At 40.6% G+C, this 288,358-nt stretch overlaps 2 long non-coding RNA genes across 3 annotated transcripts; one reads left to right on the top strand and one right to left on the bottom strand.

Annotated features, from left to right (window-relative positions):
• Positions 1-55,752: 55,752 nt before the first annotated feature.
• LOC142056047 (uncharacterized) lies at positions 55,753-104,948 on the top strand. The gene is made up of 7 exons (XR_012660189.1): positions 55,753-56,197; positions 56,807-56,935; positions 71,568-72,342; positions 93,288-93,369; positions 94,957-95,229; positions 95,723-95,804; positions 101,302-104,948. It is a non-coding gene; the product is annotated as an uncharacterized LOC142056047 (long non-coding RNA).
• Positions 91,128-184,726, bottom strand: LOC142056048 (uncharacterized). 2 transcript variants are annotated; one of them, XR_012660190.1, is made up of 11 exons: positions 184,582-184,726; positions 159,867-159,953; positions 156,360-156,559; positions 155,885-155,992; positions 150,022-150,135; positions 148,760-148,884; positions 147,526-147,791; positions 143,485-143,535; positions 141,577-141,688; positions 136,881-136,990; positions 91,128-93,335 (listed from the first exon to the last, which is right to left on the bottom strand). It is a non-coding gene; the product is annotated as an uncharacterized LOC142056048 (long non-coding RNA). The 2 variants fall into 2 exon arrangements; XR_012660191.1 differs by lacking the exons at positions 91,128-93,335; positions 136,881-136,990; positions 147,526-147,791 and having other exon boundaries at positions 139,051-141,688; positions 184,673-184,723.
• Positions 184,727-288,358: the final 103,632 nt, after the last annotated feature.

The raw sequence follows: 288,358 nt of genomic DNA, 5'->3' as shown, positions 1-288,358 counted from the left end.
GTTTTCTCCTATAAACACAGCAACAAACTGGAACAGAATGACAAGTTATTTAAAAGATAAATATTTTAAATACATGGAAAGGTCAGTTGAAGGAATTTGACTGAACTGTAAGATACCACTTCAGGGAACAGAGAGAAAATGACCTCCTTTGCTATGGAGACTGTGCTGAAATATTGCCAAGCCTTGAAATATTTAGATGATTGGTCAGCTGCCAAAAACTTCTTATTCATGAAATGCCTAGTGTATACAAGCTTGTAGAGCTATTACTGATCCTAATGAACTACAATAGAGACTCCTGCTTTACAAAAGGCAGAGGAAGTGGCTTGTCCTACTAGATCCTTTGTTCCAGTCCACTTGTACAAGCATGGGACTAGAGAATCAAGTGTCTTCATTTGGTTTGGGTGACTGGCTAACTTGTGTTCATGCACACAGAAAGGCGTTTGCCATGTGGGCAAGCTATCTGCCACGTAACTCGTCAGATCACTTGATTAGGTTTTGCCTGAGCTCCCATGCCACTAGAGTCATCCTTATTTAAGGCCATTCTATGGCTGCTCAATTTTGAATTTGTGATCAATGCAGCCCCAGCTTCTGTCAATTCCCAATCCCAGCTCTCCTGGTTTTGCACGTCTGACAGACTGCAAAGCACTTGATTAGGTGGAGGATCATGCCCTGCTGCTCTGTCTCTCACTTTTGTTTTAGTCAGCTAAGTAGCTTACTGCTTTGTTAGTAATTGCAAGGCCAGCACCACTAATAAGTGACTTGCTTTCCAGAAACCAGGCTCTGCTCCATGTGTTACCATTCACATACTTTGTGATCACCAGACCCAAAAGGCTGCTTTTCTCACTGGTCTTCCATACATGTTTGATTTGTTTCTCTTGAAGCATTCACAGTTTAACCTTGGCTTTTTGACATGAAGCTGAGAACTGCAGGTGATCCCCCAGTCAGATGTTCAAACCGTTCCAGCCGCACTATGAAGAGTCCTTGTCTAAATTTCTGCTGTTTTGTGGTCATTAAGCTAATTCTGAAAAAGCCAGAAAACTGTCTGGTATTTATAGTAGGAGATTAGGTGATTTCTCTGAGAGGGAAACCAAATGGCAGCTTGAGGCTTCCAGGGGCTGAAGGTTAGCTTTACCAAAACACATTGGATGTGGTACTGGTTTTTGTTCTTTTTTTTCTTCCCTCTTTGAGAAACAGGTCAGAACTCTCCAGTTTCTCACACCTCAGATGCATATCACTATCACTTCTCATTTCACAAGAATTAAATCTTGTTCTCTGCTTGCTGCATGAATTTGTCTGCAAGGCTTCTAGCAAAATCCAATAAGAAACAACGCTACTCTTCACAGAACTTAGTAGTTTCTAGGGTAATCCTTGCCCAAAAGGTTGGAAAAGAGAACATAACATAAATTTAATAAGCATTTATTGACCTGTATAAGAGGAACAAAATACTTCCAAAGCTATATTATACCAGAACCTGCACAAGGCTGTTTCACCAAAGGAACATCAATTTGTAAGCATCAAAATAACAGAAAAAACTTAGCTTGATGCTCCAAATATGTTTCAGTGAACTTTCCCATGAGCCTTGCGTGCTGTATGTTTACTGTGTAATGTCCTCTTTAAGGATATGTCAGACACTAAAATCTGTATTCTTATATGGTTTTAAATATAATGCTAACATATAATTGACTCTACTAATAAAGCAATCACTACTCTAGATTCTTGGAAGGTAGTAAAACTGCCACGTGAGAGCACAACTCAAGTTTCCGAAGCAGGGATGATTTTTGCATTTGCGAACTGTCCTGAAATAATACTTGTCCATATTTATTTAGAGCAGGTCTCAAGCCTTTAGGACTTCAGCCAAGGCTTTTATGAAAGCATTAGTTCAATCTGCCAGAAAAGGTGCTGTGTGTTTGTGATTAAATGCTGCCCAAGTAGCAGTCGCAGCTATCTGAATTTGTGCTGCAAAGCTGCAGCAGAAGTCCCTCTGACATACAGAAGGGTTAGCTTGTAGTCTTCGCCTTATTGCGCTTGTTTTGCTGTTTCTTCAACACTTTTCCTTTGATGGTAGCAACTTAAATTAAACTGTTTTGAAGGCTCGCTTTCACAGCTGCCTGGCCTGATGCTAAATTTGGATCAGAACAGCCCGAGAGGTCAGAACCCCCCCCCCCCCCGCCATCCCTGCCTGGGCTGGGTGGGCAGCAGGAGGGCTCGGGCTGCGTGGGGGGGATTTGCTGGGCTCTGGCTGACCTCTAGTGGCAACCGTGGGGCCAGACCGAGCCCGGGTGGGCTTCCCTGGGGGCTCCTTTCTTGCCTGACATACACTTTGTCTTGCTCTGCAAACCCCTGCAAGAGAAAAAAAGATGTGTGTGTTCGTGTAGTATATCATATATATCATGTGCGTATATAATTAAATATAAATCATTTAATATCTGTAATTTGCACATTACAGATGGCCCAGCTCCTGGATGTAGCTGCAGATATGCAGCTGGTGGGTTCTGGCCCTCAGAAAGGTACACAGAGGAAAAGGCTGTATCTCTGCATCCACAGGCTCAAAAGGGCTTTGCGCAAAGGGGGCAGCACCCACCCGAAATGCAGCGTGGAAATCTGAACGCCACCTCTGAAGCAGTGGAAGCTTTTGGAGACTGCGGTTCCTGCTCGTAGTATCTGAGATGCTCAGAGAAAACCGAGTCCCCAAGTTAAGCTGTGAATTTGGGCGTGAACCAGCCTGCGTAAATGTGGTTCTTCATCCTCATAATGATAGGAAGTCTGCCCCTTTGTTGCTTGCACAAAGAGCCTCTGTGGCTTCAAGAGAAACCAAATATTTTGGGAGATGCACTCAGGGGCCAGGAAGAAAAGACATGAAGGGGGAGTGAAATAATCTTACTTCTGTAACTTTTTTCTTTGGCAAGTATAGTTTGGTAAATACCCTCTAGCAAATCTTTGAAATGCAATTTTTTTTATCTTCAAGATAATTACTCTCTGTTCTTAAATCTCCTCTGTTTCTGAGGATATGTCTGTTTAAAGTTATGCTGCTGAGAGGAAGTTATTTCAAAACCTTTTAATGTAACTCCAATTAATAGGTGTGTGTGAAAACTATGGAGCCATAAAAAGAGCAGTATAAAGTATCTGCATGCAGCATGGATACTTCGGGCTGGTATTGTCCTGGGACTGGTATAAGGTGGTGGTGAAGCCAAATTTCAGATCCAAGCAAAACTGAAAATTCAGAACTTCTGTCTGGCAGCCTGGTAGCACTATGAAGTCAGTTATATTTAATTGCACACTGTAGTTATCTGTAACCAGGACAACCATCCACAACAATAATAAATGGTTCCATTTAGGATTTTTAGAGCCAATTAAGCCTTTATTTTAAAGTCATACGGTAAGAGTTTCAGTGGGGGGGAAAGTCAGACCTCAAAATCTGCAGAGAAAGCAGCCACCTTCTGCCATTGGGGGAAGAGTTGGTAAAAAGCTCACGTTTCTCATTTGAAGAGATTAGTTTTTTCTGCCACACACACACACAGGGCTCCCGAGGACTTCAGCTGGGGTTACCTGCACATAAAGGAGAGTGACTAATGTGGTGAAGGATTTAAATATTTAAGTCTCTTTAACATAATCTCCATTAATTTTTATGGATTAAGGAATTCTCAGTGTTAATGCAGACGCAGAGGCTTTTGAACTCCTGTTTTGCTAATTGGTGGATAGAAAATAATTCCTTTTGTATGTCCAGATAACTGTGGACTGTTAGCAAATTAAGGAATTACGGTAAAACTCTGCCCTAGGTATTACTTACTGGCCTCCCTTGATAAATGTGTAGCAAGCATTGAAGAATTAGGGGGAAGAAAAATACTTGGAAATGGTTGACAGGCATTAAATGTACAAATTGTCAACGCATCTAAGCCAATGAGGTGGGAAGGGATTTCGTCGGTGGTGAACCTGCACTCTGCCCTGAAAAATAACGATTCTTTAGAGCAGTTGATCAAAAGGATGGAGGAGAAAAGAAACCAAAGAAACTTCATTATGAGGTTACCATCCTATGGCAGCAGAAGAAAAGCTTGAAGAAAACAGAGTTGCAGGATGGCCTGACAGATGTTTCAAGAAGCCATTTTGCAATTCTCCTCATTCTGCAGGATTGTCCTGGTTAAAATCTGGGATAAGGGCACTTTTTGCTGATGTTCACAAAAAACTGCATATGAGTAGATTGTAGGGAGGGCTGCTCTGGGGCAGCTGAAGTCCTGGAGGAAAACAGAAAGCACACATACGCACGTACATACGTGTATATGTACATGTATATATATGCATGTACACACTCCTAGTAGCATGGTCCTGTTGGTGGGAGTCCCTCCGTTTGTTGAATGTGCTTGCACAGCCCCACTGCAATCAGGGATACGAGCAGTGCAGTACAGAGACTTTTATGAAAAGGCGCTGCATCACCTTATCATGCCCTGAGCCAAACCTGTTTGATGACTTCAAATACTGTGCTGAAAGGGAAGTAAGATGTTGCTCAGTAACCCCTAGGGGGGGCTGCAAGTGGTGCAAATGTGTACAGACCCTTCTCCATCCTGTGTTATCTAATTAAGCTCTTAGATGGCAAATTGGGAAACAGTGTCTGAATTTACTCTGCCTTATCATCGCTGTGTTACTTGCTGCTGCCAACAGCAGTATGAAACAAATGCTGAACCAGCAGCTGGCAATCTCTTAGATACGTAAGTTTGTATCTGTTTAAAAATAGTGCCTGGGAATTAATGCTTTCCAGGATCAGAAAGGTCCTCTTTCTGGCATTTGTTTAAGATAGTACATTTTTGGTTTAACCGCACATTCTTTGGGCTGCTTTGCCTCTCCAGATAGATCCTTCTGGCCCTTGCCTCTTGTTTATTGAAGCAAATTTCATAGACATCTTACGGAAATATTTGTGTCCTACTTTTTTTAATGCATTCACTTGGGATGAAATCCATTTCTGCCCAGGAACTCTGTGGGCTAGTTGATGCTTAAAACTCTCCTTAATAGGGAATCCAGCCATGCACTGGCATGGAGTAAACCCTCTTTCTTCCACGTAGTGCTAACCATACCGTTCTGTCTGGGGACATACCATACGGATTCTGCTGTCCCTTCCTTCTAAATAGTACATTTTAAATTGTGATATCTTTGCCCACCTACAGAGCTAGAGAAAACTGCCTTTTCTGGCTGTCAAAAGTCAAAATCTTCTCATGAATTTGTGCAGTGGTTGTAAATAGGCATAAGAAATATTCTTATTGCTTTTCCTCCTGTACCTAGGGAATGTAAGGGTGTGACAAACGCAAACAAATTGGAGATGGTATGTCTGAAACTACTTATGGCAAACTGTACCCAGCAACTGGACATTTGTTTTGCAGTTACATATGGATTATTAATGCTATGATTAATTTAATCTAGCTGCTTCTTCATCTGCCTGTTCTGTAATGAAGAAGCATGATTTCTGTTTTCTTTCAGTTTTCTGGCACAGGTTGCTGTGTGGAAATAAAACAATACTAACAATGTGTTGTGACTTAACCTAGTAAGAAATAGCACAGTGTGTTACCACAAATAAATATCTATACCAAGGCCGTTTCCTCTATCTACTCTCAGCAACTACACAGATATCCTTTCCCAGTTATTTTGATGACAGGTTTTCAACATTTAAGCAAAACAAGGAAAACAAACTTATTTCTAAAAGCATGGGATATCTTAAAAAAAGCCACACCACCTCTGTTATTTACCTTGACTAAGTGACAATTGTCAGTTAAGCAGGATATTTTAACAGGTATATAATTTTGGTTGCAGTAGTTGCAGGCACTATGCTGCTGGATACACAATGAAAGCAGTAGATTAATTAAACAATAAACACTTCTCCTTGCAACTAAAGCATCTCTGTAATGTGCTGCTCAATATACTCTGCGTGTGTGTATGCAGAGCAGTCTTTCTTCTAACTCCAGCTGCAGATGGGAAGTTGTCAACAGCAGGCACTGAGGGCGTGTGTAGGTCCATTTTTTTGGCAGATATTTGAGCCCATCCAGACCATTCCTATTCTATTTCTGACTGATCTCAATGGCTATTGAAAGTCTTCAGCATTAACCTTTGCAGGCCTAAGACCTCCAGCAAATGACCGTTGCTGCATTAAGTGGCTGGCTGTCTATGAGGCTGTTGCCTCCAGCTGTCCAAAGGGACTGAGGTACCCCTGCCCTGCTGGCTGAGGGGTGGAAGGGTGCTAACTCTACCCCATACCTGCAGGGGATTTGCACTAGGTGTGCACAGCACTTCTGAATTTTTTGGAGTGGGGAAGGTTCTACTTCAAGGTTCCACAAATCCTTCCCTTTCCCATGCTTCAAGACACTTTTTCCTGCCTTTTTGTGAAGTGGCTTTTCTCCATCCATTCTCAGAACCTGTTTCAGAAATTGCCAAGTAGTCAAGTCAATGCTTAAACACTCAACATGGCGATAAGCAGGCATGTAGTTTTATTAATAGATTACAAAGGAGCTTTAATTTTATCATAACATTTTTCAAACACCACTGTAGCCTAGAGTTCAACTCAGTGAAGCCAGCCAAAAAATTTTAATAGGGTTAGCAGATTTATTTCCATTGTCTTTAGCTGGCTTTGGACTAGCCTCGGCATGGACAAGAGGCTAATACTGCATCGACAGCTAACTGGTACAACCTCCTCCTAATGCAGTGTTCTTTCAGTATGTCCCACCAATGTTCAGTCTTAAATATTTTAAGGTGAATATTTTTGATAGACTTTTTTCCCCAAAATGTGAGACATGAAAGACTATTATTGCTTATCGAAGAAACAATTGAGAACTTTCCCTAAATTACTTTAACATTTCAAATGAACCTCCAGGAAACAATTTTCACACCGACAACCGAATAACCTGAATGGAATTAGGAGAAAAACCATGGGAATCATCAGGAAGATTGGAAAAACTTATCAAGGCAGATTATTATGGTTTAACGGGGTGATAGCTAAGAAAAGGCCTGACTGTTAGACAAACAGTGGAAGGAGATAAAGGCTAAGGCAGTGGGCTGCTTGTTGTAGAAGGGCCAAGTCAAGGAAACAACAATCTTGAGTTATACTGGTTATTATTTTTTTTGACACAAAGACTTAGAGGTGGAAGTATTTATATGGAAGTTGCACAATTTACAGGGGTCAAGTGCCTTAGGATTACTGCAGATGTTGTAAAGCTGGATCATAGCTATGCAAGATACTGTGGTATTTGTTATTCTCTGAAACAAATGCATTGTATAGAAAAAATCTTGTTCAAAACGGTGGTGGCTTAGTCTATGTAAAATATAATCCCTTGTCTCTCAACATTAATACCTTGTGAATTCATTCTTCCTTTAAGCTGTTCTCTTGACTCTGCCATTGTCATGGGGAGAAAACCGATAAGAATTTGGTCTCACCTGTCAACTTCATGATTAATCACAAGACAGGGTCTGGAGTGAAGACCATGGGTGTACATATGCCTAGGCTATTGGAAGTGCAGGGCTTTTCCTAGGAAGTGCTGAGCAATCAGTAGATCCCGCTGAAGGGGAATGAAGAAATTCCATGGTATACAGGCTTTTTAAACTGAACACTTCTTTGTGGCTTGAGGTTTGAACACTGATGTCTTAGGCTTCTTAACCTATCTTAATGCTTTGGGGGATTCACTGATCCACCATTCTTAGAAATGCTGTCTCCCATGCCTTGTCCTCTCTTCCGCTCATAAGCAGCATTAGAATTCTGCCTTCAGTGAAAAATAAGGGGGTTTATTGCTGAAATCAGCTCACCACTGTAAGATTAAGTAACAAAAACTAAAAGGGGGCAGGGGGTGTTAAAAACCAGTAACTGTATTTTTCTGAGTTTTTTTTCTGGAACTTTAGGCTCTCAAATCTTGGAATAAGAAATCAATTTTTTATTTATGGAAATGATTTCATTCTTTATGAAGCCTACACTTAATATTCAGTGGTGTTGAACTGATGTGAGATGCAAAATCTTTTGGTAATTGTAAGAAAAATGCTGCAAGTCTGTGCTTTTTTCAGAAGCTATTTTTCTTCAGATTAGAATTTTCTGCTTGACTTACTTGAGGATCTGCAGCGAACAAGCTTTTTTTCCCCACCACCTTCTTTAAAGGCTTAACTTCCAAAAATGCACTAAACCAGACAATGCCCCAGTTTCCATTTTCTTGTTTTACCTTGAAAGCTACTGCAAATCTTTTCTAGTATTGTTATGCATGAAAGATGACGGCACATTAATAATGCAAGCTTAAAACTTCCTGTATGTTGTAAAGAATAGGAATCTATTAAAGAAACAACGGTATGATTTTCTTTTCATGCTTCTTCCTTTTCCAATACCATCTACCATACCCCATAAGAGACTCGAATAACAATTTTAATTCTCAGTATACTTACAGTGGCCAGGCTGAGGACTAATAAGCATAACATTAGGGCTATTTCTTTAACAGTTCTTCAGAAATTAATAATTTTGCTAACTGTGGCTGAAAACGCAGGCAGCAGTCTATATCTGATGCTTAACCAAGAAGGATTGCATACAGAATGAATGCTTTTCAGGTACAAGTTCAGTGAATTGTGAACCCATGACAACAAGATGTTGGCTAGTTCTATCACAGATTTGTTACTCTCTAATGGATGTTGTATTTCTTTAAAATAAGCTAATTCATGGTCATCACTGGTCTGGGAAGCTTATCTGTTTTTGAATAGCCTGGTGATAACAGGAGGCAGCTGAAAGAAAAGTGCACGCTTCTCTTTTCCTCATGGTTCAGTACATCAGGTTTGGGGTGGGCTGGTGGAATTCTTGATTTATGCCAAATTTGGAAAATGAAATCAACCAAGAATCCAGAATCAAACCTCTAAATATACATAGGAAAATTTAAATGCTGTTGTTTCCCTTGGTGGAATTCTTTCCACACCCCTATATCACAATTTTACACAATTTGTGTACATCAAAGTTAACTCTGAATTTAAAAAAACCTTACAACTCTTAAAATCAATGCCTTTTTGTGATGCATCATGCACTTCAGATTTAGAGATTAATGGGTACCTAGGCAAAGAAAAATCAGCACTATAATAATAGGGAGGTAGAAAACACAGACATGTTGATCTTCAGAAGCTTTTCTATGTAGAGGTGAGATGCATTTTTTTTCTTTGAGGATTAAAATACAAGATGTTCAAGAACAGAAGCAAAATGTGTATAAAATGAAACCTGCCCACATGAATAGATTCTGTATGAAGAAATTAAATTCTCAGCAAGACTCAAACGCCTGTGCTTGTGTGGGTTTGCCACAGCGGGAAGTCTGGTAGTCAGATGAAAATTCTTGAAGCTGTGCAAACATACAGGCAAAACTGAAAGCATATATCCAGTAACCGAGATTCTCTGAGGTTTTAGAACAGCTCCCAAATGGAAGAAATATACATAAGTAACTGAACTGGATTCACCATGGGGAGTCTGCTGTTCATGTTCCTCCTCCTCCTGTCCCTGGAGAAGGAGGCCTGAGGAAGGGAAGGAATGGGAAGTAGTGGCTGATGTAAATGAGCAATTTACAACAATGTTGTGCAATTTCAAGGCCTATGGAATACAAATAATCAGCCCGGGAAGCCCTGGTTAATCCAATGCCTTCAAAATCCCACTTATAGATAGCTGTAAGGAGGTGAAAACTAAGGAAACATTAAGGCAAGTAATACCTGAACGTATTTTTGTTGTTATAGGAAGATAACTCACATGTGTAGTGATTATTTTTCTTTTAAACACAACACTTTGATTCTTCTCTCTGAAGAATTATCATTGTTTAGGTGACAGTTGTATGGCTAATGGTCTCTATGTCTATATACATACACAGGTGTGTAAGCAGGCATACAAACGCAGCTAATTAATCTACATTAAATAATTTATTTTATGTGATCGATCTCCTCAACAACTAACTTCTGTAGATACGCTTTTCAGAAATCAGGTCTACCTGTCATCTCTTGAGAGTTTTTCCTAATACTGAGTTATTTTCCCCCAAGATTACGATCCTGTGGTCTCTATACCAAGAGGTCATTCATTGCCTCTTTAACCTTCTATTCCTCAAAGCATTTCTGTTCCCAAGATGTGGGCAGCACTGCAGCCAAACGTTTGCTACACTGATAGGTTTAACTCTGCAAAGAGCTGTCGACTTGCAGTATTTCTATGAACCCTGCCTGCTTTGTTGCTCAAATACAGGTTTGGAAGTTTTAAAGAGCTGAGCAAGTAAATTGGTTTTTGGCAGTGATAGTGTGATAGCAGTTGTCCCTATAAAAACCCAGATGGAAGTTTAGTTATCTGTAACATTACAGTCACCAAAGAAAAAAACTATGTTGAGGTCATTTCCACATCTTCCTCCCAAAGATGGCTCTGGGACCAACAGAGTGGCTTAAGCTGTTTGCCAGTTCTTATTCAGTATAATTCACACAGGGTTAAATGTTACAGCTTCGCCTAGTACAATAATACTTGGGGATGAAGATGAATTAGAGATGCATGTCTGGCACTTCCATTTATTAACTGTTCTTTCCAGGAGTTGCAACTCAACCACAAAAGCCTTGCTTGTATCTGAAAATTGGCAAGTGATTCCTGAATCCCACGGAAATTAGTTAATGTAAACTCCTAAGACTAGAATTATTTGGCAGTTTCTAACCCTCTGGCCATCCACTAAATAATTACATAAACAAAACCGAAAACACAGCAGTTCCAGATGTTTGTTTGTACTCGGTGGGGTGAGGGGAGGAGGGAAAAGGATTTGCTATTTTAAATGAAATTAGAGGAAATTTTGCTTTTGGAAGTAGGAAGCGAGTTTACAATAACTGCTCATTTTCATTCAAACAGAGCTTATTAGTGTTTGAACATTTGTTCCAGCAGGCCAGACCTGCAGCAACACTTGCTTAAATGCAGTTTAGCTTGTAGTGCTGGATTCAGGCAGTGACTGGAGCTGCACAAAGCTCCTTCTGAAGCAGGGCTGAACTTGCTTGGCTCTGCGTGTCATTGCAGCCTTGACATGCACCCAGGTATATGAACCAGGCACGCCACCGCGCCATCGTGTTAGGATTTGCAGTGGAAACAGGCATGCAAAGGTGGTTTTTCAGTGCAATGGAACTGAGTGAGGGTATAACCTACAATTGTCTGAGCTTCTTGTCACCAGCATGAACCAGAATATGGTCTTCTGCATTTTGTTGCTGCAGTTAGTCCTCATTTGTGTTCCAGCTCTGTCAGGAAAACACAGTAAAACCCAACATGCAAACAAGTGACACTAAATTTCTAACTCTAGAGTGGTGTTGCTAGTTCTTGTCACTTTTGTTGACACTTTTGCTACCATTCACTGCTTTACTATCTTCACTTTCTTCTGTCTATTCTTTGCTTCGGTGGAAACTGTTTGCTTTCCCGTGCAGTTCTTTTGGCTCAGTTTTAGCCTGTCTATGTTATGTCTTTCTGTCAAAACTGAAGGTGCCAAACAGTAGCTTGGGCCTCTGTTGTGGCTTGGAAATGGAGCAGGGAGGTGATCTGAAGGGGGTTTCGAATTAGGGGTTGGGTCAGTATGACTGATCCTTGCTGCTCCTAGGAAAAGGCACCCACCCCCCTGGAGAGCAGCACTGGCTCAGAGTCCCTGCACTGGGGTGGCTGGTGTCTGCCATGGCCCTGGCTCTTCTCTGCCGTTTTGTAGGCTACAATAACATTAGCCAGCAGCCCGGACCCCAAGGGGCAGATCTGCAGAGTGAGAGGATGGTGCTACAGATTTGATGTCCACACCGTTACCCTCCTGGGGCTTTATCAGGCTGATGTCCTATGAGCTGGAGGCCTGTTTACAGCTGGTGTGATCCTGAAGTGCATTTTTTTGTCGTTGGCTTGTGAGACCATCTTGAAGAGATGGGACCCCGCCCTTGCTTCCAGCACCTGCATGCTCTGTAGGTTACTTCTGCTCTGGGGAAAAAAAGGAATGAGGTTTCCTACCTCTTCCTAAATCTCACTTACCTCTGACATTAAATATACAATGGACTTTTTAATCCAACCCACCACTGACTTTCTGCTTTTTTTTTTTTTAATACGCAACTTCTTCATGAAGGATAGTTCAGTAGGAAAACTTGGGTCTTTGAGCAGTCTTGATATCTTTCCTACCCCTGTGCTAATATCAGTCTAGAAGTACAACTAAATAATGAAAGCTGCAGAGCATCCGTTTTTCTATCACCGAATATAGCCTTGGTCCCTCATATTATGTCTATGTTAGCCTTGGTTTTGACCTTAACAGAAATGGCAGTCTCAGGAATGTTTTGCTTTCATTTTCAGCCCGGAAGCTCTAGGGTTGCGAATTCAGAGACAGCTTTGAACAAACGTCAGTGAACTGACTTTGACAAATGTACCATCTTTTTGATCTGTTCCTTGGTTATTATAAGTTGTTTCTTGTTTACTGTGTTTAGTGTCTCCAAAATAAATATGGTTGTTGAGTCTCTGTCTTAGCTTTCTCCTTCCAGCTAATCAGGCTGTTGTCAGTTCTTACCCACCACTCTCGGTAAGAAAGCCGAGGGTGGAAAGTTAGAGGAGATCAAGGTGAGGGAGAACTGCAGAAGTGTTGGAGGAGTGGGTTTGCATGACTGACTTTAGGAGGGATGCCCTGGGTGGGGGGATGCTGGGGAGAAGGTGGCAGTGAGAACAAGTGAGTCTGAAGCGGAACTTGTGAGGGATTAAAATACTGGATTGTGCAGTGGGGTATATTTGTGTTCAGGGGGCTGGTAGATATGAGGTTTTATAAAAAATTATTGCCCAGCCTGCATTTTAAAGATTTACATGAGATTTGAAGATCAAAACTACTTGAATCTCTTTTTTCTAATGTAAGCATCTTGTTGCAATATAGCTTTTTAACTCTGCTTTTCTGTGAACAAACATCTAGACAAGAATGGTCTTCATTAATTTACAGGAACTCCTGTTTAATGGTGTCTGCACTGGAGTCAAAGCCAACAGCTTTACAATCAAATCCTTGCAAAGCAAAAAAGCTATTATTCAGCTATACCTTGAGAACCAGAGGACAGACTAAAAGCAATTCCTTTATAGCTTTAATACAGAAAAATTTCATTTTTTATGAAGCTTTGTAAATATAGATTATTTCACTATTGCTGCAAAATGAAAGTTTAGGAATTTTTCAGAAGAAAGAATAGTCTCTTTTTTTAGGTGTTCATTTAACATGCCAGGAAACAACTTTTTGCAATGATGGCAGCGGAGGATGAGTAAAGCTTTTTTTAGTAGGCAGTGACCAAGGGTTTGGCTAGTAATGAAATGTTCAAAGTTATCTTTCTGTGATGTAACTACTGATGTTTGACTGACTCTTCTGTAAGTCTGAAGCCAAATATTCTTGGTGTTATTAAACGCCATAAATTACAAAATGCATGCACTACTAATGCTGTCTGGATTCAAAATACCCAGTTTTTTATTTACTCTGTAAAACAATGTGTATAGCACTAGAAAACTTTGAATTCTACTTAAGCATTAAACTACAAGAAGTGCTCATTTAAAAAAAAACAAACCTGTACTACATATTCAAAAAGCTAAACCGTTGAGGGGAAAAAAGACACGATAAAAGGGGGAAGATATTTATATGAAGACCCTGAAATGCTTCCTGGGCCTCTTAATTTTTAAACCAGCCAAGGGACACAACTTCCAGTGTAGCAGAGGAGCCTGCAGGGACAGAGCCAAGGCGTGGATGCCATCTAGTGGGGTCTGGTCACTGGGGACAGGGACAGGAGCCTCAAGTGTTTCGAGGTGGTACCTTGACTCTTTATATGTTGCACAGCCCCGAATTAGCTTATGTTCACTTTCGAGTCTCCCAGCTGCCTTCTGACTTAAAGGCACTGGGTTTGCTTGTGCATACTGTATTAGTAAAACTACATCACGTTTTGGATCACTGTTGTAGGCTGCTATAGTACTTACTTGAGAAGGCGACACTAAATCATTCTAAAGTCTGTCTGGCAGGCGTTTCACAGAAATCAGTAAATCTCGCCATGTGAGGGAGAGTTCATTGTTCTCATGAAAAGAAAGTGATCAGAGATTTCAAATTAAATACAGCATTTATTCATCTGGAGTCATTTTTCACATTACACTATACCTTTAAAAAGAGCCAACAGTACATCCTTGAGGGCTTTTGCAGGAATTTAGTAGTATTTGGACTGGTTTATTTACCCTTCTCTTGGGAAGGCTCTGATAAGAGCAGGTCAGTGTCTTCTGGTTGCATAGAGCATCCCCGAACAATTGAGAAATTCACCTTTGGGGTTGCATGAAAAAGCTGCAGGCTCCACTGCAGAGGGGGCATTCATCAAAGTACCTGGAGAAGGCTGAACCCGAGGCACTGCAACTCACCTGGGCAGTGTGGGCGCAGGCAGGGAGGAAAGGAGTAGAGAGGTTTTTCTCACCAGCAGAGTGTAAATAAGGGATAATCGTATGAGTTAGAGATTTCTCCTGCTGTGCACCTTAAGACAGCCCGTGCCTAGCGGAGAAAAGATCAGGTCCTGACTTTTCCCTTGTGTGCAGAATCAAGCTCAGCTGCTGGTAGCATTCCCAGGGGCAGCTTTTCTGTGTCCCTACAGTCACTAGTAGGATCAAGATCCTGCTTCCTAATCGAGGGGCTCTTCAGCCACTACTACTGCTTTAATGCAAAGAACTCACATTGATTGCTCAAGAAAATACCGTTCCTTTCATAAGTCATATCCTTTTCCAAACCCCTTTGCAGCTGTGAACTTCTGGTCAGGCCAGAGGCAAAATATCAAATTTGGCTGTGACTGAACTGGTTTGGAAGCCAGTCCCTTTCTGGATTATGTATGGGAGAAGGTGGACCACCAAGAGGTTAATTCAGAGGGTCTAAAGAAATGTAATCCACTTTCCAGAAAGCATCTGCCACCTTCTGCATGTGGCACTTCTAGATTGTTTCGTTATGATCTGAGAAGATGGGGCCAAGAGGCAAAAATCCTTTGCTGATGATGTGCCCATCACTCCCAGCCCAAAGATGAGAGCGTGGCATTCTCCTCCTGGGAGCAAGAAACGAAACAGAAGCAAGATGCTTTGCAGAGGATGCTGGCATCTGCTAGCATTTGATCAAAAATGTTACCCAAGGTGTTTTCTGGCTGAGTCACTGCCTCTTCTGTGGTGTTTTGTGGAGGCCAGGGCCATACGCAGAGCTTTGCAGCCTGTGGTCCCGCTTGGCTGATGTTCCTGACCTGACTTAGACATACTGAAACAAAAATGTATGAGCCGTAATAAAACGTCTGGTAATACCTTGGACTGCATTTGAACTTGCTGGTTTGGTAATGAAGTGCTAAATAATTATGTCACTAAACTGTGATGCCACTAGAGGGCACAGAAGTACTCTGTTCTGTGAAATTTTAAGCGTTGGCACTGCAACAACAGGAAGAAAAGGTATGCCATTAAGGAAATCCAGTACCATCTGCCTTTTCAATTCTTCTGGCGCAGCAGTCACCTCGAAGCATAAATATTGCTTTTTATATCAGGTAAGAATAAAAAGACATTAAAGTGAGTTTCACCCAGTGAAAACCCTAGGTCAAACACTGGATTTGTGATCCTTAAACAAGTGGAATCTAAAAACTACTGTTGTGTCCCTAGGCTGAAATTTGAGGAGTTCAGCAGAAAAAAACAGCCTGGAAAAGTTGTCTTTTTTTTTGTTGTTGTTGTTGGGGGGATGGTTGTTCCCCTCAAATGACATGGGAGCAGTAACTTCATTAGGAGGTGGTTAAATAAAAGCTACATGCTCTAAGCACCTTTTGACAACAACTGAGCCTACAGAATGGCTGGGCTCAAAGGGCAAAGAGAAGATAACCTCCCAGGATGAAGTATCGGATAGTGTGGGAAAGATGAGGGAGCAAAGTGTGGAGCCCCCTCCCTCCCTGCATGAATTTTCATAGACGACCTACATCAGTACCTCATCACAACAGTGCAATCTTCCCCTCAGTTGTCTGCAGATTAGCTTTGGCATGCTCCCGTGTGTTTTACTCCAGTTTTTATGCTGCAGTGAAATGCATCCGTGGTGGCTGAGCCAAGAATAGAAATGCTTTTATGGAGATGTATTGAGCACACTGCTAGGATTGCTCTTTTTCCTGTGCAGCTGGACAAAAAATTTCATCAAACCCCTTTACACTGGAACACTTGTTTTTCACATTTTTTTGAAAGTCTGTCTTTTCAAACTGTTCACTGAAAATCGCTAACCTCAAAAATCTGAGTTGTGTGGGTGTTTGGTTTAAAATGGAAAAGCTTTCAGGTTCTATGCTCAATTCAGACCAGGAGTTTTGTGTTGGATGACAGCAAACTTCAGCCAGCTCTGCCTGGTTCTCCAAGCTCTTAAGTGACAGGCCATTCTAGACATTGAGTTAGAGTTTCCTATGACTGACAAAGTGTACTTGTTTTGTACATATTTTTGTCATTTCCCTCTGCTCTTGAATTACCCTGTCTCAGACTTGCCCAGACCCAAATTTTCATGGTCTCTGAGTTTATTTTCCTATGGCTTGAGCTTTTGCTAAATAGAGGTCATGGGTTCCAACCGCCCAATGTCACACAAGGTTGTTAATTAGCAGTCACTTGTGTTCGTTCTCACACTTCGGCAAAACTACTTGGCTCATCCTGGTAATCTGATCCTCTACTTGGTTTACTGCTTGGAGAGAAAGGAGGTTGTCCAAATCAACCTTTGTTGTAAATATGACAAAGCAGGTTTCATAGATAAGTTCTAATGAAAGATTAAACTGAAACTAGTGACATCTTCATAATTTACAAATTTTTTGTTGTCAAAAAATATTTGAGCAAAGAAATGAAAGTTATAAACTTAGACAGGGACATCAACCAGTCTCAATGGCTGCTTATGGTTGTCTTCAAATTATGCCACTATTTTAATTCTTCCGTTTATGTATTGGATATTAATATATTCAAAGTCTTTCATGGCCAGTTTTTCTCCAAAGTGTTAGGGTACTTTCCTCTATTAAAAAATAACATATATATTTTAGTAAGACTTTTATGGTCAATCTGCATCTCCAAGGATTTTAGTGTTCTGTAAAGGATTCTGTACTGTTGCAAGGTAATATTGCATGAGTTACTGCAGTTAAGGAAACTAAGCTGTGTTCTCTGAAGAGCTGAATACCATAAAATGAAGTGTAGTTACATGTTTAAACCCAAACCATAGCTGCAAAGCAGTACCAACTGTTTAGCATCTGTTATGATTAAGAAGGCATCCGTAATGATTAAGAAAGCTTCTTGTAGCTACAGAAGAGATGCTTCCTGTGAAACATTTCTGAAGATGCAAAGAAATGCTCGGTTTCTGGAGGTTTTGGTCATTCTGCTGATATAGAGCAACTTAAGAAGAAAGCAGAATTAAGCAGTGAAAAAAAACCCACCACCTCTATTCCAACTCTGTGCTGTGTTGGGCTCCCTATGGGGACTCGTTAATGCCTCCCCTGTGTCATGGTGTCATGCCAAAGGGAACAGTCATCAGTCCTCGCGGTGGGGAGTCAATCCTATGTGCCACCTCTGTATCATGGGGGATGCATATCAGCACCTGCCTCTGTAGGCAATGAACAACTAGATCCAAACCACTTTTGACTGTAATGTGGGAGGTTTGGGGTTTAGGCTCTCTTCCCCCTTCCCAAAAGCATCAATACCTGTCCGAGAAACTCAGGACAGCTACGGTGCCCCACCTTTAATTGGGATCTACAGCTGCAGCTCCTTCCTGTCTCTCTGAACGTGTTTTCTCCTTGCTGGCTACAGTCTCCGTGACATGCACACTATACTCGTGGAGCAGATTTGTTTTCTCTCTTTGTGCATTATCTGAGAAGTAAGCATCTATGTATATCTGAGTACATTAAAACCAGTTCCAAGGAATACATGATTGAAAACATTAGTGTTTTAATTAGGCAGCCACCTTTGAAGACTTGTGGCACTCGTGTGGTTTGTGCATGTGTTTTGGTGTTTAGCAATACCTCTCCCTTACGTAATGCATCTTTTTTTGTAGGTGACATTAAAGAAATAACAAAATAATTATAAACATTGTAATGGCTTTATATAGAAAAATCTTTCCATTTCTTCAATGCAGTCTGTCCTGCACATGTTCCTTAAGCTTTATCATATTTTATTGTTATGCTTGTCTTTCACATTGTACAGTTTCAGCTATTTCAAATAGTACTTTTTCTTCTTCAGATGAAAACTAGCAGCTGCCTGATGTTAAGCACAGTAGCACATACAGGTTAATAATGTTTCATTCAAATAATAACACAGTTTTAGACTAAACTCTTTCTGAAGCCATTGAAAATATCCTGTAACACATTTATGTATAAGGTATGTCGCTGTACCCCCATGAAGTGCAGGAGAGGCTCTGGTGATGACTTTAGCGGTGGCAGGTGGGGGTCCTGCTGGAGAGAAAGTTTTTCTCGAGTTCAGTACCACAGCAGTGTTACGGGACACATGCTTGCCCCCATCCATGGCCATCCCATGAATCTCAGGGCAGGTCCCTTACAGAGGTGGCAGTATGTGTTAAGGTAAGTCCCAGAGGTGACAGGTTAGTGGGTTGTGGAGGCACCGGCCTCCCTGGAGGCATTTCCTTCATTAAGCATGATGGCAGATTTAAGGCAGACTGGTTGCCAGTGGGAGGTAGCTGATTGCTCAGCGTCTAATTACAGGCTTTCCACTTTACAGGGTAACCTAGTGTCACACATAAACCTGTCAAAATTCCTCCATGATAGAAAATATGATGGAAAGTCAAGCTGACCAGCAGCAGAGGAGGTAGATTGCTTACAACCCTGTTTAGGTAAAGGGATGTCTTTCACAACTCATTTGTGGCATCCTCTTTCCTTTCTCTGCTTTTGCTTGACTGTAACAACCTTGAAATAAATGTTTAGCAGAAAGTTGTGCAGTACTGTAGATATCAACAAACAAGATGTGTCAAACAGGTTTCCAACATAAGGGAAATATTTTGTATTGCTCAGTGGTGCCAGCATCTCCCTTTACAGAATAAGGCTAGAAAAGAGTTTTCAGCTAATGTTATGCTCTGGCTTGAAATTGAATTTCTGTTAAATCTAGGGAGCCTTCAGTCTTTTAGAGTTAACTTCTTTGAGACAGCTTCATTTCTCCCTGAAGTCAGATTTAGAGACTAATGCAATCGACAGCTATTTAAGGAGGTAGGAGCAGGTAAGGTCTTTCAAGTCTGTCAGAGACCTGCAATGCAGAGTTTCGCCAGGGAGAAGTCTGACCAAGGAAAGGAAGCCATAAAAAGGCACGCGGGGGAAACTAGTATTAGGAATTAGGCTACAGAAATTAAAATTAGAGATGGAAACCTGAGAAAATACTGCAGTACAATAGTACTGTGCAATAGTTTCAACAGTACAACTATTGTTATAAAGACTTATTAGATTGGGGGTGGAGGGTAGATTTTTACCCTCTATGTACAAAAAAAGACAGTCCAGCTGGGCAGGTACCAGACTCCCCAAGATGGTGCTAATCAGTTATAGATAATGAAGAATACTAGTCCTCTTGCCTAGTGGCTATGCTTCACACGAATACCCCCAAAAAGACAACGCATGCTCCTTGAATCTAGCTACCCCATCTCCAGACTGGGATTGCTGAGCTGGAAGAGCAGAGGGGGATGATATTTTTCATGGAAATTCTGTCATAGCTGTACCTCACCATTGACACTAGGATTTTTCTGTTGCTCTCATGAGAACAGTATAGAACTGAGTGACATTTTTCTTGCACGAAAGCATAGTTTTAAGCGTAAACTAGTAATTCCTTATTCATTATAAAAGTTGCTTCAGGACATAGGATACCATCTCCTCTGCGTAGGTGTGAGAATAGAAAGGGATCAGGAAGGAACTAGTGAAATACAGGGACTAAAAATAACCTTATGGTTTTACTGAGCTTCCTATAGCTTTCCTTTTATTAGACTCTAAAACTTTGATCTCTTTTTGCCTTTGCTTCAGCAGAACAGAGCAATTCCATCATAGCTTCTGGTATTCAGCTATATGCCTTATACAACTCTTTCTAAATTTATAGGTATTAGCAACAGATGAAAATAATGAAAATTGTAGTCTCTTATTGCTGTTGTGGTTTCTCATATGATTTTTTAAAATAGAGCAAATATTCTTTGTTTTGGGAAATGAATAAAATTTCTAACAGTCCCTTGCTTTAGCTTAAGTATAATACAAGACCTTCTCTTGTAGTATTGTAGTATTTCGACATCTGATCTTGACCTTACACCAGAAATAAAAATAATGAAAAAAAAGATATTTGCGAGGCCACAACATTAGAAACAAATTTAACCTCATTGTGGGTAAATTCCTCGTTTTGAGGGGGCACTGGTCGTGAACATTTACCCTGTCAATGCAGGATGAAATCGTTCTGATACCATTGGAAGAAAAATGGCCTTTATCTAGTGTCTCTGTGGTTTTGTTTAATCCCCAGGAAGTTGTTTAAAGTCTTTGCACCCAGCTCTGTTAATTAGTAAGATAAAGAACTCTTGAAAGGGAAGTGAATGTGCTGTGTTCATGAATAACATGAATTCATGGTGTGGGATTTTGCGATTATCTTTAGATGAAATAACACTGTTTGGTCCCGCATCATGCAAATTAACATATTGTGTTTGTAAAACAAAGTTTATAAAACTAGCTGTCTTCATCATGTGATGTGACTTATCTGACAGTGTGGAGTCCACCAGAACAGTTTTCAGAGAGCCAGTAGTTAAATATTCTTGAGAAGTGGTATATGGCCTCCTACAACAAAGTTGCACAGGTTAGAATATAAAATAACACAAAAATGAATTTATGTTTGTTATATTTTTGGAGCACACAGGGACTTCTTGATTTTGCTTTAGTTTCTTGGTTTTTTTAAAATTCCTTCTTATTTTCCGGGTTCTAGGACTAATAGTATCAGTACTGTACTAGCATTCAGGAGGATTTTGTTACTTTCAACTTGCAAAATAATTTCAAGTGCCTAAACCCTCACAGACGGAAGGTTAGGTTTTTCAGGGTGGTTTTTGTTTCCTTCCCTCTCTCTCAAAACTTGCAACTCTATTTGAAGAGGTGAGTATCTCTGAGAAAATCCAGTCATATTTATACTTCAGCACCTCTACCCACAAACCTTTTGGAATATTCTGAGCAGAAGCTATCATTTATTAAAGTGAAGGACCTAGGCAGGTACACAGAGTGGAGAAAGCAATTTCTCCAACAATAATTGGTCAGTCAAGTTTTGATATAGTATAAACAGCTGAAACTCTGTTAATGACAGTGTAGTGGCAACTACTTATTTGTCTTTGTGTCAATCTGCAGGTGCTGGGGGTTCTTTCTGGCAAAATGAAAACTTTTTGATGTTAAAAATGGTGTTAAGATATTAGAGTTTAACCCCCCCACACCCCATTTTTTGTAATTTAGTTATTACTAGTTATTACTAGTTATTACTTTTGAGGTTTCTCTTGCTTAGAACTTTGTTCTAATTTATTGGTTCAGCACAGTGGTTTTCATGTCTCCTTGGCTTTATGCTTTATGCTTATAGTTCTCATTAATGTCAGCTATTATTAAAGCTACCTGTGTGCTGTATTTTAGCCACTGTGTAACAAAACTGTCATGGTAATGCAGAATAGTGCAGTTCCTTCCCTAACTTGGAGTTATAAATCAATATATGCAGATTTTGGTGTTAAAATCTGTTCTGAAGCACACTAATAAGTGGCCTTACTTTGAGAAGACGAGCCTCAGAGAGGATGAAGTCAAGATTTAATTCTTAAAGGTGGTACAATTAAGCCCCCAACTTTGACTGTTCAGCCATAATTCTGAAATCACAGATTCCCCTCTTGGCCAGGGCAGAGGTCTCAGATGTGGTCCCACACACGAGAGAGGGGAATGGGGGCCACCTGTGCCACTGGGGTCTGTAGGCAAGCGGTGAGGAGCATCCTGGTGACCTCTGGTTCACACAGCCACAGTGCACCCTCGCCTTCCCTGCTGCAGCACTTCACCCGCTAGCGAGTGATTTATGTGATCTGATTTGCTGCTGTCAGTTACCTCTGATTTGTGAACAAGCTGGAATGAGCCTCAGGGAGAGGGCGGGAAGGTGACGGAGGGATGCTTGAAAGAAAGGTTACATACCTCCCCGCTCTGAAAGGCTAAACATATAATCTTCCATAGGAGCTCTATAATTTCTACCTTGCCTGGTCATCTGGTAGGAAGAAAAACTGCTAACTGATGACAGCCTTGAAACAAGCAATTGAAGAGGTTTCTTTTTTTTTTTCTACCTGCAAGTAGAAATCATATGAAAGTGGGGGAGGGTATGAGGAAGGAGCAGTTTGTGTCTCTGGCATGTAGAATTAGTCACTGCTGGAAAAGCATTTATTGAAATGTTACGGGAAGAGAGTTCTTCAGAATAGAAACAATACAGGAGCCTTTATTTTTACACAAACCTGAAAAAAAAATAATTACCTGTTTATTTTCCTGATGACTCATTTGAAAAGTTTATGGGGTTTGCGAAGGCGTTTGGGTGGGACCTCACTGGTCATGTAAGCATTGCTTTGTCAGGTTGCTCCCAAGGGCAGACCCTGATGAGGGGCCCTGCTCACTCTTTCATGGAAAGCCCTTGGGATGCCCTAAGACTGCCCAGGCCCCTCTATGCCCCTCCACATCTTGGTGCCTCTAAGTGTGAGCCTTGCCAGCATCCCTGGGCAAAACCTTTCAGGTATCTGTGCCATGCCAAGGCTCAACCCATACCTGACCATGCCTTCTTGTATGAAGGGGAGTGCTTCCTGACCCTTAGCATTATCTGTTGTAGGCTTTTAGTAGCAAAAAGTGGTGGTAGCTGTAGGACTCCTGCATTTGGGTGCTATGCTTAATGAATGTCAAGATCTGAAGCCATTTCCTAAGGCAGCAAGTCAAAGCACATGAGATGGGTCTGGTTGTCAGGTGACATGTAATTTCTTCCCAGCAAGATCTAAACTCTTTGTCCACAATTTCTCTTACACTATCTGTATGCAAGGGCTGGCCCTCTCAGCCAAGTCTGAGGGCATGTTGGAGTACCTCCAAGCTCCCAGCCGCAGAGCAGAGTGCTTCTCAAGAACTTTTAAAGGGAGCCTAATACACATTTCCCCTTTCAGACACTTCTGTGAGGTTTGGTCTTCTGAAAAATCTGTTAAAGAGGTGTCTAACACCCACTTCATTGTTTAAATTATGAAGGGAGCTTGTGTTGCAAGGGGGAAACCTCAGCTTAGCACCCTCATTAACCCCCTGGCCCACCTAACCCCAACCCTCCTACTCCTCCTTTATTTTACCCTTGCATTGCACACTGTTCCTGCAGCAGGTTGGCCACAACTGCAGTTCAAAGGCAAATTCAAGGAAAAGATCAGGCGGGGGAAATCAAACACGATATTTCCTCACAAACAGACATACCTCATGCTATGAACTGCTTTTTTCACAGAAGTGCTCCTTTGGTTCATCTGTTAGGAAAAAAAAAGAATTGCAGAGGTGCCATATCTAAACATTCACAGCATTTGGGCAGAGGTTTCACAGCTTGGGTCAGAGTTTGGCAGCATGGCACTTGTGGCATGGTGCTAGTCTGCTCCTGCAGCCTGTAAAAACATTGATAAAACTGTTGTTTAGTGCCAGAGAATAAACGTTGAACCCAAAATCTCAGGCTAGAGTTCTACAGCAAATACCAGACAGGCTAAATTTTCTTATTGTCTACAGAAATTTGTGAAGTATCCAGCTGTTCTTCCTGTACCTGTAATGTGAAGTGCAAGTAGCTCTACACAAGTGAACACTGTGAGCAAATTAAATCAAGCAGAATATAAGGTTCTGGCATTTAATAAAACACTATACCAACATAGCTGAATACGTAGATATCCTTCATTCATGAAGATCCAAAGAATCATGCTCAGTGAAGTGCTATCTTTTTAATCATATTGGTCCACCTGAGACTTGGACAGAGCTATTTATTATCCATCCTGTTTTCATAATTGAGGTTTCCAGCTCAAGCAGAAGGACAGAAGATGCCAAGTTTCTCTCTTTTTGTTTTTGGTTTTTTTTTGTTTGTTTGTTTTTCCTTCTAGCTTTGGCTTGAAGCAGCTATTAATAACACTCAAAAAATCAGTAGTACTCAAAAGTTTACACTTCACTGGCAGTGTCTGTAAAGAAGCCAAGATTATCAGTTTTCACTGGGATCAGCACTGGGAGGCTTGGAGCATGTTAGGATGGAGCTCTTCACAGTCTGTCTTACAAAACAAAATGGCTACCAATATGCCTGAGGGCTGAATATGTTTGGCAGTAGAAGTGAAGAAGCTAGAAATTGTAGAAATAGGGAGAATCTCTAGCATCTCTTACAGGTCAATCACAGACATGAGCAGTATTTGAAACTCGGTCCCACCCATGTCATTTCCCCCTCTCTTTGGGACAGGTGCCCTGGGACAGCATGGTAGGACCCCACATCATGACTCTCCTTGCTCACGCCTGAAGCCCAACAAGGCATTGCCACCCAGCAGCAGCCCTGGTGTGGCCCACGACCACTCAGACCTGCGGCGGTACCTGGGCACTGGATGCTGCATGGCCAGCCTGCTGCTGCCGTCCTCTCCAACGCTGGGAGGTGCTGCGAGAAAAGCCCTGGTATAGGTGGCACAACTGCAACAGGTTTGTCTCCCACTGGTGACCCTGTGTAAATCAGGTGTTTGCACAAGTCCTTTTTGCTTTCAACTGCTCAAAAAAAAAAATATAGAGGTTAATGCAAGAATAGCATGATGGGTTTCTTTGCAAGGTGTTTGTCCTGTACAGCTGCTATAGATAAGTTTAATATTGTTTAATATGAATTTTTTCAGAAGAAGTGTGTCTTTTAGAAAAAGCTCATTTTGGAAATCCATAATACCTCGATGACTCATTTGTTCTTCTCAACCTTTGTCTTAATTCAGCATAAGCAAGCCAAGATCTAGCTAAAAGGGTTTAGCTGTTCCTATATAATTTATTTTCTAATATTTCCTTGAAACCTGAGGATAAGATTTTTTTGGCCTACAAATCTGGGCAGTATATAGAGGGGGTTTTTTTTGATACTTGCTTTACAGTATTGTTTCTGAGCTGAAACAGAGGAAACTGACCATGAACCTCTGAAGAACTTTGAAAACTATAATGCTAAATGTCAGTGCCACTGCTGCCCCAGGAGCTATATAGCACAAGTATGCCCAAGTAATAGAAATATTAAAATATACTTTTATTTATCCATGATTATTTGTGACTCGGGAAAACTATGGCAATTGTGCATGTGCAAGATGTGAATGGAACAGCTGGCACAGCCGTAGCTACAGCAAACATCCCACCGTGCCTAGGTGAACAAAATCTCATTGTATGGTAATGCGTTATCAAAGATACAGTACGTAAACAACGGATCAAAGTCCACTAAGCATTCCCAGGCTAGAGAGTAGGAAATCCCTGCTTTCTTCCATTTCAGATGAACTCTAGACAAAAAAAGTTGCAATTATCTAGGCAGCTTTAAGGAGATGAGTGAGCAGTTACTTTAGAAACAGCACTGGTGTTAAACATACACAGTTCAGGTGTTGCCTTCTGGCAGTTTTTGTGTGTTCTTTAATATTAATCTTTGTAATTTAATAGGCATAAATAGAGATCATAATTACCTTAAACAAAAATGCTTTTAAAGTTTTGTCTGGCACTTTATTTTGCACTTTTCCTTTAGACTGTAAAACCATACAGAGAGAATTGTAACCTCGGCAGGAAATACAATACTTGGTATCTTTTCTTGTGCAGTAGTAAGTTTCACTGCTGAGGTAAGAGCCAAAGCTATGAGAACGTCCACGAAACTAATTTTGGGTTATTTTAGTGACAGCTAGCGTTCTAACTATTTGGAAACAGGTTTTTTTCTGACAGTCGGTAGCATATGTAAGTATTTTATGGAGTGGTCCAGTGGGATCTGGGGGAATTTATGAGATGCTGTGTGCCATAAAACTAGCTTGCTAATTCATGAATAACCTTCTGAGCAAATAGGAGTGAGGAAAACCTTTGCCTAAACCTGGAAGAAAAATGCAAAATACACCGTAGCAGCATGTGTCGATTCACCCCTTCCCTCTACCGTGCCTGCTGCCGCTGCTGGGTGATGCTGACATGCCCAGGCTCAAACATTCCCTGTGGACCCCTTGGATAGACCAGCCTAAGCCTTGAGGGCTCTTTCCAGAACAAGTTTAAGTCCCAGCCCCTCTCCTGAGGGACTGAAGTTGTAAAGGCTTACCATTTCAGAGCCTCCGATTTGCATATGTGGATGCAGCCACTGACTCACTCACCGTAACCACACCATCAGCCCAAGCTGCTTGCAGGATTGAGGCTTGGCTTAAGTCACTTTATGTCAAGACGTACAGGAGAAGCAGTGGCAAAGTAAGAAAAAAGATAAAAATGGACTTCCTGCGCAGTTGCTGAGATTGTGCCTGTTATAATTGGTCTGTGGGGAGGGAGTTAGGGTTTTCATGTGCTCCTGAAATTCTTTATTTATTCATTTGCTGTTGTTGTTTCTAATAGCTGAGGACTGGGGGGCGTGGAGGAATCTCCAGGAGGCAAGTCATAAACACAGCAAAGCACCCAAAATGGGGCCAGTCTCTTTCTCCCTTCCTTTTATTTTCTTCCTGCTACTGATGGCAATTCTTCAGAAGGAAAAACTTGTATCTGATTAGTCCCCCACCACCTTTAGGATTTCCTTTTCAGAGCTGGCCAAGGTTTTTTTGCTCTCTGTTGCACCCCCTTCGTGAGGAGGAAAATGCATCGCAAGGTTTGAAAGCCCAGGGCAGGGTTGGTACTTCCCCCTCTCGCCTTCCTGCATCTGTTAACCTTCCCCACAGGAGGAGTCTTCCTTAGATGTTTGGGGATCCGCTCAGGCCAAAAGGAAGAAGAGGAGCGTGGGTTTAATTTGGTTTATTGTTTATGGTAGGTTGCCTAATTTTAGGTGAACGGCCATTTGTTATATTAGCTGATGTGTATTTTGATATTGTAATTTGAATTACAGGAGTTCTTCAGTGCCAAGATTAGCACCATAAAATGAAATAAAATAAATAAAAAGGGTTAAAAAAACAAACAGCCAGTCCAATTAAAACTGTGGCTGTCTGGAGCCATGGAAAAATGTAGCATAAACAGAGCTGCAAGATTTGCAGGGTGGAGCTGGCATTGGCAGTAAGGTGTACAGGTATATACCTGTCTCTCTGATTTGGCCCAAACAACCCCCAGTGTGCTCCTTTTTGGGATCAGAGAACAAAAGTCAGGCAATCACTGCTGAACTGTGGGAGAAGCTAATTTGCAGAGAAAAAGTACCTGTTCAAACAGTCCCCACTTTACTGAAATGTCTTCCCATCTAAAGACTTTTAGCTCCTGTGCTTATCAGTTTCTTGTCATGCTTTCTGGCAATTAGTGATCCACTTCACCCCTTGCAAGCTCACATCACCGCTGAGCTAAACTGACAAGATAAACTCGGTACTTAAAATTCCATTTCCAGTAATAGAAATGTACCTGTCCTGTCATTTTTTTAAGTGGATATTTTTAAGTTATACAAAATACCACCATATTAGATTAAGCCTGGAAGGCATGTGTTTAAAGGGAGAAACCAGTGTTTCTGAACAGTATGACAGCTTATAGTTTTTACATTGTAGAACTTTCAAAACAGCTATTTTCTTATCGTCTTACCCACTTTACCTTTTGACTTTGGCACTCAGATTTCTTCTTCTTTTTTTTTTTTTTTTGTCTTTCACCATCTATTTCTAATTTTTTTCCTTATTTGTTACTGCACTTTGCATAATTAAGGCTGGAATCAGTAAGCCACTTGAACACATATTCCACTGTAAGCTTGTACTGGGGTTCTCTTGAAATCAGTGGGTATTAAGGTCTTGCTCAAGTGCTTTGTTAAATCGTAACCAAAAACCTTTGTCCTTCAGTCTTACTTCAAGGACAGGATGTTTCTTACGCCTGGTTCACTTCCCACGCCTCATGTCCATATGGGCAAGCCAGGTTTGCTCATCGGCGGTCTTTTCTTCTGGGGTACTTTTAGAAAACAAGTCAAAAGAAAAAGGAAACAACCCTTGGACGAGATAAGATTTCTTTGGTGTTCGGATTCCCGGATGGCCACTTTAGCTCAGCTGGGAACAAAGCCGATGTATAAGGCAGGGAAGTGTCCCACACTCCTAACTACGTGAAAAGCAACTGCTGCGAGACGTTATTCCTGTCCTGCAGCACAACAGAAGTGCTGCTGGGATCATAGCAGGACAGCTTTTTGCATAAAATATGGTGTGTGCTTTTTTTTTATCCATCATGCAGTCAACCTGCTTCAGGGTGAGAGAGTTTACTGCACGATCCGTCATCATAAATAGCCTTACATAGCTGCCTCCCTGAGAGCTAGTGCCGTAGTGTCCTGCCTGTGAAGTGCAGACACCTACAGGGGCAGACCGCAGCGGTGCATCTTGGACAAAACCTGCTGAAATGAGGAAAGGCTGGGAGAGCCCCTGTGTCTGGAGCAGTCTTGGAGGCCTATGGAGAGTCTGAACAGAGGCTTGGTCGTTTCTTGAAAATGTGTGATCCAGCAGCGTTTTGGATCTAATTGAGAGACAGAGCATCATCAAAGCTCAGCGTCTGTCACTCCCTTCTCAAAACATGTCTTCCTTATGCTCCCCTTTATTGCTTTTCTATACCTTGCCCTGAAAAATAAGTGCTTACTTAAAAAAAAAGATGTACTTATTCTTTCTTCTCATTTGAATTTGCGGTACGAACCAAGTCAGCGAACACACAAATGCTCTTAGAAAAAGTCTTTCATGTAGGTAACAGTGGACTTTTTTTTTAAGAGGGCAGTCTGCCAAAGGGTGTCCAATATAAGCTTTTGTAGACAGCGGTTTTTCTACACAGAGCTGAGCTGACAGCTTTCCTCCTGGGATAATCGCAATCTTCATTCTTCTGGGACAAAATTGCTTTTGACAGTATAAAACCCAGGACATCTTTGATGTAAAATCTGACTCAAACACATGAATGGTGAGACTACAGAGCCATCCCATTCAAGAGAAAATGTCAGTAGTGGAAGTGAGATCAGAAGTGCCAGCTGAATTAATCACACTAGTAAACTGTGAGGAAGTATCAATCCATAAAGCTGCCTAATAAATCTGGGTGCACAGCATTTGAAGGGAAGTGTCTTTGGACACTAAGCTGGGTGTCAGACCAGGAACGGGTGGTCTGTATGTGTAGTCCTGTCCTGTTGGTGTACGCATGATGTGCTGCATTAAATGTTTTGAATGTGCATTTTTTCAAAAAGCCCGTCTGAATCTCTGGTGCTTGTTGATGCTGTGTAATACCCAGCAGCGTGTTGCTCTCCCTCTCTCTTTCCTTCCCCTAGTTTGGGATGAGGACGCCAGGAGCTGCTGCCTCAAGTAGTGGGGGTGAACCTGGCAGGTTTGGCTCTGTTCCCTCGGCCTGCCCTGTGGGTGGCAGAGGGGTGGTGGGTACCACCACCAGTATCAGCCATTTTGAGTTTGTAAAGGGAATTGTGGATTTCTCCAGAGAAGGACTCAGAGTATCAAGATCAGTATCAACCAGCAAATATTTTGCCAGTGTAAAAGTAATAAACAGTGCCACGTTTTTCTTAGATTTTAAAAACCGTGGAAGGATGACTGGGTTGCTTTGTGAGGGAACGTGCATGGGTGATGTGACCATCATCAGGGGACTGTTCAGTAAGGCCGTCCCTGCTCTAGCCTGCTGAGGGAAGGCTCCGCTCCTGGAAAGCGGGTTCTGTAGAGGACGTTTTATGGGTGGTTTCTTCCTCAACTCTGTCCACAGACCCATGGCTATACGCCACTGCATGGCCTGCTGCTTCACAGATGTAGGAATGATGTAGAACCTGTGCAGGTCACCAGAGCTAAAGTCTACATTGCTACAGTGATTTACATGAACTGAGGTTTCACACTGGGCATCACACACTGTCCAAACTGTAGTGTTCACCACCTTTACAGTGTTTCCACACTAGTTTTGTTTTTGCATTAATCTGTGTCTCTCCTTTTACGGCAGTGTCATGCTATTACTCTGGCATGACAAGGTGACCACATTCTGCCCATTTAAAGTGTGGCAGTGCACTGTGGTAGTGCCTTGTCATCACTGGTGTGACACGAAGGAGAACTTGTTCCCACACACCTGGCAATCCCCCACGCAGGGCGTAAAGCTTAATGAAGAAACTTAAGAGGATGCAGTTCAAAGCGCAGGACACCTTTCCCGTCCTCCGCACGGTTGCTATCAGTATGAGGGCTGGGTAGCTCTCCGGTCCCTCTGTGAGAGCAGGTTTGTTTCTGCAAAGCTTAGCTGGTTTGGGGGATAAATGAAGGTGCAGTTAAACAAGATACTAACTGTGGCATCTAGCCCAGGGATTTTAATGGCCAAGAAGGCCAACAGTATCCTGGGTTGCATTAGAAGGAGCGTGGCCAGCAGGTTATCCTCCCCCTCTACTCTGCCCTAGTGAGACCACATTTGGAGTATTGTGTTCAGTTTTGGGCCTCCCAGTTTAAGAAGGGCTTGAGCAAGTCCAGCGAAGAGCTACCAAGATGATCAGGGGACTGGAGCATCTCCCTTATGAGGGAAGGCTGAGACTTGGGTTTGTTCAGCCTGGAGAAGAGAAAACTGAGGGGGGATCTTATCAATACGTATAAATATCTAAAGGGCGGGTGCCAGAGCAGGGGCACAGGCTGCCCAGGGAGGCTGTGGAGTCCCTTCCCTGGAGACATTCACACCCCGCCTGGACGCGTTCCTGTGCCCCCTGCTCTGGGTGTGCCTGCTCAAGCAGGGGGTTGGATGAGATCATCTCCAGAGGTCCCTTCCAAACCCCACCATTCTAAGGTTCTGTGATATTAATGGCAAGAATATCTTGGTAAGCCTGGATTTGAGCATCGTTTTCTTGAAAAGACTTGGGGATCAAGTCGAATATTTCAAACTAGGAACACAAGAGGAGAAGAGATGTTTCTGCTCCCTGAGATTTTTGAAACAAAGAGGGAACCGGAGCTCGTGAGAGGGCGGTGAAGGCTTCATTTACCGACCCCCCGAAGCGGCGAGCGGGAGCAGCGGCGGCGGGGCAGCAGGTGGCACCAGCGCTCCAGCAATCGCAGCCGCCCCGCACCCCCCCGCCGGCCGCGGGGCTCTGCCCCTCCACCGCCCGCTGCAACACATGCTCTTCGCTTGCCTTTTCGGATGGTACATCCAAGTGCCGTGCGCTTCGTTTTCTGAGCGACGAAACTCAAGGAACAGCTTCCAAGTTAGGGTGTGCCCATATACCTAAAGTAAGGAGACCCTAGGTCTCTCGTTTCTGCTCACCTTACAGCAGAAATGAAATATCTAGCAGCCTACAAGCTCCCAGAAAATATTTCAGATGCTTTTCCATCTTGCCTTGTTTCACACTGACTTTTCTTTGTGCTATTCTGCATTTGGCCTTGCTTTTCGTAGCATCCCTGCAAGACCCCTCTAGAAAGGTAATGACGATAAGAGGAAAATACAGATGGGCAAAAGCCTGCAGAAGTCGCTCGGACTGACAAGGCACACACAGATTTCCCTATTCCTGTCAATATTTCTGCAGCAGGTCTCAAAGTCTTACTGATTTCCCTAAGAAAGGGATGCTCCTCAAGCTTGCTCGGTGCCTTGCTCACTTCTTTGCCCTTCGCTCTGCGGCAGCGTGGTAGAGGCTCCCCGTTCTCTCTACTCTCAGCAAGCACAAAGCAGCCCCTGTCTCGGTGTTTCAGCACTGCATCTAAGCATGCAAGTAATTTCATCCCCATTCAGCAAAACACTTAGCCACATGCTTACCTTTAATTATGTACTTAAACCAAAGTCTTGTGAACTTGCGTAATGCTCTTATTCTGGTCTCATGCTGGACAGCACAGAACTTAATGATGTTTAAAGTTAAATAAGTACTCAGTGATTTCCTGGATCAGGACCTAAATAGAAGATTGCTCCACCTGATATTTAAAATTAGATTATGTTTAATTTTGAAGTCAGGGCACTTCCTTGAAGTCACATCAATTTGCCATAAATAGTTCTTGGAGGCGATGCCCTTGGGGTCTAATCCAGGCCCCTTTGATCAGACTCCTATTGACGTCAGTGGATTTACATCAGGTCCTGGGTCCCCGCAGAGGAGATGGAAGGAAGGAAGGAGGCAGCTGAGATCACACCCTGTTGCCTGACACCCCCCCTCCACCCCGAGTGACAGTGGTGAGAGCTGGCAATGAAGGCTCATCAGCCTCCTCTCCCACAGATGGGAGAGGATTGCATGAGACCGGCAGGGTGGGAGGAGCGGTAGCATTACACCCTGCAGAAGCCAGGGTGCCTGAAAATCATGTACCCCACCCCTGTCTTTCACCGCCATGCCCCAGATAAAGTTATGGAGCACAGAAGGTGAATTAAAAGATGTCCATTTCGTTTGTGCAGACAAAATGGGCTGGTCTGCTGTGCATTGCATTTGCTGCTGGGATTAGGCAGGCCTGACTTATACTCCACAAGCTTTAAAACAAGACGGTGACTTCTGTGTCAGACGTCCAGAGAGCTGAGCGCTGCCTGTATAATATGAGTCTGTAGCCATGGTCCTCCAGCACAAACACGGTTTTTGAAGAGCTCTTAGCTCTAATTTCTTTAAAGAGGTGAAATGGATAAATCAACAAATAAACCGAATTAGGACGTAGTCATAAATTTGTGCAGATTTACATGCCTCTAGATAGTAATATATCCACTCATGGGGGGGGGGGGGGTCAGAAAAAAACATGAGTATGTTTTGCTTTTAAGTGTCTGAACGGGATACTGGAACCATCCTAAAACACACTAAGTATGGCTCAGCAAGGAATTCACACATAATCGTGTGCTCAAATGTTAGATTTTTTTCTTCATGCAAAACATCTATCATCGGAAAGGGGAAACATTCTCATTTAATTTGCATTCCAGGTTACGAAGGAATCCTTTAGTTTGTTGCAGTAAGCCTGTGCAGTGTCTTGCTTAGCCGTAGAAGCCGGAGGCAGATTGTATAATTCCCATTTCCTGATTATATGACATACATAAGTGAAGGGGCAAAACTTGGATAGCTCAGTTTACAATTGGATGCAGATTTTAAAAAGCTGTTCCCAAAATTAGTGCTGTGAAGGGAGGGTGTCTGCTAAGACCAGCCTGTTACCACCTCCTGTCCTGATGTTCTCCTGAAGGATCCCTTCATTTACATCTCCAGTTTGTCATATGATGAGGTTGAAATGTAGCTATATTTTATTAACATGAATACATTTGTGGTATGTTTTAAGTTACAGTTGGTGCCTGATGCAATCTGGTTCTTATCTTCATCTCGCAACTCTGAGACACTGGGGAAGAGCAGAAGCTCTTCTCTGGGACCAGTCCCAGGAAAGTCTCAGGAATAAATCTCCTGGGCTCACTCTTCTGACAGATCCAATGAACTCTTCTGCCAATTGTGGCAGTGTCAGCCATGCAATATGCTTTTCCTTGCAATTTTCCCTTCAGTCTGTTCCTTAGTTTTTCCTCTTTTTTTGAGGGACATTTCCTCTCTTTTATTCTATCTACAGGGGGTTTCCTTCTTTCTACTCCTTCTTGCTTCTGATCCTGTCTCATCTCTTTATTATATTCCCTCTCTTTCCTTGAGTCTTTCTGACCACCTTCAGCATCACCTCTCTCACCTCTTTGGCTATGTCTTGCCCTGCAAGAAGGAATGTATTCCTTTCTTCTTCTACAGCCTTCAAAAGCCATTTGCAACCTCCTCCCACCCCAGGCCCCCCCCCATCACATGTCAGGCACCAAAAGATCAAATCTGAGCATCTCCCATCCCCTCAGCCTGGTAGAGGTGGCAGTCCCAAAACAGATTTTGCCCTCCTTTTCCTTAGCTACCACCAGCAAGAAGGAAGGAGCTACTTTCTCTGCAGCTTTTTTCTCCTGGCTGCCTGAAAGGCTGCCTTTCCCTCTGTGCTTCTGCCAAAGTAAGCACTAGCTCCACTGCTGATGGTTATCCTAGCAGCGGCTTGCAGTGGAGAGCTGAGCCTGCTCTGCTCTCAGCACTGCAACCTCTCCGTTTCTCTTGTCCCCTGATCTGTCTACTGGAGACTAAAAATTTAAAGACAGAGGCCTCTTGCAGAGCAAGTGAAATAACTTCATCCCTTAAAAACTTACATCTGTTTTGCACTTGAAAATATTTTACTTTCTGAGTTCATAATTCTTCCCCCCTGCCCTAAGTATTTTAATTAGCAGAGCATCAGTTGTCGGATACTCGTAGAAAACTTATGCTAGGGGAGGGTTTGCTCACACAACCTGAAATCCACCCTCAAACTTAGATGGAGGTTGTTTGGAGATGTCGTACCCCAGTTTCTCGTTGTGAGTCTCAAACACAGATTTCACATCTCTCTCCTTTCACAAAATCCTAAACATGGCTGACAGTGCCCAGGGTGATGCGTGAGGAGAGAGGGCTGAGCCAGAAACCCGCAGCTTTGAAAATGCACAATGCAGGGGCTGGATCCAAATGTCATGGCTCAGGCCCATCTCCATAAAGAGTAAGAGAGAGAAATTAAACACCCTGTTCCTTTGGCTGACCAAGATACTATGATATTTCATAATCATAACAAAAAGAGAGCAGCAGGGCCAATCTACATCTTGGCTGTTCTTTATCCCTGTAAGTAGTACAGAAAGACAAAAATCAGATGGGATGAGCAAATTTTAGGCTGTAAGGCAAGCGCAGATGTCTCCTCCTGAGAGAGGAGCTCCTTGCAGCTGGTAGCTGCACACTGTTTACCGTGGAGCTGAACCAGCTCTGAGAGGGCAAAGGGTCCTGCTCCTCAGCATCCCAGGCCAAGGACTGGCCAGGGTCCCCTTCCAGGCTCTAAGCAGCTGTGCTTTTGTTTCCTTAACTTTTCCCCTTAGCTTATTTATAATCCACTTTGCAAACAAGCCTGAAGTACATTGTGCAGGAAGGCACAGTTACAGGAGTGGTATAGAACAGCCTTTCCTGGAGTGTAAATGCTTGTCTGTTAGACCTCCACAAACAGGGCACTGGGTTAAACATGGTTTGGAAAGACTCACCAGTCTGATGTCCAAGCATAGGAACTGGGCAGCCCTGAAGGCACAGGGTGCTGGTCCCTTGTGCGGACCAGAGGTTCAAGGTACAGGCCAGCAGTTCTGGAGTCGGCAGAAGGACGGAGGCACCCCCAAAAGGAGTTATTTAAAATACGCCCTTCAGCTAGATGTACGGGGAGCTGTAGATGAAAATACACTGTGCTGCAGTTGCTTCACGGTCTTACTGTTTGTATCTTAGACCTCACTGTGTGTTTCAAATTGGGGCTCCAAACCTTGCTAGAAGACATAAAGGAAATGCTTTTGGTCTGGTGTGTCCTACAGCGTGAGCTAACTATCCCACCGCTGCAAAGCAGAGCAAGGCAGTTCTGCTCTACTAAGGCTCAATTTTTTTGCAAACATTGATTTATGAGGCACTTGGGGTGCAACAGTGGGAGGGATGCCAGAAGATGGGAGTAAGAGGCCGCCCAAGCAAGTGATTGCAAGGAGAGCAGGCGACTCCCGTTCAGGGGCCGGCAACAGGGACGGTCCCACAGCTGGCAGACAGAGGCACGCCTGTAGGAAGAGATGATGTTGTGGAAGTTGCCCGAGTCAGCCCTGGCTCACACTTGGCTTCCCACACACGTGCTCCCACTGCGGGTCTGCCAGTGCTGCTCCCCTTGTCAGTGCTGGCACCTTCCCTCCCCTCCTCTTCCTTCCCCTCCTGGTTTTTGCATTGTGGCTCCTGTGCTGTGTATAGAAGGTGGTTCTGTTTCTTGTTCTTTTGCAATACTAGTAGCACTTGGTTTAAATTTAATTTTCTTCTTTCCAACAAGCATTTTTTGGCAGTGCCTGCTTTGCCCTTCAGCTGTTTTAAATGTTTATTTCTCATTTTGCACATGTTTGACAAAGGCAGCACTTACACAATTCCTCTCTGAATAATTCCCTTTCTCCCTAGAGCCAGTAAAGTAAAGAGATTATAAAATGAGACACTGTACTTCTGTGTTAAGCAGCTAGGTTGTCCATCTTGTTTCTCTACTCTAGAAGACAGTGCTGGGATATGAAGCCTTGAGAAGACCTGGGTCCAGCAACCCAGTGCAGTGCAGCCAGCTGCCAGATCCTTTGAAATGCCATCTTTGCACGCTGACATTTTTCCTGACACACAAACTCCGCTTTGGGGGGGGAAAGAAACTTGAAAGGCTATACCTAAACTCTCCATTTATATCCCATACTTACTTTTCCTCTTGTTCTCTAAGACCTTGAGACATAATTAAGAAGTATGCATCCACCCAAAACAGCACGGGCTGAAATAGCACTGTGTGGGGCGCTACCGGGGCAGTCACGCTTTCCAGCACCGCAATGGGGACAGGCATTAATGAGTGCACATACACAGGGTGCACAGTGATTTAGCAGCGAGATAAAATGTCTTAAGATTTTGCTGCTTTTAGGCAGACAATTACTTTGTGCACAGGCATAGATTCCTCTGAGAAAACTGCAAGCCTTCCAGTTAATTATCTTATCCAAACAAGTCACCAGTGACTAAAATGACCAAGTATTTTCTTTAAGTTCTGTATTATTTATATTCAATCGACTGATTACACAAAGAAATAGGTCTGGAACAAACCCTTTTATACAGGAAAAAGGGTTTTAACAGAGAAAATCTGTTTGAGTATTTAGAGTAAAATAATCTCCAGACTTGTTCCAAGTTTAATCCTAGATTAAAGCTGATCTAGAAAATCATAAATGGTTTGGGTTGGAAGGGACCTTTAAAGGCCATCTAGTCCAACCCCCCTGCAGTGAGCAGGGACATCTTCAGCTACATCAGGTTGCTGAGATCCCCATCCAGCCTGACCTTGGATGTTTCCAGGGATGGGGCCTCTACAACCTCTCTGGGCAACCTGGGCCAGCAGGTCATGATTTTAATATTATGTTAATTTTCTTAATTTGATAGAAATGATAGCAACAAAATATTGGAATGGGTCATCTTTCCATCCCATAACCCCCATCTACCCCCACTTGCTAATACTTCATGTTGACCCTGTAGGTCAATCTGGAATTCAGTGTTGTAACAATAATGCAGCAACTCCTCACAGCACTCTTCAGGAGTTTTAAATGCAGCCTGGGAAGAGGGCTGCTTTCTTTTGCACCACCAACTTTACAAACTGTAAAAAGAGTCATTGTATAAGTTATGCATCTCAGGAGTTGTAGATCAACTACCAGGGCCATGTCTATGGAATAGATTTAATTCACCTAAAATCTTTGTAATTTTGGCAAAAATGTTCTGGTTTGGAATTCTAGCCTGAGCCAATAACTTGCATTACAATAAACAGCTACTGCTTTTTTTCCTGTCCACTTTTTTCCTGTCCACAAATTGAGTTAGATGCACCCTCTATTTGACTGCTTATTTAATTTCTCTGGAGTGGAAATCTTCTTTTCGCCAGTCATGAATGCCTGAAATTTGCAGCTGCCTTGTTTGTCACGTTACAAATATGGGCTGAAATCCTGCCATTGGCAAAACTCTCCTGAATTTCACTAGACCCAGGTTTTCCCCCATGGGATACTTTTGTTCTTCTGCCATCTATCTAAGTAATTGCTGTAATGAGATTTGCAACGGGCAAGCATAAAAGTCAACTGTAAAGTCCAAAGTGAGCTGTTACCTGAAATTCACTTTCCGTGAGTATTCTTACAGAGAAGGCGGGAGCACTGAAATGTACAGGGAAAGTGAACACAACAGGCCTGCAAACATCATTAAATCCAAACTCAGTTTGGAGTTCAAATTACCTTGCAAGGAAGGATTTTTTTCTTCCAATATTATTTCAGCTCTGTAAATTCCATGCTGAAAAACTGTCCATGAAGGGGGCAGGGGGGGAAAGCATAGGAAAATGTATGGGTGACATGACAGAGTTTTCTAGACATTCTGTGCACCTTTGAAAACGAGTTGTGAGCGTTTTGCTCCCCAGATCAGCCCCCAGAGCGATTTGCTACTGGGCAGAGGTGGGGGCAGCACCCCAGGAGTCCTCCCTGTCCTGCACCCCTGGGCACTGTGCGCCCTGCTCGGATCCTGGCTTCCTGGTGGGATCCTGGCGCGATGTCTGCAGCCACAAGGAGTTCAGCAGTGATGACTTTCACAAACCCCAACAACACCCGCTTGTTTTCTACAACAGGTATTTAGGATGTCGTCTGCTTCTCTTGCTTCAAAACACTTTGACATTAAATGATCAACTTGGCCACACCCTAGCCAAGAGGAAACAGAGCCTCTCCTTACACTGAGATTCAGCATCTGCTTTTATCTTAAGTTTGAGTACATGGAAACCTTTAGCTAGGCAGCCGCACTCCACAGTAGAGACGGTAAGCCTGGCATAAATTTCCATTTTAATGATGCAATCTTTTATTAGGGTATTTATCACCTCCAGAACAAAAGTATTTACCCTGTGCTAAACATCTGCAGCTAAAACCTGTCTGGCAGTTGTTGTCTTGGCCTACCAGGTCCTTCATTTTTGCAACAGGAATGTTTGGCTCCAATTTAATGATTTCCTCTGTGAACCCTGAGCTGGCAGACAGGAAAAAAAGGTCGTGTTCCTTGGCAGGCTCTGCAGGCATCTTCTTGAAGCACTGCATTGCGCCTCACTGCATCACCACAACACAAATCACTGTGATGGATCTGTGGCAGGAGCCTGGGAGAGGAGTGGGGTGTTTGCTGCTCAGCTAACCGATTCTTCCACCAGATCAGAAATAAAGATACTCGGGCGACCAGAATAAAATCATCTGCTGCATGGGTACTTTGTCAGCAGCTCTTTACTTTTCTCTCATGTTTGTGCTCTAGCTTCACCCAAGCAGTAGTAGATCTGGGGACCTCATTGAAGCAGAAGGGTCAAATATACAAAGGGAAGGTGTTTTCCTCTGTAAGTCTGCGAGTCGTAGAATAGAGGTGGTCACAAGAAGCATTAGGCAACTCCTTTTACTAGAAATTGTACACCAAATTCTCCGTTCCATCAAAGTAATAGTGGAGTAATGCTCCCCTCCTAAGTTAATCAGTGAACTTGAAGCAATACACAGAGGTGCTCGCAGCTAAATAAGAGAAAAAGTTGGGCTTTGCTGCTGGATGTTGTGGCTCATCGCTTTGCTGTTTCACTTGTTAGTATCACGTGCATCCTAGGTGACCAAACTGAAAATCAGCATGGACATCTGGTCCTTCCCTTGCCTGTTCTGTCTGCAGGAATGCACGATGAAAGTGTTTGTGTTTGGGGCAGAATTGTCAACTAAGCAAATGTTAAATGCAGGTGAAAAGGCAGTGGTTTATATTTCTAGAAAGCTCTGAAAGGTGAGAAGCTTTTCTAACGATAAAACTTGGGCAGGCAGATTTTTTAATTGGGAAAGGTATAGAACTGTCAAGATCTTAAATGCTGGTCATTGGTATCACAGGATTTGTATCACTCTTGGAAAGAGTTACCCCATCTGTCCTCATTCTGCAGCATAAATAAGGCAGCAGTGGTTCCTTCACTTTCCCTACTGTATTCCCAAATTTTCTTCCAATATTAAGTTTAGAATGGGACTTGGGATCCCTCCTTCTAAATCTGTGGGTATGCTGTGAAGAATTGAATGAGGTAACGTGTGGCTTGGCTTCTGGGAACGACTTTCAAATGCTGAAATTTATAAAGCTCTGGAATAACGTGCTAAGGAGAGCAAGTAGAAAATGCTGCCACTTAGGCCCCTTACAAATCAGTTGGACAAAACATCTGAAACCTTGCGGCAGGGAACGCTTCCACCCTGACATACCCTGAGGCTGTGAAAATGCCTAATTGCCTGTATAAGCAAAATATTTCATGCCGAAGTAGTATTCACATTTATTCATACCCAGACTTGGTTCTCCTTCTTCAGTATGAATAAGAATGCCAATGCCCACTCAGTTCTAGCAATTAAATTTTGTTATATCTATATTTATGGTAGATTTATGTTTTATAGTGCACCACAAATATCAGACCCTGCAAGGTATATATATTAAAAAGTCTCACTAGCTATTTGAAAAAGCATATGTTCTTGTTGAAGAGACCTGTAGTTAAAACACTGCATGTCAGAGAGTTTGTTCTTGGAAAGTGTCTCGCTCCAGTGAGCTGCCATTAGTAGCAGTAGTGTTATTTGCCCTGAACTCTTACAGCATGGTAAGAGGGATTGTATTTACACAAATCCCAGTCTCATGGGCAGTCCCTCTGGTTTCCAAATTCTTCAATGGTGAAATCAGTTCTCCTAGGTGTATGAGTATTGAGTGGATCTGGTCTGATACCAGTCAATAGTCAAGTATGACACTTGCAGAAATCCATGAAAAACTGGACTTGCTGGAGGCAAAAGCAGAGCTGCCATCTGATGTCAGCCAGACCTTCGGCATGGTATCATGGTGGTGGCCATGTTACCCCCTGAAGCACCCCGATGACGCCCTCCAAATGTCCATCTTCTGGTGAGAAATATCAGCCCGTGCCTTGCCCCCAGGGAGCCCGGGGCTGGTGAGAGGGACAGGGCCAGGGGCCATGGGAGCCAGCTCATGGCCTCGCTTCCTCCTTTGGCCATTAGGTTTCTCCTCCTTGGCCAAGTGGGATCCACTGTGGTGGTGAGAATGTCATACTGTGGTTGGACCAGCAGCAAAACAGTTCCCGCCCAGTTTTTAATTTTGTCTTTGCACGCTCTCTCTGTGTATATAATTCCGACAACATTCTTAATGAAATGTCAAAAATGGAAAAGTGGAAACCTTTGTTTTGAAATTCCCCAGCTTTCTTCTTCACCTGAAACAAGCGATGGGCTTGACATTGACTTGCACAAAAAAGCTAGCTGTCCAACAATATTTTTATCACCAAAGAGTTTAATGTGAAAACATTTGCCCATCTATGTGCAGCAGTTTCTGCATTTCTGAAAGCAAATAATGGACTTCAGTAAGCATTTGCTATTGCAAAATGACTGCTAAGTGAATTCAGATTTGTCAGACTTCATTTTGTCAGAAGAACTGACAGTTCTAGGGTGTAGGATTTGTGAGGACATTCACAATTTTTCTTTTGGCGATATCTTACAGCTGTTTGTGGTAAACTGGCCTAAAATCATTGCTTGTTATAAGTTTAATAAAGGTGATGTGCAGCTTGTTTTCTTTACATTTGCAAATCAGCAGAGCTGTTATGTTCTTTACTGTTACATGGATTTTCCATCTGGCCTCAGAAGTTTTGGTAACATTAGGTTATGGTTTTCATATTCCTCCTTTCTCGCTGAGGAGGTTTTGCACAAGCCATTCCTCTTCTGTGTAGGCATAACAGGTGCAAGATGGTTATTCGATTGAAATTCTAGTATGTACATATTTTTAATTTTCAAGTTCTCCATCATTCTCTTTCCACTGCCTCACTGTAGCTCTGTAATTGATTTTCCTGTCAGCTCCATCACTGCCTTGGACTTCCAGCAGTGGCATTTGCTCCCAACTCTCTTACACACAGCTATCGGCTGTATTAAATACAGCACCCCCATGTCAACTTATCTGGTTGTGCTTGTTGGAACAGGGCTATGGCATTTATTCAGGGGTGTAAGGAATTGCTTTTGCAATCATGGCTTGGCAAACAGTAAACCAGGAAAGAACACCCAGATGAGAATGAGTCTGTCAGACTCATTTTCTTCTTGCTTTTAATGCTGAATTTATTATGTCAGCTTCTCAAGGAAGTGAAACATACAGATGTTTAATACTTAGCTGGAAACCAAAATTCATTTATGTTCCTGAGGTAAAATGAAAATTAAACAACAGAGTCTGCTTCACTTTTTACCATCCTCCACATCTTCTGCTGACCAAACCCACGTCTGGTCAGGGAAGCATGGTCCTGATAAAGCCACCTGGATTTGAAGGTTACTGAAAGAGAGTGGATATTTAATTGAAATAAAAATATTCTAGTTCTGTGAGACTAAATGACTCTGCTGGCCCCTTATGTCAAAGTGATGTTAGCCTAATTGAATATACAAGTTTCCTGCCTTCCCAACAGAGACATGCTCATAGAATCACCTTAGAGACTTTTTCCCTGTCTTTAGCATTACCTGTCACCTTTCACCCTATCTCTTGTTGTATCTTTCCAAGGATTATTAGCTTTCCAGGACAAGGTTTAGTTACTTTATCCCCTTCTTGTAGGACACCTTGCATGCTTTTGGGACCCTTGCAAATAAATAGTCAAGGTCGATGCTGTGTTACATTCTCCATGTAGATAGCAGGGCTGAGCAGGAGTCACTGTGTTTATGGTGGGACACACTGGGAAGGAGGGTGGTCCTCTGGGTGTCTGCTGGATCTCTGCTAACTTCTTTGGGTTGTACATATAGCTGAGGTATCATTATGTGCCACCCAGATAAAGTGGCCAGTATATCTTTGCTCAGGTATTTGTAACCTCAGTTGGCATCAGTGTATATTAGCAAACCAGAGTGACTTCTGAAGGTGGCAGGGCTTTTTATGAGCAGGTTCCCAGGCAGAAATGATTCTGAGGGAGGCAGAAAAATGAAAAAGATAACAGTTCTTACAGGAAGAAGGTTTTGCTCAAGGCTGAGCTCCTCCAAAGTGGTAGTGCATCATTCAGTCCCATTAATTCCTGCTCACAACTCTAAAATAAAATATTTCTTTGTTTCTTATACCAGTGCCAAAGCTGCTGCTTGAAATTGGTATAATAAATCATAATATAAGGAAAAATATCCTGTTCCATATATACTTCTCTTAAATGGCATATGATTAGGAACCAAATAGGAAAAAAAGATCATATTTCCTATCCCTTATCTGCAAAGGTCCTCACTCGGTTAAAATGAGTAACATTTCCATATGGACTCCAGCTGCTGAATGCATAACTGAAATAGAGATATAGGGCATAAATAACTAGCCAGATCATTTTCTAAAATGCAAACCATTAACATCCATAATTGGTCATGGGATAAACCTTGCAAAGGAAAAAAAAATAAAAAGTAGCACAAGAACTTTCAGAAACAGATTCAAGAAACAGGTTCTCCTTATATTTGTCTGCTAGTGGTTTTCCAGATAGGTGATGCCGCCGGGGTTCCTGCGGGGTGGGCAGGGCTCCCTGCTGCCGTGCCTTCAGCAGACCAGTGGAGAACACATCACATACCAAGAAAGAGAGCAAGGTGAGAAACAGAGCGTGCACCTCTCTCTCAAAGTCTTGCTCAGAGAGCTCAGCAGCTTGCAACATGTGATTCAAACATTCAGATCAAGTAGGTGTGCAGAGGCTTTGTCAGGAATGTTTTCTCATATCTTTCTGTGAAACTGAAATGCTTTCCAGATTCAGAGACCCTGCGCTCAGAAGAGGACACCTAAGTAAATTCTAGCATTTTTAACCAGTAACTTCACAGCATTAGCCATGCGAACACAACTTCAATTTGAGTTAGGAGAATGTATGGAGATGTATTGGGTTTATGACTATTTTACTGGAATTTCTTTTCAGTTATAGAATCCTTATATTGCCATATTCTATCATTGCAGATTTAGTGTTGAATGGTATAAAATCTTTTGATTTAAAGCTCTAACATGATTCTTCTAAAGCTATGATATCACCGATATATTATACCTTTTCATCATAACTGCTACATAATTCATAAAGCTATATAAATCAGATATTCACACTCAGATTCACTAAATGGAAAAATTCGTCCTTTCTACTGTCCTTTTTTAAAAATTAAATATTTCAAATTAGTTTCATCCTTCCCAAATCTAAGCATGGTTGGCCTATTTCAGAAAAGCTGTTATTTAAACTTGTGGCTGCCACACAGTGCTTGCCTATTTTTAGAATGAGAGACTGATTCCAGTACCTATGTGGTAACTGATGCTTTAATAGTAACCGCTACATAAAGCATTCAGGGTCTGCAAATAGCGGAAAAGTTTGTTTAGAAGTAAATGGGAAAAGTAGTATTTGTTAGTGCTATGAGGTAGTCTTCCAATGATAAATGACTTCAGACAACAATGATTATGCTGTAGAAGAGAATATATTTAGTGTAGTGAGGGAGAGTTACATTTCCAAGGTCAATATTTTCCCTTATGCTCTGTACAGAACCTGAAGAAATCTTTTGTGCGCACCCTGTAATTTAAAATTTGAAAGAAATGTTGACAGCAAGAAATGCATTTCTGCTGCCTTCTGGTTTTGCATGTCAGTTAATCTCTTTTAGCAATACAAAGTGTTTAAGGTGAGCGTCAGGCTCATTTTAGACCCTTCAATCTTCAGTTGAGGAAATCGTCACTGTTTGTTTTGGGTTTGACTGGTTTTACTAATTCACTTGGTCACTTGTTTGGAAACCAAATCGATACTTTTAAGGAACAGGCTGACACACATGATTAACAAAGTGCCAAAAAACAGATTTCTAACTACTGAAAGGGTGTACAGCTTTTTTGGAAGAAGAAACATGTGTACCTTGGCTTTAAAACATGTTCTTTTGATAGTTTTTTGATCCAGAAGGAATAAACATTACTTCATAACTGGCAGATCCACGTCATGATTATCTTTAAGAAATCACCTCTCCAGTCCTGCCACAGAAAAGCATGGCTGGGCAGATGGCAAGTTGTGAGAGCCTTTGATGAGAGGCCGATAGATGCTTATCCCTGCGGCCACAGCCAGATTTATGAGCATCGTATAGACAAACCTGAGAAAGCCTTCACCACCAGTAGAACAAGAAGGGTAGCTCTGTTTTGCTCCCAGAGCAAGGTGACTGAAAGCGGTATAATAAGCTGAATTCTGCTACATGCTGAGCAAGGCCTTCGCTGTTGAGTAATTAAGAGAACATGCAAAGAATATGTTTTCCTCAGTGAGATTAAGGGATCAGAGTCAATGCGTGCATGGGACAGACTTTCCTGCCACAGTGACCAGCCTGAGTCAGTCTTGCAAAACCTCACACACAGTCATGTCTTCATAATGCTCGATGGAATCTCATTCCTCCTGGAGTTAAACCCCTCAGGTTTGGGGCAGTTTTTGGTTGCAAAATAGTCACAGGCCTTTCACTGAGAAAGCTGTCTCCCTGTTCCTCCCAGGCATGGTCTGTGCACTGTCAGCCCCGGTGCAATGACAGACCACAAAAACTGCTTTGAGGCCTGAAGAGAGATTGTCCCCAAGATACTCATTATCAGACTGATTCAGGGCACCGCGCACAACCTCCAGCTTCAGAAGCAACCAGGGTGGCATATGTATGATATTTTTATGTACGAATATACACACATACATGTATATATACACACAAACGCACATATACATATATACAAACGTATTCGCTCTGGTTATTTAGCTGCTAATTGTATGATTATCAAAGGACAATGCATTAAATGAATCCCTTGTGTAAGCGCATTGTTTTTCATGAAGTTATACGAGCAATAATTAGGGCCCGTTCATTTCTCCCAGCTTTCCTATCTGATTAGGGAGAGAAAAGAAGTCCCCAGCCCAATTAAACATTCCAGCTGGGAGAAGCGTGAATTTCAGAGGCCATTCTTTTCTTGAACTTGGCTGTCTCTTCCTTAATTATAATAAACATATTAGTTACAATAGTTTGTTTTGGAAGGTAAACAGAAATAAAACATTATGAAAAGTGATACAGTAGCAGAGACCACAGCTATGTCTAACTCTGTCTGTGGATTCCCATAAATGTCAATATTTTCATTAGATGACTGGTGTTCTTACTGAAGTAGCCAGCGCTGTTCCAGTAATTCATTATTCAACTCTCGTTCTCCTTTGAATATGAGCTAACTCCTGCTGTTTGTGCCTCTAGTCCAATACGGTGGGTTGCTCACAGCGTCTGAAATACCCTCACATCAAGATCAGAAAACAAAAAAAATATTTTCCTCCAATCACAAGAAACCACGTTAGGAAAGGATTTCCAAAGCTTGTCTGTGCCATGTGGAAAGCAGCTTTTCCACTATCTGTGATTGACAGTGACAGCTTAGACCTGCCAAGTCCCTACCCATGACATTTGGTAGGCAATAGAGTTGCCCATGTTGTAGACACCCCAAATCCAGTGAGGTTGGATGTGTATGTCTTCATGAAGAGCAGGCAGCAGACGGCCCCAGGCAGGGCAGGGAGCTTGGTGGAAGCTGTTCCTGGAGTGCCATTCAGCAGCAGCACTGGCTTCGGTTCCCTTGGGAAAGGTGCACGGCCAGAGCTTGCGGCAACCTGGGACCTCACACGGAAATTGCCCGAGTGACTCCCCAACCCACAGCTGCTGGAGGTGTTTGTGAGCACCAGTTCAGTTGTTCTTCATGTGTTTTCTAAATGAAAGACCTATTTTCACTGGTATCAAACTATCTATGGTTTTGGTAGGCAGATGTTTTCTTATAAATGTCTTCTTATAAACGTAAGATTTTAAAAATACAATCTCATGATTAAGAAAAATGCACTCTTAAAACCTAATTACCTTTCCCTTCAAGATGTAATCAATTATAAATTCAGGAGTTCAAATATCAGTTCGATACAGTGTTAATATTTCTAGGAACCTGTAAACTCAAGTAACATCCCAAAAAAGCGTAACGTAGTCTAATTAAAATGTCCTTGGGAGTTAAAAAAAGGTCTAGAAAAATTGTGTTCATTTATACAATACCTGTAAATCTTGAAATTCATTCCTGTAACAATATGCAAGTAATAGAGTATATCATATGTATACGTCATATCACGTCTTGTCATGTCAGGAGATAGCTGGGTAGATGGTTAGGTTGATCAACTGATCAGTCATACAAGGGTCTGACAGAGCCTATTCTGTGTCACCAAGTTTCAGCTGCTGCAGGCAGTGCTGTCATGCATATCCATCCTCGTGCACATGCATCCTCTGAGCATGTTTGATGGAGTCGTGCATCAGCCCTGTGCATCTCTTCCTCCCGTTACCCTGTGGCATCTCTCATGGGTCAGATGTTTGCCTTCATTCTTGACGTATGTCCCAAATGCACCCATTTCATTTGCCAGAGGTACGGAACTATCAAGCTCCTTGATATAGCTCCTGACATTTGTTACAAATCCATTCCATTTCATATTTTCATTCCATTTAGCATTTCTGAGGCATTTTCTTTCAAAAGCTTTAAGTTGCCTGCCTGTGTGCCTCTGGGGGACATCCAGGTTTCGTATCCATATGCTCAGATGGAAATAACATTTCAGTTGAACATTCATAGTTTGGTCTATGAGTTGCTGGTTTGGCCTTTAAGATGTAGATTTTCAACAACCGAATCTTGTTTAAACTGGTAAATGCAGCTGCCGCCCTGCCAATTTGTGACCTTATTTCCTTCTGAATATCCCTATTGGCTTGCGTGTTTCTGCCAAGGTATGTAAATTGACCTATAGGTATTCCCTTGCCCTCTAAAGTAATTCTTCAGCTGGGAGTTGCTGAGGCTCTCATTAGATTGACTTTAGAAAACCGATTATGGATCCCATCTGTTTGTGATGAAGAATAATTTGTTGTGATCACATGGGGAAATGTTGTTACTTTTGTACCCTATAGCTGCTGCCATGATGGCGTTGGTGTTTGAGATTTCTGTCTGTTCAACACCTGTGCATGCTCCTAGCTCTCCTTCTCTGCTACCAGCTTCATGGGAAATGTCTGCAGCAACAATACCTGCATTTCTTCCATCTTGCTTAATTTAGGATAGTGGTATTAATAAGATGGTAGAGAAAATTATTCCAGTTTACCTGCAAAGTTGTTTGTTGATTTTTTCTGAATTATTTCTCTCTAACTTAAAAATAAAAGAAAGCTAGGCAAGCAAGAGTAAAAAACAAACAAAAAAAAAGAAAATGAAAAGAATATATTTATTTCTTATAGTCAGATATGAACTAGATTTGTAGCATTTGTACATCAGGCTGAATTTGTTACCTCTGAGTATCCAATGCAAACGTTTTGGTGTCTTTTGTCTGCAAAATAGCCCTTTTACCCACCACTGGAAAAAATACCAGTTTGTAGGCACAATCGTACCTGTGATGGGACCGGCACAGTTGTAAAACAAAAACTACCAACTTTTCAGAAGCAAAATATTCACAAGCTCCAAAACGCTGGACTAAAAGCTCTTTTCCTCGGTTGTTTTTCCCTCATTACAGCAAAAGTGGGTTTTGTTGAGTTTTAAATCCGTATTTCATTAAAAAGTAGCTAGAGAGGGTTTTGCATGGCCTGAGCTGAGACTCCTTTCTGACCTTTCCTACATGGTCAGTTTGTGCATGAGAGCTGGTTTCCTGTGCAAACTTTTGACTTTCTAAAACACCATGATCTGCACATGCTGCTGCAATGGTGTGTGCAAGGACTGCGTGTGGCAAGGGGTCATGCACCAAAAATGTATATGTGAGTGTTTTATTTTCAGGTCTTCTTCGTATCGAACTGCACAAAGAGATCAATAAGAGCCCCAGGTTCATTATCATTCCATTATCATAAGCCTTGTTTTATACATTCTGTTATGTTTCCTATTGCTCAATTCCTTCACTAAATACAGAAAATATTTTCCTTACTTGTCATCTTAATACAAACTTTCCCAGGAACTTTTATCATTTTTTCTTGCTCTTTCTGGATATTTGCAGTTGCTATGTAACTGAGATAAGAATCAAAATCAACCGATCTATTCAGAATATTTTATGCTTAGATGTGTAGGTGCATGTATGGATGTATATAATATAGAATGAGATATGAAAGTTATATATTTTACATACTTTTGTTAACATAGCTAAAACAAGTTATGCAGAACATGCAGTGCGGTGTTTTGAAAACAGTCTTTATCCATCAGCTGGTGTTCTTGAGTATACACAAAAAAGCTGCAGTCACTCAGTGACTGGACTCCAGATTCACACCGCTGGCATCCAGACCAGAATTTGGCTCAGTAATGGCAGTTTTATACACAGTCTGTGCACCTAAGAAGTTGAAATTATGTTTTTTACATTTGCTTTATTTTGCACTAATTGATGTTAGTCTTTTCTCGTTATAGTGACGCTTGCACTGACCCAATACCCTCACAACTGTGTCTCCAGTAGTATATTAAGGACCATAAACCATGGCCTTTCTTAGTTTTTGGCAAAAAAGTCCATGCACTTCTTAGGCTTGATGGGCACCCCCAAATGCCAGCTACCATTTGAAAAAAATGCGTGTCCAAAGCAGCAAACCGGTGTCTTCACCACCTTGAGCCAAACACTACTGCTGGTGTTTGTGGGATGAGGGAGGTGAGGATGTCAGGCACCGCTGGAGCCCCTTGGGTGCCCCTGCCCTCCCCAGCTCAGCCAGCAGAGCTGGGGCTCCCCAGGGACCTGTGGAGCTCTGGGAGACAGCTCCTGTCCTGCATGGTCGGTGGGTAGAGGTGACTCATTAAAGCCTGAGTGTGTGTTATGTGGTTGCCAAGACAACAAGATAATTAAAGTAATTGCCTTTGCAAATTCTCATGTTGATATTCAGCACATAAGCCTACCTGTCACTGGGCAACCTGAGGCATGCACGCTGTAGCCGTTTTTCTGGAAACAAAAAATGTCTTCTCAGTATGGGCAGTGCATATTCTCGCAAGAGTTTGGGGTTTTTTTTTCCTTTTCCATTTCACAGGGCACAATGGTTTTTTTCAAGGTAAGTCAATTTTTGCCTTGGGTACCCCTCTGAGACTTGTAGATATAGCAGCTGCAGATCTGGTTCTCTCCTTACATTTAAATAAACATTCCTGTCCTGACTGGCAAAACCCCTGTCTCTGGTTTCTGCAGTACCTGCATAGGCAGGGCTGTTAATGCTACTGCGTAAATGCTGATGCTATCAGCCAAATCTGCTCCGAGAGAAAATGCAGTAGAAAACCCTACCCTGTCGATAACAGCAAATGTGCAGACGCTTCGAAAATGTCCAAATTAGCAGTTGGTAACCAAGATTGCTTCGGCAAACAGCTGAGTCTCATCTCAGCCGATGATAACAAGGCACGTTTCTGCTCGTGCCTGTTTGGGGAGGTTTGTTTTCCTGCAAACCAGAGCCATGGGCTCGGCGGTCAGACGTCCCTGCACAGCCCCGCTGCCCTGCGCTCCTCGCTTCCTCAGCAGCCCCACGATCCCCGTGGATGCCACGGGGAAGGTTTTGGTCTGTTTTCAGTACACGTTGACGGATCTGTGCTGGGTATTTCACTGGAACTAGGAGTATTCATTTCAATCATGACCTAAGGCAAATTTGAATGCAGGCTTCCAGAAGTGTTAAAACAGTATAGACAGAGTTTAATGGGCCAGACTCCAAGCTCTATAAATTTAACTATTCCCATATATCCAGTGTAACTTAGAAGTTGATTAAAACATGTGTGAATTGATTCCTGTAGACTGACACTTCACGGGTGGCTTTAGACTGAGAAATTATCTGGTTTTGCTTTATAAAGTGTCCTGTATCTCATATGTATGGCCTGGAAGTTCTTTTAGAAAATCTCTGAAGCTGCTGATCTGCTGGACGAGCTGAGCTGACGGTTTGGCCTGGAGGCAAGAGACAGATTATTATGCTCCTTTTATCGCTTGAAGGTTGCAGAAAACTCAAGCAATATGGCCATGAAGAGAGAGCAAGAACCACCAGAAAAGAAGGGCCCGTCACTGCCCCTTTGAATGAAAATTAATTCCAGCCTCAGACTTTGACAAGTGCAGTAATTTTAACAAGATGGTCCAGAATGGTTCTGGAGACACCAGAATGGTTCCTCACTGATGGAAGCACACCCATACCGATAACCTTAAAAAGGAACAGACCCTTTTCCCCCCACGTTAAACCTACCCCAAACGCTCCTTCGCTCCCAGAGAGAGAACCCAGGTTTCAGGGGAAACTTACACCTATGCACATCTGCTGATGCAATAGCGTGACCTCCTGCGAAGCTCTTATGTCACTGGCTCCTGCTGAAGAGGTTGCAGAGGAAGATTATAGCATTCTTGGCAAGGCATCATGGAGCCAATCTTGATTGTTTTCTAGGCCACCACTAGAAAATCTTCATAAACTGCTCCATTGTCCCATGCCAGTAAAGATGTCAGCCAGAGCTATCACCTTCTCCCTATTACCAGTTGCCTCTTACCTGTTATCTTTAATAGCAGTTGCTAATGTTACAAGCAAAGATAACTGATACACTCCTAAATAAGATTCCTAGAAACTTGATTTTGATAATAGAAGAATAAGGAAAGGTGTATAGTTTCAGCAAAAGTTTACAGTGTGCGTTTCATTATCCTTGCAGGGAGGCTATTTCCACTCCTCTCTGGTGCTGTGCAATACCCAGCTGAGAGACAATCTAATTTTTTAAGTACTGTGTCTCCAGCAGTGGCCGGGGGCGGGGGTGGTTTCTAAGAGAAAGCAGCCAACACTGCCATTACGATGTGAGGTTGTAAGGTTTGGGATTAAATTCAGCCTGAAACTGAATGGTTTGGGATTTTATTAGGAAAATCGGTATTAATCTGGCTTTGTCACTCTGTCAGTCCACGGGTTGTTCTCAGTCTTCATTTGTGTTCTGCTGTTTGTAGGGCGCACAAGAATGAGAAAGGCTAATGAAGTGCAAAGGCTGTGATGAAAGTATGGTTTTGCAATGTGGCATGATGTTGTTTTCTATAGAATCAGACCTAAGTATTAAAATCAGTTTTTAAAAGAGAGTTATAATGATCTTCAGCACTGTATTTCCCTAAGAAGGAATACAAAGAGTGTGCCGAGGGTTTTATGATTGCTCCGTGAAATTCCAAGCAATGCATTCCTGGGATTTAGCTGGGAAACCAGAGGAGCGTATACTTGCCATTTGTAAATCGTACTACTTAAATTCCCCATTAACATGTATAACTCACTATCTATCCGGATAATCTAGCATGCTGGACCACTTCCAGATAATCCAAACCAGACGGAGGGTTTGGACATCGCTTTGATTACTGAGACACTTGAAGTGGAAGCCTAATTCCACACCCTTTCTGTATTGTACAGGTTTTAGGTCTTAAAATCTGCTTTTAAATCTTGCTTCTGGAAGGCAGTGAGATACGTGCCTCCAGGAGAAGCCCACAGCATGTCATTGCATGTGTACTTAAAGTTAGCAACCTGACAAGAAACTGTTGACTTGAACTGGGAAATATTGTAGGTGAAATGTGCATGTATTGTGGGTGAGAAAGCAGCTTGTGACAGCCCTCCTTCTGAAGGCTGAGTCCCTGGTATCCATTCATCAAGGTACTTGTATCCTCCTGCACCTCTTTTTCAGTTCCTTGATTGCAAGCGACCTGTGTTGTGGCTGGAAATGAGAAACTTGGCAGCTGAATTGACAGGGTGCCCTCCAATGAGTGAGACCTAGGATGTTTTACCTCAGATGCACTGTCAGCTCCTTAAATATAATGGGATTGTCGCAGACTGTGGGAGCAAAACAACCTGGGTGGACCAGCCACTGCCTTTAGCGGGAGGTTGAGTTCACTCCTGTGGATGGGGATTCCTCCTGAGCCCAGATGTTGCCATCAAAAAGTGCACACTGGGAAGTCCTTGTAAGTTTAGCACAGTGAGTATAACCCTGGGAGAAGGTACCTTATCCTTCTGAAACATCTGTTGCATTCTTAATCTTAGGACAGTACTTGCTATGTTATTACCCAGTAGTTTCAGTGAACGAGGTGATTTTTTTCCTCCTGATTGTCCCCTTTCTTGACTAAATAGGCCAGGTACGTCCCCTTCACATGTTTTCTAAGTAGGGAGCAAAGAGCGAAGTTAGAATCTCTTTAGCTTTGAGGATGTGAGTAATCCCAATAAAGCAGAAAGTGCTCTCCAAGCTCAAAGGTCCACAGTCAGGGAGGTGTCCAGGTACCCTCCTGACTCAAGGCCTCTGTCTCTACCAACTCTATGCCATTTCTCTTACCAGAAAGTCTACTCTTTTTTTCAGTCTGTCCCAATAACCTCTGGAGATAATAGGCTCGTTTTATGAATTCTACACAAAAGGCATGAAGGCAGCTACAATCCAACTTCTATACTTGAAATGACCCAAAAAGCAAATATCTATTCAAGGCATTTGAAACTAGGAGTTGTTTGGGTTTTTTTTTCCTTCCCAAGGATCTAATGGAAAAAACATTCAAGCTCTCTTCAGGGGTGTGTGGTTTTAGATTAGTGTATTAATCTTTATTATCTAAATTAATGGAATTTTTGTATTACATAAATGTTTATATAATATAATCCTTGCCAGTGCTGGAGGTAATGGGTGTTGCCACTGTATAATATTTCGCATTCTTTGATGTTTACGTTATTTATGAACATATTGGCCAAAATTCCAAACAAGTGCAGAGTCACACTGCTGCAAGCCTCACCTTGGCGCTTCTACCTCCTTAGCCATGTGGAAAAGCAAGAAGGTGGCAGCGAGCAGAGCCAGCTTTCCTATAGGCACTGAGGTCACAGGTCTAGGTAGGATGCAGCTGTGAAGTTCTGACACGGGACTCTGTGAGATCATTTCGTGGCTGTGGTGAACACACAAACAGGCTCAGATGTTTCACAAAGCGTGGACAAGTGTTGAACATATATCTGACAATGGAACACCTGTTTTCATGGTCTCTTTCCTAGACCTCTATGTACTTCCCCTTTGCAAGAGTCAGTCCGTGGTTCAGTTCTTGCAGCACTTTTCAGACTATGTTACCTGCAATGAAATCTAGGGCCTCTGAAATGCCGTCTTTTGGTATTGACAGTAGCATACTCTAACGATCCAAGGAATAATATTGCAAAATATTTAACACAGCAATTTAACCATTTTTCAGTGCTGTTTGAAATACTCACAAATTCATAAGCAATGCTATCAGTGCAGTCCTTCCTATCGCATCCGACTTGCTGTTCCTGCTTGCACAGTGCAGAGAAACTGGAGAACATAATACTGGTGCATGTGATCGTTATCAAAGGTCCAGACCAGTGCATTACACTTCCCTTTTGAGGGAATGCAGTCTGTTTTAATCTGATCCTTGCCCAGGATGGGAGTTTTGTTTTTTTCTGCTGTGCCCTGCCTCAAGGCAAGGGTTCCCTGAGGAAAACACAGCTGAACCTCAGGTGCTTTCTTTCCCTGGCATTGGAAAGGGTTTCACTTTGAATGAACCCCCAAAAGTATTGCATCTCCTTGATTTTTACTTCATAATCTTTGAGCCCGAGAAATATGATGGAGCTCGGTGTCTCAAAAGAACAAAGTTTCTCCTGAGACTGCCAGCATGCCCTCAGGTTTCCCACAGTTTTTTTCACAGTACTTTTAGCCACTTCTTGTCCCAGCTGGAAGCAGAAACTGCCAGAAGTTCATGAAAATGAAAAACGTTGAGTGAAATACATTGTAAATCCAAACCTGCAAACCCCAATAAGCCTTAATTATGATTTCACCCAAAGTGGCTCGCATAATTATTTCTCCCAGGTTTTAAGCGCTGTAAACCTGTCTTCTGCAGCATACATCCACATTCCCTTTGGCCATGCCAGGAACTCACATCCAGATTTATCACTTGAGCACGAAAACATACAATGACCCTTTAAAACCTGCCAATTGCTTGAAAGCTAAGTATCGCTGCCTCAGATTAGGAGCACTCTCTAAAGTACGAGGAAGTGTGGGGAACACTGAAGAATCTGTATCTATTTAACTGAGACAAAACCGGCAGATTTGTAAGGCCTTCTCCTCTAGGTACTGTCAAATAGCACTTGAGGTCCTTACATCATTTGGACCAGAAATGATATGCCATTAAAGAAAGCGAATGGCATGTCAGAGATAATTTCCTCTTTGTGTTATGTTGTCATTCTGCCCCATTGCTCCAAATGTGATACATGTCATCACTAGCAATTCCTGCACCACACAGCACGTCTGTTTTTCCCTTTAATTCAGCGGTTAGATGGACCAGCCAAACTACACACGGTTGTGAGTTCCAGTGGGGACATGGCTGGTATATTTGAGAGACTGATTTCAAATCTACTTTTGCAATGAAGTCTATGAGGTGATGTTCCAAGAGGCATGCTTTGTCATTGTCCTCTAGCCTAATGTAGTTCATTTTTAGTATTATTAATAAATTAATCCTCTTAATTTGTAAGAACTCAGGGGAATGCGTAATTGCACTCTGATGGCTTCTCTTCCAACTCCCCCCCCCCTCCCCCGTGAAATCCATTCTCTTTCCTCGGTAAGCTAGATAGATAGGTAGGAAAGTTAAGGAGATTTCCCCATTTCTACTTTCCGTATTTTAGAGTTTATCTTCTTACACATACCAAAAAAGCTTATCTACAGCTTTATTTGCAGTCACCCCGGCTTCTGTCCACCTCCTCAAGACAGGGTCACTGTGCCTATACTCTTCTGCACTAGCAGCACAGCCCTTCGGCTTTCGGAGGAGCCGTGTGAGTGAGAGAGAAGGAGAAGGTGACAGATGACAGCAGAGACTTGTGCAGCTGGTGAAAATTAGAAGTCCATTTAGTTTCCAGGCCTTCATCTCAGGCCTCTGGATCATTAAATGACGCCAACAGTTCTTCTTGAGTCATATTTCCTTACAAACAAATAAACTAATCCCTTTTCTAAAGCCTATACTGTCTTTCTTTTTCTTAATTCTTTGCTTATTATGACTATTTTCTGGATCATTCATGAGTTTATTTTTCATGCTGCTTGAAAAAACTCCTATTCCTTCAAAACTGCAGGGATCTTTGTGGGTGATCTGTGTGTACGTGATAACATTTGAATGCCACTAAAATGAGAAGGAAAAATAAAAAACAATCGCTCTGAAAGTCCAAGACTCTCCCCCTGCACACCACAATGTAAGCATAAAACTCAGTATATACCAAAGGATCACATACTCCATCTTATGTTATGGAGCTCATTAATGCACAATTATATACTCATATCAGCGAGGTAAATCCCTAAAACCAGCCCTAAACCTCTGTCCATGAAGTTCTTCCTCACCCGGGCGCTGCGATTCTCCCAAAACGCGTCCTTTCCTACGCGAGGCAGCTTTCCCAAAAAAACCCAACCATCATCAACACGACTTCCTACGCTAACTTGCGTATAAACAGCGACCCTATTTATACTTCCCGGCAATCTTTCCTGTTAGTAGCAGGATTACTAATTGCTGGCTTACAGCTCCTTCCTCCCCGCAGCAGTCAGACCAGTGGAGCCTGGCCACCCTCCAGGTTTTTCGCCACGGAGGAGACAGGCATTTCCAGCCCTACGCCTGCAAAGCCAGCTCCACCCTCGCCGGAGCCAGGCCAGCAGCAAACCCAGCTGGTTTTATTTTTCCCAGCAGAGGCGCAGGTCTGTGTTTGCACAGCTTCATGGTTGATGCTTGCAAGGGGAGGGGAGTTCAGGAGGTGACCTGGCCCCTCGCCTCCTGATTTCTGTTTATCCCAGAGCAGAAGGGAGGGTTCCTATCAAGCGGCCCTTAATTTGGGGAAATGATGTGCGGTTTCCACTCGGAAGCTCTTCATTAAATAGGCTGCGTAGGCTTGGCAGTGGGTCTCTGTTTATCTGAACGCAAGTTTTGTTTTCCTGGGGGTGGGCAAATGGCAGGGTAAATTAGGGGACGCAAGTGTTCACTCCAGAATAAAAATGTCCAGTGCCAACTCTACCAGCCCCGGAGTACGGAAAGCAGAAGTGCAGAGATCCTGTGTGGTTTCCAGTTTTCCTGTTTCTGATTTGAGCACCTAAATTCTATATTAATTTATATTGTTTATCTAGGAAGCCTGCTTTCCTTCACCTTTGGGAGGCAAAACACACTGAAGTCAAGAAAGTAACAGTCCTTGTGAATTCACCATGGGCAAAAGAGGCTGGGTTTTGTTTCAAGACACAGTTTATCAAATGGGATTTGAGCTCCCCTTACATCCCCGTCTTCATGTTTTTGTTTTGGTTTTCTGTTTTCCTCAGGCTTTTCCATTGACTGAATTGTCTAAACACTTTGACCACGATTGCCAGATTATAAATACCTTCCTTCAGAGATGATAATCTGGATAAAACAGTTGACTAGATGCCTACAGAGAAGGAATACACAGCACGGTGAGTTCTTAGCACTTTTATTTAACATCTAGAGTACCTTAATTATTAGCATTACGACAAAGGCTCAGGCTTCTCCCACGGAGCTGGGGACAGACAGTGGTTGGCAGGAGGCTGGCTGCAGGCAGGAGCCTGCACCCTCCCTGCAGGCAGCGTTGCAGCACGGGCAGAGCCAGGGGTGCTGCCGACCGCGGCGGGGTGTGCGTTGCACGTACCTGTTTTTTGCAGGGTTTGCTACTGAGTTTGGGGTGCTGAGCCGCCCCAGGCTCCTTGGCCTGGGGGCTGGCGCCTTGCAAAGGGAGGAAGGGGCAAGGAAGCGTATCGGCTTGGCCTTTTCTCCTTTCACTCTGCCTCCAGTGCCAAAGAACTGTTTCTACCTACTTTTCTAAAGGTGACTTTCATCAGGAAAAAAAAATATATGGCAGGTTTACAGGTATGTAAACACCTTGTTTTACAAACAGTAATATAAAAGCCTGACTTGACCTGACAGCTTTTATTTAAGGAAAATATTCCCTGTCTATAATGAATCTCCTGTCACTAGTTCCTGCTTCCAGAAACAAACTGTGCTGTTCCAAGAACATGTTGCACAAGTAAATTCATAACAAAGTAATCATGGAGAAAGCGGGTTCCTTATAGCAAAGCTGTTATAAAGCATCGCAGACACAGTTATTTTAATCTCCTGAAGTGTCTCTATCAGTACTTCCCTTCCTCCGAGCAATTTGGACCAGAATGACAGCAGCAATAATTGAAGGATGAGTCATTGACTATATTGTAGGTGAGACATCATTGCAGAAGGAAGACCAAGAAACAAACCTTAAAAATGGACTTGTTTTTATACTGCTGCTCTATGTCTCAGCCTGACAGTCTTTATAATGGCACCATGAGTGTCACCGGACTCGGGGCCCATCAGTGTTGCTGATCCATTTTTAAGTTTCATGTTCATCTCCAGAAAATCACTCTCAGCTGACTCCTGTCATATAAGATCCTAGTTTCTGAGCTCATTTTTTATACCTACGTTAGTCTAAACACATTCTTTGAGTGTGTTTTATGACTTTGTTACTTGAAATATTTTACAGGATGCTAACTATTAATTCAGACTGGGCCATTTGGGGATTTTTCTCTATAAAAAGCAATCATTACAATACAAGTACTTAACACTGCATAAAGGAAATAGTTTTTATTTAAGTACTCTTAATAACAACTATGATTGTGTTTTAAATGTTATGATACTCAATAAGCATCTGTATCCTTGTGTTTGCAATACACTGTTTGCAAATCCCATTCTCACAGCTGGCCAGAGTGTGGTCTATATGTCATGAACAGTGTCTGAATACAGAAATATACAAGTGAAAACTCGGTCCCTGAAATCCAGGTTTGCTCTGGGTTTGAGCCAGCAGAAGGGAGGCTATGCACAACTCTGAATTCTTGAAATTGCTTTTGAGATGAGGATCCAACTCTAGACAAAAATGGCCATTCGTGTTTAGAAGAAGAACATCCGGAAACAAAGATTAGAGACTGAATCAGGGTTTTCACAATTTGCACTTTGCAGTCTTATCACTGATGGAGGTAGAGCAGTACTGAGCTCTGAAAGCCCTGGAGTGAGATCCAGGGAGAAAACAAGGGAGGTGACCATGCAAGAAGGAAGGGGACAGGACAAGGAGGGAAGAGGAAGGGAAGGGTGATGTCTTTTGCAGTTGCTGCTTGGGCTTGGATGACCAGAGCAAGTTCAGAAGTCCTGACAAAATTAATTTTGCCATCCACATCAGGCGAGCTGCTTTTGCGGCATGCTGAGGCAGGAAAACAGGCTGGAGGGAGCAGGGGTCCTGCCTTCCCTGCTGGAACATGCCTGAAGCTGACCCTGGGGATGCAGGGCACGCATGGTGCCACTCAGGCAGCCTGTCCTCAAAACCGATCGCATATCATTGCTCTGCTTTATTGGCTTAAATTTATTAAGCAATCTCCTGATTAGATCAGAAAGGAAGACAACCAGTCGTCCCTATGCAGAAAGTTAGCATAATTTAATTTTGGCGTGGAAAAGACTTGAAATTCACACTTTTCCCAGGGTGGGAGCCTGGGAAGGGAATTTTATCCTACTAAGGAGGCACAGGGGGCAGGGAGCTGCGTGTACCTGGCACTTTTAAGGATGCACTCACCAGCTCTGGGGGCTGGGGCCCAGGAGGCAGCTAATGAATGGTAACATGATCTATCTTTTGTGTGAGGTGAAGGAGTTTTGGAGCCGGGCAGGGAGAAGGGAGGGCTGAGCCAGCCTGGAGCATGCACCGACTAGTACCAAGGCAGAGAAAACAGCTCTTGGAACCACTTCCATACATTTTCTTTTCCTTGAAGCATCCGACAGAAAAAGAGAGAGGGGGAGGGAGAGGGAAGAGAGGTAAGCAGGGGGGAGACAGATAGAAGTGTGAACGGAGCCGTAAAACCTTGCAAAAGTGGGGATAGGCAATCATTTCACATTTTGGCACAGTCGCCTCCTGCAACGGCTGGAGAGCCTCACTTCTTAGCACTTGCTGCTCTCCTCCTCTGCCACCTCTCCCGGAGCTTGCCCGTGGCTCGGGGTTGATCTTGGAGAGCTCTGCGTGAAGAAACAAATAAATCAATGAAGCCGGAGGACTCGGCAAGCACGGCGAGCAGGCAGGGACACGCGGAGAAGCAGGGTGGGGTGGGACCAGGAATCCCCCAGCAGCAAAGCACCTCTGAGCGGGGCAGCCAGCCATGAGGCTCCTCGTCCTGGCCGCCACCGTCCCCCGATGGGGCTAGCATGGCTTCATCCCCTTCTGGGACCAGCAAGGAGCCCCCATGGGGGTCTTGCAACACACCCGGCCCCCCACACAACCACCACCAGTGCCATGCATGTTTGGAACAGCTGTAATGGGGCCTGGGAAATGGCTTCTTTCTCATGGTCGAGTCCTGAAAAATGCAAAACAGACCCCCTTGTGCAAAAGAGACTTTTGACTTTCATTCTGTCCTCTGACACCTTCCTCTTAACACTGTGTTTCTGTGCTGAGGAAGTATTTAATCATGTTAGGAAAAAGTGGATGGGAAGACAGTCAATATAAACACATCATTAATCGTCAGATATTTCCTTTTTTAGTTCTGAGTATTTTAAACAACAATGAAATATAAATAAAAACGACTTCTTTTCAACCTGTAGTAATAATGGCTAGACAATTAACTGTTTCCTTATCCATCATTATGATAACACGCTGTTAGTTATATGGCAACTCCCAGGCAAAGATTTTGAAGACAGGTCCCTGTTGCCATCCCTGTTTCACCGAAATGTGTGCTGAGTGGGGGGAGAGGTAAAGTGACTTCCCCAGGACCATGAAAAAACCCTGGTCTAAACACCTTTCGAAGCAATGAAATCAGTTGCGTTGACTTCATCTGGGGATTTGGAGAGGACCCTGAGTCAGAGTGTGGAGAAGCAAAAACACATCTGCTGATGTCCTCAGCATTTGTCTCCTAGATTAAGTCATCTCTTTCTCTTATTTGGGAGAGGGAAAGGGGTAGTGGGAGGCACAAGTCACCAAGGCAAAGAATAGGACTGGCTAAAGCATATAACAGTCTTGAAGTGCTTTATAATGATTCTAAGAAGTGCTCAGTTAAAATATTTTGTATCTAATAAATGTATGACTAAGAACACAATAATATTCTCATAGCCATAACTCCTTCCAGCAAAGGCTTGGAATGCAAAACCGATCAGATGGCTCCCAGACAGAGGAAAGAAATGGGTTATTATTGCAATCACCACAGCAAATTCTCAGCTCTCGTTACTGTCATTCCAGATGGTAAAGCGGAGGAGCAGAATACGGTGTTACTGATACTACAGCAAAGACTTATCTGTGGTTGCTGTCACAGCCTTCTAAAGCAATCTATCCCTTCATTTTCGACGCTGACTCAGGTCGGTTGCTGTTAGGAAATCACAAAGATCACCATAATGGGAATTGTCACCAAAAACCAAGGACACCTTCCTAGCTAGGATTTGTAGAAAATCCCAACTGTAACATTTCATGCCAGGGGCAGACACAAGCCCAGTTCCTGGCTGCGAATATCACAGTGTATATGAATGTACCACACTCCAGATGCCAGGGGCTTGGGGGACACCACTGAGAACACAGCAGTAGGGTTGCTACTATTATTGGAGTAACTTAAGTAGTGAAATAATCTATTTTGTGAATGCTTAGAAACTGCTGATTCCAACAGTGTTGTGAAATACAGATGCAAAAAGAGTGAAAGTGAACAGTAACACATACCGAACTACCTGTTCCCTGATGTGTAGGTGATGATAGGAGAAGAATGAGGTGCTCCAGAGTTAAAACATAAAACCAGAAAACTCACTGCACGAAAGTGAGGTGGTACAGAGTCCATTCATTGCTGGAAATAATTGGCAGCGTTGAAATGAAATATCTTCTCTGTAACCTAGTGAGGAGAGTATTGGGTAGGATCCTGGCAATTTGGACTCTAGTTTATGCACTGTTGGATGACCTTGGGAAAGTCACTTCCTTCAAGTCTGGGCAAGACAGGAATAGTCACCTCCTTTTCAAACTGAAATAGCAGAATGAATTATTATGGTTGTTATTTTGGTCCTCTCCAGTAATTTTTCTCAGTCAATTCAGCTCTTGTATCAGGGTGGCTGTCCTCTGACATATGAGATGCTGGACAAGTTTAATCAGGTGTCATTTATGAAGCGAAATTGAATTAAATGTTACTTGTAGTTTAACAAGGATCTAACTGTATTATCCACTGAATCATCGCAATGTCAACCTCTTAAAAATTTATGCAGCTTAAACAAACCATAGGCTGTTGCTAAGGAAGATATTATAATATAGTAATAATTATAACAGTAAAGTGCTGTAAGAATTCTCTGATGGAGGCATTGTTTACTTTTCAGATTTTTCTCGGGTATATACGGATGTCCTTTACTTTGATTGCTTTTCACAGGTCTTACCACGATGCTTATCCTTTATTTTCAGATGATATGTGAAGACATTTGTCAAAGGCTACAGAAAGGTACTGTAAGTGAGAAGTACGCTCAGTGTTTGTGCTTGGTCAAAGCCGTGGAGACTGCATTTTGGCTCTGTCTGCTTGAAGTGTTTTTCTGTAAAACATAGTGATTAAAATAGAGTATGTTTTATGATGGCATTTGGAATCAATTTTTTTTCCCTTTTACCTCATTGCCAACTGAGGAATGAGACATGCACCCCTCCTCAGTGCCAGTTCAGCGCGCCTCTATTCTCTTTTCTAACACCTCTGAAGGTGCTTGAAAAACAGGGGGAGGTCATACAGGTTCTGCAGCTTCAGAAGTTTATATTAGAAAGCATTTAATGTGTATTTATTAATCACACAATGCGCTTCCTGCATTACCCAGCTGAGCCGGGCTTTCTCGGCGCACAATGGTGTTGTATTTATTGCGTATCCTCCAGGGCAGAGATTTAGTGTTTGGCCGGCAAACAGGAACAGAATGTTTTCGTTGTCTATGACTAATGTGATGACTAAGTGCAGGGCTCCAAATGGATCCCAGATCTACTTGGGACAGCGTGGGGCAGGATATGAAGAAGATAACATCTGAAACCACTCTTAGCCCCAGTGAAAGGGGGACAAAACCATCTCCACTGACCCACCTTCAAAAGGCCTTGGCTGCCAATCAGAAAGCATATAAAAGCTCTTATGGAGAGCTCTTATGGGTCATTTTTGAAGAAATCCCAAGCTAGCAGTAAATGATTGTATTTTTAATTAATTTCCTATGTATGCTGATCTATGAGTTGCTGGGGCACATACTCACAGTACTGTGATGATGACGGGACATCACCATGACCCTTAATCTAAACAAGATGAAAAAATAACGACCAAAAAACTTAGTGACTAATGTAACAGGAACTCACAAGGAGGTAGAAGGTGATGGTAATTTTTAATTATTTCTACTTCTTACTTTTTCTTCCCCTAGATTGTTCATGTAGATAAGCCAGAGATGTTAGATATTAATTCCATTCTGTAGTAGCATATTTCATAGTTGTCTTTAGCCTGCTAGTGTTTCTCATGTCATGTGAGCAAGGTTATGTGAAACATTGAGGAATTCTGAAACTCTTTTATGTGTAGCAGTAAAAATAATAATAATAATAATAATAATAATAGAAAATAAATTAAACCTAACTTTTCAACACTGGTTGTATGGGATTTTTTGTAATGGACGGAAAGAGACTTCAGTACATTATCAGAAGTTCACCGCAGAACAGGGGCATCTAAAAACTTACCAAGAGTATTGGGAAGTCTGAATTCCTTCACTCTCCACTTTTCCCACAGTCTCATCCCCTAGTTAGGAAATCTCTAGGATAAATAGGTAGGCCCTGGATATGGCTGCAGGACCTTTTATAGGCATAGATCTTCCACACTTTGAAGAAAAAAAATGTTGTTTTTAGTGTTATACTGCATTACTCTAGGAAATGCACAGAAGTTGTTGACTTTCTGTTGCTTCTCTACCCATAGAGATGAGCAGAAGGTGCAGCTTCTTATAGGATGGGGGGGATTCCTATCTTTAATAACACTTCTGTTTAATTTTGGACTCCCGCTTGAAAAATTTGACATGCGAGTTAGGCAGTTCTTGAGATTTTGTCAGATATTATTACCTCCTCTGTAGAAGTATGTATATGGCTCTGTGCTCTGCATAACCCAGGCTTGTGTAAAGATAAAATATTTAGAAATATGCAGTTAAGTTTTCTTTACCTTGGCCTTATTAAGTATAGAAACTAACGACTCGTGCTTGTGTTGAAGGAAAGTGTTTCTTTATGGGTTAGTGAAATAAGTTATTCAAAGCCACTAAATCCTTCCAAAATACCCTTGCAGAGCTGTCAAAGTTACGGAGACCTCAAGTAATATTATCAACAGCATGCTGTTAATGCTGCCAGAGTTTGAGGGAAGCATGAGTTTGACACTAAGCCTATTCAGAGATGACATAGCATTCTCTTAATCAATTGATGTACATTGTAATCTCAGGATATAGCCTTCCTTTTCTTGTTCTTTTCAATGTGCTTGCCCTTCCAGCAACAGGTCTGTATACCTACATGTGCCTGTTAATGAAAACAAATATCATGGAAGTAGGAATGGAAGGTCACTTGAATTTTTTTTTTCCTGCATTTTCCTCTTGGACAAAAGAGAACAGAGCTGATCCTGTGGGCATTTATTTAACACAGGTCCTGTTTTCTTCTCTGGGACTTCTCTGAGAAACTAATCTGAAAAATCATCTCTTGTAATTACATGCAATTCATATGAACCCAGCTGTCGCATCAGAAAACGAAGTGTCAACAGAAAGTAACATATATCATAACACACTTGCTGAAGAACACATCTGTATTGACATAATGATGGCATATGAATATTATTGACCTTCTGATAGGCTGACGCAATATATTGGTCTTTTTTGACTACACAGCTCATTGCATTTATTTTGTATACAATGGGCCTCTGGCCAGGTTACACAATATAGATCAGTACCTAGGATAAGCAGCAGTTTTTCCTAATTAGCAATTTCAGAAGTTCAAGGTTAATTAAACGTAAAGGCAGAAGGCTGGTTTGATTCTGTGCAGCCATGCAGTCTTGTAGCTTAGGCTGTGGTATCTTGGTAATGGAAGTCCTCAGCAAGGGGAAGTGGTTGGGGTGGGCAGGAGAGCAGTATGTGCCATCAGTAACTTTTCGTGGTGCTTTGAGGGGAAAATTATTTTTATCCATGTCAGTACCTATTTTCTTTATTAATTTTCCTTACACTTTAAGCCTCCTTGGAAATCTTTGCCATAATAATGTGGGAAGAGATGAAGCAGATGCTTTCAAAATTATAAGGAATACATGCTGTACATACATCGTGATTATATTGCACGACAGTGCACCGAGTTCTGTATCCCGGAATTGTCAGAGAAGCAATAGGTTATGTCGCAGGATGTGCCTTAGGTAAAAGTCTATTTGAGATATCTTTGGGGCATTACCATCTTATTTTCTTCTGAGAAAAAGACCTGTGTTGAAAAACCTCTTAAATTACCAAAACCTGAAGACTTCTCATTCCTAGTGTTCATGTGTTTTATAGTCTTTTCTTGTCACCTGATGCATCCCTAAAGAAGAGACATACTTCAATTAATGGCATAGAAAATTGGAAATTGTAAAGACACACTCAGTTCCTACCAGTACTGTTGATTTTTTTCAGTGTCGCTGCTGTATAAAGCACATTTCTGCCAGAGGAAGCACTTCCGTGTAGTAGATAGTTTTCATTCCTTGAATTCGACCTAATTCAAAGAAATAGGTGCAATAATCTTCAGTTATTTATTAGTGCTGCTAACATGAAATATGTCACTAGAGAAGAGAGCAAACAAACTGAACAGATGAGCGGTAGCCCTTGCAGGTAGCCTGCACACTAGCAAAATGAGCTTTCCCCTAGTCTATAAAATGTATAACAGACTTTTGAGACTTAATAGGTTGATGGAGGATAGCCAAGACTACCAGTGCAGTGGATTAGGGAAAAGCCTGCAAGTACAGCCTGAGCTATATGAAATTCATATACTATTTGGAGAGCAAAAGTAAAGGCTATGAAGAAAACTATGCTGCTAGCTGAACAGGCCCCTGTTTAGTTCACAGTCTTAACAGAGCAGCTTGGTGCCGGTAGATAAAATCCCGTCTCCAACTCTAACCTAGCCTAGCAAATAACAACCTAGAAAAATTTCACTGCCTTGTACCTAGTGGCCTTCTCTATATGGGTGAAAAAAAATCTTTCTGCCATTCTTCCCGTTTTCCATCCTCTCTCAAGCAAATCATCTCTTTCTTGCTTTTTCAAGTGTATAAAGTTATACACTTTGTATATATGTTATATATATGTATATATGTCAGTGAGTATAGCTCACTAACTATGCTGAGGAGCGTGTGTTAAGAATCACGGAGGATTACTGGCTGCTTTTTTAGCTCTGTATTGCCATGGGAGGCCTGAGCCTGTAATTTTTCTTCCCATTAATGCTCCTTGGGGGTACCTGTTATGCCCCTGCTTCACAAGAAGTGTCTACATCAGTGAGCACTGCTGAGCTTAAGACCACAGTGTTTTCAACACACACTGGTGATTTGACCCCCTTAAGGAATATTGCTTTAGGTGAAAAACTTAAGAAGAAAAACTTAAGGCAATCACCCTGAAGAGAAGCCTTAACATTTCACTGTGCCAAATGGTGATCATGAGAGAGTCAAAAGCTGTGATAGCAGCTTGAATCCTCTCGGCACTGATTCCCTGGAGATCCTAGAAAGGCTATTTGAAGTCTCCCTTCTGCTGCTGCTGTTAGTTGTTGCTGACGTAAGCAGTCCGAGGAGAGTGAACTATGTGGAAGGAAACCAAGCTCAGGTGTGGATCCAGGGCAAAACAGTATAGCCAGGCCAGTGTGGGCAACCTGTGCCCACAGTGCTTGCTCGCAGCAGCCCTCCCTTTCAACTAACACAGGAATGGTTCCGTCTGCAAGAGCAGACTACAAAGGCTGGGGAAGCAACATGAGACAGCTTTGTTTTGCAGAGCAGTCTGATATATTCCATGTGGTGTGGGAGCAGTTTTTAACTTCAGACCTCTTTATCTAGGCAGGTTTGGATGGAGAAACGTCGAAAGCAGGGAAACAGAAAGCAGAAGGAAAAGTCAGCAACCATCATCTGGTTTCTAAAGAGGTTGAACACTGTTTGGTTTGGCTTTCAGACGTGGCAATTTAGCAACAGGAAATGTCAGCTCATTAGAGCCATCGCATGGCATCGTATGATGATAGCAGTCATTCCCACTGGCAGGGCTCCAGCCGTCACACTCAGTGGGGAAACGGCATGGTTTGATATGAATGTCTCGATTTCATTTTTAAGACGGGACAGTTTAGTGGGCTAGTTGACTTGGCAGGCTGTTAACAGAATTAATTTGATTGCCTTGGCAGTGGAAGGAGGATGCATGAAGGAAACCTTCTGGCTCTGTTGCCAGCATTTAATACCAAACGATTATCATATACTATTGAACTGGTGTTGGATGAAGCATGTGTGAGGGCTTGCAACAACTTTACCAAAAATAGTAAGTGCCATTTGAAGTTGGCAAACATGTGTGCTCAAGAGAAAACAAGCTTTCCAGTTAAAGCCAGTCAGAACTTCACCCTGCAGGCCTGTTACTTGTCATGTTCCTGGACTGTGTCATTTTTCATTCCTGCTCCAGTTGTGAAAGTACTGCTTTGTATTATCTGCCACTGAATTCTATTAAAAGCCATGGCTGTCTGCTGTTGATGGAGACTGTTTCCACTGGAGAACGGATACCTGCATTAATGATAGTCGGGTTTTCTGTTGAACAACTTGTAGCCTTGGCATCTAGCATGTTATTTTGCCTGAAAATGCACTGGGAAAAGTATGGCACGCAGAGCTATGCATTTTACGTATGTAAATCTCATGTCTTTGTTTGGAATGAAAGAAAATGCCACTTGGCACATGACTCATTTGTATAAATACCTTTTCTTTAGATACTCCATATAATGCAAAGGATGTTCAAGAAGAAGCTATGTATCTAGTAGGGTTTAGCTGGTCCTTTAGAGCCAGTGGTCTTCCTCCAAGTGACTAATGGTAAAACAGGCATGAGCATTTTTCATCCAAAGGGCTGGAAGTGTTTAAAAGCATTCAGGAGATCTGGTTGCTTCTCCAAATTTAAGGCTGCAACTCAGTTTCCATGATTAGGCCAATATTGGCTTCACATCCAAAACCAACACAAAATGGAATATCTATCTCAAAACTGGCACCAGATTCATGTCTGAGGAAGAGGTTTTCTGCTAGATTTGAGGTGAAGTGCAATAAAAGGCTCCTGATTTTGAACACTAAACTGGCGGTGTTTCAGCAATCCAGAAAGCCCATTCCTCTTGTTCCCTTTCTCTGGCTGTTACACGTATACACACCCCTTCCCCATTCTGCCGTGTTGTAAAAACACCAGGACTTCTGCAGAGCCAGCGTAGAGTTGGTGTGGGTAGAAAAGGGTCAGGTGTATTTTCTCCATGGCACAGATATGCTCCAAGAGCACCAGACCTTTCTGAAAGCTAGCTGCGAGGTGGTTTGGGTTCCCGTTTCTGACTGGCATGGCTCTTGGCCTGTGTTTTTGTAAAGGCACTGTAAAGTGTTATCACTGAGACTGCTTAATGTGTCCAGTGAAACACACTTGTTTTGCAAAAGCCAGGTTTTAATTCTTCATGCATGTATTAGAGTTTGACAAAACAGGAGGAATGTGTTCCTGAGAAACGCTCTAAACCACTGCAGTTACTTTTATTTGGCAATATTCAAAAGAAAATTACTTTAGTAGCAGGAGCATTATCATAACCACTTGTCTTCGAATCTCTTTGCTCCTTATTGCTATGAATTAAAAAATGCCACGCAAAGTGGGGTTCTGCTTTTTCCTTGGGCCATTCTGCAGCTCACTAACTTTTGAAAAATCCCATTTCTCACCACCGTATGGCTTTTCAAAGCCTGAAGAAATGAAGAGAAGATACAGAGTGAGGAAAAGGAAAGAGTTGGTACAAGTCTACTAGATTTTCTGTTACAGGTGATGGCAAAAAAGGGAAAAGGGGAGAAAGGGAGGGGAAAAAAATTAAAAGGTTAAACCATAAATATTTCTAAAAATGATCCATAAAGAAGTAAAAAAATAAAGCAGGAAAGTCTATGGCAAAGTCTATTTTTGCACTTAAAAATAAAAATGCTGATCTCCTATAGAATCTGTTAATACCTTTGCTAAAGGTGTATCAAAATTAAAAGTCTGAAAGCCAGGAGATTTCAAAATTTATGTTATCCATAAAAAAAGAAAAAGGAATTGAACTGCAATCATAAATAAGAATACAACTGACTTTAAAACTTCCTCGCTATCTATTCCTGACGCTGGTTGTTGGGGTTTTTTTAATAAGAATTCATTCTACCATTTTCTACCTTTTATGATCTCCACTGAACCTTAACAGTTGCATTTATGTTTCAGTGTTAAATATGCTTGGGTTTCTTCCAACAGACTGCAGTGTGTACATATGCAGGTACGTACAGCCGCACGCACACGGGAGCATGGAAGGCTCAGGAATTACTAATGGAAAATATTACTAAGCTAATATTTTAATCGCAATTTCTGCAGACAAAATAGATATTTTATACAGATAAATCAGCTCTCCTGGGACAACAACAAAGACAGTTCTTTATCCAAGCATCCCCGGACCAATTCATGGCTGCCACAGCCCACTAACAGGTGGTTTGTCTGCATGAGATCATAAGCAGTGACCATCCAAAAGTTTTCTGGTACCTCACACCAAATCAAAGTGATCTGCTTTTATAATTCACTACGTGATTGAAGGAGCAGTAGTGTGACCAGCACTCCATGGCATTGCTCGCCTGCTCTTCCTTCTGCAAGGGTAAATGGGAGGGGAAAATAACCAGAAAAGGAGTATGAGATACATTGATTTAAGCTGGCGTGTGCATTGTCAGCCATCTAGCTGCCACCACACTGCTTTGATGGCCACTGTACCCTCAGCTGAACAGGGGAGAGTTGCCTGTTGGTGGATAAGAAATGAAAAAGAATATCCGATCTCTCCACCAGCAGTTTATCATGCTAGTTACCACTGGCTCTGCAGAGGCAGCCCTGTGAGAGAATGGGACCATGACCTGATCAAACAGCTGCGGCCCGGAATGCCTGGGGTAAGGGGGAAGAAAGGAAGGATAACAGCTCCAGCAGCTGGAACAAAAGGGGAGGGAGGGGGCATGAAAGGGCTGAGGATTGCTGCTGGCAACTGCTCTGGGTGGGTGGGCACAAATCTCCCCTCTATGAGTTCAAAAAGGGCACCAAAGCCTGTCCCGGAGCTCAGCTAGCAGGGACGGGAGCTGCAGCTGGCACGGTCCTCATCCCGGTGGCTTTGGGCAGGATGTCTTTGGGTGATACGAAGAGTAAGGATGGGGGAGAAAAGGGCTGGAAGGAAATAGCGTGTAGCCTGTGAGGAAGGCCAGCCAGAGGAGAGGGGTGGGCAGCAAGCTCTAATGAGTAAAAGCATCACAGAAAGGGAGAAGGAAAGGGTAAAATCTGAAAACCATCGTTTTTCTGCCGCTTTATGAGGACACAGTGAGGGCAACTGTGCACCAATAATTACAGTGAATAATACAGTTCCTTTTATTCTGCCTAAATAACTTTAGGTCTGATTTAAAATATATATATTCTATGTATTAATAAGCAGCACTCTGGTTCCCAATGAAATTTCACAGCTAGATGTTTTCTTCTGAATAGCTTTGGTAAGTGGAACTAGCATCTCTTAGGATGTACCTTAAAAAAAATAATGCCCAGAGTTCAGACCATAATGAGCCTCTGCCAACACAACAGTGACAATATTAACCACAAGTTTATGGTAAGATGACTTGGAACTAAGTTACATGCAGCTTCAGAGCCTGCACCTGGCCCTGGCGATGCTTGCCATTTTTTTGTGGTTTTGCATTCATATTTTCCTAGGTTTCTTCATGCCTGCTTTCTCACACTCACATGAAAACCCCACACAACCAGGGGGAGCTGGCTGACTAATGGGTGGTATAAAGGAAATGGTGACAGTGAGTAAAGCTCTCTCAGCAGCATAAAGGAAAAAAAAACAAACCCTGGGGTGGGGGAAGAACCATCTGAGTTGTAGTAATCAAAGAAATTACAGTTAATGTCAAGGGGTGGAAATGTTCAGAAAACTATAACTGTAGTAGGACTGTCTTTTACATTCTCGTTTCATCTGCCGGCTATGGCGTGACTCCATGACTTTAAATTAAGCTAGGTGTTCCAGAGGAGCATTGGATTTAATGAGATGGCTGTAGTGCATGGAGTGTCACTAGCTGTTAACGTTTGTGCTCTAATTAACTTGAAATGGTATGAACCAGGAGTATGTATAATTGTAGCCTTACTAACATGTAAGGTTTGTCAGGAATTACTGGGCTTGCTTAATATTAATGTTCCAACAAGTTAATTTGACATAAGTGAATTTATAGCGTTCCCAGTGTAATGGCAAGTTAAACGTATGTCAAATACAGAAATAAGGCTAGGGTTTTTTCTGCTTCTCGAGGCTGATGTGCCTTAGGTTGCTTTGAAAGGAAACACGAGTCACCAGGAAAGCTTTAGACAGGTTTGCCACAAACAGATCTATCCTATGCACTGAGCCCTACAGACGGAGTGCATTGAAACCCTCAGTGATGCAGAGTACCACCTGAATATTTACACATCTTCCCTTTCTCTCACCCATTGAGAGAACCCAGCCTTTTGTGGAGGGGAGAATATCACACCGAGGGAAATGGCGCAGCCTAGGAATAGTGCAAGGTTTTTTGGACAGTCCACATTCACTTGGAAGCAGCACATTTTTACTCTTTGGCGTTCTTATAGGGGACTTGATGTACTTGTAACCTGAGCTCTGGCAATTGTCAGCGCAAAAAGCAAACAGGGACACGACGTTCTCGTGCGTAATTTTTAAAATATATTCAAAAGGCGAGCGGTACTGCAGGAAGCACGTTTGCCAGGGAAATACAGACCTTTCACTATGGCTGTGACTGCCCTACTGTGTACCCTCGTGGTCAGCCTGGGGGAATCTTCTCAGGATGGCTAAAGCCTGTTTTTCCTTTGCAGGTTGAAGGTGCATAGAAAAGCAGTGACCGCCCCAAGCTTGCGTACCTGTAATCACTATACATGACTAGCAAAAATATTTGGTTTTATTGCCATACTGGCAGACCCCTCCCAGGATCTGAGAAGGTAGCACATATTATAATGTTCACATTGACAATAACAAGGATTTTGCATTTGAAAGAGATATATTATTGTAGGTGATGCACCTTATGAACAGACTCTTCAGTCACTTTCCCAAAGATACAATGGCTTTAAAATGCCAACAGGAGCAAAAAAGCTAATTAAAGTTGGTTTTTTTTCTCACAGGGAAAGCAACCATGATTATGACTATTTTTGGAAACAATATTTATAGATTAATATGTGATTTTTTTTTTTCACAGTAACTTTTCTGGCTATGCTCTGGTCATACGCTGAAGTACTGTGCCTTTGTAATTGCGGGTAGATACATGCCAAGCTTTCCTCGTGGAGCATTAGACACCTTTGCCTAAACTTTCCTTTTGTGCTGTTTTAGGCTACGCATGAAAACCATTGGCCATCCTCATAGCCAGGTTAATTTTACTGAGTCTGGCAACCATCCTGCACACAGCACACTGTGACAAAACACAAAGGGGGCAAAATTCAACCCCAGGCAAGGGATGATTTGCAGTATTCCTTCCACTTAATAAACACTACCTCTGTGAAGATGCCTCCGTTCACGCCTACAGGAGTTTATGGATTAAGTCTCCCAGCTTTCCTGAATGCATGCAGGCTACATAATATGGGATATTTTATTCGCCTGGTAAGTAGCTATCGCTTTATTTCTTCATCCATTTCCACAGACCTTGGGATCTTTACAAGTGTCGTTTTGTAAGTGTTATTGTAAAGTGACTATTCTGCTATTTTTACTAGTATTTTTAATAACACCGGATTATATAGAGGTCTTCCATTTCTGATAGCCTCAGTTGTCTACGGCTGATGGGTTAGAAGGTCATGAAGTACAGTACAGGTGTATCATTGCTAGCAGACTTGAAATGTATTTAGAGGTCTAAGATTTGTGTTTGCATACACAGAGCCCCCAGGACGAGAGGGTTTTGAGTGTGGTGCACCCCAGGACTGAGTGCTTTCTTCCTAGTGATTTTACAAGCAGAAACTCGGAGAGTGGGATGAGGGGCGAACAGGACCATTCCCAGTGCCTGCTGTCCAGGGGGTCCTCGCTTCAGCTGGGGCTTCTAGGCCAGGAGTTACTTCACCTGCCTCTGCCAATTTCCTCTACATGACATTTTAACACCCACCAGGTGTGTGGCCAAAAACCTAAAGCTGAAGACAGAGATGAGTTAAATCAAAGCAGTGCCCAGTGTTTTTCCATTCCTGACCCTTCTCCACGCTGTGTGAGCTTTGGAGCAGTCAGGTGATGGAGGAGGATGGTAGGGTCCTTTGCCTTAGCCCTGTGCAACTGGGTCTAGTGTTTTGACCCTTGCTTCAGGAAAGTTTTAACCAAATGAATTCTCACTGGACCTTCCTACCTGTTTTTAAAAGGCAATATACATGTGAAATGATGTCTGCTAAGGTTAGAATTTACACCCAGTAGCTGTATCTGCCATTTGGCTGGAAGGCTCTAGTGAGGCATTATTAAGGCACTAGTAGTGGACTGATGGGGAATATTTATAGCCTGTAGAAAAAAACCTGTATGTTGAAAATCTTGTTCCACCGTTCTGGTACACGATGCCTACCACACCGTGCATCCCAGACCATAATACATGCTTCTCTGACAGAGTTTTAGAGGATGCAGCAAAGCCTTGGTGACATAATGAAAGAAATTAAAGGGAAAATTTTTGTTATAATTTCTGTTTAGAAGGATATACACTGAAACTAAGCATTGGGCTGTCCAACATCTAAACATGCCGTGTAAGATGGTGTAATTTTCAGGTTTTTTGCAAACATGACTTGACATTTGATGGCAAACATTGCTAGAATACATTATCAGAGGTTATGTTACAGCAAGACTGTTTGGAAACCAGTGCAAAAGTGAGCATTTTGGGGCAGCATGGACCTACGCTTCCCCAGAGCATCTCTGAAACCACTGCTTCACCTCTTTGATGCAAAACTGCAGTCTTTAATGACCTGAGCGTAACAACAATAACGACGATGATAATGATGATTACGATGATGATGATAATAATAATAAAAATAATATCATCCTTCTTCCAGGGAGCTCTCATAATAATCTTTGTTTGTGTTTCCTTTTGTGGTGCTGGCTGGAGGGGGCTCGCAGCTGGCGGGCCGGGTGAGGTGGCACGGTCCTTCCGGCATGTACCATTATTTCCAGATCAGCAGCTTTCTTTTGACCTGCCCTAAACTCTGGCCTATTCAGAAGAATAATGCCTGCAGGGGAGGTACCTCCAGCATAGCTCTTAGTCCCTTTGTGATGCCTTTCCCAGATCTGGTTTGTTTTTTGTTTTTTTTTTTTGGTCTAGAAATTCAGCCAAGAGATTTGTGTGACAGGGTTGATTAAATGCCAGCGGTGCCATACAAGTTTGGGTCCCAAAAAGTCAGGACAGTCTCCAAGTCATCTTCAAGAGATTACTTGATTCCCCAGAGCTAAAAAGACACTAGGGCACCTAGTTTCTCACAGCACAGGAGTATTTAATAGGGAGGGGACAGTGCTTGTCAACGGAACACTTTTCCACATGGAGGCCCTAAAAGTTTATTACAAAGCACAGATACTGCTGGTGTCAGGAGGTGTTGCAAAGGCGCTGCCACCACGGGGTGGGCTCCGTGGTGCTACTTGCCACGTGGCTTTGCCACATTTCACTGAACGTAACAAATTAGCTTTTCCTTTCCGAGGTTTAGAGCGATTTTGGAAGTCTCTTTTAAGGCCTTTAGCTGGCTTGTGGGGATGAGTTATTGAAGGCGCTACCTTGTTAACTCCCTCAGGAGGAAGGAGCTGGCCCTATAGAGACACTTGAGGGGGACGAGAGGTCTTCTTTTTGATTTTTCCTTTTCTTTTTTTCAGATAAACAATTTTGCCCCTAATAGAAATTTGCATTCCAGAGGCAATACTGTGTTTTTTTAAGCTTGCCTTCTCTCTCACCGCTGAGTATAACATCAACTGAAAGGCCCACCCAGCAAAATCAAAAAGCACCAGCAAGTCTGTCACGAGCCTTCGTGGGAGCACTGGGGGGGGGGGGGCTGTCTCAGACCTCCCTGCTCCTTCCTGAGCCCGGCAATAGCCCTGGTGAGAAGAAGCCTTTGCTGCCCATAGAAGAACCAATCCAGCCAGAAAATCCTGCCTAAAGACCATGGCACCAGGAGGATCTCAGGCTGCCCCTGAGGGAGGCGGATTACCATCACCAGTTAATGTTTTTATGTTTTGTGGACAGTTTTCAGCCATGGTATTTTAATGACAAAACTAAGCCGGTTTTATATACAAAATGTCAAGTCAAACATTTTTTTTTTCCTTTTGCACTGCATTTGTTTCCAAAAATAGGGAAATAAATCTCTAAGCTCCATCCATTAAGGATTTTCTCCGCAGAGAGAAGATCATGTTGCAAACCACCAAAGAAATACAGAGTATTTCAACTGATTATGTTCTGTTCATTGCCATTAAGGCCTCTATGGTTTCCCAGCTGTTGCAGACTAATACTGCTGTAGTATTACAGTTTCACATACATTTGTGCGTTTGCTAGACAGCTTTCAAGCTGATGACTGTGTAAGAGTCATTCACAAACTCTGCATTCAGACCGTCACTGGCATGGGTCGCAAAGGCTGGTCAGGCTGGTGATTTACTGTATCAACACAATGAATAAAGCAGGATGTTTCCCCAACACAAAAAGAACACTTTTTTCCAAGACAGACACATTACCAAATTTTGAACTGAGGTGAAATCATTGCACTTGCTGGATTATCTTGTGAAGAGAATAATCGGAGGGTCCAGAAAACCAGGCTTTATTTTTGACTCTGCTGATGAGTCATTCTGTAACCGGAGGCAAGTTACTTACCACCTCTTTGCCTGCAACTCTCCATATAAACTGAAGCAAAATCAAAGAAAATCAATATCTTTCCCCAACCTTTGCTTTTGCCAAGTGTCTTAAAATATTCAGGTGAAAGGCAGTAGGCAAGTGAAAACTGTCGCACATTGGAAAATATTTCCATTGTTGCTGGTTTACAGCAAGCTGCGAGAGGAAAGCAACAATTTGACACCATCGCTTTGAAGAGAGGGAAAGAAGCAATGCTGCTTGAACTAAAAAGGGATTTGTTTTATTTTTGTTAATTGCAGTCCTTTTGAAAAATGATACTCAGCCTGCCAGTGAAGTGCTAACTAATGTTAGGATGTGGTACACCATATAATAAAGGCTGCTGTTGAGGAATGTGAATGAAGAAGAAATTGTTTCTGAGGTGTTGATGGGTAAACAAGATTGCTTTAGAGGTGGGCCGCAGGTAAGCTTGACTTTGCATTTTTGAAAGCTGTTGCCTTGCCCTTTGTGTTCATTAGTAGACATTTTCCATGGCAGAAAACTAAGGAAGAGAAAAATCCTTCCCTTTTAGCTACCGCTGATATTCCCATTTTGAGCCTTAGGTTTTTAGAGGCAGCCGTCTTTAGGAGTGGGAAGTGCTAGGAACACTGTCATTAACAAAATCGGTATGTAACAAACTATCAATCATCATTTTAAAAACATAATTAAGAGTCTGTTTCTCACAGTGTAATTTTACCTGACACTGTGCCTGTTTCTCTGATTGCACATGGTAGTGTGTAACTTTGGCCCCATGTTGACAAAACCCTTTACACTCAGTTTAGAATCATCAGCATTTTGACTTTTTGTCTTTAAGCTCTTCAGTTTTCCTCTCGATCATTTTTGTTGTTCAGATAGAAACATGCTTCATAATATCCTATAGGGAGAAAATCTGGTTTCCTCTCTGCTCCCCAGTTATTTAGGGAAGCTTTCTTGGGCAATCACAGAGGTTTCTGGCTTTGCATTTAAGTCTTCTCCCATGCAGACGTATAGAGGAGCACTTTGCTGCTGTATATTGATAATAGTGTGTGGCACCCCTCCTCCCTTGCCCCCCCCCCCCCCCCCCCCCATGATTGTCTTCTGCAGCCATTCCACTGCAGGCAGAGGGAACCCCAGGAAATCACAAAAGCAACAAATTAAACTGCAAATGGTATACACTTGATTATTATAACTACTAAAAGCTTTTCTTTCAGCAGTGGTCCCAAACCCTTTTGGCTTGTGTACATGGAGACCTGTTGTGGCACTTTGCTGGACTGCTCCAGTTGCCCTCGTGCCTCTCTGGGTGGCTTCAGCTGAGCAGAGGAGCCCTCTCCACAACTTCAGGTGCCCACCAACCATTCCAGTACAGCTAATCGAATGTAAAACCAAGCTAGTGATGTACTTAAAATAATCATTCTGGCATAATTAGCATCCCATGTTCCCAAATTGTGTCATATTTGATATGACCATTTAAAAAAACTGTATGAAGTATAATCCTCACACATGGACTGGGAAGGGTGACTCTGAGGCAAACAGAGGTATGAGACCAACTGTGACTTAGTTGCAGATAAGCTCAGCTATATTCTCCTGGGCAGTTCTATGCCTAGTAAGGTTTTTTTCTCCATTTTCTTTTGTACCATCCAAGAGCACAAACCCCAAGAATGTGTCCTTTAGCCATATTAGAACAGTTTACAAGCAATCCTAGTATAGGATCAGGCTTTGCATCAGGTGTGTTTTATTCAGATACTGGAAAGAAAAATCCTCCAACAAACTGAGGAGGTTGCTACCACAAGCTACATGTGCAGTATGGAGTATTTCGTGAACCCTTCCCAATGCATGAGCCTAGACTCCCCAATCACCCACAAGATATGTTCTCTTCTCCTAAAAGTAGGCAAACATAAGTATAAGCAAGAAGGAGGAATTTCCTCTATGATGGAAAAAAATAGGAAAGGATATATAGAAATAGCTGGGAGTGCTTACACGCCTTACTCAAAGTCAGAGGAAGGAGATGAGGGTCAAAGGAAGGACATCAAGTCCAACCAAGGGTGTGTGCGGAGACAACATTCAGTTGTCAGCTGGCCAACGTTAGTGTCACTGTGCTATCAGCTACCCTCCTTCTTTTCATTAATAAGTGTCCCGTGGAGCACAGCTGGATGAGGAACAGTACCTCAGCAAACAGCAATGCTCTTGCAGCTGCGGTCGCTGGGAAAAGCACAGCAGCTTCCATGCAGGTGCTTTATGGTCACCAGCTGTTGTGGTGACACCCTGTGTCCCTTTGTGGAACATCTGGCTGGGAATCTGGAGCTGGAGCTCACCAGTCTGACACACTCCGGGGCTTTCTGAATAGGGTCTAGAGTACATGGTGGTCAGTTTTTCCAGCACACTGGGGATGCTTTTCCTGCCAGTGCGATATGCCAGCAGATGGGGAAGAGGGAGAGGATCAACCAAACCTCTTGTGAGAAGAATAGTTCACCTGGAAAATGCAGTTTTGAAAAACTTAATTGTATTGTGACCAAAAGGCTTGCTCTCATGAAACAATGTTATTTCTTCTTTGGAAGTAGGGAAAGGAAGAATATAATTTTGACATAGAGAGGTGTTCTGTAGTGAATTGCATCTTCCAAAAGTTTCTTTTTTCCTTTCCAGAAATATTTTTGAGTTCTTGTGCTATTACGTTTTTTAACTCCCCGATCTAAAGGGAGAATAACTTTAGATAGAAAAAAATATTAATACTTGATAACAATTCTATTTACCGATTTCTCTATAGCTCTATATAATTTTTCTGTAATGCTGCCGGCTTTAAGTTCCACAGGTTAATAACTGCACCATTTATATGGTGTGCAGATATGCTTTTTGGCAGCCCCAATATTCCAGAGTTGTATTACAGTTCATGTGGAAAAGCAGCACTTTCCCAGATGTGCAATCACAGAATTTTGTGATTTTTGATATTTACCTTGATACGGCCAAAGCAAAATTTTATTGATTGTAAACAACTGTGAAATCATTTGAGCAGAGTACAGAACTACTTTTTTTTTCAGTCTTCAAAGGATCATTAGCTATTTTAGAAAATGTTGATGTGTGAACCAAAGTCGTAAAAAGAGAATTTGGATAAGAGCTCCTTTTGTTTCCAAAGTCTCTCTCCACCTCCCACACATATTCAGCCCACTTCTGGATATATATTTAAGGCAGCAAGAGCTCCAGGCTGTTTGTACAATGAAACTGGCAGGAGGCAATCTTTCATTCAGTCAAACAATTGTGCCCTTAGAATACAAGCTATGAAAACAACGAATATGATAACTAAATGATTTGAAAAGATACCTAATAAAATAAACAGTTTCACATCATCTCAGCAATAAAAGTAATCTTACTTTCAGAAAGTGCCTTTTATCTTGACAGCTTCCAGAGCCCCCACCTCTGCCAGCACTTTGCACATGCCCAACAATACATCAGAGCCTGGTGAGAGGCACTCCTCCCCGCATGGAGGACAGCCAGCCTTCGGCATGACGTGCACTGCAACCTGCTGAGGAAGGGGAACCAAGAGCCATTTTTGGCATGGGAAATCACAGAATCACAAAATTATTAAGTTTGTGAAAGACCTCTAGGATCAAGTCGAACCACCAGCACAACGCTAAAGTGCCTCCTAAACTATGCCCTCAAGTGCCACGTCTACAGGGTTTTTTTTTGAACACCCTTATTTTTCCTTCTTTGAAAACGCACTTTCACAACTCGGTTGAAGGAGTGACTGCTCAATCGCAGTGGTGTAGTCATAAGGTCTTTGGTGAGCCTTAGCTTGGCATAGTTCTAATTTTATTAAGAATTAATGTGAGTGAGTCATAGTGATACTTCAGATTTCCTTTCACTGAGGAGTTTTGTATTCGTAGCCAGGTTACGCTCCTATTGCTACATACAGCTGTCACAAGTGGGATGGAAGGAAAAGGAGAAATAAATTTCAGCGACCCTTACTTTTCCAGCTTAGCCCTTTCCTGTTGCTGCTTCTTTTCATCCCCTGAGCTTCGCAACATGGTCGCAGGCACCGGTGTGAGGACTTTACAGGCAGTGCCATGAGCTGAGGGCTGGGGCACCGCACTCATTCCTAAAAAAGAGTGGCCAAAAGTCGATGAGGGTTGATGTGCCTACATCTTATGCATCTGCATCTCCAAGCTTCCCAGAACCAGTTCTGGTAAAAGACACTGCACTATTCCTGCTCCTTCAGGCTAGTGTTTTTTCTGATGCCTCTCACACCAGATGTGCACACAAAGCCACAGTTCCACTGGTGTGGTTTTTTTTTTTTGTTTGTTTGTTTCTTTTTTTAAAAAAAGTTACTGTTGTGGAGAGCAAATCATTTTTCCCTGTCGCATCCACAGCACTGCGGGAAAAGATGAGCACAGAAATGTAACTGAGAGTCTACTTATTACCCTGTTGTAACTGTATCTCAGAGGTAGACAATTGCCCTAGGCTTAGATTTTCTAAAAATTTATGTGTATCAAAAGGGATCTTGTACAGGCAAAAAGCAGCAAGTTGATGTTTCCAAGAGCAGCTTGCCATTTTAAGCAGTTGTTGGCTTAATAAGTGAAATAGCTTAGGGCTATATGCATGCCATAATGATTGCATTTTGTAAGAAAAGCCTGTGCCTATGGGTCTCAAAGTTTCAGAGCCAAGACTAGTCATATTTGTGGTCTTTAAGTCGCAACCCCAAGCTATTCTCACCACCGTAGATAAGGGGTAGCTGATCATAGAATAACACTGATTTTAAAATAACTAACCACAGCAAAATTAAAATGACCTAGTCAAGTAATACAAAGAGTATATGATTGACAAGATAGCTGTTCTTTGAAATGTACTGTAGGCAAGTAAAAAGCATCTTTTGCCCATAAGCTATTTTCTATCTTAAAGCCAAGAATAATGATCTGGCAACTGTCCTTCCTGAGTGCGGCTTCAGTTCTGAAAGCTGCAACAGCTCCCTCCCATATGCTTCTGGAAATGATAGCAGTGCTGTGCTCATGGGTTGTAATTATATCACAGAAGTTCTCTTTTTTTTTTTTTCCAGAAGTGTTTCTCTCTAATGTAAACAGCTGTGCAGGGTGGAAATGGAAAATTTTGCCTCTTACACTTGTGCTTAGGTGGATTTAACTTGCATTTGCATTTCCTTGGGGTGGGCAGTGAGACAAGGAAATGCAATCTCAGCAGGTCCAATTTCTAATTTATCTTTGTCCCCATCAAAATTCAAGTGGCAACTGAGATTTTGTTGAACTGTAATCTCGATAACTTTACCTAATGCCACAGAGTTCAAACAGCTGCCAAGCTTTTCTGTACAACCCTTTCTGGCAAAGAAATACATTGACCGTATACAGCTTGTGTGCATAGGGTTGGATTATATGCTGCAAGTTATACATTCTGTGCAATGTGATCTGGGCTGTGGCCTACGTGCGTTGTGGCATAAAATGTTGGGGGTTTGCATCAGGCCTCTGCTCTTCTACGTGAGAGTTTGCTTTTTATTTGGAAGGGATTTTTTTTTCTGTTATCGTCTTAGCAGGGCCATGGGAGAGCTGCAGAAAATGAAAGCTGGAGTCCATTTCTGTTCCTTATTTCTGCTGAAGCAGTTGCAAGGCACTGTAATTACTGCCTTACAATCACGCTAATGCTTCCGTTCGGTGCCCTGTTGTGCAGCATATTGCAAATATAATCCCTTAGGAGTGGGAACTATTCCTGTCCAGGGCACCGGTACCCGGTGGGAAAGAGTGCCTTCCTCCGTGTCACTGGGGCTGCAGCAGCAGCAAGAGCTGCCTGCAGCACTTTGGCAGCCCTTCCCAGCACCTGAACTGCATGACCATTCTCAACTCACAGGAGCAATAGGAATCAAGAAATGCTAAAAAAACCCCACCAGATCTTTGTCGTCCGTCGCCCCCCCCCACCTAGTATATGCTGGAATGCATTCTGATGAACAGAAAGCTCTTGGAACATGTCAGATGGCTTTGTACAGAGCAAAATGCTCCCTCTTTCGGGTCTGGTATGTTTTCTGATGTTGTCGTGGGGTTTTTTGTTGGTTTTGGGGTTTTTTTAAAGTAAGAAGGAGAATTGTAACTTCCTTTACACCAGTACATTAGCATAATACGTTCCTGCCTTCAGGTACTGTATGTCATTGTTATGAGTACATCCTGACATCTCTCACACTTCCAGTACTCCAAAGTTCCATGACAGAGCTGAATGAAAACTTTTTTTGACTTGGCAGGAGCAGTAAGAACACATAAAACCTGCCAGCTGTCAAGGATGTAAATGGTGATTTTGTTTCACTTTTTTAATGAATTAAAGCAGGATTGAAATCTGTCCAAAGACAGCATGTTTGGCCTTGCAAGGAAAGAAAAAAATGAGAGAGAGGGATTTTTTTTTTCTCTTTTGGCACTTATGCTCATACAGTGTTTATTCTTGGTAGCACAGTATAGGACAGAGCTACTCTACTGAAAGAGCCTTGGCCATGACCGTCAGACATGAGACACCTTAGCAGGGACCGGTTTCAAGAGAGGAAGCATTTAGGGGATTGGGAAAAAAAAATCTGCCTTATTTCAAGTCAGGCACCTGAGAACCGCAGCATCCACCCACCACTGTTTTGGAGAAGGGTGGCAGCAAATTGCTGGTGGAAGTAATTTTGTGTGTCATTTACACCATAGTCACATTGAACCCAAACTAAAATCTGATGGCTTGTACCTTTTTTCTTACAAATGATGTTTTTGCTGCTATCTATCTTACTGACGCCACTGTTTGGTGTGGGGGCAGGTGTGTCATTTGTAGGGCTGGCATTTGAACCACTGTGTGTCTCTGAGTGAGTGTGGTCGGTCCCTCTCGTTCCTGGTCTTAAAGTCCAAAAGCAATAGGGGCTGGAGCTTCTGGGCCATGTCCTGAATGTTCACATTTACCCTGTGTGAGCATGGCACCCTTCTCTGTGGAAAAATGATGCAGTTCTGAGCTTGTCTGCACTGCATATCCTTAACCTACACTTCTTGCTATTGAAAAGTTAGCTCCAAAGCTTTGTTGGGAAAAAAATGGCTGGGTTAGATATTGTCTGCAACTCAGTTCCCATTTTCTTTCTTAGCTTCTTAAATTTTGCACTTGAGATATCTTTGACCATTATCCGTAATTTAGCCTGGTTGTTTTACTTGTGATTGGAACATTTCATGCTTATATACTTATTTATTTAGCTACTTAAATTGCACGTGTAGCTGCACGTCTACTCCTCTGGTGGAGTCTTACTCTGTATCACAGGTACCCAAGCACATTGTGCCTACCTCTGTATACACATGTGCATTCCTCTTCAGAGATGCAAGCATGGCAAAGGATTTGCCAGGTGCTTTGCCTTTCACACCATAATTTCTGCTTAAGATTTTCAGGCGACTTCCTGTTCAAGAACTAGCCAATTTCAGATCGTAGTTTCCAAGCTGTTAAGTAGTCATCAGTTATAAATGCTATCTCAGCACCTTAAAAACAGACCTGCAGTTCCTTAAATACAACAAGCAGGGAGAAATGAAGTCTGTTCTTTTGGAAAATATAATGCCTGACATCAAAATAACTTCATAGTGACTGATGTTCCTGGACCAAAGATCCTCCTGGAAGTACAGCTCAGCTTCAGACTTGGGTTAAGCCCAGCGCAAGCACCTCTCAAATAACATGGGCTGAACTGGTCTTTCGTGCAGTGCAGGAGAGGTCCCCGTGTGCCTGGCAAGAGGTGCACGGAGCAGATTAACTCTAGCGGAGATTTACAAACAGGCTTCAACAACTGCTTTGTGACTAGACCTATTAATTCAGTGTGACTTCTCAGGCAAGCCAAGCCAATGCTGTACTTCAGCCAGATGGTTTAGACAAAATAAAAGTGAAGAAATACGTTCAGACAAAACAAAAGTGAATCCTAACTTCTTCTGAAAACTCAAGATGAACCTGAATTTCTGAAGATACTTTTCCTCGCCTCTCCCTCGGCCTCCTAAAACCCTGGCACCTACCCACTTTAGCTGGAACAGAAAAACTCTTCTCGGATTTCCAGCCTGTCTTCAAGTAGGAAGTATAGAAAATCTTGCAGGAAAGCCTTTTCTTATGAGATTTCCAGGCAGATTTTCTGAATAAAGAGAGTCTTACACATTTCAGTTAGTTACTAAGTCTTCTGAGAAGCTTCCATCCCCAGCTTTAATATAACTCTTGAGACACAACATGTAATTACGGGATGAAAGGCTGCTAAACCCTACAGCCACTTCAGTAAACTTTGTAGGATTGTAGGTGATCAGAAATATATCGAAAGTCAGAACCCACCTCTCCTTTGTTTGAAGAGAATCTTCATTTATAGCAGCATGCCAGTTAACTTCAGCAATTACATGAAAGAGCAGAGAGGGGTAACCCTGCACAATGAAATGGAGCAGCTCAGGAAATAAACCTAAGTAAGTCACAACATTTTCCTCACTTTGAGGCAGTTGATCTGTAAAGGTGCAGAGCACATTCACCCGCCTCTGGATCCTGCTCTCACTTAGCATCTTTTACCTCTGTCGCCAGAGAGGGAGAACCTATGCATAGAAATGAATCCACTACCTCTTCCTCGATGAAAATACAAGTACGAGAGATGAAAGGCAAGGAGTCCCTGCTGCCTTTCCAGCTAAAGTTTTTCTCCCACTTGTTTGGGTCTGGGGGAGCTTCCCCCATACTGCAGCACTTCCCTGAGCAGGGCTGGGGCACATCTGCTTCCACCGGTGCTCCCAAGCCCCATGCTAAGGGAGTTACACACCTGCCGCCGCCAAAAGAAGCTGTGGGTCCACACATATACACCCATTCATAAAGGGATGAGACAAAGGTAGGCACTTAAATCTTGCTTTGAGAAGGAACAGGGAAAGAAGGGAATGGCTGACCAGGAAGAAAAACCAGCTGGTGCCTCTTGGCATCACCAGCACCAACGCCCCCAGAGCTGAGGCCACCCCCACACTCCTGCCCCTCAACTGCAGCACATTTTATGCCACCAACACACAACCCTGAGGTAAAGGTTGTGCAGGGAAAAAGACAATGGTGATTATTTACTCACCTGCTGAAGTGGTAATTTGTGCTATACTATGAAAGTTTTAGGTTTCCCGATGTATGGAAGGCAAAAAGCCCCCAAATAAGGACGCTTGGATTGTCACTGTCAATGGAGACAAGGTGCATGGTGTTTAGCCTCGCTTTCTTTTGTGGGGCCATGGCACTTAACCATGCTTAATCCTTTTTAATGAACACTTTGCTGATGCAAATCAGCCTACAGATCTCTATGTAAAGGAAAATACTGAAAAATCTGTTGGGAGACTGTGACTCTGTGAGGTAGACTGGGCTAAAATAAAGAGTGCCACATAAAGGTGAGTGAAAAACAACTGCAAGTTTAAAATATGCTTCTGGTAAGCTCAGGAAGATGTTTCAGAGAAGAATGTTGTCTGAACTGGTGAATTTTTCATTTCATAGTTACAAAAAGAAAAATAATTCAATGCTACTCTTTTCTCCAATAATAGTTCAAAACAGAGAAGTACTAGCACTGTTTTCAAACAGAGCTTTGCTGTACTTTAAGCTTACTCTCTGTCTAAAGACAGGAAAGAACACCAAGTTACACTGGCTGTTCTGCCAGTTGGAAAACATTTAGAAAGTGTGAGAATGTGGAAGGCAAAAAGAAATATCACATCCTTAAGCTTTGTCACTGTTTTTCAGCTGGAAAAATATTGGAAAGCTGAAAGACGTTTCTTTTTTCATACATTCTTATTTTTTAGAATGGTTTCATAGGAAAACCATCGTCTCCTAGGAAAGATATTCAAGCAAGAAAAATCAGAGTTTTCAAGCACTCTTTCGTCACACGAGCCGGTATCATTTCTACTCACTCAACTGATAAGAAAGGCATTTATCAGGCTGGGTATTTACACCTAAAGATAATCCGTTAATAGAAAGACAGTGGCCAGGTAGGACCTTCTGAGCATAATAATTTTCCGTTTTTGCTCTTAGTGAATTTTTAAAGTGTGTTTTAAATACGCACTTGCATACAGACATGAGACAGCCATTTCTTTCTGAGGACCCTGCTCGCTCACACAACAGCAATATTTCAAACATTTTTCAAGAGCAGGATAATGAGGAGCACATACAACAAAAGCAAATTTACAACTCAAATAATTATTCACTGACTTTTCTAACTCAATTTGCCATCTCTAATAATTCTTATTTTACTGGTTTTTAATACTTTCAAAAGTTTGTTGGATGGCTTAATCAATCAAAAGTCTCACATTGCCTAAAAATTTGACTGCCTTAAACTGGTGACCTTCCCCCCTATCATCCAGCTTTGCTTAATGACCCTTCCCACTCTCACTGGCAATTATCCTAAGCCAATAGTATTTGGAGTAGTCCAGACAGCTGAGTGACTCAAATGCATGTTGCATATCCTTTTGCTCAAGCCACTGTTGGCAGATTATTGCACAAGGTGCCGTGCTTTCCCCTTACTCTACCAGAGGCTATTGCTTAAAAGAGCCAGTTCCTGGAAAAACAATCATAGGTCAAAACTGAGCGAGTGATGGAAAGGCCCATTTTAGTCACGTATTTTTGGCATGGAACCACGGAGAGTGCATAATCTGTATAAATGTTAGCTTTCTAAATAAACTTAACCTCTGATTGCATGAAAGCAGGGAATAAAGTTGAAACTTGTTCCTTTCATTAAGCAGCCTTTCAAAACCAGCGCTTGTTTTGTTCTAAACAGTCATAAATCTTGACAAGTGCTAATAAACAAATAGCAACAATAGCAATGAAGCCAACAGAGCTACCACAGACGCGTCACTTTGTTCCTTTCCTAAAGCATGGAAGTATTTTTGCCTGCTATACAACCTTGCCTTCACCTTGCAGAGAGGGGATGGGAACGTCTTCGGGGCATGTATCTGTGTAGCTATTTTTGTGTTGATACGGTGTGGCGGGTGTCAGCAGCGCTGTGCCACCAAGCAGTCTAGTGGGCAGTGCTTGAACTTCATCCGTCGATGCTTGTGGGATGTTTCTGATGATGTAAACGTCCCACTCAGGCTCTGGGAAGGGTATACGCTTTTGGCAAAAGTCAGCTAGTGACAGCAGTCACGGTCCAATACTTTGTCCAGTTTTGACTCCTCTCCAAACTGCAATAGCCTAACCAGGAATTCTTTTGCTTTCTTGTTGCTATTGCAATTCACCATGATGACACTGATATATGGAAGGGTTTGGGGTTGGTTTTTTTTTTCAGATAAAAAGGACAGCAGGAACATTCTATTTATGTACTTAAAATCACCTGGAAAGCAAAGAGGGGAAAAAAAAATTGATCCACCTAAAGCAATTATATAAAAAAGAGTCTTCAAATTTTTAGTGCACTCTAGTATTCTTAAACGAGATGAAAAAGTGGAGTGTTTTTCTGTATACCATGCTACAAACACCTTAAAAATCCATCTTTCTCTAGCCATATGTTAAGGAAGGCAAAGCAATGCAGATGAGAAGACACAAAGGTAGACAAGAGTTTTTAATGTTAAACTGTGGCTTACCTGCAGGTTCTGTTCCATTTCTTCCCCCGCTTTCTTAATGCACATAGGTGACCTTGCACAACACAGGCCAACATCTCAAGGACAAAGTTTCCCATTTTTACTAGCTTTCTAAAATTAAATAAATCAGAATTAAATACTTTCATCTGGAACTAGCAGATAGAGTATACCTTACATGAAGAATAGTGCATGGATACTAGCTACGCAGAGTACATGATTTCTACTTGTTTTCCTGCACCTAAGGCAATATTTACCCCACATTTCTCCCTAGGATGATTTCTGGTCACTCCCATGCTGCCTTCCTGAGAAAACCAGCACATAGGAAACTCTGTGTCAGTTGCCCACATCAACCATACCTCCCCATTTCATGTTCCACCCTGCTGGAAATAAAAATCTACTGTGTCCTTCAGTAGTCTGCCCTTTGGAGAACATGGACAATATGCACATATTATAGCTGATAAAGTACACCTCACATCAAGAATAATGTAGGGATCACAGAAGATGTGATTTCTGTGCACCCGACAATAGAGACATGCTGCTTCTAGAGAAGGAGGAATTTTGTTTTCAATGTAGGTGGGGTTTAAGTCACTCAGCAATTTGTCTGAGGCAAAGATACAGTACATGGCTGGTTTCATTTTTAAAAAAAGCACTAAGATGATTTAGTGCTTGTCACATAACACTAAGACAATGCACAGTTACACTGGCCATTTTAAAAGTACTTTTTGGGGGTGGTTTTTTTTTTACTGGTTGCAGGACCATGAACATTATATCATGACTGTATATTAATTTTCTTCCTGGTGTGTAAAGGCATCGGCTCCAAACTAGGGACCCTAAGTTTAAGAATGCCAGTGTTCAGTCAGCAATGTTCACAAACGCCCTATCAGAGAGAAGCACTGTACTCCAAAAAAACCCAAAACCAATAACATGAAAAACACACACAAAAAAAAGCCCCACCTTGTTCATTCAAAACCCCTTGCAAAAGATTACAGTAAAGTTTCCGGCACTTCGGCATGATTGACATGCAAGAGTCTGTTCATGTTCTGGCACAAGTATCTCCTGATGAAGTTATCCCTTTAGTGGTCATAGAAGGTCATCTTTTATGTCTTTACTCCTTTGTAAATAAGGTCTTAGGTAGTTCTCCTCCCAGTTTCATGCCTACACATGATTTCATAGTTTATTAACTATTTGGTGGCTTTCATTGTGTTGTGGCTTTTTTTTTCTGTTGACTGCCACCCCGGCTTTGCCAACGCGAGTCTTCATTCGCAGCTGTGAAAGAAGGGATGGGGCTGGGGCACGACGTGACCCGTGATCTCTCCTTGTCACACAGAAGATGTGCAGAAAGAAAGGGATAAGGATTAGCAGATACAGCCTGTTGCTCTGCTCCCATTCAGCGCTCCGAGCCAGCGAATCTGTGGCGTGTACCGATCACCGATTTTAGCCCTGCCAAGCCCCTAATCCCCTCTTAATACTTCCCAGCAGAAGCAATGCTCAAAGAGCTCGTCCCTGTCTCACCCAGCAGACAGAGAGGCCCTTTGGACAGGAGAGCTGCACACTCTTCCGCATGAAACAGAAGTTCTGCTTACTTCCAGAAACAGAGAAACAGGACACAAGGTTCCCACAAAGTACCCTAGGGCTGTTAATAAAAGTAAAATAAATCAGAGTGAACTATACCATTGTGGAACAGCTAAAATGGTGTAGTTAAGCATTTTACAGCTAAAGTCAGTGGAGAGCAATACAATGACATTCTTGTGGTAAACAAAGCCTTTATATATTATTTAAATTCCCAGAGAACTGTAACATATGCAAGAGCTCATTATGAGAGTGTTTTTCCAGTGGCCACCTGACCTTCTTATAAATTAGACCACTGAATAGCCAATGACCTTTAATGTTTCTTGACTCTTCCTCATTTTGAAAAATCACCCAAGTTTTGTGAAATGCCAAAAATCTCTAAAGGCATTTCTAACATTTCAGAAAGTATTCTGAGGCTCTTGTCACCATGGAAAACTACTTGAAGATCATTAATAAACCATGATTAAACATAATTTTTCTCTGCATTATGTCATATTTTTCATTTTTTGAAGTAAAAAAGATATGTAGATGAAAACACTCGATTCTAGAGATGACTTGAAAGTTCAGACTTGCCCTGGAGACCTTGGTTTCAGCCAAAGCAGATGCTGTAATAAAATTGCACATACATACAAATACTTTAACAGGTTGTTCCTAAAACTAGAAGCCTATCTATTGGAAACTCCCTACCTTTGGCAATTCTCATCAGTTGCTATAATAAATACTCCATTTTCTGCAGGCACAGTGTTCATTTAACAGAAGCTCTGAAAGCATGTGTGAATTTTTGACATTGTCTTCCAACAGCCCCCCAAACTAAACAGCAGCCATAAATCCATCCTTTATCCTTGTTTAGTCATTAAATGTTTCTGTTGGATCTGTTTCCGAGACATTTGAACTTTTCAGCTGGTGCTTTAGTAATTTGTAACAAGTCCTGCGTTAACTACATGCACTTTTTTTAAGGGGGTTTCAATAAACCCCAAGCTACAATGACATGACGGCATTGCAAGGCTCTCAAAACCCCAACAATCTTTTACTTAAAACAACTAAACTTTTCTTATGCAACACATAAACACTTCCTGGCATTTTTGGGTGCTTTGACTGTGTCTTGATCTCGTTCAGAAACTGAAGAAGTAACTATAAAGCATATGTATTATACATTATATCTATAGACAGTACAGACAAAAATATATAGCATATAGAATATACTCTCATATACAATATAATATAAAAAACTATATAGAAAGAATGAATGAGCTGGAAGAACTTGGCCAGTACAAAGTTAGGCACCCTGGAGACCTGAAGCTGAAGAAATCATATGGTGCTTCACTGATGTTGCAGAGTACAGACACTGAGGGGGAACAATTGTGGAACAAAAATTGCCAGGCACATGGCCAAGCATATTTGGGCAGGAATGGGGAATTTTGGCAGAGCTCGTGAAGCCCAACTCACGCTGGCAGAGAGGGGAAAAAGGCCTGTGGGCCCCTGCAGGTGCTGCTCCGGGACAGTTTTTTCCCCTCTCCCATCTACAGCCTTGCCAGCCCCAGAGTGGCCGTACCGGTGCTGGAAAGGTGCTGCTTATGCAGGGGAACTCCTCCAGCAGGCTGCAGCTGGAAGGGCTTTGTCTGAGGTCGAGTCTCTTTTATTCCACCCGTGCCCCCTTCTTTTTTTCCCCCTTCCTCTCCCCAGGTAGTAAAACATGATGCATTTTAGTTCTTAAAAATTAAAATGATAATACAATCCAGGAACACAATGAATTATTTTTTTCACCAATGAAGGTGCAGGTCTAGTGCTACAGAGAGAACTTTCTCCTGGCGTTTATTTTATTTAATCAAGCTGGCAGTGGCAGAAGACTGGGTAGTGTAAACCAGGTTAGCTGATGTTGTGCTAGAGGGTTTGCCCATCCCACTCCCACGAACAGGGAGCAGACACACTTTGAAATGCACTTGGCTCCTTAGGGTCCTGAGGCTTTCACTGATGATAAAACCAGGTTCTAGTGCTGTCTGGGATAACCAGTGGACCTGTAGGCAGATCCTAGTCAAATTTTGCCTTATATTATCAGCAATAAGAGTCTCCAGAAAAGTACTGTTTGTCAAATTTATCAAGTTATAAGGGAAAACCCTGCGTTTCCAAGATCTCAAACCAAAAGTCTAGTGGCATCTTTTGTGAAAGACCCACTTGCAGGCAGGTCAAGTCTAAAAGCCATTAACAAGAGAGGAAGTAAGCCTGGTGGCTTAGCTTTTGTGTTCATTTTTTTATTCGGTGAAACTATAATTTAAAATACATTCTTTCACTTTACTGGACTTCAGTAGGTCATCTAGATATTTAGACCAATTTGAAAATGTTAGTAGTTATGTGGCGTTTTAATGCTAAAATCTCAGTATGTCTACAATGTTTTCCTTCGTGCCATTATTTCTCACTGACAGGTAAGGGGAGGTTTTGACACCGTTAATATAACATAGGGTGTTAATCTTATAATCGCCCTGTCAGCACTTTGTGTCAGGGTGTTAATGACCACCTTTCAGCCACTCAGAGTTGCCTGCCAATAAAAATAGTACCGGCACCTATCCAACCAGCAGCTAGGCAGCCACTTTGCTTTTTCCCCAAAGAATAAATAGAAAATTTCACTAGCCATGTGGCTGTAAAGACGCTCCTCTCTCCTTACTCATTTCCTTTTCCTTCCTTGCACCCGCTGGCAGAAAAAACAGCTTTGATGCTGAGCCTTTTTAATGTATTTTGCATGCTTTATTTTAAAATGTACAAATTATTTCTCAAGTTTTAAATAAACATAACACCTTGGACAGGATAAAAGCAGAATTTTTAACAGCAAGGATCAAAATTTTTTTGCCACAGCTCTTTGCAGTATAAATGTAACCCAAAGACAAATGCCTTATTTCTGTAATTTCTCAACGGTTGAGATGAGTCCACATTTTTCTCTCCGCACAGGAGAGGGGCTTTTCCATCTTCCTGGCAGGAGCTACACAATTCCAGATGACTGACTTTATACGACTAGAGGAATTTTATTACACAAATAACAAAGGGAGACAAAGAGAGGAAGAGGGAGAGCGCCACTCTCCCTCACTCCAAATAATAAACAAAGAATAATAAACATTCCCGCAGTAGTCCGTAGGGATTCCAGATGCTGTTCCATCCTCCGTAAGGCCTGCCTTTCCTTCAGACTTCTTCCTAGCCCGCATTAGACCTCTCTGAAAAAATCTCACTCTCAGATCTGGTGAAACCCCGGACCACTCAGAGCCTTTGCTCCAGCAAGGCTGTGAGTAATTGCCATAATATGTGCTTACTTGTGCTCTGAAAGACTGTTCAGTCACAGGCAAAATCCACACAAAAAGAATTGGTCTGAGATATTACGGTTCACGTCGGGGTGGATTTCTGTTGCATTTCTCTCAGCTGAGCTCCTTCGAAGCGCCCATTGCCTTAAAGCTGTGGTCCTTGTGGCCTGGTGTAGCTTGATGATGAATTTCCTCCCCATCCCACTTACCACATATCTTCCACCACTGCTATTTAGGGTCTTAATCACAAATTCTCCCCGAGTTTTATGTAAATACAACTGCAGGTTAACTTTCAATAAGGTGCGGGGAGGCCAATCAGCAAATCAAAGCAATCTCGGTGCTGTGATGAAATCCCATATTGCAGCCAGTCTGCTGCTCTTACTATCCTGTTGGGTTTGGTTTTTTACTTAAATTCTTACAGGTTTCTTTTAATCAAGTGACGTGGCTGATGATTGGCCAGGGATAGTTCCAGCATCATGTGCTATCCATCTGGATTTTATATGCATTGCATTTTCCCAACTGAAAAGAAACAGACGTACTACCCAACTAATTAGAACTCAGTCCCAAAAAAGTAACATTTTGTTCCTAGAGAAAAATTTGTTTCTCATGTGGGATTTTAATGCAGACCAAAAAAAGTAGCAAAGCATAAACAATCACCAGTTTCCATGTCATACAAAGCCAAAGATGCAGTCAAAATCATTTCCGTATTAAAACAAACAGAATTTACTTAGCCTTTGCTTGCTATATTTTATAGTAAGCATGAATGCTGGAATTCCTATTATCTTGGGTGCACAAAGACATTAATTATATCAATAGATAAAGAATTTAATTTTTTCCACGGTTGTTACAAAATATGTGATGTGCTTTGCAACAGCGAAATCAATGTGAAAGCTCAGACACTCAAAACAGCTCAAGATATGCTTTGTCTTGCTGTGATCAGGCATTAATATAGAGAATACCTATATTTTTTTGCAACGAAGATAACAGAATTAGATTCTGAAAGTAAGGGGGTATAAGACGATCACATCACTGACTTCAAGAAAAACACTATCAGTCAAGCAGCCTCCACTGAGATTATCACCCGGTGCGAGCCACAATGGCCACTGGAGGGTGGACTGCCAGACCATTTAAATAAACTATCACGCCTCAGTCCTGCAAAATTATTCACTGCTGATATTCTAAATATCAGTGTGATTGCAGTTAAATCAAAGGGAAGGTTTAACTGGCACTTTTATGTGTATCATATACTTCAAAATACATGCACTACCACAGGTATATAAAATGTATTTAAAAGTGTTAAGGCACCGGAGGTCTATCACTACTTAAACTGAATTACTAGTTTATCCCACACTCTGTTTCCCTTCTTATTTTACCTCTTTCCAGGGACTCATAAAAATACCTGTACTTGGCAGGAGGGAGGAACTTCACCATCTGCAACAAGAACATCGGGTCAGCTGTTTGGATGGTGAACATAGATTCAAATCTGCACATATGCATATATGTATATGCATGAAATGATGTGTAAAGAAGCGGGCGGGGAGAGAAAGGCCAGCCCTTCCACCTGCAAATCCCAGAGCACTGTAAACGGGTCACTTTACCCAGGTCTGCCTGCCAGGCGCTTTTTCACATCCCAGTCATTAGCTGTGCAGGGATTTCAGAGCTTCACGTGTTGGTAAGGCTGAGCAGGTCACTATAGTTCAAAACAAAGAGGTCCAAGACTCCTCTCCAAACAGCTGTGGTTCATATTTGAATTTTAGCCTTGTGGACTGTAAAAACCTCAGAGCCCGTGTTCCCCAAGGAAGTCTTGCATAAGCTTTGCTCTCAATTAGTGGAGCATAGAGAAAGTAAAAGGTCCAGACTTCAGCTGACCTTGGAACACTGAGAGTAACTGGTCAAGCCTCTCTTAGATATGTGTGTATATTTAACTCTTGTTAACAGTAATGGGATTGACATGTGCTTATTGAGGGTCAGCTATAACCCCAAAGTAAGCAAATTATGAGAAGCCAAGAGCAATCAAACCTTGTTACATTTTAGAATTTTGCCAGAACAATAGTTATTCCAGAATTATTTTATAGGTTAGGCAAATCTGTCCATCTGCAGTGGGACGTCATCTTCCCAATAGATCTTAGTTATTTACCAGCTTTTCAGTGGTTTAGTTTTGATAAGTGAAGCAAGTCTCCAAGAACTCTTGTGCAAAAAGGAAGCAGCTGCTTGCAGGGATGAGCCATTATGGTTAAGGAAACCTCCTGGGAACATTATGACAGGCACTGTGCTTACAAACTGCAGAGATGTGAGAAGGAGGGAATGCTGTTTAATTTTGTGATCTCTTCTGCCTGGTGGGAAAGTGGTTTTGGAAGAGTGGGAAATTCATATGAACTCGATTTGGTATTTCTGAGGACAGAAGTTCTTTATTGACAGCCTGGCTGCTGTTAACATAAACGTGCCCCTTTGCACTTCATTGCTGGCATACAGAGAATACTTCTAGGGAAGAGGCAAGTTCACCCTTCTTGTCTTTAAACCTTTGATTGCCCCTGAACCTTCAGCCAGCAGTTATTTTGGAGAATTTTTTTTTTTTTTTGAGATATTGACATTTTGTCAGTAAAATTCAGACTGAGGACACTAAAGCAATTTTCACAAACTACTACTGGATATAGCCATCAGCTGGTCATAGCTTTCAGTTGCCACCAGCCTGCCTTTGACCAAACTGGCTAAACGAAGGGCTGAACTCATCAACATTAGCCATGGGATTTGGCCACAAGATGAATTAAGAGACGATTAATAGAGAGTGCACAGTCAATTCCTTCATGAAGCTACAAAAACTGTAGCCAGACTTTCAGCAGCTCATCAATAATATTTTGAGCCATCCAGTCTCCTCTCTGTCATCCCCCAAAGAGATTGTCAACATCAGTGTAAGAAACACAGGATTAAGAGTGGAATTTGTGCACTTGACTGAATTAGTGCTATGAGACCTGTGGGCTACAGGAGACTATTTCATGCAGGACTTTGCAGAATGGCTGGGGAGTAAGAAAGATGTCTTCTGTTTCTTTGACAGAAGGGCGCTTGTAAAGAGGAAGATGCTCAAGCCAATACAGTAATATAAACCAAAAAGAAAACTGGCTGTTTCTTTGAGACTGCGTGGCTGGTCACATACTTCTGAAATCATATGAAAGCTGCCTCATTTACATATGAACTTAATGCCAAAAAAAAAAAAGACCACCATAAAACAGGAAAAAGAACAGCTGTGAGACCTCAGGAATCAACAAAGCCAGTCAAGTGCCTGCTTTATCTCCATTGGTGCAGCAGAGGATATGAGCATGTTCAACAGGTATGTGTGGTATCTCTGGGAAAATGGAAAGCCTAAACTACAGTTATCATTGGCAAAGACACTACAGATGATTCTTGGTCACTTCGTTTTCCCTGACTTTATCAAGTTATCTGTTTCAGACCTTCGGTGGAAAAGCTGATTATACCTAGGCCTTTTTCTGTATCTAGTAAGCTAAAGGAAGCAAAGCAAAGAGCAAGCATCAGTACAGAGCATGCCCTGAACTTTTTAGGCAGGAGTTGGCTGGCTCTGCTTGTGACATAGCGTCTGTCTGGCTAGCCATCTAGTAGAAGACACCTTTAAAAATAATGTCTTGGTTTGACTGAAAAACCCATAGAGGACACGATTTAAGAAAAGGAGTACCCAGCATCAAGGATGCTGAAACACCTCAGAGAAACAGCAGTTTAGTTGGCTTATACAGACACATATATGTATACATACACACAGCCCTTGGTGCTGTTCCTAAAGGCTTCTAAAATGAATTTGTTTCTTTAAGGGGAGAATACAGTCTTTTGAGACTATGACTTGGAGAAGGTGGAACTATTTCCAGCTTTGTCAAGCACTGTAATCATGAAAAGGTCAGTCATTCCCTCTTCTCCCCACTCTCTTTCCTGCCATTCTTCTGTGTTACTGGTTTGGTTGTGCCTATGAGACAAATTCTAACAAGGTAATACTTGTAATTTTTCAGCAACTTGGAAGAAGTTACACTCTGTTCTGCTTGCCCCCATAATCGCTTTGTTATATGTAACTGATCATTCAAGTCATGTTATAGTTTTGGGCTTGCTGAATGCATGGCCATGATGCTGTTCATTTCAGCAATAATAAATGGTTTTCCAAACTGTGTACATATAGGGAAACAGGAATTTCATTACTTCTCTGATGTCAATGTGAACAACCTAACTCACCTGAATGTTTGTGAATTCTATTTAATCCACTCAATTTAATTACATGATCATATAGCTTTTAAAAAAATATTCACTCTCTTCTGGCTCTAGCACTCTCCATCTGTTATACCTCTAAAATTGGCTTTTGTATGTTGAATAATCAACGTTTTCTTTTCATTACTTACGTACTATGTTATGAAAAAAAAGAATCTATAAACACAAGACTTCTCACTAATTATTAAAATTCCGCCATTTATTATAACTAAATATTTGTTTAATTTATACGAACAACTTTTTTCCACTTAATTCAAGATTGTCCCTCATCACCTTTGAACAATAGCTTCCTGGACAGTTAAGTAATAGACTAAGCCTCATTTTGGAAGAGCAAGAAAAATAGCTTCACATTATTTGAAGTGTTGGCTCCTCAGAGCGATGGTATTCTCCCATTCTGAACCTGGTCAGTGCCTCAAACAATGTCATCAGCCATTTGGACCAAAACATCTACATGTTTGAAATAATAAAACAGAACACACACACACACACACAAAGTGCATTATCACAGTAGTTTCTAAAAGCTATTTCCAAATACATTGATGCATGCTTTAATTTTTGAAGCTCCTGAATTGTACCAATGATAAACTGGTATTTTGAAGGATTCAAAACTTTATCCAGTGCAGAGAAGCTGCCCAGTGTGGAGAAAAGAATGATCTTGGAAAAACTGACAGCTTCTACAGAGAAACTTGGTAAATAGGTTCCTGCCTGGTTTCCTTTCATCATTGACAAACACAACTAGTTTCCAAATGCAGCTAAACTGAGATTACAGACCTGCTTTTAGTTTGTGTGACTAACAGAGGGGAAACTATCTCTTACCACGAGTTGAAAAGCATTGGAAAAATAACGATGGCACTATTAGATTAAGGGATATAAAACCTGGCCTGAGAAGAGTAGTAATTTCAGACTGACCACCAGCATGCATACTGGTATTTTTTCTTCTCTGTTTACCATATTTATATAAATATTCACTAAGTGTTTATTTGTAAGACTTCATTTGGCACTTCCTGTACATCCTAAAATGTCACTGACTTCAGTGGGTGTATAACAGGATGCCAGCTCAGGCCTAAGGTTCTGAATTATGCATTGCATATTTCTTCCTATCTGAATGGAAGCCTGTTAGCATACTTCCCGATCTAAGCATCGGGCCTCTGGTGAATATTTCTATTGGAAGACAAAATCCTTAATCAAAAGAGAGTTTCTAAAAAGATGAGGCTCCTTTGGAAATTCTGGTCTTAGTTACAGGACAATTCATCACTCCTCTGGAGCTTTGAAGCTCACATAACAAACATAACACAATGAGGTCTGAATCAAAGCAAGTAGCCCAAAGTTAGTCGCGGTGTTTTCCTTCCCATAATTTCTGCCAGTCTCAGTGAGGCATGTTTATTACAAACTTTTACAAATTATATGCTAACATAAACCCAAGCTAAGTCCTTGTCTGCAATAAGTTCTTGGACTACTAGTATGAAGTCTTCTAAAAATATAGCTCAGAAAAGTGTATGACTTGAAATAGAGTCATTTCAAGGGAAATTTAGGTTGCTATGTCTTCAACACACAACTGAGAAACCTGTGATTGCTGAGCAGGTTAAGTTTCTGGCTATTCTTTAATGTATTTATGTCTTCTTAAAAGGCCTTTGGAAATGCTGTTAAAGCTGAGCCAAGGATTGTTTATTAGCTTTGCTTATTTCTGTCACTCTTGACCTTAGGAGGAAGACACTCAGGGACAGCTTTGTTTTTAACCCAATTTCACTCATTACAATGAGCTTCATTATCTGTATGGACCCCAGGCTCAGGCTTGTGCAGAAAAGGCACATTATTATTTTCTTAGTTTCTTCCAAAATGCGTAGGGTAAAGAATGATCTATTATTTATTTTATTAAAAGTTTTTCAAAGCCAAATCTGCATCTAGAGGTTCTGTAAATACCCACAGAAACGAAAACCCTTCATTTGCCTTTTTCTGCTCGTCCTGTACCAAACACCGTGAGGTAGGGTGTAAGTATGGACCATGCTTGGTGCTTTCCATGACTTGTTCACAAACTCATTCAGTTTCAGCCCCAGAGAAGATTTAGGAGTCTATCAGTTTTCTTGGTAGGAGATGGATTAGGCCATTATGATTCAATCACTTTATAAGGTTTACAAATCTCACGGCCTGCAAAAGTGTCTCTAGTACCACATGAACAGAAGACCAGCCCCACACTCTCACACCAGCCACAGAGAGGAGCACTGAAAACCAAGTGGTCATGGGTAGAGGGGTCCCTGCAGCTGATGTGGAGCTACCACAAAGATCTGTTTTAACATGCAGTTCTGCCTTCTAAAGGACATTTCAGAGGAAAGGACTTCAAAGGCCTTTGAGGCTGGTCTCTTGTGTCAGATACTACTGTATCACATTGACTCTTTAACTAATCGAGCTTCTGAGTAAAAGCAATGAAGGTTTTTCACTTGGTTGCAGCAGTTCTTGACTGGTCGGTGATCTTTGAAAACTGTCATCATCTTCTGCCTTTAGATATGTTTATAGGATTTTTTTAAATCTATGTTGTCATCAAATCCCCCCACTTCTCCACTGGTGGTTTTCAGAGGAAGCACCATCAAAAATAAAATATTTATTGTGGAAATAGTACTCTTATTCCTCTATCAGAGTTGATCATAGCAAGGCCTTTTGATTAAAGCTTCTACAGCATTTCAAGACATTGAGTTGGAAAGAACTTCCATATTTATTGTTGCCTGAAAGTCTTCCTGCAGCGTCTTCTCTGGCCTTTCAGTCATCCTAACAGAAACCATGAGCATGTGAACGCAAAACGTGATATATCCCTGACAATTTCCATGCTCTGTCTCTCTTCACAGCTAGGACATTTAAGAAATCAAAAAATTAAAACAAAGTAGTTGACATTTATTGAAGGGAAGAGGTTATGGAATTATGTCAAACAGAGCACTGCAGCAGAAGAAAGCCTGCCAGTAAGTTTAACTCCTTCTAGCGTTTTATTGCTCATCGTAATTATTAACATCTTTAGTTAGAACACCATTTGGATATCATTAAAATAAATGCAAACGATCTTGGCCTATCCTTAAGGACTTTTCTAGACACGCTTTTTTTGTCGCTCAGCTCACTAATGGATCATTTTTATCATAGAGTATCACGTTATGTACATTGAACAGTTTAGCAATGTCCAATGATGTCCTGTTGAGCTGGAAATAAAATTGCACAGATTTATCACTATACTGCGGATAACTTGAAATAAATGCTTGTGAACTGTATCTTCACTTAGCAGAGACTTAGTGTATTCTCAATAACCAGCCTCTAAATTCATGCTGTGAACCTGAACCCTCTGGAACTGAAGTCAGTCTCAGCTGGAGCTTTGCATTCACTTGTGTACTCAAGTTGCAACATCCCCTCTACAACCTTTTTATGGCCATGGAGCAACAAGAAGAGAAGACATGGACTCAAACTGAAATGGTGTCTCACATCATTTGAAAGCGATTTGCTCTCTGTCCCCTGAATGATCTAAACCAGTGATTTAAACTAATCTATTTTGGCACCGAAATGGGCTAGAAGCACTTGCTAGGGTACATGCCCCATCTAAACTGTTGAGAAAGTAACAACCAGCTGAGAGGTAAGAATGGAAAGCTGGGGACAATTCTTTCTTAAATTGCTCCTCTAGATCCACTAAAGGATATCCGATTGCATGTTCACCAAGGCTCTTGCAGTACTGGCTAATTACTTTTTCTAAAGCCAAGAACTTAGGCTGTTTTTTTTTTTTTTTTTCATATCACTTTTCCAGAAGTCCTAATTCATCTTAAATTGATTTCGTCCTTAATGCAGCCAGATAACTAAATTACTTCCTTGCACAGAGTTTGCCAAATGCTCTTCCAAAGCACACAAAGACTATGAATTAGAGATAAGACCACTTAGCAAATGATACATTTCAGCACATATTACAAATATGGTCCCAAAGGATCATTTTTGTTATAGAACACGACACAGTCGTGATTAATAAATTGCATCTTCACAGAACATGTTTTGAAGATAATGGCAAATGAGCAAAACAAAATGCTAACAAAAGACAATATTCTTCCCCTTGTTTACATGAAAAAAAGGCGTTTGAGGAAAGAACTTTTGCCTCTTCCTCTACAGAATAACACCAGGAAATCTATGAGGCAGGATCTTTGTGATCTTTTCCACTTTGCTTCCTCCACAAATATTTCCTCCCATAGAGGGTATGTGGGAGAAAGATCAAGTTAGAATAACTCCCTTAAAACATCCTCTGAGCAGGAGTGCTACTTGCTTTTAGGGGTAGGGTTTCTTTTTTTGTTTTGACTTTTTAAGTTCAGTGCATAAGTGAGATAACCAAGCAGGCTTAATGAGCAGTCTGTGCACCCTCAGGGGAACACAGACCTTCATGGCCTTCCCAGGGGCTTCCAGTCCTTGTCAATAGGGCTGAAAAGTCATTGTTTTGTGACTGTTGTCTTAAAAAAATGTTAAACTGGACAAAGTGAAGATTTTCTGCCAATCTGAACCTAAAGCTGAAGAGTCCAATAGTTTAGGTCTGAAAGAAAATACATCTGCTTAGCATTTCGGTTTCCTGCTGGAAATCTCATTGCAAAGTCTCATTGCATCCGTAGCCTGTTGTAAACAGGGTGCCCCTCCAGCTGCACGTTCACGCAAACATTGAACTATTTACTCTGTCATGAAAAAAACAGAAGAGTGCTACCTCTCCATGTGGTACTTGTTTGGTTGGGCAGCGATTCCTCACTCTGCCAGGTGGTTATAGCTCAACTCACTGCAGAGAGAGACAAAACGATCTGATCTCTCTGCCAGTTTGCACATGTGGCTTTTTCTATGCTTCCCTTAAGAACTACGCAGAGTAAAAGATTTTGCTGGTTTTACATTTTTCCTTTTGTTCTTCTTAATAAATTTTTTCTCATCAGACAATGGCATCTTCCGTAATTTTTCTGAATTTAACAAAATAAGTTCTGAAAGTACTTGCCGTTATTTTGTCCTATATACTGAGATGGTTTTCTTTGTGGTGTATGTGAAGAAAGCTGATATTCATAGGCCTCTGGCTTTATATTCTGTCTCCATATATGTATATATGACTCTGTTTGAATACTGATCGCACTAATTTACAACAGTTTATGACTATCAGGTACCAGCCTCTCCTGCTGAAGGACTTCTCTGCTTAAAGTAAATGTTCATTGCAACAGAAACCTGAATACCATTCTCTCCTCTGCCAAGGACTATCTAACTATCAAGTTGATTGATCGGCTGCCCTCTCCTCCCCATCCCTCAAAGTATGCAATATATACTAAGTAAAAAAATTCAGCAAAAAGAAGCTGGAAGCCAGAGCACTATGTTTTCAAGCTAAAGCAGAAAGGATTTGTGCAAATAGGTCCCCACTCAGCCAAATGCTTTGAATATTGGGATGGGATTTCCTTTGTCCAGTTTGGAGATGTTTAATTCAAAGACCAGATTCACAGTGGAGAAAACTAAGTAGAGTTAAATGCCTTACTCGAAGGGATACAGCTGGCATCTTGCAGTTTTTTCTCTGGAAGGGTTCAGTTTCCTTGTCTCCAGTGACATTACCCTGAGCTGACTTAGCTCTTCCTCTCCATTAATTAAGGAAGTGATGTGCCTAATCTTGGAGCAAAATGTCCTGCTGGCTGGCAGGATGCCTTAAAGTTAGGTCTTGCACTAGCCAGCATTGTATTCTTTGCAGATTTAGCCCTGTGCTTCTTCCATGCAAAGCTGCTCCCTTCAAATATTAAATAGTAGTTAATTAGAATTAGTTGTCACTTAACATTCTTTAAGGTAATTTTAAGATATGAAGACACAGGTACAAATAACAAACAGCTGTACTCAGAAAAAAGGTGGCTTCCACTGAAATCACAGTCAAGAATAGCCGAGATGCTTAATGTTTCTTAGTTTCCCACTACGCTAACATTTTATGAATAACGATTATCCATGCCCAATGCATTTTCTTCTTTTTGTGCAGTAAATATTCTATATTTTCACTTATGTGAGTTTGTTCTATCACAACAGCATGCTGTTGTTGTTTTTATATTCTTGTGTACAACGTATCATTATAATTTAGAATTAAAATGACAATAAAATTTTGAAAATGGCTTTATTAAAGTCTAGCTTATGAATCTGTTTGAGATATGCAAATGTTTTATGCATTGCTTCATCATTTCGAGCTGAAGGAATACTCTTACCATGCAAAGGTTAAACACATGCAATCAGTGCCACACTTACATGTCTTCAACTAACTTGGAAAATTCTTTGCATGAGTATCACATGCGTAGATCTGTTTGCCCTTCACATGATGTATTTGAAGATTATTTTGACTTGTGAATAGCTTGAATTTTTTCTGGAACCTGAGTTTATCTTAAAATTCCTAGACTCTGATAATGTAATCAGGTGTATCCATCATAATCTTACCCACTTAAATGAAAAAAAAAAAAATAGTAGTTTACCAACATTCTTTGGAGTTTATCTTCTTTTTAATAAAGCTTCTGAGGGTATAAAAATATTAAGTAGGGTCCCTTGAAACAGGGAATAACAGCCTGAGATCCAAAACTTTACTGTTTTAAAATCTCTAACTTTTCTTCCTGTAAGAAAAAATTGTCACAATGTGATGCTCTCCTTGTGCCTGGCAAGTACTCTGATGGCAGAATTAGCTTTCAGAAGCTAAATACCTTCTTGAGATATTACTTGGCAGTTTTGACGGATCAGTAATTACATGCCTTCCAATAAAAGGAGGAAATGTTTTGTTGTGTCTGATGATAGCTGAGGTCTCAAATTCTTACAGTTTCCATAATAATTTCCTTCCTGTGTTTGACTTCATTCCATTCCATTCCAAACCAGAGATTTTAGCAATGAAAGGACATGTCAACTTCTGGACAAATCCTACATGACTGTATATGGCATAATTTTATGAATGGAACAGAATGATAAGTAGGTGGTCGGTCATTGAAACATTGACTATGTAAAGCAAAATGTGAGACTTGCAGCTTTTTCTAATTCCTCAGCAACAACCCACTTAAAAAACAACCCAGCATAAAAATTGCTTCTCAGATTACATTTCTAGTTGAAAAAAAGGGATAAGAATTTAGGCTATGCAGGGTTTTTTTCCCAAAATTAAAGACAAGAGATATAATATACGGTCTAGTAGTTAGGATAGGTAACTATGAATAATTTGTGTTCTTATTCTTGCTCTTTTCCTAGCATGTTATGAAAGTTTGGGGCAGTCGCTTGGTGCTTAACTTAGGCTCCTAAATAAGTGTTTTGATTTTCATAAATGCTGAGCGTACTTCTGAGCATGTTTCTCTGTCAGCTCATCTGTGTCTCTCTTTTCCAGGAATGTAACTTTTCAAGCATTCATGTTTTCATGTCTTCATTTCAATCTCCTGTGCTTTAGTTGTAAAAATACAAGCAACATTGCCATTTCCACCAAATACTTTGGGAGTCATAAGCAAAGAAAATATGAGTAGAAAGGACAGTATTGCCAACTGGTGATCATCTTTTTTTTCCGCTTCCTGGCAAGAAACCATCTTACTCAAACTGAGCAAGTGGATGCTTACACAACAGTTTTTGTGAGCAAACTTCTGAAAACACTGTCATTTGCCAAATATGTAAAAAATCATTTTATGTTCATCTAATTTCCACTCAAATTTTTTTTCTAGATGGCCTACCAAAAAAAAAAAAAGACCCAAATAAAAAAAACACCAAGTAACCTCTTTTCTTTTTATTTCAATCGGGCTGAGGGGCAGAGATTTCAGGGCTTTTTCCAACATTTGGAAAGAATGCAGGAAGGCTGGCATTTAAGAAGGCTGGTATTAAGGGTGGAATTTCAGAAGCAGTCAGTACTGGCCTAACTTTGCTTCTGCGGGAGTCAACAGTAAAACATTGTATTGACCAATGGCAAAAGAATCATGGCCCTTTCTGGAAATCTCTGGTTTTTACACACATGCCATGACTTCACTTTCAGCCATGAAGGAAGTGACCTGGTACCCTTAGCCACTCCAAAACACTTCTCTTATGGCAAGAGCAGGCCCTCAGATGAGTAGGACAGTTTTCTGGCTACAATGGGCAGATGTTTAAATAGCATCTTTAGATTAATCCTCAGCACAATTACATTCTTGTCTTTCTGGATATTGTTAATAAATACAATGGAATGATTTGATGACCAATTAAAACTAAGAAAAATTTGAAAGCAAGGTAAAAAACCTTCTGCAAAGCTCTATTGCTTTTGTATGTTCTGTGTTGATAATGGCCACTTGCATAACCTAATTATCAGTTAGACACTATCTAGGTGTCTGCTCGCGTTCACATTGAGATGTATCTCTAATAGCTAAGAGTGCCAGATCTCATATCTAGAGTTCTGAAGGCTAACAAATGTGCATTGGTATTAGCAGCGCTGACACTTCCCATTAACTGATACAAGGATGGTGAGGTGTTTGCTAAGGTCTGCTTACCAGACTCAGAAGGGGGTAGCCTAGCTCTTCAACTTCCACGTAATTTCCTTGCATCGCTAACATGTGTCCTTTCACGCTGTTTTAAAAAGACTAGTAAGATTCTGAAGGGATTTAATCCGTGTCTGTGTGTGTGTGCCATCTGAAGGTATATTTGTTCCCCAGTAGCTTAGCAGCAGATCAGCAGATCCATAACATTTCCAAGGTCTAAAGCCACCTGTCCCCAGAGCTGCCATGATGTTATGGTTGAGGCGGGCATTATTTTTGCAAGAGGAAGAAGAGGAGGGACATCATAAGAAGGAAGTTAACATGTCTTGCCTCGTACACAGGCCCACCCACCCCACCCCCCACATGCCTGCTTTTTGGGAAAGGTGGTGCATCTTTAACTTGTCACAGCCTTCATTCAGACAATAAAGCTGGCATAAATATCTACCTATTTTCTCATCTGTGCTACATCACATGAACTAGCAGCAAAGAAGATGTAGCCTTTCATTTTTGAGCAACTGCGATGGATAGCACTGCAGTCAGAAGGTTATAAGTAAAACTGACTCTCTGGAAAAACACAAGAGTGTCACTACAATAAAATATTGATTCACTCCCACTGTCTCCTTATCCTTCCTTCCTTTCCAGGCCATGCTTTCAAATAAATTGATGGGACTTCAGAGAAATGAATAACACATTTTTAGAGCAGCTAGAGGAAAATTTTTAAAGTGTAGTAGAGATAATGCTTTATGAATGTTGACCTCACTGAACAATCTAGAAGTTCAACGAGGAATGTTATCCGCAGCTGTTGCAAAAATGTATCAAGAAAAGGCTTACATTTTGCAGAGATGTTTCTGTTATGCAAAATAAAGAATTTATATTAATATTGCAATGCAATATTAAGCCAGGCATAAATAAAAACTTAGTACAGCATGAAAGTTTAAAAGTTTCCATTCTGAACTTTGGAAACTGTTCTTATAAATATCTACCCCAGATGCAAGTTTGTCTCAAGAGTGTACATAATAATGCAAGGTGTGAGGAAACTTTCTAAACAAAATTCTCAAATTGTTTTGGATAGTGACATCCTTGGAGGAAAGAAAGAATTTAATTAAAAACATATACAGCATCGCTATTCATAAATTCATAAACTTGTCCACACAAACCAAGTCATAAATCAATTTTTTTTTTATTTATTAAGTCTTGCAATATGTGCGGCAAACACATACCAAAAGAAATCTTGCAAAAAAAACCCCGTTGTAGCTAGAGATGAATGAAATTTCTTGATCAATACAAAATTAGTTGAAAAATGGAGTCTGGGACATACTAAAACCTTTTTCAAACTCAGAGCAACTTGAGTAGCTTTGTTCCCACAACTGGATTAAGAGAACTACTTTACTTCGAAGTGGAAATAAGTACATGAATAAAAGTTTTGATTTCTTAAACCAGCATTACTATTTTTAAATAGAATTTAAATTTTTAAAATGGTGGATCTCTTAGAACCAAGATGGAAATTCAGTTCTCCTAAGCACATAAAGACAAAACAAAGCATTTTGCTTTACCCCAAAGGAAACATGCATTGTGTTTAGAACGTAATGAAATATTTCCATTAATTGTAAGGATTTTTTAAATCACTGCCCACTTCACCTAACCACCCTGTCATCCTTACACACTCCCATGCTCCCAAAATAAAACAATATCTTTCTTTCTTGTTTGACGTCTCCTGATCTTTTTGATGACCACCACATCACATGAAAACATCCTCCTTCATGTCACTCTAACACTGGTGTAGCCTACAGCAGAACTCATAAAGATTCATCAGCTAGACCATTAAGCAAATAGTGCAAATGTTCTTACTTACTCTTTTTGGCTCCTAAACACATACAGATATAATCTTGACTCTTGTCGAACTTTGGAAAAAAAATTATCCCATATAAAAATCTGGATATCTGGATGACAATAAAAATTGAACATTTGGATGACAATAAAGAGAAAATTAAATCACTAAGAACTTTTGTCTAGGTAGTATATAAAGGCAATCTAGCCAGACATTTACCTGCAATAAAAAGCACACCTTTTCCGTTTTATTTCCCATTTAACAATCACTTTAAAACTTTCAGCTGACAGTGTTCCCATAATTAGTTAGCAGTCCATAATAAAAGATGTAATTCTAAGAAGAATGTGTGATAATAATATATAATTTAATTGTATTCTTGTTTTAGCTGCAAACAGGCCCTCGTTTTAAATGTGGACCCCCTGACAAATTTCCATAATACATGTATCAGATATATCACAATGCACTTTGGAAAACTGCCAAGTAGTGATGCATTTAGGACTTCAAAATTAAGAAGTCAATTAATTCAGAAAATGTGACTGCAGAGTAAATCTTCTATATGTGGACATTAGGACCTCTCAAACTCAGAGATTTTAGAATCAAGTTGCTTAAGTTCGAGAGCCCATGCAGCTCTCTTTTAGAGATAGATGCCCTTTAGACTTTCCAATTTGTTAATGTATGCCACTATGGAAATTAATCAAAACATGCAAAGAGATTATTTTTAATTATTAATTAGATAAGGGGAAGGTATTAGCATTTAGCTGTGATTTAAGTTCAATGGTTTCATAAGCACTTACATCTCATTAGGAAAGCTGTAATTGCTATCAGTTGAAGTAAATTTAGAAAGTATAGAAACTGGCTTGATTTTTCTTAAAGGCAAAGGATGGAATGCCGTTGTTATCATCTGCAAGCGTGATCTTCATCTGTGAAAATGACTCTTTCGAAGTCAGAGCCCTTTATTTAGTTGAGTGTTTACTGCCGGAACATGATCACACTTCAGCATGAGCATAGCAAAACTTTGAATTTTTTTTGATTAAAACACGTTTATAACCAAGTAATTCTAAAATGACGTATGCATGGTAACACTGAACTGGTACTAGGATATAGATTGTTCACCCTTAAAAACAGTCCTTGAAGCCAACAGTGTGCAATGTATTAAGTAATGTAATTATGCTAGAGAGAACAGACCGATAAGAAAAGAGTGATGAGTTTTTTGACAGAGACAGAATATAGAATATTACTGAATTTGGGAAGTACGGGGCGGGGGGGAATAGTCAGGAGTCCTGTTACAGCAGAACAACTATGAGAAAAAGGAAAATGCACTGCAAAATCTTCAGCTACAGAAAAGTCACATACCTCCATGGGACTTACATGAATGTACTACTTTTTTATATTCTTAGATATGACAAATTAGTTCGTAGGAGACACAGGAAGGAAAAGCATTCAGATACTCATGACAGAGATAAAGAGCACAAAAAAGAATTTAAGAATACAAGACCCACTGAGGGAGAAAAAGACATCTGAAAAATGAACCAGCTGCCACACGAAGAGATATTCATAACACTGCAAGCTTCAACATCATGTTTGGACCAAAAAGATAAGAAAAACAGTTCTATATTACTCAATGGGCACTCGCAAGTCCCACTTTCTGTGTTAAGTTCAGGGCAAATTCCCAGACATCTGGAGTCTGGGGGACACTCCTGCATAGCTGAACACCAAAGCAAAGCCCAGGGCCATCTCCTGCCAGGACAGTAACAAGGGATGCCAAATGAGTCTAGGAACGGCGCGCATGAGAAGTCTGCTACTGAGGGTTACCTCGTGTTACGAATAGCTTGAGGAAAAATTTGGGGATTTTAGAAGGAACAGATAAGGAATGTGGCTGGGAGGAGGACAGGGGTTTTTATGCTGCTCTTGGCTTGAGGGTCACAAAGGTCTGTCATGAGAAGCAAGCTGAGATACCTGGCACATCACTTAAAATAGGGTAAGGGGCTAAATGAGGTTTTAGTCCATAAGTAAGAAGTACTAAATTGGTACTGGTGAGATCTCTGGGAAACGAGCAGGCTGTCGTCGTCTTCACTAAGACATGGTTGTTTCCTTAAACGTCTTACAACAGGATCCCTCAGAGCAGACTGTCTTTGCAGTTTTCAGTCACCAGCGTCTCTGAACAGGGAAGCCTGTGTATGCAGATCTGACTATTCTCGTGTGCACGTAAGCAGCCAACTGTTTAAATAAGTGTTTTGCTCAGGCATGTTACAGATCACATATTTTTAGATGTGTACAATATGCAAGCCTAACTTTGACAATCCAGCCCTTCCACACTGAGTAGTTTAGTATGTCTCTTTTCACCCTCCTCCCCCGTGCCTCAGTCCTACATAAAAGCAAAGGCAACATTTGGAACTAAGCTCACTGAAAAATGATTTGGTTCATTGCTACGCTTCAAGCATATGTTAAAATACCATGCTGTTGCCTTGTGACAGCAACATAGCATATCCTAGAGATTACTTTTAGTGTGTTTACTCTTCCAGAGCACCACGTCTTTTAGTAAATGGGCAACGTGTGATACAGTTCTGGTCTCATCACAACATGTGTAACATCTGGGAGAACTGCCACTTGTCAAGCCAACGAGGGCTCTGCTGACAGACAAAGTGAGCATTATACTGAAATGCCATTCCTCAGCTGTTTGCAAAATTAATTTCCCTGTAGAATTTTCTAATTTGTTGGCTCTTTCCAGCCTGTTCCCCACAGAGGAAGCAGAAAGGAAGCAAAAGGCTAGCACCTGCTCCTAAAGATCTGGCTGGGAAAAAAAAATAATTTAAAATTAAGGATGACATATACAGTAAGTAATTAGGCACTAGAAAGTCTTCTATCCATGCAGCTGTGGGGATGAAGTAACTCTGTTTGAGAGCTTAATGGAGATTCTTCTGTGGGGAAGAATTTCCAGTGGCTCACATTCCAGACAGTTAACCACATTACCGAGGGGAAGAAAAAGGGATTTGTTCAAGCATTAAGAACTGTCCTTAAAAAAAAAAAAAAAAAAAAAACAAAACCAAAAACCAACTCCAAACTGATCAGCAGAAAAGGCAGACAGATGAATCCAGATCTGAGGATGATTTTACATGTAGCTCGTTCAATCACCAATGGGTTATTTTAGATCATTCTGTTTTTTCTATAATTTCAAATTAAAATCCATTACTATGTTGGAATGCAGTGTATGATATCTTAGAAGTAACAACTAACATAACAGAGTTTGCTTCTAACCAAAATGAGTCATTGGAACAAAAGAAATGACATGGTTATTGCTTTGAATTTACATGCAGTGGGTCTCTGTACAGGAAGAATACATGAGAACATGAGAGGTATTTCATGGAAAATAAAAAACAAGAATGAAACAGTACACAAGAAAAGCAGTTTGCATTTCTGACTACACAGGCACTTTCCCAAAACAATTTTAAATACTGAATATAAAGGAAGATGATGGTCTACTAAGGGCAGAATATATGAGGGGAAAAATCTCCCTTATAGTTATTAGAATAAGCCACAATCACTTCAATAAACAGTTTTCACTGTCTTTCCACAGTGACCTTACAAAACAGTAGACCTTACAAAGAACTGAGGTTTAAAAATAAGATTATAGATATTATCTAACTAAATTAATTTTGTGTGTGTTTTGATCAGCACATGTGAATTAGGCCCAGAGATGAGCAAGAGTTATCCATTAATAAGCTAGATGGGTTTTTAATTGTACAGTATTGTCTAATATTTGTGTAATTTCAAAGCTTCCTGAAAGTTGTTTTTTAATAGAATCAATGCACGTGTGTCTATGTGTGTACATATTTGGAGTAGGAGTATGTGTGATTAAAAGACTTTTTAGTTAATAACGTAATGATTTCATTCATCAAGGCACAGTGCTACATTTTTATAAACTCATAATTCTCCAGCACAGTTTCAGATAAATAAATGGAACAAGGAGTGTAGGTAGGAGTAAAGGTTCTGTTAGACCAGAGGAAGAAAGAGATAATGTTGCCTGCCTGGTACAAATGCCCAGACCTTGCTCCCCACTCAAAGACAAATTTGACATAAAAGTAATAAAATAAAAAGTGGAGGTGTAAGGCACGGCTATTCATCCTTCTCACTGGCAAGGCTTTGTAATATTCTCTGGGATACTGTTTGTCTCTGGAAAATTAGTGCATGAGTGGCACTTATCCTTGTCCTGTTTGGTGGTGGTAACATGTTAATTTCAAATGTCTACAATTATTTCAAGTAGACTTCCCCCCAAAGTCTATATTGAAGAGGTAACTTCAAACTTCAGAAAACCAAAGTAAACAACACTCATTTACATTCCTCGGAAGTGGTGCAGCTAAATTCATCTGCGGCTTTGAAAATCTCCCATGATACTTTAGTCTGGCCCATTAACTGCACCTGTTCTCTTTTTCTTTCTCTTCTTTTTTTTTTTTTTTTGTTGGGGGTGGGGGGCATTATTTCCCCTTCAGTAGCAAGTGTCTTGCTTTCTCAGGATGCATAGAATATTTTATTTCATTGCCGTCTAAGCATTTCAAATGAAAAACAAAACTGACAAAAAAACCCCCTCATTCCATTATTTCCCCCTTTGAAATTAAAAGTAAATAGTGGAAGAAAAGAGTGTGCTTGGAAAGATAAATGAGTGATAACTCACAGAGAAACATAATATGAAACAATAAATCTGTTTTCCACAAATAATTGTCTAAATTAATCAATTTTATAGATTTTTTCCTTATTTTTCACTTAGACAAAAATGACAATATAATTTCTTAAAAACAAAACGTTTCACTGAAATGACTTTGCATTACTTCTAATTTGGGTGTAGACTTTCCATAAATATAAGAATATAAGCCGCTACAGGCAGCTCTTCTCCAGAAGACCTCTACCCTCAATCATAGGACTGAGTTAAATTTAATTTGCCTGTGGCTCATTCAAATAGGCTTTACTTCTTTCCTTAATAGGTAAGGTGTTAGGGAATAACAATTGGAGTGTAAAAAAGACGTATTGTTTTCAGATTATTACAGTTCATAATATTTTTAGCTAAATCTGAAGTCAAGTAAACAAGCTAAGAAAGCCTTGGTTTGTTTGAGGAAATAATCTCTTATTTACTTCACAATGAAATTTAAAAGGTATTAAAACTAAATACAGTTGTGTCAGTGACCTTTAAAAGCATGTTTTGGGATTTTATATTGGTTGTATTTCTTTTTTTGCTTTTGATCAGTTTATCCGTAAATCTAAAACACATGAAGTTTTCTTCATGTGTCTGTAGAATTCTGCATTATAGTGCAGCTGACTCAAACCTTCTTTCTCTCAGTTACCAAGAAAAGCAAAAAAGTCAATTCCTGTACCTTCCCAAAAATTTAGAAAAATACCACATCAATCACTGAAGATAAACGTTTGACTCAAACCACCAGAATTCTGATTCAAGAACCATCTTTTACTGACTGCTATTTTAATGCCACTACTAATTGGTGTTATCTGCTTTCTAGGACAGCAAAACTTCACCCATGCTTAAAGAGAAGGACAGAAAAACACTATCTTGGCTATAATTTTGACAAATAGCTAACAGTGGTGAGCACGGTATAAGCATCCAAATGTAACTTGTATGGTTTGACGTCAGTTGGGCAACATCCTTCAAAAGCCTGGGGTTACCGCTCCCTTTCCCTTCTTCCACCTTCAGCTGACAAGTTTTCTCTGCTGGCTCTAGAAGCAGCCCCCAGACATACAGCAGGTCCTCCTCACTTGCGTTCTTTCTTGCTAGCTGTCTCTTTTTTTAATCATCTGTTTCTCCATTCAGATGACTCGCACTGTTTTCCCTGAACATGCTCGTCTGGGCTAATGTTGTTAAACAAATGGCATGTGGCCAGGTCCCAAGTTCCTGTGCAGACTCACTGACCACCTCTATTTACAGTGTAAGGCACAGCAGCCTGAGAGGCTAACAGGTTGCAACATGCATATTAATATCACTTTACTTTTTCATATCCTTATCTCTAACAGCAAATCTATGTAGCTCAGGATATGAACTGCAAATGAGAGATGAGGAACTGGTTGGTGCTTATCGGGAATGATGGAATTTGAGATTCTGAGATGAAGGGGGTTTTTTGCGTTGGTTTTTGGTTTGGTTTTTTTTTTGTTGGTGTGGTTTTTTTTTAATGAGAGGACTGACTGATGTTTATCGGTTGACCCCTGTTTCAGGTAATGGAGCAGTTGGCAGGGAGCTATTCATACTGATTAGATTGAGTGAGTTGGTATTCAGATTAACTTCTGATTTCCCCAGTATTATTTGTACAAGCTCTTTATTGCTCTGGATAATTCTCCACTTCCTGATTTAGGAAGCAGAATTGATGTCCTCCTAGAGCACCACTACCAGCTCACCAGATTTTTTTATTATGTGAGACAACATGATGGTTGTAGATTAACCCAACCTCTTACTATTTTTCAGGAGTAAAATTAGATTTCTGTGAAATTTGCATTGGTCTAACCAAACAGGAGTAATACACACTTGATCATCTAAGAAAGATTTATGGTACTGAGATTAATCAGGATATTACTTTTAACCAACATTTCTGTGGCTAAGGCAACTGCTGTCTTCTTTCAGGAACTGAATGTTTGTGTAACCAAAGTGGCTTTCAACCCTTATGTGTGCTGAGAGTGATCCATCAGGGGAGCAAATTCACAACCAGTTTTCCAGAAGTTCCCTCATTGCAGCTGCAAACCTAAGCCAAACAGACCCTGCAACTACAGGTGAGGGTCCTGGTAGAACAAATAATGAGTTATCACATATGTATATTAGGATTTCTACTGCACCAGCTAACATATTTTCATTGAAGTTTCCTTTTCCACCCTGGCTATTAAACCTCATATTTCACATATCTGTACAGAAGACCAGGTTTGGTTTCCATGAATGGGCCGCATTATGGTTTTTTATGTTATTCAACCTCCTACAGGCTTTTATCCAAACCAAGGAACTAAAATAAAACATGGCTTCCTTCCCTGAGATGGTTTCATAGCCCAGCTCTCCAACTTTCTCCCCTACCACAAACATGCAACACAATTGTGCAACAGCCGAGGAAGGAATGGTGAGATCAGAGCCGTGACTGTAGACATCCTGACATGGGGATCTGGCAGCTATTCAACACAAACACAATTAGAGGACTTACCCTTGCGTGAAGTATTTGCTTTCTTGATAGTCACCAGCCTTAACCTCTAGGAATGCTTACGAATCAGATAGCGTTCCTTGAGGAGAGGGAGCCTTTTCAAGCTCCTCTGTCTTGCCTTAGCCAACACAGATATAAAGAAGAAAGAAATTCCACCGTATCGTACAACTTTTCCAAGTGAAAGCATTTCAAAGGAGAGAAGAGTTGTGGTCTCAAAATCCCTGCCAAGGATTGAAGAACCAAAGATCACATAGTACTTGCTCCTCTTCCCCTCCACTACCATCAGCAGGAAAAAATAACACCACAAGAGAGAACCTTTGAAATTCACACCAAACGTGAAAGTAGGGGGCTTCCTGAGTCCTGCTCCGTGGCTTTTCATTACAGTAGGCTTCTCTGGCAGTGTGGATACCACAGACCAATGGCAGGGCTTTGCATGTCTTAGGAGACTCATAGAATGTGTGTATCTGCATAGCTCTTTGTGAGTTAGACACAAAAAAACATTCATGATTTTAGAGAATGTGGCCTAATGTACAAATTCTGAAGCGTGACAACACAAGTATTTTGGTAGATTTACTCCATTTAGTGGTAAATCCTGGGCTTTTCACAGAGGTAACAAAATCTTAAAAATGGCAATAACAGCTGACCTTATATAAAATATCTGCTACCAAAGAAGTCAAATGCCAGCCTGGGACAGCAGTTACAAAGGGAAATTCTTGCTCTAAAATGCCCAAGGATTAAAATTGTTCTCATCTCAAGCTGCATTGGTGACACAAAAGAACTGGACAAAGTACCCATTGGTGTAAACTCAGGAGTGAAACACAGCAGTACTGAGGGGAAGGCTGCATAGAGGGATTTCCAGGTGATGCAATGCAAAACTCCATGACTACCACAGGTACTGCAATTTACAGAGCCACTTAACAGAGCAAAGTAGCCAACATTAGCAGAGCACCACACTAATGCTATACTACTGCTGGTACCCTATGTAACTTCCTTCAGTTCATCTTAGGTACCTCTAAATAGCAGACTTACCCTACAGAAAAAAATTGCAGAGTCCAGCTAACTGATATAAGATAAAGCAAAATAACAATAATAAAAGAAAATTATAAGGGTGGCTCCAAGTCAGGAATACTGAACTGAACCTAGAAGTGCTGAACTGTGTGACTTGTGTGAGCAAACTCCCCACCTCAGTACATGAGTGCTTCTTCAAGTAACAGTTTTCAAATTGCACCTTTAAGCAGCAGCTCAACAGCTGCAGGAGGAACATTTGTGCGGCGTAGCTGCCTTCCCAAGTGACTAGATGCACTTTTCCATTGTTAGCAACTTTCATAAATAACAACAATTTGAAAAGCAGTAGAGTGTGCCAAAATACCAGCTATCTGAATCCAGTCAGAATGAGATGCTCCCAAAAACACTTCTAACACTATGAAATTCCACCCCCCGACCTCCCCAATATCCAGGGACAATTTTTGCATGGTACCAGAAGAATAACAATAATGCTTTGGCCGGATATTAACGGTCACAGAGTTCCATGTAAAGGAGCTGATTTATGTCATTAGGGTGCATGTGAAACAACCAGGTTATGCCCAAGAGACAAACTACCTGAATATGGTACTAAACTACTGGTACTAAAGCAGTTGCATCAAGCAAGAAAATACAGCAAATAAAACTTATTTCTGGGGTAGCTCTGTTGACATCTGCAGACCTACCCAAGCCAAACATTCATCCCAAAATAAAAAAAAAACTGGCAACCAACTATGAATTGTTTCTGGTCTTGACTTTTTGTAACTCCACTAAAGCAGCACAATATAAATCTGCAACCCTGTATCCGGGCAATAATTGAAATACATTAAGAAAATGCTCGCAGTCATTCCGGATGGGGCGGGGGGAGTGGGGAGAGATTTCAAAATCTATCAGTGCTTATAAACAAGGATGTTACTTTCCCCTTTCTTATCCAGAACCACCCTTAATTGAAAGGATCAGTATCTAAAGCAACTGGTGCAGCCCTGCACATGAATCCCCTTTGCACCTCTTCCTTCTTATTTCTTCAGTGGTTTTATTAACATTAGTGACTTATCTAAGTATTAGAATCCTTGGCTCCTTGGAAGCTTATCAACGGCAAATTTTATGGGCTGTTTAGTGATGGAAACAGGAGGAGTTGGAGCTCTCCCCCCACCAGCTCTCTCGATATGGAAGTCTTCAAGAAGCCGTGGAATGTGCTCTCTGGTATTTTTGGTATCTTTAAAGTGTCAAGAGTGCAGAATTTCTCTTGTCAGTTGTCACAGTGTGACTCACAATTAGAGCCATCTGCTCTGCATTCACCTCCCCAGGGGCACCGCTCGTTTTTCACCAGCTTCCTGTTGTTGACAGCACAGTTCCTCCCTGTATCACTCTCCTCCAGCACCCATACTCCTCACAGACATTGCAACAGGCTTAAGCAGATTTCCCTTGGGAAAGCCTTTACCCTTGTTTTGCTAGTGACTAGGAAAAATATAGACTATTGAGAAAGCTCTGAAGGCGGAGGCTGGGTTTCTAAAGGAACTGAACAAATTCCATTGATTTTTTTTTTTCCAGGAGAACTCCATTGTTTTTAAATCTCTCTCAAAAATCTCAGCATTTCTCTACATCCATTTGATTTCAAGCAGCAGAGGAGCTTGAGAAATGAAACATTATTTGTGCTGAGTCCTTTTCAGTAATTGATGGAAATAGATGACTAATACTATCTAAATATTAGTCAAAACATTTTTCAAATACAATAAATAATTTTGAATAACAGACTTCAGATGGGGAATGCTGCCTTCCCTTCCCCCTCCACCCAATTAAAAAAACAGTTGTGCTACAGATTTTTCACAGCAAATTGTTAAGCTGAGCGAGGCTAACTACCCCAGGCACAGATCCATGCTCACGCATGGGTCTCTGCTTGGGTGAGTGTCTGGACCATGTTGAAATACCACCTAGGCTGGGTACGGCTAGCTGGCCTGAAGCATGGCTGTATAGTGTCCATCTATTTACAGCATTTTGCCTTTAAATCCCTGTGGGCTCGAAGTTTTATTGCTCAGGCTCTGACTTGTAGTAACTACAGGTGTTGGCCACATATTATAGAAGCAGCTATCTAATAGACACTAATATGTTTATACTTTCAAGAATTCCTACACTAAGGGCTAAATCCATTTAAGGACTCAGGAGGCTACAGGTGTCAGAACATAATGCCTAATCTTTTAGGTGCTCCTCTGCTGGGCACAGAGAACATAGGGGTGAAAGCCTAAGCTCCCCATGCAATGAACGGAGAACGTGAACGGCCATCTCGGAACAGAAATGAAAACAGGCAACTGCTTAGCTGCCACCTCCTCACTGTTTGCCCAATTAAATTAATAGAAAAACAGATTTAAGATTCTCCTTTCCCTGGCAACCCAGTTTCCCTGAAGCTATCTCCAGTCCCGCAGGAGCATAAGGTCTTAGATATTGTCAGACACTGTAGTCAGTCTTCCCTGTAAGGCCTCAGTTTGGTCATATGCTTCTCTGTTATGTCTACTGCATAAGGAGCAGCCTAACAGAAAATTCAAGTATTCAACATAACATAAAATGTTCCCACATAACACTTTTGTCTGAGTCTTGAGGGCAGCTCCTGGGCCATGTTCCTGACCTGACACTGGTGATAACCACTGATGTCTGTCATGCTCAGAAACTCTGAATGAACTGATAAATCATCTTATTTTGTACCACATCCTAGCAATAAAGATCAGTTGCATAATCTCACAGTGATTTGCTGGGATCTTTCCAGAGCCAGTGGTTGGCTTCTCCCAGGAACAGACTTTCTCTTATATATTCACACTCTCCAAACACCAGTTTAACAGACTTCAGATCATGATGCATCTGCATGCATTCAGTCACATCACGTCAATACGATGCACGGAAGCCTTTCATTTGTCTCCTAAATCAGGACAGCATAACAGCTGAAATATTTCTCACTGACCCTGGTCTTCAACACAAAACGTCTCATTGCTATTTCAACATTCCCTTCACCAGGGAAGGTCAACACAATTTGGGCCCTGGATCCACACTGCTTAAATTATTCAAAAAATATGAACCTCTGCCAGCTAAATCAAGAAAATATGTTCTAAAGAAAGATAAAACACATCCTCTGTTTAAAACCACATTTCCAAAAAGCAACTCTAAACTCATCTCATAAAACTGTTATGAAATTCCTAGTTCCTTCGAACATGAAGAGAACTCTCTGCAGACTAGAATATTAGTTCATATTTGTTGGGTAATCTAGTAAACCCACATCGGGAGAAATTAGAAATAGAAAAATGAAGGGTTCTTTCAGTGTTGCCTCAGATTGTTCATCTACTATACAGCCCAGAAACGTATCTGTATTGAAGGTTTTCGATGTTCCACAGCTGAATTCTTACTCAAAACCAGCATTTGCTGAAGGCATGAAAACCTGGATTATAATGGAACTCTGTTTGTAGGACCAGTTGTGGAGCTGCCACTAAAAGACCTTAAAATGCATTTGCCACTCTTTAATTATTGTTCCAATAGACTGATAAGCAACTCCGTAGCAAATTCTTTTTAGAAATTACAAACCTGCTGACTCAGCCAACTATTAAACACAAACCGCTTGGACTGAAGGACTCTTTCTGATAACTGTTGAGTTGTACTTAACATTCAGTGCAAGTCAAGGTTGGGTATTTTCCAAAATCCTGTTCAACCCTCTTATTCTTCTTTCCAAGTCTTCCACTCTGGTAACATTCTTCTCACTTGCCTGTCTGAAGGCTGACTCAAAATGACTGGGGAAGATGTTCTACCATTTACGAGGTTACCGGAATTGGATATGACAATCTGTTCATCAAACTTCATTCTTCTAATCTGTGTTTCTCTTTCCTGCTCATTATACGTGTAGCTTCAGCCCATTCACTATAGTAGAGACCAAGCACTTTAATTATGGAACCATAATCAAAGCTACATAGCTAAATAGCTTATTCTTAGCAAATAAAGTTATGTTTGCACCCGAGGTCATACCTGCCAGAACTTGCATGTTTTAAAAGTAACATCCAGTCATAAAGACTAAGATGTACTTTGAAAGTTAATGGAAATTCACTCAGTTAATAGTGCTTTGCAGAAAAGCGAAATGGTAATAAGGTTGATTAAAAAACAAAATTATACTGAAGGACCTTTCTTTTCAAGCAGAAACTGTGTAACGTATAAAAATTACTGTGACTGAGAGATTCTGGTTTTGCACTGAAAGCCTCAAACATTATGTCACAGATAGACCTGAGGCCTTGCATTTTAATAATTAATTTCATAAAAGATCCCAAGAGCACTCGAAAGGTCACCAGAGCTATTCCAGTCCATGGGCAGTTAAGCAGGAGAATGCTACAATGCCCTTTAGCCTTTGAGTGTGCTGCAGGACAGGGGAGTTTGGTGCTAAACGACAAATTGAGTTAGAAATATTTGAGCCATAAACCATAGTAAATCTTTTAGCACTTGAAACACCATGTGACACTCCAAACTGAGAGCAAATGAAGTGTTAGTCTATGCATGTTTAAAATGCACAGAGGCTGTGTTTACTGGATTATCTATCTCTTAACTATGTCTCCTTTAGAAGACTTCACAAGCTGATGTCCAAAGTCCCACCAAAGGAAACCACTTACAGAATGCTCCTCTAGCATGATGTAAGGAAAAAAAAATGTATCTCCCTGGAAGCAAAATTATTTAGGTTGCAAAGTCAAGGACTGCTAAATTAGGAAGTGGCAGATTTATGTGTGCCTGCATAACCTCTACTCAGCCCTCTTGTAGGTCCTGTGCCCTGAGTGAGACAGAGGTCCTCTGGAAAAAATAGTATGTGATTATGCAATTAAAGACTACATCTTAACAGAGAAAGAAGCTGAATCAAGATTCTTTTAGCTGTTGGCAGCTATGATTAAGACATTTCCTAACATTTAAGTTCTAGGCTTTGCAACCTTAGCACAGAATTTCTGGCAGGTGACATCTTCTGATGGTTTTTATATATAAGCGAAAATTAACTCTAGTATGATTACGGAGCCTTTATCACCACCTAACAGTTTGCTATTTACCTGAGCTGAAGAAAGAATATTAGGAGTCATCTGGAAAAGGTTGCTCTTCCTGAAACGGGAAGAATTGCTATGGCCCTGGAGTGAAGTTGGCAGAAACTTTATATAAAGTTGGTTCTTCCTCTCTTGTTTTCTGGCCAGTGTTGTGATCAATATGGAAATGACAACACAAACAAAAATTCCTGCCGCCCTGATCTGAATCTTACCACACCAGTTTAGCTGCTTTTGTTAATCACTCCAGTTATCAAAGTCTTCCAACTAGATTCAAAGCAATATGAATTGTTTCTTCCTACCCAGGTTTCAAAGCCTGCTTAGAATTCCAAAAGAACATCCAGATTGACAGGAACCTTAAGTATTACTACCAAAAGCCTTCTGATCAACAGGATTACACATTTCCAGTAAGGAGACGGTCTGAAGAAGCTGCCACCAACAGTGCTGCCACTTCTTCATGCCAAGACCTTCCAGGCCTGTCCTGTTCTGACGTGACCCTTTCACAAAAGGAGAGAGCACAAGTATTTCTGCTAGTTCATTTACCAACAAACTTCTTGCTTCTCTGATACAAGTATACTATGGAAGCCAGCATAAACTTTGAACTGAATTTAGGTAAGGTAGTTCTTGTTACTTTAATCTCTCTTGTGTATGTTTTATGGATTTATTAAAGGAAATAAATTTTCAAAAAGCATGTTAAGTGCAATGCTAGCTGAGACTGTAAAAGTGCCAAATGATGAATAAAAAGTTACTATAAAACTGGTTACATTGTGTAAGTATATGAACGTATAAAGTCATCTTCCAACAGAAAAATAGAAAATATCATCTATTTCTGAGGGATCATAGTTAGAGGGTCATCGCTTTTTCATTTCCTGACTTTTATACTTCTAGAACCTTAGTCCTATTCTGCATATGTGGCATTTTTGATTGAAAATCAAAAGCCTATGTATTCTCAGAATCATATGAACAAAAAAAAAATGCGTCTTATTCTAGATCTTAAACATCAGGTAGTTTCTAGCCAGGAATAAATATTTACTTACAGCTTTTAAATAATTAAAAAAAAAAAAAAGAGAAATGAAAAAGGCTGCTCAGTTTAGAAAAATTTCCATAACAAAAGTTGCTCCAAAACACTGGTTCTCCAAAACATTGTGTGCTCCAAAACACTGTGGCGAACAGCATAGGTGCAATTAGGACACTGTTGTCTTGACGACACCATGCAAGAAATAAAAGAAGCTTTTCTGATTCATGAAAGAAAACCGCAATACTATTCTTTTAACTCAGAATATTTCACTCAAGGATTTCAAAACCGTCACTCAAAATGAACCAGCCAAATAGCTATCAAGATGAACAATAGTTTACTTTGAGACTACAGCATTAAATCCAAAGCGAAGGTGCCTTGCCCAGGGAGCCAGTCAACCTTTCTGATGGGTTTCAACAGGCCTCAGTTTTGTCCATATCCTCTTGTGTGGCTAAAATAGAGAAGGGATTAAGGAAAGTCCACAACCAACAGCTGGACCTCCCAGAACAGCAAATCTAGCATGAGGGCTGCTACCAAGCTGATCCTTACAGGACAGAAAAATGTCCTGTCAATGAGGAACAGATGGAAGGAAACTAATGAGGATTGCATACGCAGTCTCATAAGAGGTTATCGTAAAGTGTTCTGCACTGGGCAGTGCAGACAGGAAGCTCTGGAAGCCTCTGGGCCTAGATGTAAAATTTACAAGGAACTCGGGGACCACTTCTGGGTGTGAAGTGGAAGGTGGCAAAGCGCTACCAAGCTGGCTCCCCCCGAGAAGCCATTTAGCGGTGTCCATGCAATGCTGCACCACGGTGAGCAGACCTGAGGAAAAGCAAATACTGGCTACCACATGAGGAGCAAGAACAGCTCGTGAAAAAGCAGAGCCATCAGCTCTGGGGTGCGCATTGTGCCCAGCAGGCAGCTTGACACAGAAGTCCTCAACTTTGAGAACGTTTTCACTTCAAAAGATCTCACTTGAATGTGAGGATACATGCTGGCAACAGCAGGCTCCTTTGAGGTACCTTTCCCCTTCTAGCTATATTTACCTAATATACCTTTCATGCACAGAAAAGAATGAGTGAAAGGGAATATTCAGATACATGACAGGAATGGTCTTTATTGTTATTTCTTTTTCAGCCAGCACTTTGTTTTCTTTTAGTCAAAGCCTGACAGTCATAAAAAGCTATTGTAGGTGCAGCCCACTGAGGAACAAACCACAGCCCTCCCTGCAAAGCGGAGGGTAGGGATCATTATGTTGTTAGTGTGCCATTTGGAATTCACGCAATGCATCCGCTTACTCTATTAAATTAAAGCATTTCCTGTACCAACTTAGGAAGGATAAAGAAAATAGGTGCTATTATAAGAGCATTGTTTGATTGCCCTTTTTCTCTGCAAAGCATTAAAACATAGTACTTTATACATTTGAATTGCAGGACCTCTTACCTCCCATCCGTTACCAACAGGACATATATGTGAAGGGCTGCCCTCAAAGCCAGCAGCACTGCCATAGATATACAAGCTGTAAATGAGGCACGAATCTGTCTCTAGTGTTTTTTCCACTCTATTTTGCCTTCCCCAAGTTATGTATTCCCTGCACCACAGGTTCCTATCTCGCTGGATAAGTCACACTGTTTTTCAGTCACTGCTCTTCCTGTGGGTCCCTCCCGGGTGTCTGCTTCTCCCTGCATTCGATAAGGAGATTATTTGGAATGGAAGTAGACAAGCACAGGTGGAGGGACCACCTGCTACAATCTCTTCAGTGCTTTTGGACAGTGTAATGGTGCTTGGGTTTAACCTTTGTATTTCCTTTCTTTTTTTTTTTTTTTCTCTAGCTAAAGTTAGCTTTCAATTCATTTATGCAGGAGTCTGAAAGGAGGAATTATGATGAAAGACACTATTCCCTTGCTCCTGGAAAAGCAATTTGCTAGGATATCGTACCCCCAACAACAGGCTCGTCTTTTGGATCATTTCAAAACCTCTGGCAGGCCCAACAAAAGTGTGAACCAAAAGCTTTTTTTAAGGCGCATTCCCCATCTCTCTTTCCCTTCATTGCTCAACAGTTTCATGTGCCTTATTACCCGCCTGACGCTGCCAGCTCCCAGATTTTATGTGGCCAAGCACAGCAGTAAGAGAATATCTCACTCCCTCACATTTGTCTGTGTTACAGTCAGGCATAGTCTCAGCCTCAAAGAGCATCTACAATAGCCATTTACTATGGCAGAGGGTTTCTTTTTAGTGTAAATTTGCTTAGCATCTATACTTGGCATCTCGTGGCATGCTCTCAAGTTCACTGCTGGTGCAAAGCTGTTTGACTTGTGATGGTAGGGTGAAGTTGCACACATGGAAATTAGTGTTACACCCCCAGTGCTGACACCAGTCCTGCAGCATGTTGCTTTCTATGCATGCATCGTGCCTGCCTGAGACTGGCAACTGGTGCAAATTTTATTGCTTATACAGACACAATGTGGGCATAAAGTCCTGGAACCATAACAGACCACAGTTCAGAAAAGTAAGCAACTAACTCTTATGGCAAGCAGTGAAATTAAAAAAAATAGAAGGTGTAGTTTGGTCAGGTTTTTCTTTACACAAATAATAATAAAAAATAGTATTGGTCCAAAAGAAGCCACATTTTCCATGAACATCACTTGCTATAGTAAGACTCAGACAGATATTCTCCGTTTAGTCCACAAGAGAAAGAGAAATCCATTAATTACACGAAAATCTATGGAAGACAGCTGAATACCAAATTTAAACGGTGCTTCATACAGTTGGAATCCAAAATAGAATAAGCAAGAAAGACCTGAATCCCAAAAAGCACACTGACAAGGAATATCTGACAGACAAATAGGTTTTAGAGAGATACTACAGTTTGCAGCCAGGGGAAACAAAGAGTTTCACAGCTTATTTCATTTTCAGCCTTTATAATCACAGAAATACTTTTTCTATATTTGGCAGAAACCTTTACGCTAGATTTTAACATCTCTCTGGAAATTTTTGGTAAAATGTGGCTAAATAACTTTTGCTTAAAGTAAGGTTGGGTTTGCATTTTCATGCATATTATGCCCACTGTCGGAAACAGTAACAAAGTCCGAGGTCATTTTATGACATGTATCTCTGGGAGCACAACTAGAAGCACTGAATGCAAAACAAGCCTTTCAGGTGCACTTGTCCTAAGTGCTCTCTGGGGCCTGGCGGTTAACAAAAGGGAACAGTTTTTTAAAGTCACTTGAGAATCTGAAGACAGAGATTTGATAGAGAGTTGATATGCAATCTTAGGAAACTTGCTTTTCATCTCGGTATTCGTTTCTACCTGCAAAAACTAGGGATAATTTTATTTCCTTCTGTCCGCTTTGAAAGAAAAATGCCGAGTGACATCATTATTCATTACTGAATGTTGCTTCATTTGCATTTATGTATGATATCCCTCTGGTTTTGGAGGTGACATTTTGTAACATCTTAATCAGAAGGATGCAGTGTTTCATTTGTGTTGTACATGTCATCTTTCACTGGGCTCCCATAATTTTCCCCTGGAATTTACTCAACCCTTAGCTCTTAAGATGACAGAAAATTGGACTCAGCAAGCCAACAGTGACAGACCTAATTGAAAACACTTATACCTTTAAAGTACACCAATGGTGCAAAGATTTACCTGTGGTTATGAAGGGAATGCAGGCAGACGCTGTTTCACAAAGAAACACTGTGTATGCCATTCTCCTCAAGACCATGTCTTTTGTACCTTCAGGAGTGATCAGGAATGCACAGAGTTTGCATTCCTGCAGATATATTATCTGAAAGTGTGGCCCTTTGTTTGCTTTACTTCTGTTTTGTTCTACTAGTCCTTCATTGTAAGAGAGACCTGTTTATACATTCCACTTTTCTTGGTCTTCTTGGCACCTCTCAGTCAAACACTACTCCAGGCTGATCCCTTGATTTACAATGTAGTGGAAGTACAGTCTATGTAAATTTTAGGAACAGACAAAAGAGTGTACTTGCCCTCTGATGATTTCATTTCTAGCTTTCCAGCACCTTTTGTTATTTCAGGGTATTTTTTCCTGGTGGGAACAGGCACATTCAGCTGTTGTTTTCATGCTGAAAGACTGTGTGGAAGCACTTCCCTATTTTTTTTTCCAGACATGTCTTTCAGCATGTTTCCAAAGGCTTGGAATCAGCACATTGTGTTGTGACATGTGCATACTTGACATTGCTTTGTTCTCTGACTTCCTTTTGCTTGCAATCTTTAGGAAGTTATCTTACAATTAGCAAGGAATTTTGAGTCAGTGTTATTGCAGACCCAGCATATTGTCCTCTGCCATCTGCAAAGAAGAAAGCTTGGAAGAGCAGAGGGAAGAAAGTAGTTTTAATATTTTAAACTGGCTGAACCACATAGGATTCTAGCTTCAGTTCACTGCATAGAGAGTCATAGCTGTGGCTGCAGCCAATTGAGAAAAAAAAAATCACATTACACACTACAAACATCATCTTAATTAAATGAATTACAGGAAAAGCTAGGGCAGTAACTACAGTAACTGTCCTCGGATTTGAAACATCCTTTTTCTGTGTTTTGCTCTGGTTTAGTAATTCTCTCATCATACAGCAAAAGCGAAAAGGTATCTTTTTCCTGAGAAATTTATAAATAACTGATTCGTTTCTTCTCAACTTTACACCTTTACATAAATGAAGCCTGTATATGTATCTTGTTAATGAAGCTGATAAAAGAAAAAAAAAAAAAAAAAAAAAGAAAACCACACACACAAAAAAAATCCCCAGGTCTTGTTTGGTCTCAGTGACAAATATGTTCATTTTTAGCAGGCTGAAAAGCATATCTTTTTATGGTGTTATTCTTTCTCTTCTTGTATTTTAGACCGTCAGCTTCCTGGAGCCCAGACAAGCAGCCAATTTGTTTTGAACGCATTCCCTGTTCAGACAACACAGCTCAAGAAAGAGAGAAATGGCAGCACTTTGGGCACCAGGGGATACCTTGAGAGCTGTCTTGGAAAAACTTCCACAGGGAAAGCCCTAGTTTCCCACAGCCCAGTCAGGCACCACCTGGCTGTGCTCCCTGTAAGTCGGGTGGGATCTGGCATTCATGCAAAGAGCCACTTCAGACGGGAGCTGCCCTGGAGCTTCCCACGGTAGCTGGATCCATTGCCTCTATGGCAGTGCCTCTGTGAAAGACTGTGGTCCTAGCAAGGCTGGCGGCTGCCCTAGGTGTTTATTTATGCTTCACATAGCAATATGAGAACATCATTAACATGGCAAACATGCTGAAATCCTTTACCGTTGTATCAGAAGAAGAGTAAGAGTAGCAATAAGAAACTGTGCCAGAAGGAAAGCAACCGTAGGTCCATACCTATGTTAATGTAACACAGAGACCTTCTCGACTGGTAACTACATCTGTAGCTGGCTTCTTATTTCCGATAGAAATCTTGTTATGCCTGTGCAAGCCTTGAAGAATTGGCCTGATGTTCAGAGATGTTGAGGTCTTTAAGTCTCACTGACTGCCAAAATTAGACTAAGTGCCTGGACATGGAAAGGAGTTAGGGACATACCATACGGTCAGCTGCTTACACTTCAGTGAGACATCTTGTAGACCATGGTGTAAAGCATGTATGTTAGACCTTGCTGAACATTAACTTACTGCGGATATAAACACTAAATTTTTAACACTTGGCATAATTGCATAATAGATGTATGATTTATAATAGCATCATCCAGGCAAATATTGTTTATCCATTATAAAGAAGGTGGGGAAAGTATGTCCCTCATTCGTATTTTGAGTAGCTTTTTCATTATGTGCCATAGAATACACCTTATATCATTTGGAACAAAAATTTTGTTGTCAGGAGGCCTCATCTTCCTGCTGAAGTGGAGAGATTTTTTTTTCCCTTGGAGTCAGTGAAAGTGTGATAAAACATCTGTTTCAGACTTCAAGAACAGACCTGAGGAAATAGACCTTTTTATAGATACCCACAGGATCTCAGTGCATCAGCAAGGAGTGTCTGTTTTTCATTGTGCTAAGATGTGTCTCCATCAACTCCCCTAAAAGATACAACCTCAGTATGTCTACACAGTGTAGCGGAGCATAATACATCCAAATAAACAGCAGCTAAACTAATTGCCAAACTGGATGCCAGAGGAGTGTGTCGGTGCAGGGCCCTGCTCGAGTTGTGAGACCTGCTCTACAGTTTCCAGACAGCACTGCATAGACAAACCACAGTTTCTCAGAGACAGATCAGATATCTGTGCACCACAGTCGTTGGCCCTGAATAGACATGCCGAGTCCATCAGAGTAACAGGAAGTCCAGAATATTGAGCAATTATTCAAATACTGAGCAAGACAGAACTATTTAGATCCCAAATTTTAGTGTTGCTTAATTTTTTTCCATTATGAACTCTCCCGCTGAAATCTGTATTTCAGATGACTGTATGAGAGGGAGAGCATATCTGAAAGCCTGTACAAGACTGAGATCTTGCAACATAACAAGGAATAAAGTCTAAAAATATATACTTGCCAGAAACACAGCAATAATAATTCATATAACTGAAGTGGAAGGAAAGAAGATTATGGTGTATATTCTAACAGAAGAAAATCCACCATAATGAAATAGCTAATCCTTGAAAAAGAGGGCTTTTTTAATGTTGGAAGTTTAGGGTTTTTCTTGTTTAAGGCAAACTATTTACTAACTCCATAATCTAAGGATTACAATGTATGGAGCATAAAACCAACCAGAGCAAAGAGAAAATTGTCTCTCCCTTGCAAATTTGTTTTCAGTCATTCAGTAAAAGCTTTCTATTGCTGGTATTTTCCTGCAATATAAATGACATTGTGGGTGCTCACTCATGACAGCTGCACAAACTGGAAGTTTGTGTAATGTCCTGTCCTGCATGGATTACACCAGATGATTTTTTAAATAAACCCTTCTGTAACACATTTTCCACACACAGACATCCAAATCAATAAGCTAGAACAGTAAGTAACTGTACATAGTCACAAATAGATTCAGGGTATTCCTCTAAAAACTGCTTTGTTTATTTATTTCTTTTTTAACAGAGCACATCAGAATAATCTATCATTTTTTGGCACTAGTGTCATTTATTAGTGTTATCTAAGTTGTACTACTTTCCTTGTCACATCATAAGTTAACCTTTCCTAATCATTACCCTGGACATTTACCAGGCTTTCCCTGGGGATGTGTTTAACTAGAGCCACGATTTTCCTGTTATTATGTACTCCAGGGCTCTGAAAGCTCATGTTGATTTTAGTCAGAGACTGTAAATAAATCCATGTGAGTCTGATGCTAGGGAACTTAATACACAAAGTGGATATACGCCTCATTTAAATGAACCCTATAGCTCGTAGTGTGGTAAGATCCTTAAAGAATCCTACCTTTTGCCCCACTTGCTGAACAGTTAAAGTCTTCCCTTTTAGAAGCTTAACATAAATGGCTTCAAGTCTCCATCCTTTCTCAAAACATCCAGCAGTTTTCTTTCCCTAGATACCCTTTGTTGGCTTGGCGAAGTGCTGTGGCCTGCACATGGTATGGAGGACTATACACTAGTGCTGCACAATTCCTTTCTTCAAATCTGCACTGGATTTAAGCTAGGAATGCAAGCATCTACACAAGCTAAATGTGCATTTTTGCCCTATCAGTGCTTTCCTATGACCCCCACAGGAGCCCTCCTCTGTCACTTGCCATGCACACAGGTTAAAGGAGTGTGGGGAATTCTACTAAGGTGTCCTAAACTGCAGCCTGCTGCTTAATCCTAGCCACAGAAAGCATTGAAAAGTCAGAGATCCTGGGAAAGGAAAAGCTCCTTTCAAAAGTACTACAAGGAAGCACTTATGCTACAGATACGTTACTTGTGATAGACCATTACAATTCAATCCAAAAGGTCAAACGAGACTTGAAGATGAAGAGAATTGGTTCAAAAAAACCCAAACAACTGAACAGTAATCCCCAGTTTTCATTAGCAGAGGTATTGACCAAGCAGAGTTGACAATTCAACATCTACTCTCTTGAGGGATATTTTTCAGCCTTAACAGGGTAAGTTGTTGCCAATACATCTAAAACCAAAAATTTCTTGGACTAAGAGGGGAATCCAACAAGAGACGTCCAGCTGTGCTGAATTAAAGCACTCCACTTAAAACATCCCATCAATCACAGAGCAGGAGAGTGCTGACGTTATTTGTATGAAATGTAAGAGTGCTATTACTCACCTGCAATTAAAAAGAATAGTTTGATTTGGGTTTTTGCCAAGAGCTATGTGAATATTTTCCCTTTTGCCAGGTTATGAATTTTGCCAGCTTCTATAATCTGAAGGTAACATTCCAGGTTCCGACTCAATCGTGAACAATGACATGATACAAGTAAGATAATTTTGGAGGAAAAACTAATTTTTTTTGAAACCTGAATTATAAATCCATTTAATTCATCCACATTCTCTGCAATGGGCTGGCTTGCAATGTCATGAAAACACAATTTTAATTGGCACATTTGTTGGCACAGTCTGAGAAGAGTCCAAGATCTGTGTGGAGACTGAATTAGTCTATCCTCCCTAGATTTGGACCCTCAAGGCATGGATTAAGATGAGACACTAATGGGGCAGCATGCAAAAGCTTGTATTACTGAGATAGATCTCCTTCTTGGATAAAAAGAAGTGGGAACCTTCAAACTTACAATTCTAAATGAGAACAAAGCTACAGATAGGGAAAAGAGTCAGACAAGGATCTAAGCAAAGATTGGTAAGGTAATGAAAACATCGGAGCCATCTAGAGGGGATTTTGGCTAGATTATGTCTTCCAATATTAATAACAAGTTGTCCACAAGGCTCTGAGTGCAGGCTTATACCACGTCTGGCAATGTGAAACACTTCAAGTGCATTAAATGCGCATGCAATTTCACAAAAAAAATAAAGACAACAAGCAAGGGCAAGTAAAGGGAGTTATTCTGAAGATAGAAACTCTCTGGGTAAATACCTCTGATTCAATTTTTGTTCAGGTTCAAATCTACAATTTTCTCCACATTATAGCAATGCTTTTTAGCTGACATTAAGCATGCCTTGTACCACGTTACTAGAATATGACAATGTTCATCAGAGTAAGCCCACATAAAAACTTCTGGGTATTAAAAGTAGTTTTTCTTGCTCCCAGAAATATTTGCTTGAAGATTTCTCTCCCAGCAAATAAATTTTTTTTTTAATACTCCCATCAGTAGAAAACAATTAGTGAGAGGAGTATCCATGTAGCCATTTTACAGCTATTTGTTATTTCAGGTCATAGGAGCATCGAAGTTAGTCAGCCAGGACTTGTGCACTTAGGTCACAGCATAAGCTCCACCTGCATCTCGATGCCATAATAGAGAGGTATCCAGGAGTCCATACGCCCATCCCTTCATTTTGGTTTCTGAAGGAAAGCAAGTTTGTGAGCCTGAAGGGAGCTGTAACAAGCTTCAGTGAGGCCCCTGTTTACAGTCTTGTGTTTCAGAAGATCCCACACAGCACTGATCTAACACAAGCAAATACATCCAAGAAACATAACCTATGTGTTGCAAAAACAGGCCTTTTGACACCCAGTAGAGGAAAAATAACCACATTATACTACGCTCATCTGTCAAAATCCTATCTCGGAAAAAAAGGTATGCTGTGTCCCTTGAGCTCCGTTTTCTCTTCAACACATGGCTGACTTCTCATCCAGAGGAACTGCCTGAAGGCCTAATTTCTGTAGAGTTTTCCCCATGTTATAATGTAGGGTAAGGTTATCGATAATGCTAGCAGGAAGTGCATGTAAACACTGGTTCCTTTTACTACATCACTCACTCTTCCCCAAGGTATTCTCCGAGACTTTCAGCCTCAATTACAAGAAACCATTTAAATGTTTCATCCAGAGAGTTGATATTAAAAAGCAATGACTAGTCAAGGTCTTACAAAACACAAGTATCTCTTCATGCAAATATTTCTATATCAGTTCCCTTCTGTGTGGCTTTTTCCTATTTTCCAAACTTCTTGAGGATGTTTGAGGGCTTAGATAATACAAAGTAACCTGTCTTCTTGTAGTAAAGAGATAGAATGATTTGAAACTAGCTTATCTAAGGGTCATATCCTGCCATTGATTTTTTTCAGTGCTCCCTATTGATTTCAGAGGTGAGTTCCACATGCAGATCAATACCAGGATATGGTCTTTATTTATTAGTATACTTCTGGTCATTTCACTCTACTCTAAAGCCTCAAAACATATGGAACTAATTACAGCATTCAACATTACATTGGCCTTGTTGTCTTTAGAGGCGAGTTAAGCCTTCATCTGATCAACAGAATAATTTGAAAGGATTGTTTGGTGACTTCTGCCATTGATCCAGAAATAGATCCTGTGACACATTATTTCAGGGCAGGACTGAAGTAGAATAGCAGAGACACATGGATAAGCACGTTCTTTCACTAACCAGCAGCTGCACACCAGCAGCAGTACTGAACTAGTAGAAGTTTCAGACAGTGTTTTGACAGTGAGAAACTCTCCACGTTGAGTCAGTGGTCTGATTCAGCTGACCTAATCTACTGTTTTAAAGACTTCATGTACTAAAGAAATACACAGCAGGCGCTTGGATGAAAGTTCCCCTACTATAAATTTCTGAACTTCATCAATATCTTTTACTTATCGGGTCAGGAATACATTTTGCCATTTTCAAGTTCACTAAGCATGCATTTTTTACTTCCTGGGGCTTGGAGCCCCAGCTGACCTCAAAAAAGTCTGTGTGTATTCTCAAATCAGCTGCCAAGAACAGGAATGAATTTCAACACCGTTTTTTCAGTGACTCTGGCTCACTGATAAACTTTGGCCCCCATGTTGCCGCTGCGCCCTCTTCTACCTACAGCTTTACTAGCTGTATGCAAGCCAAGTGTATTGCAGCCTATGTGAAGAGGGCAATGGCAGCTTGCTTTTTCATTTCTCCCCCTTTCCACAGGATTTTCTTCACAGATGTGGGCATGGGAAAGAATTAGCCATGGGCCTAATTTGAATGTTCTGCCTCTTAAGAAATCAAAGCTTCTATACAGAGTTATCACATTTGCATGGCCAAAATGCAACACCCTATTAAAAAGCAGGGTAAATAAACACTTCCTTCCTATGTGCTACTCCTACATTACCTCTCTATACTCTCTGAAAAAACACCAAGATAACCATTCCCCGCATTCAGAAGGCCTCCCCTTTTAAAGCAGAAAACCAAATAATTTTGTCATTACTTCTAGATTTAGACCAGACACAGAGCAAACAATGAACAGCCCAAAATTTTTCGTCTATTATATGGTCAGTGCATCCTAGTATTCAGATGCAATAAGCCAACAGCTGCTTATCAGCTACTGCATGTATCTAGGCATGTTTGATTTAATTGAAGAGAGCAAAGGAACAAATGAGCAAAGAAAAGAAAGCACAGAGGAAAACTTAGAGGTTCACCATTTGCTTAGCTCCCTTGGAGCGTTAGGAAACATCAGTGCTCTATTGACATTGCTTCTCTTGTACTCATTTACATCACTGGAGGGCCTGGCCTGCACTTTAAGAAAATACTGCTCCTTTTCAATTGTTAAATAGTGACAAAGTCCAGGTGACCCTCGCACAAAGTCTGAGTGGTTTATGTCAAGCCTGGAGACAGTGACTCATGGAGTCACAGATGATCAGTTGATAAATGTCACCGGTATCAGAAACTTGGCCATTAACATGAGTAATGTGAGAACTAAGAGGTTAAGTAAAAGCTACCTTCATAATGAGTTTGCGATACAGAAAAGCAACATTATGACCCAGGCTTGGATTTTTAGTTTTGTTTCCCATTTCCCCTTAAGGTAGATTTGGTTTTGTAACTTTGCTTGTGGTTAGATTCTTTCTAATCTTTTTAATGCAATATACATTTTTCATAGGCTTATTGTCTGGGAAAAGTCTACAAGAAATCTCAGAAAGAGGTTCAGATGAAACAGGGGGTTAACTATGATTTTTTGCAACAGCCTGCTGCAACAGTGCAGTCTGTCTGCAACAAACTGCTAGGTTTTGGAATTGCCTTAGCTTCAAAGTGACTCAGGAGCTGGTTTTGAAAACATTTCTAGGAAAGAGTGAACTGCATTACTTCATACATTACAAGCAGTGAGATCCCTTACCTACAGTTAAACATAAGACTAAGAATTTTGCTGAAGCAAAATACCCAAAGTTTTATTGCTTAAATTTATAAGCACATAAGACTAGATAACCACTCTGAGTGGCCTTCTTAGCTGCAATTCAAGAATTCAATATGTCATTCGAGTCACTGTGTCCAAGTGTCATCCCACTTTAGGCACAGATACTTCTGATCTTCAGTGATTTAAGGCAAAAAGAAAATACGATTTAGAAAAACACTGGGAAGCTTTGGCTTCTAACGTGTCAAATCTCACAAACTCATTATTAAGAAGCTGGTTTACAAGGTAGAAAATAATATTTCATAGTGGTGTTGACCATGTATGAAGCATGAGCGTGTAAAGTATGTATAACACATTTTTAGTACACCATACATTTTCAGTCATCTCTCTTTTTTCCATCCTTTTATCAACTACACTTTGTTAAGAAAAAAGGCAAAGGGGGGTTAGGCCACTAACATTACAGATATATTTATCAGAGTGCAGTCCAGTCAAAGGATTTAAATTAAGAAACAGCAAGGGGTAAACAGTCTTTCTGGCCTGTGGAGACTTCAGGCATAAGAGAGATCACCCTTCTCAAGACTGAGTATTTAATATTCATCACACTAGTAAAGGTATCACATTCTCTTTCAAGAGGAGAGTCTAAAGTACAATCGCTCAGATATTCATCAACAGACAATATGGACCATTAACAGAAACACATTTTGCAGAAATAAATCCTTTTCTGATGTATTTCAGTTTGAAATAAATTGGTATTTACCTCCAAATCCAGGGAAAAGGAGTAGACTTTCCTACTCAATTTTCTTGTTTAAAATTATTTTCATTTAATTTATCATACCGTGGGAAATCAAAAGTAATCAAAATCAGAATGAAACATCAGCATGATATTTTCTCAACCTCTTCAGTAAGACTTTATTTTGGTGGAACTTCTGGTTGCTTGGGAAATTTGAAGATTTTGCCTCTCTCTGGTGTGGAAATAAACAAGGAAAGCTTTAAGTGATTGCCTGGAGATTGTATTATTCTATGACACTCATCCTAATACTGATCTGAATTCTGCACCTGAAAGCAGATTCATTTACTCATCCCTTCCCTTCAGCAGGCACACTGGACTCAGTGAGTGTGCCTGGTAGTGTGCTAGATTTGCAGTTTCTTCATCCTTATGCTCTCCACACTCTGTCTTCCTGGCCTAACAACACACATCAGAATTCTTGCAAGGTCTGATGTCCCCAACACAATCCGCCTCTTTCACCTCTCCCATGCCAGCTTTGCTCTGCTATCAAAAACTGCTAAAAGCTTAGTTATTAACTCAGCAGTTGGAACATGCTTCAAACTTGTGACTCCTGGCAACAGAAGAAAGGTTCCTTGTATCTCTGCAGATCTGCAATTGCAAAATACGTATGGTGCCCCAAGAACAACTGAGGAGAAATGAGACCCGTCAGGGGGTGCATCAGAGCCAGCTGAGCCTCAATCTGCATCAGGAAGAAGAGGTAGATGATAGTCATTGGAGACTCTCTTGTGAAGGATCGACTAATCTGCCAACCCATCTTACCACTCAGGCAGTTTGTTGCTTGATAGATGTTTGGTCTGGGATGTTGCAGAGACAGTAATGAAACTTGTCTGGACCTTGGACTATCACTCTTTGCTGTTCGTTCGTGTGAGCACAATGACACTGATGGGTGGGCATGTGAAGAGTAACTATAAAGTCTGGGGGAACAGATGAAGAGGAAAGCCCCAGGGAGGAGTAGATATGTCCAGTAATCAATGAGCTGACATGGGTATGTGTTCTGCTGAACGCATTACAATCAAGGAAGGATTGGTCAAAATTGTGAAGGTCAAAGGCAACTGTAGATGCAGCGAGCATGAGACTGTGAGGTTGAAAATCCTCAGAGACGTGACCAAGGCAAACAGTAGAATCACAGCCCTGGACCTTAAGAGAGTGGATTTCAGATTATTCGCTGGGCAGGATCCCATGGGAGACTGGCCTGGAGGCCAACAAGCCTAAGCAAGCTAGTTGATATGGCAGGATACCCTCCTCAAAGCAGAAAAAATGGTCCAGACTGAGGGGCAGAAAGTTGAGCAGGCACAGCACGGGCTTAGCATGGAGGAGTGGGGAACTCCTGACTGAGTTCAAATGCAAAAACCATACAGAAGGCAGAAGCAGGGAGGGGCTATTGGCAGGGGGAATATAGCGACATTGCTCAAGCATGCAGGGATGGAGCTGGGAAAACCAGAGCCGATCTGGAGTTGAAACTGGAGCTACGGTAGGTATGAACTGAATAAAGTTGATAATGAAGTAGATGGAGAATTGGCTGGATCAATTCAGGATATCAAGGATTGATACCGGGGCCAATACTGTTTAATGTCTTTATTAATGACATGGCTGAGAGGGCAGAGTTCACTCTCAGCAAGCTTGTAGACTATATATGCCATACTGAGAGTGGCTGACAAGTTGGAAGGTTGCATTACTACTCCAGAGGGCCCTTGACAGGCTGGAGAAATGGACTAACAGCAACTTCATGACGTTTGAAAAAGTCAAAAGCAGAGTCCTGCACCTGGAGTGAAATAACTTTCTACAGCCATACAAGCCGTACAAGCAGGGGGTTGACCTGGCAGAAAGTAGCTTCACAGAAAAGGATTTGGAGGTCCTGATAACAGCAACGTAAGCCAGCAGTGTGCCCCCCCGGCAAGAAAAGCCAACAGCACCCTGGGCTGTATTACAGTGTAGCCAGCAGATCAAGGGAAGTGACTGCTCCCATCTACTGGGTCCTTGTGAGGCCTTACCTGGACCGCTGTGTCCAGTTTTGGGTCCCCTCAGCACAAGAAAGGTATTGACATATTGAAGTGAGTCCAGCAGAGGCCACCCAGAGGCTCAGAGGGTTAGGGCTTTTGCCAGGCTGAAAGAGATGGCTTTGCTCAGCCTTACAAAAAGAAGACTAAGGGGAGGCCTCGTTGCCATCTGCAACTGTCTCATCAGAGACTATAGAAAAGACCAAGTTAGACCTACCTTCTCAGAGGTTAGCACAAAGATAGACTGAAAAATTATAAACAAAAGTTGGAACATCAGAAATTCAGGTCAGATATAAGGAAAACATTTTTAATCACAAGGGTGATCAAACACTAGGATAGATTGCCCAGAGAGGTTGAGGAATCTCCATCCTTGAATATGCTCAAAACTTGGCTGAACCAACCCTGAGCAGCCTGGTCTCGCTGGACCTGGTTTGAGCAGGGACATTGCATTCTTCCTCTGGAGGTCTTTTCCATCCTAAGGTATTCTTTACGTACATTCCCTGTCCAGTGAATTGTTTTACTTCTTTATTCACTGGAACAATTTCATCATAACACCAAATATTTCAAGAATAATACCAAAGGTAAGCACCCAGCAATGTTATATATGTTTTTGTTTTCATCAAAGATGACAAGACCAAAAACAAACAAACAAACAAGAATAAAACCAAACAGACAAGAGAAAGCAGGTGTCTTTCAAGAAGCTGTGCTACGGATAGTCTAGCAAGTTTCTTTACCACCTTCTGCAGACAGGGGAATGGTGGCTGCTGAATGATGTCCAATGAGAATAATAACATAAATGCTGACAGATGCTCTAAATAAAGCGTCAAAGGATGATTCACAGAAATACTGTGTAAAACTACTGGGGGTAATTTTTATCTTATAAGTTACTGCACGTTACCAGTTAGCTGCATACAAGACACTGAATCCATCAGATTTCCTATCTGTAAACTCTAGAGGGTTCTGTAATTGATAGTCTGAATGTATCACTGATCAAAATTATGCTCTATCTAGCATAAATGCACTGAAACAGCCAGTTAGCAGGAAAAAATAGTATTAGACAATAAAATTCTCATGGCATAATTAAAGGCATTAAATATTGTGCTTGGACTTCAAAGCTAGATAGAAGCAAAGGTTTTATCCCAAAATGTAAAACTAAAGATGTAAAGAAATTTTCCATTAAAAAATAGAAATTGCTAAAAATCAAAACTACATTTTGCCTCATACTAGGCCATTAAAAGGTGAAAAAACTTACTTTTTTCCTTCTTTGATAGTGATGATATTCACAGCAGCCAAAGTTTTGAGAAAAGGTATTTAATATCAACCTTCTGAATGTGTCCTTAGACTTCAGTGTAAAATCCTTAACTATTAAAAAAGAAAATTGTAAAAATGTTCCTATTTTAATGACAGAGGACAAGACAGTAAAATTTCACTGGTTTTTAACACATTCTGAAGTTGTTTATATCTAGTGGTTTTGACTTTTGTTTCCAATGTTTTCTGCCTGAGTATAGGTTCTCTCTCCAGGGTCAGCAGTAATTTATACCACTTGAATAAGGTATATCAGAGATCTCAGGGAGGGGAGGAACAAATGCATCAGAATGGGTTTTTACCATGACCTTCTCCTAGTTATCCACACTCATCTTCCCATGTCAGACTTGAAGAGAGCAACTGCAACTGTCACAAGAGACCGCTGAAATGAAAATGCTTGCATGAGCTTTCTCCCACCAGAGTGCTTATTTCTGCAACAGAGAACTTTAAAGCAATGGAGAGACACATTCCACATCTAGAAATTTTAGTAGATCAAAGGAGAGGCTAAGGGGATGACTTGACTTACAAACTCCCCACCACTATCATTGACCTGAAAACAAAGTCCTGGATTTCCATCTTGGACTTCTTGAAATTGCTGGGTCTAATAAATTGTGTAACATGCTGAACTCAGAAATTATTTTACATTCTTTATTTGAAATGAAGAAGTGATACTTGGCTAGGAGTAATGGGAGGCCCATCCTATGTCTAGAAAGGTGTTTCTAGTTGCAGAAAACAGCCCATACGCATGTCTTTCAACTTTTGCAAGGAAGATGCAAGATTGCAAGATGATTATATCCTGGAATATGTAGCATGCAATCTGTTCGTTTTAGATCATCTACCAAAACACCACTTCTGAAAAGCAGGCGGCACGGATCACAACTGTTAGTAAAAGTTTAAATGGTTTACCACACTTACAGGAAACCAGAATTGCCTAGTTCGTGTCAGATAAGAAAAAGTAGAGCAGCAAAGGAGAGGTTTCCTTATAAGAAGAGCAAAGGAGCATATTCGAAAGAAGATATAGGATCTGTCAAATGAGCAGGCTAGAGACTGGTTTTAAGTGAGAGGGGAAGTGCCACGCTAACATAGGTCTATGAAATCCACCTTCTTTACCAGGAAACAAACAAGAGAAACAAACCAACAGACATAAAAGCACATGTTGTCATTTGTGCTGACTGTTTGGCTCCTAATAAATGACCTGAGCCGTCTGTGACACCAGAGCTCTCGCCAAGTTTGGAAGTCCTGAAACTTTTCCAGAGGCTGTTTTGTTTATTTCTGTTGCACTCAAATCCACTTAACATGGCCCTGTGATAAACACCACTTTCACTTAAGTTGTCCTGATATCCAATAGAGTTAGTGCCAGGTGTTCTCAAAGTAGAGTAAATAATTTTCTGTCTTATCCTTTTAAGAAGCAGAGCTTACATTCTGTGCAATCCTGCCACACTTTTCTAACATACCTGCTGGTTTGCTGCTCTTATTTTTGTTGTTTAGTTTTGTTAGCTATTAAACAGAGCCGGTGGCTTAATGAAATTTCAAGCATTTTGTGTGACGCTCAAATATACAGCTACAAGACACATGAAATGACTCGAAGTCCCAGATTGCTAAGTGTCTTCAGAAGGATCACAAAGGCTTGAAATCATAAAGGCCTGATCTGAACAGACCCATCCTGCTGGAGTTAAGGTTAGCTATGGGTTTAAATTCAAGTATGCCAGGGTAGACTGGTCACCCTGAATAACCATAGGCAATGATATAAACAGTGGTTTCTGGCCTAGCTAATATGGGATACATGAGATTGTTTATAAAATTTTTTTCTGTCTTGGAGTGAGATAGATATAGTGGTAAACATACTCAGTTTTGTGGGATCTGTGGATAATAAGAACAATCTGCTAGTATGAGTGTACTGGAATTTGTCACAGAGCAAAAGTTGAAAAAACAGATCCAGGAAAAGTCTCTAAGACAGCTTAAAGCTCATTGTTGATGTCCATATGAGACAGATGGATGTTCTAGTTTGCAAGGTCTTGATGTTCCTTGACTAAATTAAAATGTTCAGATTAGAACTGAGACTTTCTTCGGGATGAGGTGGCTGCTCCACTGAGGAGAGACTCACAGACAGAGTTTACGATCCCAGCTAGTTTATATCACTGGTCAGCATCATATCTGGGGCTAGCGGCACTGACAGGCTCCTCCTTTGGGTTAGGCTCTGCACAGCCCTAGGTTTTCTGTCATGCTGAACCAGATCCACAGCACCTGACCTCGATTTAGGACTAGTTCTTGCCTGTGATGGCAGCCTATATTTTTTCTTTTTTCCTCTTCTTTTTTTTCAGCAAGGTAGGTATGCGAGAGCTTCTCTAACTGAGGTTGCTAATAACAGAGCGTACCTGTCTCTTCTTAACACAAGCACTGTTATGGGAAGATAAATCTTATTTAATCTAAGTACTCTATCTGAAGAAATAGTTTAATAAAATCAATAAGGAATTGATCTAAAGCCTTCATGAGATTCAAACACTACTGTAAATCTGGTTTTGAAAGTGTTGCTTTGTCATGGTTCTTAGATTTATTTTTTTTACTAATCCCACTCATGAATTTAAAGATGAGCTTTCAGTCCAAATGAGGACTTCCATGTTGCAAGACCTTTACCTCATTCGGTTTGACAGAAAATGTGTGAGTATTTGTCGTGGTTTCAGCTGGGATAGAGTTGATTTTCTTCCTAGTAGCTGGTATAGTGCTGTGTTTTGGATGAAGTGTGAAAATAATGTTGATAACACACTGATGTTTCAGTTGTTGCTAAGCAGTGCTTACACTAGCCAAGGATTTTTTAGCTTCTCATGCCCTGCCGGTGAGAAACTGGGAGTGGGCACAGCCAGGACAGCTGACCCAGACTGGCCAAAGGGATATTCCATACCATACGACATCATGCTCAGTATATAAACTGGGGGGAGCTGGCTGGGGACCGCTGCTCAAGGACTGGTGTGCAATTGCATTGTGCATCACTTATTTTGCATGTTCTTTTATCATCATCATTATTATTATTTTCCCTTCCTTTTCTGTCCTGTTAAACTGCCTTTATCTCAACCCATGAATCTTACTTTATTTCCCTCAATTTTCTCCCCCATCCCACTGGCGGAGGAGAGCGAGCAAACGACTGGTGTTCAGCTGCCTGCCAGGTTAAACCACAACAGTATTACAAAACATCCTCTTTTTCAGTAAGCAGATAATGACCTGGTCAGAGAAAATACTGGTAGTAATTTTCAAAGGACTCTTAAAGTCCATTAGGTTATGTCTAAGTGACCTCAGTGACTCGGAGGACTCTGACCTCATAGTGACTCTGGAAAACGGTTTTGCAAGTCAGAATGAGCATTTCTGTGCATGTCCCAGAATAAGCATCCAGACTGGAATAACTGAGTGAACCCAGGGCTGTGGGCCCACCAGGCACCTTACAGGAGCGACACGCCGTATGGGGGACTGTGTGGGTAGGGGCACAGCTGGCAGGAGCACTGTTTTGCTACGAGCAGTGGTGACGCACCAGTGCTGGCTATCTACTACTTGGGGCTTCAGTCAGATCTCCAAACTTGTGGGAGGACTCCTAACCTGGCCTGTCTCTGTACCCACCACAGCTCTTCTCTTGTCCCCCGGGAAGATGGTCCATCACTAAATTTCATCATCTGGATGGTGCTAATCAGTAAGACAGAGAATGGAGTAACTGTTTTAACTTTTTGGGTTTTTTTAAGCGGAGCTACTGTAGTTGCAAGTTACTGATCAACCTTTATAATTAACTATATTATTTTCCCTTGCAGCCATTTAGCACAAAGTGAACTCATGCTTTTAAAAAAGACACAGAGATGACTGTCCATCAAAAACAATAGACAGCATAGGAAAAGAATGGTTATCCCCTTTTGGTTAGAGACAAACCTCACTTCAAGTGAAAAAAAGACAATAACAATTTAATAGTTTTAGTGCCATAATAAACTAAAGTTATATTGCAGTGCTGTCTGCAGTGCCTGGTAAAAGCAAGCACCCCCACCTACTAGGGTAGACCCCTGTCTCCATGTAAATGCTTACTAAAAAGCTAAATCACCTTAAAGGAAGGATTTTACTGTCCTCCTGCTAAATGAGCTTTATGAGCCATTTGCTCAATTCAGTCCTGTGTCTTGTCAAGAGCACTGGCTGTATACCACGCTTGTCAGCATTTGTTCTCACCTTCCATTCAGTTGTATATTTTTATACATTGACAGCTTCTATCATCAAATTTAATGACCTCTTTCAGACAAAGGAATAATTGACTACTGAAATCTTCTTTTATTTGCAGTAACCCTAACAAACCAATTTCTCAGGAAGCCCTCAGACAATTAAAAAGCATGTTTAATTTCTGTAGAACCAATGTGATGCAGAAACCATCTACATGGCACCAGGACAGGTGCATAAGGATGAGACACAAAGGTTAATGACTTTTTTTTTTTAGATAACAATTATTTTTACCTTGGTCCCATTCATTTCACTGCCCTCAAAGAAAACACATCTTCTGCAAAAGATTTTATACTAAACAAATTTCCTAATGAGCCTGTATCACATCTTACGCACAGTCAGTTCCTTTGAAACAATTTTTCTGTTTCCATTCCATAAAAAAAAAAGAAAAAGAAAAAGGGTACCTGTGGTTTGGTGACACTTGTGTCCAACTGTGTAAGAAGCATTTCTAATATTCCTTGTCATCTACGTTAGCATACGTTTTCCTCTTGAAACTTACACAAGACAATGCAGACCCTGGAAATGTCCATGTAATTGCGTCAGGACAAAGTCACCTTTGGATATGCAAGCCTCAAGAGTCAATGTCGCCACACAAAATAAATGTACAGAATGTAGAATACTGTTATTATGATTATTGGTTATGAAAGAAAAGGTGTCATTTCCACCACTAGCAGGGAATCCAGTACCTGAAGGAATGGAAACTCTGATACTAGATGTAATTAAGCATAACGTACCTCACAGAGTTGACTCAAGATTTTGGAAACAATAAAAGCAGAACAATGCATGCTACTTTAGAAATGTATTGCCATGGTAGCACAAATGACTAGCGCTGAAGCGTCACAGATCATGGTGGAAGATGTATGAGAAATCTCTTTGCCTATTTTGATGTATAAGCCATTTCCTCAAAGTCAGATTTTTCGTAACAGTTTTTGAAGCTACTAAGGAGAAATTCCCAAGGGAAATGGGTACAGATCTATTTGTTCTCAACAAAACCTTTCCTCTTTAGGGCGGGGAGCAGATACAATTCTTGCAAATATTGTTTTGTAAGAAAAGCATTTCTGTTGCCTGTGCGTGTTCCCAGCCGGTGGAACACAGCTTGGAACAGGTCTCTGCTAGACAGCAGGGGTGGAATAAGCTTTTGCAAAACAAAGAGTTGGTTCCAGAAACTAAGAAAGTCCTGTGAATAACTGATCTACCACAAAAGAAAAGGAAATGGAAGGGGAGGTTACTTCTCCAGGCTTTGTTGTAATGCTAATTTACGAGATTAACTCTCCAAAAGAGGAAACGTGTCCGTTCCCTGATACAGCTACTATAAAGTGGAGAATTTAACATAGATTTAAAATACTGCACACCAACCTGTGAAGTCGCTATGTTCTTTGTTATGCCACTCATGGAATCATGAAAAAGCGCACAGAACAACCATATTAAACCAGCAGACAATATAATGCCTATCTCCAGCTTGGCTGTGAAGTCACTGGAGATCATATCTTTGGCTCATCACATGATGCCATCTAAGATGGACAAGAATCTGGTTTGCGCCAGGTTATTTGTACCACAGAGACTGGCAGTGACTCAGATCTCGATTGTCTCACCTGTATTACATGCCCACAGAAACAAAAATAATACAGGTGGTTCTCAAGCAAGCAGAAGTGCTCTCACACAAAGGACAACGTGCACTTGATCTAGCAATAACCCTTCCAGGCACAGGACTCTAAACAACACTCAGAAGATGGCCCCAGCAGGTGATGATATTTTGTTTCCACAGCATGACGTTGTCATGTGAAGCATGATGGTAAGATAGGCCACAACCCTTCCCTGGAAACCTTCTCACCAGAGCAGCTACACAACCTTTGCACTGTTCCTCAACGCTTGAGTCTGACCCAGAGCACTACTTATACATCATCTCATGACTTATCACACCAGCTGGCAGAGAAGCTGCTGAGTTACACCACTCCCTTGAACCTTATGACATCCCGCAAAGTGAACATGTGTTGCCCACCTGACCTCTTATTTGCTCGTTGGAAATGCACGTGGCAATGTATGATGCAGCTTCACAAATCTAATAAGCACATAACTAGCACTAGAGCTACAGTATGCATAAACACATTTTGATTCAAGACTTGCATCTTTTTACAGCAACTATTCAGGTCCGGCAACATTGCATAGAATGGATCACCTATCAGCAGGAATTATATTTAACTGGTGGGGAAAATGTAGCTTGCAAAAAAGAACAAAGAGAAGTAAGGGAAAGGCTGAATTCAGGTATGAGAAAGCTATCTTGCAATTAATTTTGACTATAAGCATATAGTTACCTGACGCAATCCTTGCACACGCATTCTGTACTGTTTTCATACAACATATACCTGTTTAACAAAGAAGGAAACCCATTTATTATTTGTTAATAAACCAGCCTGACTTTACGCCCTTCTACTTAACCCGAACAGACAAGCTCAACTCCTTAAAACAGTTCCTGCAATTTTCAAGGCAATAAAGTGTACTAGTTTGTCTTTTAAAATAGCTGAGACCTGAATTCAGCCCAAACTCTTTCAAAGTAGTACAGAAGCCTGTAGGCTGGCCCACATAGTAGGTGATCTTCACATGTTTCCAAAACCTCATGATTAGTAAGCAAGAGAGATGAAAATCATCTTCATCTCCTGGTTTGGTCTTTTTCACAAGTTTTTGGGAGAACTGCATGGGGTATTTTTTCATTGGGACTCTAGAAATCTTTTTATTAGGAAGTCTCTGGCCACGTAATTGTCTCCAGATCACCATGAAATGTCGACAGATGCCTACTCAGAGAGCATGCAGTTATACCATCCATGACTTTCCTCAGCTGTGCAGTACGTAGCACATTTATACCACGTTCATTTAGCCAATGCATTACATAAGATCCCCAGTTCTCCAAGTATTTGAGTCTATTTGACCTAAATAAATACTCAGCTCTGCCATCTTTAAGCAGACCACAAAAATTTTCCGATGTGCCGCCTCTTACAGTACTACGTTCAGTAAAGGTGGCAGAATCCAACCCAAAGAGGCTCAGCCATGCATACCGCACATGGACAACCGAGCTTTGCTGGGAATTATCTCTGACAGCTCTCTCTAAATTTGCCTTGTTCTCCACCTGCACGCAATCAATGACTGGTTAGTATAATGCCACCCTCTTTTTTTATCACTACCAATAAAGCCTATTATGAACAGAGGTTGTCCTGTGTCACAGACCATCTGATTATTTGCTCTGCACTTCTCCAGCACTTGATCTCTGTGTCACAAGTCAAAACCCATGCATACTACAGACAGTTGCTGCAGAGTATCTGAAGTCACTAAATCTTTTTCCCTATGGACTTAAACACAAACATCAGCATTTACAGCAATGGGTGCAAAGTCCCAGCCCTTCCATCCGCTCTCTGCTTTGAACACCCTTTTGGTTGTTGGACTGAAAATTCAGCGATAGTATTTGTCCACCTTACTAATATCTTGAAGGCCTTAATTTAAACTTCATAAAACAAGCCAGGCTTCATGGAGCAGCAAAGTGTTCTTTACTTGCTTGTGTAACAAAATACACTAATAAATTATTATATCAGTTATAATGAAAATCCTACATGCTATTAATTTAAGATAGAAAATACAGCACTAAAGTAAGATAATATCTCCTACTGTAATTCCTTTTCCTGAGGATTCTGCTGCTGTAAGCCCAAAAAAACTAAAGGACAGGCAATGCAGTTACACCCTCTTATTTTGCTACCTACCATTCCCTTTGCAAATTTGTAGTTTTTCCTTATCCCTTTTAATGCTGATTTGTTTTTCCAAAACATTACCAAGATTTTCTTACTTGTACATACAGTTTGTTATGGGTGTGGTGGTATCAGTATGGTATAGAAAGCACAGAGTTCTGAAAGTTCACGTTGTGCACAAAGAGCAAAGGCAACATCGATTCCTCTACTCTGACCCCAAGCCTTCCATCAGAAAGCCTCTTTTTTTTTTCCTGGGTGCTCATGTGCACATAGGTACGTCCCGGATTTGCTCCATGACCTGTTCCCAATCCTGTTTCTTTCACAGTCATGCTCCTTCACCAAATATACTTGCCATCGCAACAGACCTTTTCTTCAACAGTAAACATTTAGGATGCCTTCTGAAGGAGTCTAGGGGCTTCCTCATGCAAAGCGTCATGAGAATTTGGGAGAAATCCTAACCCTATTAAAGTCAATGGTATCTTTGCCATGAACTTCAACGCTGTCAGGATTAAGCCCCCTCTTGATTTATGGCGTTGTTTTGATGATGAGTATTCCTGAGGGGAGATTTTGCTAAGTAGCCAATTAAAACCATATGTCAGCCCAGCCTCAGTCATGACTTTTCCCTAATTTGCATAAAACGACCCAAGATTTGAGTTTCTGCGGAAAAAATAAATCAGGTAAGTTTGGCTTAGTTTTAGGTTTCACTGGAAAAGTTACACTCAACTTTGGTATGTCACTGTTTGCTTAAAAAACATTCTTTCTGAATTCCACCACTTTTTTTCCCCTCTAAAGAGTTTTAGGTCATTCTTGCTAGAGACGAGTGGATTTCATCAAGCTGTAGAACTACTTTGATGGTCTGGAGTGTATTTTACTGGGTCATGGATTTGCTGCCTATAACATTTGCTTAAGGAGCATGTCATCACATCTCAAACAAAAACAGTACTGTCATTTGAGCACTTTTATCAGGTTTTGCTGTCCTGGTATGCAATGAACCACAAAACTTGTTATGTACACTTTTAAATTATTACTTTACTGGGACAAGTGAATGAAGTTAAATTTGTATTTTGGGCTGCTTTGCTGTTTTTCTGGCTGCTAGAACTGTGAAATTTTAGGCTGTGGTGGCTGGCGGGCAGAGCTTGTCAGTTTTCTTTTGCCGTATGTACGTTTGTGCGTGCAGTTTGGTGTTTGCGTGGTAGGTTTTTTTTTGTTTGCTTTTTTGGCTTTTGTACTGTGAGCTGTTGGATGCTTATTCGGTCTGGGTTCTGCCATCATGTGGAGATGCAAGACCCATGGCTTTGTGGATGGGGTAAAAGGCTATAGGTAACAAATAAAAACAGAATCTTAAGTCTCCTACAGTATCCTCTTTACTGAGAATCTTTAGATTGTGTCTAAAACACATATGAGTGTCTCTAAAAATACATAAATAATCTATTCAGGGCCCTATGCCACCCCTTTCCAAAGCTGCTTATAATTGTCGATATATCTTCTAAGCTCTTTACCTAAGAATATCCTGAGAAACACGCAGAATAAATAACCCGGGTTTATTCTTAATATAACATCAACTTGTATTTGTCCAAAGTTAGAGGGAAGGCACCTCCCCTTTCAGTGCAGATGAATTATTTAAAAGGGAGGAGAGAAAGGATCATAAGCAAAGTACGTGCCTTATCAAAATTGTCAAGCTTTTACATTCCATTTCCTTGTGATAAGACTCTTGTGCTGAGCCAGTATTCGGAAGTGAGCCCAAAGGGCTGACTGATAAGTTTACATAAGGAAGGAAATAATCAATTTAGGGCTGTTACTGAATGAGCTCTTATCATGTTCATTTCCTCACTATTGCTTCTCAAGCTAAATATTACACGTTTAGGAGCAACTTCAAAAGATTTACCATTCTAACCTCTGCATTTTATTAAGGATAATTCTTTCAATAGCACGAAGCATTTGCTTGCACCACAATAAGAGTACAATTCAGACACTAACAAACTTAGATTTTAAGACACTGATATTTATGCTGAAGGAAGCAATACTTTCTTGCAGGAAGATGGCATTTTTTCCAGCCTACTATTTAATATTTGAGGCACAGAAGAGATATTTTAAAAGGTACTAATAAGTAGGACACTGATTTCCCCTTCCACCTCTGTCGACTTCCCTCTCCTGCTCCTGTAATGTACTTCCCCTACAATAGTCTTCCTTTTCTCCAAGAAGTATTTTTTTTAAGACCCTGATGACAACAGCATGATTTGTGGGAGCACGTGACTTCTCATGCTAAAATTAAAAATGTGGCTCTTATTTTTAGTCTGCATTAAACCATAAAAAAAAAAAGTACATTGTGTCTGGTAAGTGACCAACTATAGCCCCTTTGTCTACAGTAGCTTTGCAGAGCTCCTGAGAGCTTCACTGAGAGCAGAATTGGTTCCACAGGATCAAAACCCAATTACTGGGAGGGAGTGGGGAGGGAGAGTCCCAACTCAAAAAAATTAAGGTAGCAATTAATAGATTTAAGTTGGTGGCATCATGAATTGGTACTCAAATGTAAAACACCTACAGATTTAATACAGTGCAGCTTTCATATGAACCATTACATGAGGACAATATTTGTTTCTCTATACTTGATCTGGCTCGTACCTGGGTCACAGTCAGTACTGACGAGGATTTACTTAGGTCTTAGTTGGGATGTTTACTTCTCCGTGAACACAGATTACATTTGTATCCTAACATGCTCGTGACTAGACTGTGTCCAATCATTAAGAAAAGCCACTGAGATGCTGTAACACTGCCATTGCTATAAAACATTCTTCATTGGCATCCAACGGTTATAGCAAGTGCTGTGGAGTATACCGATTGTGGCCAATTCCCTGTGCCAACAAATCTGGCAATGATACCCGAACAAGCTGCAATGGAGAAAAAGGTCAGAAAATGGTGCCTTGATCAATGCCTGCAATGCATTTACATTTAGAACCAGAGTATGCAAAGCTTCACAGTTCATTTGAAAGTGGGGGAGACACAACAAAACGACAAAAAAAAAAAAAAAACAAAAACCCAACACTGAAGTGTTGAAATCTTGATAATACAAGTAGAGGATTGGGACTTTTCTGAAGTCTCTGGTTAAGTTAGGGGTTGACGGATGTTTTGCCTTTCGGATACATGTGAAGTATAACCCACAGAGAGCCAAAATTGTACTGGCATGTCAGGAAAATCACTAGCAAGATATGGCAAAGGCTATGCCTGACCTTCTTGCATAGGATTACACCTGCTCATTCTCACCTGACGTAACTAGATATGGATCCGATTAAGTATGTAGTTGCCACCTGGTAGTAGCTGGCCTGAAACACAGTGAGAAAGACCATGCACTACTTTATGTTTCTGGCCAACGTGGGTATGTGAAACACATCAACTCGTTAATTCTTCCTTAGACTACTATAGTGCTTTCAATGCTAGAGCCAATTTTCATAGGCATGAGGAACTGCAAACAATACAGAAAGCAATGGACTCAGTATTAAACAGAGCAAGTAACTAGGGGGATCATTCCGTGACTCCCTGTCCTCTGGTCTCCTAAAGGACACAGATTGTAAGAGACAACCTCTCAGAATATAATCTGAAACCTTCCTGCTTGTTAGGCCTCTCTGTTAGTGAAGTACTGCAATGCTTTTGATCTGAGGTCATGCTCAGGCAGGAGCTTAATATATAGCAAAAGAGAAACTCTGGCAGGGCTTCCTCCATGAGGGACATTGATTCTGGAATTTACTTCTTCCCCTGATCCAGCACAGCCTGGATTTTTAGACCATCAGGGCGCTTCGTAAGGTTCATCCATTCCACTCTGAGTAGCCTCCTTCCCAAAGCTACCATTACTAACGCTTACCTTGCTCAAGTTACAGCGCTGTTGGATCCAGGTATTTCATTCTAGCACATCTTTAATTTACAAGGCGAGATTTATTTATGGAGCAGACCACTTCCCTCCCGGAAAGGTTATATACTTTTCATCACCTGTAATGAATATATAGTTTAATGAATTCATCAAGAGCCTGATCGAAAGACCTTGGAATGAAGGGGAGTCTGTTCAACAGTTTGCTGCCTCAAGAAAATACAGAACACTCAGCCTGGATTTTATATAACACAAAGGATGATGCATTTGCATTTAACAGCCAATTTTAAGCAAGAAATTTAATGCTTTTCTCCCTGGGCCCCATGACATATGCAGTCTCAGCTAGGCTTTGATCCAAAACCCTTGACCTGACTCTCCAAGGTACGAATACGGCAGTTGCAGAAGTTGTTTGGTATGGATGCTCTCTAAACTGTTTCCCAGAGAACATTCATATAAAACAGGCATTGTACTTCAGTAGGCAGTCCTATATGGCTGTAGGAAAGCTGACATTAATTTACAGACAGAGCAACAAAGTTGTCCAAGGATCATCAGGTGCTAAAGAGATGGGCAGGCCTTCCTGCCACCCAGCACATCAAGCAAGATGAGAAGATCGCTGAAACAATGTGGTAATGAGTAACCAATTGTTCTGAGTGAGACTTGCTGTGGTGCTGTGTCTGTTCACTTTATAAATCATTGACAGGTTTGTTATGCAAGTGGTCCCTGGTACCTTGTAAACAGAGCTTCTCCATGCTCTGTTGATCTTTCCACTGCAATTTGTTGCAGGCCTAATAGCTGCTTAAGTAATTTCTGACATCTATAAACATAGGCCAGATCTAAAAGTGTAAACCAGAACTCCTAGGCTTAGTTGCTAAACCTAGATACCCACAGCTGAACCTGAAGTATCTGCATTAGGGTGGCTTGACGTTATCAGTGCAGCATGTCCAGAGCTTCCACAGCAAGTTTATTCTATTAAGTTTAAGTATTTGGCTCCTGTTTCCAATGTCTCTATTTAGGGAATCAAAATTGGAAATTCTGGCTTAAGGGCTGAGACAGTCAAAAAAGAGGTGAAACTCTGGAGCGAGTAAAAACTGTGTTAGTTCTCTGGATGAGGGTGCCAGTTCTGCAGAGTGATGAGAGCTCTGCATGGCCCAGCATCCCCATGTAGTCACACACCTCTAGCAGGTGACCACTGCGTGAAATACCAGCATTTACTGCCTACGCAGCCTCCTGGAAAACATGGAGAGAGACACTAAACTTACGATTACTGTCTCCTCTGAGCTGTCAAAGGCCAGGTGTAAGGACTTTTACAGGAACTGCATGGCTTTAGCTAACAGCCGTCCTCTTGGAAAAGGAAGCATGAAGATGCTGACCAACTAGAAAAAAAAAGGAAAAAGACACCCTGTTACAAACAAGCAGAAAATATTTTTGAGCGCAATGAAGCACAGGTTCTTTACTCAACTAATCTCCTGTGTAGCACATAGAGGAGTTCCATCCTGCAGGGAAGGAAAGTACTCAGCCTTGGTTTGGTTACCTCCACAAGCTTTAAAGTATACATACAGCAAAAGTTGATCTAAAAGTCAAAAGTAACACTATGCACGTGGCATAATTCACCATTTGTCTACACACATTTCACTTCCATCATACATGGAAGTGCTAGACAGGCTGTTTAACCTCTTGGATTCAGTTTGTCTGCATAAAAGGGATAGTAGTACTCACTTTCCTCAAGAAGTCATTTTTGCATTATTGTTGCCGTTACACTTAATGGGTTGGCTGTTTTTTCTTACTTTCTATGTTGATGAGAAAATCTAAATATACACATACTCTGGGCTGATAATACCAAATACTGTGTACACTGACAGATCGTAGAAACAGAACACTTAGTCAGATGGCAAAGGATTTCAGCAAAATACTCTGGATTTACACCAAGAGGAATGAGATGGGACTAAACTTTTATTAAATTCGCCTGTGTTTGTAATCACAGGCTTACTAGCCTACCACCAAAATTCGACCTAAAAGGCATCAGTACTAGTGCCAAAAAATGCATTCTGGCCAAAACAAATATTTTACTTTCAGTAAATAAATTTTCACTTTCCTGCCTAAGACTAATGTTGCTGAATTACAGCTGAGAAGCTCAGAAGCCCTCTGCTTCCAATATAAGCTACTAATGAACGTAAGGGACGTTCTGCACCACAGTCCAAGAGCCAGCAGGATCTTCCAATAAGAGTCTGAGAACTCCACAGAAGCATGATCTAATGGAAAAAATATGACCAAATGTAATCCCCAGTAGAAACGCTCCTTATATCTGTCTTTTTCAAGAAACATTTTTACTGGTGTAACATTAGCTAATTCTTGGAGTTCTCAAGTCTGCCTACGAAAGTATTAACAAAAGCATTTTAGAAAATATGACACACAGCATAGCTCAAGACTCTGCATAAAACTGCAGATGACAGCCTTTTAAAAATTATTATTAATTTATTGGAAAAAAACAGGGCACTTCATTTTCACCAGGGGTCTGCTCTGGTGTCCTTTAGTGTAACTTAACAAATAAAATCACAGGAAGAGAAAAGGCAGCAAAATGCATACACAGATGGTAAGCTAGGAAGTTTTTAACTTCGCCATAAAACTGATATCGCCACAGCAAATCAATACTGAAACTTCAGTCCGAATGCCAACCAGCCCTGTCAGACTTAATTTCTTGTATTTTTGTTTTGCAACTTGCAGGAAGCTGTGCAGTCTGAATAACTAAATTAGGCATCTGCCTTCTCAGAGTTAATGGTACAATTCAGGAGGTCACTCCAGCCACACCCTTCAGGTCCACATTCAGGCTCCTTCCATACAAGAGCATCACTGCAGCTGCAGAAGGCAGTTACGTGCATCACTCATAGTGTGGCAGGAAATTGGTCACAGCGTGGTGCACATTTCTCCTTGTTGTTATCATTATTTTCATTCACAGGAACAATTTAATAACCAACAAAGGAAGAAACTGCCATAAGCATTAGGCTGTTTTGTCTAGGGTCCTGGCTCCAAGCCTTGGATTTTTGTCACTGGGTGATATGATAACATTAGCAAATAATCATGATAATGCTAATATGATAAACAATATCAGAAGACAAAAGGAACATGATGTCTACTCTAACAGCTCCTTGACTATTATTTTGTCTTTTTCTCACTTATATTAGGGCACACCACTGATTATCTGCTTTCCTGTATGAGTCACATCACAAATTATATCATTTATCCTTTCAGGGGGTTGAAATTATATAATAAACCTTGGAGAGCAAAGCTTGCCTGACACCCTAAGGTAATCTGAAGTGCCTAGTGGTATAATTGTCTGCCTGTTGGCTGCTCTGCTTACAAGGCATTTAAAGCAAACAACAATATGTCTGACTGCATTTTTTGCTCCATTTATACTCATCTCATTCTTTCATACCTCTGCATCTGGCACTTTCCCTCACTTTCTCTTGTCTACCTTTCCACTGCCTCCTTGCCCTTCCCTTACCCAGCTTCCTTCCTTCCTTCTTCAGTTTCCAGTGGTAAACGAATCCTTTCTTTTTCACTGAATCACAGAATTTTCCTAAACTTGAGGCTGAAATCATGTCCACAAAACCCTTTAAAAATTATTTGGGCTCTTTTAATTATATGGGGTATTCTACAGGTTTTAACCAACAACTATAATATGAAGTGCACACAAGAATGAGCTGGGCACAGTGTCCAAGTGAGCATGGAGCCATCCAGCAGATCTAATCAAACACACAAGCAAATCAAACAGAAACCGCAGAAAATATGCAAGAATGTATTGAAACATCAGCTATGCATCATCATCTTCCCCCTATTCCCATCATCTGGTCCACAGATTTGAGTCACAAAAATGTTTGGTGAATGTCATATAACCTTCATCTGAACCTGCTAACTCATCAACTTTTTATTGCATTTGTGTCTTGAATATAATTAACACATTTTATATTTTTAAGTTCAATGATTTGTAAACATTTCTGATTCAAATGCTTTGGATTACCTCTTTTTTATAAAAGTTCTGTGTTGCTAAGGCAGCAGATAGATCTGTCTTCAGTATACCATCCTGGTACACCACCATGAAGGGTTCTAAGGAAGCCAGGTTATAAGAAGTTGGTTTGGAACTACACACACAGTTTCTACATGTTATGCTTCCAGTTTACACCAGATGGGGGGGTTTATTTCTAACTGCACTAAATTTTTGGATGCAAAGTGCTACTGCACACCTTATGCGTACAATTCTTTACACATTTTTTCTTTGACTAACTGCATTTTGCAATTGTTGCGAAATCATCAAATATCGTTCCAATCACACGCTGACATTGGTGAAAACTTGTTTTCCAAAATGCGGGCAGAATTTACGTTGTTCAGTTCTGACATACATGCTATAATGTGTCAAAAGTCATAAAAATGATCTAATAAAAAAATGGATTCAACAAGACTCTACTATGATTAGCTGATACCACAAACCTAGGCATTTTAAGATTTTAAAAATTAAGTCAAGGTTAATTAGTTGTTGCGCCGTCTGCTTCATTAAATTCAGTTTGATATATAATGTCTATCAAGGCTGTATTTTAGCAATATTTTCCCCACAATATCTCAGTGATGAAAGAAGTTGCCACATAAACAAAGTGTTCTTCTTTAGCACTTCATGTACTACATGTTACGGCATGACCTCAACTTTTACTATTCACTCCTTATTCTGCAAATAATAGATAATTATACATTATATAAAACTATAATCATTGTTAATTTGTCATTTTCAAAGAGCTACCTGGAAAACAGAGCTACCTGTGAAATGGATTTGTTGTTACACAACTTCTTTTTAAAAAGACTCTCTCTACAATCACCAATATATGTAAACTTACATTTTTCTATTTAAAAATAGGCAAAAACATAGAGTTCATTTCCAAGACTGGCAGAGGAGAAACCCCTTTCCTAGCCTGTTTCATAAATGCACCATAAATATTCTTTTTTGTTTCAGTATTTGTATACTTCCACTAGCACTTAATGCAGTGATTCCACATGAGATTTTTCAGTTTTGTCCATGACTCACAAAATTGGCAAAAATACTAGAAATCCATAATCTTGGGTAGCTACTCAGACCTGTCGTCCACAGGCATTTTTTCTGCCTCTGAGGTATCACGAGGCAGAGGAACGATAATAGCACAGTCGGTTGGGAACCCTTTACCCCCATCCCCGAAGCCTCTGTTCTGGGATTGTGACACCCAAGTCTTCGGGCTGTGGGTTACGTCAGGGACGGCCCAAGGAGTTTGAGCTAATTTAACTGTGACGAGTGGAAATAACAGTAGCAAGAAAATCAGGGAAGTGAAGGACACCGCTATGTCTAGCAACCAAAGGATTTTGTTGCTCTCAGCTCACAAATTGTCACCCACTAAGTGCCTCAAGAAGCTCAGTTTGCACCAGAAACGATGCTAGAGGCGAAGGGCTCCAAGACCTGCAAGGCACTATGGAGCCAAACGTCCCTCACAAGTTTTAAGGAGAGATGGAAAACTTAGAAAGTGGGGTCATGATTTTTCAGGTATTTGAAGGCCTGGGCTATGTTAGCAAGAGTGGAGAACGGAAATGTTTTTCTCTTAATTAGATTCTGAACCAATACTTGCACCATCCCAGCAAAACGGCAACCGGGCTACAGTTCAGTAAACAGAAAACACCAAAATGCTGATGTGTAGTACCTCCAAGTGCCTATTAAAAGTTGCATAGCGTACACGTGCCATTACACATTACAGACATTTTATACAGTATCACTCGCTGGAATAATGGTGGTCTTGCTTTTCTTTCCAAAAGTGAAAGGTGTAATTCTAGTGCTTTTTTGTGAAATTCTTTGAAATAATGACTATTGGTTCAAATCATATCTGGAGGAACAATCTGACTTGTCTGCGTTTCCACATACTTATGGTTTACTTTCAGCTCTTAAAATGTGGTTCCAAACTACCAAACCCACAACAGCTGTTTTCAGAAACTAACGTTTCTTATCATTCGGTATCAAGCATTAGAGCCCATTAGAGTATGGAAGGAATGCCACAAATGAGCCAGGTTCCTAGAGTCCTAGGAGATTTGTTTCAATTTCTAATCAAACTGGTTCCCAGACTTAATTCAATCAGCCTTTATTTTTCCTACATGTTGGCAGGAAAAGGACTTTTTTTTTTTCCAGAAGCAATTACTGTAAATATAAATGGCTGAGCACTCAAGCAGTATATTAACAAATCTAAATCCTTTTTTTCTGCTCTTGATCATAAAAACCCCTTCCTTCCAAGCAACAGTAATGCCCCTCTTTATAGCATAAAAAGTATAAAGACAGACCATCTGGATTAGCATGCCTGCCTTTTTCATACTCATGCAGATTCAAGGTGACCCCTTCCAATGTTTCAGACTCCAGTAAGAAATAACTGGAGACTTCTTACAGCTTATCTTATGCCCAGGATCTTTTGAAGAGCATCAGATGTATTAGACATGATGGAAGAAGAGGAAGGAGGGGGAATGAAATGAATTGAAACTGTGTAACTACCCATGTTTATTTCAAGCTCACTTGAACGAAATTTGTCCTGTTAGAGGATAGTGACTTCCCATATTACAATCAACAAGGGAACCAAGTAGGTAAGTAGTACTGGCTTTCGGTGCTACAAGCAGCGTACTCCTGCTTTAAATGTTAATCATGTGGTGACATGACACGCTTAAGTGTTGAAAAGACAGCACCCCACGATAATGAAAAGTGACATACTGCAAGGGGAACCTATTTGCAGCTGGGGAAAGGATTACGCTTGTATAATGGGCTTCCCAGATAAAACAGCATAGGCGGTTTGAGCCCTATAAATATATATACATGCATTCAGAAAGAATGGGATAGAAAAATAAGGGAGTATAGGCCAAACTCTACAAGAGCACAGAAGCTGGTTTCTAGTTCTTGAATTGAAAACAAACTACAGTAAATGTATAACTATGATCACAGCCAATGTCGTAGATGATCTCTTCAGTTCTGGTGGCAAACTTACAAATGGTTTAGTACTTTCACGCTATGTCAATCACCAGTTTATATATGCACAGCAGATTGCTTAATCACATTCACAACCAATAAGCAGCATTGATTACCTGAGAGGGAGGAGGTATATCTAAGGTACTCGAACAACTTCTACAGGGCAAGTCTTTCTCCCGTACTTCAGATGCACCAGACTAAAGGGCTGGGAGTGTCAGCAGTCCCTGGCAGAGAAAAGGAGGATGGTTACTAAAAGGTAGCTGCTTTCAGTTTGCAGCACCTCTACAGAGAACCCTTTTCTATGCACCACGTAGCATTTAGGAACATATGCTGTGGTTACATTTCCTTTTCTCACTGTCATTTTCATGGGTAGCTTCAGAACACCACCACACACACTCCCCATATGCAGTGCAAGGTGGCAGGAACGTCCCTTTTACAGGAAATTCCCTATTATCCTAGATTAATGGTGTGTGTTTTAAAATAAGGTAAGGTCACTCCTTCACAATCCGCATTGAAAGAATATTGACGCTATAATGCAAAACCACACAGGCGAAGAAATATAAAGACTATAAAAGAATGGACAGGCATTACCACTTCTGGGATGTCAGGTGGCGTTGAATATGTATCAGAGAGGCAGATCTCTGCATTCCTTCCCCTTCGTAAATTCACAGAACAGTGCTCTCCTCCCTTCAGCACAGCTTTTAGTTCAGAGATTAGTCCTGTGGAGTTTCATACCCAATGAAAATACTGGGTGTCAAAGAGACTAGAAGAACATGTCAGGACCATGCCATCTGCATTAAAGGAAACCACCACAGCATTATATTTATACTTATATTACAATCTTTATTTCAGTCATTTGGTTTCATTATACTTTATGAAAACACCCTACTTTTTAAGAATTTTTTGCTTATTTATTAACACCTAGCTACATTGTTTTCCTTTCATTACACTTCATTACATGAAAAAAAGGCTATGATGCTTACCTCTACTTAATTTAATAAAATGTCTCCTTTACTGTAGACCTTTAATTTGCTGACATTGCTACAGCTTACTCATGTTTCCTTCTTATTTATTCAAGCCAATTTCTATAACATTTCCTTATTCCAGATTTTCATTCTATTTTATCAACATAAAGGCAAGGCTTCATATTTTAAGCAGAACATTTTGTATTTAAATGATTTTTTTAAAGGTCTAATTAGACATTTTAACAATGTCTAGTGGTTAGGCAACAATGTACAGTCAGGACTGATTACAAAGGAAGCTCCTAGATCACAAAGGTCCCGGTGCTTTTGAATGGTTTCTCCGCATTTTCGTCCATGCATGCTGCTGGATGTATAAAGGGTGACATCACTCATCTGCATTATCATGATGTACTTTCATCAAAGTACTGATTAGAATCTAAAAGTTCTCAAATAGCAGTAGGATTTAGTAATTTGTAATCAGATACATAAGAGTGAACAAAAGGAAGTATCAGTGCCTTCAAAGGCAGTTTGTGACCTTCTCGTGCAGGTTCTGGAATAACTTTCTCTGTCGATTTTAAATTGTACCTGAATGGCAATATTAGCAAAGCAGCTAGACATAGACTACAGGTGAAGGAAGGTTTTCCAGCTACTGTGTAATTACATTTTAATATTTTACCATGTATTTAGGAATATTAGTACACAAGAAGGAAGAAAGACACGAGCAGCTTAGTATGGTGAGACTGCCAGACTTAATTTGTTGTGGCTAGAATTTCTAGCTGTGATTGTCTGTTTTCATATGGGCCTGCTGCTCCATTGCTTCTGGTTTTTAATTATTCTGAGTCTGTGCAAGCTTGTCATTGAGCAGTAATGAGGTCCACAATGTGCATGTGTTGGATGCTATGTGAAAAATTTAACGATAGCTAACATTAGACATCTGTAGTGGGTATGAACCTTCTCCCTCTAAGGGCATGTAGAAGGTTGCAAGCTACATCATGATATGAAACAAGGCAAGCATTTTATTTTCATTTCCATCAAAAAGAAACCCATTTCAATAGCCTATTTGTCTCCCTTTAGACTGATTCTTCTATCTGCATAAAATGTCAATAAATCATTCCATACTTGATTATTCAAGGGTAGAGCATATCCCAAAGAAAGTTTACAGTTTCAAGTCAAGACATCTTTGTCAATGACCTCAAGGCTCTTGCAGATCCCAGGTGGAACACAGCTCACTAGTTCAGTTCTCACTTTCAGCCTCCCAGGCAATACCTGTTACTTCCAGTTGTATTATTAAGTTACTGCTTTGCTGACAAAATGCAGATACGTTTAGATGATAGGCAGGGGTCTTTACTCCCATCCAGCAAAGCCTGTCTCTCTGTTTTGAAGCTATTGATGGCATATTTGGGTGCAGATACTCAGTCACCACCTCCTGCAGCAAGATCCAAGTGCAGCAACAAGCATCTGCAAGAGTCTCAGGACTCCATCCCACGTGGGGGCCTGCTGAGATCCCACTCAGCAGGACAGAGCTGCTTCAGACTGTTCAAAATTGCGCTCAGCTGCAACATCCTCCCAAGAGCTGTTTCAGCAGTTGGGGCTTGCCAGAGTTCACAAATGGTTTAAGTAACCCTCCTGCCTGGCCTCAGCTACGTCCCGGGCATGCTCTCCCCGTGAAAGGCAGAGCGAGAGGGTGCTGCGGAGGCCAGGCTCCTGTAGCTCGGCGGTACCAAGGAATTCCCTCATGCACCAGCGGTGCAGAGGCAATGGATGCAAGCCAGGGATCTGGCTCAGAAACTGCTTATTTTAGATAGCGGTTCTCCCCACACACCCCGCTTTCATTAAATGAAAATTACCATGTGTTAGATAACATTAAACTATCAGTGAGAAGGAACAGTGGGAAGCATTTCCTTCAGCTGACTGGATACCCAGCACTTTTCTTAGGTTTTAAAAGTTACGTTTCAAACAGCTTCCCTCAAAATGCATAAACGTCCATTCGTGCAGCTCAGGGGATGAAAAGCTCCTGCCTATTCCAGGAATATAGTTACTTGTCTGCACATACATGAATTTTGGAACCACAACTGATTTCATCTATTTCCAAAGACTGAGTTCACACTGCATTATAATAGATCATTTCAGTAGGTCAGAGAAAACAAGATCTAAGGATCTAGAAGAAAGTTCCCTAATGGGGGCTCTCTGAATCTGCTGCTGTTGTTTTCTGCTGCAGCCTTGTTTTTCAGAGCTCTGCCAGCACCAGCAGCTTCCACTCACAGAAGGATCAGCAATTTTTTTTTACTTTTTATTACTATTATTATTATTTGGGCCGTTCTTACAAAGCACACAGTTGCCATTCTGTACCCCACATTCTGCCTTTGTTCATTGTCACTGACAACAAGGAGACTGAAAGGGGTGTAAATGAATGTATAAGCTGCCCCCCTCATTTTGTTTCCTGAAATCCAGCCAAAATCATCGCGTTTCATACACCCTGAATAAAATCATAAATCCTTCCCCATGGGGAGCAGGGTGTTCCCCTTGAAAGCTGGCCGGTGGTTGCAAACCGCTTAAGGAATATAGGCCAGGTTTCTAAGGCTCACACTAAAACTCAAACTGAGGCATGTCCAAGCTTTTTCTAATACATAACTTTTGCTTCCTTTTCGCTGAAAACAATATTTTGCATATTTTAAAAATAATATTCCCCTCTGAATTTGTGTACTTAAAATGTATATGGCTGAGCTGCCAGATGCTATAAATTGTCCCAGCACAACTGGACATGAGGAATTTATTCCGCCTTTCGCAAGGGGAGGATGTGACCGTTAAGTGCAAAATTTCAAACCCTTTTTTACATGCAGCTTTACTTATACTAAGAAGTTGTTGGAGATTAGTTGAGTCTGACCTTTATGATACATTAAAAAGCTTTTGCCTTACTTTGCAAAGAGTTTCATATTCAATCTTCACCATATAGATAATGCAAGAATGCACTTAAGTTCCTACGCTACTCCGCTATGGATATCAAGTGTTACGTATTACTGCCTTGTAAATATATTGTTTACACTGCAGGATAACATCATAGTCTAAGCACCTAAGCCAGCATTTTCACTTCTATAAACATACTCTAATGTGCCTAATTTTGTTCTGACACACCCACCTTTTCCATTACCGTTCCCAGTTTCTTATGAGAGTCTCCAGTACACTTAATTCTCTTTCAGTGCAAAGTTCTTAACATACATGACACCTGAAAAACAAAAATAATAATTTGCAATTCTTTAACACAGTGAGTAGCGGTAAAGTAATCTAAGCCGAGCGTGCCAAGTCTCTGTTCCAGCCAATAAACAGACTGTCTCTTTACAGCCTCAGTGCAAAAAAATATATTTTTTTTTCCTCACAATTATCATTATTAATCTTCTCCTGGATGGTGTAGCCCACAGTATATTTATATGTTAATGAAACTAAATTTCAAGAGGGAGAACACTTGGATAAAACATCCTTAGGCTTTTAGGTATTCTTGAGGGAAATCATGTAAATAAATGAGCATTTTTAAATATATATATACATGAATTTTTCCCAGAAAAGAGAGAGACAGCTGCTTCACTGAAATTCTGGTAATAATCCTCAAATATTATCTGAAAGTAATGGTCTATCATAGACCATAAAATAAGTGAAGTCCAGTAAATAAGCAGTTCTTGCCAGAAGTCAGCATGTTTTTCCAAAACTTCTACTTGCTGGATTTTGACTGATTCAGTACAGCAGGTTCATTAAGTCATTAAACCCCTTCTGTGCATTATAGATCATCTACTGTTCCTGGCACCCACCGGCACTGTGTGCACACCAGGACATTCCTGTCTCTTTAACCAGGAATATCTGTTTCCTTTTCAGCTTGCAATGAAAAATCAGCAGCAATAGCACACTCTTCTGGGTTCGCGTTCATCAATGAATTATGCCAGGCATCTCGTTCAGGTACAGAATTTTCTTTTAAACTAGGGGGACTTTGTCCTTTTCTCTGTTTTACCTTCTTTTTCTTCTTCTCCATTAATTGGATGAGAAGTAAAATGCTGAAACACTGTAGAATCTACATTATAATTCAAAAATACCCAAACCAGTAGTGTCTATCTTACACATTAGGACCTTGAGTTTGTGTTACAGTATTTCACAGGAATAGATTTAGCACGTTTAGGATCAGGAAATTGCAGAAGTGGTTTAAAGTCACTGTATACCGACCCTAAAACTCTACCAGATGCAGGAAGTTCAGGCTTAAATTATTTTACCTATTTCAGTATTCTAATAAGCCCTGGACAATGGCCTTTCCTGCTGAGGATTTTCCAGCTTCTGCCATGGGTCTCAATTAAACAAACATCAGCCAACCTCTGACCTCAGCATGCATCTTTAATGATCGCATTATTTGCCCATCCATAAAGCAGACAACAGTTGTCACGGGAACTTGGATAAGGGGCCAAAGAGAAAACTGCGAGACTGGTGTTAGGCAAGCACCAAGCAGTTTTTCTAACCAGCAAAAGACTCCTTGTAAAAGAAACACAGTCTGAAGAACACCACAGACCTCAACTATCTTTCATGCTTTCTGCTGTTACAAAATCTTTATCTTCTCAGTGACAACCTTCTCAAAAAGCACTTTTCCCACATAATTTAGGGAGTTGCCTGGGCTTGTACATATCAGAAGCTACTAGCCTAATTCAATTAAACTAGTCCTATCCTTTCAGGAAGTCAACAGAGATAAAATTGAAAAAAAAAAATAATTAAAAAGCGCTCATCATGTCTATGAACAGAAGGAGTAGAAGCAGCCAAAGTACAAGTACATACTCTCTTCCCACCTGGGTCTCAAAAAGAAATTGCAATTGCTTGTTATGTCACAGTACTCCCTAATCATCTGCAGCCACTAGGAGCCATAGGAAAACAAACTGCAATTTTTAGTAGCATTCACAGAAGTCATGCGATAGACGTAGTTGTTCCTGCTCATGAAAATTCTTCAGAATGCTCCTTTTGTAATTTGAGATGGAAATGTTTGTCACTGATCCCTCTTCCCCTCGTAAGCCCCCTCCCTCATTCAACACCTCACCTCAGAATAGTTCTAATTGATTAAGAGGAAATAAAGCCTCAAGTCTTCCTCACAAGATTGCATCAACCTATTAGACTTGTTTTGGGAACCCTTACCCATTAGGCTTGTTCTGAGAACTCTTCTTCATGAGCTATGTACTCAGATGCTCCTTCCTCTTTCCGAAGGCACTGGTGCATCTTTAGCTCATATCTAAGACTGCTGGAGAACTGCCACCATGCAACTTTCTGTGCACAAGTATGCTTAAAAAAGCATCAGCAATATGCTTTTGCCAAAAGTAGAAGAGAACAGTCTTTGAGACCTTAAACACCTCTGCACTGCAATGAAGGCTCAGAAGTCCTATCCCAGATTTTCCATTAAATACTACATTGTGCTTCTTTGCTTAAATTAGGAAAGTCTCAGCCCTTTCCCTCTCCCCAGTTTCTCCCAGCAATGCACAGGCAGTGCACTGCTCTGGGACAGCCACCTCATGCCACCACAGCTGTCCTGGCAAGCCTCAGAGACCATGAGAGGCTCCATACCAGAATAGGGTAGAAAGGAGGGGAGGGAGGAAGGTAGGGTCTGCATCTGTGCCTATTCTCAACACAGCAGCCCAAGAGAAGGGACGGCTTTATGAACGTCCATGTCCCCAAAGCCTGAGCCAGGCACATTACACCCTGTAGGCTGTCCAATTTCTAAAGCCAAAAATGAAGCAGGACTTCCCTTCCCTTTACTCTTGCATTCCACAGTAATGCCCAGTGGCTGCCTGCAACTTGCTCATTCCAACAAATATCATCTCTGATTAAACTGTATAATATGGTAATGAGCATTTGAAGGGCAAAGGCATAATTCTCAGGGGTATTATAGCCCTTGTGCTCTGTGAAGGAAGGGAAAATGATTGTGGTAATCCTTCATTATGGAGAAATGCGATGTCTGGTTTAAAAAGTATTTTACACTCTCTTTTCCTGTCTCTCTATTTGCAACATCTCTGTGGTGAATTTCTGAAGTGAATGGGAGGGTGGTTTTATTGCTTCCTAGCCATAAATGAGGAAGCAAAGTCATTTTTTAAAAGCAATTACCTGTAAAACACAGTGTCAGCGATTAGAATTTTTTTCCCTTTATTTACTAAGGGAAGTTGAAATCATTTGCTATAAACATAGTCTCTTTCACTGTGGAAATATAAGTTGCATGTCAGGGTCATTTTCTGTCAGCCACAAGGGCTCTGCAGAATGAAAGCAAAGGTTTCTTGTTTTTGCTTAATTATGGCAAAACTGCCAATAGCATAAAATGACCCTAGCACTGGTATGCAAACAACCTGGAATAAAGCAAGCAATTGGAAGATTACAAGAGTAAGCCTGGACGGTGAGCAACACACCGAGCCTTAAAGGAAGTGCCACGGCGGTGTATTTTGCCTTCAAGCTACACATTCTGCACACATCAACTACTCAACAACAGATAAGAGATTAGTACATTAGATTCATACGTTGAAACAGTAAGCCTTTGGGATGAAAACTGGCTATTTTATTTCGTGTTTACATTACCTAGCACAAAAGGTCAATTCTCAAACATTAAATCAAAATTGAATCATATTGCACTATTTATGTGGTGTTGCTTTACCACAGCACGTCTGATGATGTCCACAGGATTGCCTCAAGACAGAAAAATCACTGCACACAACTGGCCAAGGTCAAGCTAACAGTCCCATACTCTTCGCATACCCTTTGCTTACCTCTATATACATATATATTTGTACATCCAGATGTGGACACGTGTGCTTAAGACTGAATGTGAAATGAACTTCACAGGTAGGAAAGCCTCTGAGGAGGTTCCTCATCTTATATGAGGATGTAAAGGTGACAGACTCATGCTGTGTAAGGACACAGGGTCTACGGACACATGCCAAGATTCATCCTTATTTTGGAAACACAGATTTTATTCTGCAGCGAAGAACATATTGTAGCTAGTTGTAGAATATGGAAACTGTTCTCGAGGAGCCCAGTCAAGCTGAAGTAAAACTATAAAGGTCTATGTCACATAAACATCACAGAAGTCTCCAGAGATGAAAGAACCTCTTCATTCCCATCCCAGAGAAAAAGAGATGGAAAAGAGGTAAAAGAAAGAAGGAGAAGAATACCAAGCTGGTGCTCTTCCAGAAGGAATGTGAGTCAGCAATGCCTCCTGTTAAGGTCTGTGGATTATTTACCACAGTCTAGCTAGCCCTTAAACAACAAGACAGCCTTGAAGTAGACACATGATGAATTTGCTCTCTTGAGGAGGCTACTTAAGCTACACTCTTGTGGTTTTTGAAACAAGAAGAAACACTCCAGCAAAGAAGAGTGTAAACCATATCTCAGATTTAAATATTTATATTTTCTATATATTGCACTTGAAATTCAGGCTGCGTATAAACCACAGATTTTTTTGAGAGAAATTAAGTAGTTGTAGTTAGGGAAATAATGACACAGAATTTAGCTAACATTGAAAAGCTGTTTCATGCTATTGAATCTCATCTTTAAAAGACAAACTGCATGTCAGTAACTGACAGAGATTATAATGCTTAGGCTTAAGGGGAAATGAGATGATAGGGCTCTTATATTTACTCTTAAGTGAATCTGCAGCCAAGTGCTGTAAGGAAAAACACAGTAAGTCAACTCAGCATCTGCAAGATCAATATAATTCCTTAAGAGGAAAAAGTTCTCTGTTTAACTTATTTTTCTCCCACAGGGGACTGTGTCAGACTGTTGCAGGAAGCAGTAAATTGCAGAGTTTGTGGACTCTGTTCAGGCACAACAAGAAATCATTGTAACTCAAGTGATGAAGCTGAAACTACGGGAATCCAGTGGAAACTATTTTTCATGTTCTGAATTGCAGCTAGAATTGTGGCTTTAAACCGTGTCAAATAAACGACACTGCTCGAGACCCAGATCTGTGTAGCCTAAAGTACCAAGCTAAATATCCAGCCCTTACAGGCTATAATGTGTTCAAGAGTAAAAACCACTTTTTGGGGGACTAATTTGTTTCCACAGAGTATTTCATGACTCCAGGAAAGCTCCTGGCTTTCTTGTTAAGAGACACCTAGTCCTGAGTAGCTGCTGAATTCACATTTGATTGGTGTGGGTATGGCAAAGTGTTTAACTCGCTCCCAGCTTCTGCACAGTGCCTTGCAGTGCTCTTCATCCGCCCTGGAAAGTTTCTAGTTCACCTGATGAAATTCCAGAGCCTGAGTTTCAGTTAATCAGGGATGTAGGACAGGCTTGGGGCATGAGGCCTGTTACAGAACACGAAACTGTGTGAAGGTGAAAAAGAAACCTGGGCTTCAGTGCTGATCAGCAAGATATCATAACCAAGTGGTGTTGATGCTGGGAGTCAGTCCTGGGAGCCAAGCGCACGTAAACAACTCACTCCAAGTTTCATCTCTCTTGGCCAACATCACAAATTGCTCAAACTTCCAGTTTCACATCTAAAAGATTTTCTGGAGTGCTGATGATCCTCTTCAGGCCTGTATCTCCAGGTTCGCACCTACTGCTGTGTTTCCCTCACCTGTTCCCCAGTGGCTTCAAAACCCTTCCATCTCTAGAAAGGTCCATATTTTTCTAAAGACAAGCAGTCCATCGTTCATTTCTAATACATTAACTTTGAAAATAGCTGAGACCGTCCATCAAACTGGCATTTTTCTGCCCTTCTAAGCTTCCCACTGGAAGATTTACAGACTCTGGTGACGGATATGTCACAAGTGGTGTCCAGTAACAGCAGCAACAATACTCTAAAATACGAAGAAAGAGCTAGGTTGAATGAGGTGAATTTTAGGTTAAAAATCCTTAGAGTTAGCTGCTGTAACTGGTTAGGAAACCTAATGGGGTGTAATATACCATGGAGATTTTTGCCACCTTCTCTCAGAACACAGTTTGGATTGACAGGGCTCTGTACAGCACTGTGCAGGTCAACATGCACTTTACTAGCACTACATAATTGTTGTTAGCCCTAGAAAATAGCACGTTGTATTCACAGAGCTTAACATACTATACAATAAGCTGCTAGGTGTCAATGCAAATTTAACATGCTAAAGCAGCTAATAAGAAAATCAGATGCAGATGTAACCTATCAAAATGCTTGATTTTTTTTTTAATCCAAAAATAAATTCAGTGATTATTCCAAAGAAACTTCATTATGTCATGTTGCAGTAGCTCACAGATATATCTCCATTTAAAACTGCATTACCACAAAGCCATTGTAATACCCTTAATTCCTATTGTAATTAATTTTAAAAGCAAACACTTCAACCCCACAGAAATGGAAAGTACTTGCTAGAGGCAGACAGAACTGGAAGCATCAATAACATCTCCCATCCTTAACACCACATTCTAGTTTCTAGCTTTTGGGAGGGCTAGGAGAGTTCTGAGAGCAAATATGAACATGAATAGAGTTTCCATGATTGTACAGAAATTATATGCTAATTAGTTTGTGCTAACTGCAGTGCATTCATTTTAAGACAGAATCCCTCTACTGATTCATTTTACAGTATACACAACATGCGTTTTCCCTGCTAACATATTTTAATTTATGTTACTGAATCACCTAGAAGCACGCGATGGGACAGATGTGCACTCAGGTCAGGCAGGGAAGAAAGCACCTCACAGACTCAGTCAACTGAAGGCGGTGGCTAACTTTAGAGAAAAATTATGCAAAGGCAAAAAGCTGGACATGTGGGTTTTCTCTCCCTTTCAGAAGAAAAACAGTGTTTCCAGGACTGCTGCCTGTGAAGCCACACTGGGACACAGCAAGGTATGAGAATTTAGTCTGGATGACTTTGTGGATCATGCTTACAAGCCCACCCATTAAGAAGCCAAAGGTGACTAACAAGACTCATGGGAGGCAGAGGAGCATTGGTGTTCAAGCCACAGCATCCCAAGGGTGCCCCAAAAGGTAGCCCTGCTCACCAAGCCCCACACCACCATGCCGGATGGCATGCAGATGCAAAGTAAGAGAAGGGCCATACCACAAGCTGTGGGAGAAAAGTAATAACTACAGGCAGGCAGAAAAGCACAAAAAAAAAAAAAAATAGTGAAAAAATCCTGCTCATCACATCTGCAACATCATCCTTCCCAAGGGGATCGACTGGTAACACATTAATGAAGAGGAGTTTGAAGGACACCACTGAAGTTTCTTTCTGTGTGTTTAGAGATTGCCAAGCCCACACGTAGTTAAGAAGAGCTTGTTGGACAAAACAAGATTTGGCAATAGGGCCTGGTATTATATACTGGATGGAGACATCACGATAGTGACTAGCAGACGAGTAAGGAAGAGCCTTCAGACCGAGGACAAGGAGATTGCGAAGGGACGCCGAGGGAAGGGGGACGCGCTCAAAACTATGTTCTAGGAGTGTAAACTTGGCAACCATACTCTGGGGGAGCTGCGCTAGGGAGGACTGCAGTTGTCACGGAAAAGATGCGAGGAAAAGCCTAGTCAAATATTTTAGCTGGATAAAAACTGCCCTATCATTGAGTTAATGTAAAACAGAATCTGCAAAAGTAACAGCACAAGCACAGGTCAAGCTGAAGACTGAATTCAGATTATGGGTGACAGGTTAGACCATCGCAATATGTACTGTGATCAGGAAAGGAAATAGACTCCAGCATGGAACTGAGAGAATGCATCGTTTACCTTTTTGGTACTTTCTTTTTCCTTTTTTGAAAAAGTTAGCATGGAGTATTTGATAGCTGCTGTGAAAATTTCCTGGCATGATCTTTAGTTGCATGATGAGTGTCTAAGCTTAACTAAACCTTCTTCAGAGAAAAATTATAGATAGAGATAATGGTTAAAGCCCTGCAGAATTAGTTGACTTGATAACTTTCTGCACAGTGTCATGATTCTAATGCTTGATATCTCAGTGCTACAGGAGGTCAAAGGACTGAAAGCAGCTGCTCTCTACCTCCACATGAATGTGGAAATCCTCCCTTTGCCATAACCTTAACTTCCCAGTTCTTGCTGTGAAGCTAACTGAGCTGGCCAGAAGACAAGAATGTCTCCTCATGAAAAACACTGAGGTTTTGGCATTTGCCATTCAGACAAAAATGAGGGATTTCAAAATATTTCACCACAGGGAAAAGAATGTCTGTGAGTTACTCCAGAGCAGTACTGAATGCACTTGTCTAGTGGTGATTCAGGTCTGCTCTCCTCAATTTCTGTAGCTGACTTTCCAAAGAAAGAGGGGAAAACATCCAGATCTTCCTTTTCAATTCAGCTGTTCCTTTGAATAAAATTAAAATAGGAGGCTGACTGTTTCCTCCTCTTTTAATGAAAGGCCATTATCTATGCATTCCTGAGATAAACTATGGGAAATATAAAGCAGGGTGATTTCTAACTCGATCAATAAGGATGAAAGATGATGAGAACCGTTTTTGCGTCTAGTATACAGAACATAACATCAGCTAAAAGCTGCGCAAACTGCCAAGTGACTTAATACCAGACATACTTGAGGCACAAACGGTCACCAAGTACAAACGTGTCACGTACAGCTGACACAGAATTCGGGCCAGGAGCAGGACACCCATATGCCATGGTGTATCTTGTGGGTATGAATCCATGCATCACCCGTGCAGGGGATGACAGAAGCACCTCAGTCCTCCCGATTCCTCAGTGACATTGCACTTGTACTTTGTAAAAATGCAGCCCAGAGACAGGACAGTTGGGATTAGCTAGGAGTATCACTAAGCTAACAGTTAACGCTATCTCTGTTGGCATCCTCTATAATTGTGGTATTTAGTTCATGGTGTTGAATAGGGGCTAAAGTAAATCATGTTCTGCTTAATCTGCCTTGAGTAAACTACGGCTGGTGGGCGGGAAGAAAATTATTCTGAAATTAATTTGTAGTGTCTTATAATAAAGGTTGCTATTATCCAGCAAGGAGAGTCCCCAGGCTAGCCCTGCCCCGCGTTCTGAGAGTCTCTGAGGAATGTGCAGGAGGAGGAGAAAGTTTTCATTTGAATAAGCCTGAATGTTTTAATGCTTTGCATCGTCCTCCTTCCCTTGTCCCAGCCTCTCTGTTCTCACAGCAACTGAGACTGTCCAGTGAAGCTTCCTTAGTTATCTGGATATTTTTCTGGATAAATTTACCTTATGGTTAAATAGATAAGAAGTTTTCTTGTTTAAACCCGTCTTTGAAGATATCTGTAGTAAAAATGTTTCATTATACATATAACTGGCTAATTTCTGTATGCTTCTTAAGCCCAGGACATAGAAGAATATATGCCATTTTATAAGGCTATATAAAAAGTTATAAATGTCTTATGTAAGTATTTGACTTGTTCATAGTCAATGGGAACTATTTGTACACGTAAGGCACGCAAGATTTATCCTGTAATGGATAATCCTTTCTTCATTTAATAAATAATCCTTTATTTACTTTTCCTCCGTTCTCAAAGTCAGTCTTCAGAACCTAAAAAAATAACCCGTGACCTCATTACCTTCTCCCATCACGGTGCTGGAAGCCTAGGGATGTCCAAGTTTATGTTAACATTCGGCCTTTTTTCCTCTCCTTTGAGACAACACTTCTGATGAAGGCCGTTCACAGAACTCCATGATGTTCCATACATGATTTGAACATGGTTCTGCTTCATCCTAGGTAAAATCCAACAAATTACAAGTTTCCCATGAAAAAGCTTAGACCTGGCTCTCCCTAAACATTATATGGGGTAGCTATGAGGAGAGCTGTGTGCTACTAGAGCTACTAGTGGCCTGTGCAATGCTGAATAACACCGTTAATGTTGGCAGACTGGGGAGAATGGTGTCTGTGGTTCAGCCGACCCAAGCGGAACATGGCTCCAAACTCACGCACATACACAGAAGCTAGTTCAGAATCTCAGACAAGCAGGAGCATGGTGCAGGCACAAGCGCTACCAGCAGGCCGCACCCACGCCACCGAGTACGTTCACTTACACATGCCGGCTGGTTGCTGAGCATATAACACAGGAGCCAGCCATGGCAAGACAGCGTATTGTTGCCGGTCCACTCCCTCAACTAGTATTTGGACAGAAAAGCATTGCTGAATACAGTGACAGTCCCAGTACGGAGTCAAGGGAACAGCCCCAGGGTCCCAACTGGAAGAAGCTGACGAAAATGAAAGCTCCAGCAGCTTGCAGCCACAGGGCCAGGAAAACAGCGAAATCCTGGCAGCGGGCTGGCTCATGGGCTACCCCTTGCTCCCCACCAGCCCAAGATGGCCAAAAAATCAGGAGGGTGAAGCACACGTGGCTATGGGGGCAGCCTGTGGGGTGCACAGCAACACGCTGAGAGTAAGTCAGTGCCATTGCCTACCCTGCCTTGTCACCCTGCCCCTCAGGGGCAGGATTTAGAGGAGAAAAAAATTAATTCCAAAACAAGCACGAATTTTCGGATTAATTGGAAGAACTACCATTTGGATTTTGTGTCTCACCAGTCTATGGCTTAGTGTGACTTAAAGCCTTTCTGATTTCACACTTTGAAACCTCCCCACTGAATATCAGGTCCATTCCCTAATCAGCTCCTCCAACTTTGAGAAGTCTGCTGTAAAGGGAGAGAAATTCTGCCTGGACTAAATTATTTCCTATCCAGAAGAAAGGCTCTAAAACAAAGCAACAGCACTTTGCAATATATCGTCATAAATATTGACATGATTTATGTAAAAATGCTTATTAAAATTAGTCTCCTAATCCCACGCTGAAGCATTTAAATCAATGTCAACCTTTTCCAAAATAGCAAGTATTCAACCAGTATCCCCTGAAATATACGGTAGCTTTGGTGGCCAGCACTTTTGAATGTCAGGCTATTAATTTATGTGGCTATCTTTCAGCATCCAATTTTGCTTGACCTATATATCAAAGATGTCTTATAAAACCTGGAGCAGGAAGAGTTTTCAATTCTGGCAACAATACAGCAGTTGCTATCAATGGGGACTTGATTTAGTAATAATGTTGTTGTGAAACAGACCATAAGATGATGATGTTTAAAATGGGACAAAATAACTCATAAGGCCCCTTTTCTTTTTGGTAAATTTTGTACAGTGCTGACCGTATTCTAGTTCCTGTAGCATGCTTCCTACCATCTGTTTTCCATTTTTCTTTAATTTCCATTCGTGCCCTTTGGCCTATTCCCTGTGTTCAGAAGAAAACAGTAATTAAAGGTGACATTATCTCTGTTCTCTGTGCCTTTTCCAGACTACATAAGTTGAAGATTTTTTGCTAATGTCCTTATATGCTGGCTCATATCTTTTATTGGAAGATCAACCCTACCATTATTTTTGGAGGATCTTAAGAATTGTCACGTAGCAACCAGTTACAGGCTCTCATTGACCACAGTAATGAAGAGGTTTGATTTTCATTGCATCTGATTTCCGTCATTTCATTAGCACAGGTTTCAGTAAATATCCTGGTTCTTGCTAGAGTGTAAGAATACAGAGCAATAAGACTTGCACTGTGTTTACAGCAAGCTCCTCACACTATCAATAGCCTTACGAAGTGAAACTCAGTATGTGCATCATTTTTGCCCCACAAACTCAGAATAACTGTTTTTCTTTACAGTTACAGACAAAGAGAACATCTTATTGCTCATACCTAATTATAAACTGTGTATAAAAAAGCTGTTGCCTTGATAGACTGCTCTACACTGAAAAGTACAACCCGTTTGTGTAATTCCGGACCTGCTCTTACTGAAATCAAGTTCATTTTTCAACTATAACAACCACAAGTTTTATAAGTCTGCTTTGTCCACAAATTCATAGACAGCGACTCAACAATACTAATGTCTTTGCCCATAGACTAGCTTGAACATAAAGAAATACTGGACTAAGTTGTTATTTGAACCCAGTAGTCATAGCATCTGAAGGGGCATAAGTGCATTGGTGTGCTGGGAATAAACAAAGGCAGAACCTTGCCAGCTCTGCTGCCATGGGAGCTTTCCTGTAAGGACAGACACATGCATGTCCCCTTCTCATTATGTATATGCTATAGGACAGACAGACTTTAATTCTCCAGACTGAGAGTCATTCACATCCTAACAAAGTTAAATGAAGGCTTTCATCTCACAGATTAATTTGCCTTGGAATTGAATTTTTTAATTTTAATTTTTTTAGCCTTAGCCCTAAGATAGTGCCTTAGTACAAGGTTTGCATGTAACATAACCCCATTACCACAGGAAGTTTGAAAACAGCAAGTTACTGTCCCTTTCTCTTGCAAAATAACATTTGACTTCCAGTTAGCTTTATATTAAGCCATATTTCATGACAATGGTGTCAAAGTCCTAAAATACAGCCTTTCTTTGACACTGGAATCGTGTTATATGACCACAGCCTTGTGTTTTGTGGCTGCCTTTTGGGGAGTCATATATTTTAAATTTGACACATATATATCTATAAATCACTTCTAGGGAAAGGGAAATTGTGCTGTTAAAATCATATCTATGAACTCTTCAATGACTTCCTCAGTAAATACTGGCTTACAATAGCTCCAGACAGTACATAGCCACAATACACGTCATGTATGAAATGTGTTTGCAGTACACCAAACAGTTAACAGAAAACACCTGGAGGATGCCCTCATTCCAACCTTATTAAAAGACAACTAGAAATGTAGAAGCCATGTATTAGGTCCTCAAATACAAGTTAAAGAATTATTTGCCTTCTAATTCAAACATTTCTATACACCACAAAATATTTCAGAACCCATAAAGCACCATAGAAATAATCTGAAAACTGTGAGGCAGAACACCTCTGCAAAAGAAAAAAAGAGAGAGAGAAAAATGGTGACATAAAAAAGGAGGTATGAAAATGGTATTGAAAGAACAACAAGTAGAAAATACCGTGCTAATGCTCTCTACGTGATACTGCTGTCATTAATGGCGTGGTCCTTTGGACAGAGATTTATACACGTTGTATATGCCTCTGTGTGTTTTCCTATTGATTTTGTGAGTTTTCTTTGTATTTTAGATATTTTACCTTAGTATTTTAATGGTAATCTCTTATTTTCTAATACTAACTAGAGATCTCCTTAGGAATTAGTTGGGTTTAAAGCCTAAAAAAGGGGTTATAACTTTCTGTTGAAGAAATCTGCCTTCTGTAAAACAAACATCAGTCTCCCAGCTTGCCAGGAGCCAGCTAAAGATCTAGGCATCACTGGTGGACCAAGTCCTGTGTATACTTCAGATGATCACTCCTTTCCATTTTTGCACCCCCCAACAACCTCCCAAACACCACAGAGAGCTAGAGCTATGACAAGAGGAGACAACTCCTTTCCTTGTTCATCATCGTCCAGATCCCAGCAAAACGGTGGCACCATCAGCAGGAGGCCCCATACCAACAAGCAGGAGAGGTGGCTCCCTTCCCTGTTGGCTCATTCAGTGAGTTACTCCACTCCGTGCTTTCACTTCTTACCTCTCTACTACTCCTGCTCGCTTCCTTGCTATCTTCCCTCTGCTTTTTCTTCTCACCATTTTGCTGTCTCAGTTCACTTTCTTTTTACACATTAGGAGCTTTCCTAACACGCTGCCAGACTGCACCCGTGAGCACACGGAAACAAGGATGCCATCACACAGCTGGCCAGAGCTGAGCTGCAGAGAAGGAACGTGTGCTCCAGACGCTTCCATATTGATTGCAGATATTTTGCTCCCAGCTGGAAAGATCCATCCGTTCCTCTAGAGCAATAGATTTGTTACTTCCCTTAATCTCACTTTCCTTTAGCAAAATTAACTTCAGGTTTGTCTGACATTAAAAAAAACAAAAACCAAAAGGAAAACAAAACCCACAATAAAACCCCAGTGGTCTCTAGCAGGTTGAACAAATCAAGCTGCATGCCATTTGTTTATTCCTCTGCACTGATTTCAGACAGATGTATATAAAAATTAGTGCATTTAAGAACAGAGACATTAGCTGTACTTTGTTCAGCTCGCTGTAGCTGTTGTTGGCAGGCGTAGATAGCCTGGTAGACAACGTAGCCCTAACAACCAGCACTGGGTTTGGGACCGGAGCCTTCCCGTGTCTGATGTAAGTGCTGACTTCGGCGGAACTCCTAAGATACTCACAGCTGCACACACTAGGTGAGTATTTGCTGTGTCAAAGGCATAACTACCAAAACGAATGTAAGCAAATATTCTAAAAAAATAAACAAAATAAAATTAATATACATTTATATGGTCAATTTTCCAGTGTAGAGGTAAGGATATTATTTTGCAGTCTTCTATGTTACAGCTGGTCCTAAAGTAACTTGATATTCATTATTTGCTATTTTTGAAACTTGTCATGAAAACCTGTCAACATAAATCTTAACTCTACTTATGAAAAAGCTTCATATGTATTATGAAGCTTCTTTCTAGCTTCTGGATAGAGAGCTGAGACACAAAATTAATCTTCAATGTAGGGTATGAGGGGTTTTTTGGCTTGCTACAAAAAAGTAGTTTTTTCCAATGGATTTTTTTTGGTCCATCTCGCAAAAACCTTCTTAGAAGCCTAAAGAGAAAGATGTAACTACCGGCACCAATTTCCTTGTTTCCACATTCCCGGGTTTCCCAGTATCATATCCTCTGCATACTTCATCTTTCCTCCCACTTATTTGAGTATACAGTGAACAATGTGAAATCTCTACTCCGATTAAAGCAGAGGACTCCTTTCAAACATGAATTACTACTACACATCCTCATTCTGTATTTGACTTCTTGGAAACACAGTTTGTTTCTGCCACATTCACTGCATCCAGATCAATGAATCACCTTCTTTTTGAACCTCTAAATCCAATACGTTTCCGTTCTGTAGCAATAAAGGGAAGCTGGTGGGATTTTATACGGCTGTTGATTTCACATGAGCGAAACTAAACAGCACAATCTGATTTCTCTCAGACTCCGGTACATATGTGCTTAGCTTTGAGTATGTGAGTAGTTTGTACATTCTCATCAGTACATTTGCACTCTGCCAGCATTTGCATCATGCAAAATGAAAAATGTTGTAAATGAAACTCTATCCACAGTGGTAGATGCCTGGTAAGTGAAGCCAAGGCCTCTGAAGCTATTCATGCAGCACAAATATTTGCAGGACAGAGGTATTATGAGGCAGAGGAAGCAACAAGACTGGAACACCAGACTTGGAGTTCAGAGTCCTCTCCAAACTGCTGTTTACTTACGACAGGAACTTGGCATGCTCCTTAAGTTCCCTTTGTCTCAGTTCCTCTGTCCATCTCTGCAAACCCAATTAAGATCCAGAGATGAGAACCAATTTTCTAAGTGCTAAGCTCATTATTATTGCTCCTTTGGGGGAAAAACTCTCTTACTAAAGAGGATTAGGATGCCAATTGTCACTTATTAGAGCTAACAACATGCAAACTTCACAGTTTCACGTGCTTTTGCTACCTCTGTTGTTGACAAATAACCGTAGCCTCTTAAAAGGATGCACGGCCTAACTGGCTTTGAATTGAAAACCAAAACTTCCATGGGCTGTATGGCGTTAAGGAGAGTGGCATGCTGACCTGAAGTGCCCAAGGCAACAACAGTTGAAAGTGTACTGATCCTCTTACCTCTGGTATCACTACCCAGTTTAGAAGGTACCAAGACTGATAGAAGCTTTGTTTGCCATGAGCGAACCTATAAATTATCTTCTGCTTCACCTTCCCTCTTAAAAGCATAAGTATTATTTTTCAACCAATTATTTCTCAAATGCCTAATCATTAGAAATGTCAGTAAAATAATAACTCGAGGGTGCTTCCTGTTAAATTTGTTAATAACCACATCCTCTGCTAATAAACACCTAGGCCTTTGGCCTCAAGTTTATTTAGCCCAGGATATGGGTATTATTACCTCATTAAGAGGAAACACCCTCAAGATATTATTTAAGTATCTCCAGGAGGAAAACCAGCTGAGTGAAAAGGATGTATAGGCCAGCTGTTTAAATTTCACTGGGTAAGGCAATTTTACAGGTAAGCCATCAAAAATTATATTTAGATTACATAAAGAAATACTCATTTCTTACATTAAAGCGTGCAGTTACCTGCATGTTTACAGGAACAAGTTGAAGGCAGGGAAAGTTAAGGAAAGGACCTGAATTACATTTCCTGGACACTGAGCATTTAGCAAGATAATGATAATTATTGGCTTTGATATTCTCCACCTTTGCTGTTACGTTGGAAAATGTTGGAGACACTTTGCTTTGCTTTTCCCCTTTCAGAAAAGGCAGCTTTTCAATGAAATATGACAAAGCTGTTCCTATAGCGCTGTCCATTCAATTCATGTGCTTAAATCTCAGCATGCGGGTAAGTTTTCGTAGAATCCAAAGCTGGGATATTAAGCATCGTTGTATCCTTTTGAATGGAAATGAATTTATTTTAAATTCTTAGGTATGTTTACAGGACAAGTTTATATCTTTAAATAGCGCAGCATCATTTTATATATTCTCCACATAGGCTTATTTTTTTAAAATAAAAAGTACCTTTTTGTTGACATTTTTTCTATTTATTTTTTTTTAAATGATGAAAATGTAATGATGTTAAGTCTTCGTGTTAGATATGCTCCTCAGGAACAAAATGTTTTATATATTCTCAGTGCACATTCATTTGAAGAATTGCTTTTGCATAGCAATATTTCAGTGGAAGCAGAGACTGAGTAGGTGCTCTGACTTCACAACTCACATTTTGAAAGAAAATTTTAAGAGATGATGACTGCAGTACTTAGCACTCTGTGCAAGGAAATAAAGTATAAAATTTGCAGTGTGAACCCCACTTTTAGCGAAATAAGAACTTGAGAGTCACAACTGGGAATGGAAAGCGTTACAAAACCAGATTAGTTCAAAAAGAACTGTATATGCAGTATACATCTATTTAAAACAATTGCTTTAATTCAGTGTAGGTGTATGTTCAAAAGCACATTTTAAAAATATGGTAATGAGGTCCAGCATCAAAGCAGTGATTGAAAGAGGCCTGTTTCCCTGCATTATGCTCTTGCTCACAACACGAAAAGTCAAATCCACTGCCTTTCACAAAGTCCTCGTTGACAAACTGACGAAGCACAGCCTAGATAAGTGACACAGAGACGGACTGAAGAGTAGCTGAACTGCTGGGCTCAAAGGGTTGTGATCAGTGGCACGCAGGACATCCAGCCAGAGGCCCGTCACCAGCAGAGATAAGATACAACAATTTTATACTTGTTTGCAAATATTAAGCATTACAGTAATTATGTCCAATCCTTGACTCATCCACAGTCAAAGATCAATTCTGTACTAGAACCAAAGCCATCACAGAGAACTTCTGACAACCATTTTGTCATATTTGTTATGTACAGCCACTCCACAAAGGTTTCCCTCTATAAGCAACAGAGAATGCCACTTCATATCCACACAACTACGGCCCCTCCGTTTTCAAGTGCGGCTCACTCATAGCTCTCCAACTGGAATATTCGTTCCACTTCCTCATCAAGCATTTGGAAAACAGTTAAAATATGTAACGCCAAAATAAGCAAGGATTCCATATGTCACATCGTTGACAGAATCATGGAAACTTTACCCTTGTTTTTGTGAAGGTCTGAGGATGATTTTCACTACAAAGAAGAATATTACCATCCCAATGGCTCCAAAGGTTTTTACAAATCTTATTTTACATATGTTCAAGGTCCAACAAAAAAAAAAGTATCCAACATGAAATAAACACATAGATTTGCTGCCAAAAGTCATCTTGTTGTCAGACTAGCACATCATTAAGGATAAATTTCCCTGTGATTCCTTTGAGTTTCCTGTGAAGTTCCCTGTGATTTTTTACTGAAGCTATATAAAGTGTGAAAACAGATGCCTTAGTAGAACTTATTCATCACAGCCACAAACAATTTTCCTTTCATGATATTAAACATAAGAAGATTAAAAATATTCCACAAATACAGAGTTTTTTCTTTCTCCTCCTTTTTTAACAGAGGCTCTGACACAAATATAAGCATAACCACCAATAAAAAAATCTAAATTCAAATCTATTCCCATGTAAATTTAAAAAAACAAAGCAGTTTGGCCTTATTGAGCTTCAGTCACTTAACTTGCCATGCAGGATCAATGTACTAATGTAACCATTTGTCTTTTTCTCCCCCACCACCACACTGTTGATCATTCTTCCAGCTTCTCAGGGTTAGTTTGTACGCAGCTATCATAGAAAAGATGAATGGATATACTTTTAAAAGAAAAGCTATTGTATTTTAGACCTCATAATGTTCTCGATCTGAAAGCTGGAAAATAAAATTTGACAGTATTAATCTTTTTCACACTGGCACATATAAAAAGGTAACATCAGAGCAGAGGGAAGACTCGGGAACAACTCTCATGGATTTTGGAGAACCCAGCAGTGTCAGAGGTGAGAACCATCAGTAAGAGGAAGCTGGAGAAGGCAGAAAGGGAAAAAACACAGAAAATAAAGCTCATTAGTTTGAGACACCCAAAAGATCTCTGGAAGAGACTGGTCACTGTGCCCGCCCAGCTTAGGGAAGGACTAGGAGCTGATGGCTGTCCTGGCACACAAGAAAACCTCACCAAACTAGCCATTAAGGAGGAGGAGAACGACAGGGGGTGTGCAGAGTCAGCCAGGAAAAGCTGGTTTTGCAGAAGCAGAGGTTCGGCTATGGGGAGAGGAACTGGCAACCCTTTGACCTCTGAGCTCTTCCTACTCTTACTAATGAGTGTTTATGGCATTAGAGCTTGACAGCGGCTTTCACAGGCCACATCACCATCTTCCTAAGTATTCTTCTCCAGAGCCACACAGCCAGGTTTTGTAAACAGTGACTCCATTATCCATGGATAGAATATGACCACAGGCAAAGAGCATTCAGGAAAAACCACTTTAAATCACAGGTCCTGCATAAATGCAAGTGGAGAAAAGTAAAAATATCATTTTGAAAAGAGGACAGAAATGTGGCATGGAGAATGGCTGCATCCATCAAAACAGAACCCTTTTTTATAGCACCTGCCTTCGTTTCTCCCCTAACCCCCAAAAAGAAGACTGCTGCAGACAAAGTGGTTTTGGTTTCATGTTAATACCTTAATTTTATACTAATAAAAATACAGTAATTTTAAAATAAGTCATATTAAAAATCAATCTGGTTTTGGAAACATAAGGTTTAGGGTGGTTTGGTCACACCATTAGTTTTCCTAATGCAAAATGCTGGATAATATTATACTGAAAAAGGAGGCCTTTAACATAGTTATCCATGTAATACAGGATTCTATGACATGACGCAAACTCTGTCACAAGACTTCGCTTAAAACAGGATTAATATGAACTTAGCAGGCAGCTGCTGCTAAATAACATATAAGCAATGGTTTTATTTTCTAAGACCATATTTTTTTTTTTGTCATTTTTGCAAGATTTGTTTAGAGAGTGCTATGGTATTACCTGATTTGAATTTTACATGAATGACAGCATAGGCTCTCACAGTGGAATTACCCCTTAAAGATAGCAGGGACTATGTCAGGCAAGATGACCTGCTTGCAAAAGGTAGTTTGGGGGGAGACCTTAAGACATCCTTTCTCTCGTACAGAGACAGGACAACTACAAGGGATATCTGCTCTGTATATGTAGCACTCTGGATTACAACTGGTCTGCTTATTGCATTAGTTTACTAATTATTTATCCGAATAATTTTACTAAATTATTTATCATTCAAAACTTTCTTAAAGACACTGCAGCATTTCTGCAGATGTTTCAATGCAAAGCAGAACACAGAGGATCTGCCTGTCAAAGGTACACAGGGCCTGGCATGCTGTAATATGCACACTCATTGGCCTCAGCTCAGAAACCAGCATTTTGTGTATGTAAGTACTTTTTGCCTTTGTTTTCAGTTTCTGAACACCTTACGATTCAACAGGAGCAAAGTCAGGCAATGCAAGGGGAAGCCCAGACAATCCCCTTTATTGACTGGCAACCTTCTGCCAGGGGATGTTGCTACTATTGCAGGCTAGCTCCGACGAAATTACTCCACAGATCTATCATATATTTTATGTATGCGCGTGTCGCAGGGTGGGAAGTAAAGAGGCATCATCTGGAAAGAAAACAAGTTGGAAAAGGAGCAAGAAACCTTCAAAGCTAGAAGAGAGAAAAACCACCTGCATGCACTAAAACTCTGAACTCAGGAACTGATAACGCAGACTCAAGTGAGGCCCAGAGGACAAGCCTAACCACCGAGCTACTCAAAATTCATTTTCTGTCTGCCACTTCTTTCTCTTTGGGGCTTCATATCTTCCTGCATTTGAGTTGAACTGTGTTTTTTAAAAAGAAATTCAACATAAAACAACTGGCAAAATACAGATCATCCTGTGGGGAGAAAGACTCACATCCTGGCTCTCCCTCTATACCTTTATCATTGCTGACTGGAACCTCAGCCCCCAAACCGTGGAACAAGGTGTTAGCCAGCACGAGAAGTGTTAGTGGAATCTATGTCTCTGAAATTTAGCTTTTAGATAAGAGTTGATGCTTTCTGTCTCAAAAAACCGCAAAACAGAAACAACTCCTCCTTTCTGTTTGCCTGCATGTCCATTTTGTGAATGCGTGCGATAAACGAGTCCAACTTTTCTCGCAACCTCGGTACATTGACCTCCCAGCTGAGCAGCAGCAACAGACCTGAAGTATGTTAAGGAGTCAGCTGAAGCTTACGGTTTTGCTACCTGTGCTCCTTCTTGCTTGAGCGGCACCCACCTCCGGCAACCTCTCGGTCAGCATACCAGAGCCCTGAAGCAATGGTATATTTGTAAACTAAACAGGAAAGAGGAATAAGCCAGACACTTACATCACCTGGCAGATGTGTTTCTCAAGCACGCAAGTTCATTTAAGGCTCTTTCATGGCATGTGTTGACCCAAAATCAATAAATAAGTGAATAAGCAAATAAAGGGGGAGGGGGAAGGAAGAAAAGAATGAGAGAGAGGGAGAGAAGTGGTGTCATGCTCAACATGTTTTGCACCCTGTAAAAAGGAATTAAGTGACTCAAACTCCCCACCCCCCCTCCTCCCTTTATGTCTGGAAGTGAGCCCTTCTGAAATACTATAGCTACTGGCAGCACAGCAACACATAATAACATGGTAGCAACACATAAAACTGTCAGTCTTCAATGGAAATAGATGGTTAGGCTGAGGGGGTAAACAGACTAAATCAATTTGAACATGCATGTTAAGGACTGTGAAAGGGCAGAGTTTAGTGCTGCTAGGCTGGAAAACATTTGTCTCTGTCTTGTTGTATTTCCCTGCCATTCAGCGGCATCCACCCACAGGCCTCTCACTTGGCTCCAGTCAGACTCCACGGCTGATTAATGGCAGCTGGAGGTGTCCAGTAATTTCCTCACCTAATAATAAACTACAACCCAAAACAGGGGTTCCCCTCAGGCCCACATTTAACATAACTCTACTTAGTACCAGGAGAAAGCCAATTACCATGTGTCTGCTCAAGTTTTTGAGATAATGCACGCTTAAGTGGCTTTGAGAGGTTACTTGGTTGACTTTGGGCACATCAACTTTGTCTGTGGCAAGGTAAACAAAGCTCAGATAGCATCTGCATCACTCTTATACAGGGATCATAAAAGAAAAAAAAAAGGGAGGGGGAAGATGCCAATTTTGCAATAGGAAGAGTGTCTCTAACAAATCTTAACAGCAACATGAGCTCAAAAACAGAGGGACTTACTTTCTCTTATCCTAATCTCCTAGGGTCACCAATACACTCAATTATGATTTCAGTGGCTGAGGCTTAAGCAATCAGTCTGGCTCACCACTTCCTACCCAAGGGTGCCCAATAAAACTTTTTATATGAAGACACATCCTCAGCAAGAACTTTTCCAGATTTTGTTAGCAATTAAAGCAAAGCCTTGTTACTGAAAGAGTTGCGTGGGTTTGTGTATTCAGTATTAAGACTACAAAGATGGTATTGTTTACATGGGGTATCACATTAACTACATAATAGTAACTATACTGGTTTAATAATTAATCATTTACACAACAGGAGACAATTTTTTGTTTAATTTTACTTAGGTGAGTAATTTCTCCAACTTCTGTACAGTTACTTGAGTGAATAAGGGCTGGAGATCTGGCCGTAGAGAATTGATAGTCATATTCAGAGCATGAAGGAATCTATCAATCCTTTAATTGACAGTAGTTTAACATATAAAAATGCATACAAATCACGGGATTATTCCTTGCGCACCTAAAAGACCCCCTTGTAGGCCAGTCCTCCATGCACCAGTATTATGAATTTTCCAGTACTACATTCCACGGTTTCTTTTTCCCAGGAGACAAATGTAAAGTTATGTATGTAGAAATGCTAGTAATGTCATGGGTGATACTTATTTATCTGTAAGCACACCGCCTTTGACGTAAGCAAGAGTAATGCCGCAGATTACGACATAAGAAATTTCTAATGCGCACATTTATACAGATGTAGATATGCGAATACTATATATTATAGTATATAAAATACATAAATAATATATAATTAGATATTAAAAAATACTGGAGTAATGCTCAATTTATACTGTCCTGCAAAAAGAAGAAAGGAAGGCCGAGTATTCCAGTTTCTTGGTGACTGGGCTATCACAAGCAATGCAGATGCCAACATTTGTGCAGTAGTCCTTCCTCACTATAGGGAGAGGATATACTTGATGCCAAAAAGGAAGTAAATCATGTTCCATACTGTTTGACAAGTCCTATTAATACCTACAATTCATAACCTCTGTCAAAATTTGAAAAGCAAAAAATGCATATGTTTATGGGCACACGAATGTGCTTCTTCACAGGAACAAATCTAATTAACATGTGGACACTGTGGAAAGATTGTCAGAGACACAGACCATTGCTGGCAATGTCTGGTCACACAGGCAACTGCTGGCACTAGGGAACTAAAAGGTAATATAATGATTTCTTCAAAAGTGTTACGACAGCTTGGGAGGAAACTGATTTTCCAGACATCTGTGCAAATGGATTTTCCATTCTCTTCAAAGGCTTTTTCCTATCCTTCCCGTATCTTCCCTCCCTGAGGCACAGATCATTGGAACGAAATTTAAAACAATTCTGGGTATTGGTTTTGTGTTATCCCTTATACAAAGAGATAATATAATTTCTGCCACAGATGTCACTACGTATAACTTTGCAATATGCTAGAAACTGAGTAAGAAAAAACAGCAAACAAGGGAACAAACACAGATACGAAAGGCAATACATTAGGAATAGGTGTTTTCAATCACATTAGAGCTAAGCCATTACATTGGAGGTACTGGTTCTAACCAGTAAATTATAAGCAAGGCCAACTTCAGGCAATGCTTTTTAAAGCATTTAAAAGCATTTAAAGTGTTAGAAGGAAAGCTGGTTTTAACAAACAGCGAAACATCTTCCCCCCCCGCCACTGTCTAAAAGTTGAGGTTTGAGTGTAGAGCCTACATCTCCTTTTAAACAGGGATACGCACCTACCTAACATCTCTAATCACGTTACTTTTCCCGTTTCAAAAGCACATCAGGCCAAGCCTACAAATTAGTTATTACAGGACTACAGTGGGAACTGCCTTCTACAGTCACAGAATTTAGTTTAGAACCACAAGTTTCTTAAATTCAAGGCCATGTGACAGATGATCTCTTTCAAAGACACACACACAAAAGCTGCTTTTCTAAGAATATCCTAATCTTCCTGACTAATAAGGAGACTTTCTCCCGTGTTGGACAGCAGAAGAGAGACAGACAAGTATAATACAATCCCAAATTTCTCCTCAAGAGCATAACAGGTTTTCTTGCATTTGTCTCAAGAACAAGCAACTGTGACTACCATCACGTAGTTCAGAGGCTTCCTAATACAAATTGCAATAGCCCCACTTTAGAAATTACAGAAGGACTGCCATCTAATTAGCAAATGAGCTGTATGATTAGCATCAACCATATGATAACCAAATCTGATGAGCGCTCTGACAATTTCAACAATACAGAATTAGAGTGGCTTGATAAGCACTTACTCTATTATGTTTTCTGTTAAAGAGTAATAAATATTTTTCTCTGTATATTAATTATGTTTTACATATGTTTAAAATAAATGCTTTGCTTTCTTCACATGGGAGGAATATTAATATATCATGTGGTTTTCTTTCAATATTAAACCAAATAAAAATGAACCAGTTATGTAAATGGGTACATCAGAGGCAAGTCCAGAGATCACCCAAAGCTGCCCAGGAGAAGGCTACTTAGTGTTTTGCAGAAGTGAGTTTGTACATGCCCCTTTTGCAGCCCCCTCCTTGCACTGCGAGCAGTCAGTTGAAGCACCCCTAGATAGGCAGCTCTCCTTGCCATCAAATGATGATCCATAAAGGGTCAGTTCAGGGGTCAAGAGTTTCTCAACAGACAGCAGTCTTCTGGCCGGCCTCCTTCCCCAGGCCAAGGACAGGATCTCCAGTCCTTGGGGGTAACAGAGCCAGGGGAAAATTGAAGTAGGTGCCTTAGTTCTCTGTCAAAAGAAAACCATAAGTAAGCCTATTCCCTGTGCTATATCTACAGCAGGAGGCAAGACTCCTGTCGTCTGGTGTGGGTGACTGTAATTCACATCACATAGTCTTAGTGTAACTAGTTGTCTTAGACCCCTACTTCAAGGTCAATGAAGAGAGACAAGAACTTTCAATATGTGATTCACCTGACCTGTTTTAGACATTCACTTTAGCACCAGCCACCCTATAGAATCCGCTGTCCTACAGTAGAAACCCCTGTATTTCCCCATTTACTATAAAAGAGACCAAGGACAGTAGGTTCAAAGATAGAGAGATCTGCACCTGGTCAGGTTTTTCCTTTTCCGTTCTGACTAGCCACATCAGCAAACCAAGCGATCCTACCTTGCGCTCCTGGACCCCTGCTTCACCATACTATGTCATCTTTGGCCCTATCTCATACCTTGCTCATAAAAAAACAATTATTCTAGCTTACGTTGCTGAGCCGCCTTTGTGGTGGTGGTTGCCTCAGTTCTGTTCTTAGGACTCCCGGACGAACCTCCCATCTGAGTTTCACAACATGGGATGTTTGCAATTATGTCAGAGCACGTTCTGTCCTTTTCATTGGGGAATTTTGTTTGGAAATACGGAATTTTTTCCTCCTGACAATTTTTAGTAGCTATTAGCATGGACTTGCATTTGTTTCAGTATACATGAGCTTACGAGATCACAGGCTTTGTGGTCAATAGTAGTCAGTCAAATAAAAAGGCAAAAGGAGATAGAGAAAATGGGCTTTGTAAAGGGTATCCAGCAGTTCAACGGTCTAAGGGGTAACAGAGCACAAAATAAGGCAGAGCTCAAGAATTATCATTTGCGGTGACCATTGAATTTCAGATACTAACAATTATATTTCTTGCATTTTTCTGAAAAAGTTGTAAAGGTACTCCTTTTATTTTATAGACAGTAAATCTTAAGCAAATGAATAGAACACATGCAAAAAAATGTATCTTGTTGTAAAGATAAAAGAGACATTTAATACTCTTTCTGTCAAGATATATACCAGTAAAAGTACCCAGAAAAAACTCCTGATACCAGAAAAAAAGGGGGAAAACCCACTAAAAACAATTTTTTCTCACAAAGTTTCCAGTGATTTTTTTTTGCTGCCAGTAGTATTTATGACTAAAATACTCCTAAATGCAAAACTTGACATTAAAAGTTCTGACTTGTTAATCTTGCATGCACTGAGGCAGCCCTGTAACAGCTGAACTGCACATAAAATTCAAGTCTGATTTACTTTTCTCTCCAACTTCGTCTTTTCCTGATTTCATAAAATATCACGTTCTTATGAAATTACTTAATTAAGTCAGATCACAGCTCCTATGTGACTGTACACAGCAAAACCCACAGATCTACCACCCCCCCACCCCACCCCGTTTATTTTGGAGGACAAGAACACACAGCAATTACTTTTAGTCAGACACAGTGAGCTTCTCTTACATCACCACTCAGTGCATAAGTGAAACTAAAATTCAACATGATCATATCTGTAGCCTATTTTATAGGCCATGTAAGTCCTCGCTATAAATGAGAAAAAGTTTATGGGTAGAGTAATATCTTCTATTATACCAATTGCTATGTTGGGGGGTGGGGGAATCAACCAACCTTCCAGGTACAAAAGCCCTTCTTAAGATCTTGTGAGGTTTTTCCCCCCAAAATAAATCTATCCAACTAACAAAACCTGCTTCTCCCTTCTAATCTTTCCTTCCCAATATCTTTTAGACATCGTGGCTGTAACGTGCTGCGCTTTTCCATATATCTTCTGTCTCCCTCTTCTCTATCCAATGAAATATAAGCTGTATGTCTTGCAAAAAAAAAAAAAAAAAAAAACACAACCAACCAACGGTTGTAAAGTTGTAAAGCTACCTCTCCATCCACATTCAAATCCCTTCTGAAACATCTCTTTTGCCGTGAGGACCGCTAAAAACAAAGACTGCTGATGTGCTGTGTCAGCTGGTCTGCCTCTCCCCATATTGTGACTGTTTGTTACAAAAAGCCTGCAGAAACTGTTTCTTCATTATTCATTTTTCTGGTTTTGCATCTAGCCCAACAAGCCTCTGGTTCACGACTTAGGTTCCTAAGCAATATGGTCAAATATTAATAAAGGTAGTCTGTAGGTGGGCTGGGCAGTCTTTATGTGGACTATATCTTACACTATTTGGATTTTTTTTTTAAGGACAAAAAATTTCAGTTTGAATTAAAGACCTCTTTACCCTAATCATGGATGTTTCAAAAAGGAGGTGTTAGTATAACTTAAAAAGACAAAGACACAAAACTAACATTAATTTACTTTTGGGGAAGAGTATTAATCTCACTTGTGGTGCAGTCCTTTCTTCTTCAGGTTGTACATACAGATGCTGTTCAAGAAAATTTTTCCCTACTCCACTTATAGCAGAAAAATACATGCACTATTCTGGCAGTTTTTCCCCTCAACATAGCCACTTACTTCAAACTTGATCTAATGGCCACCACTGTCAGACAGAATTTTCAATCACCTTGAACAAGCACCGGGTTCTTTGACAATTTTAATGGAATTACTGAGGAAGCGATCTCGAATTTTAAATAGTTTCCTCCTCACTAAAGAGAGCTGAGAAGTGCTAAAACCTTGGCATTGAGTTGAATCTGCCTCAAAGATGGATGCAGGCTTCCATTTGTTAACTTTATGTACTGAGGCTCTAGTTTACAAGTCTGCTTTTGAACCCAAGGAGCTTGCAAAGCTGGACTACACTCGCAAGGGGCTGAGCGCTTTAATGACCTCCCCGACTCCTTCAAACGCATCTCCCAAAGCCGTAACACTACTCCTTCTGTGCCAAGATTATGTGTTCCCATACTACAGAAGGAGCTAACAAAATCCAAAAGAAAAAGGAAAGCTGGTCTCCTGTCAGAGCCTCGGCTTATCTCAGCAGCCCCCTATTTTTAACTCGATTGCAAACGATATCTGTGATCAAAGGGCCAGAACCCCTGGAGGAGCTTAGGCGAACAGCGTGGTGGCCGCAATTCTTCCTGATGATTTGTAAGCAGGAAAGGACTTTTGACATGAAAGACAGCTTAAACAGCACAAGAATAGCAATAAACCAGCTGTAAAATGCTTAACATTGCCCTTGAACTAATGCAAATTGTTCCAAACAATTTTCTTTTATTTTTCTTTCTTCTTTTTTTTTTTTTTTCCTTTTTGCAGTCTCTGGATGCCCTGCTGGGACATTTAAACAGTCACATGCTCCCCATACAAAAGCCTATATAAGTGGGGAAATACAGTGTACTAATGTGTTTAGAATAAGGGAACCAAACAACGTCCACAATTCAGAAGATCTGCTGCCTTCCTTTCTTTTGTTTGAGAAAGTGTTCATTAATGACAAGCTTGTTTTGGATACTGACTGAGCTTCCAGACAGAAATGTTGAAGGGTAATTTATTGGCTTAAAATACTCAATTAAGCTATTGAAGAGATAGTTAACAAAGTAAGTAAAAACCGAATATTCTGAAAGTAAATTAGTTGGGTCACTGAATATTTTAGATGTGTAGAAAATGACAGTATTCACTTTCTAAACACCAGCGATATTAAAGAAGGGCAATAATAAGTGTTTATAGAAATCATGTTTCAAGGGCGTGCTCTCCACCATAATTGCTCCCACAGAAATTAGACTACAAGACTTACAGAATCCTTTAATGTCACCTTTAAAAACATTTTTTTAATTCTTTTTTTTCCCCCACATGGATCTAAAATAGGCTTTTCATTTCAAGCAATGACACATACCCTTTTCACCAGCAATTAGTTATAATCTTTTTAAAAGTTCCAATATGGAATAAAATATAGCCTCGTAGTAGTTAGAGATAGGAAAGGCCAATGAGATCATCAGTTTAATTTCCAAAGAAGTTGAGAACTGGGGTAGCTCTGTAAGGAAGATTATATCAGCTTTTAGAAAAACACCAGTAATTAGAAGTTAGTTGGTTGGTGTGCATGTGTGTGTTTCATAAATTAAAATTCTCCAGTACATCTGTTCTCTTGTTTCTACGTCTTCCTGATAATGCTTGTGGCCTTACAATGCTTCCTCCCCCTCAAAACCTTTTTTATTCCCCCCCACTGTTCCTCAGATCATTGTATGAAAAATTTTTATTGAAAATTAAGAAACATATTGATAAAAAACTGTATTTCAAAGAGCACTTAGGTATGCATTTAACTCACTTGGAAGAAAGTGGAATTTAAGCAGAAGTTTAAAGTCAAATCATGTCCAGATCTACAGTCCTGACTCAGGGTGGGGGGCACTTAACTCTGTAAGGTTAGCAAAGGCTGTGCTGGCAAACGGACAAATCAGAAATAATGGAAAAGGAAAAAAAATAGCTACTTTTAGCTACAGTTTAAAAAAAAAAATCAATTTGAAGATCTTTAAGTTTGAATTCAGGAAAATTTTACACCTGACATTGTATTCATAACGTTATACTGTATTGTAATTCACAGGACAACTGGGCTCAAAAAAGCCCATGGTCATAGGCACTTTTACAACCCCTGTATGCTGGTCTTCAATTTCCCCAATTCCCATTATTCATCTAATTAACTTCAGAACAGGATGGTAAGAAACACCATTATTTGAACGCTACAGGTGAGGAGCAGGAAGAGAGAGCTGTGCATCCATGACCATAACTATATGAGGTTTGTGACCAGCCTAGGAAGTGACCTCAGGAACCCATATCCCTGTATATCCAGCCATATTTCTTCCGATTTCGTCTTCTGGGGATTTCTCTGTCTAATGATAACAGGATATGCACTCTTGCTAATTCTGTACTATGTGGGAACCTCGTCAGCTCTTATTTCTGGTGATGTTGTAACCAGTCCCTAACTATACTAAGAACATGGGTCTTGGAATTGTTTAAACTAGTGCTGTTTGAGGTCCTGTGTGCTACCACAAAGTAAAGCATCTAAAATGTTTTCAAGTCTCAAATTATGTCAATGAAATATAGTTGGTTAACATTTTATATTAAGACTGACATTAGTGTTTCTTTAATAAAAATGACCTCATAGTCAGTAAAAACCTTCTATTGTTCTATTTTATGTAAATTTTCAATGACTTAAGAAAAGCTGCAATCATTTTCCTGACTTTTGTTTTCTCATTTTGTTTTCCATCTTTTTTTTTTCATTGATACATTATGAAATAACTATTAAATTTTCAGTTTTACAGTACCTCACCCAACAAGCAGGGAAAAATAACTGCCCAGCTTTGTCTCTGTTTTTCTTAAGACTAATTTTTTCAAGTGTTAGAGGTTAATAACACTTATTTCATCCATTGGTTGGATCTAATAAAAGCAGTGGGGCATAACATTCTGTAAAACCAGGCAATAGAGGAAATAACACTAATGTTAACCTCTAACATAAATGTAGTGGTAATTACTCTGGTCTACATTTAAAGTGAATGCCTCTTGTAGTGTCCCAAGTGGCATGAAAAAAACCTCCTATGTTCTAGGCAGCCACCAGTTTCCCAGTTCGAGAGCAATCGATGTTATCCATTCCTTCTTGTCATACTGCACAGTGACAAAGATGTCACATGAAGGACTGGCACACTATTACAGATATATAAAGAACAATCTTTTGTAGCTCTCTTTAAGGTATGTATTTAAAATGCTGAGACAGCTTTCTGCCAGAACAGCAGAACATTTTGCCTACTTTTCCTCTGCCCAAGATTTAAACAGGCAAATCTGAGCAGAAGACATTAAAAGGAAATTATGTACTCTAAATTAATTCATAATGGCACAACTACTGTCTTTTGTCCCAATACTATTTTTTTTTAATAAACTATTTTTAAAATTGCCTTTTATAGCATTTGAGATAATCCTGCAAGTGTGTATGAACACTGTTTGTCACCTGAAGGTCTCCATTGATCTGAATGGGACAGCCCCAGCCTTTGTGTGTTGATACTACGTGTGGAAACTAGAATTTCACAAATATTCACAAATTTATTCTCAGCGTTAATCTTAATTTCCAGGTGTCTTGATGCAGGATAGCAAAGAACATGGAACTCAGAGGTCAGAGTCATTACTTAATACCTTCTAACCTAAAAAAGGTCCTCACCGAATCCTGCTAATGCTATTAATTTTATAGTAGACATCAGATACACTTCTCAATAAAAGTATTCTCAGCTATCACTTACTGTGCTCATAGGTAAACATATACACACATCTATGTGTATAGATTGCTTAGCAGACCTATTAGGTCCAAACACAGACCATGATGCTTCAGCAGATAGGAGGCAAAGGGCCTGCAGATATGGGAAGTAAAGGACTGGAAACTGGACTGCCATTTAAGCACAAATAGTTTATCAAGTTGTTGCAACTAAAACCTAGCTGTTTAGAAAGAGGCCAAAATAGGGATAAGTCTAGGAAGTGATTCAGCCAGGTTTACTAAGAAGATAGTGCTTGACTACAGGAGAGGGCCCCATGACCAAAGCTGTGGTGGAACTCAAGAATGACTGCAGGGCCGCAGCTGCATGTCAGACAAGAGGCAGTGGAAGCAGTTAGAAAGGCCTTATGGACACTATTCTGCTGTATAAACATAAGCATTAAGAGCCACTTGATATCCCCACCTGGCTTCCAACTTTTTCTCCATGAGAGCACAGGTCTCCCACATCCCAAGCCAAAAGGAATATCTTGACTTTAAAAAGTCTCACATAGCACCATTCAGCAACTGAATAAAGCCCAAAATGTGTCACTACAACTCATTGCATGTCTCCCTGTTTTATCGCCCTTTCTACCACTGGAGTTTCCTGAACACTCAGAAGATAACACTTGGTTGCAGTGATACTGTTGTAGCTTCCTGGGGCTCACCTAGAAATCTGGACCACAGTTCTAAAGAAATGCTCTCTTATCCCTCTCTCAGGCTTTGAACAATTAAATGGTGCTCCAATTCAGTTAAATAAAAAGTGACGTGCAGCCACCACTTACTGAAATTCTCCAGAACAGTTACTGTATTTCACTTTACAGTATTTCGGTTTCCTCAAGATCCCTCTTGCTACCTGTTAGGACCATCAAACAGTCAAGAGCTCCGAATCATATGCCAAATATTTCCTTGGTTGATACAACCTAATGATGATCAAGAGAGTTGCGTATTATTCTTACTGGGAACAGATATCTTACTGCTATAGGTATTAACTAGTAGAAACGGAATAAGTTGAGTGCAGGGTGATGGTAATCATAACTATAATGGCAAGGAATTCTGAAGATGTTATTTCAAGGAGTTCAAGCAAATTAAGGGAAAAGCATACCACAATAAGAGAAATCAAAACCAACACCGAGTAGTGGGTAACTTCTGCAGAAAGGCTAAAACTTGAAATGGAAAATGAGAAGGAAGGAGATGTTGAGTTACATACCCAACTTCTCTGAGTGACTTTGGCTATACAGCATAAAGCCAAAACGCAGAATCCTGCATATCCATCCATTATTCCATGAAGTACCTGATATGGAAAGAGACTGAGACTCTTTGCTGTGCTGCCACACTAATATTCTTCAGACACATTACATTCACTAAATTCTTTTCTAATAAGGCAAGACAGCAGAGTTCTTTTCTCTTGACATTTATGAAGCCTGCAAAGTGGAAACAATCAGTACTTTGTCAACACCTGACATTTAGCCTGACCTTTTTTTCATAATTATATTAGAAGGCTAGACTAGACCTCAGAACATTTGGAAACCAGCTGGATTTATAAACAGTAAAATATACTTAAGTCCACTACGCTCAGCTAAACCAGTTCAGAGTGGATTCCTTAAAATCTAGCAGAGATATTCACAAAATAGCTGCATTGTAAGGTAGCTTTGCAAGGAAGTGGACCCAAGGTCTGTGCACAAAACATAAGTACAAATGTAATCTTTCCATCACCATCCTCACAGACTGACTTTCCTACCTGACCCACTATCATAAATGGGAAGTACATTTTTCTGAAAGCTTTGCAGAAAATCCTCAAGACCTTTTCAGGATGGCACCTCTCTCCCACATAACATAATGATAAACTACGCTGGAGAAAATAAAAATCATTTAGAGTGACTGATGCAATGATATTCATCTATTTTACTTATTTCATAACTTCATCATATTCGGATGTCTTCTGAAAGACATATTCAAGTGGAAGTGTGATGTCCAATATCTACATTATATACAGGAGCTGATTATATCTGTCTGCAGAGGAACAACTATTCAAATTTCCATTGTTCTAATGATATAGGACATGTTTGGACACACCTATGAAGATATCATCCCTCTCTACCTCATAGACTTCTCACTGTCTTCCAAAAGTAAAACTGTAGTCTGATTAACTCAATCCTTTACATCATTACTACTTACTCTGCCAATCCCCATGTCTATGGAATCATGGCTTCCCACAGCTTCCTTGTTGATTGGGGGAGGTTCTCCCCTACCCTGTTAAAAAAGCATAGCCTGGAAGGAAGGAAGAGAAAGATGAGCTGTGATGGAATCATGGGTTTCTCCACAAAGTGTAGGAAGAGCTATGCCCCAGAGAAGTATTTGAACAAAACAATCATTCTGATGCAAGAAAAACAGTATTATTGTAGTTGAACAGCTATGAAAGAAGGTATTCTGCTGTACCTGCTGTGAACAAGGCCCCTGCTTTAATTATGTCTGAAGCTTGGTGGCAAATATCCAATCCCCAAGTGAAGGGGGAAAAAGGAACCAGTATTTTTTTTCCATTCATTTAGTTGGCTGATTATTCCGAGTCTTTGACACTTTGACCTTTTGTTCTTTATTAATGTGCCCTGGGTATACCTATAGGGTCAGCTTAGACTGACTGAGAGCAGTTAAATCTGGCTTTGTACAGTGCTTTAAACACCCTCCACAATGCCCAGTGTCTGCCTCATGCCCTCACTTTACTGGCACTGAGAGACCTCGTTCCTAGTAATTGGTGAGAGTATTAAAAAAGCAAAGGTTTTTCTTCATAACGAAACACAAGAGCAGGCGTTGCTAGCTGCTGTGAGACCTACTGCTTACACGACAGCAGTGCTGGCTAGTGACTCATCCAGAGACGAACTTTGCCAGACAATCAAGATAATAAGGAGGACTCAGAGACATACCAGTTTGAAATTGTTGGCCTGTGCATAAACACTAACTTGTTCTTCTGAGGAAGCCCTCTGTCCAAAAGAATTCTACAGCCGGCTTTTTGGGCAGATATCTTATAAATAACTCCAGAAAATGTGACACAGAGGGTAAAAAGAGAGGAAAATTCAGGACAAGATGCTTCAGAATATGTTATTTCAAAGGTCTAATTGCACTGAAGGATTTTGATCCTAAATATCAAGTGCACATTATATGTTTGATATATTGTTCAAACACAATTAAAACTCTCTTAATTGAAGCTGAAAAGAGACACTCTGGCAAACTCTAGCAAAACGATTGAAAGATTCGAGCGTAGGAAAGCACAGGCCATTTTTGCTACTGATGTTAGCCTCTTTCTTTCCATCGGATATACAGAAAACCTGGGAAATGAGATTTCTAAATCAACATCTGACTTGGGTGACTAAAATCAGGGCATGCAAAGGACCTGTGAACACTGCCTTCAATGTCGTAGTAAGTACTATCTGTTTGGTACAAGTCCCATTATATCTGTGTCCATGAAGGAAAAGCACACCATGTTCCCCAACACCTAAGCAGCAGAAGCGCTAAGCATAAGCCTTTACAGAAGGCTTGTTTTTCAGGCCTGACTATGAACTGCTGCCCTTTCTGTGATCCCCAATCTAAAACCAGGAAGATTTATGTATTCCTACCATTACTGGAACACAAGTTATGAACACTGTGATCAACCCTCCTTCCCTTTCTTATTCACGCTCCTTCCATTTGTGTTTTCTCCTCTGCCCATTACAACGTCCAGGTATTTCAGCCTCATTTATGTCCTTTACACCCAGTGCATTCAGAGGACCTGGATACTTCCACTCACAACCGTATTCAGAACAGAGCTGAGCAGTTGCAGCAACTCCAGTGCTGTTGATTTGATGCAATTTAGCTTTACTGTGTAAATAAGCACCTAGCCCTTATTCTGATAAGAGCCCCACAAACGAATAAATACGTTAGTACCGTAGGTTACACACCAACACGCTTCCAAAAGCAACTGTTTGCTGGAAGGAATCCATTACCTTACAAGTTGATGAACCACAGATACAATAATGAAGATCAAAATGTGAGCCAAATGACACAATTTCTCAATTACTCAGATAAAAGAGTTAGACTGTTCAGAGCCTTCTGGGGAAGCCGAGATGGAAGTCCACAAACAATTCTATGGCCAGTTAGTGGCATGACCAGCCACTGTTCTGCAGCAGGAAAAAGAAGGGAATGCTAAGTCTGATTCATAAGCATTATGAACAACAGCTATATAATTCATTATGAAGGGCAGGTCTGTAAGAGGCACTAAAATTTTTCTTCATAGTAGCTGCAGGACCACGAACTAGTTAAACCAAAAAATAAAGCTAGGAAAGCCCTGACAAATGGTCCTTAGTGTAGAGATCAAGATTTAGATTAAAATGGATGGAAAGGATAAACATGATGCTGGATAGTCCTGTATGGAAAAATACTGAAATCATCAGGCAAGTAACAGTGATCCAGCCTCCACTGTGCACCCTGTCCAAAGGAGGCTAGTGCTGTGCCCAGTCTAGTCAGAAAAGGGATCTGAATCATTCTGTGCTTCAGCTTTAAATTATGATGACATTTTGTATTCAACAGTTCAGGAAAACAATCTTCATTTTTAAATGTTTATAATTTTAAAATGGGTTATTTAAAATTAAATTGTTGGCATTCATTCTGTGGAAAAGTGTCTCAGTGCTGGGTTTTCATCTGTCCTGTAAATCTATCTTCATCTATCCTGCAGTAAAACCATGTAATTAAAGCTGTCACTCATCCAGGAAGGTGGAACAGATCTATTACCAGACTCCCTCCTCAGAGGCCACCGCTTATTGCCTCCTCTTCCAGTCTACTGTGGTTTTTTCTGGTGCATGCTCTATGGGCAGATGTTCCCAGAGAATTACTGTATTTATTTAAACAAACTGCAATATATATTAAAAAAAAAATCTGTTAAAAAAGCCACAAGTTTTTCTACATCTGTTTTTGTTACACATGGTAACCAGGGAGATGAAAATATCCACAGTCCTTGGTTCTGCTACTCATAACAATGTGCTTCTGCTTTGTACACTGAATGGTTTCATTTGATTTTTTTAAAAGACTGAAAATAAACATGATCTCTATGCATAGTTTCCTCTGTTTTCAGGAACTATGACCTTTGATTCCTGTAAATCTATTTAAAGCTAACGTCTAAAGATCTGTTGTTCCAAGGATGTACAAAATATACCTAAGATTTATGTAACAATAAATCTTTTCTGGGCTTTCCTTTGTCAATTTTATTTCATTAACCAAAGCCAGTAACCAAAAAGGCTGCACATCCTCTGGAAGCTATCTAATGTTTTATTTATTTTTATTACAAACAATCATTTGTTTGTATCTTGCATTAATGTTGAAGGCAGGTGAAGACATAAGGATTTACTGTCACCCACATACACTAGTGCAGTGGAACTACAAACAAGAGTTATTATTATAAAAACTCAATGCCACGATAGGCATTCATCTTTGAAAAGAGCCCCATTTAAATAATCCAGATATGAAGTGTGGGCTACTGCACGTAGCACTTTTGAAAACAATGTTTTCTGCCTCTTGAAAGTCTTGGGAAATGTTACAATATTAACATTTTAAGACTCGGTCTTTGAAGATTTCCCGATCCTCTTATTGTACCCTTAAACCAATATCCCCACTTCCACCACTCCCAGCTTAACACTGACTTAAACTGTTTTAAAAAAATATTTTATTTTCAACAAGAACTATTACCGCTCCTACCGTCTGAACAAGTTTTAAGTTTGGGGGAAAAAAGCTGACATGATAATTATAAATTGGTATCAGTTCTTTGGTTTCGGCCACATTACTTCATGCTGTATGACAACGTGATGAGAAAAAAAATACTGACTTCCAGAAACAAGCATTCTCAGAAGCACACAGTAGATCAAAAGAAATCAGCTTGAGATGCTTTTGTGTATGTCTGCTTCCAGAGCAAGAGCTACTAGTCCATCCAGAATCACCTGTGGCAAGCTAAGCTAAGTAGCGCAAGGTCCAGCCTGCACAGCTAAAGCATATGCATGGCAAGCAGGACTAGTTAGAGTGACATCTTGGTTATTCAGACATATAGACACTATTGATTCAACCTAGCTCACTTCCCAAAGGAAAAAAAAATAAGCTAAACTGACTGGGAATTAAAATTACAAAGTTAAAAAAAAAAAAAAATCAAGCAAGCAATTTAGGAAAAAGTTATCATAGGGGAGAAGTCCACAAAACCATACCCAAAGACAGACAATAACTTGATTAAACCATCAGCTGGGTCAAAATTAAGACAGCAATGGAGAAGAAAGATTCCAGTACATAACTCATGGAAAAAGAGCAGACTGTGACCCATAAACAAGGGGAGTTGCACAGTGCAGAAAATTGTTAAAGAAAGCCTAAAAATGAATGACGGCAGTATTAAGTATAACGTGGTTTTTAATGAATCAGTGACAAAATATTCTAGTGCCGAGATCAGGATCTGGCATACGTAGCAATGCTCAAGATGTTAATATCAAGTCAGAAACAGCAGAAGCCTCACAGGAAAAATAAAAAAAAATTACTGGATGAAGGTCATGGTCAGGGAAGATGCTAAGTGGAATCAGGTAGCTATAAACACTCTAAAAACAACTGACCAAACTAAGAGTCACAGATTTGGAGAAGAGTTGGCTGACTATACATCCAGCCTGATGAAGTTAAGTTTTAATAAATCTTTTAATAATGGGGAAATTCAAGAAAACTGGAAGAATGCTAGTGATTTGCCAGTACCCACAAAGGGCAAGCTGGGTGACCCAGGTAATTACAGGCTGGTTAGTGTGACACCTATTTTAGGCAAAACAATGGAAAATCAGTAAGGGATTGAATTGATAAAGAAATCAAGAACAGGAGCATAATCACTGCCAGTCAGCATGCTTTTATGGAAACTAGATCTTGTCAAACATATCCTATCCCATTCAGTCTTTTGAGGAGATTATATATTTCATTAATGGTAGCAACTGCACAGGTGCAATATTCTTACACTTCCATAAGACATGCACTTCTGATTCGTTTAGCACTATCCAGTATCAATGAGACACATATCAATGGATTAAGATCTAGCTTAAAATATTTTCTCAGTGAGGAGTAGTCACTGGATGGAAGTTTCCTAGCAGGGGCCCTGACAAATTGGTATTCGGTCCAATGCAATTCATCATTTTCAACGGTGATCTATAAATATTAATCCCTACTGACCTGCACCGTATGTCTTGCACAGACACACATGTACAGGTCACTATAGACCTATACAGTGGGTGACTATGTCTTTAAAAGCAGAACTAGAAAGGGATTTACATGTCAGAGTATGCAGGTAATTTAAATTGAGCTTGATCTTTGGCAAGTGTAAATAAAGAAACTTAAGATATATAAACAGAGGAGATTGAGTAGAAGTGTGTTTTAACCTCTAGACTAGAGCTGATTAAACCACTAAGGAATATTTGCCAACAGTTTTGACGTTCACTTTCTAAAAAGATTGGAAAACTGAAATGTCTAAGGTAGAAAAGCTATAAAAATGAGGACATCCGAGAATTTCTTACATTGAGATGAGATCCAGTTAAAGATCTCATTTTGTTCATTTTAACTAAGAACATTTGAGAAGAATCATGGTATGTAAATACCTTCATGAAGAGAAATACAGGCACAAAATTCTTAAATTTAGCAAAGAACTGTATTTCAAGATCCAATGGCTGGAAAATTAAGCTGGACATATTTACATTGAAATAAAGTATTTTAAGCTAAGTATTTACTCCTGGATGAAGAAGGAAAATGAGTAATAGGTTCTCCATCTCTACTTATCTTCAAATCAAAAGTGACACCTTTCCAGAAAGTGCACTTTTATCAAACATAAATAATAGGATTCAATAGAGAATTAACTGGCCAGAAGTTACTGGCAGATAATCTTGTGGTCCTTCTTGTGTTAAGCTATATAAGCCTATGAGTTAAAAAAAATGTTTTCCAGGCTAGAGTCAGGTGAAGTATGTAAAAGACTTAAATACTGGGTATGAATCTCAGAAAGAGGGCTCAGCTCTGCTTTGCTGAGAGGTAAACAAATTGCCATCGATGGCCCTTTCCTAATGAATGACTGGCTGGTGAAAAGCTCCTGCTGTGCTATTCCTCAGAGACTTTGGGTCTCACCCCAATTTCCCTTCCTCTCAGTAATATTTGTGCCCTGTATCCCATTTCACTATGTCAGAACTTAATTCTATGTAATGTTTAGATTCAACTTTCCCTTAGCTAGGACAGGGCAGTCACTAACCCACTAAACCTAAATATCACTTTAAAAAAATAAAAAACACCGCCACCAAAAATGGGTCTTGTAAATAGGGGTTCGTTGTCTCTGATTAAGCTGTGGCCCCCTTTCCTTCGCAAGACCACTTTTTAGGGCATTTCCTGTGTTCTCTTCTGCAAAGGGAATTTCTTAGATGGGGAAACGGCTGTGCTAGTTCCCACCACAGATTACACTATTTCCCAGAAGGACCTGCAGGACGTACTGCTGAACAAAATGGTACCATAGGAATATCCAAACACCACCTCCCACAAGTGAAGGAAAGAAGCTTCATGGAAGATCTTGTCTTCAAGCAGTAAATAAGGACAGAAGATAGGAGCTTTTAATTTAAAAAATTCTAAGACGATTCCAGTACCATCTCACCGTGCATTTATGAGGATATTTACAGTCTTTTCTCCCTACCACCATAAAGATATTTTGTTTATCATCATCCAGTGACAGATGTTTTCTAGACCTTCAGGAAGACATCCTTCCTGCCCTGTGGGCCTATCCATTTCATAGGAGACAGACAAAATGGAATAACAGAAAGGATTATTTTAAAGTGCAAGTCACAAACGAAACAGGAACCTTAAAAAGACATGAGTATAAACATATACGGCAAGAGTCTTACAAACTAACTCAGGCAGGCTGCTCTGTTCAGCAGGGACAGCATGAAAAAAAGGTGATAATATGAGAAGCAGATGGATTTGGGAATATTGGAGGAGCAGATGGGGAGGACTGGGAACAGGAAGTTTGTTGTGGGAGGACAGCTAGGGAGGGCAAGCTGTTCTTACACACAAGGCTATGAAAGTGGTGGCAAGCTGTTTAAACCTGATGCGGTACCAGATGAGGAGCCGGCAAAGATACACAAAAGAGGGAGGCAACGTGATTGAGCTGATAAGTAAGGAAAGAGTTTGGCAGATGCATTTCATATTCACTGGGAAGGGCCCTGCTTGTTTTTGGAATGCCAAAGCACTGGAGGTCACAACAGTCAGGGACACGTAAAAGGAGACTCTGCGGGTCTACACGGACTGCAAAAAAATCAGTTGGCTCACACTACCAGTATTGCTTATTGTTAGATTTGGGGAACAGATGTTTAATTGATGAAAATCAGAGAAGCTATATGAATTTCAGTGGAGCTATAGCAGTGTATGATCCCTGGCGGGCCTAGACCTGTTTGTCATTAACTAGCAACATATTGTCAATGAAGAGCACGCTTTGTATATTTGCAGCACTGAAGAACTATTATTTTTAGACTGAAAAAGTTTGTTTCTTGTCAAAATGAGCTAAGTTAGCTGACTTTTCCTGCCTTTCACAATTCTGCTGCCACCGAGAGCCACTTCTACTGGCTTCAGCTTGGTAAATATTTGATATTTTATCAAGTATTATGTCATTCTCTGTATATGGCTCACAATCTCATTGCTTAAATTTATATGGCATGCATTAGTCAATTGGAGATTGACATATGAGTTTGATTTAGGTTAAAAAATAGGAACCATCGCAAAGGATGAAGAATTCAATTTATAACCACTAAAATTGCAAGGAAAATACAACCGAGAACAATGTTGGCATTCCTCAAAATAGCAGATATATGTGTGGTTGTGGTTAGGAGAGGGACGGCAAAGTGGAGGATTTTCCAAAGTAATGGAATAGAAATTTTACAGTGGTTTGTCTGGCCCTTCTATTCATAGAGTTTGTTAACTCCCTAAATAAAATAAGTACAGAAGATCATTTGCATTTTGAATAACAGTTTTTGTCTGAGGATCTCAACTTATTTATTAAGCAAATGAGCAAATAATTAGGTACAAAACACAGCTACAAGGTAAAAATTAATACTAGCAGAACATTACAAATTGTAAGGCTACACCATATGACCTTCTGAGAAACCTTCAGCACTGCAAAAACATTTCAAAATCTGAACAGTTTCTCATTTCTTTAGTCTTTTATTCTTTCTTCTAGTCTCTGCATTAACAGGGTGAATTTGGCTTTATTTAAAGTTTTTCTTTATTTATTATTTCTTATTATTTATTATTATTATTTATTATTTCTTTATTTATTTATTTAAAGTTTTTCTTTATTTAAAGTTTTTCTTAAGAGTAGCTGTCACTTAATACTACTAACCAAAATTTATCCAGAACTTGCTTAGCTCAAGCCTTCATACACATACACACAAACTACAGACATGCATGTACAAGAGAGTAAATTCTCACCTGTGTCCAGTAGTTTCTAAAAACAAAACAGAGACCAGGAATAAGGAGATAGCTGCCTAATTAAAGGACTTATTTTGTTTGTCTCCATAACTATGGCACAGGGCAGCTTGTCTTTTTCTCATATTTCCTCCACTGATGGTAACACCTTACTCTGTATCTGTACATTGTACAAACATACAATCCAGAAAATAAGTGATGTGTAACAACCTAGAGATTGTTTGTTGCTTCCTTCCTTATCCTCTCCCTTGCCTGTGTAATGAGAGACCACACAAACTTTTTCTCCATTTTCCTGGTATTTTTATTCCATCTCCATTTCTAAATTTCTTGTCCAGTCTACCACCGTTTTCTTTCCTCTCAATATGCAAAGTACAGCCAAAGTTTGTCTTTTTGACTCATCAGTTTGACCATATCACTCTTCATTTTCAGAGCCCTTTCTAATCATCTGTTGCAAATTTAAATTTACATTCCTTGTCATCAGTTTCCAAGGTCTATGCTACTATCCCTTGACTCTATCTCTCTTTGTCAAGCTTTGTGTTACCATCCACGTTTGCTAATGTTCAATCTTGGCTACTGGTCTGTCAGTCATTCACAAATCTCCTCTAGTATCTGTTTCTCAAGCATCTTCTCAGATAGAATAAGCTCCTGAAGTCATGCACATAGTTCTTCCCCTACTGATATTTAATGCCTTCCTGAAAACTCACCTCTCCCATGTTGCTTACAATTAACTAAGATTACTTATATATATTAAAAAGAAAAAAACCTGTTACCTTAACAACCCTTTATTAAATTTCTATTATTTTTCAGGACCTTAGCAGATGCATTTGACAAGAGATTCATAATGCCAGAAACAGGCTTTACAGAATCATTAATAAAATGAAAATAAAGAACATAATATCCCACACGTATAAAAATATTGCTAGCAATGATGGTAATGACTATGACAGTGTTCAGTTATAACCCTGCTGGTAAACTCATAGCTTCTTAAACCTGGAAAGTACCATTAGCTCCTCTATTGATGATTTCTACCATTAGATCGTATAGTGTGACTTCCTGTCATTGAATTTCACTTCAGAATCCTATATCTAGCTCTCCAGAGGCCAAACAATGCACCACAGGCCTTAAATCAGGGAGACATCAATACACCACCATTTCCTGAGGCTCCTGAAGTAGCAGAGAATTGATTAGATGTGCCCAAATTATCCTCTCAGAAAACATATGCCGTGGAGGCCAGTGATTGCCATTCATTCTCCACCTCTCCTGATCCCAGCCTTTCCCAAAGCTTTACCAGTTGCTGGGTACAACCTGCAGCTTGTAAGGAAAAGGTGCTGAACATGTGGTAGAGGGACCAGACTGGCAATGAGAATCAGAGACAATTTGTATTTTTCTCTACAGGAATTCCTCTCTGCTTTTCATATCTCTGCCAAATAACCAGTCTTATCTCTGCTCCACTTTTCACTAAGCTGGGCGACAGGAGACAAATGACAAAATTTTCAGGTCTCATAAAATCATAATTCTTATTTAGGTCTAAAACTAAGGCAAATGAATACATTCACTCCCAAAATTTTATTGTGGATATCTAACCAAACATGCATGGTTACACAGTCAAACAGAAGGGATAAGAAGTCTTTTTTTAAAAAAAATACAGTTAATTTTGAAATAGAAACATGTCGTTTATTACATGGATGAGGATCACTACTTATTCTGAAGACATATAGAATAAACAAAGGATTACGGATTAGCAACAGCAGCAGTAACTCTGTTCAGGAAATACCTTAAAATATTAATAACCATGTACGCCCAAATGAAGACACAATATCACATCTGCTCAAGCCATTATAAAGTCACAGAAATATATTTGTATTGGACACTTAGAGTTTCCTGCTTGTCATCTTCCTGTTCCCCATTGATTCTATAATGCGTTGGCATTGCTGAGCAAGCTCTTGGGAAGTACAACCAAATACAGTTTCAGAAGCTAAACAGAACAAATAGAGTCTGGTTTAGCTTACAGTAATGACAATAAACAAAACAAGAAAAATACCTACTGAAAGAAGTGTTTTTCTATGGAAATCTTAGCCATTCCTTTCTTTGGTTCTAGGGAAGAATGTCAATATTGAACTAGCTTAGCTTAGTGGAAACATTTAATTCTCATGAGTGTGGCTTTGTAAGAGATTTCTAATGTCCTGGCTAATAAATGTCTCAGGTCAAATTAAATAAATCGGGGTGGCAGCATTGTAATGGTTTAATTTTATAATCTGCATATTAACTTAGAGCACTGCAGTAGACTTCCTCTGATTTATTTATGCCTGTACCAATATCCATCCATTTAGCAACTCACCATTTAATCACGTTAGGAAAATAAAACCCTGCATGCTACATTAGTTTTAATTATACAGCTTAACAGTACATTCAGCCAGTTTCTAAATACTACCCTTTTTAGGGTACCTGGAGAGATCTCTAGTACCAGTGATGGCCTTCTCTCAGTTGGTGGGAAATTAGACAGTAAGTGTTTAAAGACTGGGAAGGTTGTTCAATCTTTTGTGGTGAGAACGCTGTAGGGGGTAGAATCTGCCAGCAAAAGAGGAAGAAAGATCATGGACAGCCCATGGGTGTGCTGAGTATGGAACAGGCTGTAGCTAATATGGTTGATTCCCTGACAGTTTACAGAACTGTTGTGACAAGGTGTTCTTTTCACCTTGTTGAAAGGTGACATTCAGTATCTGCTGCCACACCTTTGCCTCTACCCTGTTGAATCCATATCTGCAGAGATAATACAGCATCAACTATGGTCACTCAACAGGAGCTATAACATAATTCACAGGGAAAAATCAAACCGAATTAGACATAATGGAACAGTATACAAATAGGAAGAGAAATTCTTAATATTCTCAGTGTTTGGGAGCTATTATAGCACTCTAAACATGAAAGATGTGACTAAGTTATAAAATTAAGAAGTAAAACCAACAAGGCAGTTAAAAAAAAAAAAACGAACAGTTTTGGGCATGTTTAAGGCCCAGCAGCTAGGGATTCGTGTTAACTGCTATGCAGTTTGTTCAGTTTCCATTTCCAAGCTCTAGATGCCCTATCAGACAAGACCTGTCCTGAAATATTACCGTCTCCTTCCATTTTCCACATTTTACAAACAAGGCAGCGACAACAAAGAATTCCCATAAATTCCATGCCTCTAGAACTGACAAAAGCTAGAGATTATGCTAGGAAATGACAGCCACTGAGACAAAATGGCTTCTTTAAATTAGTCTGTCAGATCTATTTCTAACATATTCAGAATTGACAACCTACCTTTTTGTAGACTCTCTTCCATCCCCATGAACTGGGAATTATTTCTGACTTTATGCTCACTTGCAATTTTGGCATCTTTATAGATACATTATGAATTTTTTTTTTGTTCTTTCTCCTATTATTTGTTGACTCTCATTGCCCCAATTTTTGCCACAGCACTTACATTTCCAGAATAGTCCTACTCCAAGAAACTGTGCAGAAGTCACCTTTTCCTACATCTTGCCAGAGGTTTTGTTTAGAACTACCAGTAATTGACTCCTTACTCCTTCCCCATTCCATTTGTTTGGCATCCTATGACTTTTCTTGTTAGTAAAGGGGTTCTTCTTTACAAGCATCCCTGGGAAGAGTATTCCTGCACAGTAGAAATGCTAAATCAACAGTCTGAAGGTAGCCTGTTAGTGTTTTGTACTGTCACCTGCCCATTTTTATGCAGGTTTTCTGAGAGAAATGGGGGTATGGCATGCATGTCCTAAATGCTGAGATAAATTGAAAGGTAATGGTAGGGAATACAATGTCTAGAATACTGTATCTTGTAAAGTGCAATTTTAATTTCTTGATCACTTTCCTCAGTCTCATGCAATGCAAATGGCCAGTTTTTCAAAGCTTGACTAGATATAGTCAGTCAGGACACACTGCATATTTTTAATCTTATGCTGTAGTCAATCCAGTTGCATAAATACGTTCATCGCCATCATCATCCAACCCTGGTAGCATCTGAAACGTCTCCTGCGGCAGCTCACTGAAAAGACATTCGGGCACTAGCTTTCTCCTGCCATTTATATCAGAAAGCAGCCTCTGTGAAGTTGTGGTGGATGTGTTCATAATAACCATACCTTACACATTCTCCCACAAGACTGAAAAGCTAACAACAGTTCTGAGTACTGTGGTAGGGCAAGCGATAGCTTTTTCAGACAGTTTCAGATTCTGGAAGGGCCTCTGACTAATCTGAAGCTGCTACTGTAATGCAGATAATCAGACTTATAGTTCATCTTTGCTTTGCCTTTTTAAGGAACTGTTTTTTCAGGTAAATAATAGGCATCAGATGTTACCCATAAAAATCTCACGAGAACAAAATGCATATTATAAGCAATGAAGCATGAAAAGGCCTAGCAGCAGGGAGAAGAGGGATTAAGGAAGAAGTTGGCATTGTCCAACTGTGGGATAAACTATCTGTGTCTTGCACCTCAAAGACCACGCACATAGACAGTTAACATGCCTTAACATTCACAGCTCAAAAAAAATGCATGCTTTTGGGGATGAGAGCACTGACTGCTGGAAAAATGCATGCTTCGGAGGGTGAGGACATTGACTTCCATTTTATATTTGCTATTCTAATTATATTGTCCTGATTTCAAATTAAAGACACAATGGTTTTTGCTATTCTATTATGTAATTATAGATTTCTGTAAACATTCATTCTTTTGTTGGTTTGCTCTGTGCATGGGTGCTTTAAATACATAAAGCAATCAAAATAAATTCTGAAATCAAAACAAAGAGAAAACAAATGGCGCCTCAGATATCCCCTTAAAAAATAGCTCTGTGCATCATCCTCAGGCACTTTTGTCATCTGTTGCTATAATAACCACTCTGATCACACTAACACTCACCAAGCTGTGCTTGGCTGACTATAGGGCACTTCCCAGCAGCTAAATGAATAGCTCTAAAGTATTGCTCGTTTCCAACTCAGTACCAGATTTTGTCCTATCATATCAACAGCCACGCAGCCAAGAAACTGAGCTTTCTTGCACATGGTCTCCATGGTGTTTATGTGTTTCTTCCCCAAACAGACAGATGCAGATTAAGCAATGCATGTCAATCTCATTATGAGACTGTGAAATGTGCAGAAAGTTTGTTACACACTCATGCAATCATACACATTGTGAACATCCTGTTTATTTGGCCTGTTCTCTGATGATTGGCTGTGGTGTTTCAGCACATTACTGACAGCTGGGAATTGCTCCAATGGAACATGCTTTTCCTATGACAAAGATCCAGAGAGCAGCAGCAGCAGCATGTGTCTGCCCATTATTTCAGCCGTACAAAAAAAAAAAAAAAAAAACCACACAACAAAAAACCCACACCACCCCAGCACAGTCCCTGCAAATGAATAGCACATTGGTTGTCTGAGCTGTGCTGGAGCACCGCTAGACGGGCCCTCGACGACCTTTGGAGGCCATCTGAGATAATAAATCCTCGGACCCCCAGTTCCGGAATGCTCTGGGCAAGGTCAGGATGGCAAATTTCCCACTTCCACAATATCAGATGTTACGGTAATTCCTTTTAGCTAATGTGTAAGAGCAAAGGAATGTCTTCAAACCTCATCTAGGCCCTGTGGAATCTGTTGAAAATGCATGACAGCTGCGGGCTTTGGCTAGGGTCTGCCTGTGAATATATGAGATTTGGAAACCTTTCAGACAAGGAAAGGAGGGAATGACTGTACGTTCAATATGTACCATTGGTCTCCCACCCTCCCTTCCCAGCCCCATTTCACACAGCATAGCCATATCACAGCTCTACGGTCATGGCTGTCATGCATTCTTTATGACTGAGTGTCACAGCCAACGTACAGCACACAAAAATACAGATGTGCATGTACATACACCTACATGAACACACACACACAAAAGAAAACAGAGAGGAAAAAGAAAGATGGATTTCCATAAGGTCTGAGAACAGGAAATTGAGTAGCTCATCCATTTTTATTTTTTTTTATAAAATGGTAGGGAGCAAAGAAGAAAACAGCTAAGCACTAGATTGCTGCTTGATGTGTCCGGATGCCCAAGGTGAGAAGGAATCCCAAGCAGATTCTCTTGTAACCTGTTCTCCAGAACCCAGCTGAGAGACCAGATCGTGCAGAAGACCACAGTCCCCTCCCACGTCCTTATTTTCAAGAAAAAGGATCATGCCTTCTTACATGCCTATTTTCACATCACTAAGCAAAAAAGTTCCATACCAGCTAGCATATTTATCCTCTTTGCAGTCTTGGGCTTTCCAAGGACTTCATAGTCTTAACTTCTCTGATTTGGTCCTCAGATGCAGGGTCCGCACTCTGTGTGGGGAAACGTCACTTGCCATGTGCGTAAATTACTAAGATACGAGGCAAGGAAGTGCAGAAAAATTGCCTTAGAGAGCTGCCTCCACTCTACAATAGCTTTTTCAATCTGTAGTTAACAGCCCAGACTAACACAGGCTTTTGACTAGTCTTGAATTACTTCAATAGTGCGAGAAAGCTCCTAGTGCGAGGGGCTTCTTCCAATAACATCAGTAGTCCACACAGTGTTTCATAAACTTTGTTATATGCATACTGCCATTAAGCCACCTGCATATATAGTATGTCCATCTTTTGCACTGAAAATAGCAAGAGCCGGCTTTATGTGCAATAATAGCCACTACAAATTGTTATTACTGCCAGTATAAAATGAAGTAAAAGAACAGATCCAGCAATATCTGGATACAAGGCACCCGATGGTGAGAGACTTGGAGCAAGTGCTTTTCCCAGATTCCGAAAGGGATCATTCGTTTCCAAAAGCAGTATTGAAAGGACTAGTTAGAGATCTTGAAAACAGACCTCATATATTTGTGGGACTGTCACACCTGAGATGCAAAGAAAGAAGAGGAATTAGGAAATTAGAAGTACATTAATTATAAAGATTAAGGACAGCACACTTCCAATCAGTTGAACAGCACAGCAAGTCTAAGCTTATCAGCCAAAGACTGGTAACAAGAGATAAGAGCCTTTGGTGAAATCAAAATATATTGAAAACTTCTTCCATTTTTGTCAAAAGGAAGAGGGCTGAAGAGGTTATAATTTGTCCCAGATTTTCATGGGAGTAAGGGGCAAAATAATTCCATGGCCATTTTCAAGTAAAGGCAGTTGAAAGGACTGATTTAAACAGAAAGACATAAGAAAAATGAAGTTTTATCTACTTCAGAATGCAGATTCTGAATTAGAGAGCTGTAGCTGCTTTGTTCTACCATATATCTAACAAATATCTATTATCTACTTACATATATCTACACAAGATGCATTTTAAATGAAGGAAAGTGGAATTATCACCCACTGAAAAAGACCGTTGTATCTGATGCTGCAAAACATTTCGATGCCCCTATTTAGAGGCTTATAACCAATACCTACAGATGTAATCTGTTCACATTTACGGAACTCTGCACCTGTCGAGATGTAATTATCCTTATTCTTGTACTGGTCACTGTGTTAAATATCACCTCAAATAACTCTACCTTCTAGTACTATACTGGGTTTGTGCTCAGCACAGGAGGAAGGAGTTTCTCTGCTGGATGACTATTACCACTTTCTAATTCACCTTTACTTTCCCTTTCATCCAAATATGGCTGAGGCTCATTTTGTGCTAAGGAAGTTTACATAAGTGAGTATTACCAGTCATCCTTGCCTCTTTCCTCTGCTCATGATTCTCTGAGCAAACAAGACACTTTCAGACAAATTAACTGAATTCATTCTTTATTAACCTGCCATTCCTCAGGTGAACATGCCTGTCCTCCACCCCATGCCACTGACCCCCTTGCCAAACAGGCTTAACAGGTTTTATTTTAATCAGAGTCATTGTAAAGGATAGTGTAAGATGCAGTGCTGGGAAACAGTTTGTTCTATCCAAGCATACAAAAAATAACACAGTACCACTTTGTCTTGAACCACAGGCACCACAGTAAGTTGTATACTGCTTTACAGTAGATAAGCCATACTTCCAGGTTTTGTACACATAAGTATACGGTAGAGTTTTTGAAGCTGGGGTCTGTGACCCAAACATTGACCCATAGCACTGTGAGCAGACAACAACGTGGTCTCTTGGGCTATGCTTCAGATATGACTTAGATTTGCTTCGGCAACATCAAGTCATACCTGAAAGTCAGTTCACAAACCAGTGTCAAACAGGTAAAGGAGTTAAGAGGACTGGTTTAGCGTTAGGAAAGGGTTTTGTGAATGACTATTGCACAGCACTTGGTTCAAAACACTGAGCAACATTAGTGACATGGAAGCAAATTGAAGTATACCAGGAAAGGAGATACTTGACGCATGGGTGTGACAATTTGCTCAGTCGGTGAACCTTTGCCACAGTCTCTTCCCTTCCTAGCACATCTGGTTCAAAGGGAGGACAAAGATAAGTCATCTGGTCTCTTCTCGATTTTGTTAGTTTCTACTTCTTTAGATGAGTACTGTAAAGTGACATGACTTCATGGACAAATTGCTTACAAATTGATTTTGCCAGCAAACACTTAGTCAGGGAGCCACAAACTCATAGTCCTTCTTAGTCTATTCCCAGATATTCTTTTGAGTGTGCACAGAAAATAGACCAGATCATCATGCTGGAAGGTCTTTATCACTCATCCAGATGGAATTCTCTCTGGAGAGAAAGCAAAATGGGTGGCTCTGAACCCATACAACAGATATAACCATCATAGGTCAGTGAATAAAAGAGTTCCCTTCATTTAGTGATCAATAGGTCTAATACTCCAAGGGAATGTCAGGGATAGGATTCATTTTGCAATTGCTATAATCAACATGAATCGACCACACTGACCTGGTTCTCTGAAGCAGCAATATTTCAGAGCTGACATAATCTTAACACACAAATACTAATTGTTTATTTGTTATGTCTATTCATGCAGAAATCCTCCAATCATTACCACAGGAGAAAGAAATCAAGAGAGATGTGTGCAGAACTGTCACAGCATTGATCATTTGAAATTCCATTTGCTTTTCCCAGTTTTGCTGGGACTATGTATAAGCAGACCAGTTTTTGCCTTACCAAGGTGGACAGCTTTATATGCAAACCTTATTGTATATATCCTTATTGTAATAATACAGCCTAATAAATGAACCAGAACATTACAGTAACACTACAGTAATGGTTGGTGACACTAATGCAGTACCACATTGTTTTTAAGAAAAAGGGAACGAGAGTACAGTAAACAAAGTACAATTCACTTTTCAGTTTGGAAAACTAGCCACAACTTTTTAATAGACAAATTCTCCGCAGATAATATTAGCCTGTCTACTGCATTCGATGTGGTTTGTAATCCTGACTCTGCTTAACTGAGTGTTTTACCCAAGATTTCGGAGGGATTTTACCTACTGCCCCTGCTTTTATGCAAACTTCCTGACCCCTGGGTAAAATCCATGAAGACCCTAAAGCAAAAGAAGAGCTCCATTCTCAACACACCATCCAACTTCAAAACCAGTCTATTCTGAAAATTACAGCTACTGGAAATATTCTTTTCAGAGGTGTATGGACATGCTAATTTTTTTCCTTACTAAAATATCAGCCAATCCCTCCCACAGTCACATCTGATTTGCTTCCACAGTCAAAAATTTTCAACAGAGATTAATCAATTCAGCAAAAGAGAAGTTGCATTAAAAATACATGGAATTCATGAGGATAAACTTTCTTTGTAGAAGCTTATCAAATAGCAGGGGATTTCTTGTGTGAGCAGTGGCTCTTTCAATTATGTCACTGGGGCAGATTCAGCACTTTAAAACAACAGCAGAAATGTAGAGGAAATCCATGTATTTAGCTTTGTCTCAGGGGAATTCACCTAGATTTACAGCACTGTCAATAAGATCAGAATTCTGCCCATTGCTTAGATTATGTCATTCTGCAATGTGATAATTACATTATTTCAGAGCACTCACACTCAAGAACATGTCAAATACCCTCCACTTTTTCACACATTACATAATAAAGACAATTAAAAAAAATAATTAAAAACCACACCAGGAAACAGCTATCAATTATATAAGGTCCATATGGAAATACAGTTTCAACCTTAACACCAGAGAAGTTGTAAAGTGCTTTGACCATGGCAGCCATGCCCCTCTCAACAAGATTATTTTCCAGCACTGGTCTAGACATCTTTTAAACATAAAGAGAGTATTGGATCCTCAGCTAAGTAGTGTTCACTGAATTTCAGGCAATACTAATATTCAAGATATTTCTTCTACCATGATGACTTCCAGGCTTTTTTAACTGTTCATCTTCTAGTTCGCGTTTAGATAGAAAAAAAAAAAATCTCTGTAATGCATAAGTAGAAAGAATTTGTGGAAGCCTTTCCAAACTTCTAACTGTATAAATAGTCATTAACCCAAACTACATGTAATAATTAAAGTAGCATGTTCCACTTCAGGAAAATTCATTTTTCATATTGGACGTTACCCTTGGTTACACAGAGTGGAAGAACATTTCTGCTTTCTGTTACACATGCTTTTCATTTGGTATCTAAAAGTGATACTGCCATATGATATATAAGCAAAATAGTAAGTCGGTGGAAAAAGTACCTTGAAGGCTAAGACTGAAATCTTTAATGCCTTCTCATAGCACAACAGGTACGACTTTTAATGAGCTTATCCCAATGTCTACTTGAGACGGTTATCTTGTTCCATCAGGTCGTGGGACCAGTCTACGTACCCAAGAGCCGCTCTGAGAGCATCCTGCCAGCACAGGCAGCCCCACTTCCCTTTCTTTCTTTCCCCAACGCAAGAACTCCAGCCTCTGATTAATCCTTTCCTTTCCCTACACTGCATAGAGAGATTTGAAACCGACTGACAAGTCAACGCCAAAAACAAATCCTCCATTAGATTCACTCAGACATAATAGAGTAAGCGTGAGCAGTCTCCCCAATATACTAGAGATACTTCATTGCATGTTTTTCTTCACCCTCACTTCTACAGTCCAGCCAGTACCATACAGCATGACTTTTCCCATTAGGCACACTTAATCAAAACGAAGTAGTCAAACATAAGAGCTGCTTTCCTTCCACTTCACCTGACAGACCAAGTACAAGGAAGTTTGGCTGAGTTAGTCCAAATGAATTATCTAAAGATTTTAAAATACAACCTTCATTTTGTTGTTCCTAACTTACTGTCTTTCTTGGTAATCCTTGTTATAAAACCTTCACCAAATGTGTACTGTTGCTCTATAGGTCAAGCATACTGAGATCATCTCTCAAGCTTACCTGTGATACAACAGAGAAGGAGTAAGACTGGAGTGGCACCAGGCCAAGAGGCAAATGCTTAGCAGGACCTCCTCATACAGAATCCAGCTTCTCCTGACATGAGATTTCCTAAGAGGCACATTCTCACAGCCATTCATTTTAACTCAAATTTTTGTCTGAGTGAAGACTGAGGTAAATTCTAGTAATGAGTCTTTTCTATGACTTGTGTCACTGAATTGGCTTATTATCAAAACCAGACAAGACTACAAATAGCATATACACATGTCTGTCTATACTGATCTAGCTGCACACCTGACTTGACAAATCTCTTCACATGATTTACTATTTTTTCAGTAGAAGGAGGTAAATAGAGCGAGTAAAATTTGCACGACATTGTATTGCAGGCACTCCTGTTAACAAACAATATCTGGGGATGTGAACTATCGGAGGCGCATAAAAGAATATTTAAAAGATGTGGTCTGGAAAATACAAAAATCCATAACAGCAGCGACAGAACATCCACTGCAATCCCAAAATAAACACAGCAGCAAGGCTTGCAAAATTGCCTGCAATTTGCAAAAGGCAAACTTCCTTAGGTAAAAGTACTTGCTATTCAGCATGGCTTAGGTTTCCAGTAAGTTGCTCTCTTGAGATCTGCTTTTATAATCATTCCTGTCTCAGAAAGAAATATAATATTTCCAACAAATCTGTATCAGCAAAATCACGTTGTCCACAAAGTTTGACTGACTGGCTGGCTGGTTGTAATCTGCATATGCGCTATTTTCAATTGGATTGTGTCTTTTGGGCCTCTTCCATTTGCACGGGACACAGACAAGAAAGGTTTTGATGTATACTACTTGACATTTGTCCAAACACCATGAAGCAATAATCCACAGGAGCCACAGAAGATTTAACAAGGCAAAGTTAAGTGATAAACCAAAATTTTCAATGGATTACTGCAAATCCACACTCCACCAAAACTGACTTGGGGCTTTTTATCTTGCCACAGTGATCCTATAAATACAGCATAACCTTCCTTATTACATAGTCCTGCACCCTGTTGCAGGAACTAGCATGCTGAACCCAAAATGCAAGCAAGTCTCTATAAGGCTGGGCTGTATTTCATGGCTGTCTTACCAGTTCCTTTGTACTAGCTAGCCTTGTTAGGAACCAGCCAAGCTCTTTTGGCTTGTTCTCTTGGAACTAAAGAGCTTTGTGGAACATGAAGGAAAAATTATCCTCTCAAGATCAGGCTGTGTGAATTCTTCTTATATCCTTGATGGCATAATAGACAGCCATTAGTACATGTGCTTTTTTTTCCTTTTCTTGACAGATCATGATGTACCATTTCTGACAGTTCAACTGAATTTTAGTTTAATCATTTCCTCCTCTCCCTCATGGCACATTGGATGTTCAGATCAAATACCATTATGAAATCACAGACACAGAAACATGGGAACCCTAGCTAACAAAGTTCTGCTTATGATTTTTTTTTCTTTTCTGCAATGCTGCCATCTTTTAAGCATAGGATCATCATAATTTTAAAAGCAGTCTTGCAACAGGTTAAATTCATTATTAAATTCCTCTTAATGACAGAGCAAGTAGGATCAGACCTCAATACACTCAACTGTATCTGGTTTGAGATTATGAGACGCCTAACACCTCAGCATCACATCATGATATTGTAAAGGACTTCAGCTGGGCCCAGGTAGAAACACGGATAAATTGATCCTTTTTCCTCAGGACTAGTATCCTCCAGCATGCTGTGCCTACAGTCTGCTCAGAAAAGCAAACCGTCACACATTGCTTGAAAAGATTCAAAATACAGCTACTATAATACTGCTATGTCCAAGGTGATTTCATGTTAGAGGGGCAAGGCTGCTCAGAATAGATAATATTCTTTATTGTTCCAGATATTATTGGTGGAAAAGGGGGGCAACGAACAGCAGAAACTTGATCATGCAGTTCAGCTGTATCAGTAGCTCGGACAGAAGCTCTCCCCTGCACATCTCAGCCTGTTCAGAAGCACAGGGACAGTTCATCATGCCGCACGCTCCCAGCCTCTCTTTGACAACCCACTAACTCAAGTGGGCAGAATAAGTCATTCATGGTCCTTCTGCACAAATTGGACAAAAATCACAGTCTGCTCTTCTATTGTGTTCTTACAGAAGGAAGTATTGGAAAGTCTCAAAGTATACAAAGATCCAGGTGTTTATTCATCTAATATGGGACAGCAAGTCTGGGCTGGAATTCCCTCTCGAACAAGCTCACAGTAGTCTTTTGATACAGTTTGCTCTTCAGTCTTAATTTAAAACTAAAAAAAAATATCACAACAAAACAAACCACCACCTTTAGAACAGCATCTCTGTCTCATCTTCCTTTTTTGGATCTAACCAGGACATTTCAGGGAGAACAGCAAAGTTATGACCAGATAAAATAAATCAACTATGCTGCATTTTGACCCCATACATTTGGTGGTGTTGCATTTTAATGACAGCAAGGCTGTCACTAGACTCTCTTCTCTGAGACTCAGGAAACCCTGTTAAACGATATATTTGGAGAACTGCTAAATTACGCTAAAAGATCCGCTAGACTGTCACTGCTACCAGCACCCAGGCTCTGTGTGTTGGGGTGTGTTTTCCTTACTGGTAGTGATAAACGGTGCAAAAGTAAAAGGTTTTGTCATTTCCTTGAGCATTTACTCTTTAACAAGAGACAGCCCAGCATTAATCTTTATACAATAGCCCTTTCAAATTTACTGGGGAAGAAACCAACACGCCAAGAAAAAAAAATTAAGTTTTCTACATAAATTAACCTATTAAACAGAGCAAAAAAAAAATTGTAAACTTTTTACCAGGTTTTAAAATTAGATTCTATATCAGGAATAAGAGTCTTCATTCAGCTGTAGGAAGGTTCAGACACTCTACATAAAGAGTATCAAATCTAAAGGCTTTTCTTACAAATACTCACAATGGTACAGCACTTATTTCACAGCATTATAAGCCAGTAATCTTCTCAGTTACCAGGGATAGAGGGAGTTTGTGGGTTTGGCATGCAGCCGAACAGGATATGAAGTGCAATGCAACAACAGGCAAATAACAGTGGCATTCTCCTCACAAAATCCTTTAGTTCCTGTAGCTAGGCCTCATGGCCCCAGAGACTCCCAAAACTTTCCTACAGGCATTTTGGAGTTAATAAGATACTTTAGGTTTGATGAGTCTGCAGAGAAAAAAAAAAAAGAAAAAAAAAAACAACCGAAAAACAAACAAAAAGGTAAAAGTGTGTCTCCATGCAGCCTCACCTCCTGTTGCAGATATGTCATCACAGATCCCAAAACATGACCACTGTAGCCAGCCCTCAGAAAGGCTGCTCACTGCTCATACTTTAGTTCACAGTTAATCCCATATTTAATTGTGCATGAAAAACAAAACAACCCCAATGATTTTATTAAAGAATAATGAAAATACTGATCAAAAAGATTAAAATCCATTTCAACCAGCAAAAGAGGGAAAAAATACAAGGCTGATCCCATAACCAAATACTACAGTAGAGAACTGGAGAGTACAGCAGGCCCTGAGCATGCATACCCTATTATGCTCCCAGCTAAAGAAATTATAATCTGTTTACACACACAGACAATGAACTCTGCAGATAGAGTTCAAACCTCGGGCTTTCAACCCCACCATCACAAGGCCTCCAGATCCCAACTAAAGAAGTAACAGGTTTAGATGTGAGAAGCAGCAGGCTGTAACCACAGAGGACCAGCTGCTACAATAATCACGTTCACAACGAGAGCATTCAGCCTTTATCCTAAGATGTTGTCTTAGATAAATGACCCGAATTAATTCTGTCCTGCTCTTATGGCGTATTCACTACAACAAACGTATACTACAAACTCACTCACCTATCTACTGGAAGAACGACAAGTGAGGTCTAAAGGGTTCAGCTTTATTTCATATTTAAGTTGTAGTATACTTACATTTCACATCTGCATTGCACAACAACATTTCAAGGCAACAACCACTGAGAGTCAAAGAATTAACACTGGGTATTAATCAAGCCAAGGATATGTATCAGTGCCAACAGGACACAGTAGCCCTCTCCTCAGCGATACACCTCCTTCCCTTGCCTCCACCCCCAAATTTTAGTAGTATCAGGTCAACACAAATTCTTGTTTTGAATAAAGAGGAGAAAAGTGAGCAAGGACATGAAAGAGGAACTGAAGGACACAGCTCTCATCAGATCAGTTTCCCTTTCCAAGTACATTGCACCAGCCCGCATCAGCCAACCACCGCATCAGGCCAGATGCGAGTTTCTTTGTGAAAGACACCATAAAGAATTAAATTATTCCACTAAGCTACTGAAATAAGGAATGTAACTTTGAAGACCTCAGATTCTCTTTTCTGTCCAGAAAATTATGTGCAAATGTGATGTGATAGAAAAACTTGACTTATACGTTCATTTCAGATTCTGTTACATAGCTTTTTGTGAGTAGCCATATGCAAAATTACTTATTATTAATCCAAATCCTTATTTACAGTGGGATTTTTTTAACGGAGGCAGGAAGAGAAAAATCAGGAGTGGTTTTGATTTTAGGAATTGTTGATGGCCAGGGTGTTATTCTGAAAATATAAATCTAGACATTCCTAAAAGCCCAGATCCTAATCCTGCTGATTTGCACTTGCCTTTTAGAATTGCATTAAGGTGTTTTTTGTACTCGGTGATGGACACGCTTCTCTGTATCTACAAAGAAGATACGTTGCAAAAAGTAGGGAAGAAATGTATCTTCCTGTTGCCTCCTAGATAGGTATTCAGGTATGTGTGAGAGTTCAAAATAGTTTCATATCAAGAAATAGGGAGGTCAAGTACTGCATTTTCACTGCAGAAGCTGAGAAAGCCAGAAACTTTGCTGACTTTCCCTTACACATTGAATATCTCCGATATACCTACATATACTTCTTAAGCAGAAGTCTCCTGCAGGAAATAGCTTGTAATTTAAATTGCACAGTCACACCATTGCAAGCACTGGGATAACCCCAAAACCAGTGTAGCTTAGAACCAAAGCCTTGGCTTTGCACATACCACATGGTGACACCACTATCAGACTGAAACACCCAAATTTTGTTTGCTTCCTTTGTGTTCTGGTAGAAAGAACAGTGGATGAACAACAGAAAAATAACTGAAAAGTCCCATACCAGAGAGCTGTTGAGGGCCAGGTCATTTGTCCACAGCCAGAGCAAGAGAGTGTCAAAAGATACGATGCTCAGTTGCTGTTTGGATGCTTGCCTTGCTTACCAAATACGCTTAAAATGCACTTGAGAAAAATACAGCGATACTCTTGGCCTCAGCCAGAAACAGAAATACAAAGAGATACAGAAATACAAAGCATATACAAGCATTTTAGTACCTTACGATTTTGTCTAAAGACCAGGTACAAATCCAGAGCGGCTAAAGGTGTTGGCTAGCCATCCTGTCTACCCCCCCTCAATGTGGGATGAAGGACTCACTAACCAGTTTGCATCACAGGCATCACTGCAAGTATCCCACTGGAATCAAATACCTCATCTCATCAAAACCTGCCTGCAGAGACCAGTAGAGAAAGTGCAAGAGAAGCACAACAGGAGGACCACTTCTTAGAAGAGTCACGATTTTTTGTTCATTTTTTATTAGAACCCTTTAAGCACTTCCATGGACTACAGATGCTACGCTGGCCCTTCTTCATTTAATTTCCATTTATTCCCATCGATTGGCAGGAAACACCCACCTATTTAACAACAGCATTAGGACAGTAAGGTTGATATCCAGAATAGAATCACTTCAAATTGGGGTCACTTCTGGCTATTGCCTGCCAGAAAACAAACACCTTTCATGATGTGCTCCTTACTGAAACACTGTACTTTATTCAGAGAACTTCGGCATTGCTCAGGGTTACTAAAGTTCACTAGCAGTAAACATGTTGATAAATTTATTGACTCTTTTTTCCATAAAGCACACAAAAGCCAAAACAAAGATGCCAGAGAATGATAAGAGTACTTCAATAAAGGTGGTACTTTAACTCTTCATAAGGAAAAAGCAGAAACCTCAACATTCAAAATAATGTAGCTGCAATACATAAATTCAATGCTCAGCTTTATTTAGCTTTCTTTGACTCCAGGCCACCCCACTGCAAGATCTTTTTTTTTTTTTTTTTTTTTAAACGTTTGGTAATAAAAGAACCATCTGTCAGCTGTCAGGAGAGCTATCAGGAAGCAAGTTTCTAATCCCCACTCATGTATCGCAGGCGTTTTCTGGAACACCTGCACTGACAGTGTCAGAAAAACTACTGGGCAAAGGCATCAAGCTTTGAGGAGGCACAGACCAAAACACGTAAATAGCAGCAGTGGCAAAGCCACAGGAATTTGTGTGTATGAGCGCGCACACATGTGTGTATGTGTATTTGAGGACTCTAGACAAATTTGTTCAGGGATCAATATGGTTTTGTGGATACAGCCTTTTCACCACGCTACCCTGCTGTTTTCCTGGCTTTTGGAAACAGATGATAATTGGATACACTACCCTAGAGTAGGAAGCACTTAATATGAGAAAGCTGCTGTTAATTCAACACACAGGTCTTTCCCTGAGCTGGGGGACCAACGGTTACGAGCCTCGTTACAAATGACCAGGAGTTGCAATTTGGCACCAGCTTTGGAGATCTTATCTTCTAATACCAGTCTTCACAGGAACAAAACCAAAACCTTCTGAATGCTTATGCAAAACACAGACTTAGGAAAAGATTGACTTGGTTTTGGTTGGGTGGTTTGATTTTGGGTTTTTCTTTGGGGGGGGGGGGGGGGGGGGGGGCGGGATGGGGTAGAAGTGGGAGGTTGTTTTTGTTCAGGTTTTGGGAGGGGGTCTTGGTTGTTTGGGTTTCTTTTTGTTTGGTGGGGTTTTTGTTTTGGGGTTTGTTTTGTTTTGTTTTGAGTGTGAACCTTAGTTTCTCAAATAAGAAAAGTAAGTGACAATTTTTCTCTATCTTCAAGGATGGGAGAGGTCCGGGTTTGACTCTGCTCAAACCAAAGCCAAAGTTTCCATCAGTATCCCTTTTGGAAAGAGAACTTGAATGTCTCTCTTCCCCCTACCACAGGCCAGCTACAAACACACCTCACATACCAGCAAATCTTTAAGTGGTTTCAAGTTACAGGAAAAAAAAGAAAATCCATAGGCAAATTCCCTATAAAACAACCTGAATGAGAAAACATTACATAAGATCCTCTACGTATCACAACAGTAGTGCCAAAACTGGTCCCCCTCACACACATATTGTTACCCTTTTCATCCACTCAGTGAGCCAAACTTCAAGATGACAGGAGCTGTTTCCAGGAGGAGCAAGAAATTGCAATGGTGCCAAATATCTTTTATGCAATCCTGTTCAATCACAAACAATGCACACAGCCCTGCTTTCTTGCAGAAACACGATGTCAGTTTTGTTAGACAATTTTCTTTCACTCTTGACAACCGGATGGTAGCAGACTTCTAGATGTTTCTGTTCATGCCTCTGTATCATAGGCTCCTGTATTATCAGGAACACTAGGTACTCTTCTGTACCACTTTCTTACATGAAGTCTGCTTCTCTGCTAACAAGACTGCACCTGCTTAGCACAAAGTCTAAGGAGACTTATGTATTTGGTTAGTATTTTGGGTTCCTTTTATAATCACTGGCAATAAAAAGAACTCGTGTCAGGTGAATGAACTGGTTTATAAGTGCCTACAAGGGCAGTCTAGACTAAATGTCGGTGAGATAAAGCCTACCTTATTTTTTTTCTTGCTTATCCATGACTCTGCCAAAGCAAGGACATTATTCCTTCCTTTGGGGATGCTCCCATCAAACAGTGATGCTGTTAGATTAAGATTCTCTGTCTCACTCTCAAAAAAGAAACATATGCATAGATATAAAGTTAATTATGTCTGCAAAATAACTGAAAAGTCTTCAATACACAGCAATAACCTGGGGTTTCCAATGTCCAGGATATTGGACATTCTGGAGGGAATCATCTGACTGTCATAATTAGGATCATGTAGGCTGATAAGCTGTTTCTGACTGCGATCGTTGTTCGTGGTACAATCTACCTCCCACAAAGGTCAGTTTATACTTTGTATTCTATCTGAAATAGATAAGAGAAAATCAAGAGGAATATGGAAACATGTACAACCACCATACTAGGAGAAAAAAAAAGTATTACCTGACTTCAAGAAAGCTAGAGAACTGATCTTTTTTATTCTTCAGTTAAAATATAAATACTACAAATACACTATATAAATCTAGGCACAGTGGTTGGCTCCAACTTTCACGAGTTAATTACAGAAACTGAGTCTTCTGCAGAAATGGGCACTTCCTCTCCCTAATTACATTACTATTTTTCAGTACCTCCAGAGTTGCTGTTCCCAATAAGAGTATGAGTGAGGGTTGAGCTGACATACTTCTATCACTCTTATCAGAGCTTCTGGTTATGATTTAGCACTTCAGAAAGTGAAGAGACATCCAAACACTGCCAGAAAAAGTGAAAATAAATAAGCAAATGTTTTAACAAATATGGAGAATAGGAGCTAAGATTAAAGATATGTACTTGCTTTCTGCCCTCTGCAGTGTGACACCATATTCCAACATGTGAGAAGCCATCACACTACCGACTGATCTCGTGTCTGCTGTTGAGAAACACAGCTGTTCTGCATCACCAACTTTCCAGAAAGATGACTCTGCCATGACATTTTTCACATGCCAGGGGTTTTTTTTGTTTGTTTGTACTTTAATGGCAAGAGTGCTTTTTCCTGGACCATTCTTCTTCATAATTGAAAAAAACTTTTCACTGACTACATTTTGTGTTTGTGTGAACATGTGCTGGCACTTAGGAGTCTACCCTGTAAGCTACCTTGGAGTACGAGACAGCCCAGGTGTTTATTTTGGGTCTATGAGAGGGGTGCACCACGTTAGCCAACTCTGGCGCACGCAGAAGGATATCCTGGCAGAAGGGTGACCGACCCATGTGCTCCACCAAGCGCAAGGGTACGCAGCTCCCAACAAAAAATCCCACAAGGCAGCTCAGAAAGGTCACAACACTAAATCAGGTAATGGCTTGTAGCTTTCAAGGATCCAGCTACCATGCACAAGGTTCCCCAGGCTGCTCTCAGAGCAAAAAGAGAAATAGGGCTTCCAGTACTAAATGCAATTGGACTTTGGAAGAAGCACATGATCCCAGTTTGCATGAAAACTGGAGTGAAACTCTGGTTCTGCTGAAGACAATTGGACTTTTCCAGTTGATGTTACTGGAGCTGAAGTTCCACTCTAAAAAAAAATTTCCCTTAATGGACAGTGCTTCTGGAAAATATTAGTAGAACCTTTCTTCTCCCAGCTACAGTTAAAAAAAAAAAAACAGAAATATAAGACTTGCAGCAGATGCAACAAAAGAAATCACAGGCATAATTTCTTATGCTACAGTAAATTGAACTTCTGCTTTGCGATTAGGGTGCTTTTATGCAAAGTGTTTCAGGGCTACATTCCCAAATTCATTTTCATACATCTTAGAAGAATATAAAAATCAGCAAAGTTAGACATATATTTACAACTTCAGCCATTAAATAGATGATGTGCTTTTTCTAGGACCTACTTATTGATGTGAATTAAGGTTCATAATCCCCTGTGTTTGGAAAGAGAGAGAGAGCAGCAACAGAAACTGGTGTTGGTGATCACTTATTGCCTACATTAGAACAATAACTGGACTGTGTCATTACTCAGAAGAGATGAACCAATTGAAAGGAGGAGTGACTGTACCATTAAAAACAGATGAATAATAATTCATTAGCTATTTTGGCACTGTACCCCCATGTGTTACATGCTGTATTTTGGATCCTCTGTGTTGTAATTTACATCCTCAATTTCAGTATCATTATGGGGAGAGTCAAGGGATGCCATTGTATGTTGCTTTACGTCGTCTTTTATTTAGCTGGCAAGCACTGTTCCATCTTTCAAGAAATGTTAATATTTTCAGTTTTAAGTTGCTGGTCTTCTTGCAGGAGCTGTTGCAAGTTAACAAGACCATTTTTTTCTCTGCTTTAGTATCTCTAACTAGAATTAATTCTTGAAATAAAATCCTTCCATTGCACTGCTGTTCTAGCAGTCTAGGAAAGAAAACAAGGGTTGACCATCCCTGTCACACAACTGGTGAACGCAGCCTAAAGTAAACTAAGAACATACCCAGACTCCACATCATTGATTTCTCATCCAGCGGGAAACCAGCTTGCATGACCAGGAACATCTGCTACCACTCAGCCTTGGGATGATAAAACTTATGTAAGAGACAATCTTACACTGTCAACAATTCTGTGTCTCTTTCATTGTTCAGGTACTGGCTATCGCTAAATACTTACAATGTGATTTTCACAGAGAGAGGAATGTAACCCCTTTGCCACATACATAAATTTCAGTATATCCTCCCCTCTATGATAACTCTGATTGCTTGAGTATAAACGCATTTTATTCACATTAAGACATAAGACAAAAATCAACTATCCTTAGCTGCTGCTTCCACAGTTACACCAAGACTGGATTCTCAGGAACTGGGACATTGCTTTGGAGAGTTCCATACTGCCCAGACACATTCAGCATTTCTCTGTGTGTTACTTAATGCTTTCACACTGCATTAGAGGCCAGCAGAAGAACACTATGTTCGGGCCTTAGTACAGCTGAGTTTAAAAACCATCAAATCTGGTTTGAACCAAATACTTTCATAAATAGAATATAATCCTTCTTTGCAACGGCTGCAAGACTGAGTTCATTTCAATGTCACAAGAACAGTTTTTGCAATACAGTGAATCTTGCATTTAGACTTTTGCCATTACATTTATTATTATTCTACTTTAAACATGAAACTCTGGTGAGAAAGGTGGGATCTACCCCATTTCAGTCTAGGCTTTCTGATTGCATCTACATTACCTTTGTTGTGTATGTCAAAGGTATACAAGTATAATGCACACAGTAAAATGCACTCCAGAAACATACCTAATGCAATCCCCTACCATTGACAGATGTTCACTCCTTGGATCCAGATAAAATGTAGTATAGCATAGGGTGGGGTCCTCAGTACGAACTTTTTCCCATTCCAGGTCCACCACTACTGTGATAACTACTTGCTAACAGAAAGGCAGCCTCTGCCTACAAACTACTGAGAGTAATCTCCTATATGCCACATATCTGAGTTTCCTTCAGAGACGCCTGTAGCCACTTAACATGGCACATGTTTTCCCCATTAGTAGGTCACACCAACGGCCCCATTGCATTTGATTAAACAAGACACAAACGTAGATTTTTCAACTAATGGTGAATGTCACAAGCAAAATAGAGGGCACCCTGCCTTGTACCCTCAGAATATTTTCTGAGGGAATTGTTTAAAAAGGAAAAATACCCCTAAATTATTCCATTTATGTACATCACTTCAGCTAGAGAGCCGAAGTCATGGCATGATCATGTGAACCAGTGTTTCTTTTTCCCCCTCTGAAAAAAAAATTTAAAAAAAAAAACAACAAAACATTTCCTTGCTTGTACTTGTACGGCTATGCTTTCTACCCAGGTGCTCCACCTTCATTTCCTGCTGAACAACATATCATTTAGGAGCTCCAAGGGCTTAAGAATATTTCATTGAACCTCTCAACATCTTTCTGCTTTATTGCACCCCTACTTGTGCTGATGTGCAAATTCAGATAGTACACATAAAGCAATTGCCTGACATCTTGTTGAAAGTCATCCTCCCACTGTGAGTCCTGCGCAAGAGAAATTGCGACAATAGGATACTCTGCTCCAGATCTTTTCACCACGCAACAGAGCGGGGATGATCAGAAAGCAATCAGAAATAGATTACGAATTGTTTTCCACCCTTTTTCTTTGTCTCCACTTAATGGAGATTTTTAAGATACTTGTAGCAACATACAAGACAAGAGATTGCCTTTGCTGCTATTTCGCTCCCAGCAAATGATGACAAGTGAGGAGTACTCTGCATCTGGGCACTGCAGAGCACCAGAGCCTGCCCTGCCGCTTGCTTCCCCTTCCCTGCTGCTCTCAGCTGTTTTCACTCTTAGTCTCCAGTCTCTGGTTTCAGCTTCCATGGCATGCTTCATTTTTTAACAGAGCAGTAATTGTACATGTTAAGCATTAGAAACACCAGCCCATTAACAACATAAAACAAATCTGAAAACCAAAATGGCTACAAGGAGACAAAACCAAAGACAGCAGCATAGTTAGGCCATCCCAGATTTGTTCCAGAAAGAGGTAACGAATGGAGGGTTTTCCAGTGGCACGTTTTTTCTATCAGAAATTTGCCAAAACTTTCTGGAAATGAATTCAACAAAGAACTTTAATCAGGATGGAATGAAAGAGATGCCCAGCACACAGTTACTTCCACAGCATGGAATGTTTCAGCAGGAAAGAGAGGTAATCTAGGAAACCCTCAGCACAGGATTTAAGTGCATGTTCCCGAGATGGCAAAGATACCATGTCATGCCCATATTCTCTATTAGGAAGGGAATCACTTTGAAGCCAGATTCTCCCGCAGTATAGTGCCCTAACCAAAGGTCTAACTACTTATGAAAGTCTTGTTCTTCCCTCAGAAAAAAAAATATATATACGCTTTTTAAATCAATCTCGGTTTCATCCCAATGTGGATATCTTCATGACAAAAAGAAAAAAAAAAATGTGTTTGGCTAGATCACTGTTTCTGTGAGTTTCCTCTTTTACTGAAAGCTGAAGGTTTCACCAAATCACAGTAAGGCAAAGGCTTCAGGCCCAGTTTGACTCTTCATGAAGTGCGAATGGCCAGATGACATCAGCATGTAAGTGAGGTTTATCTCATCACAGCTTGCTTTATCCTTTCCTCCCCTGTGAGGTAGCCGTGATCTATGCAATTCTCATGCAGAAGGGAGTCTGCCAGTTGTGTAAACAGTGAGAAATTCCAGCTGGTATATCCTGTGGCTGGCCATCTTCTCCATCCTCTGCTTTAAATCCTTCTACCGAACACCAGTTCTGGTGTCAGTTTAATGCACTGATCTTCTTCAAAAACAAAAAATTGATCAAGGTCCAAATCTCTGAAAGACTAGAAATTAGGAAAGATTCCTCTGGACTTCAGGGAACTTAAAGCCCAAGGACTTAGAGAGCTGAGAATAACTCAGCTTCTGTGAAAACTCACAGATCAATCCAGCCTTAGAAAAGCTGTCAAGAAGAATTATTAAAATTAAGCCAGTATGGCCATCTTACAAAATAATCTAGAATTCATTCAGGATCACTAAACATAAAAGTACGAAATCCACCCTAGGATGTATCACTAGATCTTTGTCCCAGTCATAGCCTTTCCTAGACGTCACTACTGGCAACTGCTGGGAACAGCATACTGGGCTACAAAGACCTGGGGTCTGAACTACTCTAGCAATTATTCTGTTAAACCCTTTTTGAAACAGCAATACCCTCAGTAGATGGACAGTCATGTTATTCTACTAAATCAATTCCAAGCAAGTGAACTGTAATAGCCATAGCCAAAATAAAAATATTTGGAGATTTTATCCCTGAAATTACAGATTAGAGATTGCATTAATTCAGTAGGCTCTTTGTCATTGAATTTACTGGAGATTTTAATTCAAGTATCACAGGGATGCCTTGCAATAAAAATTAAATGGAATATATAATAGAACATGTTTATAGAGGGTAGCAATGCCAAGTGAAAATCTTCTATCTTCATAAATGCTTTCCACAAATATTCTTCTTTTAAGCCTTTCCTGACATTTCTTACCCTACCATCTACAAATGACTATTCCTACATCCTTCTGCTTTCTGTTTGGCACTTCCTCCTTGTTGCAGACAACGTTAAGCACCTGAGCTTTAGCCATCTCAGCCACTGGGCAGATCCTTGAATCACTGCTGCAATCACAAAAGAAAAAAAAATAAAGAGAAAAAGAAAGAAAACCAACCAAACACCAAAACAAAACAAAAAAATCCAACACGCAGATTCTTTTCTCAATAACTCTGTTGTAAAATTTATTGAGAGTAAATGGAATTACATTTACTTATTTATTACATTTATTACATTATTTATTACTTATTTATTACATTTATTTATTAAAGACCTTACTGTCATAGAGTGCCTCATGGTATTAGCACACATAACTATATGACAAGAGTAGGAGTGTTTTATTTACATATTTATACACACACATCCTTATTCTTTTTATGTCAGGAAGAACTGCAGAACAAAACTAATTACTTCAGATCTATGAAACTAAAATTTTTTTAATGATCCAATGAAAAGATTAATACTTCAACTTGGGACAAAAACAAAATCAGTTCTCTGCTTTTCTTGTACAAGCCTGCCTGGAATAAAACGTGTTGTCTCAAATAAATGCAATTCAAGGGGAAAAACAAAACAAAGCAGAAAAGTGTTCTTCAAAGATAACTGACTGATGGATTGATTACTGACCAGTCAATATGCTGCATGCTCTGCGTGACATTTGAAAAACTATTTCGAAATTTCATTTTAACACATACTCCACTAGTAATGAATAATGTGCTGTCACTGATAAGTGGCCTTACCAGAAGAGTTTGTGGTGAGAAGGCTTTGAAAGAAGGAAATGGAAAGGGTATGGCCTTTCATTACATTAGGTAAATCTATTTGACCACAGAGGGGCTGAGACTCTGCTGCTGAGGTTACAAGCTAAACAGGCCATCAACTTAATTAACGTATGACTTTTCAACCAAGGGCACATTTTAGCTACACCCAACGATCAATGTAATTCCTTTACAAGGTTAACCCTCTGCCACCAGAGCTGAATTTGGCAGATAGCCCGCGAGCAGCGCGGCACCACTCATAAGCGTCTCCTAAACCACCTTGGGGGAGCAGCCAGTTCTCAGGCTCCTGGCAGACAGCTGCAGACAGCTGCACGCCGGCGAAACGCAGCCCCGAGCCTGGCTGCGAGTGACGTGCCAGATGACTCCCTTCTCTCAAAAACATGGTGGAAACAACCGCCACTCCACCACCTCAAAAGCCCTCCTCCCCTCCCCTGTCACGGGAGAAAAAGGTGATCAAATCCGGGTGATTAACAGAGAGATGTTTCCCACAGACTTCCAGTAAGCACATCCTGTTCAGTGACAAGTACCTTGTCCTGTTCTTCAATTCTGCCTTAAAAATCGCATTCTTCTGCCTTACAGCTCCTGTCTGGCATACAAACCCAATATTTTGGATTCATGGTTGGATTCACAGGGATTTCGAAGCTAGAAACTGTTACTCATGCAAAAGTTTCGTCCTGAAACTTGAAACCAGGTGAAACTTCCCCACTGCCTCCTTCCCTCCCTACTCCCAGCCCAAGAGCTCTCGCCAGCTTTGCAGAAGCTTTTGCCAACTTTCAGGAGCGTTTGAGCACACCTGGGTTGAGCCTTAGAAGCCAAGGAAGGATGTGTAGACATTGATGGAAGTTACGCAAAGCAAAACCAAACCCCTGAAGAGGTTTCATGTCACCTCTGCTGTGCTCCTGGGCTGCTATAGCTAATATAGCTTCCCAGATTGTACAAGCATGGCTTTCAAAACTGCATTTTGGGCCACTTTTGCTGTTGGCTAAAGCCACATCCAAAACATGCCTGCCTCTACTTGCAAGCAGTTTCTTTAAACTGAAATTTGTGATATTAAGCACAAGAGCACCACTGAAAGAGAAACACCTCTATATTTTAAGGCAGTTGCATTTTCTGGCATGCACCAAGGACCTTCTCCAAACAAGGGGCTTGGCTGAAACAGGTCATTTTACCTTCTGCCTCACTTCTCCCTTTGGAAACCCCTGGACTGGGGGCACATGGCAGAGTCTGTGTGTCCTGGGTCTAACCCTTCGAGTTCCTGTCTGACAGCACACCAAAATACTGCATCTTCTAACTCTTGCATGAAACCTACAGATCATGCTTAGCCTAAGAGTAATGATTTTTTTTTTTAGCAAGATATTCATGTTTCGTTTTGTAGGCATTGAGGAACAGACGCACAAACCCAGATTAAAAAGGGAATTATCTAAATAGAAATTACACTTTAGATGATAACCATAGCCAAGGTGTGGGTGCTCAGCTCCCCTCTCACAGACACTTTCTCTTTCAGAACAAATCACGTGTCCAAAAGAGGGTCAAAGGAAATACAAAAGCCTAAATAAGAGAGGAAACTCCGTGTAGTGAACAGAATTTGCTTATGTTATTAGGCATTTATTAAGTAATTAGTGTTACACACATTATCTCTACAACATTGAGCACAAACACTGAGATTATTTCCTATCTTTCTTTCTTCCTATACCGTATTTAAAAACAAAAGAAAAAAAAGTTTAGGCAGTTTGAAAATTTTTCCTGTCTGCCAGCACAGCAGAATCTCACCTGCCTACTCCATCGCCAGCTTCAGCAACCAGCCTCAGGCAGCTTCCTTCTCTAAGAGTAGAGTTGGAATTTTTCACAGTCCAAAAAAATTATTTATTTTTTTTTTTAACACCAGAAATTGACTCCACAGAAGTAAACAATTGACCGTCAATCACCACTTCACACACTGGGCAGGGAGAGCAGTTCAGACCCATCACTTCCTTTACCTTTAGCTGATCCTTCTACATCACACATCTCCACTTACCCTCCTGACAGCATCAGCATTCACCCTTATCTCTCCCCCTGCTCAGGGTTGCTACCTACATTTTCTACAGTACCAGGGAGGGACCCCCATGGTGCCACAGCAAAGGCTCAGCCCACCAAGAAACAGTCTGGGGCAGGTCCCCAACGAAAGCCCCAAAATTTGGAATTTTAATACACCTCTCATTCATATCCATACTGTAACTCCAAGTGCCTCGGTCTCCTTGCACACCTAGGTCTGCTTTAGCTTGCTGTCTTTAAAAAAAAAGAATTGATGGGACCTTTGTGCCCGAGGAGCAATGCCCACTTAGACTCCCAGTGCAACATCCGCCCAACTGATAATGATAGACCCAGAGCTGGGGGTAGATCTGCTGCAAGTGACAGTTTTTGAGGAAGCCCTGGCATAACCTCATCTCGTTTACAAGCACATTTGCATGTATCTCCTCCTCTCTGTGTCACCGAGACTGGCTTGATCTGGGAAAGCCAGGTAGTAAATGCAATCCCACTTGGAGCTGGAGCTTCTTGCTTGCTTGCTTTTCAATGTAATAAGAATGTCTCAGACAAAGCATCCTGATTTACTCAGGTGGAGGGATTTTTTCAGACAGGAATGGAAAAGGAGTGGGTGCGGTGGCTTATGCTAATTATCATCTATTTATTTTGGGAGATAAGCTACTTATACATGGTATGTTTGGTTTGGATTAACTTGGGCAGACACAGAATGACTGTCCACAGTTTGACCTTGACATGAGTAACTGGCCTTGGGCAGGGAGGGGGGACATTGACAGATATTGCCTGAAGAAAGGGATCAGTCACAACCCAACTGCTGCAGAAGTTGCTCTGGGCAACAGATCGGGGCTGGAAAAGGCAAAGAGAGTAAGGGGGAAAAGTATGAACTGTGGTCAGAAAAAAACAGAGAGCAGGGTAGCGAGGTTGATCGGGAGCACAGACACCTCCTGTTAATATAATTTGGTTTGGAATTACAGTGTTTGTACCGAGCTGAACTCGAGGACAGGAAAAGGCAGACAATAGCACAAAGCTGCTGCATTGTTCGCCCCATGTGCTCTTTTCTTTCCCCTTGGCTTACCCAGCTGATCATTATGTAACCAATCAACTGGGCTAATTTTCAACCTGTCCAGGATATTCTCAATTATGTATTCTTCATAGAATGTCACGGTTTATTTTTAAAAGGTCCACAATATTTCCTGTGATTAATGTCTGGATTAGTCGTTGTTTTACAGGGTATATAAACTTAGGTAACAAATCTTAATCCTGACTGAAAGGGCAGTTCAGCACGAGCAAGCTTTTAATTTAAGTATCTTAACAAAGGGATTATATATTCTTCCCCTTCCTTACAAATCTTCAGAGGAAAAACACAGCAATGGCAGATGAAATGGGGCATGAAACATATTCTTTTCTGTTCAGGGAAGGTCTGCTTAAAAACTGAGCAGATTTCAAAATGACAAAACAATTTTTCCTGGCAAGTTTGGTATCAGGCTTTGTTTTGCTAAACCTGATTATGGACTTTGGCTGCTCAGGACAAGCATATGTTCCAAACCAATTTAGTCCCTGCTCAGAATGAGTGCCCTTATTTGTCCAACAGCTTCGGAAATCATTTTTTCATGGTGACTTTGAGTGACCATTTAGCACACACTGCAAAGGTGTTGCAGGGACAGCAGACCCCTGCAGCAACTGAAGGTCCAATTCAAGAATTTTTTTTTTTGTTTTTTACCTCTTCTGTTCAAGCCACTTTAATAAAGCTCTTCTGTTTGTTTCTAAACCTGCTAGCCACATTGCACATGTTCCAAGGGAAAAAATGTCAGTCAGAGACTGCACCGACTATACAGTGAAATATCACAAACATGGACAAAAGGGTAAAAAAAATAAAAAGAAAAAGAGAGTCAGGATTTCAAATACAGCCTTCATTTCCATGCATTGGTACATCATTGAAAGGCTTCATATGCGCAACGCTCAGAACTAGAAATGGAAAAGATGCCCAGATCTGGGTAACCTCTCCCATATTCTCTTGCAAGATCTTGGCTGTTCTGTTTAGGACCCTTTCGGTGCTCTGTCCAGTTCAGTTTCTAAATCCTGAATGAGGAGATTTTTAATGTTGTCCTCACACAGGCTGGACCAGAGGGGAAAAATGATGCACAAGTCTCAATAGCCAAAACCTCCCCTTCACGTTTAACAGACACCTTTTTCAGATTCAGGACGTTCTTATATTGACAAAACTACTAAAATCCTGTCAAATAGTGCTGTAGCCCTCCACTAGTACTAAATATTCCCCCCTCACTGGCATTCATACATTTCCCATGCAATAAATATTTACTGGACATCCTCTTCCATTCCTCCCAAGAGAAATCTGCGAGAACACAACACAGTTCTGTTCAATATGAGATTAATGCATCTAAATACAGGGATCTGAGGGAAAAAAAAAACCCACACCAAACTAATAGCCACCAAAACTGTCACCTAGTTTGGAGTAGAGGAAAGGGAAGCCTGTCTCTCTGGGGTCAATGAAATGCTATTAGAGGAACCGGGCGTCCCTGTGACTAGAAAATTATGGGTTGCCACACTGCCTAGTTAGCCATCTCTGCTGTACTCCCTGGCCACGGTGAGCACGTGAATCCTCAAGCTTAGGAAAACCTAGACTGGGCACATTACTAAATGCTTGAGACTTACAGCTCAGCTAGAGACCACTTCCCTGGCAATTTCACTGTCATGGCATCGTCAACACTGGGCCTTATCAATGGGTTGGACAGGCCACCCAAGATAACCCATAATAGGCAGACAGAAGCAGTGCATACCAATGCTTTTAGCTATGCTTACTGACAGTAAGCAAACAAACTCTATTGAACATTTTGGCTGGTGTTAATATGACTTGGCTAATATAAAAAATTAACCTCACTCTGCTTCAAATGACCCTTCCTGCAAATGAAAGTAAGTATACCAACATGCATACCTCAGGCAAAGACTTGAAGCAATAACGATTGTTGAAGGATTGGCACTCTAAAGTATCACACTCTGCTTTTCCTCACTCAGTGGGAATGAGAGATATTTCAGAGTTTATGATTGTCTTTCACCCTCCTGGAGCAGAGAGGACAGGCAGCCCCGGCACAAATAAAGTTGCTCCCTTTGCTTTCAGACACCTTAGATCTGTTTCTGGAAGGAAACATTCAGGATTCCAGCTCCACTGGTCCCCACAACAGGTGGACTGAAGGTACTCTTAAGAAAAAATAATCTACTAAAAATCCTTCCCAGGACACTGAGAAGTCTCCCTACAATTGAAGGGGAGAGAGGCAGAGATCTACCATGCAGAACAACAAGAAAACTTCCCTCCTTAACTTGTACCAAATTATCTGTGGGTATAGGATGAAGAAAATGCAAAAAACAGGGCCTACTATCCTCAGCTCTACAAATCTGGACCCCATCGATCTCTTGAAGAGAAACCTCCAGAGATTTAGGGAAAAGCCACGCAGTTTACATGAGTCTTCTGCAAGAGGAAAATCACTTAGCTTATTTTCATGAAAGTCACTTACTGAGCTTGGTCACACTTACATTCCCTTCCTCCTTCCAGAGCCACATAAGACAGAGTCAAGAGATCAAAATAAGGGGTCTAGAATAACAGTCTTCAGCAGCAGTGCCTACACACATCTTTGTAAGAGATTACAGGTTTGATTAATGTTTCCAGGTCTCTCCAAATTAACCACGGTGCCTTCTGCCTCCAGGTACTGAGCCGAGAGGAACAGGACAGTCATACTGACAGTTTCTCAAATGTGACAGGTTTCTGCTGCTCATGCATGAACTCACTCCAGGATCTTCTTGTAATGTAATCAGGCTGAAATGAACTCTTTCCGTCTGAAGTAACGGATTGCGTTCCTGCAGGCTCAGGAATGAGAGGCCTGGAACAGATAATCTTTTGTTGCCATCATGGCAATCCCACCCAGGGCACCCTCTGGGGACATGACAGGGCTTTGTACTCAATCAGCTTCTGGTTTACAAACTCTGGGTGGTCGGCTACACAGCACCTGCTGCAAAATGCTCAGCCTTTCCTCTGGTCCAGGAAAGTCTACCCCTGGGACGTATCTTCTCCCAGAAGACGAAACTTGGCCAGGCCAAGCCCAAACTGATACTCTCTGGAGAGACAACATCAAAGGAAGGAGGACTAACAAGCTCTTAACTCTCCATTAGGTCCAAAAGGTTGCACTCATGACCCAGATTAATGGAGTCTCCTCCTGTCTCAGCAAACTGCAGCTAACCATGGCCCACAGTTCCCCCCTATTTTCCCAAGTCCAATGACAGGACAGCACAAGCCAACTTAATGACTTTTCTCTATTAAGACATTAGCAAAGAGGAGACATCTGTCCCCCCAACAGAGAAGCTGTGCAATATCTCACAGAAAGCCAGTGCTGACCTAACTGACACACACCCTGCCCCACTCTGCTGATGAAGTCAGGGATCTTTACATACCCTGTCGTGAGGGTACCAATAGGCCTTAATTGCCCTGACCAGCCTTACCTGGGAGCCTCTACCTAGGGGCGCAGGAACCCCATTGAATCTAACTGCCCAGGATCCTGCTCCTTCCCCACACTAACTCTCTAGGAGCAGCAGGAACAGGGCTAGACAAGCCAGGAGCCAAGCAGGGCCTGGGTGGTGGCAGTGACAAGACCTGCCTACAGCCCAGTGACCATACAGAAAGGTGAGGTTACAGGTCAAGTCTGGGGTCAGGCTGGGAAGTCCAGTGAAGATCAGTAGGGGACACAGTTGGGCACAGGTACACCTATGACATAGCTCAGGTTCACCTAGTTGTCAGATGCTGACCAACATATCTTTGAACATCAAGATTTCCTTAATATCTTCCACAGTGAGTTTGAATCTCCACAGCCTTTTCCAGTTCCAACTCAAAACCAACCTCCCAAACCAGACAGCAAAAGTGAACTACAAATACTACACCTTTTTCAGTGCTTGCTTCTTAACACCTTTTGTTACATCCAAGTGCTCCAGAACAGCAGTTGTCACCAAGAATACCTGCTATAGCATTATGTGCTCACTACATGGCTATTCTGACCAGGAGGAGACTAACTCAACAGTCCATTGCTCCATCACAGAGTTTCACCACTTCCCTTCTTTCATCAATTCCATCAGTATTTTGAGAAAAGCCTGTCAGTTACCATTTTGTGTATTAAAGAGCCTGCCTAGAGAGTTTAACAGCTTGAGATGCAAAGCCTGCAGGATGCTCCAATGGGACAGCAACTTCCACAGAAGTGGAATTTGAGGAAAGAGGCAACAGATTGGCCCTAAAAGAATGACACCTGCTCCCACCATTTCTTTTAATTTACCTTGAACGCAAGGTAAGGAGAGCCTTTTCACCTGGGGTGACAAAATTTTACAAGACTATGTATACAAGCATGGAACCAAACACATGTCCTATAAACTTAAGCATGGGTATTTATATTCTGCTTGCTTTAATGCTTTTGTGCTGTTGCTATGATCATTGGGCTTTCTATTTATTCTGATAAACCCATTTCTTCTGGAATGTTGCTACCAATTGAAGGTGTTATGGCATACTTCACAGGTAGCTGCATTAGAGTTAAAAGTTAATTGCTTCCTCATAAAAAATTGGGTTTAGCCAGCATGAATTAAGAAGTGCTACTGCAAGGTACAAGCCGCCACCTGCCTGAATACATACAGTTAAACTGTGAGAAGACATTCACCAAGCCTCCTCGACCAGGACTAAAAATTTTTGCTCGGGCAAGCACATACACAAGAAACTCACTAACCTGTATAAGGGCTGCTTGTGTACATGAACAACACAGGGTTGTGCAATCTAGCAATAATTTTCCATTTTCTACTGCTGCAGCGCTTAAGCACAACACTCCCTTGTTAATTAAACACAATTCCGCTCTCTACCAAACACGTATTTGTTTCTAAGTATTTGTTTTTAAGCAATTCCAGGAAACAAGCCCTCTTGCCTGTTCATCCCCTCCATCCTCCCGCCTCCCTGCTCCATCCCCTGGAAAGATGTCTTTTAATTCTGACCCTCCACATATCTCCAAGCTAATCCACGAACAACTGCACTGAGGGGGGAAAAGCATGACAGCTTCGCTTGCGGCCCAGGGAGGTGAGTCTTGCAGAGGCCCTTTTGTTGTTCCCCAGGTAGGATGTTTAGCTCTCCATCCATGCAGCCCAAATTCCTTTCTCACCACACCCAAGGTCATTTTAATGAAAATTCCTAAGCCCATGCCAGGGGGATAGAATTGCTCCTAATCCTTCAGCAACACGTCATTTGATCCCCAGGCCCACTGGGGTTATTATTGTGCGTCTGCACAGCCCAGCAAAGCAGACAGGAGTAGAAAAATGGCAACCACTGCAGGAGATCCGCTTCCCTTTCCCAACCTTTTTTTCAGATCGCCTGTTTTTTTTTTTTTCTTCTCTCCAGAGCACATTCACCGCCTGCCGGTTTTCAAGGGATAATGCCATGTTTTAAGTCACCCTCTGCCGTTCCCTAGAAGCTGCACACGTTTTTAATGAAATTAATGAGGAAGTTTAATTTTAAAGGCAGATTGTTTCCTCTGGTTTGCATTTTGAAAGGAACTGCATGTCTGTGTGGTCCACGCCTTACAGTACTGTACTGATGTTTTACATCTGTGTTCAAGCAATGCTTTAGCATCATGAAAAACAACACAAAAACAAAATTAAAGCAAAATAGCATTTTTGGCAGGATACAGAGGAGGGAAAAAGAGCTAGTGAATCCAGTACAAAAACTTTTTTTTTTTTCCTGGACCTCTTCCCACGCTGACACAGGGGCCTGTGTCTTATATAGAAAGCTTTTGGTGGATAAGGTAAGGTTAAATTCTTTTCCTCTAGTTCAGTTGCCTCCCCGTGGCCTATCTGAGCAGTGATTCCCTTTTCCTATCATGCTGAGATCTGGAAATCCACTGCCTCAGGATGCCCCAGGCTCCACACAAATCTGCCTGCCTTTCCTCATTAGCACTGCTTGCTTCCCTGGCACAGAGATTTCAGAGCTTTCCACCCCTGCCAAGATGCAGTCTTATAAATGAGCAAATTTCCTCACCAGTATTTAAGTATTTGTAGGGCTGGGCTCATAAGCTATTTCCTACTCTCTTCATCTCTCCCCAAAACACGAAAATTTCCAGTGTTTCCTACAAGGAAGTAGAACAGGGAATTTCCTCCTATAGAAAAAAAAAAAAAGAAGAAGCGATCATAATCTCGCACAAAGGCTGCGAGTGCTGTGAAACATACTACAGAAAATGTGGCTCTAAGATTTGCAATGAAATCTGCCCAGTTCTTGCCTACTACCTTTCACTAGCAGATCTCAGAGCTGGGCATAGCAGAGAGGAGTATTGCTATCTCCAAGGAGAAACAGTAGCAGGAGAAAGGGAGCTGTCTGGCCAAGGTCACTGGGCATACAACAGCTGAGACAGCAACACAAAGGAAAACTTTCCATTGAGGCCAGGAATGTGTCCCAGCTTGCTCTAGACCTGATCTGGACAATAAGGGACCAGTGCCCCACAGCATCTCCTCTTCCAAACAGCTGCCTAACTCACACTACTATGAGATGAGGGATAAGCAGTAAGGTTTGGTCTTTGTGAATCCCTTTAAGTGTTTCACCAAATCTGCAGGCACTTAATTTTCCTAGCTGCAGTCAGCTAACAGTGTATTGGCTCCACTGCGTACTGCTAGAAAAGCCTTGCTCCTAAATTATAAAAACACAGCTACTAACGACACTTTGGCCCATACCCTAGAAAGTAGCACATTTGAACCAAGAAGCTGTGCTACTCCAACTGCTCTCCTCGGCGCAAATCCCGTAACGTCAATGTGACCATTGAACAACTGAGCCTGTCCCTCATGCCACCCCACCCCTTCCTAACACTTGTTGAACTGCAGAGGGACAGGTTCTGTTACATTTAATGTTATGTTATTAATTTTTCTAAAACTAATTCATAATATATACCTGCCCAGAATACTGGCAAACTGGTGGCCCCACCAAAAGAAAAGAGACATTATAGCTACATATACTATCAAACAGACTACAGCATTATTACCAAGGCCTAAGGGAGTCAGGAGACATTTTTTCCTAGAATTTTACAAAATACTTCAGAATTTTTTTAAACTGAGATTGCTTCACAGTATAACAACAGTGTTTTCCCAGATAGAAAAGGGCTGCCAAAAAAAAAAACCCTCTGAAAGTTGTTGATACGAATGACAGAAGTAAGACACCACAGCAAAAATAAAAAAGGTTTTTTTATGTATATATACACACAATTTTTACATATCTAAAAAAATAACCTCTCATTTCTACCCAAACTGGTGGGTAGGGATGTGCAGAAATTAGTAGCTATATGAATGCCCAAGTACTACCACATCCTTTGCCCACACCATGCATAATCATCATGCTCTCTTTAATTTAGTTTCATTCACTACTAGCTTTTCCAAACAATTATTATCATCCTGTAAATCATTCTTGGTTTATATGATCTACTTCACCATTAGCTATAAAGAAACAGTAAATAGGGCCAAATCTACTGATAAACTGAGCTAGAGCCAGGGATGATGTAAACACGCTTGCTCTGCCAATCCACCTTCTTCTATCCTGACCTGCCATACTTCTGTTATTCTAGGCCTGGGCCTGATCAGAGACAGTTCTTTGTGCCAAACTATTAGGTAATCACACACACACAAAAACTAATAAAAAAATATAATTAAAAACATTTGTCAGAATTGAGTATGGGAAAGAAAAAAATTAAAGGAGAGAAAAATAATTGACAGAAAAATGGGGGGGTAATATGCAAAGATACATAGGTTTGTCGGGGGTTTTTTTAAGGTTATTTTACCTAACTTTCTTTTTTTTTCTTAATGGGGCAGTCTAGCTTGTGTTGTCCTGCAGCCGTTGTGCAGCATGATAGGAGACTGATTGATTGATCACAACCCAGCTTGTCAATGACCAGCGTTATAAAGGTTGATGTATCCCCTGTGGAGGAACTGTGCAGACAGACTTGACTGATGGATTGAGCATAGCAGAGTCCCACACTAGTCTGAATTGTAAAGGTTAATGCCATACTGCGCAGGGGTCCTCCTGATTGATAGGATGTTTGACTGGTTGGAGCCCAGTCCCACAAGGATCACAATTCTGGGGGTTTATGGCACACTGAATTCCTCAACCTGACACAAAGCCGGGCTGCAGTTCACATGCCTCTCTTACATGCTAATCAAGAAGGTTAATTCATGACAGGTGAGGATTGCTGCAGCTTTCTATTTGTTAAGAGGAAGAAATGACTTAAAGTGGCACCTACCTTGTGGGTGTCTGCACAGTTTTGGGGGCAACGTCCTGCTAATATGACATGTGCAATGTCACTGCTTTGTTCACCAAGGTGCATTATAAAATCACCGAAGACAACATTGAGTAGCCAACCCTTTCCTCAAATCAAGCTGTCTGTCTTTAGGGACTGACCCTTTCTGTTGAAGAGTGAGTCCTTGAGCCTTCAAATCACACTGTCTCTGTATAAAACCTTTTATTGTCATAGAATTAGGGTAGCTAATACCACCAGCTTTGTGCCTTTCTGCCCTACTGCATTCATACCAAAATAAAAATGAAACTGTAGTGGTAGGAAATAACTGCGTACACACTGACCAGTTATTCATTCTCCCCAAATCTGGTATGCTTTTAGTATAAGGCAATTCTACATAATTTATAAAATAATAATGATAATGTGAAGGAAATTTCCAGTTATCAGAACCACAGGTACTGTATCAAAAACAACATGTTTTGCAGGTGGCTTTGGAGTTTTGTTTGGGGTCCAAAAAATCTCGGGTCCATTAAATCTCATCATTTACTGCTGCTACTGTTATTATGAAAGATAATTATTTCTATCCTATTCAGATCTTTTCAATATCTTTCAGTTTTGATATCTAGTTTTCTACACATGCAGTCAAGAAACAACTAGAACTTTGTTGTTCTTCAGTAATCTCCCTATCAATTAGCATGATCTTAATAAGAAATTATGCAAATGATACATTCACTTAGATTAGGGGTAAGAGAAGGACCGCTAAGATAAGAGCCTGTATGTCATCTTCCTTTGGTACTTGCTTTTCCTGGAGAAGGGAGAGTTCTGAGGCATGAAGAAGTATGAGCCTTTAAATAGTGTAGAAGGGAAAGTACAGAGCCAGGCAGACTTTTTTTTTCTCCCCTCACTGCTAACACGAACTGAAGTCCCGTGGAAAGTCACTGCACTACATTTGCTGATGTACATGATATATTTTGTATTCAGGTCTTTCAAAATCCCGAAGAGCAGAAAAATTATACGCGGTAGTACTGCCTGTTATTGGCAAAGAAACAGCACAAATCAAATACAGATATTGCATATGTATATTGCGAATACAGCAATATTTTGCCAGGACCTCTTCAAAATAAGAAAGCAAAAAAACAGTTTCCACAAGACTTATGCAGAACAGAAAATGCAGGCTGAAATTAGAGCTAAACACTGTGTAGTCTCTAGGCTTACCTAAAGTCCCAGTGATCTTGCTGCTGGTGGGGCCACTGCAGAGGGAACAGGAGGAAATCCCCACCTGGATTTTTGGGCCATACCATTATGTCCTCTGAAAAGGCAGACAAAACCCAGAAGAATGGCAGGTTGGAAACCACAACCGTTCCCCCACAGGGTAACACGCTGTACTTAGCAAAGGAAAAACAGCTGCACAAGCAGTAAAGGGCACGGCTCTGCTACAAAGGAGCAAATCACCTCAGGCCATTTTGAAGAATAGACATGGGTGACATCCTTGTCACAAAGAAGCACAAAGAAGCAATGACAACACTTACCTGTCACGAGATAAGCAAAAGACGAGCTACAGTTGGAAAGGTTACAGGAGTTACCTGGAGACTCAAGAAAACAGTAAAAAGAACTAGCTTGTAGTGCCAGACCAACAGACAGCCTCCCTTCATCTGAGACAAAAGACCATGGCCAGGACCACCAGGAGAAGGAGGCTGGTGGGAAAACAAGACGTCCTACCACAGGAGGCATCAAGAAGGAAGCCCACGCTTACAGCAAGAACGCCAGGTGTGGCAGAAGCACCTATAACCAGGTCTGTCTCCAGTTCTAGTCCAGTGCTATTACAGGAACAAAGTCCTGCTATGCCACTACCCAGCTCATGCTATATGAAAGAACTTTGCCTACCCTAACCACACCTAGGATATGTTTCCCATGCCAACAGTTTTTACACAGAGCTCTTAAATTTGGCAGAAGCAGCCCTTAACCACGCATAGGGATTTTCTGTGCTGGGGGAATTCCTCCCTGGACAGAGGAGAGATTTCTGCCTGGCTGTTTACTGTTACAAAGGCCTTAACTAGCTTGCAGAGACACATTTTAATGATGAACTGGGCCCAAGGATTTGTGGATTCATGACAGATACTTTTCATTTTACCTCAGTGATACCTAGGCATTGACACTTTTAAATTTAAAACACAAAAGACACGGCTCTGGCATCCACTAGGTGCCTACTTATTCATAAGAAGAAATGGTTAGTAGCCTTCCAGAAAGAAACAACAGCATAACCACTGCTCCTCCCGCACCGTGTATGGTAGCGGAGGGCTGCAACCCCGGGTGCACTGCAGTGGCACGCGAGCAGCCAGGCAGACACAACATGTTGCTTACTCGTCCGTTCCAAACACGGAAGGATAAGACTTTTCATCAGAGGGATTAGAGTTTAAACATCTGGAAGTTAAACATTTCCTTACTCAGTTAAATCTATCAGTTTTGTTTAGTTACATTCCCTCCTCGGCAGCCTCATCCAGTTGACTGCCACATCATATGTTCCAGCTGTTGCCTGAGCCCACAATTCCTGCACCACTAATCACCCGCATGAAAAAAGCCCACCCCCACCTCCCAAAAGACACTATGATCTCCTGGTACTGAAACCTTGACACAAATAACTTAAAAACTTAAAAGGGAGACAACACATTCAACTGAAGCCAGCAGGTCTTAGCTCGTAAACGGACCTACAACAAAAGTAATGAGGAACCACACATTTGCTGTAGCTATTAGTAGTGTGTACAGGTGCTATTTAGCCTCTGAGTTGCAATGTACCTCTGAGTTCAAAATGCAAGACCACTAAATCTAATGATGTTCTAGAGCTCCATGCCTTTCATCATTTTAATGTGGGGGGAGGGAGGTGGCATTCATTTTCTTTTGTCTGGAGCACAGGTAGGAACTTTAGAAAGGGGTAACCCAGAACACCACCAAAGGCAAGACTTGCACCTGGATTAAGAAATGCAGCCAGGATCTGTTGTTATATAGATACATATTTCTTCTCTATTCGAAATTTAGACACAAATTCTAATAACGCATGGTGAGTGGAAAATTAAGTCTGACTTACCTATTTCCACTGACTCTAGCATGTGAAACACAAAGTCAAAAACTGCATAGGGGAAAATGAATCAGGGTGCTAACATACTTTCTGTTAGCATGGAAAGATACACGTATTCCAAGTTCTGATGTTTGGAAAAATAAACCCTTATTTTGAAGGCATCGCCCTAAGAAACTAATAATTACCATCACTGACACGATTTATGTAACCTCACAAAAGTAGTTTAGATGCATGAATGTTTAGGAACCTGCACGGTTTAAATGAAAGAAAAATACATAAGTATTAGAGCCTTTACAGCAATAGCAAAACCTTAACCTTCATTTTGCAAGACAATTATTCTGGAAACAGTTATACCGTTATGACCAAAGGGTATTATAACAGCCTTACTTTTAAAATTAAAGTCCTTGTACTGTTCCAGTATGTGTCATACAGGAGCGTTTTTGGACACGGAAAAGATTGTGGGCAGGTCATATGTTATTTGTACTGAATACTCACAAAGGAAACGTGACAGAATCTATCAAACTGATGTATGACTTCTTTGCCATGAGTCAGATACATTTTTACCTCCATGCTTGTATTCCATTCCTCCCACTGGTAAGAAAAAAATATCTTCTCCGTTTGTGTATGGAAATAGGCATTAGTTCCACCCTTGACTCATACCTTGCTTTTATGACTCCTCCTAGCTGAACAGTCTGAAGATGCACACAACAAAGCCTAACTAATTGCAAAGATTCACTTTGCCAGAGTAGCTCAGTCCAACACTTATCCAACATACTTTGCATCATTCCCTTGCTATAGACACTGCTCTTCCCTCCTACACAATAATGTTCTCCCATCAAGCTTTGTTTTTGTAGCTCAGCTATCTTCTTCACTGGAAGATCTGACGTAGCATGAACTCTCTTGTTTCACATACTACTAGATGACCCTGGCACAACCAAATACTTTTTTGTTTCACCAAGCAGCTTTTGAACCCTTCTCTTTTCCCATCAATGTGGTTCTCAGGCAAATCCTACCTGTTGCAGGGCTAAATACATACATGCTTCCTCTCAGTTAACGTGCCACATAGTCTAGAAAAATTGCAATCCCCAAGCTGCGAGTTAAATACAAGCAAGTGGTCTGACTACCCACTAGAGTGAGAAAAGCTTTATTCTACACCTTCTGCCCAGTTCTGAGTCAGGGCTTGAACCTACATCCCTAGAAGGCACCTGATTCTACAGTCTGTTTCTTCTCCTATTATCATTCTGCTTTGTACAAATATGCTGATATTCAAGGGATAACCATATACCACATGAATACCTTAATGGTGATGTTAGTCTCCCTTACTCTCTCTCCCTTTGGCCTAACCCCACATCTTTTTCCTGGGCATCTCTTACTACCTTTTTTGTCAGCAAGTTCTTTTACTTGCAGCTGGATCTACCCAGATCCCAGCCTTGAGTTGATAAGAAGCCTGGACACCTGACATAAAGCTGCATATTCCATGGCATAGCAGGACACTCAAAACGTGGGCTGCTCAACAGCCTCTGTCTGCCTGTGCTGTAGCTTAATTTCCTTCCTGCCTGCTCCCCCCACCTCCCTTCTAGCAGAGAAGGAATGACCTGTAATATACCTCCAGGAAGAAAAAGGGTGAATTTAATGATTGCAACTGGCATTTTTGTTAACAAATAGTCCCAGAAACACAAAAGGGCTATTTCAGCAACTGGGATATAGCTGGAACCCAAGACTTCCTTTCACAAATACAAACAAAAAGTAAAAGAAGCTTTTATGCTTGCTGAAAAGAAAATCAAAACAACGTTATAAAAATAAAATTTTTAAAAAAGAACACTTTACCACATATTCTGACATTGTTTAATGAAGGAGTTTGTAGTGACTATACTTAGTGAAAGGGGCTTCTCTGAATGGCACTTGGAAAGAATGTAGTTAAGACCTGGGTGGGGTGTGGGTGGCCTCCCTGAAGACATTTTCCTTCTCTATTCACGTAGCTGCTCTGTGATCTTCCTTCCTGTAACTTAATCACTAAACTAACATCAGAGACTCCCCCCACTCTACCCCAATGCATCACAGGGTTGACCCTTCCAGAAGACGTTACCAGCCCAATTACATTTTTCCTCTTCATGTTCATTTCCAGTACAATCAAGGGGGTGGGGAGATCTGCACTTAAAACAAACTGGTAAAGTCGGGCTTTTGGCCAAGACAGGCTTGCAAACAGGTGCCATTGGGAACTTCCATAACGGGGCTTCTTTGTTTCATTTTTCCAAAGGAAGTAATTGAGAGAAGGTAAGAAAGGAAGACTTGTGTTCAATTAACCAAATAAACACTGAAGGAAAATGTCAGAGCCTAAGGGATAGAAAAAAACAAGCAATTTGAGGATAGGACACGTCTACTTTTTTCACACCTTCTTCTTGCGTGTGGCAAAAGCTAACTTAATGGAGATCAAAGGTTATGGTCATCTGTTGGCTTTTTGATAACTGGCACAAAATTAAGCTAAGCGGTTGACTATAGTCACCTTTAGGCACTTAGCTACATAACTGAAAATCACCACTTTATTAATTGGAACAAGTAACAATCTCATCAGCAGTTTTATTAGAAAGATTAAGGACCGGCCAGCCTTCATCATCTACCAGCATAGACATCATGCCTCCAGCTACCTTCTGATATGATTTCTCTCTTGCTTTCCTGTAACTCATTGTTGCATGTCTTTTACATTCTTATTGCTATCCACGTTCCCAGAGCGGCACTAGTGCCACAGCTGTTACAAGTTTTTCCCTTTGCAAGGAAGGATCCCGCAAGCTATTATTTCCCTGCTACTGTACTGGAAAGAGAAGTTGAACATATTCAGTCCTTTTCAGCTAACCCAAGAAAGAGAGCATTTTACAGTGTTTCAGGATCAGGAGGAGGCTTGCGAGGTGAATCTCTCTGTTTCCCTACTTAACTGCACTTGGGTTTATATTGCAAGGCTGTCTCAAGGCGTGCAACCTGGCTCCTTTTGGTGGAAAGTAAAGAGAGAGATACGCCTCAAGTATACACTTAATATGCTTCAGTTCCTAATGAACATTCATTTCATAAGACCTGACTAGAACCAGTCTACAGTGCATGAAATTGATTCAGGGAAGATGAAACCAAACTGGGACAGGCACTCCAAGAACACACCTAACACAATCCACAAGTAATGGGCACTCACTCCAGACTAGAGATAGTCCAAGATGAATCTCCCTATGGGTGTCGATGTCTGCATCCCAAGCACCATTTCAGTTTATACATGTTCCTACCAGGACACGTAACACAGTCAGGATCCGTGGCACAGGTTACCCCTTGGTATCCGGTCTCTCTAACCCCACTTTAGAAGATCCATGAAGTGGGACACTGTAACAGTTTACTGGAAAGTGACTCGTCCCTGCTTCTGTCTCTAACCAGGTAGGCTCTCCAGACTGATTTTACAATTGTCATTTTATGATGCATAGTTACTAGCCAAAGAAGTGAGTGGGGTAAAGCTGAGACTAGGCTTGCCTCCCCTTGGCAACACTGAAGAGCCATACGTCACAAGTAAGAGCCGGAACATTACATCACCATCTTAGCAAACGTCGGTGCAGGCTCTGACAACCTCTTCAAGTCCCTGTTATTCCCTGTGTCGTTATACTTAAGTCTACTTTCCCTTTAAGCTAAAGGGAGCACTTTTTGGCTAGATTCAGTTGGCACACACTTCAGGTAAGGTGAGATGAGTAAGAAGGGAAAATACACACTTTGAGAATCATACTAGTAGAGGCCTAATAGCCCGCTGCTCTCAGGATTTGGGTGGCTATGCAAGCAACAAACTGGCAAAAATGAACTTACCAGAAGTTCTCAAGCAGTTATGCTATCAGGTGGCAAATGAACGGGATTTTGCAGACCTGAATGGTAACTCCTTAACTATGCAAATATGGAATAAAAAGAATAAAAATTGAAGGCTGCTATATAAGCTCTGATCTAAAGCCCATTATGTGTAATGTCACATCTATGACAGTAATCAGTAACATATTAATGGCAAAATATGAGAACTGGAAAAGTAACAGTACTTTCCTGGCATCCTCTCCCAGTCCTGAACGAGCTGCAGGTCAGGGTCTTCAAGCCAGAAACAAAATATTAAATGGGTGTTTTCTCCCATTAATCTGTTTAATTGGTGGGGTTTTTTGGTTTGGGTTTGGTTTTTTTTTGACTGATATTGCAAAAGGGCATACATTACCATTGGCAAAAATTAGAAATAATCCCATAAGTCTTGACTTGCAATCACACTGTCTTTTCTGATCTTGGAATATTTTACTATGTCACCAAAAAGAAATAATTAAAATGGTCAAATTAGATATTGCTGGTTCATTTGTGGCTAGTAACCCAAGGGAAGCATGTAAAAATGTGTTTTGTGTTCAGGGTGATGTATTTCTTCTCTGTTCTTCTTACCACCAAATAATATTTTCATACCTTAAACCTCATATTATTAGCGTAAGATAGTTATCGAGTGTATAAATTGCCTGATATTTTTTCTAGTGGTTGGATAGATACATTGTGTTTCATCAGCTTAATGACTTTGAGATTTTAAATTTGACATCCATAAGAAGGTCATGAGCGCCCAGATCCTATAAAACAGCATTAATGTTTGTATATTTAAGCAAATATATTTCCAACATGGATTTTAGGTCGCTCTGCGTGATCTGCCTGTCCAAGCATATATTCTGGATCCTATTTTCTGCTTTCCTGACATTGCAATGCCCAGAAGAGCATCAGGAATGTAGAGAACATTGCTCTTTGACCTTGTGTTAGATGTTTGTGACCAAATATAGAAGAAACAGAGCTCTGTGCTGTGTAGCTTTACAGGGTTTTTTCAATTGCCTTAAATATTTTATAGATTAGTGCTATTAAAATGAACTCTGCCACTCATAACTGTTATTTTGCTAAGTGCCCACTTTTTATTAATGTGTAGACACAACACTTGCATAAAACATAGTCCTTAAAAGCATTGTATGTCCTTAACTTTCATCTGGAGAAGAGGCTCCTCAGCATCTTGCAGAGATGCTATCAAAAGGAAAGTGCTGGAAATCTTATTCCTGTCTTGCAGATGACCAGACTACATGCTTCTGAAATCTTCCTACAGTTAGTTTACAATGGCAGCTACAATGAACAGAATTAAAATGCTTCTAGTTAATTCAACTATACTATGTCACCATATCAATGAAAGCCTAAAAGCCTATTTTAGGAATTTATCCCGCTTCTTCAATCATGTGCTCCTAAGGCTGCAGCTAACACATACCCTACAAATATTTCAGGTCAAAAAAAACACATTTAGAAAAGAAAATTCAACATCTTGTCTTAGCAATACGTCAAGTTCTCCACCGTGAAAGGCCTGTGCAAGCACAGCTAATGTTGGCTCACCTTGTCAAGCTTCTTCTTTAGTACATGGTATATAGAATTAGGGCAGTCATACGTGTAAGGTTGACTGTGGTTTCTAAAAGTAGGAGGAGTAAGTGAAGCTTGCTACTGACAAGAGAATTATGGTTCTACTGATGCAAAGCCCTTGGGGGTTCTGGCTGAAATAAGGATTCTTCCTCCCTTTCTATGGTTCCTAGAGTTCCTACCAGGAAAGGTAAGTTCTTCCTTGGAATTAGGTAAGGAAGGTAGAAGAGAAAAAGAATAATGAAAAAGGGGCAGAGCAATAGGGAAGGCAGCCAACACACTTGGTAATAATGAATAGAGTTGGGTAATTATTCAGTTATTTTTCCAGAGAGTATTCATTTTCCCCAGAACGGCAGAAATGACTCAGGCTATCCAAAAACCATGTGACCACCTTGTTTCTGGACTCAAATATTTTCAGCTGTTTGGGGGAATGAAAGGCTAGATTAACACAACAGTTGTTGTTCCCTCCTTTCCCTTTGTTCACTTAAATTTGGGTTTCTCAAAATTTACTTTCCTTCCTTTGTCCAAGGGACGCCAAGTTAGGACGCCTACCTTGTGGTGAATAAATTTCTGGCTATGAATACTTTCAGTCCATCTTGATGAAGCTGACAGACTTTCTAAAGCTGAGACACAGCAAAATGAGTCAAAAGGCTTTCTAACTCTTACTTTGGGTAATCATCCGGGGATGACATATCACTGTCACAAGCCTTGTTTCAACAGATGGTCTCCCACTGAAGTAACATCAAAGAAGAGCACAGTAAAAATGACAGCCTGGTAGTGAGCCCATTTGCTCTTGGAGAAATGGGGGTAACAACCTGCACCCACCTGGCAGAGTCATGCCTGGACCTCCCACAGTTCAGGCAAACGAACTCCCTCCACAGTGATAACAGAACTCTGCTGAACCCAGTCCTTCATTGCACTTCCAAGTGCCCAAAACACCTTTTTTTTTTGGGGGGTGAGGGGGTGGGGGTGCAGGGGGAGGAGAAGTGGAAGACTGGCATGCGTACACATTTCAGATAAAAGAGGGGAAAGGAGTATTCAGCTGCTTGCTCCACACAGAACTTCATCAATGTGACAGCTTAAAATATTAAGCCCCCACATTCTGAATCCTTGCATGGAGGTCAGCTGCATCTCCTCAAGATATCTGCCAAGTTTTAAACTACGTCAGCTCAGAAAAGTACAGTGAGCACTCAGAACAACAGTTACCCGGTGAAAAAACTTCCATTTTGCTGAAGATGTTTAAGTTCAGTTTCATTGTGATTAGGAACAAAAAAATAAAACCATAAAAAGAAATTCTAGGGACAAAAAAGTTTAACTCAAAACAATTATGGGTTTCTTTTCCCCTACTGCCTAAAAACCACAAAGTACAGCTTCCATATTTCAGAATTATTCCAAAATCATTATATAAAAATTCTGCCTCCTAATTATAAAAAGGCACTTCAGCCTTTCTATGCTTTCTTCAGAGCACTTCAATGGAAACAGTTTCACAACCTGCCTCCATTTCAGCAAAACTGAACTTTCTGCGAGAGCCCAAATGATCCTAAAAGGGAAGACAAGAAGGGGGGTGGGGGAAGAAAAAATTGAAAAGGGACATGTAAGCTTTATTTCCAAGTTGCAAAGGCATCTGTCAGTAACAGTAGGATCTACTGAGGAAAGTTGTATGCTGAATATTCTGGCAAACCTTGCTACTGCACAGTCCGGGGACGTAGTCCTTTATAGCTGTGTGTATGTAATGAAACTGCATGGTTATTCTGTAGTCCTTAGCTAAACAGAAGCACCAGTGGGAAAGGAAGGAGACAGCAAATGCTTGGGGCAAAGACAAAACGATCCCTACGCAATCACTTTCCACAATTATTCTGGCAAATGAGTTCACTCACAGGCATGGCGGTAGGAAAAGAACCTTCTATACAAATGTTTTTATATATTAGCCAAAACTGAATTAAAACATTCACCTCAAAAGTCACGACTTTGATCACTGAGTTATACTCGGATAATCAGGACATAGATAGGATACCACCGGTTGCAGAGCCATAAATTTCATAGCCTCAAAAGCTTGGAACTCCAAGATATTTCAGCCGGAGAAGACACTGAAGATTTCTGGAACAGGATACATCATAAAGCCTATTCTCCTAGACTCCTTGCTAAATAGTTTTGAAAAATGAACGTGTGAAAATTCTAACTCATACATAGGTCATGTTCTGAATCATTATCTTCCTCTCCTGAACTATTTGTTCACCAATCATTAACTCCTTACCCAAGAGAACACCGATTAGAATGACACTACAAGAGGGAAAGGAACAGCAAAACAAATCTATTTGAACGAGAAAATGCCAAATTATATCCAAGGCAACTATGCAAGGTACTGAATGATCTTTGTGAGTAATTCCACCCACTGAACTCCTTCACACGCAGCCTCACTATTTCTGAAGGAAGTCTGTATTTTCTGTATTTTCCTAAAAATAATACGAAAAAAAAGTGGGATTTGTTTTAATCACAGGGGTATTAGGTAAGATTTGAGATTAACCCCTTTCTGACTAGAAGACATAGGAGTACCAAAGCGAGACAGCTGCAAGAACATGCTACTCTGGTAAGACTTGTACTATTCATACCAGGTTTGTGTATCTCATCTCTGCTCGTGTATCAATTGTTTGGATAATCCTTAGCGCCCTTTGCAATCTGGTCCTGGAGTCACTGATATAAATCTCTCCAGGAAGAGGGGATCGTACTTCCTACAAAGCCTCTTACACTGAAGATGAGCTCTTATGGTGCTCAGCCGGGAAGAATGGATTTCCTGAAACCCAAGAAAAGATGGTATTATATAGATAAATCTCTTCATCAGTGGATCTTGGAGGGGTCCTAGATGGAAAGACAGCAGGATGACCCCAAATTTCAAGTTTTCTTACACTGATCAGTTTGTCATAAACTCAAGTTAGCATTGTGTTTCAGCTAAGGTGTTCATCGCTACTTAGAGCTTGTCTCTAAGCATTTTATGCTCATAGTGAAACTGAAAACTATATTTTTCCAGGCAACACGGTCACATTCACATCTCGTTTCGTGCCCACCACACCAGCTCTTGCTTTGTACAGTATACTTTCATACATTAGGGCTCAGTTCCTACACACTGACAACTGCTATTTTACCAGAGAGGAGAGCACAGTCCTGTGCTTAATATTAGTTAAAAAACTTGCAAAAAGTCAAGCAGTTAATCCAGCAAGGAGCCTCCTGCTGCTGTTTTTGTAACTCGTTAGGGAAGTCTGTCTGCATCTGCCTTAGCGGCCGTAGATTCATGCTTGCTGTGGTGCCAGCATGAGCCATGCTGTTGCCTCCTACTGGAGGCCCACGCTCTTGAGGCCTATCGCTCTCTTTCCCTGATGATTTCCATGAGAAGGTACTAACTCACTTTCTCTATACTTCCCTATTGTTTATTACTTCCCCCCTCCCCACAATGGCCTTAAGGGGTAGGGACTATTACTAATAGCTGACATGAAATGGCTAATCTTGAGACTTGAGTCTCAGTGAAGCAAACACACCACACCCATTCTGTATCAGACTCAGTAAGACAGAAAATATAAGCACCACCATTGTTAGATGAAGCTCTCAAGTGGCAAGAACTCATTTCTCCCCTTATCTGTATAGGCTTTCTCTCAGGAAAGAAAACCCACTGCAGAAGGGCAGCTGCTGATGTAGAACAGTTACTGGCAGAGAGCTAACCTGAGAGAAAGTCGCGCAGTCCCGTGGAGAAGCTGGCTGATCGTTCTGCAAACACTGCCCACAGTCCATTTCTATCTACAAGTGAGAAACGCCCCTGCCTTTCTTTCATAGGACAAATAATAACGATGACATTAGGAACTAGACCTAAAAGGAGTTACCACTGTCTTTTCTGTGAAAAGACAATTTGTATGCTTTTTCACACCCAGTGTGAGAGTGACAAATGTCAGGATAATTTGTGAAATAGAAACTGGTTATTCCTCCTCTCCAAGAATATCGTTTTGGAAAAGGGGACTTTTTACCTCCATAAGCGAGTTTTGTTCTTCCCTAAATCAATGTACTTGTTTTCCCCTCTAAGTGCATTGGATACTTCCGTTATGACTCCCACCCACCTGAAACCTCCAAACATTTGTTGCAAGGACACCAGCATTTGGATTGGCTTTTAAAAATAAACATGTCCTCTAATTTTGAGAAGAAAACATGATCCTTTTACCTGAAAGATTAAAACCATAAAAAGCTAAAGTTACAGTAGTAATAGAAAAAAAAAAAACTTCACACTGATTATTCTTGTAGTTTTCTCTGTTTGCAGGCTGTGTGCTACCATGCCTCCTCACCTGGCTGTCCTTATTCAAGCAGATCTTTTACCCTTGAATCATGACTGCAAAATTCTCTCCATACAAGTTATTTACAAAGGGGCATTTTGTTAAATTTTAATTGCAGTTTGGCCACATCCTGCAATGGCTGCAAATGCTGAAGTTGGGGACAGTGGATAGCAGCAAAATCTGTGTGATTAGGCTGACATAACACAATACTGCCAGAATGGCTTTTTTCCCCCCCACATCATCTGGCATCATAGTTAATAACTGATATTGCCATATTCAAATAGTTTTTTTCAGAAGTCCCTTCTGCTGCAAGCCCTTCTTCCTCAGAAACTGTCCTGAGCTTTCATGAGTCATTTGCCCATCAGAAAAAGAAAATCAGGTTCAAAGGTGTAAAACAGCAAGTGTCATATCAAGAGCAAGACTTTGTAGCAGATACTGTGACCTGACTCGTTTAATTTTCAGTATCAAGTGCAACTGCTTGTCTCGGAGATAACATCCTTGAAATTCCAGCACTGCATGAGCAACATGTTACAACCTGTTTCCTAGAACAGTTTATCACTAAGTAACTCCTACAAGAAATTCAACATACTTCTGTCCAGAATTGGAACATTTTCACTTCCTAGATTCAGAATTTAAGGTTCCAGAAGCAAAGTGAAAGCGTTTGGATATCTGCAGGGAAGATAGCTTTTTCCGTTTTTGCAAGACAGAATATCGCCATGAGTGGAACCTCTGTATCTCCAGTTTCACAAGTGGCTGGTGCAAAGAGAATCAGCAAAGATTTTCATTTAATTTGACAGAAACATTTCTAATACTAGTAATTTACTTCTGCTCTCCACAAAATGAGCCATAATTTACCTTTTAATTCACAACTGGAGATTAAAAATTAAACATCAAGAATTCAAACACCTTCACTTTAATTCTTTTGACAAGGAATGTTTTAGACATTACAGATGCTCCCAAGAAGGAGCATGTCTGCAACAGCATTTCTTCCCTCAATAACTGAAGCTCTTTAAGAAATTCAGTAAAAAGCAAAAGGAGAATGAAAATTAAAGTTGGGGAGAGAGAGAGAGAGGGTATCCTGGAGGGGAAGTGAGAACAAAAAACATGCAGGCTTATGCAGCCAGCCATCTGCAAAGCTGAAGGTTTCACAAAGACAAAAAAAAAGCCTCTACTGTTCCTGAATCAATGACTTCCCATTTACAAGCTAGCTGTATAGAAAGAGATTCAAAATGGCTCTCAAGGAATTCATGCCAACCATGAGGTCTGTTTTCTCGGCTGTATTTCCCCCCTCCCAATTTCTTTCAGAGTCGCAAGGATGTAAGTATTTATCAGTCCTGTACCCCTGCCAGCATACACTAGAATGAGTCAAAGGGACCTGGCACTGAATCACAGGGATTTGTGTTGCTAATAAATACAGCAGGCCCCATCCATTGTTGATTAATTTTGACTGAAATCTAAACACCAAACAAAAAACACTCTTCTGAACTGCTTTGGTACCCATTAGTTTGATGTGTTTATTAGACAAGGCTGTATTCTTTCAAGTTTATTAACAACAGATTAGAGTATCTGCAAACAAACATAAGAGTTTTATTATTTAAAGGTGTGGGCACCATACACTAATATTTTAAGGATCTGACAATAAATAAAAAAAAATCCCATATCAAATTGTACTTAGCGTGGAAAAAAAAAAAACCACCCTAGTTAATGTTGAAGAGCAGTACAGAGCCAACCCTTCACATTTTCAGAAGCTTCCACTCAGAAGATGCAGAACACCACCTCTGGAGTAGCAAAAAGATTAAAAATAAATTTTAAAAAAAGTGGGGAGTAACCATAGAAATTTTCTTAGTTTATATAGGGTTCATAGTAAATAGGAGGGTTTGGGTATTTTTGTAGTATATCTTACAGCTAAAGAAATTCCTTTAAACTCTGCATTAAATTGCAGGAGATTTTATTTGCCAAATCAACATAGAAGTATTCCAGCAGAGCTCAGCAAAACCATCAAATCTCACTATTAAACTTTGCAAATTTTTTCCCCAATGATTTTATGCCTTGCAAACAGGTGTTTACTGGGTTGAAGCATCCAGTAACAACCAAACAAATCGTTAGCAAAACATTTATTAGATAGTTAAACTGTATAAACTCTTTGGTACCACCGTGCTCTCTGACAGTCAGTTTCCTTTGGTCTCCACAGCCTTTTCTCTCTGCAGCTCTCTCCTCTATGCTTCATTTACAGAACCCAAATTGAAGCAGAAGCCAAGAGAAATGCTATTTCATAATGACACTGGCAGCTGTTCTTGCACTAGGAGCGACTGGCCAACATCTCTTGAGCTGTTCGGGAGCTGGGCTTCAGTGGGGCCTGCTGGATAACTCGGAGCGCTGACTTCCCCAGGAAACAAGACAGTAGGGATGGTGCCACCAACACCAGCAAGTTGCCTTAGTTCCTGACTACATGCTCAACCTCACCCTGGCCTGAAATGGAGCTGAGTAAGCCCAGCAAAACAGTGCCTTCCCTTGCCTATGACATACTCCCTGAGCTCTCTGAATACAATATGGAGGAAGTACAATCTTGGCACCCAGACTGGAGGCTTAGAAAGGTTAACAACCTTCAACTGCACTGAGAAAATGATTGCTTTTCCAAGCCTGGAGTTTCTTACAGTTTTATGAACTTTTGAAATACCACATTCTTCTGCTTCCAAGCTACAAAGCCAAGAAAGGCAAGGTACCTAGCTAGGTTTAGTAAAATATTGGTAGGCTGCACAGCCTCTGGTAGTAATAGCACATTTCAAGGGTTATCTACATGAATTCTCAAAACAAAATACAACAAACTGAAGGACGGCTCTGCTAAAGTCAGAGACAAAAGTTTTGACTAGGGTGCAAGTGGTCACTGCAGAAGAAAAACAGGTAAATACTCATCAATTTTCTACTTACACTATTTGTTCAAGACTCTAAACAATAATAAAAGATCATTTTCCTTAATCTCTTGCCAGAAATAAAAAATAGGGTTTTGTCTACTCTTATTTTAACTCATAGATCAATAGGATATATCAATATGCTTTTTGTTTCTGTCATAAGTTTGATTTTAGTTATTTCTCTTCATACATTTACAAGCCTTTGAGTTTAGATGCCAATAAATTAAAGTGCATCATTATTACTTAGATGGATGACAACACTAAATTATCCTCCCTGTTTTCTTATATGGCATTTTAACCCTATCAAGGATCAAACCAAGGACAGTTCAAAAGGATTGAAACACAGGCTTCTTTGTTTGATGCACTGAAGTCAAATAATGATTTCTGCCTCAAGGGAAGTATGATTCATAACCATTAACTAGCAATATTTTAAAAACACATACTATTAGAGTTTGTGTCTTAAAGTTTCCAGAACCAGCAAAATTCTAGTCTAGTAATATCTATGCACCCCTGACAGACTGGACTCCAAAGATGCAATTGCAGTTGCTGGACATATTTCCACAGCAGTTCTACGTGAGGTGCTGGGGCAACTGCAGGAGTCGAGGGCGCAGCCTTGAATTAGACTCCAAAATCAGAATTCTACATGAACACTCTCCATATCTGAGAAGAGATTAGTATTTAAATGGTGGGAATCTCACCCATGTTTTCAATAGCATAATATATCCTTTATCCTTTCCATTTACCCAGGCCATTGTACATCACACAGGTGTTTGCACTGAGCTGACTCCAATACCTATGTCTTAGGCTACTTTCATTAATATAAAACTCAATAATAAGTAATTTTTAAAAATTACTATTTTCCAATAACAGCAATCTTACACTTCTAACAGAAAATTTAATTTCTCATAGCATTGTTCTGTCACTAGTTTTATTAGAAATTTGTGAATACCCCAATAAATCACCCTCAACAGTGATGAAGTGTTTGTTCCACAGATCAAATAGTCAAGTACCCAAGTAGCTTTTCATTTAATGGACTCTTTCAAGCATTATTTCAATGTGCTATATTGTCATAACAATATTACAATGCCTGTTATTTGACCATAAACTCATTCAAGACAAAAAGTCATGCTGATCTTACCAAGGCTTATTACTTTTCATTGTAGATTCAAATCTCATAATTTATTTATCTAAAGATGAAGGGTACCTAATAGAAAGCTTGATGAATTATTTCATTTTACAGTTTCCAAAAGATCTGGTAATCTTCTGGCAGAATATCTTCCTATTTGTTTTGAAGAACCTATCTTCACAAGCAGATATGAACATCATCATAGACAAAAGCTAATAGGAAAGCTTTGCCTTAGAGGCTTATTTGTCAGGGGTTTTGCCACCATCTCTGCTCTAGCTTTTACTTTGTGCAATTAATTTCATGTGTTCCTACTTAAAAAGGTTAAACACAACTTCTCATCCAGTTTTTCTGAAGTTCTCATACTATGTCCTGCTACCAGAGCCTATGGTTATCATAAAACAGGTTCAATTGCACTGGAAAATAATCTTTTTGCATTTTCACTGGCATGTGAAAGACAACCTACCAAGTAAAGTTCACCATACTTCACTTGAACGCAACCAAATAGTTCTAAATCTAGATTTAAAATTTGGTAACTCTTGCTGATTTCAGCTGAAATAATCTTGCTATGTTTTCCTGTATAATTTCAAGATATATATGTCCTGTAAGCCAAGCCACTCACAGAATCATTGGTCAATGTCTTAATTTCTACACAAGTTTGTAGAACTCAAGCCCACTGCCCAGGAGGATTTCAGAAATCCTGCAGTCTACATGAGGCAGTGGTAGTACACCCTCTATCCTGACATAATTTTTCACATTTACATCTGAGAAAAATACAGGAAAATAATACCAAGTTGCTGCACTGGATTTGGAAATTACTTGCCTGGAAACAAAAGGAGAAGTCATCTTGGTGCTTTAAAACTTTGCAAAACTCTCACTGTCAAACATGACCGTTACAAAGACTGTTGAAGGCATTCATAGCGAAATAAGACGTTACACTTACATCACTGGTTGCCTCCATTCTCCTTTGGGTTTATCAGTATGATTGTTCAAATAGAACTGTGCATTAGAAGAGTTACTGAATGCCTTCTTTGCTTCAGCCTTTACTGCCAAGGCTGGCCCTCGGGCATCCCAGCCCCCAGAGGGGACAACGAAAATCTGGAGAAAGAAAGACTTCCCCTTGGTTGAGGAGGATTGGGTTAGAGATCGTTTAGGCAAAATGGATCCTCACAAATCCATGGGCCCTGATGGGATGCACCCATGAGTACCGAGCGAGCTGGCGGATGCTGTTGCTAAGCCACTCTCCATGATCTTTGAAAGGTCATGGAGGACAGGAGAGGTGCCTGAGGACTGGAGGGCAGCCAGTGTCACTCCAGTTTTTGAAAAGGGCAAGGAGGAGGACTTGGGAAACTATAGGCCAGTCAGCCTCACCTTCATCCCTGGAAAGGTGATGGAACAGTTCATCCTGGAGGTCATCTCCGGGCATGTAGAGAAAAAGAAGTTTATCAGAACTAGTCAGCATGGATTCACCAAGGGAAGATCATGCTTGACCAACCTGACAGCCTTCTATGGTGGCATGACAGGCTGGGCAGATGAAGGGAGAGCAGTGGATGTTGTTTACCTCAACTTCAGCAAGGTTTCTGACACTGTCTCCCATAACATCCTCATAGGTAAGCTTTGGGAGTGTGGGTTAGATGAGAGGACAGTGAGGTGGATTGAGAAGTGGCTGAACAACAGAGCTCAGAGGGTCATGATGTATGGGGCAGAGTCTGGTTGGAGGCCTGTAACTAGCGGTGTTCCCCAGGGGTCTGTGCTGGGTCCAGTCCTGTTCAACATATTCATCAATGACCTGGACAGAGCGTACCCTCAGCAAGTTTGCTGGTGATACAGAACTGGGAGGAGCAACTGATACACCAAAGGCTGTGCTGCCATTCAGAAAGACCTGGGCTGAGGGGAACCTCATGAAATTCAACAAAAGCAAGTGTAAGGTCTTGCACCTGGGGAGGAACAACCCCACTCACCAGTACAGGTTGGGGGTTGATCCACTGGAAAGCAGCTCTGCTGAGAAGGACCTGGGAGTGCTGGTGGACAACAAGCTGACCCTGAGCCAGCACTGTGCCCTTGTGGCCAAGAAGGCCAAAGGTATCCTGGGGTGCACTAAAAGGAACGTGGCCAGCAGGTCGAGGGAGGCTATCCTCCCCCTCTACTCCGCCCTAGTGAGGTCCCATCTAGAGTACCGCATCCAGTTGTGGGCTCCCCAGTTCCAGAAAGACAGGGAACTACTGGAGGGAATCCAGTGAAGAGATACAAAGATGATCAGGGGACTGGAGCATCTCTCTCATAAGGAAAAGCTGAGAGGCCTGGGTATGTTTAACCTGGAGAAGAGAAGACTGAGGGGTGAACATCTCAATGCCTATAAATATCTGAAGGGTGGGTGTCAAGAGGGTGGAGCCAGACTCTTTTCATTGGTACCCAATGACAGGATAAGGGGCAATGGGCACAAATTGGAACACATTAAGTCCCACCTGAATGAGGAAATACTTCTTTCCTGTGAGGGTGACAGAGCAGTGGCACAGGCTGCCCAGAGAGGCTGTGGAGTCTCCTTCTCTAGTAATATTCAAAACCCGCCTGGATGCGTTCCTGTGCCCCCTGCTCTGGGTGTACCTGCTCAAGCAGGGGGGTTGGACAAGATGATCTCCAGAGGTCCCTTCCAACCCCTCCCAGTCTGTGATTGTTACACAAAGCAGATGTGTATTGTCTGAAGAAGTTACAACATGTTTCAACACACTAGCATTCCTTAAAAAACAGTCCCGCTGACTTGAAGAACAAAGTCTTTAAGAGTACATCTGCTGAAGTTCTTTTGTTCAGCTGTGTTTCAGGATCTATTACAAGGTCAAGAGGAAGCAGTATGTTAAAAGCCAAGCATCTCAGCAGGTTTTTAAAGGAATTTCCAAACCAGATATCATGTCTTGAACTAGTGTTCCTTTCCCTGCTACTCCAATGCAAACATACAGCCACCTCTTGGCTAAAGCCAATAAAGTCACAGCAGGAAGGAGGATCAATAACCAAGTCAGCATGCAAATACTGTATTATTATGACAAAATACTTACGAGAAGACAGTTGCAAACCTATTGGTTGGCAGTGGGGAGCAGGGTCAGGTTACAAATGAAGGATTCTGATTGCTCAAGAAGCCCAGCTGACTGGATTTGTTGCACTAGATGATCCCTGAAGTCCCCTCCAACCTGCGATTCTGTGATTGTAAAGAGCAGTTTGGGTGAATCTTATCATGGGTACTGTAGTAGTTATTCTAACCTAAAAAATAACACAAGGTGAAAATTAAATACCTCTATTCGATGGCATCCGACTACTACCAAGCCAACAGATTTTCTTTTTAATGTGTTTCTGTCATGGGGAAGATTCAAGTACACATCATACTAATTTGTAAAAGTTAATATTCCTGAGACATACTTTCAGTCTAGACGGTCAAGGCACCCTCAAATGTAAAAGCAAGCCAGCTAAAGTCACCATTATTTTCTTGTTTTGGGCTACCATTACGAGAATATTCATACAAACATTTTCCTCTCCTTTTCTAAATCCTTACCTAGCCTGCTGGTAGCAGGTTACTGCTACCTAAGTCTGCCTGCTTAGAGCGTTGCTGTAACTTTCCTCCTAACAAATCCAGACTAAACTTGAAAAATAGGTTTCTAATAGCCCCTCTGTAGCGTAATCTATCTTAAGCTTAAGACAGTGCTATGAAACAGAAGACTTCTCAACCCCTTATGACTTTAAAGAGCAATTTTTATATTATTCTCCTGGGTAGGTCAATTTGGCATGCATAGCATTAATTTTGAAGGAGACTAACACTGCTAATGAAGGATTTTCCAAATAGCACAAAGGAAGCATTTAATTACATTTGGGCCTGTTGAGCCCAAAGCCTAGTAAAACAAGTCAAAAATGAGTTGAGAATAATAAAACAGCATCTGTGTTTCACTGATTCCCTGAGTGAGATGGGGAATTTGCATAACATTTTAATGTAGAGTAAAACAGCAACTCTTGAGGTTAAGTTCTTTCAGCAACACACTAATGAGACAAACACCTTACAGCTAACCCTACTAATGATCCTATGTAAAAATTTAAATAGGGATAGGATTAGACAGGAAATTCCTCTTTTGCATGGTGAATTAGGAAGATCTAAAAAGATCTGCAGTGCCTGCAGAGGCATTGAAATTACAGCCCAGATATAAGAAATACTGAGCTCATTATGCCACTAACATGATTACTGTAGTGCTTCATTCAATGCCTGGGTTATAAATACATCCAGGGACATTTCATACGCCACTTGGTTCATACTTCTACGCCTCCTAGGGTTGTATTTCCCCACATGCTCCTTCCTCAGGCTAATATATTAATACCTACAACTTCAAATCCTTTTATTCCTATGTTTAGTAAACACAGCAAGTGTTCAATAAACCTCCTACATGTCCTATACAGTCATGTGTTTCTAAGCCACCTGACAGAATCTTATAGAAAATGTATTTACATCATTCAGTTTTCGCATGATAACTGGTAGGAAGTAATCCACTTAAATTAGTTATTTGGGGGTCTGTTCACAAAGCGATACCAGGTTTTGTTTGTTTACTCAAGTCAACAAGCGTGTTGTAGAAATCAGTTCTAAAATTGACAAAAGTGTAGGTTTTTTTACTTGTTTTCAGATCAAAAAGGTAATGCTAGTTTAATTTCTACCTTTAAAAAAATCTTTCCCAGAATCCTGAATTAAGTCAAGTCCATTTTAATTGGGACCTCTTTGTTCAAAAGAGGATTTGAAGATCATCTTCCCAAATCAGTCTTGGTGTACACCTATCCAAAGAATTTGAGGATTTGGTAGGTTTAAAACCTATCATGAGTACTTCTCCCCTGAAAATGTGATTAAATAGGCAATGATGACCAATCATACATTTACAGGGTAATTGTATGACAACCTACTTTATACCTTAACTTGGAAGTCTACGTTTCTTGTACAGTCAGTGGAGAAAGATTCCTGCAAAAGAGGGCTGAATAGTTTTTGTACATTTAAAAGGTAGACTGCTATTCCCCATTACTTCACAAACTCTCTTCCTGAGAATAAGTTTTTACCTCATTGTGTTCCAGCTGACCACTGCTTTTTTTTTAGTGCTGAACTCATTATTTCATACTGTCTGAAGTGTCAGAGTCCTCAACTTAAAATTAATAAATAGTCCTTTTGCTGTCTGTGCAATGCTCTGTTCATATTCTCCTATGGTATTGTTCCCATAAGGAATTCCCTGGGACTAATAGCTTGATTGTCAGCCCTCTTCTCCAGGTCGCGCACACGCTCTACAGATTCTTGCAACATAATATGATCTATTGCTGTTCACTTATCTTTTTCTCCAAATATCAGGCATCATCTTGCATAGGTTATCAGAGCTGGCACAGTTCCATGGGCTGTGTGTACACTGCAATTGAGTTTTACATGCCTTTCTCGGGTATCAGTACTTTTGTATCACTACTTTTAGTATCATTGATTTTCTGTAAAGTCCTGGCACGTGTTCATTACTTTCTCTAGGTATAAAATTTTGAGTGTTCATTAGCAACTTCAGGAAAGTTCTGTTCCAGACTAAAGTCTTGCCTTTTATCAGACATTCAGTTAACCTCCCAAACTTGAAATATTGGCTTTTCAGCTTGAAAGCATTTAACCACTTGGGAGAGGCTTACTTTTTGTGCTGTCATTACTCTTCAGAACACTATAGCAGTGTTTGGGTTGGCCTCCTTTGCCTAAAGTTAGATGAAAACCGTTCTGGTATTGCAGCAGAACTGTCTTTTTTCAGTAGCCGTTATTTGAGAGGCAGACTGAAGCATTAAGTACTCTTCATTTGCCATCTATATAACCAAAGAGTTTCAGTGGTGGTAGACGAGCTAAGTGTTCAGTTCTTCCCAGAATATTATCTTTGGCCATTACATTTTCACCACTGTATATTTGTTCAGTAATCGCTCAAAGCTTTTGACAGAAGCCTCCCTGCCACCTGTGCTCTATAGCCATTGCTGTTGTTTGGTATGGTTACTTGCACAACACAGCGGCTGTCTTCTACTAGAGTCTCTAAACAGCTCTGCCCATCAGGCTTCTTTCAGATAACCCCTTTCATCCCCTCTGATCTTTAAAAAGAACCGCTGTCGTGTCCAGTATTCAAATTGAACCTGACTAGCTACCTATAGTGGTACAAAAGGAATAAAAGATAGTAAAGGTATTTTATTAAAGTTGTTTCTGTAATATGTGTAGTGCCTCTACCAGTCTCTTCAAGAAAGCATCATAATTTCATACCATTAGGTTTTCATACACAGTAGAGATATATAACCTCTGCAACACCCAATTGCAGTGGTACAAAAGGAGGCTCAGAATGGCTTAAAAGCAGCAGCCAGAATCTGACAGTTTCAAGGCTTTCATTGCAAGTCCAAAATACCTTATTTCTATAACAATTAAAGTCAGTTTCAGGATTTAGAAATTACTCTTCTAGGTTCTGTACAAAACACAGATACTCCTCCCACCATAGATTATTTTAAGGCAATTAAGGAAATCAACCCCCAAAACCCCACACCCTCACTGTAGGATTATTTGGAAGAAGAGTTAATTGAGTTGTTCAAGTTATCAAGGTCTCTCAGAGAGCTGCCCAGATCTTACTTTACAGGGATAGAAAGGGTGAGAGAGACTTTGGTTCAGATCTAAACACTAGAAGAAGGGGAGTCATTTAGGCAAGTCTGACATTTGAAGTTGTTTCTGTTCGCCAACCAACTCCCTCCACTGAACATTTCCAGCATGGTGTCACACAACTGACTGCAGGGGGATGAACTCAATAACCAAAAGCAAGCGACAATACAACAAGGTCCTCACAGGGACTGAGGTATGCATTCATATTTAACAGTGCCAGACACACTTACATACTGTGCTACCCTGGCAAGTCCACAAAGGACCAGTGCGCAAATGCTTTACTCTACAAGTACAGATTTCATTTAAAATGAAATTTTTTGTCACTGCTTTTTTTCTGCCTGTAAAAACATTCAGGGTAGTAGTGCAATACGCTACCTCAGTCTGGAAGGAAAAAAGGAAAACTTGGAATTTCGTTCAGTAGTGATCTGTAATTTATACGGTCTCCCTCTGGGTCTAATACTCTGACTAATGACATTCAGAAAGACACAGTTCAATTAAAAAAATGGAAGCTGAGGCTGTATCACAAAGTGTATCTCACAAGCTATCAAACTTCAGACCTTTACATTTCAATTCATCACAATCCATCGTATCACTTATACATTGGAAAAGGTATTTCATACTTCATATCAGTCACCATAATTAATTTAAAGAATTAGAGTCATGACAGGCAATATAATTAAAAGAAACAGGCTTAAAGAGAGTTGGAGGGGGAGATTGTTGTGTTTGGGTGGTGTTTTTTGTTTTGTTTTTTGTTTTTTTTTTTTTGTTTAACAATGTCATCTTCCACTAACTTTCCTGTTTCATCCTATTCCATCTCAGCCTCCGAGGTTACAGACTTTGCTTCAAAGAATTTCTTGGCACTCTCATAGTCATAAAACAAATATTCTATAACTTCCAAGATCAAACACACTTTGGCGGGATGCAAAATAGCTACCTCTGCTCCAGTTTGGGCAGACACGCTTGTAAAGTATTGAATTTTTGCCTCTGCACCTGAGAAGCACATGATATATCATGAAATATGCAGGTCTTCATTACGTTTGCCTTTCAGAAAGGTTACTTATCCTTCCCTACAACTAGAGCTAGTACCTATTTGATTGTGCTTTTCCAAAATCAAAGGTGTCACAAGATCTATCAAACATCCTGTATTTTTGAAACACCACAATTGATCTATTTTAATATTGCAAACATTGCTTTTAATACAAGTTCCACTCTCATGGGCAGAGGCTTTCTGCTAAGGACTGTGTTCCAAAATGCTGTAGTTTTGAAGGAAGAACAACTTATTTCGGAAGAATCTTTTAGATTTGGGATAGAATAACAGTTGCTGATTTGTGGTGTGGGGCAAGGGGACAGAAATTATGCCAGCACAAGAAATAAGAGAGATGAGAAAAACCTGTATACTTTTCAAGTACCAATGTCCCCTTTCCTTGTTTTCTCAATAAAAACTGGACAGGACTAAGTTTAAGGGTGAAAGGTGGTTAGAAGCTTTAATATTAAGCAAAAAGAAAAGATGAAGATTGAAGAAAAAACAAAGTACATAGGTATATTCAGCAACTGAAGCCATTCATGTCCCAAGAGTCCTTCTTACAGACGCACTTACATTTAAAAGACACAAACACAAGCTCCAACATGAAACAGCAAGATTAGCACAAGTATTCCCAAAGAATTCCCCACTGCAGAGTCTGGAGAGGAGAGAGAGATAAATAGGATTTCTAAGCCATTCTGCATTGCCTTCTTTTCTCTACTGCCACCTAAGTCTGGGCCAAGTGAGAGGTAAATTCATTTCCTGGACAACACACAGCCACGGAGCACTCCTCCTGCTCCCACCCTCCTTCCTTCCAGTCATGCAAGGGCAGACATCACAAGCTCCCTTTAAACCAATATAAATCTTCCCTGCTTTCATTAAGACAGCTTCCCAGCTGCTTTGTACTCCACGGAGCAAAGACTAAGCACCTTGCTTTCACTGTTAATGCAATCCCTCATTCATATATTATTCAGTAACGCAAAACAGGCGTGCATAAAGCATGTATGTGATTGGTGATTGTACTCCAGAGAAGGCATGTATAGAAGGAGACCACACACCAACCTGCAAAACTATTCTGAAACAGTTATCTTCAACATCTTAGACTGAACTGCCAACACATTTGACTTCAGCAGAAGGAATCATTTGGTGGGGTGAGGGAATGGGAGGCGCAGAATGGACTATGCATATTATTAGTCAAGATGTTCAAAGTTTCCATCAGAAAATTGTGCTTCAGTGGAATGCACGCATACTGCAGTACCATTAACTCCTCTGAGCCTTTCAACAGAAACCAAATAAACTGACTTACGTCCCCGTATTAGCTGCTAAATTCCTCAAGTCCTATGGCTACAAGCATGGTAGGTTCACAAATTCACTGGGCAAGGTAGGATCTTAATATTAAAGAATAATATATGTAAATCTTTCTGCTCTTTTTTAAAATACCAAATACACACTTGTTAATTACCAAGTAAAATTACTGATATTTAATGCAATAAGTCTAAACATTTAGACTATTACAGTAGCTTGACCTTTGAAAAGTAAAAATATTTCAACATTGTAATGCAAATTGAAATTGAGAGCAAAGCTAAACCATTTTAATGAAGTGTTTTATATTTACACACACAGATGTGTGCGTCTATAGATGTGTCTATACATAGACACACATGTCCACTAGTTCTTCCAAAACATAATTTCAGAATTTTGTTCTATAGAAAACACTGACTTGGAACAGAAATGTTTTTCAAGTTTCCAAACTACCACAAAACTCAAACACTGCGTCCCAGCATGGTTCCTGCAGTAATAAGTGCCATGGAAAAAAGCAAGAAGAAAATTAACAAGTTAGTATTCAAAGCAGGGTTTGAAAAAAAAAAGCACAAAGCAAATAAGTCACAGGCCATATTTTGAACAAAAAGAAAAATAGAAAACATGATATAGAACTCAGTCAGGCACTGATGTTCTCAATGATGTAGGAATTAAGGAATTTGTAGGAAAAAAATACGGGCTAACAATTTTGGCATTTTGTAACTTGTTACAAAGTAAAACACTCAAATGTTCTTTAAATACTGTTTGTGAACAAGAAGACAGACTCAGAAGGAGAAAACACACTGATGTTTTCATACTGACCCTTCATTCCCTAGCTTCTAGCTCTTTCCAACATAATTCAAAACTATGCAACTCTAACATGACTTCCTCTATACATATATCAAGACAACAAAGCGCAATTTGTTATAGATTATTAACTTCACATTAGAGATTGGAAAATTGAGATACAGAGGTGAAACAAGTTGCCTAAGGTCAGAGAAACTGCGCAAGCAAGAGAAAAAACAGCCAGTTCTCCTGACATGGGGGGATCCTAAATGGGATTTACTGCTTTGCCACTTATTTATCACGTAAGTGTTAAAATTCCGACATTTTTCGCCTACAGTTACTTATTCACTTACTCATACACTGTAGTAATAAATAGGTTTTACAGATCCGGAGGATCTCAAGGATTGCCAAAGGGACTATTAACCACTTTAGTAATAATCAGACAGCATTAGAGGAGGAGACAGAACAAGCCAGAGCTGGATAGGCAGGAGGCCTCAGCACTCTGGTGAGCTCTCTCTCCTACATAACCTCCAAGCTTTCTTCAAAGATCACTGACAGGGACTTAGAGGCAAAATCATGAGGTAATTTAAAAAAAAAAAAAACAACACCACAAACAACAACAAAAAAACACCCCAACCTGTTTTCCACACACAAATATTTTCATCTGTCTTTCATCTATATTTATTACAGTAACATCTAAAGACCAAGGAGGGTCTGTGGTACAGGACGCCCACCAAGCAAGACAGTTTTACCCCCTGAAGAGCTTACAACCCAAATAGACCAGAGACACAGCAGCCTGGGGAAATATAGAATATCATTCACCCTGCCAGCAGCTCACAACACCTGAGGATCACAGTCCTACCTTTTCTGCTGAAGGTGAGCGATGCCTCACCCACACACAAAAATGCCATTTTCCTACTTATTTTATCTCATCATACTGTTCTGCACAGAAGGGCTCTGAAAGCCAGCGCACACAGAGCTGCTCACCCTCAAGCTTCCCTCAGCCCATCCTCATTGCAATCAGAGAGCTACATCAGGGTGTTACCCTTCATATTTTGTGGTTTAGGACAATGAATCACGCTTCTTTGTCTCTACAATACCCCATAGCCTCAGACTTTCCAGGAGCTAGTGAAGCTCTGAATAGGAAACTGGCATTTAGATGACAGAACAAGGAAAAGGTCAGAGCCATACAGCACAACACAGCCATTCATGGGGCACACCAGCTACTGAAATGCCATTCCTTCTTTCTGATGACAAAGGCCACAGAGCACAACAGAAAACAAACTAGCATAATCACATGCTTTCAAGAGCTAGCAGGCTTTGATTTCCTTCCTCAATCACGAGATAGAAAAGATCATCAAATTCCTTCAAACGTGGTTTCTTTAGCTTCCAACACTCACCACTGACTGCTGCGCTTCACAAACCAGTAGCTTCTTGCCATCTCCATCACAGACTGATATTGTTCCCTGCTCTCCTTTCATTTTGCAGGCAGCAATATCTCCTCACACCCACTAGCAGAGTCCATGTTCAACACTAGCCTGGTGGCCCTGGAGTAGGTATTTTTGTTACCCTGCTAAAAACCTTGGCCTAGTTTCTCCTTTTGAAGCGCTCTAAGTAGGAGCTGACACCAGTATAACCTCTTTCCTAGACAGACTTAAGATCATACAGTCCCATGAGATCTTGTGGTAAAAGTGCAAGAATTCAGGGGGTTTTTTTTTGGTCTTTCCTACAAACCTCAACCAAGGCACTTCATAGTCAGGACTAAACCTACTAATGGTGCTAACTTTCTAGACTTCAAAAATTTCCTGATTTTGAAGCACAACATTCTTCTCCATTTAAAAATGTGATGGGTGAAGAAGTACCTTCACTTTCAGTAAGAACTGCTGATTAACTAAACGGCCTTATTTTCCCAATTGCACTTCTCATCAAGGCCAAAAAGCCTCCTTACCACACAATGCTGGGGTCAGCCTACAAAAAAATCCTTCCCTTCCCTTTCAGGTAAAGTTGCATGTTGAGTCAAAAGAAAGATAATCCTTCTCAACTCCTTAAGCCTCCTTTAACAAGGAAAAGATGTCACTAGACTTAGAGTTTAGACCAGCATACACTTGGGACCCTATTTCTTTTGGTTCATTCCTCAGGTTCTCACATGCTACTGTAAAGGTTACTACGAGGAAAGACTCTTAGCATTTCCAGATACCAAGCCATTATGGAGACAGATTTCTTCCTGCCAAAGTTTGGTGCCAAGATATTCCATTCCTCCTGCTCCAGAATGCTCTTATAGTATTTACAGGGGAAATAAGATTACCAGTCCTTACTGACCTTCCATTGTGCTTCTTCACAGCTTCTGCTATCATTTTGCACATATGAAGAGGAAAAAAAAAAAAAAAGACTGGAGACCAAGTCAGTGATCCTTCTTCATTTTCACAAGACAGGGGACATACACTGTTCCACAGGCTCCAAATTTCTAGTTAACTTATTTCCAGGGAAGCACTGCTGTCTGAATAATTGTTTCTAGGATGGTAGTCAGGTATAGCCTCAATAAAAATTCCTGGTCTGTCACATCAACATTGTAAAAGGTATAATCCATTACCCTCATCAAAACATGACTCTCTAAAGGTTTCAGGATTTTTATTATTCCCCTTTGCTTGGCACTCAGACTGTACCTGAAATATTGCATCCAGTTTTGGTAATCCCAGTGCTAAACTGATGTTGATAAATTTGACCAAATTCAGCCGAGGGGACTGGAGACCATGACAGACTTATAGAGTCTGAGGGAAATGGGCTTGCTTAGCCTGGAAAAGAGGCTTTGAGGGAACCTACCAGCAGCTTGCCAATATGTAAGAGGAGAATACAGAGAAGAGACAGGCTCTTTACGGCAGTACAAGACAGGAGAACAAGAGACCACACTCGTAAACTCAACCCAGAGAGGTTCCAACAAAATTACCAGAAAAAATAAAAAGCTATCACTATAAAACTAAACACTACAACAGTCTGCCGAGGGAGGCTGTGGAAACTCTGTCCTTGAAGGATTTCAAGACCCAACTAGCAAGAAGCTGGGCTGGACATCCTCCTAAAATGGAAAATTATGAACCTATGCTACCTGACACTTTTCAGCAGTATCCTGATCCTAAACTGTTTCACAAGCAATAGTCCTGATCTTACAAGTGGCCCAGTGGATTGCATCAAAGTCAATGTGATTCCTGGCTGATATTTACTCATACTGCACCAATAGAATTGAGACAAGACCCAGAAATAGTAAAAGCTTAAGCAGGGACCATTCCACCTGCATTGAATATTACTGTCTCTAGGGTTTTGAAAAATAAGTGAAAAGTATTATTTTCCAACTGAAATTTCCAATAGAAGCTTAGGAAGTCATCAACATTGGATTTAGCCAGGTTATATGAAAAGACAGTTGTACAGATCGTCTCTGTCACTATCTTTCTTCCACTGTCTTCATGTGCCACTTCCACCTCTCACAAGGTGGGCTGAAAAAGAGACTTCTATACGCATGCAAACTCCAAGGCACAAAAAAATTATTTTCCGTTCAGCTCACCTCATTCTTTATCTCTTTTTTTCCCCTCATTGATTAAAAGCATTCATGCACGTGCATCTTCTACCACCCCCTCCCCCCACCATGGACTATTCACCTTTTCTCATTCCTTTTTGTAGCAGTCTATTTTCTGCCCAATTGACAGAAACAAAATTATCTTCCCTGTAATTCCCTCTGTCTTAACCATTCTCCACTAATTTTTCAGCTATATAATTTCTTCCCTTGCCTGCCGGCCCCTTTCAAGTTCTCTTGCTATCTGTTATTGGACTTGGATCTTCAGGTTTTTGTTTTTTTTTCCACTATACGCAATCTCCTTTTTTCCCCACGGTTTTGGAATTTAGACCACGTAGCACTGGCAGTTATTTAACTCTTGGAGAGCATTTAGAAATAGAGGTCTTGTAAAAGACAGTAAACATGCCCAAGCAGCATTCCATTTTGAATCACTACATCACTACGCAGTGGGTACGTTCACTATTATTTGCAGCTGTTATATTTGCAAGCTGAAGCAGAGTAAAAGATTCCTCCCTTCAATAGAAAAAGAGAGACGCTGATTTCTGTTAAATATTTTGTGGGATTACCATTAAACATGAGGTAAAGGGACGACAAAATCCATTATCTTTCATTTATTTGCCCAAGTCCAACTCCTTACTACACCACATGTATAGCCATAATACATTTATAGCAGCAGAGACTTGGTAATACAGGATTTGGTGCAGATTATAAAACTGTGCTGTCTACTCGGGCAGGAAGCCTGGAGAAAAAGACAACGCTACTGCATCTTCGCTGCTGTTATCCACACGCACTCATGCATGCTGCAAGCCAACTGCTTCCTCTATATAATTTCAAAGTATACAGAGTCCAGAGGTGTGAAACAGGTCTCCTGGATCTCAATCTAGAGGATATATTTACTTATTTATATACAAGGAGTCTTTTGTTTAGCTTAGCGTTTTCTATTTTCTTAAGTTTTAAGCTATGTATTTTGTAGCTAACTTAAGTTTTTAGTCTGCAAACTACATATTTTATGTGGTTCAAGCATTGCAATTTTCCAAAGGCTAAATAAAAGTGAAAATCAGATGACGGGAGAAAATGAATACAAGGATAACTGAGGCATACTAGGTACAACTGAGAAGTTCAGGTACAGATTTAAAGCTGAAGATAAATTGAATTTGGATACAAAACCAATAATGTTAGGTATTTGCCACCTCTTGATGCTATTCACTTCCAAATATTTTTAAGTGGCATTTTTCTTGCTGTGTGTAGATCATAGTAAATCTGCAAGGCTGGAGCTGTTTAACAGTCAATATGCTATGCATGCAACTGCCCTGGACAGTCTTCGCACTGAAAAAGTGGACCGGAAAGGGTCTTTTCTATCTCACCAAAGGTCATTGGCTTGGAATGTAGACAAAGTCTTGCAGAGTCGTGTGTTGCACTTACTTAAAAGTTCATGTTTTCTGAGTACCGGTATTGCACCTCCCTATCTTAATGAAGTTTTCCTGAAATAATTTTTAAAACTCCACCGAGAATATATGGAATATTTTCTCAGTTTGACTTGCAAAACAGAAAAAGGGGAAAGAAAGTTTGTAAACCCACGTTAAGTCCATTTTTTCAACACACGAAGATTTGGAAGTGCATTGCTTTCAGTGCACATACACCCTTCCAAGCCTAATCTCTCTGTTCACTTCTTGAAACAGAGATGGAGTTTTTTGGGATTTTAGAAAAAGCCTAGTCCATCTGGTCAATTGTTACAATATTAAACACTAAGTCTCATCCATCCATCCCCAGCTAGCCATTCTGGTGCATAGTTTTGCTTCCTAAGACTCTGCACAGCTTCGGCCAAGACCATTCAAAGTGTGAGGTCAGCACCCTTTCCAAGAGATCTTTCTTGTTCCCGATTTTTCCTCCAAGGTCTTGTTTATATATATCACTAACAATCCTTTAGGAAACAATTAACAATAGGCTAGGACTTCAGGTGAAGAAGTTTCAGCAGAACCAGGTAAGGAAGTTCTTAAGGGGTAGCTACAAAGATGATGGAGACTCCCTTTTTACACGGAGTCCCATGGAGAGGACAAGGGGGAATGGACACAAGTTGCTCTTGGGGAGATTCCGATTGGACACCAGAGGGAAATTTTTCACACTGAGGACAGTCACCATTGGAATAATCTCCCCAGGGAAGTGGTTGACTCGGCCACGTTGGACACCTTCAAGAGTCGTCTGGACAGGGTGCTGGGCCATCTTGTCTAGACTGTGCTCTTCCTAGAAAGGTTGGACTAGATGATCCCTGAGGTCCCTTCCAACCTGTGATTCTGTGAAATAAAGATGTGCTTTTATGCAGATTTCTTGATTAAGATCCAAAATGAAAAGAAATTTTAAAACTGCATATCAAATTATTTCAGTTTAAGCTGAATTACTTCCCAATAATTTTCGTAGATATCAGTTTCCTCCAGAACAGTGCAACTGTATGCTTTCAGGCCCCTACCAGCTGAGTCTTCCATACGCTGGTGGTCAGACACCTTCACGCAGACTACTAGCCTGGATGAGAAATCACTTCTGGTTTAACGCATTTTGTAATCAAGGTTTGGTGCTCTTGTGAACAAGACAAACCACAAAACTAAAACCCATCATGCATTTTCATTTAATTCTGTATTGAGATTATTACAACAATAACCAAAACTGCAGTGTAACCCTTACTACTTGAGTTCCTGCCTAAGCACATACTGAAGCTAGAAACAAAAAAGCTTCAGGTTGCTTTTGTTTTGCTTCTTTCGTTAAATGTCCTTCCAAATATCTTGCCAATTTAAACTATTAAAAAGCAACCATCAAAAGACAGTCACAGTATGAAAGAAGTAATTGGGGTTGACACTTTCACAGTTGAGCATGTTTAGAACTCAGCTGTCCACCCTAAAGCTAGACATACAGTTTCCAGTAACGCATAGCACTGTCCAATCTCAAGATAGCTTTAGAAGACTGCAATGTACTTGCCATCTGAGAAAAAACGCACTAGGTTGCTGAGGTTCTTCAGTATGAAGAGATAATAGCAGGCATGAAAATCTAAAACATGCTGTAGGTGGACAGAAAACCAAATCAAGATATTTTTTTTTTTGTCAAATGCAGAATGACAGCCGGTTTAGAATTTTAGCATTAGCAAGATGTACATTTTTTTGTCATGATACTTTCTATATTATTTATTTTCTTGAAGTACAGTCAAAGTCTGACATAAAAAGATTGCTTCACAGTAATGTATTTCAATCCATGTGTCATAGTTCCATAGATTAAGAATGTTGTTTTCTTCCTATAGTCTGGTTTATATTTCATTTACAACTCAGTTTAAAATTATGTTTATCTGCTTGTTTCCCTATTTCATAGCCTCACTGAGGTAGCTTTGTAAGATAGACCTGTCAAATTCTCTCCTTACCCTTAACCTTCCTCCAGTCATAAACTAAATGAGAACCTTCTAAATAAAGCTAGAGCTCATTCAGTAAAAAATTTTTAAAAAAAATCCATGACTGATTAGAACACTTTTCATTTCCCTTGGCTTATATAAATAGTAAAATAAGAAAAATAAACAGAAAAGATAACAGTGGTCTTTTAAAAGATAATGCGTTATTATAATAACTGTCTAGCAAGGTTGAGCACCACAGCAGGCAAAAATCCAGTTAGGGTTCAGTAATTATGTTCCCATTTATTTATAAGAATTATGCTCTGACACAGGTTCAAGTCGTTTAGAAATGCTCCTATTCCCCAAGGCTCCGGCTATATTTATAATTCAGTATCCCATACTATTTTCCTGGTGTTATAGCAACAAGAAATACAATATTTAGAGAGCTATCAAGTTCTGACAAGGCCAGGCAGCAGACTCTGCATCACCCCATCAAATTAAAATGGAGCAGGACGGGTGTGCATGTGAGAATGTGTACATGCACGTCTGCCCCTCTCTGTGTACAGATGCACGTCTAACAAGTCTGCAGAAATAACAGGCACAGAAATGGCACAACAGGAGGATGGAGGAAGGGGACTAACAAAACTGTATTTGTTTCTTCTTTAAATCTCCTGGCTAGAGGCACTTATTCATAGAATAGATTAGATTGTGCTGACTCATTTAAAAAAGAACCTGAAATTCAAGAAAGCTCACTTCCTTCCTACCTTTTTTTTTTTTTTTTAATAATAGAGTGAGGCTAGACTCACAAGGCCATTGAAAGCTACAGAAATATTTCTTTCTACCTCAATATCAGAGACTCCTATGCATGTTTCCACATCTTTTAACGATTTTTCTACACATAAGGGAACAAGGCAAGCTTAAAACCCACCCAACCAGGTCGCATGTCACTATCAAATATGTTTTTAAGTAAACGGACATTCAGCCCTTGTGTTGACTTAAGCTCTCTAGCACACTCGCTTTGCACAAGCCAGTGGGTCAAGCTCAGAGTTCACCCACACAGCAAGTGACTTCACCATGCTCATGAGCTAGTGTCAAGAGTTCTACGTGCACAACTCGGTACGAAGCCTAACCAGTCAATATTGCTGCCACCAAGAAGCCGAAGCAGGGGGACTGCTCCAGGGGTTTGTTTGGTTTTTACCTCCTCAATCTCCTAGCCACTTCAGGGAGTCAGTTCACAGGATTTCTTGAGTAAGTTTATGTCCCAGGAAGAAGAAGAATAGAAAACACTGTCACGCCGCCAGGGATCTTCCAGGCTTATCAGTGGAGAGAAGGCTTTAGAAATAAGTTGAAGAAACTCTGGCCCAAGTAGTTAAGCAAGCAGGAAATAATTAGCAGACATAATACTAGCAGTGGACTGCCTGGCTATGCCGCTGGTCTTCCAGAGCAGACCATATCCCCAGCCTAGAGCTCTAAAAGAAAGCAGAGCCCTTCTTCTCACAGCCATTGGCCTGGTCAGGAAAAGATGAGGTTTTATTCTCTCACTCAGGCTAACTGCTGGAAGTCATTACTAATAGATGAAACCAAAGTTCAGCTGAGCTGGTAAAAGCCGCACTGAAAGTGTTCCAAAATTAGCAACTGTCATGAGTCTTGAAACTTGATAAAGATTCTCTGAAGACTGGGCTTCCACAACAGTGCTGCTCAGTTACAGCCATGTCAGCAATACCACAAACGCATTGCCACATTGCCGTTTCTAAAAGCTACTAAAAGCGGGCGAGGGAGGAAGTTATCTTCTCTTTGTATGTTGCACATATGTGCAGATGTCAAAGTAAGTCACTGTGCCATACGAGCACTTACTATAGAGGAGGAACAGAACAGAGTAGGATCATCAGGACTATCCCCTGCCCACACCCCACCCCACTTTTAAATATTCACACTGCCTCCATCTATAGCAATAATAAGCTGTTCAACCTTTCTAGGCAAAAAAAATTCATGTAATCTAATCCAAGTCCAAACTTCTACTGTTGCCTAGTAATATGTCTCTTTTCATCTGCTTCTGAACTCCAAATTGCAAAACTATTCTGTAGCTGCTATTCTGTTTCCTAATTAAAAAAATATTAAAACAATGGCTCTTATTAAAAAGTGTAAATGTAATACATCTCACTCCTTGATATCATTTTATAAGAACTACATTTTTTGTTATTAAAAAGTATAATTACTTATTTGACAAATCACAGGATATGAACCACAGAGGTACAAGATTCCCTCCCCCTTCAAAGCGAACCATTTGAAGCTACATTTTCCTTCACACACCACCTTCCTTCTGGTTGTCTGTCCTTAAAAAAAAAAACACCACACTTAAACAAGCTAGACATTTTACACATATCTTGTACTCTGAAAACAGAGAAGTATATACACCTATGCAAAACAACTTCATAATAAACAACCCTGTTCCAGTTGTGATTCCATCGACAGTCCGTGGAGTATGAATACTTTGCGATATTTACACAGCACATTTGTAGCCAGACTGTTCCCTCTGGCACACCAGGCTCAGGTGCCCACCCCTTTTCTCCTTGGTCAAGGGAACCTGCCCCAAGGGCTCTGTGCTTGGCACGTCTGTCGCACCACTCTTGGGGAAGGACAGCCTAGTACCCCTTCTTCACCGGCAACATAAGTAGCCCAGATGAAATGGGGAGAACGAAACTGTTCCCCTCCAGGGACTGTTTTCAAACACTTGTTTGCCTTCAACTACCTGCTCTAAAGAGAAAAAACAGTGGGTGGGCAAAAAAGTGAGAATGAACGTGGGTCAATCTTAATTCCAGTGTAACAAGACTTATGCGCTATTCCTTCTTCAAAAGGCACCACTAACCTCAAGAGACCTGTATAAGCCCTCATTTAAAAAATATCACCTAATTCAGGGAATATCTATAGAACAGTGAGATATTTCTTTAGTAGGGAATCTTGAAATATGAAGTGCCTGAACACTTCTTCAGTACCTAAAGAATTTTTCCTCGATAATCAAAAGCCCAACTTCAGAATCGATCTTTCAAAGCTTTTCAAAACACTTTGCTCATACCTTAAAGCAAAGAAAAAAAAAGGGAGGGCGGGGGGTAGAATGAGGAGAAGGAGGATATACCAATGAAATTGAGAGACTGGATAAGTAGCTCTCATCTGGATCTGAATACATCCAGATACACTCCAAGAGCCAATTGCGCAGTAAGCTTGATAATAAATCTAGTACAGGAGCGTAAGGACTATGACTTCTTCCCTTAAGAAGTGGACTGTGAGGCACATACAACTTTTCTAAAACCACTAAGCAAATAATAAACACACAGCTCTATTTGTGAGAAAGTCTGCAGACCTGAACAGAGCTCCTCTAGGATTACACGCCTCCGCTTTCACCCGAATGTTTCACTTTAAATTACCTTCTACCATTGTCTGAAGGGCTTAACTGTTTGAATTTTCTTTTTTTCTTCCTTTGGCTACATCCACCTTGTATAAAAGGCCCATTGCCCTCTTGTGGCTCTATTACTTGTCAGCAGACTTTGTCCACGAGGAAGCTGTACCTGAGAACAGCCCAATGCAGTCTTTTTGTACCTTTTAAGATTTGCATCACGGAAAGAAATGTTGGCTTATGTCCAGGCCCACAATTTACTGTAACCTTCCAAAGGAACATCCAGTTGACTAGAGCAATTTATTAGCCATGCCAAAACCAAAGAAAGGCAGTATTTCTGGCATGTTCTTTTTCCAAAGGCCCAGGCATAATAGAGATTACGCCTCTGTTTGCTATTTCAACATTCAGAACCTGAGACACCGTGTTCAGTTCTCCTAAACTTATTTGAAGTTAGACATTTTTGATGTGGCTCACCAATGTGTCAGAAAATGAAACCTCCTCATTGAAAGAAAATTGTTGTTATCCTCCCAGAGAAAAAGAAATGCAATTACACTTAGTCATACAAGCCTTATTCTATGCACCTTCTTGAATATAGAAGTCACTTTATCTTTTATAGAACAAAACCTGAAGAGTCCAAATACTGAGAAAACTACTCCTTAAAAAACAAAACAGAATACATCGAAATATTCACCAATGCAATATACAGACACGTGTAAGCGGCATGAAATGGGCAACAGCGCAAAAAGTAGAAATCTTGCTTTTACTCGCAAATAACTAAGTGTGGCTTGCTGCTCTATGGTTTCTGATCAGCATAAAGACTTGTGTCAACTGGCATGAAATGCTGTTAATTTCTGTTCACCTCTTAATCAACACTTCCCTCCTCCTCCCTCACATGTCATTGAGCAACGCTTGGTAGTTTGCTGTTCATACCGACATTCTCCAAAACCATCCCTCACACAGAACTGTCCACCTTCCAAAAGAGTTTTCTGGGCAGTAGCCATGAAAACAGCAAGATAAAGTGGAAAACAATGAAATGGGTTATTTTTCTCTACCAATTGTAAAGTAAGCATGCCAAAGAACTCAAATCAGGTAGTAGACAAATATAATGAAAAACTACAGTGTCTTTATATTATCTCCGTAGTAAAATTTCACAAGATATTGTGACATCAAACACAGTGGTTATCAGATTTGATGCCATCTTCTTCAGTTGAAAGTTGGCCATGCTTAATCACCATGATCTACCTTTCCAGAGATCATAACTTACTCATCTAAGTTGCTTCACTTTCTTTTGCTGACAATATGTACAAAAGCACCATTGAAATGCCTGCATTAATCTGTGGAGCAAAGCTAAGAACATTTCAAGTTCATCTTCCTACATTAAAAAAAAGTCTGAGCTGAAAAAAAATAACGCTTGGAGCTTACTATGAGTCAAAAGAATTACTGATTTTTTTTCTTGAATTTGTACTATTACTCCCCAAAATCCTAACTGCACAGCTCCAGCAGGTGAATGAATTATTGCTTTGAGACATCCTGAGCTCAGGAATGTGGAAAACAAGCCCAAAGCACAAAATAAAGACTAAAAGTTTAAGAAAAAAAAAAGGAAAAAAGAAAAAAGAGCAATCAATGAACAAAGTCACGCTTGGTTAGCAAAGTACTTAGGATACAGGATGTGCAGCTTCATCTCACTGTGTGTGATTACAAACCTCAACATCTGTCTGTCAGAGTAGAAGCAAATTTGGCAGCAGATGTTTGCAAGAATCACAGGGGAGAGACTGTTTTTGTAGTTAAAAGTGTAGTTCATTTGCCACAGTTTTTCACCTTTCCATTTTAAACAACCGCCCTTCTTCGGCTTGTCTATCAGTCTTGGTCAGGACAAGCCATTGGCAATGGCTTACTGAATTAAACCTTCTCCAAACATGTCCTCATCGTCCTAAATCCCTAATCTTTCCATACTTTCTCTGCTTTTAATCTAGAGATCACAGATGATAGCCAAGGCCGCCTTACGTATTTTGCACATGCAGGAGCAGCCCAGATGCGAACATGGAGATTGAACCTCCACATCCATGGCATTTTGTTCTAGCGGTTGCCTGTAGCCCAGCACAACGTTCCCAAGAGGGTCAGGCACCTCCTACACACCTTGGCACCACCCAGCACCCACAAAATGGGAAGCTGTTAAAGCTCAGTTGAGAAACAGCAGAATGGTGTCAACAGTCACTTCTCTAGCCACGTCCCCAGTGAATCCCCACCTAGCATATAAACCATTCAAAGTTACCTTTTCCATTTCACTCTGTGTTATTACCACCTCTCTCCTTGTTCTGTAAATACAGCCTCTGGAGAAACAGCCCTACAATCAAAATTCAATTGCTAACAATACAACTTTCTTCCAGCCTCAAGCCTCCTTTGACTTACGAACATCTCTCTGTTCTAAATGAAAGAGATATCTCATCTACCACTCACTTGACCCTACACAAGAAGTTTAATTTCCCACAGAATAAGCAGACCAAGTGCTTGTCTGAAATTTAGGAGCCTGATTATACCCATTTCCCACATCCAACTCTAACCTGAAAGAAGGCAAAGTAGTACATTCCATGATAATATTGTCTCAGCTCATACATTTCAGCCTTGAATGAAGCTTTTGACAAAGGAATCAAAGGATGCTAGATACTAGTTAGTGCTAGTAAGTCAGGACATGCGCCCTCACCCCTCCTTTTCTTGGGTTTCAGTTGGGTTATTTTTTTGTTTGTTTTTGTTTTGGCTTGTTTCAGTTTGGGTTTTTTCGGGGGGGGGGGGGGGGGGGGGGGGGGGGGGGTGTTTGTTTGTTATAAAAGGAGTCTAACTTCACTCCCTAAACAAGCAAACCAATTTACAAAACAGTTTATAACAAGTGGGCTAAGGACTCCTTGGAAATCTAGCCCTTCACATCAGTCGTAACACTGGCCTTTGCTACTTCATTCATTAGGGGCCTTTTTTGCTCAATTTTATATGCTGGCAACGTCAAAGTCCAGTTCCAGTACCGCTACAGATAACTACAACTTTTAGCCAGTATAAAAGCCTGAGCTGTGCTTGAATTTATAACCTAAAGGCAAATGACTTCATACGCTTCACCAGTCCCCAAGCCATCTGGTCCCTGACTTGGCACTCTTTTGTCAGAGCTTCCTGCCCTGTGGCTCTCACACAGCTGTTGTATTCATAGTCTTGGAACTAAACAGAATTTCTACTTCTGTGATTAGCCTTAGCTTTCTGTTGCCAGTCAATCTGCCTTCTAACATTTACAGACAGCATGATTCAGTTGGTTTCAACGATGTCCTATAGATATATGGTAATAGACAGCAAATATTCCAGAAAGTAACAAAGAGCACTTGGATTTACCAGTGCCCTTTTCAGCTGCAATTAGAAATTAGCTCAGTTCAGACGACTTCTAATTTTGTGGAAACATGCATTGTACTTCTCTGGATTTCAGATCTGGCCACGCTATCTCTAAAGTTCCGCTCCAGAAATCCTACAAACTAGTAGTCATAATTGTGGGCAATTTCAAATTCAGACCCCGACTGTATAACTTAAATTACTTGATTTGGGCCAGTTGGGCCCATATACATCAAACAGCCAAACAGTCCTTTCCATGTTATGAAAATACTATGCAAACGCTCAATAGTGTTTCCTAAGAGAAGGATGCTGTTCCAATGCTCACTAAGAAAAGCAATAAGAAACCTAGTTTAGTTCCTAATACTTTTAATAATAAAGCCATACCAATTCAATAGCTACATTCTAACCTGCTTTGAGACAAAACCAGGTAAGTCCTCTGCCTCTTTTCTGCCTTTGTTTTTTGAAGGTGCAGAAGTTTGTCCTACTGCAGCTCACCGCAGCCACTGTAAGCTTCACAGAAACAGCAAACAGAACATTTCCCAGGCCAAAGCCACAAGATCCTTTTCCTTCAGCAGGAGGACTACACAGCAATAAAATGGCCTGAGGCACATCTTGGAGCAGTTCCTATTTTATGCAGGAGAGGGCAGTGACATACACATGCACACACAGAGCAATTAAATTGACATGCGTTTGGACACACATCCTTTGAGTGTATGACTCTCTGGGAGGTTCAGATGCTATTCATGACCACGCAGTTAAATCAAGGGAAATGTCACTATGGCATACAGCGACCTCATGATGACAACTCAAAATGAATGCAGGTAGTTTGATGCCAAATGAGAGGGATCAAATACGTGGGGTTGAAAAGCAATTGTAAAAGGTACAGGATATGCCGGTGGGAGAAACAGATTCCGCTTGGGAGAAAGCAGAGATCCATAGCAATTTGTAAACCGGCAATTCAAATTTTTCTTTAAATATAGGCACCCACAAACATAAGATGGGAGAAGGCAAAAGGAAGGAGATTCCTGAAGTCTCCAAGCTGAAATTTGGAAGCCATTTCATCATTGGATTCAGTAAGACTTTGGCATCTAAACATTAGCATGTATCTGAGTCTGGAGGACATTTCAATACCAAGTGAGTGACACTTGGAAAACCTGAAAAGACTTGTTCCTAAAACCCTGGTTACTAAACATTCAAGAATATCTTTACTTATACATTTGCAAAATATTCCAACTTCTTCCCAGAGCAGAAGTTGTTCCCAAGACATTCATTTGGATTATGACTTTTTTTTTTATCCTTTTTATATGGAGTTCAGAGAGGAAACTTCAGGACAAAAATAATACTCCATAATATGAAAGTCCAGAAATCAACAAGCAGGACAAAGTGGACTACTTCACAAACAGAAAGGAGCAAAGATGAGCTACGACTGAGGAAATGCTCTCCATGCATCTCTGATGGGTCCAGTACAAGCACCACCAAGATATGTTTCATACCTACCTTAGGGTAAGTAATGGCTATCTGCAGACATTCATTTAATAACAGATTTGTATTCAGCCAGTTTATAGGGGAACCTTCACATGCGCACAGAGAAGCCCAGTACATCCCACAAACCATCTTAATGGTGAAGCTTCACAGCTGGGGGAGGCAGGAAAACCCAGCACACCGGAGTGCTCATCGCACTGCTGGAACAAATGCAGTCCTTGAGACGCAGCTGAAAAGCGCTCCAAAAACTGCCACTCAAAATAGGAGCAACAAAGAAGAGAAACTGGAGCAGTGCCCTGGCTCCCCTGGGAGGAATGGGGCACGAACAGCACAGGGGTGAGTGCCCTGCAGGGCAACACTCACACAGCGCAAGCCACTTGACCCTTCATACAGCAGAAACTCGCTCCAAGGCTATCTGGGCAGGAAAAGCAACCAGGTAGGAGGCAATGACAGGCGCAGCGCAGCACCAGGCTAGGCAGGCCAACATGGAGCTGTGTCAAGGACAGCCATGGGTAGTACCGGCACCTAACAGAGACGGTATTGCTTTGTGTGCTCTGCTTCCAGAGCGGTACTGCAACATCGGCATGGTACCTAGCACTCCTTCCAACCTGATTACCCAGAATCCTTCAGATGGAAAAGCTGGCTGGATTCAACCAGAACAAATCTAAGGAACAAAAAAAACATCACAGAAGAAATTACATGAAAGGAAAGAATTTTAAAAAGCTCCCAAAAATACATATTCAAGGACAGCGTTCTAGATGTGCTCCTCTCAAGAGTCAGAAATTAGTATACAGACAAAAACAAAATACAAATCTAGATTCTCCAGTCTGAAAGGAGCCACAGCAAAGGAGAGGAAGATCATCTAGTCAGACAAAAATAGGAATACAGTAACTTTGCCTAATACACGCCTCTTCAGAAAAAAGAAGCCACCAGCTTGCTTAACCAGGTCAGCAAGCCCTTGGTCCCATAACTACAGGGCAGGCTGTAGCCAGCCAAAAGTAGCTGCAGTTGCTCTGAATCCAGTCTAGAAGATTGGGTACCACTTGGATATACCAGCCCCTACCGTCAAAAGCCCTGAAACACGCAGCGCTGGAGGAGCCACCACCCTTCCTTCAGGGCTGCTCAGTATTCCCTTCTTTGGCACAGCTCAGTCTCACTTAGCCCAACAAACCACCCACCCCACAGAAACACCACACACCAAGAAAGATACCATTGCAACTTCTAGGGAAAGCATCCCCTTGCTAAAGACCTGGGGGGAAGTAACTGCTGCTCTAGCAGGTCTTTTTTGGAGCAGAGGGTGATCTGTGGATGGGGTGTACTTTTGCTAACAGGTACAGAGTGCCTGCACATCGCCTTCAGGCATAATAAAAGCCACCACAACATGTTATCAGCATGGTCTGACAAACAGGCAAAGCATCTGGCACCTCCAGCAGCAGCGTCTGGGAGAGGTAACCAGGGGGCTGAGCGCCAGGTACTCGCTCTGGATTGCTCATGCTGGCTTATGCGACTGCGTTATATTAACATGGCTTGTACATGCACACGAACCTGAATGGCATAAAACTAAGTGAATATTTAAGCTAATGTAAACTGGCTACTTGTTTAAAACAAAACAAAAAACCCAACAACACATAAAAGGATACAATGAAAGAGCAGCTCAAATATGCAAAGAGTACACAAGAAGATCTCTATTTCAGTAACTGAACTGCGGTAACTAGAGCTGTATCAACAGTACCTCTTAGTGGCCACAGTAATCTGCTACCAAAAAGAGGGATGAAGGAAAAAAAAAAAGTCATGAGTGGGAACATTATTGAGCTGAGGGAAAATTAAAAAAAAAAAAAAAAAGAAAAAGGAAAAGAAAAAAGAAGCAGCAAAAGTAGAAGGATATGGTACCCTACCTGGAATAACGTTGGAGACATTGTTTCAAAGAGATTGTTTTTTTTCCCCCTTCACCTTTTAAAAAGACGAATGTGAACAGATATCACTCAACCTATGTTCTGTGTGCCACATGCACGCACTTTCCACAAGTCCTGCTAGCATAATTCCCCTCGGCCTTGAAAACTCATATTTAATATGTTTAAAAGTATAGAACCCATTGGAAACGTTTCAAATATGTAAAGTAAGTTCCAAACCAAGGTAAACAATCTTCATATTTCTTTCCATTTGGGCTGCGGAAGGGGCAAATGGGGAATGGGATACATATGTCCATTTACAGTGTATCTAGATACCTAAAAATAACAAAGCATAGAGTTATTTTTTACATCCCTGCACTTCGCTTCTGCAAGCTGTGATGGATTGCCAGAAAGCTTAGTGATCGATTTGTGTCTAGAAAAAGGTGGAATCTGAAGACAACAGAGGCACGTGCAAACTGTCTGCAGGGCAGGGAAGCACTTTTCTTTGCCCTGCCTGGGGTATCAGTACAAGGATTGTGAAGCACAAGGCATGACCTCCAGAGCACACTGCTAAGGCAAAGCTTGTAAGCATAAGGGATAAAGAATACACAGCCTGTTTTAGGGACATCATGAGTGTATGCTATATTACAATTAAAGTAACGAAGAGGGGAAACTGCGAGAACCCTAAGTAAAATCTTCCCAGATGTAGCCACGCAAATACTGGAAGATATGGAATGAAAATGAAGCCTGCTGCCACTCTCCACCTCACCAAAACAACCCAGGGATACCATTCACCAAGGGGAATGGTATCGTGTAACATCTTCCAGCCTTGTTAAGTCTAACATTCATTTAATTTAATATAGAAATAAGCAAGCTGACCGCTGGCTAAGTGTAAACTGGTACCTATTCGGTATACAGGAGTGTTCCAATGTCCTCCACCTATCATTTAACTGCAAGCTGGAGTGCTAAATTTCCTCTGACCCTACCTCATGCCTGTAAATCTTCCAGCCAGTCATTAACTGCCTGGTAAAGGACTGGCACCTCATATATTGTCACTTAATTATGTTATGCTACATTGGGCTTCCTAGGAGGCACTCATTTAGCACAAAAACACCTCTAAAGAAAACCATGTAGACAGACTGCCCAAGCCAGAGACGATGAAGAATGCTGCTGACAGGGGAACAGAAATGACAACTAAAACAGCCTTTGGAACGGAAGGAGAAACCGTAGCGACGGGGGAAAAAGAAACCGAGCGTGGACATTTGAACCATCAGATAAACAGCAGCTGACAGGACGTTTTAGATCTGGAAGGAGGGGGCAGAGGAGGAGGAGGAGAAGTGCACCAAAGTGGAAATAGAAAATTACCCTCCTGAATGAACGAGACGTGTTTGGAATGAGTCACAGGGGAAGGCGAGTGCAAACATCAGCAAGTCGAGAAGCTGACTGCGCGGTACCTTGCTCCTGAACCCGGTCTTCAGAAACGAGAGACGGCTGAATAAACACAATGAGAAAAGCAGCCTGTTCTCCGCTCGTACCTTTGCGATGTTAAAACGAAAATGCTTTTTGGGCACAGTCCTACAAGCACGAGGAAGACATCGCCACTGCTGACTGCAACATAGGCGAAGGACATTAGGCACCTCAGAATTGTCCTTCCTTCTTCTCACCCCAAAGGAGAGAGACAGACAGAGAGATGCTTCGATCTTTCCTGCTAAGGAAGGAAAAATAACCCTGCTCTTGTACAACACACCCTGCCTTCAGAACCTATCACCAAAAAAAATCCAGAGCAGCAAAACTGAGCATAAAACAGCCATATCAGCAAGCAATATAAAACAACACACACTCTGCCACATGGCAATAACACACAAATTTGCACACACACACTTTCTTCGGTCACCAGAGCCACTGTGGATACTGCTATGGATGCAACATCTAAAAAGAAGTCTAAGGAAGGCAGGATCGCATCTTTCGTTACTCCAAAACTGACAAGGATTTGGAGCATTTAAGATGGCAAATGGCCACAGCAGAAGCTTTACTCTCCTCCCGGACTCAACTTTATTTCTGCCCCCTTTGTAAACATCAGCATTTCTCTCAGTCCCAGTGACATCTACCTGGCTGGAAATCAGTACCGGTCAAAGCACAGTTGTAACTGCTGCACTTGGCAGCTTTACACTTCAGTCTGGTGTCATTCAGCTACATCAAATCACTGGACAAAGTCAGGAATTACGTGGAAATTGCCAGTGAGGGCCAACGTTCAAATAGGCTCTTTTTCCCCTCGAAATAAAATTTCTGTTTGATATTACCAGATTTAGGGTGGTCCAAATCTAGGTGAGAATTTACGTTCAGAACCTAAGCAGCATGCACACATATCCCTAATTTGATTGAAAAAGATTGTCTCCCCGTCCCCCCCCCCCCCATTTGTCATTGATAAATTGATGCTTTCTACTTGTGAAAAAAAACCACTTCCTGAGAAAACACAAATAACATGGCAGGGAGTGACAAATTGGTTTTGCTTCCTATCTGTCTTTGTTTCACCTCCCAGAGACTGCTCAGCAAAAGCGTCCTTTGAGTCCATGGATGGTAAGGGATTAGGGACACTGCTTGTCTGTAGAAGACTGTATTGTTTACTATCAGATCACTGTAGATAAGGAGGCTTCCCAATACTGAAGATGTTTGCTGAATAACTTCAGGTTCCTACCTGTGCAGTTAAGCAGACATCTTTAGACACACAATTGCCTTATGTGCACTTAAAGGTTTTCTAAAATACGAGGCAGCACTGGTGCATATTCCTCTAAGCTTGAGAAAAATAAGTGAGTTGAAATCTATCCTTTCCCTTTTCTTATCTTCACATCATTTTGCCAGCAAAGGTCAATTACATGCTCACAAACAACCAGCTCATAGAATTTGCAATATTAGCGAAACCTTAGTCACCAGTTCCGGCTGCCTACAAGTATAAAAAGAAGCAGCACTGCAAGCATGTGCAAGAGATGGTCAGGAAATTATACCCCCGCTTCCCAACCCACACAAAAGCATTTTAGGAAAATTAACAATTTCCAATTTAATTGAACTTTCCAGTTTACATACAGGGTTAAATTTTGTTTGTTTTTGGCAACTAAAACCTTTTCTCGGTTTAGTATGGTATAGCGTATTTGAAGACAGCCTAGAAATTCAACCCAAGTGGAAAGTTTTCAGTTAAGTTTTTCATTTCATCAGAAAGTTTATTTCTCCCGTCCCACAGACTTTTGCCCAAATTAACCAACTGGCCTCACAGGAAAAGTCCCTTTCAACACACAGGACTTCTACCTTCTTACTTAATTATTACACACTCGGTTCACACTGTACTGCCCACATCCAAAAATCAAAACCCTGAATGTTTATCCTGGGCTTTGTTCCTAGTACTATTTACAAAGGTTGAAATCAATTTGTAAAACTTACTCTAAACTAGTGCAAATATGTTTTGAAACATTCATTGTAAATGTCATCAAACAATGCTGATATCAACCTTTTGGACAGCTTTTTACATGTACTAACAGTGCACAAAATCTGAGGAGATTAGCATCTCACTGCAAAACTAAAGGCAGATGACAAGGTTTCAAATAAATTACAGCAGCATAAATCTGTACTCTTTTCAGGTCACCGAGATCCCTGGACAAACCTGAGGGGCTGTCTTTTTGTTTTTATTATAGGGAAAGAAAAAAGAATCTGCACAAAGGGGCTGCATACAGGAGCTTCCAACCTTTGAATAGTTCCAGTTTTACACAAGGCCAATATACATATAGCATGCAAACATAGTCTTTGCCAGGCAGACTCTCTATCATAAGATATAATAATATTTGTGTTCCTTCAGGGGACAAAAATATCCTTTTAGCATCCCCCAGTTTTCAAACATGACTGTCAAAGACTGTGCTAAATTGGAATCTACAGGTTTTAATATTTTAAAGCGTAAGACATCTGATCTCCTCAGTTTAACTTTGCTCTCCATTTTGCTAGCAACCCTGGCCTACAAACCTACCTAAAAATTACCAGAATGAAAAAGGGAGTAAAAGAAGAAAATAAAAATCAGCGCAAGAAACTGTGCAGATAGAGGCTGTCTCTATTCCCTAACACTGCAGCTTATTTTCATGGATCCCCACTTCTCTTTTCAGTTTCAGAGGTACCCCAACATGTTGGCCCAGCAGCTTCATAACAGGATGGGATCTTTAGACCATTCATGTGTTGGGCAGGGACTTTCTGTTCACAGGTCAAAAACTTAGAGTTGGTAGAATTTGACCACTGAAGGAGCTATACCTTTGATTATTTGGCCTAGCAAAACAGGTTTCCACCTCTTCCTCCCCAAGGTTGCTTTCTGACTTCTCTTTGCCTCTTTTGGACAGGTCATCTTAAAACAAACAACTAAGACCAAAAAAATTACTGCAGTGGCAACAACAGCTCCAATCTACGTGCTAAAAAGTAACCTGCCTAGGAATCAGGAGAACTACAACACTGGGGCCACAGGCGTTCCTACACAAGACCAGTTGCAGGAAGACCAGACCAGGAGCTCGAGGGGCCACAGTCCAACCACCTCTTAGCCACTTTGTCGGAGATGTCGTATGGCAAAAGCACGTGTTCCCCCTGCTTTGTAACCCACACGCCACACCCCAGCAGCCATCTCCCTAGTGAGCACACCCAATGGCTTCTCCCAGAGGTTTTCTATCTACTTTTTACAGGCCACCTTGGGGACTCCAGCACGAAACATAACACCTCGCTTGGTAGTACTGTGTTTGTTCCTGCAGAATTAGTTTTCTTCTTGAATCCAACAAAAACAAAGGAGGGAATATTTTTACGTTCTTTCTTCTGCTGCTTTCTTAACCATACTTTAAGATTCACCTTTTAGTAGAAAATTTCCCCTTGGGTAAAATCCAGACCCTGTTTCTATGGAAAGGTAAGGACTGTGATGTTAAATGATGTGAAAATAAATCATCTTCCACAGTGCTTCTCATAAAGCTTCACCATGCCTGTCAGAAGACCAAATGATACTCGTGGAAAATAGCCTAACTTAACTATTGGCTGTGACAGATAGACATAAAATATTGTTTCAGTTTTACAGAGGGCAACAAAGATACATTTAAAAGAGATTTAACATTTGCATTCCAAGTTATATGTTTTGTAAAATATTGTTTTATTAAATAAGCTCAGATCATCCCAATAGCAGAAAAACTATAACTACTTTTCCTTTTTTTTTCTGAACAGTAAATATTTTCACCTTGAAGGCTTATTAAAGTGCACGTTATATACAGATTGCTTATTTCAAAAGCCATAGTTAAGCCACACGTGCTGGACTTTATCCTTGCACTTACAGTATTCAACAGAAAGCTGCATGTTCCTAATATGGGATCACATCTTATTAATCTATGCTGAAGAATATACACCATGCATTTGGCATAAAATTAGCCAGGTAATCACTAAACAGATTGCACCGCATTTCAGAATGTTCCTGTATCACAGGGTCCACAGATATCAAAGTTATACATTATCCCTAAACGTGCTTTAGTCCAAGTCTCCTTACCATTCTAAGCATAGGTGCTGAGACAAGACATTTGCTAGCTACTACCAAAAGGGTTGCTCTGTCATAATTCCTATTCAAGCAGAGCAAGTGGATAATACGCTTAATGCTAACACTCAGGAGGCATCATGCCTTATCCCAGTACCCCAGGACTCTCAGGGACAAAAGTAAGGGGAGAAGAGCCCTTAAGCCTTTGAAGATACGTTAGACATTTCTTGTTATAGTAGGAAACTTGCATAAATGAGCCTTTGATAGAAGCAATATTTCACTATTGATTCTGTAAACTCTGTAATAAAAACAAATTTACACTTTCCAAAGACTACTATACAGTGGATAAGAATGGTAACTAAAGTACAGAAGACTGTTAAATCCTGTCTTTAATATAGTCTAAAGAGCAGAACATTTTAAGTTAAGTGCAAAGAAAGTTTATAATGGATTTGTTGTGTTTACCTGCTCATAGCATCAAACTGCTTGGAGAAAAGGTGCATTTGGAACCCCAATGAGCCAAGAAAACAACAAGAACAGGAGTATTTTAATGTAATAACAGAGTAATTAGACTGTATTCTAAATCAAGTTGGTACTTAGACAACAGAGATTGAGCGGTCTCAGGATAAACATGATAATGAAGTTTTTTTAAATTAAGTGTCTTTCAGTTTTGTCATCAAAATAAACATGATCATCATCTTGTATCAGTATTTGTTCACAGCTGACAGTGGATTTCTCTGGTTAAAAATAAAACAACCCCACACTGAGTAGAACACACAGGCTCGTACAAAAGTGGCATCACACAAGAGCAGAAATGTCTCTGTGCTCCAGTTCAAAAGGAATATCTGTGGAAGACCAAGTGCAGAGGATGTAAACATCGTTGCCTAGAGCCTATATTCCCACGTTACTTACACAAAGCACAAGTGAAAACAAACTTGCACTATCAATTCAGCATCATGACTTTCCAAGGCTGGACCAATCCCAGGGTCCTCCTCTGCCTTTGCGTCAGAAACTATATGAAACAATGAGCCACTGTGGATTATGGAACCATTCTGCTAGAACCACATGACTAGAAAAAAAGGTGCTTCAGCTAAGGTCTCACCAAAT

The sequence above is a fragment of the Phalacrocorax aristotelis genome, chromosome 4 (assembly GCF_949628215.1).
Source record: "Phalacrocorax aristotelis chromosome 4, bGulAri2.1, whole genome shotgun sequence".
NCBI lineage: Eukaryota > Metazoa > Chordata > Aves > Suliformes > Phalacrocoracidae > Phalacrocorax > Phalacrocorax aristotelis.
Note: the sequence above shows the minus strand (reverse complement) of the source record. Positions and strands in the feature narration are given on the sequence as shown.